At 37.7% G+C, this 288358-nt stretch overlaps 7 protein-coding genes across 28 annotated transcripts in view; 4 read left to right on the top strand and 3 right to left on the bottom strand.

Moving 5' to 3' along the window:
* fbn2a (fibrillin 2a) overlaps window positions 1-18841 on the bottom strand; it is a 168160-nt gene extending 149319 nt beyond the window's left edge. For 8 of the 9 annotated variants that reach the window (XR_012386197.1, XR_012386196.1, XR_012386195.1 and 5 more), the window contains exons 1-6: window positions 18582-18841; window positions 18255-18337; window positions 12912-13010; window positions 8093-8188; window positions 5969-6064; window positions 1978-2175 (exon numbers count right to left, since the gene is read on the bottom strand). Coding sequence is in view for 6 of the 9 variants with exons in the window: in XM_073914544.1 (XP_073770645.1) it covers window positions 1978-2175; window positions 5969-6064; window positions 8093-8188; window positions 12912-13010; window positions 18255-18337; window positions 18582-18727 (718 nt within the window). In the remaining 3 variants the exon portion in view is untranslated. The remainder of the gene's footprint in view (window positions 1-1977; window positions 2176-5968; window positions 6065-8092; window positions 8189-12911; window positions 13011-18254; window positions 18338-18581) is intronic. The other variant, XM_073914548.1, reaches the window with a different exon arrangement.
* Window positions 18842-24781: 5940 nt separating this feature from the next.
* Window positions 24782-44086, bottom strand: LOC568883 (long-chain fatty acid transport protein 6). Of its 2 annotated transcripts, none has more exons than XR_012386198.1 (10): window positions 43570-44086; window positions 40455-40661; window positions 36997-37155; window positions 36687-36811; window positions 36346-36540; window positions 36122-36202; window positions 32911-33109; window positions 30565-30662; window positions 28769-28899; window positions 24782-26953 (listed from the first exon to the last, which is right to left on the bottom strand). XR_012386198.1 is itself a non-coding variant. In XM_003199319.7 (10 exons), exons 1-10 carry the CDS (start codon window positions 44042-44044, stop codon window positions 26777-26779), a joined length of 1857 nt encoding a protein of 618 aa, XP_003199367.2. In that variant the 5' UTR covers window positions 44045-44086; the 3' UTR covers window positions 24782-26776. The 2 variants fall into 2 exon arrangements, 1 of the variants encoding a protein (XP_003199367.2); XM_003199319.7 differs by having other exon boundaries at window positions 36112-36202.
* A 6193-nt stretch (window positions 44087-50279) lies between these two features.
* Window positions 50280-89656, top strand: slc27a6 (solute carrier family 27 member 6). Of its 5 annotated transcripts, none has more exons than XR_012385961.1 (10): window positions 50280-50851; window positions 52348-52557; window positions 59489-59647; window positions 63838-63962; window positions 71196-71390; window positions 76391-76481; window positions 79202-79400; window positions 79522-79619; window positions 84414-84973; window positions 86030-86943. XR_012385961.1 is itself a non-coding variant. In NM_001077386.2 (10 exons), exons 1-10 carry the CDS (start codon window positions 50380-50382, stop codon window positions 89193-89195), a joined length of 1857 nt encoding a protein of 618 aa, NP_001070854.2. In that variant the 5' UTR covers window positions 50280-50379; the 3' UTR covers window positions 89196-89656. The 5 variants fall into 5 exon arrangements, 1 of the variants encoding a protein (NP_001070854.2); XR_012385962.1 differs by having other exon boundaries at window positions 84414-84963; NM_001077386.2 differs by lacking the exon at window positions 86030-86943 and adding an exon at window positions 89019-89656 and having other exon boundaries at window positions 84414-84544.
* A 6409-nt stretch (window positions 89657-96065) lies between these two features.
* On the top strand, window positions 96066-117689 carry isoc1 (isochorismatase domain containing 1). Of its 2 annotated transcripts, XM_073914055.1 has the most exons (6): window positions 96066-96346; window positions 98954-99073; window positions 106071-106274; window positions 108193-108309; window positions 111103-111243; window positions 116646-117689. In XM_073914055.1, the coding sequence occupies exons 1-6, from the start codon at window positions 96083-96085 to the stop codon at window positions 116865-116867; spliced, it is 1068 nt and encodes a 355-aa protein (XP_073770156.1). In that variant the 5' UTR covers window positions 96066-96082; the 3' UTR covers window positions 116868-117689.
* Window positions 117690-119035: 1346 nt separating this feature from the next.
* On the bottom strand, window positions 119036-141823 carry LOC110440067 (serine/threonine-protein kinase pim-3). 8 transcript variants are annotated; one of them, XM_073914550.1, is made up of 8 exons: window positions 141582-141823; window positions 125050-125094; window positions 124603-124809; window positions 124404-124472; window positions 124248-124320; window positions 123798-124170; window positions 123493-123672; window positions 119036-120214 (listed from the first exon to the last, which is right to left on the bottom strand). In XM_073914550.1, exons 3-8 carry the CDS (start codon window positions 124614-124616, stop codon window positions 120102-120104), a joined length of 822 nt encoding a protein of 273 aa, XP_073770651.1. In that variant the 5' UTR covers window positions 124617-124809; window positions 125050-125094; window positions 141582-141823; the 3' UTR covers window positions 119036-120101. The 8 variants fall into 8 exon arrangements, with proteins under 8 accessions (XP_073770651.1, XP_073770654.1, XP_073770652.1 ...); XM_073914553.1 differs by having other exon boundaries at window positions 124248-124324; XM_073914551.1 differs by lacking the exon at window positions 141582-141823 and adding an exon at window positions 127498-127618.
* minar2 (membrane integral NOTCH2 associated receptor 2) lies at window positions 127634-136442 on the top strand. The gene is made up of 3 exons (XM_068223932.2): window positions 127634-127848; window positions 133481-133711; window positions 135936-136442. Exons 1-3 carry the CDS (start codon window positions 127702-127704, stop codon window positions 136125-136127), a joined length of 570 nt encoding a protein of 189 aa, XP_068080033.1. The 5' UTR covers window positions 127634-127701; the 3' UTR covers window positions 136128-136442.
* chsy3 (chondroitin sulfate synthase 3) lies at window positions 141650-157081 on the top strand (the record flags this gene model as incomplete). The annotated part of the gene is given in 5 exon segments (NM_001089348.1): window positions 141650-142326; window positions 146797-147080; window positions 150584-150607; window positions 153251-153274; window positions 157057-157081. Coding segments are annotated over 2 exon segments (894 nt in total), but the record flags the coding sequence as incomplete, so codon positions are not given.
* Between the last annotated feature and the right edge of the window lie 131277 nt (window positions 157082-288358).

Raw genomic sequence — 288358 nt, forward strand, 5'->3', positions numbered from 1 at the left:
CCAGGAATGAGATTTGCACAATTTATATGCACAACGATTTGGCTTGTTTCCCTAGCTCGAAATCTTGACAGACCTCCTGAGCATAGCTAAAGTTGCTAAGACACGATTGGTGTGTAGCTGTTTTAGGGTGTGGCTCAGCGAATTGTGTGGAACCCAGAATTTTTTACAGTGAATATGGTGCTTTACTGCAAATTCTGTCAAATGCAAGATATGTTCATCAAAGCTTCAGTGTCATAAGTAACATCACTAGTATTTGAATAATTGATTGTTTGCTGCCAGCCCTAATCTCTCATTTGTGTTTATGGATTTATCCTTTTACATTACCCTGAACACTACTGTTTGCCACTGTTTGACCCTACCTGTTTGACCATTCTTTTTATAAGAAACGTTCTAAACTGCACATGAATCATCTACTGTTGATCCTATTCAAAACAGTCCACCATTCATTTAGGAGTTTAATGACTTTCTTAAATTCACAGTCCACATTAAAGAGACTCCATGCAGATGTATGGTGAAGAACACCTTGAGACCAGGAGATTTTATTTTAGATTCCTTTTGTTGCACCATTGGCTCCAGTTTAAGACACTTAAGCTTATATAAAAACTTCTTTTTCCGAATCTACATTCCAACCAAAAGTCTGCATTTAGTTAGTGAGCCATGCCATGTGGTACCAACACAAAAAGGGACAAACATTTTCCCTAAACTTGCACAGCTTTTAAATTCATTTAAATTTTCAAGAAATGCCATCAAGATCCAGAGCATTCAAGGACAGAGGGTTAATCAAGGTCAAGGCCAAAGTTCAAAACAATATTTTCTTGGTCTTTGGCTCATTTTATACATCAGCTTTCATCAATTTAGTCTTCTGGTCTGGGTCTTGACTCAGTTTAGGGGCATTCCGAGTTACATTAATCAACTGAATCCCTTCCTACAGATCCCTCAAGAAAGGATGCATGCAAAAGTCACTTTAAAGGATTAGTTACCCGAAAATAAAATTGTAATTATTATTACTGATCCACTGCTGTTCCTGGAAGATCAGGAAGTTCTTGAATAGAATCTAAAATTTCTTAATTTGTGTTCCAAAGATGAAAGAAGGTATAAGAATTTTGCAAAATAAAGGTAATTAAAGACAAAAACTTTCATTTTTGGTTGGACTAATCCCTTAAGGAAGTAATTTTATTTTTTATGATCATCTGATTCTTTTTCACTTTGAGACACTGTATGGTATCATGTTGTTATGGTATTTTCATTCATTCATTCATTTTCTTGTAGGCTTAGTCTCTTTATTAATCCGGGGTCGCCATAGCGGAATGAACCACCAACTTATCCAGCAAGTTTTTACGCAGCGGATGCCCTTCCAGCCACGACCCATCTCTGGGAAACATCCACACACACATTCACACACACACTCATACACTACGGACAATTTAGCTTACCCAATTCACCTGTACCGCATGTCTTTGGACTGTGGGGGAAACCGGAGCACCCGGAGGAAACCCACGCGAATGCAGGGAGAACATGCAAACTCCACATAGAAACGCCATCTGAGCCGAGGTTCGAACCAGCGACCCAGCGACCTTCTTGCTGTGAGGAGACAGCACTACCTACTGCGCCACTGCCTCGCCATTATGGTATTTCATAAGTGAAAATAATGAGATAAATACATTGTCTTTCACCTTTAAGTCTGTCATTCTTATATTCCTGACTTGTTAGAATCACTTTAGATTCCAAGAACAATGTATTTTCTTTAAAACAAAATCCCCAAAATTCTATTAAATTAAAGAACACATTCATAAAAAACTATTACTAAGCATTTCACATGACCTATGTTTTCAACCAAAGTTATAAATGTAACTAGGGTAACCCTATGTCCTCTTTTTCATAGACATTCCTCTGGCCAGAATTTCTAAATAAAAACATGGCTATTCATATGTTACTGTACAATAATCACTGTAACAATGTTATAAAATCAGTGCTGACCTTGGCAGGCTCCTGTGCGGGTGTTTGGGATGAACCCTCTGGTGCAGGGCGAGCTGATAGGTGGGCACTGCTCGCACGAGTGACCCCACGCTTGACCCACTGTGGCACAGCACAAGGCCTTACTGCAAACAAATTCACTGCTCTGACCTGCACACTTCCTGCTGTGCACTTGGATGAAGCATGGGCCTGTCCGGTAGTCTGCGATTTACATAAACAAGAAAAGAATGCACAATTATTATTATAAATTATATTATCAGGAAAGTAGTTTATTGTACATTATTATTGTCCAATTATTATTTGTTGCATATGCACAAATATTTTAAATTCATGACAAAAGGCAATTAGAAATAAACTGTCCTTCTAGAATTACAGAACAATACAGAATCCAGTACAGCTGATAAACAGAGAGACGCAGACAATAATGCAGTCAAACTCAATTCAGTTAGCAAAAGTGCATGTAGTATAATTTTATGATGTACTGATTATATACAGTTAGGTCCATAAATATTGGGACATCAACACAATTTTAACATTTTTGGCTCTATAAACCAACATAATAGATTTGAAATTAAATGAACAAGATGTGCTTTATCTGCAGACTGTCAGCTTTAATTTGAGGGTATTTACTTTACATCCAAATCAGGTGAACGGTGTTGAAATTAAATTTTTGCTATGGATTGGTGGAAAGGAGAGAGAGTGATAAGGCCAATTATGATATTAGGAGGCCATGAAGGACAGAGGCCAGTGGGCAAATTTGGCCAGGACGCCAGGGTTAAACCTCTACTCTACTCGAAGAACATCCTGGGATTTTAAACAAACACAGAAAGTCAGGATCTCGGTTTAACATCTCATCCAAAAGAAGCCGCTAACTGAGCGGTATAGAGTCCCCATCAACATACTGGGTCATTAGGACCCCCACAGACAGTAGGTTGATGCCCCCCGTTGCCCTCACTAACACCACTTCCGGCAGCATTCTAGCTTTTCCATGTGTTCTCCCATCCAGGTACTGACTGAGCGCAGCCCAATTTAGCTTCAGTGTGAAAGTTGCAGAGTTAGCTGCCGGTGACATGACCAGTCTAAATGACATGAGGAGATGAGAGATAAAATAAAATAACTAAAATAGTTATTTAAAGTCATGTTAGATCTGAAAACAGATAAAGATTTTGGGACGGAAAACTAAAAGAAAAGAAACAAAGTCCAGCCAGGTATTAATAAGAAGCATAACTAAGACTGTTGTTTTACAATCACAGGAAGAATTTTAATAACCCATATTGATCTTCCATCAAGCAAACAAACAAACAAACATGTGTCTTATAATGATGATTAAAAGAGTCTTAGCAAAGCTGCAGCACATGGAAGGCATCTGGAGAGCAAATAGCTCAGGTAGTCTGGACAGTCCTCTGTAGAGACATGTGTTCTGCATTACGCAACCATGAGCTTCCATTTACCATGAGCCACTAGGCTAACTCCTAAACATCCTGAAAACCCCCTGATCTATCCTCATTTTATTTTTCTCTGTTTCTTTAAAGTGAATGTTTCACAGTTTCAGTGTAATTCTACAAATGTAAATGTTTAGTATAATGATCTTACCTATATTACTAATGCTTTATAACCATTAGAACATATCCAGTATTAGAATTTATTTCAAAACCATAAAAATTCCATGAAGGCATACAATTTGAATTCAGAGTTTCTTTTAACTAAAACATTTCTTTTTTTTTCTTTTACTTAATTTTTTACAATATTTTACAACAATTTCATCAGTCAAAGTTAGATAATCCATTTACTAACATAAACAAACAATGAACAATACATTAGTTACAGAATTTTTCGTATTTTTTAAATGTTAGTTAATGACAATAAAGTAATTCAAAGTTCATATCTCATGTAACAGTACATTAACTAATGTCAACAAGCACGGCTTTGGATTTTAACACAATAGTAAATGTTAAACTATGATTAATAAATGACTAAAACATATTGTTGATTCTTAAGTCATGTTAAATACATTAACTAACATTAAATAATGAATTCTTATTGTTAGGTGTGCCCATATTACTCTGCAATGAAATAAGTTTATTATTAATGAATGATTTTTATATATAGCTTATTCTCAATTGTGTGCATTTTCTGCAGAAAACGTTGACAAATCTAACCTACCAAATGTTCTTACTGTTGTACAAGTCACTAATCATTAGTTATTAGTTAGATTTTTTCAACCCGGTCTCAGTGGAAATATGTGCCAAGGGCTTCATTTTTGAGAACCGAGAAATATGTACATTTTCTTCTAGTTTTGGTTTTCACAAATCCACTAGAGCAGTGGTTCCTAACCTTTTTTTGCCTGAGAAATCCTTTACCCCTGGAAAATATTGTAATGTCCCCCTCTACATTTAATGATATTATCGCTCATACAAGTTTGTAGTGATGATGACAAAAAAATGTTGTTTTCAAAAACAAAAAGTATGTTTATTACTATATATAAACATGTTTATGCACAAATAATAGACTAATGTAAAATATAAAAGCAAAACATCAGTAGGCCATTTATAAATGAAAAAACGTTTTCTCAGAGGATGGCAAGCTGACAAAACATTGCTGTTGCTCTGATACAAGTTTTATTTATTGGAGAAAAGTACAAAGCACTGCAGTGTGTGTTCTTTGTTTGTCTAAGAAAATTTGTCTAACCAAAATGGGAATATTCCATACAAGCTGAAGCTGAGCGGTCAATTCTTGTCACGTGACTTGACTCGCAACCCGAGGTTCGGTGCGGGCGCATCACACCGCTTGTGTGCGCAAACAGCGCACCTTCATTGGAAAAAACAAACTTGTGCAAACTCTAGAAATACGTGATATGCGAATGGCCCCTAAAAGGCCGCCATCATTTGCGATCTCCATCAGTTGATCTTCTTGCATAGACATGCTGGATTCAACTGATTTGTTGACAAATGGGTTGCGAATCCATTCCTTGGCAGTTCGTGGATCCTTCACTGAGCCTTTTCCCCTTAGCAAAGAAATAAGCTTAAGTAACCAAGATGTAAACAAGAGAATACGGTCATTTTTTTTAAATAAAAGACTTTTCAAAATAAAAGATCGTTCAATCTCAGATAATAAACAAAACGGAAATAATTGATGATTTCCCGTACCAAATGATCACGGGATCTGTGGTTGAGGACCACTGAACTAAAGGATAAAATAAAGGCAGCATGATAATTTTCCTAATTGTCCCCTGCTAAGAAATTTTTGAACTATGAACAACCTCGAGGCGAAGCAGTGGCACAGTAGGTAGTGCTGTTGCCTCACAGCAAGAAGGTCGCTGGTTCGATCCTCAGCTCAGTTGGCCATTTGTGTGGAGTTTGCATTTTCTCCCTGCGTTCGCATGGGTTTCCTCCACTGTCCAAAGACATGCGGTACAGGTGAATTGGGTAAGCTAAATTGTTCATAGTGTATGAGTGTGTGTGTGTTTGTGAGCAAGTGTTTTTGGATGTTTCCCAGAGATGGGTTGTGGCTGGAAGGGCATCTGCTGCGTAAAAACACACTGGATAAGTTGGCGGTTCATTCCGCCGTGGCGACCCCAGATAAATCAAGGGACTAAGCCGACAAGAAAATGAATGAATGATGCAACCCCCACAGAGCTCGCTGAGGGTTCCCTTCTGGGCCGGGATCCCCCCGGGATCCCCCTGAACCACTGCACTGGAGGAACCTTTTACATTTTTGACAATGTCAATTACGCTACACCCACCCCAATGTTGTGCAACTGATACTTCGTCCGTACGGAAATAAGTGGTCAGTAGTACCGCCCTGTAGCATTCATTTTACACACAAAATGCAGCCATAATGTACCCTGGTTTCTCGATTCTCAAAAAAGTAGCACTGGACACATTTCCCTAATTATTTTTTTCCACACATTACCCTAAATTAACAATTTATTAACAGATTTTCAATACTCCTGACAGTAACAGTGACACTGAAAACTTTGTGATTTGTTTTTTACCTCTCTCACACTGTGGTCCAGTGAAGCCGTATCCACACGCGCATCTGTTCGGTCCAATGCAGTGTCCACCATTCTGACAGTTTTTTTCACAGACAGCTGAAACAAAACCACCTGCATTAAAACATTACTGTATTCTTGTGTTGTATATATGTGACCCTGATCCACAAAACTGGTCTTTTGTTGCACCGGTAAAATTTTAGCCAAAAATTAATTATACAAGTAAAACATTGTGATTTGTTTAGTGAAGATTGCGTACCATTAAGGTATTTTGTAAATTTCCCACTGTAAATATTTAAATACTCTATTTTTGATTGATAATATACATGGATAATAGCTTAACGTGGATAAGAAGCCCTAATTTAAATATCTGTAAACAAGATTTACTCAGTATTTTAATATATAAAACCCCCTGATTCCAGATAATTTTGTCCTATCCTAACAAAGTATACATCAATAGAAAGTATATTTAATTGACTTTCAGAAAATGCATAGACCTCACCCCACTTATAACTAGTTTTGTGGGCTAAATCACGTTAGATCAGGGATTTAAGACATATTAGTCATATATAATAAATCATTTTAATGATAGTTTAAATTTGAATTTAATTTGAAAATGTAGGTTTATCAATTATGGCAGACTTAAAAAACAGGCAAATGTCAATACATTACGTGTTGTTGCTGTAATCTTGCATTTCAAAGCACTGGCAGAAGGCCATGGCTTTAGAACCAAAATCAAAGAAACTTTTAATACCAACTTAGTGCCAAACAGATGAGCCAAGAGCTTTGGCCTGCCTTCTATTGTCTATAAGCAAACCCTTGAACTTCTATAGAAACGACTGGTTCTCGGCATGATTTACATCTGCTGCAATCCTAAAAACCCATGAAAGCCTCCAGAGGTCTGGTATGATTACAGTTTATGAAAAACTTAAAGATCTTTCAGAATATGACTATGTTGCTTTAGTGAACAAATCAGTTTTTCACATAATTGTTTTAAAGAGGTGGTCCACTACGATATCAGATTTTCACTTTTAGGTGATATATAATGTAGCTGTGTGAACATAAACAACATCTCTGAATGTAATATTCCCAAAGTTCAATGAAAAGGGGGACATTGATTTTTACAAAGTTAGTTTTAGCAAAGCCTACGGTGAACAAAGTTTGGGGACTACAAAAAAAATACAACTAACCAACTTACTAAAGATTTCATATCACTACACATGCTTATTCCCTATATATGTGTAGAATTTTTCAAAAAGACTATGCGTAAAGTTTGACTGTGTGCTCTTCTTCTTCTTCTTCTTAGTTTTCTGGCGAACTGCATTCTTTGTACATATCGCCACCTACTGTGTTAGTTGTGCAACCAGATTCTGTTATTGCTCATCCCCAATCCCACAGACCTCAGAGTCCAGGTGCCGGTTGACGCTGTGTGTTCAGCTCCTCCCCCCTGCACACTGAACTCCTTAGTCCCTAGAATTGTACCATAGCCTAATTTTATTTACTTACATGAGTTATATTTTAGTTATATTATTGTGTGCTCTTAATTTTTCTGTCTGATTAAAAGCAGCTAATGCTGCTAGCTGCTATAACTGACAGTATTTACACAGCCCAAAAGTGTGCGCTTGTAGGAGCGTGACGTGATAATGTGGAGCCAATCCACGAATTCCAGCACTTTATGTTAGCTGACCAATCAGAGCATCTTGAGGGCGGGCCTTTAAGAGAGACTAGGAAATATGACAGTTGTTTTCATGTTAGCTAGGTAGCTGAGTTCCAAAAATACTTGGAATTGCAATCGAAAGCACAATACTCTGTAGATGCTAAGTAACAAATAAACACTAAAACAGCAGGTATCATGTGAAGAATACCAAGAGTTTAACATAATTTCACATCTAGGCCCAAAACAAGCAGCAATGGAAGCATTACAAACTTGTAGGCCATGTATCAGGAGATCTGCAGACGTTATACTGTAGGACAAATGATACTGGATGTATTTTTTTCTTTATTTCTTTATTTACTTATATTTTTTAGCATTAGTGGGCAATAAGTGACAACATGAGAGGAATAAACACAGGCAGAGGTCACCAACACAATTTACAGTAAGGATGTAAGCAGAAGCCATATACTTACGTTGTCCACAAAAGCTTCCTGTATATCCCTTTGGACACTGGCAATAGTCATCTTCACACACTCCTCCATTCATACACCTTATATTGCATTGTTTGGCTTTAGAGAGTAAAACAGAAGAAAAAAATATAATCAGTGGTTTAATGTGGTGGTTCATGTTAAAATTGGTTAGGATATTGTCCAAGACAGAGCCATTAAATCTGCAAGATGTATTCATAAGAATATCTGTAAGAAAGAAGGTCTGTAAAATATCTGCTGTGTACAATGACCTTATAAATGCTTTTAAAAGGTCTTTTATATGAATATTGTACATTTTAAACATCTTAAAAACATATAACATCTATTTAATGCTCTAATTAATATGTCTCGCAAACAGACGTCTCCAATGTATATGTGCTATCAGAGCTCAAGTGTTACCTGTGTAGAGTCAGTTATTTAAAAAAGTCATTCATTTCTAAATGCTTATTACTTATTGCATTATTAAAATTATACTTAAAATAAATTTCTAATTACATTAAAAAGTAATTAAAATTGTTGACTCAATGCTACTTTCTATTAATAAATTCAATACTACTTCTAAATTCCATCGCATAGACCAGGGATTCTTAACCGGTGGGCTGCGGCCCACTAGTCGGCCTCAGCGAACCTGTAGATAGACCGCGAGCTTAAAATTAACTTTCAATATTATACCCTAATTTTTGGATTTCATTATTAATATGCTATATTAAAATGATCAAAGAAATGCACTTTCTCCTGTTCTCTGATTGATTACTTCGGACTCGGCACAAAAACAGCCTCATCGCATCTGCAACTAGTACACATCAGTCTGTTCATTCACAAACTATGTGTTAAGTTAAAGTGAAAGTCTTTCTTTGTGTATTTTTGTATGAACTATTTAATAATGTTAGTGTTTTATAACGAAGGCATGCCAATACCGGACGATCTAGCGAGGCTCGATGGGGTTTCTGCCATAGAATGTAAAATAAACTTTAATATGAGCTTCAGACGCGCTCTGGCAGAGCTGTTCACTGTTCCTGTCAGCGATCTCCCAATAATACCCAGCTTTGAATGAGATTTAATGAGCACTTAATTTACACAAAAAATATAAATCTCAGACATGGACTTTCAAAAATTGATCAGAAAAGAAGTGGGTCCCGAAGTGAAAAGGTGGAAATCCAGGCATAGACAATAATGGTTTTGAGTCAAACAGGCAATAGTGTCTTTTTTTTTTTACATTCAAAATGCATCATTTGGTATCAAGGCACACAAAATTTGAGTAATTACACCCTATTTCATATATAGTCATTTTGAGAGGCTTAGTTAATTCATGGTTTCTTAAGCATGTGAAATTTTTGGTCAAATGTAACCTAATAATCTAATTATTTTGCATGCTGAACGCAATTACAATTACTTTATACCACATACAGTCCCTGACAAAAGTCTTGTCGCTTGTTTGCAAATTTACTTTAAGTGTCACTGAAGTATATTTCTAATCAAGATTTGTTTTTTACAAGAAATGGCTCATTTTAATCCCAACAGCTTTTGTTATAATGTTTCAGTGCAAAATGAAACTGTCAAAAAGTATTCTTATAGTTCCAGCTTTGTAAAGCCAATTGAGTCATTTTTTGCAAAGACATAAGTCAGGGGTCACCAATCTTGATCCTGGAGGGCCGGTGTCCCTGCAGGATTTAGCTCCAACTTGCCTCAACACACCTGGCTGGATGTTTTAAGTATACCTAGTAGGACCTTGATTAACTTGTTCAGGTGTGTTTGATTAGGGTTGGAGCTAAAATCTGCAGGACACCGGCCCTCCAGGAACAAGTTTGGGGACCACAGACATAAGTGTTGTCACCTTGTCATATGAGCTTCACCTGTGACTAATAATGGATCAATTGGGTCTCAGGTGTGTATAAATAGAACCCCAGTACACTAGACCTTCACATCAACTGCAACTAGACCTCTGCAAACATGCCTAAGATTCACCCTGAGACTAAAGTGTTGATTATCAAAGTGTTGAATATTGATAATCTCTGGGAGTCCTGCAAGACTGCTTTCTTTGCTATTCCTGATGACTTCATCAATAAGTTGTATGAATCCTTGCCAAACCACATGGATACAGTTCTTCAAGCTCATGGAAGTCATACAAGATATTAAATGTGGATCTCACAGCACCACTACTTAGTTTGCTGACATATTTTTGTATCTGCAGTAAATTTGTTCAATTTCCGTATAGGCGACAGAACTTTTGTCTTGGCATAATTTGACCTTCCTTTTTAGATTAAATGATAAATCTTCTTTCAGTGAAACTAATTTATTTCCGAGTATTAAACTACATTTGGGAGGATTTTAGCTTTTCATATGAGCTCTTCCTAAAACCAATTTGTTAATTAAAAGTCAGGTTAACAGCAGGTGTTTCTACAAAATAGATAAGCGACAATACTTTTGTCTGGGACTGTATATGGTCATGAACAAATTTCTCATTCTGTATATTTGTATAACAAAAAAATATAACTACTCTGCTTCTCTGAATGTATATATACAGAATGAATGTACATACAGTACATAGGCAAGTACATTTTAGGGTTTTTAAGGCCAGATTAAATGCAGTACACAGAAAGTATTCAGACCACCCTAAGTTTTTCACTCGTTATATTGCATACATTTGCTAAAATCATTTAAGTTCATTTTTCCCTTATTAATATACACACAGCACCTTATATTGACAGAAAACCCAGAATTGTTTATGTTTTTGCAGCGTTATTGAAAAAGAAAAACCGAAATATCACATGGTCCTAAGTGTTCAGACCCTTTGCTGTGACACTCGTATATTTAACTCAGGTACTGTCTAACAATGCATGTCAGAGCAAATGAGAATTATGAGGTCAAAAGAACTGCCTAAAGAGCTCAGAGACAGAACTGTGGAAAGGCACAGAAAAAAAGGTTTAATTAAAGACTAGCATAGTGTAGCGTACTTTGTGATTATGCTTAGTCTTGGTGCAATTAAAACCACCACATCAAACTTGCAGCTTTTATAAAATTATAGTGAATCGCTTTTGAACAGATAAATCACAATTTTGAACAGAATAATTACAACTAGATCGTACAGCACTATGGGTAATAACTTAACATGGGTAAGATGTCCTAATTTGGACATCTTTAAACAGGATTTTCTCAGAATTATTATTTTAACACCCTCTAATTGCAGATTTTAAAATAGCTGTAACTTATAGTTCTATCCTGACTAATTTTACATTAATAGAAAGATTTTATTCATTCATTCATTTTCTTGTCGGCTTAGTCCCTTTATTAATCCGGGGTCGCCAGAGTGGAATGAACCACCAACTTATCCAGCACATTTTTACACAGAGTACTAGCTTCCATATGCATCACAAATTATGCTGTTTAGGTTTGATCAACCTAACTTAAGAATCAATGAATTACCAGTCACACACATTCTTAAAAGTCATTTTATAGAACCTGGATTGCAAGATTTGTTTATTAATGTAAAAAAAAAAGAGAGATAATTAGATTAGGGATTTAGAACAGAAAAAAAAACAGAACTGTTGACATTTTTGCTAATTTATTAAAAAAGAAAAATTGAAACATCACATGGTCCTGAGTAATCGGACCCTTTGCTGTGACACTCATATATATCACTCAGGTACTGTCCAATTCTTCTGATCATCCTTGAAATGTTTCTACACCTTCATTTGAGTCTAGTTGTGCTTGATTATACTGATCTGGCCAAGGTTACAAAAATATTCTGCTGCATTTTAGGTTCCTAAAAGCACAGTGGCCTCCATAATCCTTATATGGAAGACATTTGAACTTCCAAAAACTGGTCATCAAGCCAAACTGAGCTATCGGGGGAGAAGAGTGAGAAAAGAACCCAAAGATGCCTGTGGCTGAGCTCCAGAGATGCAGTAGAAAGATGGGAGAAAGTTTATGGCCCAACGGAAGCCTCTTCTCAATGCAAGACACATAAAAGCCCGCATGGAGTTTGCTAAAATTATGAAACATAAGATTCTCTGGTCTGATGAGTCCAAGATATACTTTCTGACCTTAATTCTAAGCCTTATGTGTGGAGAAAACCAGTCACTTCTCACCACATGTCAAATACAGTCCCAACAGTGAAGCATGGTGGTAGCAGCATCATGCTGTGGGGGGTGTTTTTCAGCTGCAGGGACAGGAAGACTGGTTGTAATAAAGAGAAAGATTAATGTGGCCAGTACAGGGATATCAGGACCTCAGACTAGGCCAAAGATTTACCTTCCAACAATACAATGACCCTAAGCACATAGCTTAGCGAAGAGTGGCTTCACAACAACTCAGTGAATGGTCTTGAATAGCCCAACCAGAGCCCTGACATAAACCCAATTGGGTATCTCTGGAGAGACCTAAAAATGGCTGTCCACTGACGTTTACCATCCAACCTGACAGAACTGGAGAGGATCTGCAAGGAAGAATGGCATAGGATTCCCAAATCCAGGTGTGGAAAAACTTGTTCCTTTCTTTCCCAAAAAGACTCAAGGCTGTATTAAATCAAAAGGGTGCTTCTTCTAAATATTGAGCAAAGAGTCAGAGTACTTAGGAGCATGTGATAATTCCGTTTTTCTTTTTAAATAAATCTACAAAAATGATACCAACAATTATTTATTTTTCTGTCAATATGAGGTGCTCTGTGCACAATAATGAGGAAAAAATTGTTTAAATTATTATAGCAAATAGCTGCAATATAACAAAGAGTGAAACATTAAAGGGGTCTGAATACTTTCCGTGCCTAGTGTATCTGCAAAATAAACAGTATAATGTCAAAACATACATGATTTAGTAAAACAGGTTGTAGCTGTTTGTCCACCAGGACATGTGCACATGTTAGGTCTGGAGCAGAAACCATCCCCACAGTCACTCCGGCAAATAGCTGCAATAAAGAGCAAGACAAAATATTAACAGAACATGTCACTGCAGTTAACAAACATTGTAAAGTCATTTTCTTTTAAATATTTTAGCAAATGTATGAAGTCAGTTGACCTCAAGTTCACCAGGGTTATTATAGGAGTAAAGGAACATAAGTGTAGATACATCACATTAATTCAACATCTACTAAACACTACTGAACACTATAGTGATTGTCTGCATTGTTAATACTTTTCTCAAATTTTACTTTAGCTTGAGTCTGTTTATGCATCTTTCATTCAAATTGTCTAATAGGCATGGGCCGGTATAAGATTCTTATGGTATGATAACCTTGGGAAAAAAAAATCTGTTTCTTTTTTCCATTTTTAAGACAAAATATTTTATTTTTGAGAAACATTTATAACATTTTGAAGCAGTAAACATGTCAGGCTAAATAATTTCAATGAATCATTGAATTCTGCTGTTTTCATTAGTTTCCAAAAACACAGATTTCATTTCAATTTAAGACGGCATATTGGATATATTCTTTGCTGGAGATAATGCTGTTCTAAAAAACTTAAAACAAAACGTAAAAAAAATAATAACTCACGCATACCTTAAGAATGGTATAGCAGAAAAATTTGGCGATTTTAAAACCTTGACTTTTTCAAACTGCGGTATACCTTAAAAACGGTTATCTTCCCATGCCTATTGTCTAATCAGGTCAAAAACCTTATATTTTTAATTAAAATTTGATATGTTTAATTTATTTGAAGTCTGTATTCTTCCACCTTAACAAAGACAATATAAATTGACACTTTCTGAGCACACCATGTCATTAATGAACACCTGCTGAATACCAAATAGAATCTAAAGGGGAAAGAAAAACAACAAAAACAGAAAGATAGACTATCTAAACTATGAATTGCAAATAAATTAACTGTTTGTCCAGATTAAACCAAGTTATCTGCATTGTTGGTAACAAGGTAGGCATCTCAACATATGCATGTAAACAGTTTTAAATAAATGTTTTTATTATTAAGAGGAAACAAAAAATCTAAACTCTTTTTTGTAGCCTCCCAAATGCATTTTTGTGCATTTTCTGGTAGTACCTAGAATAGCAAAGTCGAGTAAAGGAGGTCGAGCCTTCTCATTTATGGCTCCTAAACTCTGGAATAGCCTTCCTGATAATGCCCGAGGCTCAGACACACCCTTGCAGTTCAACACTAGATTAAAGACCTATCTTTTTAGTAAAGAATATACTCATTGCATCACATATTAGTAAGATTCATTAATGTGCTCCATGCAGGTTTTTGCATCTCGTTTATATACACTATGAACAGCAGCTACACTAATTATTCTCTTTTATTCTCTATTTCCACCTGGGGATTCTCATTCCGAGGCCCCCAGAGATTATGCAGCACCACTGACGCGATCCAAGACCTGCAAAGAGATAATCCCAAGACTTCCATAATCCGGGACCAAGCCATATCCTGAGCAGCTGCTGTATCATGGAGGAGTAGAGAGCATGAGACACATTCCTGTGAGACTCCAGGGACAGACGAGTCTTCGCTGATGTCCAGCGCTCTCCAGCCCCCAGCGCCTAGACTGCAGCTCTGCACAAGACGTTTGGCCATAGGAGATATGGTCGTGGCCAACTGAGCCTGGTTTCTCTCAAGGTTTTTTTATCCTTCACTTTCGCCAGTTGGTGAATTTTTTAAGGTCATGCCACAGCATCTCAATAAGATTCTGACCACTCCAAAGTCTTCCTTCGGTTTTCTTTAGCCATTCACAAGTGGACTTGCTGGTGTGCTTTAAATAATTGTCCTGTTGTAGAATTAATGGTTTCCAATTATCAGAGTCTTCCAGGTCCTGAAGCAGAAAAACAGCTCCAGACCATCACACTATCACCACCACATTTTACTGCTGATATGATGTTCTTTTTCTGAAATATACATAGTGGGATGCACACCATTTAAAAAGTTAGACTTTTGACCTGTCAGTCCACAGAGTATTTTTTCAAATGTCTTGGGAATCTTTAAGATGTTTTCTCACAAAACTGAGACAAGCCTTTATGTTCTTTTCGCTCAGCAGTGGCTTTCACCTTGGAACTTCACCTTTTTTAAATGCAAACCATTTTTGCCCAGTCTCTTTCCTATAGTGGAGTCATGAGCTCATTAACTGAGGCAAAAGAGGCCTAAAGTTCTTAGAATGTTGTTGTGGGGTCTTTTGTAACCTTTTGGATGAGTTGCACTCTTGGGGTAATTTTGGTCTGACGGACACTATTTGTAGATAATAGCCCCTTTCACACAGTGATACCGGTAAATATCCGGAAAATTTCCGGAATGACTTTACCGGTAAATTCAAAAAAGAGCTGTTCACACAGGCGAGGACGTTACGGAATTTTTCCGGAAAAGAGCATTCACACATCCATCGCAAAATGTCCGTAAATTCTGACATCATTAACCAGAAATGACCTCTAAACGGCTGCGCTTGTGTTTGTAAACATTTGACAACATTACAAACTCTTTGGATGGATCCGTATTGAGTACAACTCCAATGAAAACATATAGAGGAACACTTTCGCATGTCGAGATGTTCATGATATGTGTGTGTGCTGGCGCTATGGGCGCTCACGGGCACACGCAAAGCTTGAAGGTAAACAAACAACGGATTATCATAAACATTTTATCGATAATTATTTACACAGTTAGCATTAAGAAGGAACATAGAATTGTTATCTGACTAACATCTAGCAGCTAAAGGTGTCTGGAAAAATATTCAAAGGCTTTTATTCTCATAAACCACGCACAGGTGAATGCGTCTGACTGTTCTGATTGGCTAAAGCAGGTGTCTCACGTCAGCACGTTCTAGACGTGGACGCACTCTTTCCGGCAATCTTCCTTCTGCATTCACACAGCGCAGCATTCCAGCAAATTACCGGTAATGTTACAACTTCTCTTTCCGGAAAATAGCCAGAACGAATTTACAGGTATTTTCAAAAAGAGCCTGTTAACACATACAACCTTTCCGGAAAATTGCAGGTAATTTTCCGGAAAGGTCTGTATGTGTAAAAGGGACTATAGACTCTTTAGAAAATGCTTTATAATCTTTTCCAGACTGGTAGATTATTTTCTTTCTCAATTGTTTTTAATTTTTTTGAATCTCTGAGGGGTGGCGCGGTGGCACAGTGGGTAGCGATGTCAAAGAAAGAAGGTCGCTGGTTCGAGTCTCAGCTGGATCAGTTAGCATTTCAGTGTGTGGTTTGCATGTTCTCCCCGTGTTCATGTGGGTTTCCTCCTAGGTGCCCCATTTTCCCACACAAGTCCAAAAACATCTGCTTTAGGTGAATTGGTTAAGCTAAGTATGGGTGTGAATGAGAGTGTTTCCCAGTGATGGGTTGCAGCTGGAAGGGTATCGGCTGCATTAAACAATAATGCTGGATAAGTTGACGGTTCATTCCACTGTAGCAATCCCTGATTATTAAAGAGACTAAAGCCTGGTTTATACTTCTGCCTCAAGTGATCGGTGTGACCCACGACGCATGCAATGCGCGTAGAAGTGCATTTATACTTCTGTGTGCTGTTTCTGTTGCTCTGCAATAACACATCTGAAACACTAGCTAGCAGTAGGTGTTTTTGTTCCTCTGTGTCAATTTTTTTCGCTGGTGTTTTGTTTTTTTCCGAACGCGTCCTTAATGTACAAGTGGCTCAAACTAGCTCATTTTGAGGCTGGAATTGGCAGACGTGCAACAAGTTTAATCTTAAGGTAAACAAAAGACAACAGTATCCATCCGGAGCTCCTTCACGGGACTCCACAATCACTGCAACGGGCTCGCGCGGCTCTCATCTCCGCCCACAATTGTCAGCGCTACCAAGCCGACCAATCACAGAGCTTGCGATATGCGTCGTTGCGACGTGTAGTTACATTTTTTGAGAGGTGCGCGTCAGCATCGCCAACGGCCACAGAAAAGGCTATGTGTCCACGCATATGCTGCGTCGTAGCATACACGTGCGCTTGACACAGAAGTATAAATCAGCCTTAAACCGAAAAGAAAATTAATGAATGGATCTCTGCATGATGACTAGCTTTTGAGGAACTTTTGGTCTACTTCACTTTTTAAGGTCCTATTTAAGTGATTTCTTGATTAGGAACAGGTGTGGCAGTAATCAGGCTAGGGAGAATTCAAGTGTGATACACCAGAAATAAGCTATGTTTTAACAGGAGAGCAAACTCTTTTTAACACATGGCTATGTATTTTTTATTTTGTTTTCTCTTAATAGTAAAAACCTTCATTTCAAAACTGCATTATGTGTTTACTTGTGTTTTGTGTTTGACTAATATTTAAATTAGTTTGATGATCTGAAACAATAAAGTGCAAAACAATATGCAAACAAAAAAAAGGATAAATCGAAAGGTGGCAAATACTTTTTCAAATCATTGTATACAAAGACAGTAAAAATGTCAAATTTAAATGCCATTTATGATCTGCTTTAAATCAGACTTGGAATTAGGTTCAGTATTTATTTTATTGTTGTTGTTCTGTTTTGTTTTTTGCTGTCCACACTTTAAAAGATGCATCTAGATAAAATATGGATACGTAAAAAATATAAATTTTTGCTGGCAGTCTAAACAAAAAGACAAAAACTACAACTGACTGCTGAAATTAACTGCAAGGATCTTACTTAAGAAAGAATTTACATCTAAATAAGACATCCTTCCCTCTCTTTAGGTCAGTTTATTTCTTTAATGTGTACAATTGACAATTACTTTAGTTTGAGCTCAAGTTAATATAGATTTTTTGTTAATATAGATTTTTTGTTGCTGAAAATTAGGATTGAAGTCACTTTTATTGTTATTAGTTCATGTAAACATTGAGTTGTTACTTACTGCGGATTTTGTTTTGAGGTTGCATATTTAAAAATACTATTAATTTTACATTATGTACAAGTGAACTTTAGAAAAACTGTAATATTGTTTATAGTCTGTTGTTTATTTCCAATTAATTTAATTTAATTTAAGATATTATAGTTAATAGTAGTATTTTTTAAAAGCTTTTTTTTAAATTAAATTAATATTGATTTTATTTAACTTCAACTAAACTTGTTTTATAGACTCGGAAGAAATATCCAGTATTTATTAAGACTTAATAATGGTTTAAGTTGTAGTTTCCTCTAAAAAAAAGAGTATTTTATTTTATTTAGAAAATCAAATTCAAAAGCACACCCAATGAACTGAGAGAGTGAGGCACATCTGGATGTGGACTTACGCACAACACACTGGTTGCCCCCAGGCAGAGTCTTCCAGCCTGGACAACAGAAGGACTGCAGACGAGATCCACACACATTAGGGCTTAAAAAAGAAAACTGTGATGAGCTTCGAAAGTATATTCACCTTTCAGACAAAGCAACAAAATAATTCTCCACATGCCAACAATTATAAGAGCTAGTCTAAAAGCTCAAAGGGAAACTGTTCATGTCTCTTTGACACATGCTCCTATAAAACACAGAATGTGTTTCACAGAAGCCCACATAACACAGTCTTATATCCTACTAATAATATCAGCATTAGTTTGAATGCCTGGCATAAGACTCACCCTCTCAGGGACTCTTGTTTTTGGCGTCTCTGTGATCCATCAATATGAACAGTTGCTTTTCCATGAATTCCAGAGATTTTCCCCGTTAAAATTCCCAACAGAGCAACAAATCCAAATAAACACCTGAGGTCCCCCTGAGATGACATGATATATCCTAGTGCAATTTAACCCAGTGTACCTTTACAGTCTGTTAGTCCATGAGATGAAAGGGAAATCATAACATATCCGGTTTTTGACCAGAAAAGTAAAGCTACAAGAATAAGAATTGAAGTACAGGAGGAGCGCACTTAGTGAAGAGAATGAAGGAGGATCCTAAACGTTTGACTGAACGATATAAAATCATGACGCCAGCCAGCACCAATCTATCCTAACGTTACCCACTAGCAGCTGGACGCGACAAAACTCTCTGCACTCTTGAGTGAATGGGTATTGCTATAGCAAATCGTTCTTTAATTTAACCAGATAATAATAATAATATGAATAGCGCATATTTGTTCGACTGACTGATGAAACGTAAACGCAATAAAATATTCAATTAATAAAAGGGGTTAATTATTACATTAGCTGATTGGCTACGTTGTTTTAAAGCATAACGTTACCCGAACGAGGGTTTGTTTGGTTTGTTTTGATTTGTTTTTTGAACTTGATGGTTGGCGTTGGATCCGCCTGCAGGATCCACCACTAAACTTCAACATATTGTTATTTGTTTGACTTATTTGTCAAATATTATTATATTTTTTAGACACGATGAAATGTGCGATAGGTTATTCAGTTCAAATCAATTGATCTTTGTTTCTATAGCGCTTTTGCGTAAAAGCAGCTTATAGAAGTTCTAACAATTAGCCTATATGCTAGTGTTTTTGAACTCCCGGTGAAAGTTGATTATTGTCAATTTAATAAGGTTCTTTTTACAGCATCTATGTTGTAATGTAATACAAAAAAAATCAGTTAAATAGACTTAATGAGCACCCATTTGGTTTTAAAAGTGTAAAAAGAGATGAAGATCGCTGTTTTTTAAAGTAATCAAATCTCTGCTGAAAAATCAGCCTAGGATGGTTGGCTGGGTTTAGCTGGTCGACCAGCCTGGTTTTAGAGGGGTTTTGACCACTTCCAGGCTGGTTTTCAGCCATTAACAGCCTGGTTGTAGAGAGAGACCAGCTAAAACCAGCTTGACCAGCCTATTCAGACGGGGAGCCCAGCCAAAACCAGTTATGTACAGCTTAAACCAGGATGGTCAAGCTAGACCAGCTAAGACCAGGCTGGAAATGACTTGAAACCAACCTGGAAGTGGCCAAAACCCCTCTAAAATCAGGCTGGTTTTAGCCTAGGAGCCAACCATCCTAGGCTGGTTTAAGCTGGATTTTTCAGCGCGGAATTAAACTAAGCAATTTTTTATGGGATTGCCAATCCACCGGAAGCCCTGAGGCTGGCTGCCTAAACTTAAAATGTCTGTCTGCAAATACCCTAATGAAACTGTGTCAGTCAGTTTTCAGAGTTAACGTTCAGTTTAGTTCAGGACGTTTAATTTTTACTGCTGGCAGTCCAAACACTGAAGAGCAAATCCATTCATGCTTATCTCCACAAGTCTCAAAACAAGCAGGCCAGTGGTAAGTAACAAAACTTCACCAATTGACGAAATTAAAGGGAAAAAAAACCTTGAGAGAAACCAGACCCATTTGGGCACAAACCATTTCTCCTCTGGCCAAACTTCCTGAGCAGAGCTGCAGTCTAGGAGAATGCTGGACGTCCATCGTGGAGAAACTGCATGTGTGTGCGAGTGGGTCACCGGCGGGTGAACAGGCTGGCCCTTCAGGATCCATGCGAAGACTCTTCTGACACTGGGGTTATGCCCAGTGCCCAGGTTTTGCCCACTAACAGTTTTTTATAAAAACAACTTGTTTTAGTTTTTAATTAATTGTTAATTGTTTTAGTAATAGCAGGATTTGATTCTGTTAATTATGTAATCATTATAAGAATAAAGAGCACAGATACTTAGAAAAATCTGTACATGTATGTAAATAACGTGTCAATAACCAATGATAATAATAACAATGGGCAGGTGACGCAGTGGGTAGCACAATCGCCTCACAGCAAGGTCGCTGGTTCGAACTCCGGCTGGGTCCATTCTGTGTGGAGTTTGCATGTTCTCCCTGTGTTCACGTGGGTTTCCTCCAGGTGCTCCGGTTTCCCCCAAAGGCAAAAGACATGCAGTAAAGTGTTCAAATGAGTGTGTACAGTTTAGTAAATGGTAAAGTTTGTCCTTTTTAAACTTGATTAGACATTTTCAACTGATTCTGAATTGCTGGAGAATTAACAACAATCCTGAAATAGGACACACATTTAATGTTGAATTATAATATAATATTTGATAATTTGATAAGGTTTTCCTAACTTTATAAAGTTAATGCTATTTTAAAATCATGCCTTTGAACGTTTGACTAAATTGTATAAAAATATTTATAATTCAAGTATAAAATTAACCTCCCAAATGAGGGCAAAAATCAGCTGTGGCTGGTAAAAATTCCAGCCATGTTTCACGATTATATTCATGTTTTATGATATACAGTTAAAGTTATTGTTAGCCCCCGTTTATTTTTCCCCTAATTTCTGTTTAGAAACACATTTATAAACATAATAGTTTTAATAACTAATTTCTAATAAACGATTTATTTTATCTTTGCCATTATAACAGTAAATAATATTTGACTTGATATTTTACAAGACACTTCTATACAGCTTAAAGTGACATTTAAAGGCTTAACTAGGTTAATTAGGTTAACTAGGCAGGTTAGGGTAATTAGGCAAGTTATTGTATGATGATGGTTTGTTCTGTAGACTATCGAGAAAAATTGCTTTAATGGGCTAATAATTTTAACCTTAAAATGGTGCTTAAAAATAAAAAAATGCTTTTATTCTAGCCGAAATGAAACAAATAAGAGTTTCTCCAGAAGAAAAACATACTGTGAAAATTTCCTTGCACTGTTAAACATTATTTGGGAAATATTTTAAAAAGAAAAGAAATTTCAAAAGGGGGGCTAATAATTCTGACTTCAACTGTACATGATGTTAATTCATTCATTTTCTTTTCGGCTTAGTCCCTTTATTAATCCGGGGTCGCCACAAGGGAGTGAACCACCAACATAGCACGTTTTTACGCAGAGGATGCCCTTCCAGCCGCAACCCATCTCTGGGAAGCATAATATGTTTATGTATATATAATTTTGTCTGGCATTGTTTTATTTTTTAATAATTGTTTTATTAATTTGTTTTGGTGTATCTGTTGATGCTTGTTTTAAGGTGACCTGAAGTGTCCAGAAAGGCGCCATTTCTAAATAATATGAGTTATTATTATTATAATTAAATTATAAGTCAATGACACCTTAGTGCACATTACAAGGCCACTAGTGCAGCACAGGCACATTGGAAATGCATGCATCAGCCTACATTTTTGTGAAATACCTTGCTTCAGATTTGTTTCGTTGCATGTTTCAGATGACAAATCTACTAGACAGTGTTGTTTAAAATTTAGCTAATCTAAAATATGTTAATATGGGTATGTTTTGTTACATGTTTCAGAGCCACATTATTCTTGTACATATCCACAAAGAGGTGGCACTTGTCGTACAGATCATCTATTAAACTACTTGCCCAAATACTTCACTAAACCCAACCAAAAGTGTTTTTAAACTTTTTGAATTACCTGTAGCCCCGTAGTCAAATTGATGGTGAGTAAAAATTTTAATTTAAAACCTGGTTATAATGGCTAGATATGGCTAAAATAGTGAAAATAAAAAGATCAAAAGTAAAAGGTCTGTGTGTAAGTAATGGTGATTACGGATTATATGCATTTAAAATCACTTTGGCCAACTTGAGGTTAGTGGAAACTGTGCGTTAACAAACAAAGTTCATTGTTAGATCATATTATTTAATAAAATAATGTGTAGTGATGTACATTAGTAAAGGTGACTATTTTAGTACGAGTTGCTACGTAAATTATGGATACATAATCTACATTTCAGTGTGAACCCCTAGTTTGAATATTACCATGAAGTGAATGTGTGTGTAGGCCTACTACTACATCCAACCAACCAAACAACCAACCATATGTTGTGATTATCTCATGATTTACCAGCTGTGTGGCCTCTTTTCCATTCATAAAACTTCTGCCATGGCCTTGTGAATGCCACCTGCAGAATCTAAACATATATTTGTCTGTTTTACAAATACATTCTGACTTATTAATCAGTTTACATACTGTTTTCACTTTTGTTGAACACAAACTGATTTTTGAGTTAATTGTGAAGAATTTAAGGTTTTAAACATTGACATTATTTCTAAAGGGATAGTTCACTCAATTCTATCATCAATTACTCACCCTTTACTTGTGCCAAACATTTATCTTGTTAAATAAGTTTTTTTTTTTTTTTTTAAGAAAGCTGGACACCTGTAACCGCTTACCATAGTATTTGTTTTTTCTACTATTGATGTCAATGGTTACAGGATTTCCTCTTTCTTCAAAATATCTGTATAGTGTTCAACTTTAAAAAAAAACACAAAAGGTTTGAAAGCACTTGAGGACGAGTATTTTTACATTTTTTAGTTAAAGATATAGATTGGGCGAAGCAGTGGTGCAGTAGGTAGTGCTGTCGCCTCACAGCAAGAAGGTCGCTGGTTCGAGCCTCGGCTCAGTTGGCAATTCTGTGTGGAGTTCGTATGTTCCCCCTGCGTTCGCATGGGTTTCCCCCACAATCCAAAGACATGTGGTACAGGTCAATTGGGTAGGCTAAATTGTCTAAAGATGGTTTGCAGCTGGAAGGGCATCCGCTGTGTAAAAACTTGCTGGATAAGTTGGCGGTTCATTCCACTGTGGCGACCCCGGATTAATAAAGAGACTAAGCTGACAAGAAAATAAATGAATTAATGATATATTTAAATTTTTTCCTGAGAGCATCTAATTGTATAACTAGTTTAAAACTGACGTTTTGAATTAGTTAAGCCTTAGTTACTAAACTGTCAAACTTTAAGTTGCTTTATTATACTGTCAACTTTAAAGTACAACTATTACCTGCAAAAAACTCTTTAAGGCATTGAACTGAATAAACAATATCACACAAATCCATCCTTTTAACTGTAACATTTTCAAATGTGGCTTTTCGCCTCACAGCAAGATCGCTGGTTCGAGTTCTGGCTGGGTTAGTTGGCAGTTCTGTGTGGAGTTTGCATGTTTTCCCCACGTTGGCAAGGATTTCCTTTGGGTGCTCCAGTTTCCCCCACAGTCCAAAAGACATACAGTACCAATTGGATGAACTAAATTTCCACAGTGTATGAATGTGAGAGTGTATGGGTGTTTCCCCAATACTGGGTTGTGGCTGGAAGGGCATTCGCTGCATAAAAACAAATGCCGCAATAGTTTACGGTTCATTCCGATGTGGCGACCCCTGATAAAAACTAAGCTGAAGAAAAATGAATGAATTAATGTGGAAGACAAAGATAAATGGGCAAAATATTCGTTAATCTCAAAACTCTAAACAAATTACACTTTCCATATTGCTTGCATTTTATTTTAATAACAATAATGACATTTTTTATTAAACTGGTATTAATAATGATGATGCTACAACTATTAACACTGTTAAATGTGATCAACTATCATACATAACTGTTATAACACAATACATCTTGTTAATCTAGCAGATTTTATACCTGCCTGTTGAATAATATTTCCCAATACCAGTGTATATTTTGAGTAACTTTACTCAGTAACAAACAATGCTCTATATATACCATTTATTAGGCTATATATCCCTTACTTGTTTAATCAACATATATACACGTGTACTGCCCCCTTGTGGTGTGCAACAGCCTTTGCAAGATTTTAACAAACTTAATGACATTTAAAGTGATCGTTCTCTCAAAAATGAAAACTTGAGGGAGAATAAATGAGATGATTTTCTCTATTGAACACAAAAGAAACATGTAATTATTGCCTTACAGTGTAAGAAAACAAATACTGTAGAAGTGAATGGTTATAGGTCTTCCAAATAACTTACTTCTGTGTTCAGCTGAAGAAAGAAACACAAATGTTTAGAATCCCTTGAGGATTTTTGGGTGAACTATTACTTAACATTATATGTGGAGAAAATCCAAGTTTAAGCATTGCTGCTCTTAAACCAAAACAGCCTAAATCTAAACAAGTGAACAATAATAATCAAAGGGCTTTATTACACTGTAAGCGAGATGCTAACAAAAGAATAACAGTCACACTTTTGTCATACGTTATCAAAGATACCAAAACAATCCCCTTGGATTTCCAGTGACCAGCACTGCGTACAGTCAAACAAATAGCAGACAGAATGAACAGACCCATTAATATTATAAAAATATTACAGATTTCATTGCATTACATATACAGTGCATCCGGAAAGTTTTCATAGCATCCAAAAAAAATGTTCCCACATTTTTGTTACAGCCTTATTCCATAACAGATCAAATTCATTTATTTCCTCAAAGTTCTACACACAATACTCCACAATGACAATGTGGAAATAAAGAGTTTTTAAAATTGTAACAAATTCATTAAAAAATAAAATGTGGGAAAAAAAAAGAAAAAAAAAAAAAAATCACACGTACATAAGTATTTACCGCCTTTGCAGTGAAGCCCTAAAAATATGGGGTTCAGGTACATTGTTTCCCCTGATCATTCTTCAGATGTTTTAGCAGCTTTATTGGAGTTCACCTGTGGTAATTCAGTTGATTGGACATGATTTGAAAAGGCATACACCTGTCTATATAAGGTCCCAGGGTTGACAGTGCATGTCAGAGCACAAACCAAGCATGAAGACAAAGGAATTGGCTGTAGACCTTTGAGACAGGATTGTCTCGAGGCACAAGGCTGGGAAAGATAACAAAAAAATGAGCACAGTGGCCATAAGATGGAAGATGTTTTGAATCACCAGGACTCTTCCTAGAGCTGGCCGGCCATCTAAGCTGAGTAATTGGGGGAAAGGGGTCTTAATCAGGGAGGTGATCAATAACCCGATGATGACTCTGTCTGAGCTCATGTGTTATTCTGTGGAGAGAGGAGAACCTTACAGAAGGACAACCATCTGTGCAGCAACCCACCAATCAGGCCTGTCTAGTAAAGTGGCCAGACAGAAGCCATTCCCTGCTTAGAATCTGCTAAAAAGGCACCTAAAGGACTCTCAGACCATAAGAAACAAAATTCTCTAGTCTGACGAGACTAAATTTTAACTCTTTGGAGTGAATGCCAGGCATTACGTTTGGAGAAAACCAGGCACTGCTCATCACCAGGCTAACACCATCCCTACAGTGAAGCATGGTGGTGGCAGCATCATGGTGTGGGGATGTTTTTCAGCAGCAGGAACTGGAAGACTAGTCAGGATATAGGGAAAGATGAATGCAGCAATGTACAGAGACATCCTGAATAAAAAAACCTGCTTCAGAGTGCTCTTGACCTTAGACAAGGGCGACGGTTCCATTTTAAAATAAGGCTGTAACAACAAAATCTGGAAAAATTAAAGCGCTATGAATACTTTCTGGATGCACTGTATATGCAGTTCCATATGAATGAAATGGCAAGACTAATTTAAACCTTCGCTGGAATAAAAGCATTAACATAAATATCCCATGAGAGATCTGTAGAAGTATGACTGAAATGTAAATACTCAACAATAAATCACATATATTATGCAGCAGTTAGTTTAAGGAATCATAGGTTTTAGTTTCCATTCATGAATTTACATGATCACCAAGCAGGAAACATTTGTTAGGCCGCTGTTATATTCTTATAAATAAATATAAAACTCTTTCTGTGCTTAATTACGGTTAATAATAAGACAAGTAAGAAGTTACAAATTGAGCACAGTGATCGGAACATGCTAATAGTAGTAATAATATTATAAAATATTAAATGTCTATGAAATAATATTAATGGATTATCTGTTGTGATGTCAAAGAAATGGACATTCCAGTTTGGGCTAAACATCTAATCAACACCTCCACAACTATGTAACTAAAAATCTTTAAAAAAAAAATAAAATAAAAAAAATAAAAAAAAATAAATAAATAAAAAGAAGAAGAAGAAAAAAAAAACAGCAGCTAAAATGCCACATACAGGGATAACTTCCAGTAACTGTAGGATTCTCCAGATTCTCACTGCATTGACTATAATGCACCTAAAGCCTTATCTTGCCAGATACAACGTCATCATATAGTTGGGCTGTGAGGGGGGTGTAGGTCTTCTGCGAAGTGTCAAGCAGGTAGACTGGCTTTTGGACAGTATCTGGACTGAAGCCTTGCTTTACTAGCAGTCCCTTCTGTTGCTTGAATGTATCCGTCATGTCTAAGGAAGTCTGTCGAAGACAAAAACAGGAAAAGCACATTAAAACACAAGCAACATGCAGCAGGGTGTGATTTCATCCAGGATTGGTACACTGCATATTTGTACAGACACTGCCACTATATTCTAAAACGATCCAATTACCTCATCTCTAAATCAATAATGTTTACATCAATAATGTTTATATTAAAAGAAGATTTGTGTTGTTGTCAACACAACTCCAATTTTTTGCAACATAGAAATATTTAATCCTTGTGCACTGTTCAAATTTACTACCTTTTGTGCAAAAATAGTGTTTGTTTTTGTTTACGCCATGTAGATGCATATTTAGATTTTCTCAGACGCATTTATAAGTGTGCAAAGGTCACGCTCACACTCACAGACCCACATACACGCACTTTAAGTTGCTCTTGTACTCCATATAACTTGATCCTTCCCAACAGGGAAAAACACACCAACAATCAAAAATGCAAAACCATGACACCATATAATTCAGCAATCAAAAAATGTGTTTATAAATAAACAGTAAACTAGGGGGGGAAAATGAAAATCTTATGCTGCTTAAAAAACTAACAATGCATCAAAAGCAATGCTGTTATTAATCTCTCATTCCCAAGACTGGTAAAAAAATCCAGTCCTACTACTTTATATCAAAAGTAATTTTTTGTGTTTTTTTCACCAATCAGTGACATCATTTATGAATTTGGCAATTAAAATAAAATTTTTTTTAAACATTTAGTAGTTTTGATCAGGACTAAAGTTGATTAACATATTTGTGCAAAAGAAAATTGAAAAAAGTATTTATCGGTGTATCATTGTGCCTTTGAAGAATTTCTAAGCATTTTCTCAAAATATGTGTCAAAATAAGATCACAAAGAGTCAACAAAAATCATTTGGCTAGCTGAAACACAGAAAAACGTATGGCCAAATTAAGACTCAAAATCCCCCCAGAGTGGATGAAAACATTCCCAACAGCATAAAGCAACATAAGGGTTAAAAAGTGTTGTAATATTAAGCCGATTCCATGCATGTTCAGTAAGAAAAGGTCTGAAAAGGGTTTTCTTCAATGCCAAAAATATTAGTAATTTATCAGATACAAATGATTAATTCAATGACAGAGCTCTGGGTTTGGTACCCCAATGCAATACAAGAATTACATTCAAGAAGTTCGCAACTAACTTACATTTCCTCGACTCCAGCATACATACACAACTGATATTAACTGGTGGAGATTTGGTGTAACGTCACTTATCAGTCATTTTGCAGTGTTGCCTCCAGACATACTTCCTCCTTTCTGCAACCCTTCTCTACATACCAGAACTAAACAATTAAGTGCATCTTTAATACATTTCACAACTTCTACAAGCATCATGACAGCTTGTGACATGTGTCTAGACTTCTTATTAGACAGCAGTCTGAAACAAGGGCCCCCGCACGAGATTTTATCTTATTCCGCTATTTCAGTCTTGTCAGCAGTTCCCTTTAAAAAGTATGCAACACGGTAAAAAAAGTAGTATGTCTGTTCAATATATGGTATCATACAAGAGAAAAAGATTGATTAATCCTGATTAATCCTTGATTAAATAAATTAATTTTTCTTCACAGAAGTCGAGGAATTAAATTGTGCAACTTTGAAAGAAAAAGGTTAAAAATAAAAACGACTATGTGTAAAAGGTCATAAATAACAGCTTTAAGGAATGAAAGATCTACATTTCCACAAAGCATCACAAATGACAATCAAATGCATTTTTTTAAATAAACATCTGAATATATAACCATGAAACGATGAGAAAATATAATGATCATGAAGGTGAGCATAGAGAGGTACCTGAAGTCTCAGAAACCATGGCCATGCGTATGGAGGAAGAGTGTGGAGCAGATGACTGTAGACTCTCTTTCCGTCTAATTCATGACCATCCTTCAACACAACAGCGGCCATTCCAGCTCGACCCTCATAACCTTGCAAAAACATAAGCTGTTATTCATTCAACGGTTCAGTACCTGACGTTAACACATGCCAACCCACCAAATGGAGGTAGATTTCTACTGTGGCAGGTTAGACAGCCTCTCCCACAAGCTACTTTGGCTATTTAAAAATAATTTTTAAATTGTAGTTTTCTTAAAAGCAGGATTCGACAATAAAGATGGCCCAATATGCATGCTAATGTAACAAAATTGTGGCTATAGTAAAAATGGCAAGTGTATTTAACCCTGTATTTAATAGTTATTTAACCCTTGTATGCTTATGGGGAATCTTTCATCCACCATGGGGTGATTTTGAGTCTTAATTAGGCCACATCTTTCTTTGTGTTTCAGCAAATAGAAGGATTTTTGGTGGCATATTATTTTGATGCATTTTTTAGGAAAATGTTTTCAAAAACTCTGGGCAAATTTATTTCACCTTTGCTGTGTTTGTGGCTTCCATGGGCGTTGCTAGGCCTATTTTAGGGGGGCTGTAGCCCCCCTATATTTCTGCTCAGCCCCCCCTAAAACTTTTGCAATTAGCTCATAAACTGTACACTAAATTATGGCCTCAGTCCCCTTTAAATTTGATAAGAAAACAGCGGCAGAATTCGTCTCCTCCCTGTATTTTGTTTTTCACATGATCAGCAAACCACAGCTGTGGACAGCGAGAGAACAAGGTGTGTGTTAATCGATAAATTGTTATAATATGAGCTTATTTGCAGTTCTTTGAGATAGATAACCTTGTTTCACCTGTATGACATGGAGGAGCAGTCTGGTTTTCTCGGCGTTCACCTTATCAGGACAACGCGCACGCACGCACGCACACGACTTTTTTTTTACCTTATGAGGAGCTGAGCCCCCAAAAATAAAAATTCCTAAGATCGCCTCTGGTGGCTTCCCTATTGACTTCCATTATAATGACATTTTTAAATTGCAAAGCCATGACACCATGTAATCAAGCATTTTTGATTGTTGGGGTTTTCCATGTTGGAAAGAGACACATTTTTAATTTATACTGTTGATTATTTGTTGCAATGTAAAATGTTTCTGCCTTCTATATGGTGTATTGTGTGTGTGTGTGTGTGTGTGTGTGTGTGTGTGTGTGTGTGTGTGTGTGTGTGTGTGTGTGTGTGTGTGTGAGAAAGAGAGAACCTTATGCACTTATCTTGATATATCTGAAAAAATTTAAATACACAGCTCAGCTATCAAAACATAGTAAACATAGTAAGTGTATGTATGCACACACACTATAATCTGCTGTTATACTCCATAAAACTCCCCTCATATAAAAGAAACTTTTTTTTGCACAGGCCTATATAAAAGGCTTAACACTGTCAACTGATGATCAACAGTAAAAATGACACCTTTTACCTCTTCCCAACAAGGAAAACCACAAACAATCAAGAATGCATGATTATATGCAGTCATGGTTTTGCAATCATAAATATCATAATAATGGATGTCAATGAGGCACAAACGAACATAAGAAAAGGGTAGTAAATTTGAATAGCACACAAAAGGTTAATTATAATAATTTTAAAACCATTTTAAAAACTGACAGAAAAACAGCTTATAAATATTTTAGTTTACTGGCATTTCATACAATCTTTAGTAATAGGACATAATGTGAGACTGAGATTATAATCAAAGTCATACCACCTGGCACAGTGACTCCATACACATTGACATCCAGCAGGAAGTCCAGACTGCCCAACACTTCAGAAACTTCTGTGGTAGAGACGTTTTCCCCCTTCCATCTGCAAACAAACAACAAAATTCAAAATGAATCCATGACTACCCCTTGTTGTCTTCTTGGGCCTATGGTCTCTACTCTGCAAGATCATTTGCTATAGGTTCCCAGTGTGCGCATTTACTAAAGGCGTATTATGTATTGCTATTAGAGCCTGCAGTGCAGCATGCAAGTACTGTATTGCCTGTGGTAAATGTGCAGTCTAATCTGACCTTTAAAGTGTTTTGGTACATAAAATATTTTATCAAGCTTTGATTGATTTGTTGAAACACTGAAGTCACATGGCATTTTTTTTGGCTCATTATCTGTCTATATAAGACAAAGAAGCTCTTAGATACAATCAAAAATATCTTAATTTGTGTTCTTATAATAAACAAATGTCAAATAACAGAATTTATATTTTTGGGTACACTACTTAATTTTTTTTTTCAATAAAAAGTGGTACTACAAAGGCAGGCCACATTAACCACATTAAGTTTTTGTAATCATAACTAAACTGTCAGCCAAGTTCAACCCCACTCTTTAGTTAGAGGTTCTATGAATGCAAAGTAAATTTCATATTTCTCTTGATGTCTTTTGTTAGTTTTGTTCCCATGCATGTATATATACACATGTTGGGTGACGCTGTGGCACAGTAGATAGTGCTGTCGCCTCACAGCAAAAAGGTCGCTGGTTCGAACCTCGGTTGGGTCAGTTGGCGTTTCTGTGTGGAGTTAGCATGTTCTCCTCACGTTTGTGTGGGAAAACATAAGCTGGATAAGTTGGTGGTTTATTCCGCTGTGGCGACCCCAGATTAATAAAGGAATAAAGCCAAAAAGAAATTAATGAACGAATATATACACGTTGTGATGGAAATTTTTTATATTTTGCTGATCATATATTGATGACTGAAAATTATATATTGACTAAGTTTTTGTTTGTTTTTTAGGTTTTTTTTTCTTCATCTTCTCATGTAAGTATAATATAAGTTCTTCATATAAGTTTTCCTTTACTCTAGTTAGTGTTTTAATCCTAAAAGTGCCTTTTTGGGGGAAAATAATGATTCTCAACCCATTCAGAAACACTTCCATAATTCGTTCTCCCAGTTTTTAATATTGATAAATCACTTATTAATTCATAATTATATATTGATATTATAAATTGATTAAAGTTTTGCTAAAGTAAATAGTAAGTATTAGCAGTAATAGCCCAATTATTATAATAGATTAAATCTTTACTTTAGCAAAACCTTAATTTATAATGTTAATATAGAATTATCAATCATCAATATGAAAAAAAAATCCATTACAAGGTCAATAATAGGAACCTTCATATTGGGTAGCTACAGGAACTCAATAACAGAAGGAAAGTCTGCGCAATGTGATATGATTTTCCCAAGAGTTAATCAGACCTAGGACCAGATAGGCTTCATTTACATGTCTTTAGGCCCTGAGGAAAATCATTTAATTAGTTGTTTAGTTATTGTGTTTGCCAATTGTTGAGGCAGTGTGAACATGGAAAAATACAATGGCCAACTTGTTTGTAGGCCTTTATCGGAGCAGTGTGAATTGGCCCTAATGTGTGTTTCTGATAGCATTTGTGGTCAACAAGCAGGAAATGTTTGTTCCTTCACAATGCAGCACTTGAAAAGTCGGTTTTCAAAAGCTTTCGTGTGGCGAACCACATCTGACCTACTGACCATTGGAATTTTAAAGCAGCAGCTAAAGACTTGACACACAATAATAAAGACATGTAATTTATTATATCAGTGTTATAGTTGGTACATGTTTGTCAATTGGAAAAATGCTTGCTTAAAGAACAGATGTAAATGTCTTAACTCTAAGTACACATATTTACATGAGTGTCAAAGGTTTCTTTGTGAAGGTTCAGTGAATGCAAGACCACTGGGCTCAAACAGGAAACTCCTAAAGGAAGTACTGGACAGGAAGTGCCCTGGGTTTGTAATTTTACTGCAGGAATGTTGAACTTTTAGGTAGATTCCTTAGAAGTCCCACTAAGTTAGTCTTGGCTAGACTCTCTGCCAGAGCTCAAGGGTTCAAAAACTGCATGAAAATTGAAAGCTGAAGTGGTCCACACAAAATCCTGTCAAGGGTATCATTATGACTGATGACTTTTAATAAATTAGTACTTAGTGTTTTAGTAATTTAGATAATAATTTTAACTTTTAGCTCCAAGAGGAGAAGCTGGTTGATTTAAATAAAGATTATCAATGTTACAACAAATTTTTCAAACAGAGTAAACAGTGAAATAAAAACCTGAATGTGTCTCCAATTCTGTCCTTGAAGTAGACGAAATCTCTGTGGTCCTGAAGCATCAGGTCTCCTGTGTTGAAATACACATCTCCTGTCTTAAAGACGTCCCTCAGCAGTTTTTTTTCTGACATGGCTTTATCACCCGCATAACCCAGAAAAGGGTTGGTGAAAACCACTGGAGCCACCAGTAACCCTGCTTCCCCTGAAATCACATGATGCTTGGCTGAGGATAACATGAAGCATACCCACTTAACACACTTCAGAATGTCACATTTATTTTTTGTTAATTTTTTTCTTCTTTTTATTTGAATTATTTTTTTTTAATCCAACTAGTTTGCCATCAAACATCAATTTGTTTTGTTTTACACTGTTAGTAAAAGCACACATACATTTACATCATGGTATATTTCTTTCACTTTAACTTACCATTGATCCAAAGTACATGATTTACTTTATACAGTCTAGCCCGAAATTGTTCATACTCCAGGCAAATTCTTAAATTTATTATAAAATAATTTATTAAATTAAGATTTTCTAAAATTCTTAAAGACTTAAAGTTGAGTTTAAAGGCAAGTAAAATGATATAAATTATATTTATATACCCGTGTATGTGTGTGTATTATATATATATATATATATATATATATATATATATATATATATATATATATATATATATATATATATATATATATATATATATATATGTATATATATATATATATATATATACCTGCAACACCTACTCTAAGACAAACAAATCATTCATTAGAAACTAATAATTTATAATTTGATTGATCGATTTGTCAATCGTGACCCTAGATGTCAATTTCTACAATACCTCATCCTGTTTAATATGGTTTTGTGAAAGTTCATACAGAAAGACATTTAAACCATTTCATGCAGATTATTAGTTAGAACATAATACTACATTCACCACCCATTTCATGGGCAGTAAAATTCAGTGTTGGGGGTAATGCTTTACAAGTAACACGTTACATGATTATAATCATTTTCTAAGAAACGAGAAAAGTCATGCATGAAGTTTAAAAATTCTGTTATAATATTTAGATTACTTCAATAAACATTTAATAAGCAGTTATTTTGTTGTTTGAAAATTTTGTTTTAAAAAAAAAATGCTGAAATAAAGTAGTCATATTAAATTACATGTTTAAGGGAGAATGTGCTTCTGACAGAAACAAAGATTTCTATTGAGAGAATGAGGAACAGACAGAAACGAAGATCGGAGGCCACGGCCTTATATTTCTGGGATGGAAAATTTTTATATACTTGAACACATTGAAGAAAAGGAAAAGAGGATTGTCTTAATGGACAGTGATTTAACTTTTTTTCTTACTATTTTACTGTGAAGTAGCAAACATATTGCTTTAAACTTTCATTAATTTGTATATACACAGCATGTGCAGCTCTGGGGTCCGTTCTTCTTACCTCGCTTAAATGATCTAAGATGATTTGGCAGATCCTGGATCTTTTCATCTTGATAACTGATCTCTGGCTAATTTGGTTCTTCAAAAAAGTTCGCAAATCAGATAAGAATGTCTGGATAAACTGATCTGAGATCGCTGCATGTGTTGTGAAGGACAGATCTATCGATCCTCAAAATCATGATCAGCAATGCCATGATTGGCTGACGGCACAGCAGCATAATGACATCATCTGATTAATATTCAATTATCAATGTGAGCAAAATTACATCAAATTAGCAGTAAACGGCTTGTTAAATATGACGCAATAACCTTCCACATTTGTTGTGAGCTGCAGGCTTTACATTTTCATGTGTCAAGAGTATTTATGATGTATTTCAATGCATTTAGTTCTACATTTAGAAAAGATTTTCTTTATAATAGTAGCTGTTTTTTTAATCGGTGTAAAGAATAACTGGTTGTTTACAAAAGCATTTTGATATTGGTAAAGTTGTCTGCAACTTTTGTGAAGCATCAAATCACTGGCAAATTAACTGTCAAAACATGTTTATGACTGCATAAATGTATTATTGCTTTTAAAAAAAAAAGTCACATATTGTGCATTCATATTATACACAATTTGTACTAAGCGATCTAAAAAGTTCATGTCAATAAGTTCTCTATGCACCACCAGGTGGCAGTCTTTGTACTTTCATTTCGACAGTGCAGATTGCATACGTTTTATTAATAATATATATATATATATATATATATATATATATATATATATATATATATATATATATATATATATATATAAAACTTTATTTATTTTATTAATAACTATAACTATAAATTATATATATAGTTTAAAAAATGTTTACTCTTTTCCCAAGTGTATATAATTACTACTGTAAGAAAATATCAGAATTCGGAACATACTTTCTGTATTATATTCGCTTGAACTGAGCCGATCTAATCCTGTTTATACAAATTGAACCTGCTCCCGATCAGGTTTAAGCTAGCAGAACTGTTGCTATGACAACAACTCTCGGATCAGCTTTGAAGAACGAAACGATCCTGGATCGTGTCAAATCGTCAATATCCAAATCCAGCTAACTGAGTAATCCATGTACGAAGAATGGACCCCTGGGGTCAGGATGTTCTCAGAAGATAACATTATCTTAAATTATTACTTTTATTATGCATTTTTACAGGTAAATGAAGGTGTGGGTAATACAGTGTGTTTTGGGGAAACATCAAATTCTCCATTGCTTGCAAAGCTTACACTTGAATTTCATATTAGGAATCATCAGTAAAATTAAACAACTGTCCCTTCAGTTTCATTTCCAAATGTCAAAAATCACAAAAAATCTGCAGAAACTCACATCTGTCCGAGTATTGTCGGCCTTTAGCGATTGATGATTGGCTCCTGTACTAGTATACGGGGCTTAATTCACCATATTGACCGTTACACTTATCCCCATTCAAAAAGATTCGAGTGACGCATCTTGTGTGTTCTATAGTCTTTGGCATTACTTACCATAAAAAGTAACGCAACTACTTTGTTTTTTAAGGAGTAACTCAATATGTTAATGGTAAAGTAACTTTCCTCAACACTGGTAAAATTGGCAGTATTTTTTTTAAAAGTATTTTTTGATACATCATATGAAGCTTGTTATATTTCTGTAATAAGTGTATCATGAATACTACCCATCCCTATTAACTTTTGTATTTAGAAAATAATAAACTTTAACAACCACAAATTTAATGATCTCACCTTTACTCACTTTAATGCAGTGTCCAGTGTCGGTCCTTAGGGGTTCAAACGTTTGTGGATCACATTTTAAAAATTCAAAAGGCAGATTAAGCTGAAAAACAAAAGCATGCACATTACAGATGAAAATACACTAAGACTAATTTAACTGTAATACATCTTTTGATCTCATTCATATTATGAAAAGTTGTTTAAAAAAAAATAAAAAATAAAAAACACAAATCTTATGAAACAGACCTTATTAAAATAACTGGCTCGCCCAATCGGTCCAATTTCATCTGTGTAGTTTACAAAGCCAATACTGGCTTCAGTCAACCCATAAGCTTCACGGATTTGGATTTTTCCAAATCTTCTGATAAACTCCTTCCAAACATCAGCCCTAAGTCCACTTCCTGCTGCGAGGCGAACATTATGAGCTACTTCCTCTAGAGTCTGAAGGACACCAAATACATTAGTGTGATGAGACCCATATTGCCAGCATGATGTTAATGTCTTCAACATAAAACTTACCCAATTATATCTTATGCTTGACAAAACAATGCAAACTAAAAAGTAAAATGCAGTACAAACGTCAGTACCTTGGGTTGATTGACCAAATATCGACAGAGTTCTCCAATATACTGAAACACAGTAATATCATACTTCAGACAGTCCTTCCAAAACTGACTGGCAGAGAACTTCCTCTTCAAAACGCACGTTGCCCCTAAAATTCAATGCTCAGTATTAGGATTATGCCTTAAATCCTTAGCCTTTTCCCTTAGGGATGTTCACAGGTGTTCTTAAACATCTTTATTGTAGATGTAATGTATGGCAAAACAGCAAGTGTTTAAGTTGGGCTTTTATTTTTGTCATTGTAATTGTAGAATTGTAGAGTTTTGTAGATCATACCGAGCTCAATGCAGCCACCAATGCCAAGCAGAGACGCAGACATGTGGTAGAGTGGTAACGTCAGATAGATTTTGTCATCAGCACAAGCACCACACAAACGGAGGAAGGCCATACACATCACAGCTTTGATATGACTGATTCGAGCAGCTTTAGGTAGTCCTGAGGGGGGAAAAAAGTGAGACCAAGTCTACTTGACTTTTTTTAATGTCAGTTAGTGCCTTTTTTTTTTTTTAAGTTAAACAAATGTTGGATCATTTAAAGATTCCCATGCTTCAGCAGATGCATTGCATTGCATGCTAATACTAAACCACTGTACACCTCAAATCAAAATAAAAAAACTTCTAAATGGAAATTGACTGAAGTATAGTGTTTTTGCATCGCATTGTGCAAAAGCCATAGGCCATAACTTGCTCAGGCATTTAACAAAATCTCTATTTGGGTTTTGATCTTATTAAGATGCAAAAAGGAAAATTGGAAGCATGTACATAATTTTTATTTAAATTTGTCCTCTTTTGGCCAATACTACCAATAATTACCAATTACCAACAATACTACCAAGCCTTATGGCTTTATGTCTTCACAGCAATTGAAAGTACAGTGAATGTACCATCATAATTTGAAAAGGGCTGATTAATATTAGCTTATAACAAATACTACATTTATATTACTATACACTTCACCAGATCTGTGCACCAGTCTAAAACATTTTCAATAAACTAATCATATTGTATCTGTGTTAGTTCCATAAAGTGACAGTAACATATATGATGCCATTGTCCAAGGTTAAAATGTCTCATATTTGAAAATTTATTTTTATTTTTTTATTTATTTTAAGTACTCGACTGGACAAAACACTGCTTTAGTTATTGTTAGTCAAAATTTTAATAAAAAAGTCTTACGTATTATACTTTTAATTAACATTTGCATATTTTGAAGAGAAGTTCCTGCTTCGTCCCGAGTGGTGAAGTTGCCCACTGTTCACTGATATTACAGGGCTCGACAATAAGGACTGCCGGATGGCCCAGATCCAGTGTGTGAGATGCTCAGGACAGTGGACAGGATCATAACTCATAAATGATCGGGTTTTAAATTGTTTAAGATGCAACTGTTTGTCAATTGCGTGCAAATACAGTCAAAGCGCTTTACACATCAGATTATCAGTTCATATTTCTGCCATGCCACAGAGCGCCATCTGAATGGTTTCATTTTAAATAACATGTAAATGTGCACGTGTTAGTTAGGCGTAGGTAATCTAATAACCCACAGACCTCGTGTTGGGACGGGTAAAAAAAATTGTCACTATTCAATTCTCTATAGTCAATATTAATATTTAGGAATATCCATTTTCATATTATTTTAAACTGAAACTGACTCTCTCAAAATATGCTTTTGTCTTGAGCAATGAAAACGGTTTAATATAGGCTACTCTTTGATGTTTTAATCATAATTATTGGAAACTGTGAATTTCACTTTTATTTTATCTATATTATTATTTTATTTAACAAACCAGTTTGTGTTTTCGCTGCGGAAGCAAATCAGACCTCGTCTTGACATTACTTCACCTCAAATGTTTTTCATTTTTCTAGTTTATATTTGTAGATAACTGACCAGCAAAAAAATTATTTAATATATAGTGTGCATGGTGGCTAAAAGGACTGAAGAGAACCCTTTATCTGCTCCACAGAACTTATTAATATTATAAGCACATAGACAAACTCATCAACACGGCATATCACATCATTAAGAACGAACAGCCCGTCAGTGTCAGTGTCTCTTACAGTGTCAATAAAACAGCTTCATTCATTTTTATACAATTTGTCAACTTTATCAGCTGTTTAAATGTAATAAAAGATCCTAGACCATTTACATACACTTAGACTTGCCAAAGTAGAAACAATGCAATACTAGCCGTACATAATGTGTAGTTGAAAATTTAAAAATCCATTATTTTTTTTTAGATTATTGAGAAAAAAGAGAGCCCATGGCTTTACCTAGCGTTCAACCTGTGGCAAGTTTCATTTAACACTTAATAAAATGACCAATAATTACAAATGATTAGGCAAAGTCAGCTAAGTGAAACAATGGTTAAGAAATAGCCATGAACTTTTTTTGGTTGTGCTTGTTGTTGTTGTTGTTGTTAGAGCCAGTGAAAATTTTGGCAGGGCAAGTAAATATCTAAACCACCGCCCCAATCAGGCCAGTAGAACAAATCCTTAGCGTAGAATCCTGTATTACCAACAGTGCCTATTTGTTGAGATCCAAAAGATACATTTCTACGACAAAGTTGCAATCGCTCAAATATTATTTTCAGTATTTAGCTGACAGTATATCCTACCAGGAGCCACCCCCTAATTGTCTAAGTAGAAAGAAAACCACATTTATCATTTAAAATGCATTTGGAAACAGTTGAGTTCCCCTTCCCCTTCCTCAAAGTGGTTCGGTCCACTGTGTGCTTTTTCCCTCATCTCACCTAGTCACACACACGCACACGTCAGGTGTGCGGCTGCGGCAGTGTTAAGTAGGGGGTTTTATCCACCTTAAATAAAGCGATTCTCTTCAATGTAGTTAATGCAGACTCGTTCATGAATTAGTTGCGGCAAAAATGCTGATTACAGATGTAATTGTCTAGGAGTCTGCTGTATTAGCGATTAAAATTACTTATCTAGTTAACGTTAGCTTGTTGTTAACGCTAAAGCCGTTCCCCATGCATTGTTTAATCTGTGATGACTTGGCATAATGTTAACTTAACATTAACGACCACAATTAGCATATTGTTTAGTTGTGTATTTGCTAATACTGTGCTACACTGTACACACTAACCCAACATTATCAATCACTGGCAAAGGAGAAAGAAATGATTGAGGAACAGGCAGAGCAGGGTCAGTCATATGTACAGTGTCAGGTGAGGGTGTTGAGCTTTATTGAAGGGATAATGATAATTCTTTTGGGATGAACAATTTTTTTTATGTTTTCGGAGTTGTGGCTGTTAAGCAGATGAACCTCACAGGCTCACTGATTTACAATATGATCGGTCATTTTAACAAATGTAATGTAAACAAGTTAGTTATTATGAGTATAGAAAATGTCTTTTTTTGCATTTATTCTGTTTCAGGAGTCAGTCAGTTGACTGTAAACACAACAAACAATGCAATAAATAGTTTTGAAGAAAAATTAGCTTTGTCGTTGAACCTGAGAAAAACTTTTAAAATAATCATAATGACGTAGTCTCCATGCTATAATAATAATGACAAAACCATTTTTAACTGCGAGGACATATATTATTAGTACAATTCGGCTGTATTATTTGTGTCCCCTTCAAAAAAATGCTGGAAAGAAGTTTTATATTTATTGTCCCCCGCTACTGTTTAATCAGATTTATGCCCATGTATCCTACAGAAATGTTAAGACTTCAGGAGCTAATTGTGCTCATGAAATGATAAACCTGATATGAACTGTACCTGTAGTGCCAGATGTAAAAATAAACAGGAAGTTGGACATGAGGTTTGGCTGAGGGGCATCAACCACAGGCTTCTCAGGAGAAGCAGAGTCCAGCTTGTCCAACAGAGTCTTGACATTCTGGTGTGAGGAGCTCTCCGATGCCACCCAAATTTCAATTCCACCATCTGTCAGCATCAGCAGGACCTCATCCAGAGATTTTACCAAGTCTGCAAAAACAAAAGTAGGCCTAAAATGTCATTATTACAGTCAGACAGTTGCCAGGATTCTGACCAAAACCAGGAAATCAGTCCCCATCACACCAGGTCTTTACACTGGCTGCCGGGTCATTCAGAATACATTTTAAGGAATAATTACTAATCAATAAATCACTAAATAACCTAGGACCTCAATACATTACAGATATGCTTATAGAATAAGTATCTAACAGATCCCCAGATCATTAGGATTAGTCAAAGCAGGGTGAATCCGCCTTCAGCTACTATGCCTCCCGCTGCTGGAATGATCAGCTTCCAGAAATGATCAGATGTGCTCCAACATTAGGCACATTCAAATCAAGATTTAAAACACATCTGTTCAGCTGTGCCTTTATTAAATGAGCACTGCTATGTTTGACAGATCGCACTTATGCCTTTTTTTCTCTTTTAATACTTTAAACCTGTTTTAATACATTTTAATCTGTTTAACCATTTTTGATTCTTTTCATCATATTTATTTTCTTGTTTACGTAAAGCACTTTGAATTACCATCATGTATAAAATGTGCTATATAAATAAACTTGCCTTGCCTATGTGGATGCAGGAGTTAAAAAAAAAAAAAGTCTAAAACTAGGGCTGTGTTATATTGATGAAAACAAGTTTCGTATTACTTTTATATTAACATATTTTACAGTTGCAAAAAACTAAACACTTTTAAGAAGGTAAAAAATAAAAATATATAACAGTGGAGAAACATGGTGCGGATATTAATGTAAACCTGAAAACATCAGAAACGATCAAGAAAAGAAAAAAGTAATTAATTATAAATACTACTCAACAGTAGTTTTTCTCTGGAATTGTACAATTGTGCCGGTGTACTTTTAACTTGACTAGAGTCAACTGTTTTCCTGTGTCTGTGCTTTTTTTGCTTCACTATTTTCCTTCAACCTGCAGTCATTATTTTGTTTATTTTGTCTTGTTGATGGTAATTGGGTAAGCAAAATAATCAGTCCTGTGTTTCCCATCCAATCAAGTCACAATCTTAAAAGTATTAAAAGTACTTTTAAGCAGGGTCAGGGTCACAGACAGATGTCAGCATTAAAAGTAGCCAAGAAAATGCTAAAACATTTGAAATTAATATGAAAGATACACTGATGATGAAAAAAAAGACTGAAAAAAAATTATTAAATGGCCTTAACCGCCTTAAACAAAACTTAAATGAACAACAGAATGTTACAATTCCAAATAAATTGATAATTTTCACATATTCTATTAGTGCTGCAAGGATTATGGTGCTGGACACTAGTGACATGTTAGTCCAAGTTCAAAGTAAGTAACAAGGTAAAATATTGAAAGAGCTAGATTTTTTTCACATTACTTGACTATGTATGATACTCAAAGTATGATTTGTCAGTTTCCACCACTGCTTGAAACGACTACTTTTTAGCTGCCTCACTGTTTCTTATCATGGCTTGCTTCCTTGGTTACATTTCAATATCCATACTAAAACGGTTTCAGATTTTTGCATCATGTCCACTCCGTTTGATTTCAAAAAACTGTGCTGAAAGTCTTACAAAGATACAATTGCAATATTTTGATAATTCCAATATATTGTGCAGCCCTATTTCAATGTAACAAAAAGTCTGACAAGCAATCAAAGTAAATAACAACATTTAAAGGGATGCCAAAACTAAAAAATTCAGTTATTATTTACTCCTTTTTTCACTTGTCTCAAACAAAATTAATACATGTAGTTACATTTAAATTTAGTGCTACAGTGGCGCAGTGGGTAGCTTGATCGCTGGTCGCTGGTTCAAGCCCCAGTCAGATCGGTTGGCATTTCCGTGTGGAGTTGGCATGTTCTCCCAGTGTTCGTGAGGATTTCATCTGGGTGCCTCGGAAAACATGCTCCAAAGACATGCGCTATAGATTAATTGAACAAGCTAAATTGGCTGTAGTTTATGTGAAAAAGTGTGTATGGGTGTTTCCCATTGTTGGGTTGTGGCTGGAAGGCAATCTGCCTTCCAAAACAGTTTTTGGTTCATTCTGCTGTGGCGACCCCTGATTAATAAAGGCGCCAAGCCGAAATGAAAATGAATGAAAGAATATTTAAATGTTATTATTTTACCACATTAAAGAGACATTTCACCCAAAGATGAAAACATACGATTTACTCTCCCTCATATGATTCCAAACCTTTAGGAGTCTATTTTTTATGTGAAACACCATATCTATTTTAGAAAATGTTGAAAACTTGTAACCTTTCACTTCCATAACATCTGTTCTCCTTATATGGAAGACAATGGTTGGTTACACGTTTTCAAAATAGCTTATTTGTGTTCAGAGGAACTAAACACAAGGTTTGAAATCACTTTCTGGAATAGTAAATGGTGAGGGAATTTTAATTTGAGTGATCTACACTTTTAATATAGTAAAATAATCATAACTTTTCATACTGCTGGCCTAAAAAAAGGTTTCTTGTTTGTTTTAACAAACATTTTGACCCAAAAGCCCCACTTGACAAACTTTTCTTGTGTTTAAAAGTTTTTAACAAACAGTTTTCAAAACACAATTATATACGAACTCCAAATAAACATTAAAGACTCTCTTTTAAGAGAATGTGTCGTGTGTCATGATGACATATTCACAAACCGTTTCTGTAGCAAAATTCTCTGCATTTACATCGAACACTGTTTTCACAAGACGCAACATGTTGACGTTCACTTTAGTTTCAGGGGAAGTTGGCCAGTGAAATGGGGCTGTGACGGGGAAAGAAAGTGTCCCAACCTCTCTTACGTTGTAGCAAAGAAAATAATAAACTGCGTTTCCATAAAGTAACGTAAATGTATGCTCAGAGCACCCATAAAATATGTTTCGCTGAATAAACCTGAGTGTTGCGGTGTTGTCTTGTGACGCTTACCTGAACCAATAACTAGCGTTTTAGCTCCACAGCGGTCCAAACAGTGCTGCAAAGACTGAGATTTGATGTTGAAGTTGAGAAACGCGACCTCGCAGCCCAGTTTACAGAGTCCGAGCCAAACGCAGATGAAATCCGCCTCATTATTCATTAGAAGCGCCACAATGTCACCGTGTTTCAGACCACGGTGAGATTTCAAGACGTTTGCTAATTTGTTACTCCGCACATCCACGTCTCTATACGTGAGAGTCTGGTCTTCAAAAACAATGAAAGGCTTATCCGGGATGTTTGTGGCTTGCAGCTCAAAGCACTGGAGATATGTGACAACCCCGCGCTTCATCCTCGCCATCATCCGCCACCCCACTCGCCGAACTTTAACGTAATACATTAAATCATCCCAAAAGTAAGGGTAAAACTTCATCTGGATAATCAAAAGTGTGACAATCCCGACAGCCAGAGTGCTGATGGCCCAACTCATCACGACGTGATGATGCGTAACTCTCACTGATGAGAACTGTTTGTTGTAGGAATCTTCACCCCACATTTAAATAGCCTCGCGCGCTACTGCGCATGCGCAAGGCATGGGTTTTCAACCTTTCATTATCCTAAAATACAAACAGCACGCCCAGAGAGTTCACAGAGCATTACAGATTCCGTCTCCCATCCCATCATACTGAAACAGATATAGTCATCAACAGGGAACACATCACCATTGGTCCAAACCTTAAAAAATGGGCAGTCAGCAAGTGCCCAAAAGGTCTGTCCAGGTAGGCTATAATGTGAGACTGCAACAATGAAAACATCTATTTAATTTTGATGATGCTAATTAGTTTATTTCTTTCTATGTTTTATTTTTTATATAAAAATGTATACCTGTGCTTATTAATGGGGAAAAAATATTTTAAAAGAACAACTTAATTGGAGAAATTGGTAAAAATTCAGATTTTTTATTTATTGCTTTTGACAGAAGTTTTGAACTAAAAAAATATCCCCCACAGTCCAAAGACATGCAGTATAGGTAAATGGGTAGGCTAAGTTTTCGTAGTATATGAGTGTGGATGTGTCCCAGAGATGGATTACAGCCGGAAGGGCATCCGCTGCATAAAACATGTGCTGAATAAGTTGGAGGTTTATTCCGATGTGGCGACCCCCCGGATTAATTAGGGGAGTAAGCCAAAAAGAAAATGAATGATGAATAATATTATGAATAATAATTACACAGAACACAAACATCAAGTCCCTATAAGGCATTTATGTATTTCTATAGGTAACAAATATAAATATATATATTTTAAATAAAATGTAAAGCAAAGCTGAATTTCCAAAATGTAAAGCAAAACTGAAGTCAATAATGCTTATTAATACCTCTTATTAATATTAATTAAAAATAGGCTACATCAGTTTCAAATATCCATAACTTTATATGGGCAGTGACTTTCAATGCATTATTTCTGAGTAAAAGTATTTCCTTCCATAAGGATCATGTGGCATTGAAGACTAAAATAGTGACTCCTGACAATTCAGCTTTGTTTTTCGAATCAAATAAATGCAGATGAAGAGGCTTTTTTCAAAAACATTAGAAAATATGAGAACTTTTAGTCATCGTGTATGGAACAAGGATTTTAGTGATGCTCCTGTTGAAAAAAATAGAAACACTAATTGAATTTGTAATGCTCATAATGGAAACTATAATTGTTCCTCTGGGTTACATGTCTTGTTTCATATTAAAATTATCCTAATGGAGTCACACAGCCTAGTTTTTAATGATTAAAAGTCGATTGTTTGTAATGTTTTAAAGGGAACCATTAGAAATTATGAAATGGTTCATATTGTTTTTATGAGCAGAGATGTTTTATAAAAAAAAACTACAAATGGATTCTAGTTTATCAACAACAACAGATGGAAGTTTCAGAAAAAGAGCGGAAGCAAATCATGCAAAATTATGTCGACGTCCACTTGATGGAGCTAAACCTAAAGAGAAACGTCACTGACATCCTTTTTTATCAACAGGATACATAAAACATTAATTTGTACTGATATTGTGTGACTTGAATACAAATGATAAATATTCATTGTACAGCTAGTTACACAAATGTTTCAAAGGATAAAGAAAAAACCAATACATGAAAGAAAAATAAATATTTAAAGAACATAAAATAAAATAAAAACGCTCTAAATTATTAGAGTGTTATATGGGCGTAACAAAAAGGATCTGATCATTTAAAAGTATGCTTATAATGTAAACACAATTTTTTTCTAGTAGTACAGTTATTTTGGCAGCTTCCTTATTTAACAATAAGCAGAAAGATTCATAATAGAGTTTCAAGTCAATACAAAATGTTCTAAAATTAGGCATACATTCGACAGGCGACAAAGAGTTAAAAATTAAAACACATTATTGTCCGCTTCCTTACAAAATGACTCCCAAATCAAAGACAATAGATTAATTGTCTTAAAAATCTAAACTTTTATGCTGAGAAAACAAGCCAAGATATTTCAATCCAAAAAATTTCTACAAAATTGCATTCTAAAAATAAATGTGCCATCATTTCCAGATAAGAATTACAGAATGTGCATTGGGAAAAATTGTTTATATTAAATTTAGATACATTTTAGGGATAGTCATTACGAAGGATTTTAAAATAAAGTTATTTCATCCTATTAGGTACATTACTGACCTCTTAGTAACAGATATTTTCTTATAGGATGAAATCTTATTAAAATTAAATACTTAGAAAAAAGTTTGTCAGAAGTAAGCATTGTTACCCTACTGTAGGACAACATAGTGTACATTTACTTTACAAATAATCTACTCTCTGAGTGTATCTGAAGAGCACGGTTGCAGCTCTTTCTTTTGAATGAATGGAAGAACAGGGTCGCCATTGCAACACTGTCATTTGCATGATAACAATCTGCAGTCCTTGGCTGATTGTAACACAAAACCCATTTGGATGCGAACAAAATGCCATTCATAAAGGACAAAAACAAAGGCTGTCACAAAGAAGAAACTTCGTTAGAAAACTTCCATCTGTGCTGTGTGTCCACAAAAGAACTGGTCACAAATTTAATCTGGTTGGAACTAGAAATTAATATTTTACTTAAATATTTTTACTGCTGTTAAACAGCACTACAGACATAATGAATTGCTATCTATCTGCTAAGAAAATTACTGAAATCTACATTATGTAGGCTAAAACTGTACATTTTAATGGTATTTTACAGGTAAAACATTAGTTTTTATTTAAAAAAATGTAAATAAGAGGGTCATCACCGTTTTCGACAAATATTCAATTTTAGAAATAAAAAGCTGTGTTCTCAGACATGCTTATTTTTGTTTTAGATAGCGCAAGAAGTTAAGAAATTATTTGTTTCGAGTATTTCACTTTCAGAAAAGGAATTAATCAAATTAAAGTTTAGTTCACCCCAAACATTTACTCGCTATTTGGTCACCCCAAGTGCTTGCATACCTTTATGCTTCATTCATCTGGAAGATATTTTAAAGAAGGCTGAAAACCTGTAATCATTGATTTTCATAGTAGGAAAAACAAATAAACATCAATGGTTACAGGTTTCCATAATTTTTCCAAAATATTTTATTTTGTGTTTAACAGAATTAAGAGACTATATAGTTTTTGGTTTGAAACAAGTAAAGAATGAGTAAATGATAACAGTACTTTATCAACCATCCACTAAAGCAGGGTTTTTCAAAGTCTAAGGCAGTGGGCCTCCCTTTTGACACAACTTATCCATTGGCGCCCCCCTCCTCCCAAACACGCAAGCACACACGCACACGCACGCGCACACACACACACACACATATATATATATATATATATATATATATATATATATATATATATATATATATATATATATATATATATATATATATACATACAGTATATATAAAGACACAGACAGATGTCAGACTGTTAACTCACTTTTATCATCATTTGCATGAAAGTGCAATTATTTACAGAGTAATAACAAGTATTTTATTATAACGTTTTTAAAACTAGGATGATGGTTCAATATGAATAGAACAGATCCAAGAACTGTCCATCCCAGTCAAAACAGTCAAAGTTTAGCGAGTCTCATGCTGTCATTAGCCAAAATATCTTGACAAACCACACATAAAGGTCGTGGTTCATCAGCTGGTCCTGTCCACGTAAATCCTAAACTCAAATACTGATCATCTTATCGTCGTCTTTTGGGTTTAAGCCCTGAACTTAAAGGCCTTAAATCGGGGGGTCTCAGAAACCGATCCATTGTATTAGCAGGCATATACCTGTATTGGCGGGCTTGCCAAACAGAAGCGAATTCACAGCTATGGCCTTCTGGGTAAAAAAGGTTTTCTTATTTTTGACGTATATATATATTTTTTTTGCTTTGTTTAATTAAAATGTTTAAATATAATAAAAAATACATATAATAATTAAACTTAATAATTATATTTTAATTATATAATATTTTTTCCAGCGCCTCCCCTGACATGCTCTGGCGCCCCCCAGGGGAGGCGCGCCTCACACTTTGAAAACCCCTGCACTAAAACTAAGCAGGGCTGTGCTCTTTCAGTACCTGGATGGGAGACCATAAGCTTGGTTGCTGCTGGAAGTGGTGCTAGTTAGGCCAGCATGGGGCGCTGAATCTGTAGTCTGTGTGGGTTCTAATGCCCCAGTATATTGATGGTGACTCTATACTGCTCAGTGAGTGCCGTCTTTAAGACTAGGTATGCTGATTTTCTAATCCTAGGATGTCATTCAGAAAAGAGTAGGGTGTCCTGGCTAAATTTGCTCACTGGCCTCTGTCTATGGCCTCCTAGCCATCCTGACATAATTGGCTTCACATTGGGCACATTGTCTTGTTGGGCCCCCTACCTGTCCGCACCCCTATAGTTGAATTAAAAAATAAGAATAATGTGTTATTTTTTTAATAAAATAAATCTATATTGTATTGCCCACATTTTAAAAATAAATGATATATAGTACATATATTTATAGTCTACACAGATTTATTTACTTTTAAAGCATTTAAAGCACGCTTTGATAAAAAAAAATATTATTAAAATTAGTAAAAATTAAAGACTTTTAGTATACTTGTTTAAGTTCACTGAAGCAGTAAAAATATATATTTTAAAGGGTATTTGTTGTAAATACAAACTAGCTATATTAAGATTTTGCTAACATTTAACACCAGATGGAAAATAACTGTTTAAAGAATATTTCAAAATCACTATTTAGATGCTGTTTATACACATGAAATAGGCTAAACCTTATTAAATACCCATGAGCCACTTGTGACTTTACATCACATTTCCATAAAACAAAAATATTTCCTTTCTAATAAAAATAAATGTTTTCCCAGAGATGGGTTGAGGCTGGAAGGGCATCCGCTGCGCAAAAACGTGCTGGATAAGTTGGCGGTTCATTCCACTGTGGCTACCCAAGATTAATGAAGGGACTAAGCCGACAAGAAAATGAATGAATGAATGACAATAAATGTATTTTCAATCTGATGTGTAATGGGGTAAAAAAGAAGAATGAGTTCATAAGACGCTGGATTCAAACCTTGCGCTTTACAAGCTACGTCACTCACTCTGCTGTCAATTGCGCTCTTTAGTTATGTTGTCTCTGTCAATCAAACAGTGATGGGTGGAAAATTGCTCAAATAGCTTATTCCAGTGAGGTGCGCTATTTGCACTTAGCCCTAATAGACAGTCGAAAATCTGCATTTTTTCCCCCACTCGCATGGGCCCCTGGGCCTGTGCCCATAATGCCCCTTATTTAGTCCAGCCCTGGTCTGGTACAGTATGGCTGCTGTTGCATCATCCTGGTGGATGCTGCACACTGGTGCTGGATAAGGAGATTCCACTCAATATATAAAGCGCTTTGAGTATCTAGAAAAGCGCTATATAAATGTAAGGAAATATTACTTATATTATTACTTTTTTTAACTCTCTCTTTGATAAAATTAATATTTTATTTGACATTTGAAATGAAATTAACTAGAATAAAACCAATATTACAAACATACTTTGTAAATTCAGCAAATACAGATAAATATTTAATTTTATTCCATAGTATACAGTGGGCTACATATTCATATGACACTAAACTTGAAAAAACGTGATAAGCTCTAACTCATCTGTGCTCGAAAATCTTTATTTTTCAATCCCCCAGAAGCATTTCAAAAATTTGAATACTTGCAATTATTCTTTTACCAAACCTTTTTAAAACTGTAGGCTATATTCAGCAAAAATCAACTAAATGCTAACACCTAGCTTGCAACTATGTCAAAACAATATTGCTAAATTATTTATTTTGTTAAATGATTTAGGTCTATTTTTAAACAATGGGCAAATGTGGTAAACATCCACACACTTTACATTATTTTCATGTGTTTATGAAGCGGGTGTGATACAGTTGTAGCACATGCTCTACTGTATTCCAGGATATTCTAGTCTCTGCACATTCCACAGTTACGAGCGGGTACAGTAAATAAACATCCGAGCGCGCGCTCTCTCTCTCTGATGGGCGTGGAACTACTAAACTATGCGCCACGCCCTGTTACTATAGTAACTCGTATGGTAGACAGCCTGATAAACAGGACCGAGCGCGTGGCCCAGACGACACGCCCACCAACGAGGGCGGTTGTACAACAACAGTCACGTGACACAGAGCGTTGCATAAATTAGGATGACAGTGGTCTGATGCGTTTTATAACATCCATTGAAGAACTTACCCTGAGCCACTATAACAATGTCAACGGTTTGACAGCTTTAACCAGGTCTCTGCGTGTTTATTTTTTCCAGAGATGTTGTCATGGATCGCGGCATTGCTGACAGGAATCCTCACCGCGCATCTCGCACAGCGCCTGTGTTTTCCATACTTCTGGAAAGACGCTCTTTATTTAATGAAAGTCATACGATACGGAGCGCGTCTGGAAATTTACAAAAGGACCTCACTGATCGTAACGATCGTAGACCGGTTTGTTCAACAAGCACAGCGGTTTCCTGAAAAACCGTTTGTGATTTTTGAAGGAGTGACGTACACTTATGGAGACCTCGAGGCGCGCAGCAACAGGGTCGCGCGCTTGTTTCAAGACACGGTGAAAAAAGGAGACACGGTCGCGCTCCTCATGAACAACGAGCCCGATTTCATCTCGGTCTGGTTCGGGTTCTGTAAACTGGGCTGTGCTTTGGCGTTTCTCAACACAAACATCAAATCCAGGTCGCTGCTACACTGTTTTAACTGCTGTGGGGCCAAACAACTGGTGGTCGGAGCAGGTAACTTGATTTTTGGACAGAGACAACTTCATTAAAGTATAAACAAACAAGTAACGTTATAATGTTTCAGATATTTTAGGACATTTTATGATTTGATTTTTTGTTACTACATAAACTGTATTTTCTATTACCCTACCCTACACACAACCCTACCCCTTACAGGAAACTACACTTTTATTTTCTGGGAAAAAAACAACATCACAACATTCAGTATATATAAGCCCTTTCTTATAGGCTACTCGTGTCATATCAATTTCATTATGCACATGTTTGTCCTGATATGTCACATAAACGCCTACACAAACACAAATTACCAAACAAACAAACACCTCAATAACTAATACTTAACAAACAAAGAACAGTAATAAATGCAGACTCACTAATGAATGAATGAATGAATGACTGTCACTAGCCTCAGATGACTGAAGACGTCAGCTGAGAGAAAATAAATTAAATATTTTATCTATAATATTATATATCTATATATTAGTAATGAACTTAGACCTTTTAATCTTTGACTTATGACACTGGTTATGTCTACAGGTGCTGGGCTATTTTATTAAGTAGGTCTGCAGGTCAGTGGATAAGGCTGGATAAAGGCTTTGTCTTAAGGCATGCAGGCTGAATACAGTACAATTACTGTACACAATTATTATAAACACTCTCAAACATTCAAGATATCATCAATGCTGAATGCCTTTTATATTTCCACAATTATAAGTTAGGATGCTAATTTATTAATAAAACTGTGTTATTATTAACACTGTAAAATGCAATTAGTTACTTGAGAAATTCAGTAAACCTATTGTCTTGACTTTTATAATTATGCAAATAGATTGTTTACACAATAATTACAAGCAAAAGAGTTTACTCTCTGTTTTAAGTAAAGCCAACTAAGTCTAGTGGTATACAGCACATGGAATAACAGCTGGAATTGGGTGTTAAATACATTTATTTTAAATTTTTAAAGATTTATTTTGGGCCTTTTTGCCTTTATTAAGTGGATAGGACAGTATTTCAGACAGGAAGCGAAGTGGGAGAAAGAAAGGGGGTAACGTGAAATGTCTAGGATTCAAACTCTGGACACGTGCTACTGCTACTGCACCAAATGTCAGTGCGCTAACCACTAGGCTATTGCACCGACTTAAATACATTTATTAAGGTTAGTCCTTAACTATGAATAGGTAAGTGATTATTATTTGTAATAGTTTGTGTTATATCAAAGAGAATGGAACTTACGTTGCTCTAAGACCCATATAATATTAATACAAAAAATAGAATTTTAAAAAGAATTTACAATAAATACAATTACATATATAATATAATCAAAAAATACAAATTTGTAAACAATACAATTACACTTAAGCCAAGGGGACATGGCAAGGAGTGCAAACCAGAGTTGTGCAGATGCAAAATAGTGTATAGTGCAAAAAATACTGTATGATCATACTGAATGGTAATTCCAATTATATATGACACATTTATTGTTCTTGTAGATCTTCTGGACAATTTAGAGGACATTCTTCCCAGTCTCCAGGAGGACAATATCACAGTTTGGTCTTTGGGTCATGGAAATTCTCATCCTGGGGTCCACAGCCTGCTAGATAAAATTGAGAAATCTTCACAGGAGCCAATTGCAGCTAAGCGCAGGTCCATCTCCTGTCTCAAAACCCCCACTCTCTACATCTTCACTTCAGGCACAACTGGTATGTGGAAAGCTTTATTTTTTTCTTCTGTGTGAATTCCATTGTATCAGGACATTTCTTCACAGCTCTGTTTTTAGGAGGATCCAAACATCTTGATGAGCTGGTTCAGTGCATGATTAGTGGTGGAGAATTCAGAGTCGACTGGTTATGGCCCCGAGGCCAATGCAGGGTCAATTCTCTATATTATATGGACTTTTATTTTCAAAGATGTAGTTCACACAAAATGGAAATTTGCTTTTAATTTAAGGTCATCCATTAAGATTTTTTCCTTCTTCAGTTAAATATTAAAGAGAATTTGTAAAAGCAACTATGGTCCTTGGTAATTTGTAAAATGCAAGTCAGTGGCACTTTTTGGGCCCTATTATACACCCGGCGCAATGCAGCGCAAGGGGCGACACAAATGTTATTTGCTAGTTTCAGCTCGACACAAGTGTCATTTTGACGTTTTGCAACATGCTCTTTAAATAGCAAATGCATTTGCACTCATTTGCCCCAATAGGCGTTCTGGTCTATAAAGAAGGTGTGTTGAGGCGCATTTCTGGCGTCTTGCTATTTTGAGGAACTAAAATAGACTGAGCAATAGACCAGCTGAGAGTAGGTCTAAAGTCCAGTGCAGAGCACGTCAGTTGTGCGCCTCTTTAAAAATTGCTTAAAACACGCAGGATGTACAGCAATACAGAAATATCTTTACAAATGAAAAAGTATTAAAGGATTAAAATGTTGCGAGAATTATTATTTTCTATTAATCTAAAAACCAGTTCCTCCATGCCTTCTTCACCTCAGGGGGTTTTTCAGTTTATTTACAACAACTTGCTTTTGTATAATGTTATTATTATCATTAGTATTATTTATTAAATGCATATTTATATTTGTTTTATTAAAAACAAGCTTAGATTTGTCCACTTTGACCATGTGAGGCATAGGACTGACTTTGAATATAACTCAGTTAATTGATCACACTTCGTTTTTATTGTTCATTTATTCGTTTGCTGGAAATTAGAACTGAATTTAGAAATAGTTTTGAAACAAATCTTTGCGCTTAACAAACAAAATTAATTATGTAGGCAAATGGATGTCTTTAGTGGAGAGCATACAACATTTCCTTTTTATTTTCATTTCCTTATCCACGAAAGAGGGAAAGTGAAAGTAAAGGCCAAATGGATTAGACTCATTATCCTCTTGCTGCAGATGCTGTTTAACTGTTTTCTTTAACTGTTTTGAAATGTTCAGTTTTTCCACTTACAAAGTCTAACATGTAAATAGCAAATGCGCCATGGAGTGACACAACTGACTCTTAAAGGGAATGGGAGATGAGACTCTGATTGGTTTATTCTCAAGCAGTGGCGTAGCGCAAAATGCGGAGGCCCCTCTGCAGGGATCACTGGGAGAGGAAGACTTCCTGTCTTCGCTTCCGGGTGGGGAGAGGGCACACAAATTGAGGAGCGGGGAAGGGAGGCGGGGTGGAGCGACAACGCGGATAGCCTTCACAAACTGTGGATCGATCACAAATCGAAAGCGGCGAGAGCGTCAAAGTAGCCAGAAGTCATTCATTTCAATGAGAACCGGCGGCGAGAAACAGAGCGGCGTGTCTTCTCCGGTGTGGGTGTCGAGAAGAGTTGAAATCAAATTAACTTTATTGTATGATCTATGACGCGGTTCGGCGACAAGCAATCAGAATGAAATAGTCCACCGCAGAGAACACAGACCTGTGAACTTTGGTTCCGACCACAGTTGTTCCCAAGAGTTTGATTATTGCGGTTGCTGGATTTTCAATTATTGAATATGGCGACGAAACAGGGCCCCCTAATCATGCGGGGCCCCTGCGGGCCCGTCCGCTACGTCACTGTTCTCAAGAAACACCTATAACTCATTAAGAGAGTAAGCTCAACCCTGTTAGACCATGCGCAGAGCGTGTTTTCCTGTCTTTTAAATAGCAAAAGTGAATTTGTACGTTCTTTTGCGCCCTGCACTTTGGACTTTGCGCCTACATCGTTAAAATAGAGCCCTTAGAGTCAAAAAACACATGCAAGCAAAACAAAATTAATACCTGCAGCAAGTACTGATATACTAAGAACAAAAAGTATTTGTACAATGTTAGCTTTAATCCACAGCATCTGAAAATGTTTCATAAAAATATAGAGTGCAAGATTTCTTATACATAATGACATACACGTAACAACACAGTTCTGTAAATGCTCCAGACTGCCCAGAACACACTCCAAAGCTTTTGCAGAGGTTGTTCAGTTTAATTTACAGACTGATCTTTTTACTTCAGTATTTTCAGTAACCACAGATAATCATTTTTGCCTGACTCTCAAAGTGCTAAAATGCTTTGACTTGCATTTCATGAATCATCAAAGACCTCTTTTTTTAGTTAAAACTTTCATGATCCAAAAAATAATAATTGTAAATTTACCATTTAAAGTTTCAGTTTTGGGTGAACAATAATTTGAAATATTGCTAGATCTGAAAAACCCAAAATGATTTTGTACATTCTCTCCAATCTCTGTTAGTTAATTGGTTTTAATTTATTTATATTATAATTCATTAATTTTCCTTCAGTTCAGATATTTATTTATTAGGATTTGCCACAGTGCAATGAACCACCAACTATTTCTGCATATTTTTAACATGACGGATGCCCGTCCAGCTGCAACCCAATACTGGAAAATTATATTAAAAAATGATTCTGAACAATAAATAGCTGAATGATATTTTTGATTATGATAAGATAACAAACTATATTATGTTAGCTAAATATTTTTCTCTTCAATCAGAAGCATTTTTACATAGCAAAAACCTTGAGTTGAGTTGAGTACTCAAAAATGTTGTTTCGATTAGTTTTTTGTTTTAAAATTAAAAACAAATCTAGTGTTATGTACTTAATTACACGCACATTTATAAGTTAAGTACCCCAAATAAATTAAGTATCCAAAATTGTTACTTTTTTGTTTGTTTTCAAACTTACTGTTCATGCTTGTAAGAAATACATTTAACAACAACATTTTTGTTTTTAGTTTTTTATTTGTATTAAACCACAGTTTTTTTTTATTGTTTTACAAAACAAAAATATGTACTGTCCTTTTTACAGCGTAAAAAAAATAACAAAAAACATTAGTGTGTGGACTTAAAAATACAAAACTCCATTAGTGTGAGTTATCAACCCAATTTCTTTGGGTTGCTACAAGTTAAATATTGTTTTAAAGCAACTGACAGATATATCTACCTTTAAATTAGCAGCATTTTTAAATTGATGTAATTATCAATATTTTCCTGTTTTGAAAACTTAATAAAATTATTCTGGCACCTTAAAAGTTTTAATCTAATCAGCATTTTAGAATTTTTAAGTTACAATAAAGTATTAAACTATGCAGTGGTAACAGACCTCTTGAGTTATTTTTTTAAAGTGTGCATTGAAAACAGCAAAATTAAAGTGACAAGAGCCTGGTGCAGGGGTGGGCAACCCTGTTCCTGGAGAGCCACCTTCCTGCAGATTTCAGTTGCAACCCATATCAAACACACCTGAGCCAGTTATCTAGGACCTGAACATCACGTGATAATTACAGGCAGGTGTGTTTGATATGGGTTGCAACTGAAATCTGCAGGAAGGTGGCTCTCCAGGAACAGGGTTGGCCACCCCTGGCCTAGTGAAAGACTAGTTTTTTAAATAATATTTGAGTTACAGTTCTTTTTATCAAATTATACGAATTTGATTGGGACTACCATATCTGTGCTTACATGGTCGCACTTAAAACCTGCTGATTGAACACACTTTTTGAAATATGATCAAATGTATTTGAAGATTAAATAACATTTCAGCACATTTAAGTATGTAAAACATCCTCTTATTTATTGTTTTGTAATCATTTGATTAAAAATATATAACAAAAAACTAAATGTAAACTTGTGATAATAAATATAATATTAAAATATCATATAATATAATAAACCCATTGGAAACAAATGTTTTTATGTATAAATGTAAAAGTTATATGTAGGCCCACCCGGAATCTGTGTACATAGAATTCTGGAGATTTTCCTCAGATTTTTAGCCCATCATTAATTCTGTTCATTTACTTGAGTAAATGTGTGTAAATCTATATTTATTCAGTTTTTTACTTAATATTATTGACTAATGTGAAAATGTTCATCTGATTAATGTACAATGCAGTTTGTAAAGTAATATGTTCAGTCTTTTACTAGATATATGATGACAAACTTGCTTTATTTACTGAATAAAGTGAATAATTGGATTTGCATTTTAAACATTAAAGAAAAGTTAAAAAGATAATATTTTTTATTTCATATAATAAGGTTTTAGTTATGATCCTCCCAAAATAATTCAGCAGAAATCCGCAGACTTTTACCAAAATTCTCTGCAGAAATGGCAAAAAACGTCCGCAGATTCCGTCTGGCCCTAATTATTTGCTATGTAATTGAATGCAAAAATGAACTTGCACTTACCTGACATTGCATTAGCCAGTCTTAACAGTTTAGGTGATTGGGCTCTTCTTGTCCATTTCATTTTTTATTTCTTTGCTGTGTTTTGGACGTAATTTGCTCTGTAATTTTTACAGTGGCTTTGTAAGAAAAACACAGACATGGCAGATTCAGATGAAATTAAATTCTCTACTTTTGTAGTACTTTTGTGAAACTTCTCAGGTGACTCCCTTTAAAACTAGTACTGTCCAGAAGGTCTAAAAAGTTGAAACTTGAAAGACAGAGAACAAACCATAAATAAACAGTGAAAAGCCTGGTTGCACAAGTGTGTTGATGTCTCAACTAATTCTTGCTTATGATGGTCACTTCCCAATCTTGTGTTAGGATCTCATGTGTACCTTGTTTGTATGTTTGTTTTTCTCTGGGCTCTGATTGAGCTATTTCAAAATATTTACTGCATTTTTTTTTGTTTGAAGGACCTATAAATGAAAATTACTGAGACCTTTGTTCATATTTGGAACACAAATTAAGATATTTTTATGAAATCTAAGATCTCTCTTCTGTAGTACTGTGTACATTATGAAACAGTCCCTGTGTCATCAGTGGTTTATCCATAATTTTATAAAGCTACGAGAACACTTTATTTATGGCTTTATTCAACAGCGTCATTTCACAACGTGTAAGAGAAGTATGTTTTTTTTTTCTTTCTCAAGAGAAGCTTTCATAAGCCCTTGTGCAAACACATATTTTTTATTTAGCTTCTAAAATCATTTAGTGGGCGCACGGTGACGCAGTGGGTAGCACGATCGCCTCACTGCTAGAAGGTGCTGGTTTGAGCCCCGGCTGGGTCAGTGGGCATTTGTGTGTGGAGTTTGCATGTTCTCTCCCTGTTCACGTGGGTTTCCTCCGGGTGCTCCGGTTTCCTCCACAGTCCAAAGACATGCGATATACAGTGCATCTAGAAAGTATTCATAGTGCATCACTTGTTCCAAATTTTATTCCAAAATGGATTAAATTCATTTATTTCCTCAAAATTCTACACACAATACCCTTATAATGACAAAGTGAAAAAAAATTTTTTTTTTAAATTGTTGCACATTTATTAAAAGTAAAACACTTGAAAAATCACCTTTGGCAGCAATTACAGCCTCAAGTCTTTTTGAAGATGATGCCACAAGCTTGGCACACCTGTCTTCTGGAATTTTTGCCCATTCCTCTTTGCACTACCTCTCAAACTCTATCAGGTTGGATGGGAAGCAACGGTGTACAACCATTTTCAGATCTTTCCAAAGATATTCAATAGGATTTAGGTCTGGTATTAGCCTGATATTAGACTGATGATGAGCAGTGCCTGGTTTTCTTCAAACATAACGCCCGGCATTCACTCCAAAGAGTAAAACTTTAGTCTCATTAGACCAGAGAATTTTGTTTCGTATAGTCTGAGAGTCCTTCAGGTGCCTTTTGGTAAATTCCAGGTGGGGAGTGGCTTCTGTCTGGCCACTCTACCATACAGGCCTGATTGGTGGATTGCTGCACAGATGGTTGTTCTTCTGTGAGGTTCTCCTCTCTCCACAGAAAAACGCTGGTGCTCAGACATTGTGACCATCGGGTTATTGATCACCTCCCTGACTAATGCCCTTCTTCACTGATCACTCAGCTTAGATGGCTGGCCAGCTCTAAGAAAAGTCCTGGTGGACATCTTCCACTTATAGATGATGGAGGCCACTGTGCTCATTGCAACTTTCAGAGCAGCAGAAATGTTTCTGTTATCTTTCCCAGCCTTGTGCCTCGAGACAATCCTGTCTCGGAAGTCTACAGACAGTTCCTTTGTCTTCATGCATGGTTTGTGCTTTGACATGCACTGTCAACCCTGGGACTTTATATAGACGGGTGTATTCCTTATCAAATCATGCATAGTCTACTGAATTCACTACAGGTGAACTCCAATTAAGCTGCTGAAACATCTCAATAATGATCAGGGGAGACAGAATGTACCTTTGCACAATTGAGAGCTGCACTGCAAAGGCTGTGAATACTTCTCTACATGTGAGATTTCAGGTTTTTTATTTTTAATAAATTTTAAAGAATTTAAATTTTTTTACATTGTCATTATGGGGTATTGTGTGTAGAATTTTGTGAAAATAAATTAACTAAATCCATTTTGTAATAAGGCTGTTAAATTTAAAATGTGGAAAAAGTGAAGCGCTATAAAAAACTTTCCGGATGCGCTGTAGGTAAATTGAATAAGGTAAATTGGCTGTAGTGTATGTGAGTGTGTGCAAGAGTGTGTGGGTGTTTCCCAGTGTTGGGTTGCAGCTGGAAGGGTATCCGCTGCATAAAACATGTGCTGATTAAGTTTGCAGTTTATTCCGCTGTGGCGACCCATGATTTAATAAAAGGACTAAGCTGAAAAGTGAATGAATGAATGAATGAATGAAAAATTGCATGAACTGGGTTTTTCTGTATTGTAATGGTGTGTTAACTGTTGCAGGGCTACCCAAAGCTGCAGTCATCACTCATTTGCAGTCCCTGAAGGCAGCAGGTGGATTTTGGGCATATGGCGGTACAGAAAAGGATGTAATCTATACCCCACTTCCCTTGTATCACAGTGCTGCCTCACTTGTAGGCATTGGAGGGACCATTGAATTAGGTAAGTCTCTTATTTAAACCTTTTCGAACTGCAGTTGTGACCAATATAGCAATATTGTGATAATGTAATAAATGACATTCCTTTGATGTAATCTACATTCATTCAGGGCCTACTCGCACTATACTATCCGAACCGTGCCCAGGCCCGTTTCCCGGATCGTTTGAGAAGTGTGAGTGCTCTGAATCGGGCTCAGGCCTGGTTCACTTGGCCAGCCCTGGCTCGATTAGAAGAGGTGTGCCTGAGCGCGGTTCACTTGGGCTTTGGTGCGGTACGCTTGTGTGTGAGTGCAAAACACGCCAAAGCCGAAACTGAAAGCGAGACGTGACTTTTTAGGGACGTTTCTTATGGATTATTAATCATTCTAACTGTTCAGTGAACGCAAAATGCCATAGTTTTTTAAAGTCACAAGCCCCTCACTGCATGACAGCTGCACCTTTAGCAAACCTCCTAATTCCTGCAGCACGAGGGCTTTATGATTGTTTATGAGTGTCAAAAGTGGCTGTTCGGCAAAATATCTGACTGTGTGTCACTGCATCCCAAACAATATAACTGAAGAAATCCCCACTGTGCTGAGCGAGAGCGCTTCTGACCACCTGCGCATCATCGATGACGTAAGCGTGCCCATGCCTGATTGTAATGTGATTGGGACAAGCGTGCTTTGGCCCGGTTCGAGGCAACTGTACATGGTGTGAGTACGGCCTCAAAGATTGGGCAAAAGATTGTGACTTCGAAGAGCATTCAAACATTTTAATTCTTTCACTCACTTGCTCTCATGTTGTTCCAAACAATTAAAGAAAATATAATAACCTCTTTTTTGCGATCAACTTTGTATTAGACACTGACAAATAACATGAAACAAATGTTTAAATAAGAATGTGTAATAGATATTATCGGCATCTTGACAGTCAGAAAAAAGGGGAAAAAAGGAGGGGTGGTATATACTAACAAAAACTAAGTAGCAGGATTGCAATATACTTTAATTCCTTAATATAATTGGGGAAAGTGGTAGAAAAAATTGCCAGGTGTCAATGGTTACAGGTTTGGCCTTATTAATCCAAGCTGTTGTCCTGGCACAAGTCACTATTTGAATGGAGGCTATGAATCTAGTGCGTTTCTGCGCACACACACATGTAGTATGAAAGGCGACACGGTGGTTCTGTGGTTAGCACTGTCGCCTCACAGCAAGAATGTTGCTGGTTTGAGCCCCAGCTGGGTCAGTTGGCGTTTCTGTGTGGAGTTTGCAAGTTTACGTGGGTTTCCTATGGTTTCCCCACAGTCCAAAGACATGCACTATACTGTAGGTGAATTAAATAAGCTAAATTGGCCGTAGTGTATGAGTGTAAATGCAAGAGTGCTGAGTTGCGGCTGGAAGGGGATCCGCTGTGTAAAACAAATGCTGGATAAGTTGGCGGTTTAATCTGCTGTGGCGACCCCTGATTAATAAAGGGACTAAGCTTTAAGGAAAATTATAGAATGTTATGTGAGCCAGTTCTGTTTCACTGTTTTGGATATATAATTTTTTTCTTTTTCATTTTTTAAAGTTGGATAACACGCATTTAAAATTCTATACTTCAATCATCTCTCGCATTCACAGAAATGGCCACAACACTACTATATTACCTGCTTTCACTTTCGATTCAATTTGTCCTATCATTCAACTTTAGAAGTCTTCTCCTGCAGTATAGTGAGCTTTGAAATTGTAGAGATATGCTAAAACAAACCGAGATGCACACTGATTGGGTGATAATATATTGTACTTAGTGAAGCAACGCTGCCTAAAATGTACTAAGGCTGATAAAAAATGAAATTTGGCTGTTTTCTGTGTTGATATGGCTTGGAACTATACTCTCATTCTGGCCTAATAATCAAGAAACTTTGCTGTGGTACCATGGCTGCAGTGGGAACAATATTACGCATGCCTAATTGCAAATTTTCATTTTCCATCAGTCTTAGTTGACAAAGTACAGAAGAGTCAAGCTTTAAACGGGAAAATTGTCTGAACTTTTTGGTCACTTTTGAGTGAGATGCTAATGGTCTAATCTGATTCAATGATCTATGCTAAACTAAGCAAAAAATGCTCCTGCCAGAGCCAGAGATCATCAGAATGGATTAAGTGAAGTTTAATTTATTAAACTAATTTCGAGAGGAGTACGCGCTCATGATTAACCCAGCTGGCTCATATTAGCTAATCACGATCCTATAATCAAGGATCCCGAGTTCTTATATATATCCTCCTTTTCCATTTACAACTATCTTCGTCTTAAAGAACCCCCCTCCTCCCCCTTCTTCCACCTTTATCCAAAATAGGTGGCTCGGCGGCCCAGCAACCAGCAGGAATTCCAATGGCTCCGGCTCCTTACTTGAGCTTCTTGTGTCTCTGCGTGGAGCTGGCACGTTTCCCCTGGGGTTTCAGTTCTCTCCCAAAGCCTAAATATGCTCTGCATTGTAGACCACTTAAACCCAAGTCTCTTTTACTAGTCGTCTCGCTCTTAGGAAGTTCACCTTGGCCATAGCTGCGGGGGAGTTTGAGATCGCCCTAAGCTCAATCTCCCCGCGCCCCACAAAGGGAGGGAGCCCTGCACTCGAGGATCCCTTGAGCTCAGGGCTCTCTCCCGGGACAGCATTCCAAATAAGCTTTCGTAAGTCATGAGCTAAGTGTGAACTCTTGGAAAAAATAGTCAAATGAAACCGTTTGTGGTGAAGCAGTGGTGCAGTAGGTAGTGCTGTCACCTCACAGCAAGAAGGTCGCTGGGTCGCTGGTTCGAGCCTCGGCTCAGTTGGCATTTCTGTGTGGAGTTTGCATGTTCTCCCTGCCTTTGCGTGGGTTTCCTCCGGGTGCTTGGGTTTCCCCCACAGTCCAAAGACATTTGGTACAGGTGAATTGGGTAAGCTAAATTGTCTGTAGTGTATGAGTGTGTGTGTAAATGTGTGTGTGTGTGTGGATGTTTTCCCAGAGATGGGTTGCGGCTGGAAGGGCATCCGCTGCGTAAAAACTTACTGGATAAGTTGGTGGTTCATTCTGCTGTGGCGACCCCGGATTAAAAAAGGGACTAAGCTGACAAAAAAATGAATGAATGAATGTAACCATTTGTAAAATGAGCCTATTTTCAAAAAGTGGAGTGTTCCTTTAACAATGTGTACTGGATTTAAAGAGTTTGAGTGATTGCCAAGTGTTTGCAAAACACAGACCCCTGTTCTAGATACCATTGATCGGTCTGATTCAAGTGTACATCTGTCATTGCCTAATGCAGCTGTTTGTAAAGTCAGTGCACATAGTTTGTTTACATTTGACCTTAGATGATCATGAAGATTATTTCACTTTAATGAGTTTGGATTCATTCATTTAGCATTGTAATACAGATGATACTTTAAAGAACCCCTGGGGGTTTTGGGGGTCTCCCAACAACAGGCTGATATTCATGCAAGATCGAAAAACACTCACTTTCTTTTAATATGCATTTATTTTTTACCTAATTATCCCAACAACTCTTATATGATTAGTTTTGCAATTCATTGGTTCTCAAACCCCTTCTTAGCACGATGCTAATCTGACAGAGTAAAATGCCTACCACCGCTTATCAACAATATTGAAGTAATCAGAGTGTGTAGTATATGTGTAAACATACCTGCCAACACTCCTACCCCAGCCCCCCACCCATTGGCATTTTGGGACGGTCTGTGAAACTCCTGGGTCACCAACATTGGTATAGGATCTGATCGCAGCGGTGGCTCGTTTCGTAGTAGTTACTAACACCGCAGTACACAGTATCCGGTTCTTAACGGTGTTATTCAGACATCTCACCCCCGAACACGACTGTTGCACGTGTGTAGGAACAGCTGACAGTGGCCATAACAATAACAAATTGGAACGCGAGCTCACAAATGCATTTAAATCCATAAACAAAGCGGCACGGGTTACTTTTTCAACGTTAAAATACGACAAATTAACTCATGAATGGTACAAATTCTGGACATTTGTCAGTGCAGTCTTTCGAACCACCTTGGCTACGGGCCTGCAACTGAAACATTTCATTCAACATACTTAATTTCATGTTCACCGATTCCAAAATGAATGAACATTTTAATGATCTGTAATAGCAATTGAACTTTCACATTTGTTGTATCAAACTGGATGTTTGAATTTATTTGCTTAGCAAGTTCATATCTGTCTCTATGCTTTTGCCTTTTAGGTGCCACTTGTATTCTAAAGAAGAAGTTTTCTGCCTCTCAGTTCTGGAATGACTGCAGGAAATACAACGTCACCATTTTTCAGTACATAGGAGAGCTGTGCCGATATCTGTGCAATCAGCCTATGGTACAGTACTGCTTGCTCTCTCTTCATTTAAATGGTTTCCTCATATAATTCGATGCACTTGGGTCATTCTCAGTAAACAATGGCACTTTTGTTGGATTATTTACAGATTATTTATTTATTTTTGTTTCATTTTTATTGAAATTATGTAAAATTTTAACCATTTGTAGAACATTCTGACCATTTTTGGTACTAAAGCTCTGCATTATTTCAACCTTTTCAATAAGTTCAATAATTATTGAATATTTTTTAACTATATATTTAGGAATATCAGGATTTTTTATTTATTTAACCAATTTATTTTCATTTACCAACAATACCAAGGCAAATAAATTTAATTCACCTTATTCTTAGCCGACAAGCAGGCGCAGCCCTTTTTATCTTTTTGGCTAGAGACTTCCGGTCTCATTCACTTCTAATAATTTTTAGACATTAAAAACTGCTTGTTTTGCTGTTTAATGTTGCAAACTGATATTTTCTTATTATAATATTTTACTTGGTCTGTATAGTCATGCAAACATTTGTTTGTAGAGCAAGTAGTTTGACCGTTTTCTGCTGTTTATTATTCGTAGTCATTTCTCCCATAGGCAACTGAATCGAAAACTCTAAAACAATCGTGAAAACAGGCGCTCTTCCACATTTTAGAATAAGGTCAATAGTCAAAAACTGAAATATTTAAACACAGAGCCGGAGCAAGCTGAACTGCCGCTCTAGGCAGAGGACTATCACGCCGCCCTCAACCCCAATGTGAAAACGAAAGTGACTGGTCATAAAGTGAGGTGTCGCGGTCCTCTTTTCTGCTGCCCTATGTGCGCATATAACTGAGGATGCGCAGGTGCTGAGGGAGGGAGGTGTCGTGGACACCGCGCTCTCTATTTTGCCGCCCTATGCGCAGATATAACGGAGGACGCGCGGGTGTGGCGGGCCTCTATACTGCCGCCCTATGCGCGGATATGTAAATGAAGACACGTGGGTGCTGATGGAGGTGTCGTTGACGCTTCCCTCTCTATTCTGTCGTCTATGCGCAAATATATCTGAGGACGCTGGTGGTGAGGGAGGTGTCGCGGACATAACTGAGGATGCGGGTGGTAAGGGAGGTATCGAGGACGCCGCCCTCTCTATACTGCCGCCCTAGGCGGCCGCCTAGGTCGCCTCAATGGACGCGCCGGCCCTGTTTAAACAAGATATCTGTTCTCTTTATAATAAAATAAAAGTCTTATAAAAAAATAATAAGTCTTTCAGATGGATACATCTTATTTGTATTTACAATCTCCTCTCTGCTGCTACACGGCACTTATTTTCACGTGTTGCTATTTTGACCTGAAGTAACAAGCATGAACACGTAATTGGCTTAACAGTTTACTATGGGCTTTGCGCATGCGCTCCCCTAGCGTCTCTCGTAACTTGGTGACCATCAACTATTTTCACAGAATATGATGAACGGAGAAACCATTGCTGCCGCTCCGTTGCAAGTTTATGGAGAAAAGTAAAAACTGCTGCAGTGTTTGGATGCACTGCATTTGACTGGGGTGATTAGTTTGCCGTTATTACTGAAATGTGTATATTCCATACAAAGTGTATAGCAGATTGGTTAGTTCTACTTACTTGAATCACGGTGCGCTCGGGGCATTCAGAAAAGTTGAGATGTTTTCAACTAGGTGCGGTTGGAAAATTCAACTGCGTCCATGTGCAACATGCCATTGGAAATTACAAACTTACACCCTTAGCTTTTTTGGGCCCAGCAGACAAATTTTAATTAAAACTGTAGCCTTCATACCATATCTTTTTTTTATCAATATTGATAATGGTGTTCGGTCAATAAATATATATACCGATTTTATTGCCTAGCCCTAACCTGTCCCCTTTTTCTTGACCCATATGCATGTACTTTGTGTGACGCTTTTGTTGACATCCAACTTCGAGTCCTTCAGTTTAAAGTCAGAAATGCTTGATTTTAGTTTTGTCTCATAACAATTAGACCAGTCATAGTCCTGTTAACTCCACATTATTGCCTTCATTATGCTTCATGCCTCATTACTTTAACCAACGACCCAGGACTCCATTATGCAGGAGTTCACTGCAGAGTGTGTCTTTGGTCACGCAGACAGACTCTGTAATGAAAGAATCCTCGGTGAATCTATGAAAGTGAACTTTTTGGTTTGTGTCGCGTTTTCATGGCTGACTGACAGACAACTCTTTTGTTAATGGTTCTCATTCATGGTTCATGTGCGTCAGGACATCACCGTGCCCTACAGTCTGTCAAAGATCTCTTTGTACCCGTTCTCTAACATGGCCTGGGCAGTCACACCGTATTCATCAATGTGGTCAAGACAGACACACTGCTACACGAGCTGAGCAAACACACAAACTTTTACAGTAACAAACAAATAAGCACACACATGCTGCAATAGAAGAACCCTCAAATTATTCTAAACATGATTTCTTTAAAATGCGACGTCTCGTGGAAAATCAAGAAATAATGTTTGTCAGTCCAGTGATGAGTGTTAACTGCCAGTGCACTCAAACACTAGGCTGTTGTGAACATAGAGCTGTTCTGCTGGTCTGACTGGGTTGTATTGTTCACCCACACACACTGTCTCACTTGACTTGAGACAGAGAGTGTGCTTTTTGACATGCAGTAAGAAAGCATGTAACATCCATTCAGGTTATCCTAGCATTGAATTTTTGCCTAGACAAACATCACTCACATTGCAGCACTAAATGAATAGCCTTGAATCCTGGTGATGTATTGAAAGTTCTGTTAAAGACACTGAACTTTATTTACAGTATTTAGACTATGCAATAATGTTTCTCTGTGAGTGTTGTGAACAAGCTTAGAACTTTTGCTGAATCACTGGTGTTAATTTTTGCTTTTTTTATTGTGTCAGTACTCAGTAGCCATTGACTTGCATTTTATTAATCACCAAGGTTTAATCACCATGGTTTCAGGTAAATTTTAAAGGCAGTTACAGGTGCAGTAGGTGATCTTCCTCAATGCTAACAGCTTAGCATAAATCTCTGAATCACTGTCCCTCCCCTGCCGTCTAGAGCCACGCCTCCTTAAACACGAGCACAGCAAAAGAACCCTCTCTCTTGTGTTAAAAGCGACTAGTGCTTGTCTGGGGCGTGCAAGCCAAACTGACATGCTATTTCAGATTGAATATTTGCATGGTAAACAATATAGGGAGAGACTAGGCGGAATAGCGATATTTACTTGTGTTTTGTTGTCAAACTAATTAAAATCTACATCATCGATGCTGCAAAAGGTCCCTTATGAAACTAAAATAGTCTTATCAATCTTTCAATGGAAGATATTAGTGGCTGAACAACACTTCTGTGAAGATATAACCCATTTGTAACAACAACATCCAACGTTACACTAGCTTTGCGTGGTTTTAAAACAGAACATTACCTGTCTAAGAGAAATCCGTCAGACATAGTGTCATCCTTTCTCCAGCTTGCAAAGGTAACTTCAATATTGATTCAGGTTTTTAAAAAAAGTTTTGATTCAGCAGGTTTTGACCGCGCGCGTGCTCTCTCTCGTGAACGCGCAACGGTCGGCGAAGCTGCGTACAAACGGCTGCGCAGTTGTTCAAATCTGCATTTGCTGACAGACAGATTGGGCTACTTATCGGAATTATGAGAGATGTCGACCCGACTATATTTAATTGGATGAACATTTTGTTTCATGCATTACCCAAAATATAAAAATACATATAAATACATTTAGATCATTTACTTTAATCATTACTGTGAATTACTTATGATTACATGTGAAGAGACTATCAACCAGCACAACAAAAAATACTTTTGAAGACAATCACCAACTGCACTTTTAAATTAAAGGTACCATTGAATGAAAATATTTGCAGCTGATTAAAAGGTCTACAGTATATAGAAATGACATACCGTGAGCCTCAAACACCATTTCTCATTCTCATGTAAATCCTGTGAGTGTAAAACCCACATTGAAATATGGCCAATCAGAAAAAAACACGGACTGTTGCATTGCTCATGGGATTATTAACATACATTGTATGTTGACTACACTAAAAAAGAGGGCAAACTCGTTACATGTATACTTATGTATGATTATAATGTAATGTTTAATTATGTATAATTATAAAAGATAAGTTAATGGTGCTGTATGTACGTTTTTGACGCTTCTAAATCAAAAAAATACCTTAATATGTTTGCAGATATTTAAGAAACATGCTAAGTAAACATTCTTGTTTATCTGAAAAACATTGCTAAATTGTTTATTAATTATTAATAAATGTTAATTATCAAATAATAATAATAATACGAAAGTAAATTTTAGGTGTGCAGATCACATTGTAACTCTATGTCCTAACACGGTATGTGAGGAGATACGCAGTGATAAGCAATGGGGTATATGCCGAAGCATGCTAATAGGACTTTTAATTTGCCAGTAACCTAGGTTAAGCGCTTCCGGCGAATTGAATGCCAATGCAAAATCCGGTGCGTTCAAGGTCTGTTTTCTTTAAAAATCAGCGATCTCCACTAGCTGAGTGATATCCGATTTAAAGTGGGTCTCAGATTGTACAAGAAGCACTGCATTAAATTAAATTTTCCGCCGCCATATCTTTATAATATGAGCATTTATTTTACCCCAGTATATTCAATGGAGCTTCTGCGTTAGCCTGCCGATTCTGACGGACGTGTGTGAGTAAACAGCTTTTTAATAAATGCTAAAGTTTATTTAACTGAATGTATTTTAATGACATTACAACATCGATGCTGTATAAGGAACCGTATAAAATGAGAAAAAGTTCATAATAACAGGTCACCGGAAGTGTATCTGCATGGGAGCTGCACTAGCTCGGCATATACCCTATTTGGCACTTTGTACCAGACCACACAAATTTCTGAAGCATAAAATTGTGCACTTACTGCACTCCAACAAAATGGTAAGGTTTGTAATCGAATACATATTAAACCTCTTTAACATTATTAAATGTACATGCTGAATCACTGATATGTGTTGGCTTGCACACAGTTCACAGTTCTAAAGTTCAATTTCAAACGTTTATATGAAACGTTTTTTTTTTTTTTAAGATCTGAGGTGAATTATCTGCTGCTGCTTTTAGTAGTATGCCAATAAATGTCATGTAAAATGGCATTCAAACTCACATTATTAGCATTTAACATTGAATAAAGCACACAAGGTGTACCTTGCGGTGATCACAGTTTATCCTATTGTTAAACTGCAAGAAAGTACATATTTCAGTATTGAAATATAAATTTCAGTTGTTTGTGCACAAATTCAATTCTATTGCGTGTCGTTGCTTTTATTTAGAACAGGACCTAAGGCGGGCGAAGCTGTGGCACAGTAGGTAGTGCTGTCGCCTCACAACAAGAAGGTCGCTGGTTCGAGCCTTGGCTGGGTCAGTTGGCGTTTCTGTGTGGAGTTTGCATGTTCTCCCTGCGTTCGCGTGTGTTTCCTCTGGGTGCTCCGGGTTCCCCTACATTCCAAAGACATGCGGTAGAGGTGAATTGGGTACGCTAAATTGTCCCTTGTAAATGAGTCTGTATGAATGTTTCCCAGAAATGGGTTGCAGCTGGAAGGGCGTCCGCAGCGTAAAACGTGCTGGATGAGTTTACGGTTCATTCCGCTGTGGCGACCCCAGATTAATAAAAGGGCTAAGCAGAAAAGAAAATTAATGAATGAGGACTTAAGGCTCGATAGTCAGGCTTGCTCCTCTTGGTCTTGTCAATCTGGCAACCTGCACTTGCGTGTGTTTTGAACCTACCTAGTTTAACCATTGGGTGTCAAACTAACATACTGCACCTTTAAGTCAATGGTTTTAATTACTTTTTTTAAAGTAAAGTAACTAATCACTTTTAACAGTGTGCATAAACAAGGCTGCGTATGATTGGCCACAACTGTTTAAAGTGAGATTACAACAATGATAATTGTTTTTCTCTTATAAAGTTTTTCCTAACTTCTATTAAACATGTTAAACATAGGGACACAGTTTAAACAATTATCATTTGACAAGGAACATAATAATTTTTTAAAACTATTTTTGACAAATTAAATATTATTATTTTACACAACATAGGGTCATTGGGAAAACATACCCCTGTATACAGCGCGAAGTATGTATAGCCAGAGCTACATATGGCTGCATTTCATCTTTTAAAAAAAATGTTACGGGGCGATATGTCGCCACCGATGGCTTCTGTTTCTTTTCGCGCTGCCAGTTGACTGCTTATCTTCATGTGGATGTCTTTTCTGCTGTTACCAGTTTGCCCAGTAGCTCGCCATGTACATCAGCGGACTTGAGACGCAGAGAAAAGTTGACAGAAAGCAGGTTAAACAAAAAGCAAAAATAAAAATAAACAAGCAAATAACAAAAAAAAAAAAACTGGTAAAAATCAGGCGGCTGTGAGGGCTTTTCTTTTTCTGGATTGCTTTTGAAAACGCTGTTGTTGGGTTAAGGAAAGGAGGTGATCTGCTCAATCTGTGCTTTTTAAACACTATCGGTTGGGTTTAGGAAAGGGAATGGGTGGGGGGGATTGGTCAGACTGTCGGTCAGTCAGTTGACAGTCGCCGTGGTTGGATTTAAACGAGAACAGCAGGAGCAAATGGCACTCGCGAGAGAAATGTAAGATCTGAAAAAGCGTACACAGCAGCCTCTTATGGCGGAAAACAAAACCTGTAAAAAAAAAAAAAAAAACGCAGCTCCTGGGATGTATTTCGCAATCTCCCGAAATAAAAAAGCGTAGCTCCTGAGATGTATTTTGCAATATCCAGAAATAAAAAAACGCAGCTCCTGGGATGTATTTTGCAATCTCCAGAAATGTATATAGCGAAACGTGTCAATAATGAGCCTGGGTTGATTTTACACATGTACTTCGGACTACATCGTGCTGTGTGTGCAACATTTAGGGAGAATTTTTTAACTTGGCTAATAGAAAAATGTAACATAGTGAATCAATGCACTCTATGGCACCTGTAATGTTTAATGATATGCCTCATGGCATGTAAAAATAACAAGATATAATCATTTTTAGGTAAACTTTTAATTACACACCTGACTTAAACTAATACACTACTGTTTATGAAACTGTCCTGAACTACGATATACCAATATACCAGTTTGCTGAGTCCTATTCAGGCATTTCTGACTGTCATATTCTCCAACACAAGTGTGTGTCGGATTTTAAAAAGATGAATTATAATCTTTGTTTTGTGTTTGTGTTGATTAGGGTGAAAATGAGAAGGATCACAAGGTGCACATGGGTGTTGGGAACGGACTCCGGCAGGACGTATGGAGAGAATTCCTTCAGCGTTTCGGGGAGATCCGCATGTGTGAGATATATGGCTCTACTGAGGGAAACCTGTGCTTCATGAACCATATTGGCAAAATTGGAGCGGTTGGACGTTCCAATTTCTTTTACAAGGTTAGTTTCGTAGGTTAGTAACTAAACAAAAATGCAATCAGGGTAAGGACAGGTTTAAAGAACAACAAATAGATCAGCAAGTCCTAATAAATATTTGAATGAGAGCATAGGGTTGCGTCTCTGTGTCAGATATTCAACAAACATGAGTTGCCACCAAAAAAACATGTGATTGCAGCAGAATTTTTTCCTTGCATCTCTTTGCTTTGATGTCAATAGCACAGGGTCAATGACCATCAGTACCAGAGTAGAAATATTATCCATGTTGTGTGTTTAAAGTGTTTTTGTTTAGTTTGTTTATTTGTGCTGATGTTTCATTCTGTTCCAGGTCAAAAAATTAATGTACAATTGATTGCATTTTAACTAATTTAGGCCCAAAGTATATAGTTTGTGTCCCCGTCCATGTGACCTGAATCTTATCACTAGTAGAAATCTTCTGTATACACAGCTCACATATACTCACTGGCCACTTTATTAGGTACACCTGTCCAACTGCTTGTTAACTCACATTTCTGATCAGCCAATCACATGGCAGCAACTCAGTGCATTTAGGCATGTAGACATGGTCAAGACGATCAGCTGCAGTTCAAACCGAGCATCAGAATGGGGAACAAAGGTGATTTACGGTGCTTTGAACACGGCATGGTTGTTGGTGCCAGATGGGCTTGTTTGAGTATTTTAGAAACTGCTTATCAACTGGGTTTTTTTTAGGCATAACCATCTCTAAGGTTTACACTGAATATCTAGTGAATATCTAGCAGTTCTGTGGGTGCAAATAACTTGTTGATGTTGGCCTGAGGAGAATGCCCAGACCGGTTGGAGAAAAGCAACAGTAACTTAAAGCTCGTTACAAATGAGGTATGCAAAAGAGCATCTCTGAATTCACAACACGTCAAACCTTAAGGCAGATGGGCTACAGCAGCAGAAGACCACACAGCGTGGCACTCCTGTCAGTTAAGAAGAGGAAACTGAGGCTACAATTCGCACAGACTTACCAAATTGAGCAATAGAAGATTGGAAAAATGTTGCCTGTTCTGATTAGTCTTGATTTCTGCTGTGACATTCGGATGTTAGGATCAGAATTTGGCATCAACAACATGAAAGAATGTATGCATCCTGTCTGTATTAACTGTTCAGGCTGGGGGTGGTGGTGTAATGGTGTGGGCGATATTTTCTTGGCACACTTTGGGCCTATTAGTACCGATTGAGCATTGTGTTAATGCCACAGCCTACTGTACCTGAGTATTGTTATCCCTTCATGACCACAGTGTACCCATCTTCTGATGGCTACTTCCAGCAGGATAACACACCATTTCATAAAGTGTAAATCCTCTCAGACTGGTTTCTGAACATGAGTTCACTGTACTCAAACGGCCTCCACAGTCTCCAGATCTCAGTCCAATACAGCACCTTTAGGATGCGGTGGAAATGGGAGATTTGCATCATGGATGTGCAAATGACTAATCATGCTGCAACTGTCTGATGCTATCATGTCAATATGGACTTAAATCTCTGAGGAATATTTCCAGTTCCTTGTTGAATCCCACAAAGGATTAAGCCAGTTCTTAAGACAAAAGGGGGTCCAACCCGGTACTAGTAAGGTATACCTGATAAAGTGGCAGTTAGGTGTATGCTTCTTACATTTTTGTGCCTGTTACCAAAATACTGGAGATGCAACCAGAGGAGACACATGTATGATTTCACTTGTTCAGGTCTTTAAAAGTCTTAAATTTAATTTTCAACTTCAGCAGATGACCTGAATACCAACAGTGTAATGTAGAGGGCATGAGACATTAATTTGCGATAGCTAGTTTACTAATAGACAAAAGTGTGTAGGTTCTATTCCAGTTTTTACTCCGAATAGTTTAGGGCAAAGGCTTTATGTTCAAATTGGTGATAAAGCTGTTTTCAATTTTATTAATATTGTACATTAATGTAAAGCAGTCTTAAAGTTTTAAATATAAAAATTGGTCATTCAGATTTTGACGGAGATGCACATGAAATTTAAAATATGAAAAGGTTCATTATTATATGAATACATAAAATTACAAATGATATATTAAGCATTCTAAAAAAAACTATATTGATTCTTAAAGCTCAACAAAAGCAGGGTGCCTGTGGGTTATGAAATGTCTGTAATATCGAATTTTGAAAGGTAATTTTCAAACTTTGGAAGTGAGGGAATTGAATCCATGTTTGGAAGTTTGTTCCAAAGTTTATTTGGAAGTCATAAAATATCAGGGACTTTTGATAGTTCACTCAAAAATGTAACTTTCCTGTTAATTTACTCACCCACAGGTGATATAAGATGTGTGACTTTAATCAGATCAAAATCAAATCAAATCCCTTCTATTGTCACATCATCAGCAGCATGTATGCTATGATGAGTGAAAAGCTTAGGTGCTGGCTCCAGACAGTGCAAAATACAACGACAGTGCAAAATACAGGCAGTGCAAATACAACGACAGTGCAAAATACAGACAGTACAAATACAACAACAGTGCAAAATAAAGACAGTGCAAATACAACAACAGTGCAAAATACAGACAGCGCAAAATACAGACAGTGCAAATACAACTACAGTGCAAAATACAGACAGCGCAAATACAACAACAGTGCAAAATACAGACAGCGCAAAATACAGACAGTGCAAATACAACTACAGTGCAAAATACAGACAGTGCAAATACAACTACATTGCAAAATACAGACAGCGCAAATACAACTACAGTGCAAAATACAGACAGTGCAAATACAACTACAGTGCAAAATACAGACAGTGCAAATACAACTACATTGCAAAATACAGACAGCGCAAATACAACGACAGTGCAAAATACAGACAGTGCAAATACAAGGACAGTGCAAAATACAGACAGTGCAAATACAACGACAGTGCAAAATACAGACAGTGCAAATACAAGGACAGTGCAAAATACAGACAGCGCAAATACAACTACAGTGTAAAATACAGACAGTGCAAATACAACTACAGTGCAAAATACAGACAGTGCAAATACAACTACAGTGCAAAATACAGACAGCGCAAATACAACTACAGTGCAAAATACAGACAGCGCAAATACAACTACAGTGCAAAATACAGACAGTGCAAATACAACGACAGTGCAAAATACAGACAGTCGCAAATACAACTACAGTGCAAAATACAGACAGCGCAAATACAACTACAGTGCAAAATACAGACAGCGCAAATACAACTACAGTGCAAAATACAGACAGTGCAAATACAACGACAGTGCAAAATACAGACAGCGCAAATACAACGACAGTGCAAAATACAGACAGCGCAAATACAACGACAGTGCAAAATACAGACAGCGCAAATACAACTACAGTGCAAAATACAGACAGCGCAAATACAACTACAGTGCAAAATACAGACAGCGCAAATACAACGACAGTGCAAAATACAGAAAGTGCAAATACAACTACAGTGCAAAATACAGACAGTGCAAAATACAGACAGTGCAAATACAACGACAGTGCAAAATACTACATTAGTGAGGGGTATCGAATAGACAGTAGTGAGGGGTATGGAATAGTCTGTGTGAGGTGTGCTTTAGTAGAATATTAAAGAGAATATTCAAGTTTTCCTTTATTTACAATCCCAAATGAGAAAAAGTTAGGTCAATATGAATAATGCAACAATACAGAACGATAAATGCTTTACTGTTGCAACTTTTTTTTAGATGTTTTGCAAGAACCAAAACTGGAATACTTGTTTATAAAAAAAAAAAAAAAAAAAAAGAATATATATATATATATATATATATATATATATATATATATATATATATATATATATATATATATATATATATATATATATTATTATTATTATTATTATTATTATTATTATTATTATTATTATTATTATTATTATTTTTTTTTTTTTTTTTTTTTTTTTTTTTTCAAAATGAACAAGTATTCCAGTTTTGGTTCTTGCAAAACATCTAAAATATATATAATATAAAAATATATAACATAAATATATAATATAAATAACTATAAAAATAATATATAATATATAAATAATAAACATCATGAGGAATACGATAATGTTTGTTCTATTGTCTGCAATGAAATACAAGTCAAAGAACATTTAGAAATCACCACATTCTGTTTTAATTTGTGTTCACCATATGGTCCCATCCTTAACTGATTTGGGGTTGTAATTGCAGTGAATAGTGATTGGTCATTTGGATTAAAATCAATCCAAATCAATAGCCATTGCTCCTGATAACACACTGAGGTCTTATGAAGTCAAGCAATCAATTTGTGTAAGAAATTAAACATTATTTTTAATATTATTATTATTAGCTTTAATATCATTAACATCTAACTTACTGCTTAACCTGATCTTCAGTACAAGCAAGTGCCCTCGCATTCTTGTTAAGAAAGCAACAGTACTATTTTAGAAAAAAAAAAAGGGGGGGGGGGGTTGCTTTTCCAAACAACACTAGTTATTCTAAATGGTATTAATGACCATTACAGACAGACACATCCTGTCTGTGAGCTTCTATATAAAGACACTTGCACTCTTGGCACATTGCCAACCGGTTGCTTAATCGTGTAGTCTAGAGTGCTTGCCATGAAATAAGATCAGTAGGAGCTGGCAAGTGCTATTAAAAGCATTTACCTGTAATCCTCACCATGCTTTTCTTAGACACTTCAGATTACAAAACTCACAAAATATGTCTCACAACATATGCAAAATCTGACATATTATTCTAAATAAAAAACACATTTTTATTATGCCTGAATTGTTTTGTTTTTTATGATATTATCTTAAATGTTTTTTTAAGACATTACATGATGAAGTGTGTGATTTCAAAAGTACTTAGAAATAATGTAATATGACAAGCCCGAATGTTGCAACAGTTCTAATAAACTTTTTGTGTCTGTGTCTGTATGTGTGTGTGTGTGACATGATAATGATGTGTAAATGATTGTTGATTTTTATTTGTTTGTTTTTGCAGCTGATTTTTAAGTATGACCTGGTGAAGTATGACCTGCTTAGAGATGAACCTGTGAGAGACCATAATGGATTCTGCCAACGTGTTCAAAAAGGTAAAAGCATCTGAGGTTATTGAACAACTAGTCCTTTAGTACCCAACATCATTTGATCCTACCCTACTGAGTTTGTTAAATTTTAAGACTGAACCTGGCACAACCCAAAATCTCTCTGTTACAACAAATAACCTTGTACTATATTTCAGTGTAGTGATTTGTAGTTTCCTGTTAAGATTAATTTTGCCTACAAAAATGTGCATAACATACAGCTGACGGCAGATTTATTAACCCCCCTTTCAATTTTTTTTCTTTTTTAAATATTTCACAAATGATGTTTAACAGGGCAAGGATATTTTTACAGTATGTCTGATAATGCTTTTTCTTCTAGAGAAAGTTTTTTTTGTTTTATTTTGGCTAGAATAAAAGCAGTTTAAAATTTTTTTAAAAACATTTTAAGGTCAAAATTAACCTAATTAACCTAGTTAAGCTTTTAAATGTATTGAAAAACATCTTGTAAAGTATTATTTTCTGTCATCATGGGAAAGATGAAATAAATCAGTAATTAGAAATGAGTTATTAAAACTATGTTTAGAAATGGGTTGTAAAAATCTTCTCTCCGTTAAACAGAAATTGGGGGGAAAAATAAACGGGGGCTAATAATTCAGGAGGGCTTCTGACTTCAACTGTATGTAAGTGTGATTACACCAAAATGAGGAGCCTTTAAATGAACATTCCATTTTAAAAACAAAACAAAAAAAGGCCAGAACTACCCTTATTCCGGAATAATAAACAAGGAACTCTACAACAGCCACTATGATATTACACAGCGCAAGTGGCACTCATTCCATGTGTTTGAACTTGGGGACTTTTTCAGGTGCTGCCTGAAATAATAATAATAATAATAAATAATAATAATAGTATGGCAGCAGAGTTCCTTGATTATTTCTCCAGAATAAGAATATAGTTTGTTGGCGGCAGCTTTTATTTTTGAGTCGGTCTTAGTACACGATGTAACAACAGAAAAGTCAAGCAAATTATAAAAATGTTTGGCCATTTTTAAGATAAAATGAGATTTGAGATTTTTGATGATAATGGTGTAATCGAAATCAGTGATTTAGGCTAAGACGGACCCGTAGATCAGCTGAATGGATTTAAAAGAAGTTAAACTCTTGTAGATTTTTTTAGAAAAAGGGGAGTTCCTTTAACAATTCTTCATTGAACCATACTGTAGATCCCAACATAGGCTCGTTCTGAAAACAAAGCCCTATATACGTTTCTGAAGATTGCGAATTATGTAGCCAGAGATACCTATGGCTGCAATTCGTCTTTAACATAAATGCTACGTGGCGGTATGATGCCGTTCCTTTTCTCACTTACCAAAAAAGTGGAGTTCTTTTAACAGTTTTACATTGAACCATACTGTAGATCCCAAGATAGCCTCGTTCTTAAAATGTAGCCGTATATACAGCTCTGAAGATCGCAAATTATGTAGCCAGAGCTACTTATGGCTGCATTTTCTCTTAAAAATGCTGTTGCCATTCTCACTTACCAGCTGACCGCCTACCTGTATGTGGACAGCTTTTCTGCTGTTACCAGCTTGTCCGGTAGCTCGACACGTACTTCGGCAGACTTGAGATGCAGAGCGTAGTTGACCGCAAAGAACGAGTCCGGTTCCAAAAAGCAGGCAAGACAAAAACCGAAACCAAAAAGAAAAATAAACAAGTAAATAACAGGGTGAGGGCGACGCAGTGGCGCAGTAGGTAGTGCTGTCGCCTCAGAGCAAGAAGGTCGCTGGTTCAAACCTCCGCTCGGCTCGGCTCTGTTGGCGTTTCTGTATGAGTTTGCATGTTCTCCCAGTCGCATGGGTTTCCTCCGGGTGCTTCGGTTTCCCCCACAGTCCAAAGACATGTGGTACAGGTGATTTGGGTAGGCTAAATTGTCCATAGTGTATGAGTGTGTGTATGAATGAGTGTGTGGATGTTTCCCAGAGATGGGTTGCAGCTGGAAGGGCATCCGTTGCGTAAAAATGTGCTGGATATGTTGGTGGTTCATTCTGCTGTGGCGACCCCGGATTAATAAAGGGACTAAACCGACAAGAAAATGATTGAATGAATAACAGGGTGAGAATGTGGTAAAATCTGAAAACGTGGTAAAAATCGGGGATTTTCTTTTTTTGGATTGCTTTTTAAAACACTGTGATTGGGTTTAGGGAAGTGTGTGAATCTGTGCTTTTTAAAATATTATTGCTTGGGTTTAGGGTAGGGGGAGGAAATCGTTCGGTTGGTCAGTCAGTTAGTCAACAGTGGCCTCTGGTGGATTTATGTGAGAATAGCAGGCGCAAATGGCACTCGCAAGAAAAATATGGGATCTGAAAAACTTACACAGCGGCCTCTGGATGATTCGCAAACACAAAAACTGCAAAAAAAACTTAGCTCCTGGGACATATTTTGCTCTCTCCAGAAATATATATAGGGGTACATAATCAGAATGAGCGTGGGTTGGTAGATCCTGATAAAGAACTTTTATGTTTATTGTGACTTTTTTTGCTGTAAGTCCTTACATAGACAGGTGTAAATTTCATCTGTTATCATAAGGAAATGATCAGCTTCTCCTACATCCACTCTGCTTCATATCTGTTCATTCTCTCTGGCTATTTTATTTAATTTTCTGCAATGGCTGACTCACTGTACAGTCACATGTCCTGTCAACATCACATAATCACTGAGAGCAAATGCATGTACTTTCTGCTCACGTAGCTTTTGTATATTGATGATCAGGTGAGACGGGACTGCTGTTGTCTAAAATCTGCAGCCAGAGTCCATTTTTTGGTTATGCGGGAAGCAAACAGCTGACTGAGAAGAAGATTCTGCGAGATGTGTTTGTCAAAGGAGATGCTTACTTCAACACTGGTGACCTGATGGCTGAGGATGAGAACAACTTCATCAGCTTCAAAGACAGAGTGGGGGACACTTTCAGGTAGAAATGAGCGTACACTGTATTTTAACATAATGAAATATTAATTGTCTAGTATGTATACATACGAGTAACTGCCTCATTGTGAAATTATATAACATAATCTTCATGCTGCCATTTGCAGATGGAAGGGTGAAAATGTGGCGACCACTGAGGTGACAGAGATCTTAGGACTGGTAGATTTCATTCAGGAAGCCAGTGTGTATGGAGTTCAGGTGCCAGGTACAAAGTTTAAACTTCACATGAGCAATGAAGCATTTTTAATCACATTTAAGCTGCATTTTTATTTGAGTTCCGTTACATTTTGTATGACTACAATAACCGTTTTGCTAAAATGTTGCATAGTAATCTTGGAAATATGCTGTTTCAAAGGATTAGTTCACCCAAAATAATTTTTTTTTGTTTGTTATTAAACTCTTATTTCATTCAAATCTCCTCGTCCCTTTAGACCTTCATTTATCTCCATTAGACAAGTGTAATCATATGAAGCTCCAAGAACACTTCCGTGTATCCAAAAAAAACTGTAAAAATGCCTTTGCTCGCCTATGTCCTCTCTTCAGCCACGTTAGGTCCAGTGCATGTTTACTACACAGGCAGTATGACACTTGAGTGTTGTGCTGCTGACTATAATGACAATGCATCACGTTGTTGGTAGTAAACATACAACCTGATAAGGAAGAGAAAACTTTGGCAAACAAAGATGTTACAGTTTTTAGGGCACAAAGATGTTCTTGAAGTATATATATGTATGTATGTGTGTGTGTGTGTGTGTGTATATATACACACACACACACACACACACACACACACACACACACACACACACACACACACACACACACACACACACACAAATGTATTATATTATGATTATGATATTATATAAGATATGCACATGCACTATTTTGACAATGTTCTGGGTTCCTGGCGCATGGTCTAACAGAGTTGAGCTTATTCTCTTAATGAGTTTTGAGTGTGTTATGAGTATAACGTGCATTAAACCAATCAGAGTTTGGTCTCATCTCCCATTTTCCTCTAAGAGTTTGTAGCATCGCACCATGGCGAAATTCTTATTTACATCGCGGACTTTGCAAGTAAAACAACTTAATGCTTCACTAGCAAGAAAACAGTTAAACAGACTATCTGCATGACGATAAGAAACAAGCCTTCTCCATTCGGCCTCTTTACTTAACTTTTACTCTTTACACCTTTACTTTGAGCATAAGCAAACTGTGTTGTGTGCACTCCACTGAATACATCCATTTGCCTACATAATTAATATCGTTTGTTAAGCACAAACAAACAGTGTCTGGACCATTGGGGGAGTGGGGAGGAGGGCAATTGCACCCGGGCTTGGCAACCATGCCTAGTGTGAGTACACCCTTAAAGTGTAACAAATCTGGTCTTGTGGTTCCTCCCATTCATCACCAAAGGCCTGAATATTGACTCAGGATGTCCTGGATGCCATTTCTCATAACACCTTGTCCTTATTACTGTTCCACCTGTTTCACACTACCTGGACTATTTAAAACAAACACCCACCTTACAAAGTCTTGTTTTGCCCAGGCTTCTTGTTCTCCGATTACTTTGTTAGACTTGTTCCATGACCGCCTGCCTCACGAATTGATTTTTACACTGCCTGCTGCCTGCCTGATCTCTTTTCTGTTTAATCACTCTGAGTTGTGCTTTACTGCTATCACTGTTTTCTGTTGGATGACCCTGCCTGAATGCTGCATATAGATAATCACTTTAACTCTTCATTCATAGAGATTAATAGTCACATATAATCCAGTGATTTTTTTTTTTAAATTCTATTTACTTAATTAATAATGTATATGGAAAAAAAACATATGCTTCATGTGTTAGCACACTTAAATATATGGAAACCAGATCAGTTTAAAAAATAATACATTTGCATTCATAAAATTTATAAATCCACAACTCCAAATCATAAATTAAATCCACAACTCCAATTCATAAACTCAAAACACAATTTTAAATTAAGAGTTTAGATTTTTTCTCTTGACTCTAAGAAGAATTATATCTCTAAAGCTAAATTTTCTAATTCAATAAGAATAATATATGCTGATAACAATTTAATAAGTTTTTTCAATAGCATTATTGTGCTGCATATGTGGCAAAGTGTCTGCATCTAAAATGAATTAGATATTAAATGCATTTACATAACAATTGAAGCGGCAACATTTTGTGGGATTCAATTTAAACAAAACATTCTGATAAATCCACAAAGGTGATCAACAAAATGACATTCTGAGAATGTCAGTAGGTGGCAGCAAATGATTGTATTACTAAACTAGTCATTTATTTAACTGATTTATCTGAATCAGTTTTTGTCAAAAATTTTTAAGATTTGCTATAGAATGCATTAGGTTCACTCGACTTAAAACATGCCTAGAGCCGGTGATTTAAACATTACTCTTTAGGATAATAAATCTTGTTTTAATATGCTTAAAAGGGGTTTACATTTATTTACATTTATAGATGTATAACTTCCCAATATATAATAATGTAAAACCAAAAACTTGATTAAGTCTTAAACAATGATTAAGATTATTTAAAATAATGAAAGCATTTTCAAAAAAGCACTTTAATTCAAAATAATTGAACAAAAGGGCCTTCCTAAAATACACTTATAAGCTACACTTTAAGTAGAAGTTTGCCAGAAAGAGCAGGAACTGTACATCAATGTCACTTTTAAAAGTTGTGCATAAACGGCTAGACAGGAAAAAGTATATTCATTCATTCATTTTCTTTTTGGTTTAGTCCCTTTTATTAATTCAGGGTCGCCACAGCGGAATGAACCTCCAACTTATCCAGCACGTGTTTTACGCAGCAGATGCCCTTCCAGCTGAAACCCATCTCTGGGAAACATCCATACACACTCATACACACTCATACACTCACACTCATACACTACGGATAATTTAGGCTACCCAATTCACCTGTACCACGTCTTTGGGCTGTGGGGGAAACCTGGAGGAAACCCATGCGAACATGGGGAGAACATGCAAACTCCACATAGAAACGCCAACTGACCCAGCCTAGGCTAGAACCAGCGACCTTCTTGCTGTGAGGCGACAGCACTCCCCCAAAGTCCAAAGACATGGGGTATAAGTGAATTGGTTAAGCTAAATTGTCCGTAGTGTTTGTGTGTGAATGAGTGTGTGTGGATGTTTCCCAGAGATGGGTTGCAGCTGGAAGGGCATCCGCTGCGTAAAACTAATGCTGGATAAGTTGGCGATCCATTTCCCTGGGGCGACCCCAGATTAATTAAGGGACTACGCTTGTACGTCAAATCAACCACGCCCCCCGAACTTCTGACTTGACCACTGGTTTCTGCACTATAACAAAGGCTCGCTGATGTAATTATAAGCACTTACATTTAAAAACACACAATAATATACGATTTAAAAACTGTGTGATGTAAGCCGTTTAAATAATTTTTAAAAAGCAATACATGTTGGACTGCAGAAATAAACATACTAGAAATCTTTCATACACTCTAGCCTGAGTCAGACTCAAAAAATAGACAAAAAAAAAGTTAGACAAAAATATTTCAGGGTTGTTGGTATTTATTATTTGCATAGGGGTAGAACTAACACTTGTAAAATATGAACAACAACATATAATCAACACTTACATTTTTAGAAATGTTTTTATTTTTAATTAACAATCCACACGACCCAAAATATAGCCTACCACACCATAGATAACGATTTACCATGTGGGAAAAATCGTGCGTTTAAAAGATAAACACAGCATTATTTCTAAATATCAACAGGATATTTACACATCCCATTCCTGCACTATATAAAATAATCCTTGTCAATTTGTACAACAAACTTAGCAGTATAAGTGTCCATCAGCTGCTGCAACATCGCTTGTATATTTGTCATTTTTTGCCACCGTTTTCATTTGGTTTATTAGAGTTCCTTACCAAACAAAAAGTGTTCCACTAGATCCTGTAGGTCAGAAAGTATAGTGTACTGCTGGTCAGAAATGTAACACAGAAATGTAATGATAACACTTTAATCTTCTCCCGAAGCTCCAATGGTCTGCTTTAAGAGACTGTAAATCACAACTGTCAATCACGATGACACACCCAGCATTAAATTACTGGCTAAAAACATACTTTTTACAAAAATGATGATCTGCACCTATATCAGCATGATAACCAGCGCCTTAATTGACCATCTTTCGGGACATTTTATTGCAAGTGTAATAACTTTTTTTAATTTGGACTTAAGTCTCGTTCATTAACACGGAGGAGGTGGGCTTTATGACTTATACTGCTGCCAGCCCCCAGGAACCGTCACTCAAAAGCAGGCGTGTGCAGACTTGGTCCTGCCAAGAAGGTCTCAAAAATACTGCACACTCCGTACTTGTGTGAGCATTTTCAAATGCAAATTCAGTGGTCCATAAATACATCAAACATAATTCATAAATGCGTGAGGAAAGTAATCCAAGAACTTCATATATACATAATTGTGCAAACATTTTAAATGTAAGATGCATATGTTTGAGCGTTTGGGAAATATTTTTGCTTTTGAATTGATGAATTGTGTTTTGAATTTACGATTTGAAGTTATGAATTTTGTTTTAAATTTATGTATATATAATATATTATTTCTGAGACTGATTTGGCTCCATACAAAAATGCCTATTTTATTTTAACCTACTTTTGTCCCAAACCTGTATGAGTTTCTTTCTACTGTTGAAGGTATTTTGAGGAATGTTTGTAGACAGTTATGATTAGAGATCATCATTCATAGCATATTTTTTGGAAGTCGATGTCAACTATCTGGTTACCAACATTCTTTAAAAAATCATCCTTTGTGTTCTGCAAAGCTCATACAGGCTTGGTGAGTAAATGGATCTGCATTTTTCAGTCATCTATAACCTCGTTCTGAACTTTTTGTTTGTGATCTGTTTGTTTGTGATTGGTTTATGAGAGAATACACAAAGTAAAAAATGCACTGTTGTTTTGGTGGACAGGAAATGAGGGTCGTGCTGGAATGGCTGCAGTGATTGTGAGACCTGAGTGCACATTCGATGGGAAGAAGCTCTTCGATCTTGTTGTCAGAGAATTGCCCTCATATGCTCGACCTCTTTTCATAAGGCTGCAGGTACAAAGCAAAACAAATGACATATTGTCTGTGTGTGTCTGTGTGTGTGTGTGTGTGTGTGTGTGTGTGTGTGTGTGTGTGTGTGTGTGTGTGTCTGTGTGTGTGTCTGTGTATGTCTGTGTATGTGTGTGTCTGTGTGTGTGAGGCATATGATTTTCTGTGTTAAATATGTATTTAATATCATATTATTTCTTTATACATATTAGTGGCGCAGTGGGTAGCATGATCACCTCACAGCTAGAAGGTCACTAGTTCGAGTCTTGGCTGGGTCAGTTTGTAATCTGTGTGGAGTTTGCATGTTCTGATTGTGTTCGCATGGGTTTCCTCTGCGTGCTCCGGTTTCCCCCACAGTTCCAAAGACATGAGGTACAGGTGAAATGGGTAAGCTAAATTGTATGTGTGTAAATGAGTATATATGGGTGTTTCCCAGTGATGAGTTGCAGCTGGAAGGGCTTTCGCTGAGTAAAACATATGCTGGTTAAGTTGGTGGTTCATTCGGCTGTGGCGACCCCAGATTAATAAAGGGACTAAGCCGAAAAGAAAAGCAGCAGCTGCTCAGGATACGGCCTGGTCCAGGATATGGAAACCTTGAGATCATCTCGTCGCTGGTCTAAAACGTTGATAGCACACTGGTTTAAGAGAAATGTGTTTTGTTCATTAACTTGTTTATACCAGGCCAACCAATATGTCGGGTAGATTTTTGAAACACTCTTTCTTCAGTAGAACATTAAAGAAGTTGTTTAGCTGAATCCCTGATCCTTGGTTATGCAATACAAGTCAGTAATCTGTAAATCTGTTTAACATTTTTTTTCACTATTTAACTATTATTTAAGGAGAAGTTTACATTGACGTTAACGGTTCCGGTCCCACTTTATATTAAGTGGCCTTAACTAATATGTACTTACATAGTAATTAATAGTTTGTTACAATGTACTTATTGTGTAAATAAATGTATTTACCATGTACTTATGCTTGATTAAATACATGTATGTAATTACATCTGTAATTAACTTTTGTAATTACATTTGTAAATACACTGTTGACCATCCCTTACACCTTAACCTACCCTTAAACCTACCCATGCCACCAAACCTGTCCATAACCCAACCTCTATCCCAACTCAAAAGCACCACAAGTGTTCTCAAATACATTATAAACTCAGTAAGTACATTGTATTTATTTTTTGATGTAAGTACATAGTAGTTAGGGACACTTAATATAAAGTGGGACCACGGTTCCTTATAATGTACTGTCTTTCTTGTATTTTTCTCCATTTTAAGGCAAAAAAGGTTCCTAGCTATGACGTATACTGTGAAAGCATGCTGTTTTGGGGTAGTGTTTGGTAGTGTTGTAAAAGTTTGTTAATTTTTCCAGTCATTCATTCGTTTTACTTCAGCTTAGTCCCTTTATTCATCAGGGGTCACCACAGCGGAATAAACCGCCAACTTATCCAGCTTATGTTTTACACTGTGGATACCCTTCCAGCTGCAACCCAGTACTGGGAAACATCTGTACACACTCATTCACATACACTATGGCAAATTTAGTTTATTCAATTCATTTGTACCGCATGTCTTTGGACTGTGGAGAAACCGGAGAACCCGGGGGAAACCCATGCGAACACGGGGAGAACATACAAACTCCACACAGAAATGCCAAATGACCCAGCCGGGACTCGAACTTGCAGTAAGGCAACAGTGCTAACCACTGAGCCACTTGTAAAAATTATTAATAATTATATATTTTATTTCTGCGCAAAGACAGTGGAAGAGTCCTATAATGTTTACTTGTCATTTTTTAAAAATAATTAAAAACAATCTATTAAAAATAATTACTTATAGTTGTGTCCACCTAATCACATTTTTCCTGAGGAAAGTGTATTTTTTTAGTTGATGGCACGGCATTTTTAGTACATCAACAGCATAGCTAGGCACAGAGCATTAATTTAATTTGAACCTCTGAGCGCACTTCATTTTTTGAAAATGAAGTTGAAGAAGGGCTCACGGCTGAGTTTTTGGGTAAGTGCTGCCATTTTTAGCTGTGCAATAAGATGTCGGAGTTGTTGGAGCCTATTGCTGGGTTTACAACATATAGCCAACATACGCTCATTCTGAAAACTTAGACCTATATACATTTCTGGAGATCGCCAATTATGTAGCAAGAAGTATGTATGGCAATATTTCGTCTTTAAAATGGATACTATGGAGTGCTATTTCTTTTCGCGCTTACCAGCTGAACGCTTACCTCTGTAAGGAAAACTTTACCGCTGTTACCAGTTTGTCTAGTAGCTCGGCATGTACATTGGCAGACCTGAGATGCAGGGAGGAGTTGACCACGATGACGGGTTTGAGTCTGGTAAAGAACGGTTCCATAAAACGGGTTAGACTAAAACAGAAGCCAAAAAATAAAATAAAATAAACAAGTAAATAACAGGGTGAGAATGTGGTAAAATCTGAAAACATGGTAAAAATCATGTTAAAATTTTGGTTAAAAAAAACAGTTAGGTTAGGTTAGGAAAGTGGGTGGGCAGGTCAGTTAGTGCTTTTGAAAACACTTTATGTTGGGTTTAGTGAAGTTGGAGGGTGGGTCAGCTGATCGGTCAGTCAGTCAGTCATTCAGTCGACAGCGGCCTCTGGTGGATTTATGCAGGAACAGCAGGTGCGAATGGCACTCGCCAGAAAATTTGAGATCTGATAAAGCGTACACATCAGCCTCTGGTGGATTTACGCAAGAACAGCAGGTGTGAATGGCACTCTGCAGAGGAATTTGAGAACTCAAAATACATACACGGCGACCTCTGGTGGATTCAGGAAAACAAAAACTGCAAAAACACTTACCTTTTGGGACTTATTTGGCGCTCTCCAGGAATGTAAATAGTGGTACATTTTCAGGATAACGCATCACGTCACTTTATCTGAATTTCTTACAAGAATATTTTTTTGCCTTACACAAACTTGCACAGAAGATGCAATTAAGGTGAAAAATTCATGTAGTTTATGCTGCCAGAAATTAGCCTCTGTTTGTGAATTTGCATTGACTTTGTATAAAATATGCTTGTGTGAACACTTAAATTGACATTTGGTTTGACCTTTATGTAGCCTAGTGCAGGGGTGACCAACCCTATTCCTGGAGAGCTACCTTCCTGCAGATTTTAGTTGCACCCCTATTAAACACACCTGTCTGTGATTATCAAGTGCTCTTCGGGTCCTAATTAATTGGCTCAGGCGTGTTTTGAGCCCAAAGAACATTAAAATGGTTAGCCATTGAGGTTCCACATTATCTCCAACAAGAGCCCAAACTTTCAAAACCTTTAATCAATGCAGACAGTTTAGGAGTTAAGCTACGGTCACACTGGGCTTTTTCTCCCATAGACTTCCATTCATACGCACGCGAATATGTCAGACCGGAAATGCGGGGTCATGCGTCAAGTTTCGCAAGTTGCTGTGGTGCAAAGTTCAAGCTTGGTGAAGAACGCGTGAGAACAATTTAAAACATAAGTTTAAAACATGGACCAATTGCTCGCTCTTTTTAATGTCTAATAATCTTGATTAATCCCGCCCCTTTTCGCAGAGCCGTACGACAGAATTTCGCAAACTCAAACTCTGGTGTGACCGCAGCTATATGAAGAACCTCATCACATTTTTTCATCCAAACTCTCTCCAAGCTCTTAAGCTTGTGGTTTTTTCACATGTGAAACACAAAACTGTCCAGTCTTCTTCTGTTATTTCTTGGTTTGACTCTTCCTCCCATTTTTGTTTTATGTAATTTAATAATTGAGTCTTACTGTTTTGTATGCATTCATATAATTTAGAGACCAGTTTTTTGTTAGATTCATGTATGCATCCGAAGTACTGTGATCAAATTATAATCATCTTTAAATTATTATTATTTTTTTTTTTATTAAGGTAATCTCTAACTTGCAAGTATCTGTAAAAGTCCTGCTTGTCTATGCCAACTGTATCTGATAAGGTCTGATGAAAATATCCGGTGACTGAACTGAATGATGTGATTCCTCTCCAAACCCACTGTTAAAATCTCCTGTCTAGTGTAAAAAACTGATGTCCTATAACTGATTTATTTTGTCTTTATCATGATGACAGTAAATAATATTTTACTAGATATTTTTCAAAACACTTCTATACAGCTTAGGCAGGTTAGGGTAATTAGGCAAGTTATTGTATAATGATGGTTGGTTTGTTCTGTAGACTATTGAAAAAAAAAGCTTAAAGGGGCTAATTATTTTGACTTTTTTTTATTAAAAAGTGCTTTTATTCTAGCCGAAATAAAACAAATAAGACTTTCTTCAGAAGAAAAAATATTATCAGACATACATACTGTAAAAATATCATTGCTTTGTTAAACATAATTTGGGAAATATTTAAAAAAGAAACAAAAATGTAAAGGGGGGCTAATAATTCTGATTTCCACTGTATATTTAATCATGATCAGAATGCCATGTGGTTTGTGTCTGCAGGAATCTATAGAGACGACAAGTACGTTCAAGCATCAGAAGTTTGGTTTGGTGGAGAGTGGCTTCAATCCCTCCACCATTAGCGATCCGCTCTATTTCCTGGATTACACAGAGAAGAGCTACATTCCTCTGACCAGCTCCATCTATGCTAGCATATCAAACGGTCAGAAAAAAGTCTAGCCCAAGCCTGTTTAAACCCCACGATACCTTAGAGGAACTGATTGTCACTGCACTGATACTGAGAAACACGCTGGCTCATTTGTAGCACTGTATATTTGATCAGCGTCTGCCGTGAATTATTGATCACAAATGTCTTTCAAGAGCTGCAGACCGTGTCGTTTAGTGAATATAGAATTAGTAGAAATAAAAGAGGGTAAGGATGATCTCCTCCAAGTCGAGATGAGTGAAGAGTCTTCTGTCAGTGTACAATCATGTGTGTTCTGCACAGACAGACTTGGAGAAGTGTGAAAGAAAAGTTTTTTTTTAATGAATGTTTGAGAGCTATGGAAGAAAAAGTGCAAACTGCTTAAAAGTGTACTTCCACCACATACACTACCTGACAAAAGTCTTGTCGCATATCCAAGTTTTAAGATCAACAAATAATAACTTGACTTCTAGTTGATCATTTGGTATCAGAAGTGTCTTATATGAAAGGCAAAGGCCTCTAGATTACGCTTATTTCACCAAAATAAAATAAGATCATGCCTTGTGTAGTAAAGTTCGTTGTGTGGTCAGAAGGAGGCAGAGAACCGACGCAGTTTTTAAACTATTTATTAATTACCGTGACGGCAGCTCCTCACGGAGACTGCCGTCTAAACCAAAACAAACGGAAAGCAAAAGTAAAATTTGTCCAGGCCCGGTCCTCTCTCGGCTTCCTCATCGTTCCTCCTCTTATAGTCCAGAGCTCCTTCCGTGGGATTCGAGGCCGAAGCGCACCACAGGTGCATCCCACGGCTCTTGGCCACGCCCCCTCGCCACTCCTTGATTTTGATTTTTTTTTTTATAAGGACAGTAAGGGTGCTTTCACATCTGCCTTATTTAATTCGGTTGAATCGCACTAGAGTTCGTTTTCCCTTTTGGTGCGGTTCGTTTGGGCAGGTGAGAATACAGCAATCGTACTCAGGTGCACACCAATAGCGGATCAAATAAGAGTACCGAGACCTGCTTGAAGAGGTGGAGAATATGATCCGTACTAAAACAGGTCCAACCACAAAAAGTACTGCGCCTTTTGGACTAATCCAGCTGCTGTAGGCCAATGCGCAGTGCATTATAGGATATGGAGGAAAAATATTTGTTGACAGCGCTTTACCAACAAAGAGAGAGAGGGGGGAAAACATTACCTGATGGATCGTTAGTAATATTCCCGCAAAATGACCATGTCGCAGTTTAGCTAAATTAATTCACCTCCTCCTGAAGTGACGAGCGATGCATTTAAACACTGTTTTCCAGCCGCAGCCGCACTTCATTCTCGAAATGTATAGTTTGTCTAAAGCAGGCATACAATTAGTCAGCGCAGTCGTCCCTCCAGAGTAAAAACGACATTTTGTGCCTGCCGATTTTTTTTTTTTTACTTGCGGGAGTTCATTGGCATTTTCCCGCACGTGAATTCTAACCAATCAATAAGCAGTTTAGGAAATATATTCAACAACATCTGGCCAATGAGAGATGTGGATTTTGTCAGATGACTGCATTTTATTTAGTTTCAACTGGTTCGGACCAAAGCCAGCAGTGTGGTGTGAAAACGACCCAAAGATGGCAGAAAATGCAACAATGGATCATTTATTGCCCTTGGTCTGGACCAAATGAAGCGAACTACTGATGTGAAAGCACCCTTATTTAATTTGGTTGAATCGCACTAGAGTTCGTTTTCCCTTTTGGTGCTGTTCGTTTAGGCAGGTGAGAATGCAGCAATCGTACTCAGGTCTGCACCAAAAGCTGACCAAATAAGCGTACCGAGACCTGCTTGGTCTCGATGTGCTTTCAAACCCTGGAGCGGTTCGTTTGTGGTGAGAATATGATTCGTACTAAAACAGGTCCAACCGCAAAAAGTACTGTGCCTTTTGAACTAATTCAGCTGCCATAGGCAGATGCGCTGTGCATTATGGGATATGGAGGAAAAATATTTGTTGACAGCGCTTTACCAATAGAGAGAGGGTTAAACATTACCTGATGGATCGTTGGTAATATTTCCGCAAGATGACCATGTCGCAGTTTAGCTAAATTAATTCCCGCCTCCTTCTGAAGTGACGAACGATGCATTAAAACACTGTTTTCCAGCTGCAGCCACGCTTCATTCTCGAAATGTATAGTTTGTCTAAAGCAGGCATACAATCCGTCAGCGCAGTCGTCCCTCCAGAGTAAAAACGACATTTTGTGTCTGCAGGTTTTGTTTACTTGCGGGAGTTCATTGGCATTTTCCCGCACCTGAATTCTAACCAATCAATAAGCAGTTTAGGAAATATATTCAACAACATATGACCAATGAGAGATGTGAATTTTTCAGATGACTGCATTTTGTTCGTTTCAACTAGTTCGGATCAAAGCGGTGTGGTGTGAAAATGACCCAAAGTTGGCAAAAAATGTAACAATGGATCATTTATTGCCCTTTGTCCAGACCAAATGAAGTGAACTACTGATGTGAAAGCACCCTAAGGTCTGACTTTGCTTAGACAAAAGTCTTACTTAACAGAAGGAATGTACAGTATAGAACAGGGGTGTCAAGTGCAAACTTGGTAAGGGCCGCACGGAGTGTTGTGAGTAAAGTCAGGGGCCGTACATACACATTTTATATTTATAATATTTATTGGAGAAAATAAAAGTGTATTAACTGTATAACATCTCTATAACACTTCATAAACCACATTTATCAAAATAGTAAGGTTTTACATTTAATTTGTGTCACAGCAGGTTTTATCTCTATCCCAACATGAAATAACCATTATAAGCATAAAACAGCACAGAAGGCTAGCATAGAACAGTAGTCTACTTTTAAAACAATTTCATATTCAGAAAAACTGATGATAAAACAATGTCAACAACCGATACACCACATTGTAACAAGCAACAGAGGGTTGATTATTGAACTTATTCTTTTAGCTTTAAAAAGGCACCCCAATCATGAAATGATCCATGCCAACTGTCTATGCCTTCAACTCTGAACTTGTGGATTTCAGACCTAAAATGGTGGTCTGTGAGGCGGGTTTTTTTACATTGTGCTAGTCCCAGAAATGTTTTACCTTGTTTACATTGTGTAACGTTATGCTAATTGTCACAGACCTAATGTTGAAAGTGAGCATGGGCCACTTGAACTTCATTACCAAAACTTGTTGTCGGGCCTGATTAAATGTTTTGACAGGCCGCATTTGGGCCTTGTAATTATGCTAATTCATGCTAACAACATGCTACTTCATGCTAGAATCATGCTAGTTACATGCTAATACATGCTAGAATCATGCTAACAACGTGCTAATTCATGCTTAAATCATGCTAGTAACATCCTAATTCATACTAGAATCATGCTAACAACATGGTAATTCATGCTAGAATCATGCTAGTAATATGCTAATTCATGCTAGAATCATGCTAACAACATGTTAATTCATGTTAGAATCATTCTAGTAACAAGCTAATTCATGCAAGAATCATGCTAACAACATGCTAATTCATGCTAGATTTATGCTAACAACATGCTAATTCATGTTAGAATCATTCTAGTAACATGCTAATTTATGCTAGAATCATGCTAACAACATGCCAATTCATGCTATAATCATGCTAGTGATATGCTAATTAATGCTAGAATCATGCTAGTAACATGCTCATTCCTGCTAGAATCATGCTAACAACATGCTAATTCCTGGTAGAATCATCCTAGTAACATGCTAATTTATGTTAAAATCATGCTTACAACATGCTAATTCATGCTAGAATCATGCTAGTGATATGCTAATTAATGCTAGAATCATGCTAAAACATGCTAATTCATGTTAGAATCATTGTAGTAACATGCTAATTCATGTTAGAATCATGCTAACAACATGCTAATTCATGCTAGAATCATGCTAATTCATGCTAGCAACATGCTAATTCAAGCTAGAATCATACTAGTAGCATGCTATTTACACTTTAAAACGACTTCAAACTTTCAGACTCGGCTTCTCAAGCCACCATAAAGTTTGTCTCCAAACTTTAATATCTAGTGTACATTTAGTGTAACGTTATGCTAACGTCATAATTAGTAAGTATGGTACAGCGCAACAGCACCACCTGCGTCTCAATATTGTAATTGTCACAGACCTAATATTGAAAGTAAGCATGGGCCACTTGAACTTCATTACCAAAACTTGTTGTCGGGCCTGATTAAATGTTTTGACGGGCCGCATTTAGGCCTAGTAGTTGACACATGTGGTATAGAATATAAAGTCATGGTGCAGTGGAAAAAGAATGAATATTGTGTATGACTCCCATAAGCTTGCGTGACCATCCACGCATCTCTGCAATGACTAATCTTTGGATTCATCTTCATCATGCTCAATAAAGTTTATGTCTGGTGACTGGGCTGGCCAATCCTGGAGCACCTTGACCTTCTTTGCTTTCAGGAACTTTGATGTGGAGGCTGAAGTATGAGAAGGAGTGCTATCCTGCTTGCCCTCTCTTGAGGTCTGTAATGTAATGATCAGCACAAATGTCTTGATACCTCAGGCTGTTGATGTTGCTGTCAACTCTGCAGATCTCTCGCATTCCCCCATACTGAATGTAACCATAAATCATGATTTTTCCTTCACTAAACTTGACTGATTTCTGTGAGAATCTTGGGTCCATGTGGCTTCCAATAGATCTTCTGCAGTATTTGTGATGATTGTGATGCAGTTCAACAGATACTTCACAATAAATCTAACCATCTAGCACTTTTCCAAATGATAAACTAGAAGTCAAGTTATTATTCATTGCTCTTACAAATGGGATCGACGACAAGACTTTTGTCAGGTAGTGTATTGCTTTAGTGTGCATTGATGCTTATAACATCCTACAATACAACTCAATCCATGTGAAACATAACATGTTACAGATAAATCGACAGGAAACAATGTAAAAAGGAATTCCAGTCCAATCTAAATTCTACACTCATAATCATTTAACGTCTTCCTGCAGATTTATGAAGCCAACTGTTCTGAGATCAGACTGGTGTGGTTGTATGTATTTGAACTGATTTTTTGAATACAACACAAAACCGTCCGTCTTTTGTACATGTTGACATGTAATAATTAAGTGTAAGATATATAAACATGCACTTTGACTATTTCAAATACACAGACTGAAGCATTTTGCATTTGATTGGTTATTGTTTTAATTTTAGATGCTGAAATGGGCACATGAAACAATTGAGATTCACTGTGAATTGTATTTATATCAATGTAATACCTTTACTTCAGGTACTGAAGTGAAAATATATGCAATGGTGTCCGTTCTTTTTTTTAGCCTAATTCTGTTATAATAAATGACAATTTTGTTTACGTGCATTTAAGTTTTGGTAATATATTTGCTGATGTGAAATGAAACACTTTAAGCTTTTGCTCACATAGGAGCTCCTTCAGCAGGAGGCATGTGCTACCTCTACTACAAACTTTGAGATTGGGAGCAAACTCCTTTTGTTTATCGTTATAAACATTATTTAACTGCAACGTATATAGTCATCTTTCACCATTACATCTGTGAGCTGTTGTATAATTATGTCATGATGCTGATGGTTAAAGAATGTTGAATTTGTTGTCTGAATCTGTAACATTGACTATGTTTGCTGGCACTTCACTACATAATAAAATTGTCAATTAATTATAGATTTTATCATTCATTCATTTTTTTGTCGGCTTAGTCCCTTTATTAATCTGGGGTCACCACAGCGGAATGAACCGCCAACTTATCCAGCAAGTTTTTACGCAGCGGATGCCCTTGCAATCGCAACCCATTTCAGGGAAACATCCACAAACACTCATACAATACGGACAATTTAGCCTACCCAATTCACCTGTACAGCATGTCTTTGGACTTTGGACCTACTGCGCCACTGCTTTGCCTAGTTTTTTTTTTTTTTATCATGTTGTATTCTATTCCATTCCCATTTAACCATTCATTCAGATACCATTGAGACCATTGATAATCACAAAGCGTTTCAGTCAATTTAATGGTTTCACTTCAAAAAGTTGTTAAAAAAAGTGTCCAAGCCTGACTTATGTGTAATAAAGCAGGATGCATGTTAATAAAACTGTATGACTGAAGTTTGAGTTGTAATAACTACTATCAAGATTTATTAATTTATAATGATAAATAGTTACTATAATTAACAAAAATAGTTAATAATTAAGAATAATTTATTTTTATAGTTATGTTTCTGAAAAAAAAAACAGTCACTTTATAGTTAAAACATATTTAGTTAACAAAATGAAAATACTTATTTTCTCCTCCGGACAATCTATCTTCGTCAGCTGTTCTTTGTGTACCACATGTTTTTTATTTATTTATCAATTTTTAATGTTAAGATCAAGCAGGAAGCAGATTAATGTATAAGGGTGACTTTGAAGAGATCATCTGTTTCAATCTTTCAATCCATAACCGTGGAAGTTCGAATCATTTCGGCGAATCGGTTTGTTTGAACTGTTAAATTCATTGGGCCATTAAAACGATTCAGTTGGATATAACCATCGCGTTTTATGTACGTTAAATACAGTTTATTTAAACTTCTAACATGCAGCCACATTACAGGTTTGCATTAACCTAATTTCGTGCCAACGTCATGGGTTCAGTTTACAGGAAATGCACTTATAAACGGATAAAATGCAGATGGCGTAGATATATGATGATCTGTGGATTTTTAGTTTGTATCTTTAGTATGAGTAATTTAGTGCCTTTAGCATGTTTAGCGTTATGCTAAATGAACACTTAAAAATAAACAGGTAATCAGAATAAATGTGTGAGCTCGGTTTAGTTCAGGTAGAAACATTAAAGAACCGATTCTTAAGAACGATTCACTTGTGAGTCGGACATTATTCATACGAGAGCTCGGAAGCATCATGGCGGACACACACAGCAACAATAATCATGTCCCGGTTTTGTTCTCCTTTTCTGTATTCTCTCGGGCCTCGTCTGTGCCTGTGGGCTCTGGATATGAAGTGCTTATCCAGAAGTTTCTTTCCATTTACGGATCTCAAATCGACGTTCATCGTAAACTGGTACTTCAGTATTTCTCGGAGGAATGGGGTCAGTACATTGATTTGCCGAAAGGATTCACGGTTTCAGAAAAATGTCGGCTGAGATTAGTGCCTCTGCAAATGGATGTAAGCTCATATTTCACATACTTTCGTTAATTTAGCATTCTGCTGTTTTATGACAGTCATGTAGAATGTAAAACTGTTGCGCTTATCTGCGGAAATGAGGCTCAAACTTTTGTTGAATGAGCTTGAGGTTCTATGAAGACACTGTTAAACTGCATGCTGTGTTTGTTTTGTTTATCATATTTATGCAGGGACCGCGGTCTTAGCGTACGTGTAAAATGCTACTAACGTTAACGTTAGTTGGTTATTACAATTAAAGTAACGGTCTGCATCTGTTGCTAATTAACTGAACTGTAATTTCGTTTAATTTCATATTATATTCCATTTCTCTACTGAAAAATCCAATTTAAACCAGCCTAGGATGGTTGGCTGGTTTTAGCTGGTCGACCAGCCTGGTTTTAGAGGGGTTTTGGCCACTTCCAGGTTGGTTTCCAGCTATTTCCAGGTTGGCTTTAGCTGGTCAGGCTGGGAGATGACCAGCTAAAACCAGCTTGACCAGCCTAGCCAGGCTGGGAGCCCAGCCAAAACCAGCTATGTCCAGCTTAAACCAGGATGGTCAAGCTGGTTTTAGATGGTTTTAGCTGGTCACTTTCCAGTCTGACCAGCTAAGATCAGGCTGGAAATGACTGGAAACCAGCCTGGAAGTAGCCAAAACCCCTCTAAAACCAGGCTGGTCGACCAGCTAACCATCCTAGGCTGGTTTAAGCTGGATTTTTTAGCAAGGTTGTATACATGAATGTTATCGAATTGGACTTTTCTCAGATAGACTTACATATTTTTTGTTTAAAACTGCATTCATGTATTATTATTATTTTATTTTTGTTTTTTCGTGCTTTCATATAAAGTATATAAACATGCTTTTTTATAAAGTATAATATAATAAATTACAGGGCTCATTAATAAGGACTGCCGGATGGGGCCAGCGTACAAGACGCTCGGGACAGTAGACAGGATTGTTACTGGCCCAGTCTGTGCTGCCTTGTCATAAAAGTTAAATTTGCCTGTGACTATTTGTCAATTATTGCTTTTAAATAGTCTTAGAAACAAGTAACTGTTAGTGCTTTTAAACCTTTAAATGCTACCTTCTCTGTGATGTCGTAAACACCATATTGCTTTTTGGTTCCTCTTATCTGATTTCATGTTGATAGCATGTCGTTTTTTTAACCTGGTAAAATCCAGTACAGTGAGGTGATGGGAACATCAAATTATAAGGCTAAAAGAATGTCTTAAAAGCAGACATTTACTTGGGTACAGCGCGACGATTTGCTCATTATACATTTATTAACATTTTTAAAATATTCAAATTCTTGAACACATTTCGACACACTATTTAAAACAGGGGTTCTCAACTTGTTTGGCCATGGGACCCACATTTTAACATGGTCATCAAGCCGCGACCCAAATTTTTAGGAACTATAATACAATTTTAGGAATTATAATTATTTGTATTCATTTGTTAACATACACAAGTAGTTACAGATAAATCATAAGAAAATCACAAAGACTTACAAATAAACAATAATTTGTTGCTGTCATTTAACAAAATGTATCAAATTATAGAAATATTACAAAGTAAAAATGACAAATACTGTAAACAGTCAGGGTAAGGAAAGGTTCTGTTACCATGAACTAAACTGAACTGTTAATAAAAACATGCTGTCTGGTTTTTAAATGTCGTCTTAATTTAAAAGGTTTCATACTCTCTTGTGAGAGCACCTTGCTACTTATGACACACTTAGGCTTTAAGTCTTTTTTGTCGTCAATACATGTAAATCCAAACTTTACATATTCAGGGTCGTACTTGCGCTTCGACATATTTGTTGCTATAATTAAATGAAATTTCACATGTCAAACAGTAGGGTTATCGCGCATGCATTTCAAAATAAAAGTCAAAATAAGTTAAAAATGAAACTTTTGTTGTTTTTTTGACCCCACACGCCGCGAGCCACTGAAAATGTTACCGGGTCATGACCCACCAGTTGAGAAACACTGATTTAAAACGTGTTTTCCGCAAGAAGTGATTTTATATAAACATATAAAACTTATTAAATTAAAGTCACTACTATAAAAATGAATAACTTTTATGATTACATATACAATACAATGTTCTTTCGTTAATCATTATAGGACATCAGTCTTAAAAAAATGACCTATCCTTGGTAAATACAGTAGAATAAGTGATCAAACTAAATTGTATTATATATTTTAAATTCTTGAAATAGCCTTGAAATTAATTAGCGTTTTGGTGATGCATCTTAGCATTTAAATTTTTTTTTTATTTTTTATTCAATGCCTGAAGAGATTTTTAGGTGTTTGAGCTATTGTGACACTGAATAATGTGTGTGTGTGTGTATATAGATGAAAGTAGGGTCTAGAATTGTGGTTGGATAATTCCGAATGACCTTGTGATGAACTGACCTTGATCCTGTCATCTGGAAAGATCAGAATTTAGATGTATTACTGAAAAAAATGTGATTACACTAGTGATTTTATTGCTGTTAGTGTGGCTTGTGTTTTAACCTTAAAGCATGTCAGTGCTGACAGACACCAGATTTTACTTCCGTATTTTATTTATTTGTTGTGTGAAATATGCCTGGTTCTTTACCACAGATCACGACACTGGGAAACCTCTCACCGGCCACATCGGTTTTCTTTTGCTGTGATATGCAAGAGAGATTCAGACCTGCAATCAAATACTTTGGTGACATCATCAGTGTTGGCCAGAGGCTGGTAAATTTTCTGATTCTTCAAATGAAAGCATGATTCTTTAAGTCAGGTTGGAAATTAGTCTTGGTGTGCTGAACCATAGCTTTATTTCTAGAAGACTGCAGTTCATGTAGACCAGTAGTAGAGCTGCACAATTAATCTAAAAAAGATCGCAATCTCGATTCGGCCCCCGAGACCAAGGGTTTTCAAACTGTGGGTCGCAAAGTGAACAAAGGTGGGTCGCGCAACGTCACATAGCTGCAGCTGTATTTACATTGCGGTGAATCAAAACCAGTACGATTGACGGCAATAACTCAAAAACCTCTTAACCTAAAAATATCTAAAGTGTGTTTCCTACAAAAAGACAAAGCTGGTTATGTTTCACAGCTGTCTTTTTCTTTTTCTTTTTGCTCGACATTACGAGCACAGCTCTGTTTGAGCCCTCGCAATCTGCTTTTAGCCGGTAGAGCTCACGCTGAGTGGAGCTCTCAGTAAGGGACCGTCGGAAAAGTGCTTCCTTTTTTCGTTTTATTTTTAAACACTACTAATTTTATCTTAACTGAGCACAAACAGTTACTAAAGTAGTCGAATGCTTCATTATAGATCTGTGCATTCTTACAGTAACACCTCTGTTATCAAACAAAACACAATGAGAGATTCATTTGCTGCTCTTCACTAAATAACTATAGTAACTTTAATCAGATTTCATCAATAGATTTTATAGCTTTATTTATTTTTCTGTATAGGCCATTGATTTTAATAGGCTTAACCTTTTATTTTATTGTCAATATTTTCTAATGTTTGCTATGTATTCTATCATTTGAAGCTATTTGTTGTCCCATATTTTTTACATCCCAGCATTGACAGATTGCTAATCAATAAATAGCTATAGTGCTATCTGTTAGTTTTAACGTCACTTAATGTTATGAAAGGGCATAGATGTTATGGAAAATAGTAATAGTAACGTAACTACCCCCGTCAGTCCTTCCTCAAGCAAATGTATAAATATTAGATCTATTCAGCTATACTGTTAATTGCACTGGCATATTTATCTGATGTTTTCCCAGCTTGTAGTAGTCGATCAAAAAGCTATTTAGTTTCTTATGACTTTACACTAGCAGTGGAATTTACTGCAAAGTGACGGGGCTTGATCGTAATCCAGGGGCTTGATTAAAGGTTGATCATATTCTCTTCTAAAAAAAGGAGAGTATCTTTTTCAACAAAAAAAGATCACAGTTACAGCCAGAATCCCACAAAAAGCACTTTGAGCCTCATTTTGTGCATATCAAATCGCAAAATCCAAAAAGCCACACACCATATATTTTTGACTACTTTGAATGGATACATTTTTTTTACCCATTTTTCCAAATTAAAATATCGTGGTGGGTCTTGAGATTGAATTACTTGCCTAGGTAGGTCTCGGAATAAAAAAGTTTGGGAATCTCTGCCCTAGACGATCTTAATCCAGCATTTCTACAATTCTGCCAATTATATTTTCAAGTTCAGGAGAGAAGCAAAGGCGGCTGCATGAGTCTTTTCATTGTTTCACACACGTTGCTCAGCGACATGGACACCTCCAAATGATGTTAAAAGAGTCACATACTGTATTTATAAGGTATAATTCACCCAAAAATGTCATTCTTGTCTTTATATAATGATGTATTCGCGGCCGGGAAATCACACAAGACGTGAGCTGCTGACTGTGCCGGCGCGCCTTACTTAATGATAGACTTGCACGCGTCTACTTTAGTGTACAGAACCTGCATAGGCTGTGAGTAACAGGTAATAAAGTTGTAAATAATATTCAGTTGCTGTTGATTTTACTAGTGAATAAAATTGTCTAATAATGTTCTCAATGACAGATTGCAAGCATATATCTCAAACATAATTCAACATCAGAATTATTATAAGTAGAATATAATTATGTAAAACCAGTAGACCTACACATAATATTAATATTGTTGTTTTACCATATGTTTAAGAAAAAACAATAATCTCATATTAAGCTTTATTTTACATCTACAGAATTGTGAGAGTATCATGATCTTGATTTTAAGCAAAAAAAGATTTATATTCAGTGTAATCCAAGACAAATTTAGACAAATGACATCACAGTATGTTTTGTGTGTATTTGATTAATGACGACCAGGAGTGTTGCTAGACATAAAGCTCTACTGGGGCACAGCTGCTATATATATATAAATAACAAAAATTAATCCTAAATGTAACTGAAAAACTAAGACACAACTGGAGTGATGCTAAGATAATTTAAGATATCTTTTGCATGAATATTAACGTCATTAAAATAAAATTTTATAAACAACTTTATGGAAGACAAAAAAGATGTTTTATAGAATTATGTTCGTCCTGTTGTGTGTCGTCTTGGAAATAAAGGGACTAAGCCGAAAAGAAAACAAATAAATGTTGTCGTAGACCTGGCTCATGCCTGAGAATTAGGTTTATTAAGTCTTACCTCCCTCACTCATCATCCTTCCTTTTTGCTTCATACAGGGAGCCATACTTAATCTAAATAAGATCACCATCATATTATTTAAATTTTGTTTTGTCAACTTGCAAAAGTCACTGCGTACCGACACCTCCACATACAAGACTGTTACACCAGTTTCACAATGCATAAGCGGCGCATGAGCAGCGCGGTTAGTTTTCCAGCGTGCATGTTCGCATCCAGCAATTACACCGAGAGCAGAACAGCACGTCAGTGACAAGCAGGAGTGGTGCGTGAGGCATGCGGTTATGGTGTTTTCTGTGCACATGCTCAGTTTGTTTTTTGATTAAACTGCATAGCTTTTATCAGCGTTGGTTCATTTGCACATAGAGAATAATGTCTTAATTTTGAAATTACCACTCTTAATAAATACACTTTGCATATAAAGTAAATCACATCTCAAAGCATTTACTGGGGCACTGGCGATTTTTACTGTGGCACATGCCCTAGTAAATGGGGTCTAGCGCCGCCCCTGATGACGACCCACAGAAACAGAGTGTCCGCAGGGTCTTAAAAAGTATTAGAAGTTGATAAAGCAATTATGAGAAAATGAAGGCCCTTAAAAGTTTTTAATAGGTCTTAATTGCTTACGTTTTGTTCAAGCATTGCAAGTGTTTGACTTTAAAAAAGTATAAATATATTTATTTTCCTCCTTATATTAACAACGGCATGCTCGATCCACGTAATTGGTTCGGGCCGGAGCATGTCCATCCAAGCTCCTCCGTCCGGGTGATGTCATGTAATTTGCGACAAACAAAGGAAGGTGATCTGACGCTCTCCACATATATTGAAACCATAGAGTGAAACAGACGGCAAAATGCGAAAATATACGTTTGCGTACTCCTTGTTGAAAAAAGACGAGTTTGAACAGCGGCTTAAGCCTGTCGCTGAAAACAACTGCATAATTTATTCATTCAAGCTTTGATTCCTCCGAGCTTATCTGAGTTCCGTTGCATGGTTGTGCTACATTGATTTATTTAATTAGCTTACAACTGGTGGTGGATGAGTTGATTCCCTCCTAATGTGTAAAGCGCTTTGAGTGTCTAGAAAAGCACTATATAAATGTAATGACTTACTATTATTATCATTATGATTATTATTATTATTACTAACTGTTTATAAAACAACTTTTTAGTAAGTTAAAGGTTTGATACTGGTTAGAACTTGAAGTGGCGATGAGGTGTTAAAATATTATGAGAACGTCTTTAAAAAGTCCTAAAAAGGTATTCAAATTACCTTTAGGATTCCTGCATATATCCTGAAAAAGTCTTGTATCTTTAAAAAACAAAATCTGCAAAAATAAAATAATCTGCAAAATCTCAAAAATAATTGAGTGTTGTGACATGTTTCATTCATAGGGGATGCTAGAGGGCGCCCTTATGCAAACATTCCATATCTGCATTACAAAAGTAAAAACATCAACTATCCCTGTAGCTGAAGAAAAAGAACATAGAAATTGATAAACTGAGAAAACATGAAGATTATGAACGAATGACTTTGCCAAATTATGGTTTGTGTCCTTCAAGCCGTTTTGTCTATTTTTATGACTAATAAATAATAGTGCATTCACTCCAGACAAAAGCATTAAGCACAAGGGATTTCCATTAGGCATGGGACGACAACCGTTTTCTAGGTATAGCGCAGTTTGGAAAAGTCAGGGTTTTAAGATTTTCTGCTATAGCGTTCCTAAGGTATGTGTAAGATTTTTTATTTTATGATTTTTTTCTTTGTTTTTTCTCCAGTAGAAAAGATATCTAAAGATGCCGTTTTAAAATGTAAAGAAATCTGTGTTTTCAAAACTAATGAAGACAGCAGAAGTCAATGATTTATTTCAATTATTGGTCCCACTTTATATTAAGTGTCGCTTATATCTGTGAACTTGCATGGTAATTAGATGTGTATGTAGTATGTAACTACAGTGTATGTACACACTGTTACATAGTATTTTTTGTGTAATACTGTTGTAGCTACAACACTTACACTGAATAGTATGTGTACGTTCAAATGTGTAACAGAATATTAGTAACAACACTAAGAAAAAGTATACATTCATAACATGAATTACAGAAGTGCATTGTGTAACAACAATGTGTACTTCCAGGTGTTTTCCCACTCCCACAACTGTTTGCATACCATGTACTACTGAACACAGTATTAGAATAAAAATGGCAGAACTAACGCTGCATTAGAATGTTTCACGTTGTGATACCAGTGTAATTTCAGGGTAAATTCTCAAGAACTGTCCACTCAATATAAATTGTAAAATGGTCACAAATTACTGTGTAATGTATTGACCTTATTCTCCGCAGACGAGCGGGCGCTGCCATTTGAATCTTTTTGGCACGAGACATCCGGTCTCATTCACTTCCATTAATTTTTAGACATTAAAAACTGCTCGTTTCGCTGTTTGATGTTGCAAACTGATATTTCCATGTTATATTAATCTACTTGGTCTGTATAGTCATGCAAACATTTGTTTGTAGAGCAAGTAGTTTGACCGTTTTTTGCCGTTTATTATTCCTTGTCATTTCTCCCATAGGCAACTTTAACGGAAGTTCTAAGACAATCGCGAAAACAGGCGCACTTCCGCATTTTAGAATAAGGTCAATAAAACCTAAGTCTTTGTGCAACTATTTAACAACAGCAAACTTCTGCAAAAAAAGTATAAGTGTATATAGAAATATACAAATGCCTTATGCTTATATGTTGTTTTAAGGTGAATTCTAGAATCACATCAGTAATTCACATTAAAAAGGGTAGTTTATCAAAGATTGTGTTTTTAATGTCCTGGTACACATTTGAACTTATTCAGTGTGTTGTTATTCAGTGCATTTGAACATACACATACTATTCAGTGTAAGTGTTGTAGTTAATACAGTAATACACAAGTAAATACTATGTACCAGTGTTTACATACACTGTAGTTACATACTACTTACACATCTAGTTATCATGTAAGTTCACAGGTAAAAGCGACAATATAAAGAGGGACTGAATTATTTAACCTGACATAATTACTGTTACAAATATTATAAATGTTTCCCAAATTAAAATACATTGTGTTCAAAGTGGAAAAACGTTGTTGTTTTTTTTACCCAGATATTTGAAAAGAATATATTTTAGAGCAGTTATCACAATATCGTGAAACTGATAGACATCCTGTGGCACAGTTTGTGCAAATGATGCAGCGTAAATGGTGTGATTTGAGTGAATGATATTGTGTGAGTTGAGTGTATGATGAGCATAATGTGTCATTTGAGTGAATCGCTGGAGTTCAAAAATCTGAACTTTGCCTAAAATTTGCACCACGTTAACCAATCAGGAGCTTGCTGTAGTAGTGGCCTTCATCCAGTCAGCAGTAAAATCCAAATCAGTTTGCAATGAAACTGAAGTGTATTCACATCTGTTGTGAAGTGAATTTCACGAGCAAATGAAGCAAGTAAACTGTGTCTAATTCTTTGCAAATTGCATGATTTACTCGCGCAAAGCACGTCGGTTGTAAACACCCCATAAGTTGGAATCTACACATGCAGAAATCCACACATTTTTAGCCCATCATTGAATCTATTTATTTACTCATGTAAATCTATATTTATTCAGTTTTTTAATTATTTTAGCTGATATTATTGACTAATATAAAAATGTTCATTTTAATTATTTACAATACAGTTTGTAAAGTAATGTCTTCTCTCTTTTAGGAGATGTATTATATGTATAACTTGCTTTGCTTACCAAATAAGTGGATATAACTGGTTTTGCATTGTAAACATTAAATAAAAGCTAAAAACTGATTATTTTTCATGTAATATATTTATTTTTTAGTTATGATACTGTAACGGAGGCCAGCTAGTGAGTGCTGTGCAGGTAAACCTCACTCCTCTGACCTCTATAGGTGCTCTAGCGATAGATGCTAGAGGCCATGGTCTGTAGACTCCTTGTTAGAGTAACTGACTCTCATGTGGAAGATTGCCAGTTCGATCCCAGCTCGGAGCGGGTTGGGTGGTGTAGGACCGGTGGGGTTACAATACGCCCAAAATCATTTTGCATAATTCTGCAGATTTTTTTTGCAAAAATCTCAGCAGAAGTAGCAAGAAATGTCAGCAGATCCTGTCTGGTCCTACCCATGAGGTATATTTGTAATGTAATGCAAAGTGACCTCCCCTTTATCACTGTATACCCTTTGTCACTCAAATGATGTTATGAAGTGAATTTAGAGTGAACATCAGTAAATCACTATTCGTAAATAGGCTCATACATGCAAAACTTCACATTCTTACATTTATTTATTGGAAAGATCAGTTATTGACTTCATCATTAGGAAGGGAAGTCTGATTGTTATCACGGGTAGAATTTCTTTTTCATTATTACTCCAACATATATACAAATTAAAGAAGAGTAATCTAATACAAAAGAAAACCAAATCCAAGACAGACAACAACAGCCCATTACTAGTTTCACATTTGCTGCAATAATTGGATTCATTTTAATTATCATTTTGTGTTTGTGTTGGCACAGCTTCAGGGGGCTCGTATTCTGGGTATTCCTGTGGTGGTGTCTGAGCAGTACCCTAAAGGTTTGGGCAGCACAGTGCAGGAAATGGATCTGACTGGAGCAAAATTAGTTTTCCCCAAAACAAAGTTTTCCATGGTGATACCAGAGCTGGAGGCTGCGCTGGCTGAAATTCCTGGAGTCCGCAGTGTTGTGCTCTTTGGAGTTGAGGTCAGTTCTAGAATTACAGTCAATAGTTCATTAATTGTCAACGGCTACTAAATCAGTGGTCATTTATGAATGGATGTCTTTATCAATCATTTGAGATGCATGTAGATGACTTGCAAAACATACAGATGCAAGTAAAAAAATGAAAGAAATAGTTCACCGAAAAATTCTGCCATCATTTACTCACCCTTCACCCTTGTTTCAATCCAGTTTGAGTTTTTTTTTGTTCTGTTAAACATTCATTACAAATACTATGGAAGTCAATGGTGACAGGTTTTCAACATTGTCCAAAATATCTTCTTTCTTGTTTATTAAACCAAAGAGGCTCTAACAGGTTAGGAACAAATCGAGGATGAGTAAATGATGGCAGAATGTTCATTTTTGGGTGGACTATTCCTTTAAAGGGTGCCAGCAAGAGATTAACAAAAAACTCTCCATTACTATGCTTTGAAACAGAATGAAGCATTTGTTTACTGCCTGGGTTAAATTTTTATTAATTTGAGGTAAGTAAATACAAAGATGACCAGTTTGGGCTCCCCACATTCCCACATTTCCCTTAAAATGCATCACATTGTATACAGATTTGGGGGAAAAATAGCATATTATTACATGGCTCTCTGGAATACTTGATTCTGATTGGTCAGTCGTGACGTTCCAAGGTGCAGTATGTTATTCTGAGATAACAACCACTGAATAACACTAGGGCGTCACAGTGGCGCAGTGGGTTGCACGATCTTCTCACAGCAAGAAGGTCGCTGGTTCGAGCCCCGGTTAGGTCAGTTGGCATTTCTGTGTGGAGTTTTCATGAACTCCCGGTGTTCGCTTGGGTTTGCAATGAGTGCTCCTGTTTTACCCCCAGTCCAAAGAAATGCGCTATAGGTTAATTGAATAAGCTAAAGTGGCCATAGTGTATGCATGGAATAGAGTGTGCATGGGTGTTTCCCAGTACTGGGTTGCAGCTGGGAGGACATCCACTGTGTAAAACATATGCTGGAAAAAGTTGCAGTACATTGCCCTGATTAATAAAGTGACTAAGCCTGTAAGGACTGTAAGAGTGAGCACAATCCAGTCATGTTTCTATTCCTTTCAAGCTACAAATATTTGAAATTACATATAAACTATGTAATTACATATAAGCTATGATCACAAACTGAGCACTTTTTCACTGATTGTTCACTGATTTTCACTGATGTTTTCGTCCGTCTTTTGGAGATTTAGTCATTGGTGATGACGTTATAGAAGGTTAGTGTTGTTATTATATTTGATGTCGGATTAATATTAATATAATCCCCTTTCTGGCTGTTCTTTCTATGAATTAATTATGTAGAAGCACTGTCCATGCGTGTTTCTTCGTCAGTTAGTAACACTATATTTTATTGCTTAACAATTAATCTTTTAGGCTAAGAAAAGGGAAATCCCAGTTTAAATAGTTATTCTTCGATTATTTAAAAAATTCACCTCTCATGCTGTGCATGAACTAAGCTGTTGAATAGTCAGCTTATGAGGTGGCTAGGCTAGCCTAGCTTTAATTTTGATTACATTTTTTTCTAATCGGTTGCATATTATGTTGTGAATATACCCCTGTAATGCAATTGTTTGGCTTTCTCATCTTACCTGCTCACCTAAAACGACTCATCTGTCTCATGCTCTCCACTCCTCCATAACCACCACAGCATCTGCTCAGGATCTGCTTAATCCTGGTTCAGGATCGTGGCCACCTCGGGATAAGGAAAAACAGACTAACATAAGCGTAGATGCCTTTTGATTTATAGTGTCTTTTGGGAGGTGTTCCCAGCTCTGGTTGCCCTAAAGAAATGAGAATAGTCTCATGACATTTATGAATTCCTTTCTGCTAAGAAGTGATTTGTTTATTAAACTTTGCTGAAGACAGAAGATAAAACTAACAGGAGTGTTTTTGTAGACTCACGTGTGCATTCAGCAAACAGCTCTGGATCTCATTGGAAGAGGCTTTGAAGTGCACATTGTTGCTGATGCCACATCCTCCAGAAGCATGATGGACAGAATGTTTGCTCTAGAGGTAAGACGGATGTTCACTTTTTATAAAGAAAAACTATGTTATGGAATAAATATTTGACTTAATAGAGCCTGACCAACTGCAAATACACACATGCAAAATAATCATATTTCAGTTATCAAAAAGAAATAAACGTAGGTTTTAAATACCAAAACACTCTAAACACTCACTTCCACATCAAATTATTAAAATAAATGTCAATGTACCGAATGTGTGGGTTGTATTTCTGCAAATGTATTACTGTCCTTTGACTCCAGAAAAATTGCACTGAACACACTTTTCTCTATGTTACGATCTAGGCGCAAAGTCTAAAGTACATTGGGCAAACGCATTAAGGTTGTGTCCGAATCCACTTTTGCTATTTTAAGGATGGAAAAATATGCTCTGCGCCATGGCTAACAGGGTTGTGCCTGGTCTAACAGGGTTGTGCTTGTTCTCTTAATGATTTATAGATGTGTTTTGAGCATAATGTGCATTAAACCAATCAGAGTCTCATCTCCCATTCCCTTTTAAGGGTCACGAAACACCAAAACACATTTTTTGAGCTGTTGACAGTCGTATATGTGTCCCACACTGCTAAAAACACTATTAGGACACCTATATTTCACTAAAAAGTGTAAATTGGTTGTTTTTGCGGTTTGAAACAAATTTTTTGAAGCTGCGTCACGGCCATGACATAATAGCATTGTATTCCAGCGTGCATACTGGACGTCTGTGCCAGAGTGTGTCTTATTACGTCTTATTACAGTGTGATGCATTAATGCATGAGTAAGGCTTGGTTCAAACCAATCAGCGCGCTCTATTGTGCAACTTCATTAATATTCATTAGTCACAGTGTTTAGACGACAGAGACACCACGTTGTATTGGCAAAACAAGCGTGAAGTGTTTCTTTTATTGTTTGCTGCAGTTAAGTTTCGTTTTCATTTTCTCTCTGTGAGAGCTCAGCTGGAGTCACGTGTGGATTAAGCGACGCTCGACAACAATAACTTGCGTGTTTAAGGAGGAACATTGTTTACCTGAGAGCTGTTCTCATCTGCAAACGCTGAGATCCGGATTCGCTTGTAGTCTTCTCTTAATAAAGACGCGGCTCTAGTTGCTGGTGATTGTCCTGAATCTACAGATTTGGTAAGTGACCAACCAGCACTCTTTGTTTATTCAGTTTGTTCGTATAGAACTAAGTTAACTATTGCACCGAGTGTAAACATGTTAGCACCACAACCAAACTTTAACCTCGTGTAGGGTTTTTACCGCATTTTGTGACCGGAATAACACACGCGACTTTCTGACACTACCTGCTGTGTGCATCTAAGTTTCCGGGAAATGCGGAGGGTTTTTTTCTCTCATTCGCCGTGCGGTATCAAACATTGCATGAAAAATACACGCTTAGAGCAGTTCCTCGAATCAAATATCTTGTTTGTCGCGAGGGGCATGAATGAATTCCCTGAAGGAAAGAGCCTAACTGCAGTTAAAGTCCACCATTTAATAATTTGGCAAATAATTCGACTACAGAACTTACATGTAGGTTAAACACCATCACTTTCTCCTTAGTGTGTCTGTGTATTTTGACTCTGAAACTCGCGCGTGCTCGAATAGACACTCCCACACCCTCCCACTTTAGTTCCTCCGACACTCCCCCATAAACAGAGCTGGACACGCCCACTTTTCTGACTTTTTCCAAAGTAAAGGTGTGAAAACACCCTGCTGAAACGAGGGGGTTTCATGGCCCTTTAAGAGTCAGTTGCGTCACGCCATAGTGCATTTGCTATTTACATGGCTGACTTTGAAAGTTAAAACCAAATCCTTTACTAGCGTGAAAACAGTTAAACAGACCATCTGCAACACGAGAATATAGAACGAGCCCTCTCCATTCGGCCTCTTTACTTTCTCATTACTTTTACTCTAATCTTTTACTTTCGAGGAAACAGTGTTATACGCTCTCCACTGAAGACATCCATTAGCCGACATGAATAATTTAAGTTGTTAAGCGCAAAGATTTGTTTCAAAACTATTTCTAAATTCAGTTCTAATTTCCACCAAACGAATAAATGAACAATAATAATGTAGTGTGGTTAAAAAACTGATTTCTATCCAAACACACATCCTATACCCCATATTGTCCAAAATCAGACAGATGGACAAATCAAAACTTGTTTTTATTAAAACAAATATAAAAATGCAAATAATAAATACTACTACTACTAATAATAACATTATACAAAAGCAAATTTTCATTCATAAACTGAAAAAAAGCCTCCCTAAGATGTACATCTGGTGTGTATTAAGCAATGTTGTTTACTAGCAATTATAGCACAAAATAAATTTGAATGAACATCAGAATGTTGAAAGAAGCAAAGCAGCATAACTACATTTATGAAAAAACCTCAGTAGCTGTGGAGATGAGCATTTGATGAACAGATTTATTATCGCTTTACTTAACCATTTGTCTTCATGATTTATGGTAATTTGCATTAAAGCTGTCATAAAAACAAGCTAATTTTTCATGTAAATCTAATTATTTCATTTCAAAGATGTGTATGAAAATATATGCACAATTTAAATGCATTATTCAACTAGTTGTCTATTTGAGTACTGTTTCTTATTATTAAATGGATTAATCAATTATTAATAATTTATTGTTGGTTTCAGTTTTAGCCTAAGTAGTTTAATTCCAGTTTTAGAGCATGACAAATCTACACTCATACATATGTTACTTGTATGTTGTAAACTCAAGCAGACATAACATAGTCTGACTGGGTAATGAAGTCTGCGAATGCTAACATTTCTTTCTGCTTTAGCGGCTGGCGCGCACTGGAATCATCATCACCACCAGTGAGTCTGTTCTGCTGCAGCTCGTGGCTGATAAAGAGCATCCAAAGTTTAAAGAGATCCAGAACATCATTAAAGTCAGCGCTCCAGAATCAGGCCTGCTGTCCAAGGTCTAATCACAGTCAAAACAAAAACACTTTCGAAAATGTCCCCCCACAATAAAATGATTGAAATGCTCACCAGCATGTGTTAGTATTAAAAATGATACAACGCTTCAATTACATATGCACTTATTTATGTTTGTTTTAAGTCTTAGAATCCAAAATGTATTTTTTGATGTCTATACTTACTGAGCAAATTATATGACCAAGAAGCATTTCCTTGTGTCTACATCCAAAAGTACAATCAATTCCACTAAATAATACAGCATGTTACACTCTAAATACATGCTCTGAATGTATAGATTCTAGTCAGTGCAGTGATACAGATTAGAGAATAGCTACAACCCTATCAAACACAGCTGATCCCAAATAATATTGGTGTTCAAAAGAGTCATGAACACCTTCGTTAGTTGAATCAGCTGTGTTTGATCAGGGTTGGAGCCAGAGATGGGAAGTAACGAAATACAAATACTTAGTTACTGTACTTCTGGTATCAGTACTTACAGTAACTCCACTGCTTTTTTTTTCTGACAACTTTTTACTCTCACTCTTACAGGCTCATTACTTTAGTTTTACTGTGTTTTGTGGGGCAATCTATAATATTTATTATTATTGCACAATCTGAACACCTTTTTGATTCAATCATTTTTTTTTTTTGTCATTGTGCGCCTGCGTGCTCAGCGCGTGGCTTTTTCGACCTCTCTTCAGGCGGACGGCAAGAATGGCGAACTTTGATAAGAGAGAGGAAATCTGTGATGTAAACATGACTGATTTTATGTTTATACCAGGGCCCGGTTTTTTAAAAGGTTTAATCCGGATAAAATTAATCTGGACTAGTAATTATTTTTTTATGAATCGTGATCATATAATCAAGCTTACTTTTTGAGCCAGTTTTTCAAAGCAACATTGGATTGGATTAGTCTGATCTGTTCAGGAACTTTTCAAGATCACTAAATCTGGATAACCAGATCTTATCAGGATAGGAAATCACAATGTAGAATTTAAAGAGCAACAAGTAGAATAGTCAGTGTGGGGTCAATATAACTTTATTAGCCCCCCTGAATTATTCACCCCCCTGTTTATTTTTTTTCCCCAGTGCAGATTTTTTCAACACGTTTCTAAACATAATTTTTAATAACTCATCTCTAATAACTGATTTATTTTATCTTTGCCATGATGACATTAAATAATATTTGACTAGATATTTTTTTAAGACATTCTTCTATACAGCTTAAAGTGACAATTAAAGGCTTAACTAGTTAATTAAGTTATCTAGGCAGGTTAGGGTAATAAGGCAAGTTATTGTAAAAAGATGATTTGTTCTGTAGACTATCGGGAAAAAATTGCTTGTAGGGGCTAATAATTTTGACCTTAAAATTGTTATAAATTAATTAAAGGCTGCTTTTATTCTAGCTTAAATAAAACAAATAAGACTCACCAGAAGAAAAAATATTATCAGACATACTGTGAAACTTTTCTTGCTCTGTTAAACATAATTTGGGAAATATTAAAAAAAAAAAAAAAAAAGTCAAAGGGGGGCTAATAATTCTGACTTCAACTGTATATCAATAAGTGACGGAATAAAATGTATTGTTTTTGGTCAATTTTGACAGCAGTTTGGGGGATTATTTTATTAGGTCAAACTCTTCCTACTTTGTTGTAGGCCTATACTGAAAGACTGAACACGTTAAAGCCTACCTAATTACTGTAGCCTGACGGATGAACAAATACAATTAAACCTTATGAATAAATAGGACATCTTGTAAGATACTGCATGATCCAAATATAGTATTATTTGATCATTTTTTTTAAAGTTTTCATTACATTTTAGACACACTGAATCCACCCTTCTAATGGGATCAGTTTAATCCAGTTTTTTTTATTCAAAGTGATCTAATCCTATTATGTAATCCGTTTTTTCCTTTGAAAAACACCATTTTCAAGATTTGATCCAATCCATTATCCAAAATCCTAGTGGATTACTTTTGAAAAACCGGGCCTAGGTAATAAGATGCATTTTGATCATTCGGATCACAGGTAAATGAGACGCACAAAATATTTCAATGGGATATTTGTCCAAAGCCCATTATTAACACTGAAATGATGTCTATCTTACATGTCATCTTAGCTGTCATGTTTAACACTAAATTTATAATTATTTTAATGATTTGTTTGTTCCAAATGCTGAAATTTTAAGTATAACGTTATTATTTTTTATTAGAGATTACATTAAATTAAAACCAAAATGTCCAATTGGTGGAGCCAAATCTTTATCTGTCACTAAATTGTTTTTTTCAGATTCATTTAAAATGGCTCATTTATAAATTAATAGAATATTTCTGGATAACCTCATTTATTAAGTGCTTCTTCAATGGTTATGCATTTAATCTTTGATTTTAATAGTAACAACATAAGAGATTTAAATAAAGTCTATATTGTTCTGGATACTGTACAGGGAAAGCCACTTTAGTTTTACATTAGGTTATTTTAGGCTACTGTATATGTAGTATGGCAGCTATTGTGCGTAACAGGTGTAAAGTTATGTTTTGTGTCCAGGTAATGATATAATATTGTAGATTGATGTTGGTTGACTAGTTTGCAGCTAACAATTGGCCACAAAATCTTTACCGAAAAATGAGAAATGCGCGTAATTTTGTATAGATGTATACATGATGTGCAGTGTGGTTACCACTTTAAAACTAAAACAGGTGAATACTTTATATTTAAGTACTCATTTCAGGCCGTACTTATTTACTTTTACTTTAGTACAAAAGTGTTGTCAGTACTTCAACTTTTACCAGAGTCGTTTTAAACATGAGTAGCTGTACTTCTACTTGAGTAAAGGATGTGTGTACTTTTGCCATCTCTGGTTGGAGCAAACTGTGCAGAGCTGCGGCTCTCCAGGAACTGAGTTTGAGAGCTATGGATTAGAGGCTTTCAACAATGTTTACTTTAGCTTTAATTTTAGCTGAGGCTTTTGAGCCCATAGAATAGATAATTGCTAATGTTTTTTTGTTTAATAAGCGATGGGTTTTTGTCTGACTCAGTAGCTGTATTTTTCACAAGTATGGTTGAACATCAAACTACCTCTCATCTAAATCATGCTGATTACAGGTACATCTTCGCCAGGTTACTGAAATCAATTGTTTTTTGTTTGAATGTTCATACACTCCCTGCAGACATTTAGCTAAAAGTTGCAGCTTCTTCAGTGCAAGCAGAATGTTATTTATTATTTCTACTGTCATTATTATTAAGACGTACTGTCACAGATTCATTTTAAAGAACATCAGGGGCCTGTACCATGATGGTGGCTGAACAAACTCAGGGTTAGGTTTAAAGGTGCAGTAGGTGATTGTCTTCAGAAACATTTTTTGTTGTGCTGGTTGAAAGTCTCTTCACAGTCCAATAGTAATGATTACAGTTAAATGTGTTTATATGTATTTTTATATTCTTGGTAAAGCATAAAACAAAAAAAATTTCATCCAATTAAAAATTGTCAGACCGACATCTCTCATAATTCCGATAAGCAGCTCAGACTGTCTGTCAGTGAGTGTAGATTCGTACTTCTGCACATCTGTTCACGCAGATCCGTCATTCGCGCGTGCCCGTCTGCTTAAGCAGCCGCTCGGTCATGAGACAGACCGGGAGAAATCAAATGCTGAATTAAAACTTTTAAACTCCTGAATCAATATTGGAGTTACTTAAGCACGCTGGAGGAAGAACAACACCATGGCTGGAGTATTACTGTTAGACAGGTAATGTTCTGTTTTAAAACTATTTTAGTCAGGCTAAGCTTATGTTCGATTGTGTTGTGTTATGAATGACTTATATGCACAAAAGTGTTGTTCAGCCACTGAAATCTCCCGGTGAAAGATTGATGTGATTATTTTCAGTTTCATAAGGTCCTTTTACAGCATCGATAATGTAGATTTATATTTAGTTTAACAACAAAACATCAGTAAATAGCGCTATTCCGCCTAACCTGCTTTACTGAGCTGAAGTTGCTTTTATATTCACATTGGGTCATTTTTGAACAATGACAGCCTTCCTATACTGTTTACCGCTAAAATGAATATTCGCTCTGAAATAGCATGTAAGTGGAGAGGGTGCTCGCTGCAGAGCCATTTGAGCAGAGCTGAGCTCCAGCGAGGGGGAGCATGAGCTCTCGCTCCTCCTCCTGTAAGCTGTTTTAATGCGTACACCAACCCCACCCCTAACCCTACCCCCAGTGACATCACTCGTAGAAGAAGTGCAAAAAAGGTGGAGCTCAAGCTCCCCCTCGCTGGAGCTCAGCTCGCCCAAATGGCTCTGCAGCGAGCACCACTTGTGTAAGTGTGGCTATGTAATAAATGTAATTCCTGCACGGCGCTGGCACTAAGTAATTGGCGAATGACATGAACTAGTGGGTTGTCTGTCCGCTGTTGTGACGGGGTGGGATTTCGGGGTGTGTGGCTTTGAATCACAATCCCTCCCCGCCGTCCAAAGATAATATGCTAAGCGGTTTGCATTTTGGCAGATCACCTACTGCACCTTTAAGTTAACAAAACCAAACTAGTAAGATCGGGATGTGCTGCTGATCATCAACTTTTTCAGTTAACTCAGGCTTTGATACTGAATTTATGAGCACATGCATAATCATCTACCTTAAAACATGAAGATACTCTGATTGACTTCGCACAAGAGTACTGGCACAATACACAGGCAAGGATTAAAGGGTTTAAAAATGCTATGAATTTAAGTGAAGATGTCAAGTTTGCATAGTTAATAGGGTATATGCCGAAGCATGCTAATAGGACTTTTAATTTGCCAGTAACCTGGGATAAGTGCTCCGGGCGAACTGTATGCCAATGTACAATCGGCGCATTTATGGGCTGTTTTCTTTAAAATCAGCCACTAGCTGAGTGATATCCGATATAAAGTGGGTCTCAGATTGTACAAGAAGCACTGCATTAAATTACATTTTCCCCACCATGTCTTTATATTATAAGCATTTATTTTACCCCAGTATATTCAATGGAGTTTCTGCGCTAGCCTGCAGATTCTGACAGGCGCGTGTGAGTAAGTGGCTTTTTGTCTCGCTTGAGCAACTAAATGAATGCCAAAGTTTATTTAACTGATTTTATTTGAATTACATTACAATGTCAATGCAAAAGGAACCGTATAAAATGGAAAAAAGTTCATAATAACAGGTCACCAGAAGTTTATCAGTATGGGAAAAACACTAGCTCGGCATATACCCTATAATGTGTACTATGCAGGGACTCAGATCTATGGTCATATGCCATTTTTAAAGCTTTATATACTGATAAATAAATAATCTTTTTAATTGCAGCTATATATAAAAATGTGTACATTTATCGTTTAGATCTGACGACTGTGTTTCACTAAACAGAGACTTTTCATTTGAACAGGAGGAGTGGCTTTATGGGCTATCTGCACATGGACTTTCAATTTACAGTCAGGCAGCTCGAGGGCTTCTGGTGACCTGTCTTTCCATTATAAAATTGTCATGTTTAAGATCGGATTTCTTTACATATCAGCGATCTTCACTGCCTGTTAGATATGAAATGGGTCTCAGATTAGACAGGAAGCACTGCATTAAATTCCATTCCCCCGCCATGTCTTTAAAATAGGACAGTTTATTTTACACCAGTCTTTCATCTCATTTAACACTTGAACAACTAAATTAACAACTTAAGTCTGTTTAACTGAATATATTGTAATTACATTACAACATGCTGTAAAAGCAACCTTGTGGAATTGAAAATAGTCACATTAAGCTTTCACTGGAAGTTTATCATTGGTTTAGAGCCCATTGCTTACAGTTTATTGGTTTGCGATCTTTAAAGCAGAACATAACCTGTCCCAGAGGAGGTTAACAGTGTAGCCTAAGACATCATGGCAACAAAGAACGATCAAACCAACCCTAAGCTACCTTTATGGTACCCAAAATCCAGAATGTAAACTAAAACTGAACTGGCTAGCCAGCTAATCTGGTACAGGCCCTAGGTACATCCCAAAATGGACATGTTTGTGTTGAGACTATGTGTAAGCATACGTTTTACCCCATTGTTTGAATTTATTAACTATATAACCCAATCAACCCTAGATTCTACAAACTGCACTAACCCTTTAAAGTTAGATGGGTTATTTATTTCCATACTTGCATTTTACACTTTTATTTATTGGTGTGTCTTCTGTGTCTGTGTGTGTGTGTGTGGTTTTTTTTTTTGTGTGTGTGTGTGTGTGTTGAAATCCGCATACATTTGTTGTGTCCATGAATATTGGAGGAATATGTATTTGGTGCCTCTTAATGAACTGTCGCTACCGATTGTATTTAGTGCTTATTTTTTGTTGTTGTATTGAATTAGCAAAATTATTTTGTGTACCTTTGTGTGCAGTTTTTTTTTGTATTTGCTCTATATCTGAGATGAATAAATGTTTATTTGAACAAAGCCTTGTAACATAAAAGCCTTGTGATTATAAAAGGCTATACAAACTACTGGAAAATGTTTCCAAATACGTTTTCATCTAATTATGGTATACCGTATAATTGAAGGGTGGTTCATTCCGCTGTGGCCATCCTTAATGAATAAAGGAAAATTAATGAACGTGTATTTGAACTTTCCCCTACTAAATTGAGTTATGTCGTTATTGCACCCCCTGTTGGTGGATTAACAAAACGTTTTCATTTTCATTACCTGAGGCCTTTAGAGGATGCTGGGCAGGGCCGGAGTGGGACTCCTTTTCAGCCCGGGAGTTTCAAGCATTAGACCGGCCCACCTCAGTTCACGACTGACTATATTAAAATAAGGTCATTCCCAATTCAGTTTCTAATTACACTATCACGTCTTTTTCAAGAAAACAGCTGCTTTAGAACTTCAAATGTTCAACAGCCTTACAGTTTTATATGTCTTAACAATAAAACTTAAAGAAAAAAAAAATTACTAAGGTGAGGTTTGTACACGGATCGACGACGTCATAACGCAACATGCTAACCACTGGACCACAATGGTGCTAATACACTTGAGTGGCCGGAATTATAGTTACATGATCATTACCCTGCAGGTTGCATTCTGCTCATGGGGCTGCGAGACAATATGATGAATAAAAAGAGTGAGGCTATGGACTGCTGAGAGTGCAAGCAGCTAGAAACACCGGCCCTCGCGGTCAAAAAACAGACCGGCCCACCGGGAACTCTCCCGGTCCTCCCGATTGGCCAATCCGGGCCTGATGCTGGGGGTTTAGAAAACACTTGTAGAGAGAAATTCGTTTATAGGGTATCCACTAGTCAATAATACAAACAAAAATAGATAATTTTTTTAATTTTATAATTCAACTTTTTGGCAACGCAGTTGCGCAGTAGGTAGTGCTGTCGCCTCACAGCAAGAAGGTCGCTGGTTTGATCCTCAGCTCAGTTGGCATTTCTGTGTGGAGTTTGCATGTTCTTCCTGCGTTTGCGTGGGTTTCCTCCGGGTGCTCCGGTTTCTACCACAGTCCAAAGACATGCGGTACAGGTGAATTGGGTAGGCTAAATTGTCCGTAGGGTATAAGTGTGTGTGTGAAGGTGTGTGTGGATGTATCCCAGAGATGGGTTGCGGCTGGAAGAGCATCCGCTGCGTAAAAAATGGCAGCGATGAAGAGTATATAAATATTGCATAAGCTTACCACCATATAAATATTTCACTGCTGATTCTGCAAGCTTCCTGAATTAGCAGTCAATATGATGTTGTTTTTCACTGAAAACATTCTGGAACGCATCTTAATGGAGTTTTTTTGGGGTTTTTTTTTTTTATGTTTTAAAGATGTTATGGAATAATCTTTTATTGTTTCTTAATGTGCATGATGTCATCAAAGAAAACTATGTTTATATGGCAGAACAAGTATGTGCATATTATGCAAAGTGCATTTATTAATGCAACCGAAGATCACTGTGAAAAACAACATTTACAGTTAAACAATTTAATGGAACAATGCTTAAAGTCTGCATGAACTGAGAGTTGCTTGGACTTTTATTTCAGTTTGTTTATGTACTTTCAACTGAAACAATATTGAGTCAGGGCCAGGGGTTATTTTTGCAAAATTATGTAAATTTGGATTTCAAACAGACTTTAAAGAATATTTCAGCAAATTAGGCAGGCAAGAGAGTATCTGTAGAATGCTGATGTTTAATACCATGTCACTGTTAGGCGAGAATGAAGCTTCAGACGTCACTGATCATGTGATGATGGCAAAATGAATCAAGCTCCGGATGAATCAATGCTTCACTGCGAGATGTATCGTTTTTTTTTATACATGCTTCGAAGCCTCGGCGCACAACGTCACATCACTACAACAAAGTATGATGTGATTTATTTTAAATTTTAAACCAAGTAATCAAATGTTAAGCTGAATAAAAAAAAATAAACAGCAATAATGATTTTGCAGAAATAAATGGAGCATTTCTAAATCACACAAAACTGTCAAGGATTCACACAAACAGTGCATTTGATGTTTTTTTCAGCCGGCATCTAAATTGTGTGTATAGTGGAAATGGTTTGTGTGAGTTAGTGCATGCTAACTATCTTTCTTTATAAAAGTCAGTCACAGCCTATCTGTGACAGTCACTGTTAAAGTTCAGTTGATTTTAATTTGGTTCAGTAAGTCAGAGACGACAGTGGCAAGGAACCAAAAGTCCTACAATTGATGAAAGAGGAGAACAAACCTTGGGAGAAGCCAGGTTCAACTGGGGCAACCATTTCTCCTCTGGCCAAACATCAAGGGCAGAGCTCTGGGTGTTAGAGGGCTTGCAAACGGTAAGCATCCATCGTGGAGAAGGTGTAGATCCTAGTAGGTCATCGAGTGGGTGTTCAGACTAGCCAACGGAATCAGTGCAGAGACTTGTCTGTCACTGGGGTCTTTGCAGGAATGTGCTTTGACTCATCGATGACCACAACAACCATCTGCTCTGGATATGGGCCAGATCGACAATTACGTGAACCTTGGGATAAGGAGAAACAGACCAATTAACATGAGCATAGATGCAATTCAAACTACGTTGTGTTTTGGGAAGTGTTTCCAACTTTGGTTGTCCTGATTAATGCAGCAAAGATTGAGATTTCAAGGTTACACATTTGTGTTTTATGTAAATGCTAGTGCAGGGGTCAGCAATATGGGTACTGGATGTCCAGTGTCCCCGCAGAATTTAGCTTCAACTTGTCTCAACACAAAACTATTGCAAGACTTTGGCTGGCATGTTCAGGTGTGTTTGATTAGGGTTGGAGCTATACTCTGCCAGACACCAGGGGCCTCATGTACGAAGACTTACTTTGGATTAATACTAAAACATTTAATATGGACAAAGCTGTAAATGTGCGTAGTTGGTAAAAAAAATAAAAATAAATAAATCAGATGTATGAAACACTGCGTAAGCGGAATCCCACGTATTTTCTCTTTGTACATCCGAATTAACGTGAAACTGAGTGCACGTGCACAACCTCAAAACCCCTCCCCACCTCCTCCCCCGTATGAATATGGTAATGACTCCACTAGCAAAACCAACTGAAAAAGCAATGGCAACAGCAAGCAAGAAGAGAAACTTCTCAGAATGTGAATTGGAGGTGCTCCTATCGGTGGTAGACAGGAGAGAAACAGTGCTATTTGCAAGTTTGTCCTCCGGAATTAATAAGAAAAGAAAAAAAATAGAGTGGGAGAGTTTAGCTGATGGGGTTAACGCAGTGGGGTCTGAACATCGCACTGTGTGTAAATTTTGTTTAAAAAAATTCCGACGTAAAGTTGCAGGTTAAGAGGAGAACAGTGGCACACCGTCAAAGTGTGGACTGAACAGGCGGGGGAACGGGATGCTGCACAGGGGATGTGTTGTCAAGACAACTACAGAGAACTTAAGAGCATGGTTCCTGCTACATTCATTTTTCCATGGCGGGGCGCCACACCAAAATGCATCCCTCCATGGCTACATTACAGCTTCTCATTCAAAACATTTAGTCGTTGTTGTTGTTGTTTTTGATAGCGGAATATCATTGCACCAAAACGTATTAAAAGGGAAGTGAATTATAACAGCACAAACTTTTTCTGTAACCATAGTAGTGATGTGCGCTATTTGTTAAACCCTTTGAGGTTACGTGCTGACAGACTGACTGACCGACTGACTGACTGACTGACAGGTGAGTGATGCGTGTCCGGAGAGATACGATTATATTCAGTTCTAGAAACATGATCATATTGGTTCTACTGTTAATAGGGATAGATCATAAGTATGATTTCTTTTGGGTGATTGGGGTGATTGAGGTGTTTTCGCGTTAATGTCATGTGAATCACCACAGCATGCAGGTATGGCCAGATTTAGCCCGGAGAGTGACAGCAAAAAGCAGATCATATGCGTGAGCTGACACAGACCACAAAACATATCAGACTCATTTGAATTGCACAGTAACATGCGTTTTAAAGAGCAACAGTAAGTCAGACATAGTATTACCATTATAGATTAGTCATGACTGTGGTAGTTATGAATCTGATGCACTTGAGCTTAACAGATTTAAATGCAAGATGTATCTGTTTCTATATCTTTTTTATAATTCTCTGAAACATAACTAAAATTAAATTGTAAGCACTTCTCTATGTGGAAGCCCAAATACAGAAACAGAAGACGCTCTGTGGAAATAGCTTCAGTAAGCGGGGTGTGGGGTTTATGACTTAATTAACCTGGATGTATTTTTTTTAGTCCCCAAACTTTGTTCGCTGTAGGCTTTGCTAAGCTAACGCTGTGAAAGCCAATGTCTCCCTTTGCATTGAGTGTATTACATTCAGAGATGTTGTTTATGTTTACACAGATACATTAGACACAAACTAAAGTGTAAAATATTATATTTCAGTAGGCCACCCCTTTAATTAATTGTTACCAATAACGGCTGGCCAAATACGCACACTGTCACCACAGGACTGTGTTTAAATCCCTCATAAAGGAGATTTTTGCATGATAGGTCCCCTTTAATTGTCATTTGTGCTGTGAAGTGAAACGGGGATAACATCAGTAAGAAAAATAACCACAAAGTATTGGAAATAACGTAAATAATGGAAATTTGATGTACAGTAAACAGAATTAAGCTCCTGACATGTAATGTTGCATTTAAGCCCTTACTCTGATTATTGGAAATAATCTGTTATTCGTGCACATGTTAACGTAGTCACTGACACATTTAAAATGCATCAGTAATATCAAAAATTTATTGGACGTTTTATTGAATATACTGTATTAAAAGCCATCTATACATTCTGTACAGGTCTAACCGGCTTCATGTTTCAAGTTATTTCCAATATTGGCTAATGCTTCGCTTTGCTACATTGAACATCCAGTTTACTGGACATTAAGGCCAATTCACACGGATGCTTTTGTGTGAAAACCAACAGATTAACGGCAACACACACCAACAGGGGTAACACTGAACCTACAAACTCCAACAGACTTGTTTGTTGCTGTTCATCTGTGTGGTGTGTAATGGCCTGTAAATGTGTTTTGAAATGCTACATCTATATTTAGATGAAAGCAGTAATGCCAAAGTAACTGCTGCAACTGGGCATAAAATACATTTTATTGTTCATTTTTTGAGCACAGAATTGGACAGGATGTTAATAACCTTGTTTCTTATACTATGTGTTTGTTTCCCTTTTCTTTTCTGCTGTTCTCAATTAAAACACATTATGCTAGTTTACACTAGCTCATCCTAATGTGTTATTTAGTGATGTTTGTCGCCACCTACTGGACTTATTTCATATCTAAGACTTAGACAACTTTCTTATTGTCTTGCTGACACTTTTCCTGTTGCTGTCATATTATAGATATTATAGACTAGCTAGTGTGCGTGTGTGTGTGTATTTGTGACTTCGGCTTCTCTAGCTTGATACAGAGCCTCACAGACGCAGCAGAGTAAGTTCAGGAACAGCATCTGTTCTCCTCAGTTCCTCTGCCACTCCTGCTCTCCTTCTACAAATCATTGGCAGTGTTTATCTTCACTGAACCTGACAATACAACCCAAGCCATGACTTCTGGATTCAGATAAGTGTGTCACTGGCCACCTGTTCAGTGCAACCAGGGATGGTGCTCAAGATCATCTAAACTGGGCCTATCAGCCGGCGCTGCACTGAGACACCAGCGAATCAGCTGACGGCACTCTGTTACACACAAGACCGTCTTCAGAAACACACAGCAACACACTTCTGCTCGCTCGCCATACCCTCTTTGAATGTGTCTGAATCTCTTGCCTGTTGACAAGCTCCTAGGGAAGGTCAGTCTGCTTCTGGATGTGACCCTCCGTGCGCCTCTGAAGGGGAAACAGTCACACAGGATGTTGTAGAGCGTCACTCTTACTGACAAGACTGTAGCTGGAGTGGCATTGTAGTGACGTCTGCGAAACCACTCTGGAGGAGCGAATGCAGGAGTGCCTGAGAGACACAAGAAGACCACAAACATCTGCTTAAAATGCTCCAGTACAGACAAATTCCCTTTAGTTGATCAGCAGAAGTTCACAAACATCAACTGAACGTTTCCTTCAGTAACTCAAACTCACCTGAAAAGTATTTGTAGGCCGATCTCTTCAGCACATCTCCACAGCCAAAGTCCAGCAGCTTGATGTCCTGGGACTCTGTGGAGACCAGCAGGTTCTCTGGCTTGACGTCCCGGTGCAGGACACCACGGCTCTCACAGTGTTTCAGCGCTGCGATCAGCTGCACCAGCACTTTCTTGGTCAGACGCTCGTCCAGACAGCCGTTCTCCTCACAGAAGCTCTGGAGATCTTGACAAGGAGCCGGACGCTCCAGGATCAGGACGTAGCGTCTGGGAGGGTCAAACCAGTCCAGCAGCTGCAGGACACTGGGGCAGGCAGGAGCTGAAGTGACACGGGTCATCAATGCCACCTCCAGCGGCAGCCGACCCTGACCGTCCTGCAGGACAAACCCTCCATTATATCCAGGACTGAATCAAACACAGCAAACACAACATATTTCATACTGGAACTTACAACTTTCAGTCTCTCGGGGGTCCGGTCTTTCGACACATACTTGATGGCCACCTGCAGACAGAGTAAATCACACCTGCCTGATGGTGACACATGACATTTACTGACAGCAACATTTCTAAAGCATGTCTTAATGTAGGATGGAAGAAAATCTCTTACTGGCAGTCCATTAGACCTGCGGATCCCAGCAAACACAGAGCCGAATCCACCTCGTCCCAGCAGCGGGCCCTTCAGGTACAAATCCGCAACACAGAAGAGCACAAGAAATGAAGAGAAAAGAGGAAACATGCTGCAGTGTCTTCAATGACAAATCATTTCTTAACTGAGCCATGAGATCTGCAAGATGAGCTGTGCTGACCTCTGCAAGAGCATTTGGCTGGTCTCCTGGATGAGGTGGACTGCCTTTTCCTCTTGCTGTTCCTCTGGTCTGTGGATGCAGAATCAGCCAAATGTGAAGGCAGAGGAGCCAAAAAACCAGGAAGCTCAGCGGTGCCGTCCCGTGTGTCTGTATCCAGAGCTGCTGTCTGGGTAAAAGCAGCACTCCTGGGTCTGGAGCGGCTTGATGCTAAATTATAATTCACACACAGCAAACACTTTTACTGCTCACTTTTCTCACACTTTCAATCGAGACTTGCAGTTTTTATTGAGCATCTCTGTAGTTTTCCATCTATATAATTGTTTTAAGGAATATATTGTTTAATAAATCTGTTTTGTGACATGTTAACTTCTACAATCTTTTTCATATTAGTCAAACATCGTGCAGCATCATACAATGACAAACTAATGAGCCATTAAAAACACTCACCTCATCTTTCTTCACCCATGTGGGACATGGAAAATGTCCTACAACCTGCAACCAAACAAGAAAACACATATAAAATATAAAAATAAACCAATAACAAAGTAAATAAGAAGAAAAATAATAACAAAACCAAGTGAAAATGGAAAGACTATAACAATAAATGTTATAGTTAATTTCTCTCTGTTCTTTATTTCTTGTGCTCTTCTGTGTTGCAGACTTAAACTTATAAAATTCTTAAAGACAAACACTCACACACTGCATGCTCTTCATAATGTGGTGCAAAAAATTAAGACAACAAAATAAGACAATTTCAGAAGTTACTTTATTACAGAATCTATCAACACAGAATAAAAATAAAAAGGCTGCAACTTAAAAAAAAAACTAAGACGAATACATTTAACAAAATCTCATGTTTTAAAAGATGGTGTTATTTATGCAGATCAATTTAGGGGTCATTCCTTGCTATATTGATATAGCATATTATTATGCTATAATATTATAGGTAATATTTCAGTTCAGGGGCTTTGCTAGGGTCGTAATGGATAAGGGGCTTAGCCCCAAAGAAGCCCTCCCTCCCTTCCCCCCAAACAAGAAGTTGTAATTCACCCTGCTAAAATACCCCCACTTTCAAAAGGTGATTTCTAATCTTAATAATATGATTATAAATGGTTCAATAATAAAATAAATAAAGGGTTTTTGAATTGACAGTTTTTTAACAATAAACTGTGAAGCTTTGTGACATCAAAAAGGAAAAAACATTGATAAATTAACCCACTTCTTCTTTACTAGTCTGTTATGAGCCATATCAGACCTCTTGAGCCTATCATCACCTCCTGATTTGCAGTTTCTGTGTGTTTTTTGAAAATGTAATTTTCTGCATGTCTTCAAATCTGAAAATATGATTTATTTTACGGTGTGAGTTGCTATGCAATGTGATACAAAGCTACAAACATGTTCATTTGGACCGAGTGATTAACTAAGGTGTAGTGTTGTCAAGATACTGGAATTTCTAAATTCAATACCTTGCAAAAATATTGACATTCTATAGGCTACTATTTTTAATATAATAACAATTGTATCAAAAATAGTACAAAAAATTATTAAATAAAGCTATATGCTAGAAATATGTTTGATTCAGATTTCTTTAGGGGGAGATTTTTCTTCATTTTTCCTCAAAATAGGTTGATGTGGACAGTGTAGCACTTTAAATGCATGTAATGCCTGATTCATTCACACTTGAGCAGAAATTCCAAATATGCCTCACAAAAGTAGCAGAACATTCCAGGAAATCCCTAATATGGAAAAAGGAATCCAGCTATTGCTGTAGTTGAATGAATGAAAATAAGATCTGAATAAACACAAAATGGCTTTAACTGGTCATTTACACGACTGCAACAATAAATGGTCTATATGTGTTCTTCCAGCCATCTTAGGTATTTTCATAAGAATAAAGTTGATTTATAATCCGATGCTAACTGATATAGCGTGTTACAGTAGAATATAACTTAGCTAGAAAATAATATGCTAGATTCATAAACTCACTGTGATTTAACGATTACAAAAACATATGGAACTGTACAAAAACAGAAACAGTGACTGGCTATATCATATCTAGATAAATATGTGTAGATATCTATATCATATCTAGAAAGCTAGTACAATTTTCTAACTAATTCACATGTATTTACATTGAAATGATGCACATTTTATTGATTACAGTTATTTTATTTTTACCAAAACTGCACACTTTTAATACTATGAAAACAAATATTAAGCTTCATCAGTAGTTAGAACTATTTAGTTTGGAGAAACAGTTGTATTATTACCCCATCAGCTTCAGCTCCTCAAAATAATGAATGTATGATGACAGTGCTGTGGCGGGATTTTTTAAACACCTTGTGACAACAGTGCCACTCCTACCTGCTGGAAGAAACAGGTATTGCTGAATAGTAGCTATTTTAATCCAGCCCATTACATTACAAAGCACAGGAGAGGACAATTTCTTCAACAGGATAGCGCTCCCTCTCATACTTCAGCCTCCACATCAAAGCTCCAGAAAGCATAGAAGGTAAGGTGCTGCAGGATTGGCCAGCCCAGTCACCGGACATGAACATTATTGAGCATGTCTGGGGTAAGATGAAGGAGGAGGCATTAAAGATAAATCCAAAGAATCTTGATGAACTCTGGGAGTCCCACAAAAACGCTTTCTTTGCCATTCCAGATGACTTTATTAGCAAGTTATTCGAGTCATTGCAGAGATGGAGGCAGTCGCCCAAGCTCATGAGAGCCATACACAATATTAATTCTGTATCCACTGCACCATTGACTTAAGATTCTATACTGAACATTATTTCTGTGACTTTTGCCTAAGCAAAGTCAGACCTTACTGTCCTAATTAAAAATCAAGACATGATCATATTTTATTTTGGTGAAATAAGCGTAATCCTTTACCTTTCATATAAGCCACTTCTGATACCAAATGATCAACTAGTTCCTAAAACTTGGATAGGTGACGACGTTTGTCAGGTAGGGTAGTTGTAGGTGTGACACTAGCCCTTCACTAGTAGGTATCAGGTAGAGTTACATCATGAATAATTAATCTCTCAATGAGATCAGAGTCAGTAAGGCTCATTTCAGCCTTACGCAAGTCACAAAATGGACATAGCCGTCCTGCCGAACAACAATCATCCAGAGAAATTCCTTCAGCTGGATGTGGGAATGTTGCCGGCTACACATGGAATGTTTCAGATTGGCGCTGCACTGTCTCGCCAACGGCAGTGGCACAACAGGATGTACTCCCAGGTAAAACTCTGTTAGCATACAGACTCAGGCTGCCACAGGGAAGGAGAACGTGAGAGCTGCTTTGTGGGAAAAAAAATTTCCTGGAAATGAAGCTTACGCTTATAGATTACAGCAAGCAAATTCCATCATAAGCAAACCGAATTTACAGCATAGCTATTTTTTGTAATAATAGCGTTCCTGTAAGTTTATGCTGTAAATTTAGCAAATAGCCTACTACAAAGTTTTTGAACGATATAAAGTGCTTGAATTATTCTGAATTATTGGTAATACAACTACAATAGTAGGCTAATATAAACAAATGCTAATATAAACTTTTCTACAACCACTATATAGGCTATATTGTATATTATACAACAATATACCAAAGTTTACTCTAGTAAAATCTACACTAAAGAATTTTTACAGATTATCAGTTGACCATACAGTAAATACTACATTTAGGCCTATATAGCATTCAATAACTAAGTGAGAATACTATACAGTATAATAGACTTTACTGCACTGTAAAAAGTTTTCATATTTTGTGATTCATGTTTTTATTTTTAATTTTCCCCAATTAATCATGTTTTAGAAATGGATTATGGGGCCTTGATCATTCCTCCAACAACTTTTAACCTCAAAAAGTTCAAAAAGGTGACTTTTATTAACATTGTAAATAGATTAAAGTAATATATTGTTTGGACTGGCTTTGTATATTATAGTACAAAAACCTTGTTAAAAAAAACCTCCAGTACATTTTCTTTTATTTTACAGATTCATTTCTTTATATATTGTTTATTATAATACGTTATAAAATTTCAAGCAACTAAAATGTCAATAAAAGTCACTTTGTTAAAATGTAATCTTGACTTATAGGTTAATAAAAACAAATAACCCAACACTTTAATTTTCTATAACTACCATAGGCTATAATGTATATTATACAACAATACACCAGTTTACTGCAGTAAATCTAAAGTATATTATAGAATTTATTCCAGATTATCAGTTCACCATAGATACAGTAAATACTACATTTAGGCATATATAGTATTTAATAACTAAGTGTGAGAATACTATACAATATAATACTGTAGACTTTACTGCACTGTAAAAGTTTTCGTATTTTGTGATTCATGTTTTTATTTTTTATTTTCCCCACTTAATTATGCTTTAGAAATGCATTATGGGACCTTGATCATTCTTCAAACAACTTTTAACCTTAAAAAGTAAAAAAAATAAAAATAAAATAAAAGTCTTGTATTAACATTTTTAATAGATGAAAGTAATATATTGTTAGGGTTGGTGTTGTATATTATGGTACAGAAACTGCTAGTACATTTTCTGTTATTTTAAAGATTTATTTCTTTATATATTATTTATTATAGTACATTATAACATTTCAAGCAACTAAAATAGTTTAGTGGGTTAATTCAAACAAATAACCCAATACTGTAGTTTGCTACAACTACTATTTAGGCTATAGTGTATATTGTACTACATTAAACCACAGTTTACTGCAGTGAAATCTAAAGTATCTTATAGAATATATATGTATAAAGTAAAATGTATATGTAAAAAGTTTTCATATTTTGTGATTCATGTTTTTATTATTTTTTTGTATTTGTTTCCAACTAATTATGCTTAAGAAAATGCACAATGGGACCTTGATTTTTCTTTTAACAACTTTTAATCTTAAAAAGCTTCAAAAAGAGGCTTTTATTAACATTTTAATAGTTTTAAGTGATATATTGTCTGGGTTGGTGTTGTATATTACACCACAAAAACCCTGTAATAAACTTCAGTACATTTTTTGTTATTTTACAGATTTATTTCTTTATATTTTATTTATTAAAGTACATTATAACATTTCAAACAACTGAAATATCAATAAAAGTCATTTGACTTATAGGTTAATAAAAACAAATAATCCAAGTTTTCTACAACTATTTATTACAGATTATCACTTCACCATAGATACAGTAAATGTATATATTTAGGCTAATATAGCATTCAGTAACTAAGTATGAAAATACTATAATATATACAGTATAGTAGACTTTACTACGCTGTAAAACGTTTTCATATTTTGTGATTCATGTTTCAAATTTTTATTTTCCCACAATTAACTATGCTTTAGAATTGCATTATGATCTTTTTTCCAACAACTTTTAACCTTTAAAGTTTAATAATAAATGAATTTTATTAACATTTATTAACAGTTGGTGTTGTATATTATGCTACAAAACCATGTAATAAACCTCCAGTACATTTTCTGTTATTTTACAGATTTATTTCTTTATATATGATTTATTATAGTGTATCAAAACAACTAAAATATCAATAAAAAGTCACTATATTAAATTGTAGACTTGACTCTTCAACATCAAACATTGACAAAGCAGAGATCAAGGTCCCATAATGCAATCAATAACAGTAAATAAATCAAAAAGAAATTGTTGATCATAAAATATGGAAACTGTTTACAGATATTTTTTTACAGTATATGGCTCAAAAATACTGAAGAATTTACAATAAATTACTCTACTATTTTATTCATGTGAAAGGGAACAAAAAAAAAAGTTTGGCTTAACAAGCACCATTTGATTTATTAGATTATATTTATGCTGCAATTCAGTGTTTCTCAACCACGTTCTGGACCTCCAGCTCTGCACATTTTCCATGTCTCCATAACCAGACACCTGATTCAGATCATCAGCTCATTAACAGAGACTGAAACACCTGTAATGGGTGTGACAGAAAAATGAGACATCCAAAACATATAGTGTTGGTTGTGCTCAAGGAATGTGGTTGAGAAACACTGCTAACTAACAAGAAACAAAAGGGGTAACCAGCAGCGCTTTAATTTTCACCAAATGCTTTGAATTTATTAACAATATACTATGCTGCTTACTTTATAAAAGACTATTGTACCAAGTCCAACTTCTCCACCCAACCATCGCATCAGAGCATATCTGATGTTTAATCTGCATGCTGCAATGCAGCTGAAAACAACCAGCACTTTTCAGCAATTCCTAAACAAAATATATGATAAAGCAAAGTATTTTAAACCCTACTGAATAATTGGGTTTTAGAAAAAAGTGTATATTTGACAGAAATAGTTGCCTGAGATGTGTTTCAAAGATGTTCATTGACTAAAATGACTTGCATTACCCAGTGTTGAGCAAGCTACTTGAAAAATGTAATAAGCTGATATTAGCTACTCTACTTAAAATGCAGCCTAACTACACTAAAATCTGTCTGAAAAATGTAGCAAGCTAAGCTACTTGGCCAAAGTAGCTACATCTCAGCTATTTTTGCAAGTCAATCATGTCTTAGTGATCAATAAACTGTCAATGACACATATGAGGCATTATTGTTCAGTTCAATTATTTACAAATAAAAATATATTTGCAAATAATATGCTGCACTAAACAGAAACAAATGATAGAATATGACAGCAAAAACAAAAATCCAATAAAACCAGGTGTTACACATTTAAAATACTATAGTAATTTATAGTAAAGTAAAATATTAAGAAATAAGCATTGTATTATATATACTATACATGTATACTTCTGACTTTTCATTAATGAATTACTCTACATAATGTAGTAACATTAGTAACAAACTAATAGTAATTACCATAGTATACTTTAGCTTTTACTATAGTAAACTATATATATATATATATATATATATATATATATATATATATATATATATATATATATATATATATATATATATATATATACAATAGTTCTGTCGTGCCGTGAGATATTCTGCAATAACAGCACTAGTCCAGCCTCTTAATCCTTCACCTTTTTATTACTCTGCACACATACAGCAAGCAGAAGACAGTTTGACAAATATTTCTGCAGTTGGGCAACATAATGTACTTTTTGGGCTTTTTTAGTCGGGAATGCAGTTGTTTAGATTGCAAAAACTGTTTTTGTTTTAGATTGCAGTTAAATATAGTACCTATCTTAAAATATTTATAATTTCTGAGAAGCAGTGATTCGGCGGGCCATTAGCCGCATTGAGTGGACCAAAGACGGTTGACGTTGTCCATCCACAGGAGGGCGACAGAGGCTGCATAATATATTTTTTATATAATTTTTTATATTTGCCCCTACCCCAACCTTAAAATCAACCGTCAAAGAAATGTAAAAACAGATCTGGATCTGGAGTCTTCTCTATTAGTATAATCGATTAACCCAATGCAATTTTACAGCAATTCGTAACTTTTTGATTTAGTGGCTAATTCGTATGATCTAATACGTACAATTTAGTACAATTTGCTCATTACCTAATGACGGTTAGGTTTAGGGGTGGGATTGGGTGCCACGCCTCATTTTTAAAATCGTATATTTTCATTTGACTGAACTCGTATTTCCCATTTATTGTATTTTATTAGTGTCTGCCCATACCCCAACCTTAAACCGAACCGTCATAGTAATGTAAAAACAGATCTGGATCTGGAGTCTTCTCTATTAGTATAGCTTAATAACTATGTAAACCAGTGGTTCTCAGACTTTTTTCATCAAGTACCACCTCAGAAAAAAATTGTTTCTCTAAGTACCAACAAAATGAGCATTACTGAAATACAGTAGCGTAGTAGGCCCAGTAAAGCAGCTACAACTCTGCACAGTTAAAAAAACGTGGCAGATTACCTCAGAAATATAGGCTATATGTCATATATGGCATATTATATCCATCATTTTTGGTAAATTTTGAAATGTGTGTAGCATGTACATGACATATTTCATTCCTCCGCGTACCACTAGAAGGAAGCCTGCATACCACTAGTGGTACATGTACCACAGTTTAAGGAACAACTTATGTAGATGGATGATAACAGCCCCTACTGAATCATATCTATCAACTGATAACCACTGATAACACCCATTTACTCAAGTATTTGAACAGAATTCAAATTAAATGTACAGGTCAAATAAAAATCCTTTCAAGTCCATAAATATGCCTTTGTAAGTGTCTACCGATTGTCGAATCTGGTTGGGTTGTTCAAATGATTTTCCTTTATTTTAGAGAATCATTCAGGTTTTCATTCAAATTTAAATGATAGAAATGACTCAAAATTTCCAAGTAATCACTTTGGTCGTCCCAATTGTTCACACATTATAAATGTAAAATGAAAGGCTCATATTTTGTATTTTAAATCATGTCAGGGTAGCCCAGTCCCGCTTGAGTCCTCAACTGAATCTGACCAGTATAAACACAACAGTCTGGAATTTTCTAGTAATACTAAAGACTCTCATTAAATTGTCCAGGTGTGTTTAATTAGTGTCAAAGCTACAATCTACAAAAAGTGGCCCTTCAGGGCTGTGTAGGGGGAATATTTAATTTGTTTCAAACGTGATAGAACATTAACCTTTTTGGAGGCACTGATTTAATTTTTGAACTGATGTACTTGACATGAAAATGTCACCAGAGTCTTGTGTGTGTGTGCGTGTGTAATTAGACTGCATAAATTACATGTGAGAGCTTCAGACAGGAATGAATATACTTTCAGCAATACATTTACATTTTTCTGTAATTACAGCATTCGACAGAGAGGTGTTGCACAGCATGACTGTATTGATTTTGTCCCGCTGACATTTCTCATTGTGTGTTGTGCTTTGTTGCGAAGGGCAGGGAGAGAGGAAATGAAGAAAAGGCTTCAGGAGACAGTCATATGTTTGAAGACAAAGAGCTGGAGAAACACATCACTCCTCAAACTCTGAAACCGAAGATCAAGCAGAACCCTCTCTATTCTCACATCAACATCATTCAGACTGAAGAGAACAAGAGCAAACCCTCCTGGACCATTCAGGACTATGACAGACACACTTCACATGGCCAGCTGGCAGACTATATGAAGGTATGTTATCAGTAAATAGAGACAAATAAACAATTGAATGACAAAAGAAGACATGGTGTGAAAATGATTTAAAGCATATCCCATTAGTTACCTAAAAATGTATCTGCACACTTCAATATTTTGTACAAATTTATTTGCCCTCATAAACTTTTATAAAATACCATAACCTTCCCTCTGCCTTCCCTCTGCTCACCACACACCAGCTTTTGGTAGAGTGGAGAGACAGTGATAGAGTCAATTCGGTGAAAGGGGATGATTGGAAGGCCATGATCGTCAGGGCCTACTTTGGCCAGGACACCGGGGTTACAATTCTGCTCTTTCACGATTTTTATTGACCACAGAGAGTCAGGACCTCGGTTTAACATCTCATTTGAAAGACGGTGCTCACTGACAGTGAGGTGTCCACTTCACTTTTACTGGGGCATTAGGACTCACACAGACCACAGGTTGAGCGCCCCCTGCTGGCTTCACTAACACCACTTTCAACAGCAACCTAGTGTTCTCCCATCCAGGTACTGACCAGGCTCAGCCCTGCTTAGCTTCAGTGAGTAACCGGTCTTGGGCTGCAGGGTGATATGGCCTTGTATGGCTGTATAACCATAAATTCCAGTTTCAGCAAAGTTGAGTGTCCAGACGCAATTTATTTACAGCTTAGTCATTTACAGCTTAGTCATACAGGCAATGGTCAAAGCAGGAGCAAACATGACTAAAGCCCTGCTCACACTGTGAGATTTCAGCCACGTTTTTGTCATCCGTGACAAATTTGGGAAATTCTAAAAGATTCCTGAAATCCTAGGCTAAAATGAGTGATCTTTGATTGTTGGTTTGACATGTTCACAGACAGCTGCTTAGTGCTCGTTGAGATCATATTTTCTCTTCGATGAAGTTCTTGCAGTGCTAACAGTTTTCAGACACTTCACTGCAGTGTGACAGCCGCTGAGATATGCGTCAATCTAAGAACCAATAGAAATGCAGAATCTGATGATGCAATCCATGCAACGATTCAAACGACTGAGGGGAAATGTCAAAAACAGTTTTTTCTTTCTGGTTTCATTATTGAGACATGCCGTGTGCAAAATTGCTGCTACAAATTGCACTTTTGCTTTGAGGAATCATTTCAGAACGCGGGATAGTGAAAGTGTCACAGCTGGATGACGTCAAACTCCAGGGGCATTTCCTTCGTGTTTGGCACGTCTTCATTGTAGTTCAGTTTCCATTTAAGTACAGTGAACTTATTGTCATGTTCAAGAAGCAATCTGAGATGATAACGCGCCATGCCTATGACATGGCGCGTTATCGTGCTGGAAGCAGCCATCAGAAAATGAGTGCACTGTGGTCATAAAGGGAAGGACATAGTCAGCAACAATACTCAGGTAGGCTGTGGCATTGACACGATGCTCAATTGGTACTAATAGATCCAAAGTGTGCCATGGCAAAATGGATCCATGCTTTCATGCTGTTGACACCAAATTCTGACCCTACCATCCGAATGTTGCAGTAGAAATCAAGACTCATCAGAGCAGGCAACGTTTTTCCAATCTTCTATTCTCTTGTTCCATTTAAGTGAGTTTGTGCGAATTATAGCCTCAGTTCTCTTTTTAGCCAACAGGAGTTGAATCCGGTGTGATCTTCTGCTTCTGTAGCCCATCCGCCTCAAAGTTGGACGTGTTGTGCTTTCAGAGATGCTCTTCTGCATGCTTGGTTGTAACGAGTGGTTATTTGAGTTACTGTTGCCTTTTTATCAGCTCAAACCAGTCTGGCCATTCTCCTCAGGCATCAAAAAGGCATTTGCGTCCACAGAACTGCCGCTCACTGGACATTTTCTCTTTTTCGGACCATTCTCTGTAAACCCAAGGAATGGTTGTGCGTGAAAATCCCAGTAGATAAGCAGTTTTTGAAATACTCAGACCTGCCCATCTGGCACCAACAATCATGCCACGTTCAAATTCACTTAAATCACCTTTCTTCTTCATTCTGATGCTCGGTTTGAACTGCAGCAGATCATCTTGTCCATGTCTACATGCCTAAATGCATTGAGTTGCTGCCATGTGATTGGCCGATTAGAAATTGTCGTTAATGAGCAGTTGGACAGGTGTACCTAATAAAGATATATCATTTTCACATACATTTTAAAAATAACTTCATTATTGAAAGAGTGGGTAAAATATAAAACACTGCTTTTGCTTTAAGGGTAGTCTAGTCAACTGAAATTTATGTCTTTCAGGAAGACCCAAGAGATCTGAGCTTCTGGCTGGAAGATCTTTATACCCCTGGTTACGACTCACTGCTCAAGAAGAAAGCTGCTGAAATGAAGAGGAACAAAATTTGTAAAACATTTGCATTCATCACTCTGTTCGTTTGTGCTGTCGTGATCATTATTACTGTGCCAATAGTGGTAAAACAATCAAGAGACTGATGGAGCCATGCCAACTGTGTAGTCTATAGTCTGCATCCATTCCTACATTCTTACAGTTCAGCTAAACAACAGCAAACACTTCACATCAATTATATGTATAATCATTATTTTGTCTGAAAGGCTTTTGAGCTAAATTGCATCTGTTAATTGTCTGACAGTGATAACAACCCAAATCAAACACACCTGAACCAGCTAATCAAGCTCTTATTAGATATAGAAGCTTCCTGGCAGGTGTGTTGAAGCAAGTTGGAGATAAATTCTCCAGGACATCAGCCCTCAAGTTTGAACAACCCTGCTCTACAATCTAGATGTGTACACACACACACACACACACACACACACACACACACACACACACACACACACACACACACACACACACACACACACACACACACACACACACACACACACACACACACACACACACACACACACACACACACACACACACACACACACCTGCCACTTTATTAGGTACATCTTACTACTATCAGGATGTTCCCCTTTTGCCTTTTGAACCGCCTTATTCTTTCGTCAGAAAGATGTTTATATGTGTGTGTGTATATATATATATATATATATATATATATATATATATATATATATATATATATATATATATATTCATTCATTCATTCATTCATTTTTTTGTCGGCTTAGTCCCTTTATTAATCTGGGGTCGCCACAGCGGAATGAACCGCCAACTTATCCAGCAAGTTTTTCAAAAAAATCAGTTGAAGGATGAATGGACACTACAACATACTAGAATGGGCCGGTATAAGATTCTGATAGTATGATAACCTTGGATAAAACTATCACTGTTTCACGATTTTACGGTATTGTGATTCCTGCACTAATATATGTTCTTTTTTTAATGTCTGGGTAAAAAACAACTTATTTTCCCCTTTGAACACAATCTATTTTATTTTGTGAAACAATTAAATAATTTTTTGGAGCAGTAAACATGTCAGACTCAAATCAAACGAATCATTGACTTCTGCTGTCTTCATTAGATTTAAAAACACAGATTTCTTCACAACTTAAAACATCATCCTTGGATAACTTTTCTGCTAGCTAGAAAAAATCTGTCGTTCTAAAAATCTTAAACATACCTTAGGAAAGGTATTACAGAAAATTTTACAAACAGCGGTATACCTTGAATATGGTTATCATCCCATGCCTAAAACATACATACATAATACATTTTTAATATTATTAATTAAATGATTATTAATTAGGTGCTATTTAATCTCTTAATCATAAAAATGTTAAATAAATGCCTTAAACTGATAGGAAAACAACTTAAAACATTAAAAATGTATTATGTTCAAATTGACATTGACCTACAGTATAATAGATGCTGTTTAACTAGATATCGAATCACATCTATGTGAAGTTATATCATGTTAAATAGCAAACCTGGTCAATAAATTACTACCAGCCTATTTAGATTAGTATTTTTTGACCTGTTGATGATTTGTCATCAAGTCCATATTACTTCTTTTACTTAAATGTTTAATTTAGATGGGATCGTTTTATTGAATTGTGGAGATGTTTAATGTCTGGAGATTTAAAATGCATCAAATCAACACTAGGTGGAGTCATAATACAAACAGTACAAACTACACTTTCGAAGTGATAGGCTATATCAGAACTTTGTGTGTTCTGCATTGTAAGCCAGTGCAATAAAAACAATAAATAATGCTTAGAAAATGGCTTAAAACTCTCTATGATTCCCTACTACCCCCACACAACTCTCTCTCTCTCTTTTCCCTTAAACCCAGTGACCCTTTGGCAGAATTCCTTTTAGTGTGTGTAATATATTTCTGTGTGAGATTCTGTGAATTGCTTCTTGTCAGGCGTCAAGTCTTGACTCCACCTTGTTAAGCACCAACACTGAATGGCTAAGCTGTCAGGTTAACTGTAAGTACTGTGAGTGATTATCTTGAGCAAACCACTGCTCTGCTATTTCTGAAAGCTAAAATAACTACCAGCTTGAGCTCTACTTGCTTTTGTGCATCTCATTTTATAGCTTGAAAAAGGCTCAATCGCATGTTTCACAAGAAACACATAACTTTGTATATTCCTCAGTTAGACTGTAAATATTGAAAAAAAGGAATTAGTTAGGCTGCTTTTTAAAAAGTGAGTGTCTTAAAAAATGAGCAAACCCATTGTAACTTGAAACTGTTCACTTAATTTATACAATTATGCAAATTGTTCATTTATTTAATAATTTTAAGTGGCATTCCTAAAATGATTAAATTAATTAACTTTGTGCATAATAATAATAATAATAATAATAATAATAATAATTATTATTATTATTATTATTATTATTAATTTAGGTCAGTGCAATTTCTCTATAATACATTTTAATGTTTAACATTAAAGCAATAACTTATATATATATACATATATATATATATATATATATATATATATATATATATAGATAGATAGATAGATAGATAGATAGATAGATAGATAGATAGATAGATAGATAGATAGATAGATAGATAGATAGATAGATAGATAGATAGATAGATAGATAGATAGATAGATAGATAGATAGATAGATAGATAGATAAATGTATAAATAAACTTTTAATAACTGTTTCAACAGTTTTAACAATGTAAAAAAAATATATATATAATAATGTCAAAATATGCTTCCAAGTCATCACATTTACACACATCTTTTCAGTTTTAGGTTTCTTCCCAATTTTGTGTGGTGTATTATTTAGTCGACTCTGATTTTGTGTGATTTTGTCTTTCTGGTGTTTCCTGCTGTCAATGGAGCAGTCCGGGGAAATGACAAAAAAAGCTGATCCTAATCGGCCCATTAAAAACCATTGCAGTTTGTACTGCTAATCGGTGCATTAAAAATGCTGACTCATAGAAAGAACCTTATAGGGCCAAGCTAGAGTTCGACTTTTTCTTGTTTTTTAAACAAAAAGTCTTAAAATGTAATCAACTTATATAAAAAACATCACATAATGTAAATAAGTTGTCATTTAATAAGAATATGTGAATAAATCAATTTTGACAAAAATGTCAGATAGAACCTTATAATTCTAAGGTGACGATATGGCAATAAATGGAGGTTATTTCAATATAAAGCTCGATTTGATCAAAACAGTTTCTCTAACTAACAGATCAATTACATTTCTTTGTCTCTTTAGGCCTGATTTATTTTCTCATTTGAAAATATCTTGCACATAATTTTTCATTTTAGTTTTTTAAAATGTAAAAATATTTTTACAGTAAATTGTGTGTTTTCTCATATGCACATGCTTTGTTTAATATATGCAAGCTGTAGATTATGGGTGGTACTTTAGGTAAATTGAACTGTTTGTTTGCATGCTGTTTTAGTTTGTATACTTTGTGTTGATTTATGTTTGTGCCATTATTGGAATCCTCTCAACATGACATGGATTATCTCAAGGTGAAATGCCATTCAATAAATTCAACGTAGCTTCATTAATGACTCCAAATATGTTTCCCAAAATCTATAAATATTATTGGCAGGTCCGTATCCAGGGGGGTTTGGGTGGCTCGAAAGACCCACCCCTAACTGACAAAGGTCCAGAATTGGTCCCCTATATGAGCTCTTTTATTCCATGATTATCTTTTATGCTATCATAAATTCTGAAGCTATCCGGGATGCCGGAAAAAAGTAAAATAACAGCCGTTGAATTACAGACATTTACTGTAAAAAAAAAAAAAAAAAAAAAAAAAAAAAAAAAACAGAGGTTGAATTACAGAAATTTACCAGAAATTTAAATTTAGGGAAATTTCTATAATTTATTGTCCTACTTTTTGGTAAATTTCTGTAATTTAACAGCTGTTGTTTTACTTTTTTTTTCAGGCACTCCAGCTGTGGTTCTTTGCATATAGGCTTTAGTTTTTCATTTTAAACAAGTTTTAACAGATTCCTAAAAATAATTAAATGATATATATATAATGAAATTTCATTTTAAAAACAAGAATCTTTTCATATTTCTTTCCTCTTTTTTCTGATAATCTCAACAATAACATTACTGACAGAAACTACAGGTTTTTTAGTGTGGTTTCCTTGCATATGGCTTTAGTTTTTAATTTAAAACAAGTTTTAACAAAAAGAATTTAATGATAGATAATAATGAAATTATAATTTAAAAATAAGTATCTTTTTATATTTCTTTATTCTATTTTTTATCTAAAATGCTAATCTCAACATTATTTATAAAAATGTAATATAAAACTTACTGTTTAAATGCACATTTGTAAATAAACACTTAAAAAGGTAAAATAGCATGGTTTGGCAAAATGGTTGGAAATGTTTTTTGTTCATCAAAAAGTGTTGGTTATTAAGCGAATCCAGCAAAAAAAAAATGTGCTTAAAATGTAGTATTTAAACCTCATAATTAAATAGAAAATGAGGCAAATAACTGCAAAAAGGTCTAAGGTCTTTTATGGAAAAAAACCCACCCCTTTCAATAAGCTGGCTACAGTTCATCACTTAAAAAGATAGTTTACCCAAAATGTCAAATTCTGCCATCATTTACACACCCATTTATTCCAAATCTGTTTGTGTCGCTTTATTCTGTTTAAGACAAAGGAAGATATTTTGAAGGAAGCTGAAAACATTACTTAGTGTTTGTTTTACCTAGGATGGAAGTCAGTGGTTACAGTTTACAGCTTATCTTATTATTATTTTTTTATTATTGTCTTTAACAGAATAAAGAAACATATATAGGTTTGGAACCACTTGAGGAAGAGTAAATGGTAAGTAAATTTAAATTTTTGGGTGGACTAATCCTTTAAAACGTATTAATTTGTCTTTGATTTCCTAGTACAATGGGTAATGGCATTTTAAGACATGTTGTTTAACAACATATGCATCAAAAAAACATTTAAAGTCAAAACACAACCGAGAGCACTAAATTTTGTACCTTCTTTGGATTTCCCTGCACACGTCAGTTTGGGAAGAGCAGCTGCTTTGCTCCGCCCCGCGACTAGACGAAGCAGAGCGCGTTTGTCCCGTTACATCAGTGCGCCCAGAGGCTCAAACCGGAGAAACTAGAATGCTTCAGAGACGAGAAGGAAAAGTTCCGTTTCCTCGCGTCAAACTGTGAGTAAAATGGCGAGTCTGTGGACACTGAAGCAGCAGAATGCTTATGTGAATGGAGTATATTTTTACACTGAGGTGAAGAAACTGTGTCTTCAGCGGAGAACAGCTCAACGCGAGCGTTTCTTGCATGGAAAAGGAAGCGTCAACTTTGTAAACGTTACAGTATGACGCGTGATGTGGATTATACGTGCCTCTGGCAGCGACCGAAAGAATTATAAGAAACTCTTCCGCGTCAAACAAGAGAGAACTGATCACGTTTGGATGGATTTTATCCCATAGACATTGTGATCGATACATTTGAAAGATGTTTACCTCGCGTATAACGGGACAGCACTTACCTTCAGGTCGCGCGACTTGCACGCGAACGCACTTTGCAGATATTAGATAATCACAGTCGGTCATTTCACTCCAGTATGCCCATATCAATTTGAGGAGATTGTTGTGTATGACTAATCTGCTGTATTGACTGTGCGATGGCCCTCAGGTCCAGAAGACCGCTGGTGAGCGTCATCGTGGGGGTTTTTCTGGGCTTCACAGCCGCGTCGTGGCTGGTTGTCCCCAGAGTTGTGGAGACCAGTGTGAAGAACAGAAGGTCTTCAGTTTGCACATACTACAGTAATGCCAGGGCTCAGGCTAAAGTTTCAGACACCGCCCACAGTACCTCGTCAACCAATGGCAGACGCAAGCAGCTGCAGCCGCTCTTCTCCAGTCAGGAAGGCAGTGATGAAGGTGAAGAGGAGCTGTACAGGACAGGGAACAGTAGTGATGCAGCGGGACCTATACCTCCAGCTAACAGCTTTCTGTATGTGGGGGTCATGACAGCACAAAAGTACCTGGCCTCCCGGGCCGTGGCTGCCTACAGGACGTGGACCCCCAGTATCCCCGGCCGAGTGGAGTTCTTCTCCAGTGAGGGCTCTGAGAGGGTGCCCTTGCCAATCCCAGTGCCAGTCATCTCGCTGACTGGGGTGGATGATTCCTACCCTCCTCAGAAGAAGTCTTTCATGATGCTGAAGTACATGCACGACCATTATCTGGATAAATATGAGTGGTTTATGAGGGCTGATGATGATGTCTACATCAGAGGTGAATAACTGAATAAGAATTTAAAGAGAAAGATGAAACAAGACATTGCTTTGATGAATATTTTGATGAATAGTTTGGGAAATTAAAACCAGTAACTTTAGAACTTAAAAATAAGTTAAACGGCTCCTTTTTGAGGGGAATTCTTTTTAGTATAGTTGAACTTGACTCAAATGTTTATAACCGTAATGCAACCAGACATTTTAGATTTTTTATCTAAAAAATATGATTTATATAACAAATGTATTATAATATTAAGACCAGAAAGTGCAGTGGACAAAAGGTCACAAAATTAATAATAACAGCCCTATTTCAGCCGATTCGAACGTTATCATTCGATTAATTGGGCAAATCAGTGGTTATCAACTGATAGATATGGACCAGTAGGGGCCTTCTGCACCTACTGGTAGGCTTAGAAGGCTGTTATCGTCCATCTATTCACATGGTTAATCAGCTATAGATCACATATGGCTGCAGCCAGAAGTTAATAAAAATCATTTATATTATTTAATAAATTTCCCATTAATTATATATTTTTTAACGTCTACTCCTACACTCTCAGAAAAAAATGGTACAATGTTGTACCAAAGAGTGTACAAACCCCTGTCACTGGGAAAGTACCTTTTTATAGAACTAAATTGTACCTAAAGACAAAGAAACAAATGTGTACAATTGCAGATTGTACTTTTAAGGACATGATTTGTACCATGGGAAACCAAAATGTACCTTTGGTTTTTAAAACCTGAAGATACAATATTGTACCTTCATCAAAGGTACAATTCTTATCCATGAAGGTACCACTAGAATGACAAGATAATTTGTCCATTAACAATGTCAAATGTGTTCCTTCAAGAACTATTTAAAGGCATTTTGCTATATTTAAAATGTCAATTTATTTTCAGTAAATATAAAACATCAAATAAATTTATTAAACAATGTTTCAGTTTACAAAAAAAGTTTATTTTTGTGTGAATTTACATTTTCAATTTACAATAAAGAACAAAAAAACTCTTTAACATAAATCAAAAGATGTACTGTTTCTAAACATTTCACTGCTATTTTCACAAAAATGTTCCAGAAATACATGTTCCTATGAACAATATAAAACATTTTCCTCCATAACTTTAAAGTAGAAATATAATTATGCAAAAGTAGTGTTATGAGATATGCACAATATTTGATTAGCTTTACAATACTAAAATGTCTGCACACTTTCAGAAATAAAGCTAAGTGAGCTGTCACTGGGGTGGTACCTTTTCAAAAGGTACTCGTTTGTACTTAAAGGGAACTTATTGGTACCTAAAACGTATATATTAGTACCTACAAATTTTAAGAGGAACACTTTTGTCCTTTTTAGGTACTAATATGTACCCTTGAGGTAATAATATGGACATTTTAGGTACAAATTTGTACTATTAGAAAAGGTACCAACCCAGTGACAGTTCACATACCTTTATTTTTGAGAGAGTGCATGAACACTTTGTATATGCAGGACTTTAGCCTGTCCACGTGCATAGTGGAAAGCAAATTGATAGTGGATATCGAAAATGAAAATGTATCAGAATTGGAAAATGCTTACCAAATGTTTATTAAAAATTGCTTAAATGTGTAGTTTACAATACCTTTATAGTTTTATGTTTTACCAGTTGTTTTGTATTATAGAACTTAATAATTGTTTAGGAGTTTCTATAATTGTATATGATTCTATAATTCTATAATTGTATATGAGACAAATGCTTTTGAATGATGATTCGTGTTTTAATATGGAAATTATTCATAAATCATTTTGCCTTTCCAGTTATATTTATTACCATAGATATTGTAATAAAGAAGGAGTTGTTCAACACTTATGTACTTTTTTTATGAGAACAATTGTGTACTTTTATTTCAATTGTACCATAAATGGTACAGAACAGTATCTTTAGAGGTCTTTTCTGTACTTTATAAGGTAGAAGTTTTACAAAAGGTACAAAACTGTTCCTTAAGGAACATTATTTGTACCACCATATACCTTTTTTTAAGAGTGTACCCCAACCCTAATCCCAACCGTCACAGTAATGCAAAAACAGATCTGGATGTGGAGTCTTCTCTATTAGCATAGCTGATTTATAATGTGAATGGTGATAACAGCCTTCTGAGCCTAACTTCTGGAGAGGGGTTTGGATGCAGACCTGGTGCAGTGCAATCTGGGCTGCATCCAATGCATTTTAATGGGCTCACATAACCCCACCCCTAACCCTACCCATCATAGTGACGTCACTCACTCCATTTGAGTGCATTGTGTCTGACATTGCATCGCTGAGTGATGCAATCTCAGCTTGCATCATAAAGGCTGCATCCAGATACGATTGACCTTCTGAGCCCCTTCTGGCCCATATCTATCAGCTGATAACCACTGATAACGCCAATCCAATCGAGTGATAACATTGGAAGTGAGTTTAGATTTACGTCTACTTAAAAAACAACAATATTTAGATTTTTGAGGTGAAACAAATACAGATATTCTTTTGTCACAGAAATTACTTGTATCCATTAAGCATTTTACAGTACACATTGGTGTATTAACATACAGTTGAAGTCAGAATTATTAGCCCCCTTCAATTTTTTTATTTTTAAATATTTCCCAAATGGTGTTTAACGGAGCACGGAAAATCTGATTTTTTTTTTTTTATTAAAAAAAAATAAATTTTAAGGTCAAAATTATTAGCCCCTGTAAGCTATTTTTTTCGATTGTCTACAGAACAAACCATTGTTATACAATAACTTGCCTATTTACCCTATCCTGCCTGGTTATTCTAATTAACATAGTTAAACCTTTAAATGTCACTTTAAGCTGTGTAGAAGTTTCTTGAAAATATCTAGTAAAATATTATGTGTTGTCATAATGGCGAAGATAAAAGAAATTAGTTATTAGAAATGAGTTATTAAAACTATTATGTTTAGAAATGTGTTAAAGAAATCTGCTCTCTTTTTAAGCAGAAATTGGGGAAAATAATAAATAAGGGTGCTAATATTTCAGGGGGGCTAATAATTCTGACTTCAACTGTATTTGTTGAACTGGGTTGTTTAATTCCAAATTAAAATTTGGGTTTACATATTACTGTATTATTATTTTTTAGACTGTTTTTATGCAAGATTGCTTCAAATCAGGAGTATTTTACATGAAGCTGGTCTGCCAATGGCACTTAATACCTGCTATTTGTTCTACACGTTTATAAGTACAATATTATTTAATGTTTAAGGCATAGCTTACCCTAAAGTGGAAATCCTGCCATCAATTACTCACCCTAGACATCAAAACCAGTTTGAGTTTTTATTTTGTTGTTCTTTTGAACACAAAAGAAAAGAAAATGAAACTTGTAACCATTGACTTCGACATTGATTTTTTCCTACTATGGTTACAGGTTTTCAAAATTAAATAAGAATAATTTCTTTGTGGAGTTTATTTATAAACTAATTTCGAGAGGATCACGTGCTTATGATTGCTTGTGTCGGTCCCGCATTATTCAATTTATGATTCACCAATCATACGATTCCTAAGCCACTATAAAAACCCCAAGTTCCATATAAAAGCCATCTTCGTTTTGAAGAATCCCCCTTCCACCCCTACCCCTCCTCCTTTCCTAGATGGGTGGCATAGTGGCCCAGTGGTTAGCACTGTTGCCTCACAGCAAGAACGTCACTGGTTCTAGTCCCAACCAAGCCAGCCGACGTTTCTGTTTACACGTTCTCACCGTGCTCACGTGGGTTTCCACTGGGTTTTTCGGTTTCCTCCCACCATCCAAAAACATGCAACTTAAGTTAATTGACTAATCCAAATCAGCACCATGGACATGCTCCTAGTAAGTCGTTATCTCTTAAGAGGAATCTGTTCATTAGCTACTACAGCAGGGGAGTTCTAGAGATCTACCTTAGCTCAAACTCCCCTCTTGCCTTGCAAATGGGAGGGAGCCCCAGGCTCGAGGATCTTATGAGCTTAGGGTTCTCTCCTGGGACAGCATGCCAAACAAGCTTTATAATCAATCAGAAATTAAAAAAATCAGCAATTTTGTGGACTCTTGAATGTGTTAAAAAATAAAAACCTCAAACTAATTTTGATGTCAAGGGTGAGTAAATAATGGCAGACTTTTCACTTTTGAGTAAACTATGCCTTTAACATTAAATAATGTGCTGAATGTACTTATAAACCATTGTAGAACAGACCATAGCATATATTAAGTGCCATTAACAGACCTGTTTCAAAATATCTTCTTTTGTGTTCAGTAGAGAGAGAGAAAAAAAGCTCAAACTGGTTTGAAACAAGTCAAGAGTGAAGAAATAAGGATTTTTCACTTTTGGGTGAACAACCCCTTTAATATCATGTCCAAGAATATTAGTCAGCAGTAACTGTTTATACCCAATTGATATAGCAATGTAAAACCATTGTAGTTTTTTTAATCTAACCATTTTCTCTTACAACCCTTTATCCTTCAGGTGAGAAGTTGGAGTCATTCCTTCGATCTCTTAACAGTAGTAAGCCACTGTATCTGGGTCAGACAGGTCTTGGTACCACAGAGGAGTTGGGTAAATTAGCCTTGGAGCCTGGAGAGAACTTCTGTATGGGTGGTCCAGGGATGATCTTCAGCCGGGAAGTTCTCCGCAGGATGGTGCCTCACATCGGGTCCTGTCTCAGGGAAATGTACACTACTCACGAAGATGTGGAGATAGGACGCTGCGTCAGACGTTTTGGAGGAACCCAGTGCGTCTGGTCATATGAGGTAATGCCAGTTAACATCCTCCTGTGGTATTTGAGTTGAATGGGGTAAATTGTGCTGACTTTAGTCTGCTTGCTCTTAGAGTCTCTAGTGTTTGAGTTTGTTTAACCTGTTGTTACTCTGTGTTTGCTTTTCTGTTTTAAATTAAAGGAGCGGTTTTCGTGAAATTCATTGAATTTTAGTCAATATATGTTATAGTTAGAGTGAGTGAGCCATGTTTGTCAGTTCAGACTTGTTTGTTGTCTTGCCCCTTCGTAATGTGCCAGTAGTTTTAGATGTCTCTGTGTCTGAATAGCCCAGGGGTGCTCAAACTTTTATACTTTGAGAGCCAATGGCCAAAGATAAATATACCAAACAATTTTAAATTAAAGTTACCATGGGTAATTTCTTAATTTATTTCCTAACATTTAAACATAAATATAAAAAAGCAATACTTTTAATCAAATAAACTAATGGAGTATAAATTTTTTTTGTAATTATAATTGCATTAAAAAATAAACAATCTCATTTATAACACATTGGAGTTCAGCGCTGAATACACTAGTTAAGCAGAACCTGCTTTCGCCTTGATTTGCTCACCAAAATCCTTTGTCCGTTGGGTGACAGTATGTTAATTTGAAACTAAATCTAACTAATTGACACCATTTAAACTGAAACGTTTAATTTTCAACATAGACTCATTCTGAAAACGTAGCCCTATATACGTTTCTGGAGACCGCAAATTATGTAGCTAGAGGTACATATGGCTGCATTTAATTTTTTAAACAAACACTATGGGGTGGTATGACGGCAATCCTTTGCACACTAACAGCTGACCGCTTACCTCCGTGTGGACAGCTTTACCGCTAAAGCCAGTTTGTCTGTTAGCTCGTCATGTACATCAGCCGACTTAAGACGCAGTGCGGAGTACCACAACAACAATGAAGAACAGTTCTAAAAAGTGGGTAAGACAAAAACAGAATCCCAAAAAATAAAATAAACAATCAAATAACAGGGTGAGAAAGTGGTAAAATCCGAAAATGTGGTAAAAATCAGACGAGGGCTTTTCTTTTTTTTTTTTTAGGGAAGTGGGTGGGTGGGTCAATCGATAAAATTGGTTGGGTTTAGGGAAGGAGGAGTGTGGGTCAGTCGATTGGTCGGTTAGTCAGTCAAACAGTCAGTCAACAGCGGCCTTTAGTGGGTTTATGCGAGAACAGCAGTACACAGTGGCCTCTCGTGGATTCACAAAAACAAAAACTGCAATCCAAATCTCGTGGACTCTTGAAAAAAAAACTGTCCCTCCTGGGACGTATTTTGCGGCCTCCAGAAATGTACATTGAGGTACGTTTTCATAATGAACCTGGATTGTTTTTTGTAGGGTCATCGACTATCGCTTTAAGATTTAAAGGGCTAGCATTGCTCTAAATAATCTGCCAATGGGGTAAGCAAAATAATCTTGTTTTTTGATTATTATGCTTGATTTAAGGAAAAACTCAATTCATTTTGGCATATTATTTCTTAAAACAAGACAATATGTTTTGCTTGTCTAGAAAATGCTTCTTGATTTAAGAACTTTTATATATTTGGACTAGAAACAAGACAAAAAAATCTAAGTAAGAAAAGCATTTTTGCAGTGTAAGTAATGTAAAATAAATGTCACCGCACTAAACATTTCATTATTTCATAAACAAATATATGAAATTAGTTTTGGAGCAATACAGAAAAGTGAAAGGTCAAAAGCCACACGTCTCCTGGGTATATATTTTGAATTTGATGCCAGTATCCTGCAAAATGAAATGTCTGGAATTATTTATCTGTAACAAAGTTATGTGATTTTCTCTCTCGTTTGTGGAGAAGCAGTCTGATGACTACATGTATTCTGAAAGACAACAACATACCACTTATTTTTTAACTGTAAAATAGTAGACAGAAATGTATAATATGTATGATTCATTTGAGCACATGAAGTATATTGTATGAAATAAGTCCAGTGCATATGTTTTAAATTAAATAATTTACTTGATTTATTATGTTCACTTTAAACTAAAATAAAGCTAATCAAAGCAATTGTAACAAGACAAAGTGTAATTAATCAGAAACTGTATAATTCATCTATGTGTTTATCTAAATCAATTGCTGATGCCAATGTTTTCCTGTTATTTTAATATAAACCATTTCCGAACTAATGTATGCGTGACAAGATTCCAACGACAAACAATTTGACTATCTGTGCTAAACGCGACTTAACAGAAAAAATGTAAATAACCAGAGCCATTCAGAAGCATAGAATGCACTTCCAATGTATGGTTTATAATCTAATTAATACGTTAAAAAGCCTCCTTATCATTCTTATATGTACATGCTGAGTGACTATTTGTTGGTTTGCACTTAGTTACCGTTCTTACCTTCATTTTCGAACAATATGTTCTTTTATTTTGAAGATCTGAGATAAACCTGCTTCCTCTTTTTAGCATGTCAATGAATGTCAAGTAAAATGATATTCAAAGTCACATTGGCAGCCTTTAACACTGATTAAAGCACACAATCGGCAGCTGAGGTGAGGATTGTCATAGTAGTTTGCTATTATTCAGGCGTGACGTCGCAGAAATAGAAACCGTTTCTAAAATAAAAATTTTGCACGATGATGTCAAGTATGGTTAGGACATAAAGCCCTTTTAACATGCTGTGACATGGCAATCCATGCTGTAAGCTCGAGTTTAATTTCATCATGGCTGTTTATTCATATTTATTTGTATGGCCAAGGTGTCAGAAACACAATGTTAGCATTGATTTATTCATAGTTGCTAGAAACGTTTGTGGTGGTAAATTACTGATACTGCATGCTTTTGTATGTCATTGACACAGCAAGGTTAATTGAAGTGTTTTATGCTATTAAGAAACAGAATTAGAAGCACTTTAAGGTCAATGTGGAGCCAATTATACCACATATACACCCGCACTGCTGCATTGATGGAGCAGCTCTGAGATACTGGTGGTTTGTTGTTGGACAGAGCCTTTTAATCTTTTATTCATGCTTTCATTTCAGCCACTAGTATGTAATCACATGCAACATATCTGCCCTGCTGAGCGTCTAAGACTTCATAATACAGGATTCTCCTAATAAATACAGTTATCGTATATTATCTCAACAGAAAGTGCACGATTAAAACAAGTTTGTGTATTGCAGCAACCTCTGCTAGCAATAAATTAGCAGTTCCCTTCTTTGGCAAGTGTGCACTTGTCTTTTTTTTTATTTCTGCCTGTATTGGCTGCATAGGAAGCAATGTAAAAGAGTGCATGAGGAAGGGCACCTCAGTTTAGCATGTCTGTCAACCTCCGTATTATTATTCCAACAGGCATGTGCATGCAGCAGGTGTGTTTGAGCTCTAGCCTAACACCTATTGTTTCAATGACAGTTCTGATGTATGAGGGATTTTATATTCTGCATGTTTTTGTATTAATACTAATCACTGCATACTGTATTTATTCATTTACATTAGTTAGCATCATGTAAACAAGCTAGCTCTCTGCTACTTACATGTTCAGCCTCTGAAGCTAAGCAGGGCTGTGCCCGGTCAGTACCTGAATGGGAGACCACATGAGAAAGATAGGCTGACGCCGGAAGTGATGTTAGTAAGATCAGTAGAGAGCGCTTAAACTGCGGCCATGTGTTGGTCCTAATGCTCCAGTTACTCTATACTGCCCGTTTTTCGGATGAGATGTTAAACTGAGGTCCTGACTTAAAAATTCCAGGATGTCCTTTGAAAAAGAGTACAGCAGTGCTATTCAACTAGTTTGACATGAGGTCAGTTCATGAAAAGCATTCCAAATGAGGGGCTGGAGAGATATGACTTGCAACATAAGTGATCATACAACAGCAATATAAGAGCCCAAATGTTGTATTTTTGCTCCTTAAGACACCAAGACGTTGGCTTTTTCTGCATTAAAACGTTAATATGTTGTATTTTGAAAATACATAACATCACTGCATTTTTCAATGTGTCTTTTTTAACAGATATATTCAAATGTTTTACTTCGAAGCACAAAAAAAATCAGTGTATTGCTCAAGTATGTAGGCTTCTTAATTCAAACACATTTGTATGCTATGTTTTGAACTGCATAACAATTAGGGATGCAACGATTATAGATTTTGGTTGTACAATTATAGTCTGAAGAATAATCATGGTTTCACGGTTATCGCGATTATTAAGCATTTATTAAATTCAAAACACGACTAATTTAGAAGATCACGAGAAAATTGCTTATATTTTAAAGTGTTGTTTATTTCTGCTCAGTAATCAAATACAGCACAACATATTAATAAAAAACAAACAATAGTCCACTTCTCTCTTTGGACTTGAAAATAAATAAAAATTGACAGAAAAACCACCAAACCACCAAACCACCAAAATTAATTACAGCACACTTGACCACAAAGAACCTTAAAAGTTTACTTTCAAATTTGAGTTTATAAAAAAATACAAAAAGCGCCTCTTTTTTTTAGGTGTTTGTTATAACACAGACAACATATACAGATATTTTAAACACTTTCAATAGTGTTTTATGAAAATTCAAAGGGTTTTCTATAAAAGGATACCAAATTTTTGCATTTACACCTCTGCATGTGAATTTGGGATGTTTTTAAATTTGGGTAGGCAAAATCCAGGCGGAAATCCCAAAATAGCAGAAGAGTTTAACTGGTTAAACCTAATAGAATCAGTCCAATTCTATAATTCTGTTGACCAGGAATGTTTAAAATGACATTTTGACAGCTACATTAAACTGAAGGATGTGCAAAAGGTGCAAATGCATCTTTGCTTGAGAAAACAGGAAATCAGGAAATAACCCAACAAAATGCATCAAACACATTCCCTGTGAATGGATTTAATGCCAGATAGACTAAACAGAGCAAATTAGTGCAATAATGCTGTAGGATAAAAGTGCTGATGGAAACAGAATGTTTAACTGACAACTTGCAGAAGCACAAAGCTTAAAAAAAATAAACCAGGGCAAATTAGGGTGTAATTAAGCATAGCTGATGATAGTCAGAAACATGTAATCTACTAAAAACAGAGCCTCAAAATGGGTTAAGACATCCTTTTAGGCTTAGAAGCAATAAATAATGCCACAGATACCAGTAAACTGACTACCTCCCATACATTTTGTGTCTGGATAACTCCTGTAATTGCATATGCAGGGAGGCAATCTCCAAAATAACTGTATCCCAGTGCTGATTTATACTTCAAAAGATGGTGCAAGATGTAGTAAATTTGACCCTTAATGCCTAGCTTTATAGACATGCATTCCTGCAAACTTAAAATTCCATGTTGAGGCAAACAGTATTGAGTACTGCTGAAAATGGACCTGATCCAACTGCGTCTCTCACTTCGTCCAGCAGCACTCGTCATGTGGGCTGTGAGCCTGTCGTAGACCCAGATTGCACAGGGTTTGTGCGTTGAATGCTTATAGATACAAGAGAGCTGCTTTAACCTCTATTCCATTGCACTGCTAAGAAACTAGCCAACCAGTTAGATTCTTGCTTTTGGCCACATGCCCAGAGCCGCGGCTGTCTTTTGCTGTGGGCCGGTACTGATATAAGGCTTGATGATCACAGCAGCATCAGTGCGTCAGGGGTCGCTAGATCCCAATAGGTCTCTCTGTTTATCATGCAGCTCAGGACAGGAACTGACACAGCATTATGTCATTGATTCAGTATAACGTATTCAAGCACTTTAGAGACACACATCATTACTTTATTACCTCAGTGACATGTGCTCTGTTTATAAGGTAATTCTTGGTGGTAATAGAATTTTTGTTTTGTTCATGTGATATGCTTCATAATAAAAGCAATGCTAACATTAACTAGCTGTGGATATTTGATTAATTTGGTGGTAGATTGCAAAAACAACATCAGTCATTTTATATTAATGGATGAAAAAATGACGATCCCTCTCCCTGATTGAACAGATTTCTAAAAAAGGACTATTTTTTATTGTGATTTAGCTTAATTATTGATTTCACAAGGTGGATTATGATACATAATGGACTCGTTTGTGGAGAGTGAGTTGTGTTTTTGTATCATAATGCCTCAGTGTAGATTTCCTCCCCTGAAGACTCATTCATTTTTAAAACTTAAACATGTATGGGTTGAACTATATTCTCATAATGTTTACACTGAGCAAAGCTAATGCAAGCAAATATACAGTTTAAGTCAGAATTATTAGGCCCCCTTGTAATTTTTTTCTTCTTTTTTAAATATTTCCCAAATGATGTTTAACAGAGCAAGGAAATTTTCACAAATTTTTTTTTTTTTTTCTGCTGAAAATTATTATTATTTATGAAGTTATTTTTTTTTTTGAAAACATTTTACGGACAGAATTTTTTAGCCCCTTTAAACTATTTTTTTTTTTTATAAAATAACTTTCCTAATTACTCTAACCTGCCTAGTTAGCCTAATAAACCCAGTTAGGCCTTTAAATGTCACTTTAAGCTGTATAGAAGTGTCTTGAAAAATATTTAGTAAAAGATTATTTACTATTAAATTAAAAGATCATCATAGCAAAGATAAAATAAATCAGTTATCAGAAATGAGTTATTAAAACTATTGTGTTTAGAAATGTGCTGAAAAAAAATCTTGTGCATAAAATATACAAAATGATACAAAAAGATACAAAATAGCAAAGCACATAAAAACATTAAAACAATGTAAGTAAGTAACAATATAATTTTCCTTTTTGGGTGAGCTCACCCTTGAAATAAAAGGTAAACGGCTGAGAAAGAAAATGCATGTATACCAGTATATTGGATCTTTGCACTGCATTTAATAAACCGGCAGCTGTCTGTTTCAGCTATTTTAATCAAACATCAAAATAATAAGTGATAATCATCTTCTACTTTTCATTGCACCACCTTTTGTAGCTTTAACAAGTATTATTCCTCATTTATACAGGGAAGACTATGCAGTGCTTTTTTATATTTGATTGGTCTTTTTCTGCATCATTAAACTTGGAAAACTATTTAAAGTAATACCTATTTTAAATGGCTTTATTTATTTTTTAGTTTTTTGCTGTTAGGCTAATGAAGATTTTGGTTGAGCAAGTAGGGAAAAATCCAACTTCTAGAAAATCCACAAGCATTATGTTGCCTATATAATATTTTTTTTCTGCTTCAGGCATTATTTCATTGCTCATTTTAATTATTATTTTAATTTTGTTATTATATTTTTATTACCCTATGTCTTAGTAACTTAAAATCATTCTTTAATATATGTTAACATGTAAAACATTTTTTCCAGTACTGGGTTGCAGCTGGAAGGGCATCCGTTGCGTAAAACATACTGGAACAGTTGGCAGTTCATTCCACTGTGGTGACCCCTGGTAAATAAGGGACTAAGCCAAAGGAAAAATTAATGAATGTTGAATGTTTCATTTTAAAACATATTGTTTTTTATATATATATATATATATATATATACAGTTGAAATCGGAAGTTCACATACACTCTAAAAAAAGGAACATAACCAATTTTTAAAAAGTGTTTGGTGTTAAATTATACTAAATGTTTACTATTTTAGGTCCGTTAGGATTACCTAAATCATTCACATTTGCTTAATGCCAGAATAATGAGAGAATTTTTTTTTGAGAATTTTGTATTTATTTCTAAACAGTCAAAAGTTTACATACGTTTCCTTGGTATTTTTTTAGCTTGGCTTTTAAACTGTATAACTTTGGTCAAATGTTTTAGGTATCCTTCCACAAGCCTCTCACAATAGTTCGAAGGAATTTTGGCCCATTCCTCCTGACAAAATTACTGTAACTGAGTCAGATTTGTTGGCTGTCTTGCTCGCACAAGCTTTTTCAACTCTGCCCACAAATTTTCTATAGGATTAAGACAGGGCTTTGTGATGGCCACTCCAAAACATTAACTCTGTTGTCCTTAAAGCACATTTTAACAAATTTGGCAGTATGCTTAGGGTCATGGTCTGTTTGGAAGACCCATTTGTGGCCAAGTTTTAATTTCCTGGCCGATGTCTTGAGATGTTGCTTCAGTATTTGTACATACATATTCTTTCTTCATGATGCCATCTATGCTGTGATGTGGACCAGTCCCTCCTGCAGCAAAACAGCCCCACAACATGATGCTGCCGCCCCCATACTTCACAATTGGGATGGTGTTCCTCGGCTTATAAGCTTTCCCCTTTATCCTCCAAATGGAACACTGGTCATTGTGGCCAAACAGTTCAATCTCAGGGTGCTTTCACACCTGTAAATTGATTCAGTTGTTCCGAAACAGAAATTACAATTGTAACATTGTTGTTCTTTGCTCTTGGAGCGGTTCACTTTCACAGGGCAAAGTTTTATAATCAGACCAAAGGAGCTAAAACAAGTCACGTGTGAGTAAACTCTCCTCACATTGGTCAGTGTCAGAGTTTTTGCAGAGTCCCGCTCAGCTGTCAGGAGAGGTGGTGGTTTGGTGGTGTTTGACAAGGTGCGCGCGATGTGTCTGAAGAGTGAGGAGAGATGCGGTGGGGACGGATGAGAAGGGTGCGCGACGTAAGCTATTTGAGGACCGGGAGGGAGACGCGAGATTACCGGGAGATTATCACTCGTTTGCGGGCATCCGGGAGACTCGCGAAACTTCCCGCCCTACTCATAATTCTCTTTTCATAGATCCGTATGACTAATACATATCCATAAAACAGTGTTATATTAACCGTGCTTGGATCGTTTCGCTTTCTCACTGCAATCAATCTGATCAAAGCACACATAAGCTCAGACTTCTATAATAATTAGGTATTCCAACATTATTTGTACAACACACAGCATTTAGCAGAATGCGACACTCAGGTTGGGATATGGGAAGTGTTTTTTTCATGCCCTGATGCTGCAGTGGTGGGACTTCTTAAAAAATACTCTCTGTATGTCTTTAATGTTGACGGTAAATTAAGTCATGAGCTGCTTTTACTGCATTTACCATCTTCTGTTTAAGGCATTATATAAATAAAACATGATATCACTATAGTTCATTCATTATTCAAGTCATTAAGATGATCACAGCTGTGTGTGCAAAATGCTGTGGAGGAATTAGAAATGTATTCTTTCTGGTGGTCTTGTGTAGGATCACAAGCATATTTTTTTCATTGTATATATAATTTATACCTAATTAAAGGTATAAAAGTATCTCATCCATATGCACTCATATATAAATTATTTTGAAACTATATTTTTTATTTTGAAACTATATTTAAAAGTTAATAAAAATTTAAAATTGCATTTAAAATGTATTTAGTTTTAAAATCTGGTGGTACATATAAATATTTTGTCTTTGATATACCATAAAATTGACTAAACAAGAGATCGACAAGCCACTTATTCATGCCTCTGTGCTTCCACTTATTATGCAAGGAATAATATCGTATTCACAGCTCTCTGTTTTTCGAAAAACAGCTTCAGGGTGCAATGTGAAGATGACTCTGCTGGTAAATGTATCATCCTAGAATGTTTGGCTTCCTGCCTACTGTGAAATGGCTCTGTCAAATTTAATTACTTTTTGTTTTCTCCTTCACTGTGTAACACTAAACCCAGCCTCAATCATCAGGGATACTGGATTCAGACATGCTGATTCTCTCCATCACATGTGGATTAATAATCAAAATAGTCAACATTGTGTCAATACCTCTGTCAGCACAAGAGACAGAGAAGCAGGGAAGCGTATGTGGTAGTAAATGATAGCAATGGAAATTGACTGCTACACAACATTGTCTTGGACTTTTATAATCCTGGAAATGCAAACTTTGCCTTATCTCTAACCTACTCTTACGTTGGAGACAGCTGAAATTCAGGCTGAACCTTTTTCATTCTTTATTTGATATTTTTATTTCATTTATTGTCTGTCTGTAAGTAGTGCTTTCGATTTTTCTTTTGATTCCTCTGATCGTGCTGATTGCTAATGAAATTGCTAAAATTTCATTCATTCATTCATTCATTCATTCATTCATTCATTCATTCATTCATTCATTCATTTTCATACGCTTTTCTGGGACTGGGTGGCAGGGACATTTCCACAGACACTTCCTTCATCTCCTCCAGGAGGATCATGAGGTGCTTCCAGGCCAGCTGAGAGACATAGGCCCCGTTTACACTAGTGCGTTTTAGTTTTAAAACAACGTTTTAGATAAAAAACGATGCACTTCCACACTAGCGTTTCACCTAGCATTTCTGAACATATCTCCGTCCACACTACGCTACCAAAAACGTATATCACGTGACCATTCGCGCACTCTGGGCTTGCGCGTTCTAGTATAAACAGGAAGCATGTGTCTCGCTTGGCATTTGGTTATCGTTAGTCAACAAACGCCGGTTAAACAATGAACGCGATGGCAAAGAAAGCAAGAGAGGTATTTTTGTGGACAGACGTCAAGGTCGAGTTGTTACTCAACGTAACAAATGAATAACTGCACAATGGCGCCTTAAACAGACAATAGTGCAAACAACGCTCCCATTTCTGTGTTCATGTTGTTGTTTACAGTGAAGGCTGGTCTGCTGTAGCGTTACAGCGTTGTGTTATATTCATATAAAAGGGGCTTGACGAATAAGGGAAGGATACGCAATGACACAAAAGCCCCAATCAGGTAGCGAATCTCAGCAGCCCTGCCTCTGTTTTCAGATGTCTCTGTTTTCCCCCATCCACACTCAGACAGAGCAGCAGCGTTTTAGAATGAAAATGGCCTCTCCAGCGTTTTCAAAATGCTCAATTTTCGGCGCTCAAAAACTCTGGCGTAGTGTGGACGGATGGCGTAACCGTAGCAAAACTTATGCGTTTTCAAACCAAAACGCATTAGTGTAAATGGGGCCTAAAACTGATCCTTGATTAGGTATCAGAAACCACTTAACAACAGTAAGCCAAAGCTGTACTCTTATTGGTCAATCAGTTCTCTCTGAAGTGAAGAAAGTGTCCATAGTTCTCTTCAGTGCAGATTTACAATGAATCCATTTAGTTGTCGTTAAGTGGCCCTGATGATGGGAAAATAAGGAACTTGTCAATTAGTAGATCTCAGAAGTGCCTGTGAAAGAAAAATCAAACAGCATCAATGAAACATGAGCATCTGTGAGCTGCTCATTAAGTTTTATCTTTGACTGAGCGTGTTCGCTTTGAAGCTCTGAGGAAGTGTTTCCTTCTCATATGTCACCTGTGAAGTATTCTCAGAGGATCCACTTATGAAGCTGAGAAACACAGACAGGCAGTGCTCGCTATCTTCAGTGAAATCCATGCCATCTATGTCTCGAACCCTTCCCATGAGAACTCATGCTGGAAAAACGCCCGAGCTTCTGTCACAGGAAATCTATGTCCTCCCAGAGGCGTTCTGGACCAAATGATGGGAACATCAAAGCTTTTCTTATTATATGTCTCGCTGCCCTGAGCCTAACTTTGTGATGGGAAAGCTAATGAACTTACAATTGCAGGCAAGGTCAAACAAATGGAGAAGACTGATGTAAGTGGAAGCTTTTTTTTTCTTCGGGAACTGTCAGAAGCTTTGCCAAAAACTTTGTTCATGATTTCAGCTGTGCACAGGTGTAGCTTGATATCTTAGTTTGGTGACGGGTGGCAGACCAATGAGCCACCTACTTAGTTTTTTTTTCTTTGCACATATACACATAATAAGTATTTATTCATTGCCTTCTGGGTTTTATGATATACACTTAACTGCCACTTTATTAGGTACATCTGTCCACCTGCTTGTTTATACAAGAAACACATGGCAGCAACTCAATCCATTTAGGCATGTAGACATGGTCAAGACGATTTGCTGTAGTTCAAACCGAGCATTAGAATGGGGGAGACAAATTATTTAAGTGACTTTGAACGTGGCATGGTTGTTGGAGTGTTTCAGAAGCTGCTAATTTACTGAGATTTTTACGTACAACCATCTTAGGGTTTACAGAGAATGGTCTGAAAAAGAGAAAATATCCAGTAAGCGGTCGTTCTGTGGGCGCAAATGTCTTGTTGATGCCAAAGGTTAGAGGAGAATGGCCAGACTGGTTCCAGCTGGTTCCAACACTCTGAACTTTGAGGCGGATGGGCTACAGCAGCAGAAGACCACACCAGGTGCCACTTCTGTCAGCTAAGAACAGGAAACTGAGGCTACAATTCACACAGGCTTACCAAAATTGAACAATAGAAGATTGAAAAAACGTTGCCTGGTCTGATGAGTCTCAATTTCTGCTGCGACATTCGAATGGTAGGGTCATAATTTAGTGTCAACAACAAAATCATGGACTCATTTTGCCTTGTATCAATGGTTTAGGCTGGTGGTGATGGTGTAATGGTGTGTGGATATTTTCTTGGCTCACTTTGGGCCCATTAGTACCAATTGAGCATTGTGTCAATGCCACAGCCTACCCGAGTATTGCTGCTGACCAAGTCCATCTCTTTATGACCACAGTGTGCCCACCTTCTGATGGCTGTAAACATGTTTTTATCAGCTGGCCAATTTACCATTGCAGTCAGAAAACATCTGGCTTTCCTGGAGCCAGCCCCCAAAGGCGAGTCGATAAATTGCAGTTTTAGTTACTTCCATATTGGATTCCTGAGGGAGAGCGGGAGTTTGCCACTTAATGTAAATCTGCCCATTGCCAGTTTAACTGAATATATTTTAGCACCCAGGTTGCTTTGGTACCAAACACAGCATACTTCATTTTGGTCATGAAGGCTGCCCTAGTATATGTGGGCACGCCTAAAAAAAATGTGTCCTCTGGAGGACAGTAGCAGCATCCAAAATAAGTGGATGAGTTTCTTATTTATAAAAATGCACATGAAGTGTTTTTTAATTAGCAAATAATATAAATATTACAAATGTAAACATTAGCTGAGCAGTTTATGTTGTAAGGCTCAATTGTCAGGCATACTCGCTCCTGTGAATATAGCCTGATACAAAGAATGATTTTGGTTCATACTTTCCATGACATCTGTCAGGGGTGAATTTATTTTAGAACTCATGCGTTTAGTTTATATTAAGTTATATTAAGTCTACATAATTAAGGGCATGGCCACTTGAGTGATTTGTTTTATTTAAGATAATTTTTCTTTTTCTTTAGAACTGTAATGCACTTCAGAATCTGAAAGATTGATTAGCTGTAAGCTCTAGAAAAATCATCTGAAACGTTTTCATACAGTGTTATGCCTGGATTTCATAAATAGTCTTGCATTTACTAACACAGACCATATTTTAAGTGTTTGGAAGTCATTCACACTTTCCTCCTGTAGAAAAACGCTATAAGAACAATGCAGGTAATGTAGTATTAAGAAAAGAAAAGCCAGTCTAAGCAAAATGCTAGCAAGCATCTGTAGCTCCGCACACGCTACGCTTCATTGCCCTTGTTTGATATCCCCCAGTCAGTGCAATTAAGTGGTGACGGTTGGCCACGCCTACTTGTAGCTTCATTTGGGCTCTTCAGAAACCTATGGGTGAATCACGGATACTATGTCCATATCTTTTACAGTCTATGGTCGGCACTTAAGGTTCTTTTCTTTATCCTCTCAGATTGTATAGCTTTTATTAAATAAAGGAAAATATACAAAGAAAAACAAAACACAGTCAAACTACTGCATTGGTTTCATTTATGAAGCACTTGAAAGCACTGACGAACAAATTTTCCAATGAATGCCCTAGGTTTGCTATAAAGGGCCATGAAACCCCCTGTTTTAGCCGGGTGTTTTTACACCTCTACTTTGGAAAAAGTCAGAAAAGTGGGCGTGTCCAGCTCTGTTTAGGGGGAGAGTCGGAGGAACAAAAAAGGGATAGTGTGGGAGTGTCTATTTGGGCATGTGCTGAGTTTCAGAGTCAAAACACACACACACACACGGGAGAAAGTGACTGTGTTTACATGGATATCTGTAGCCGAATTATTTGCCAAATTATTAAATGGTGGACTTTAACTGCAGTTTGGCTCTTTCATTCAGGGAATTGATTCATGCCCCTCGCGACAATTGAGATATTTGATTCGAGGAACTGCTCTAAGCGTGTATTTTTCATGCAATGTTTGATACCGCACAGCGAATGAGAGGAAAAAACCCTCAGCATTTCCCGGAAACTTAGATGCACACGGCAGGTAGTGTCAGAAAGCCGCGTGTGTTATTCCGGTCACAAAATGCGGTGAAAATCCTACACGATGTTAAAGTTTGGTTGTGGTGCTAACATGTTTACACTCAATGTAGTAGTTCGATATGAACAAACTGAATAAACAAAGAGCACTGGTTGCTCACTTACCAAATCTGTAGAGTCAGGACAATCACCAGCAACTAGAGCCGCGTCTTTATTAAGAGAAGACTACAAGCGAATCCGGATCTCAGCGTTTGCAGATGAGAACAGCTCTCAGGTAAACAATGTTCCTCCTTAGACACGTAAGTTATTGTTGTCGAGCGTCGCGTACACTGTAATCCACGCGTGACTCCAGCTGCACTCTCACAGCGAGAAAATTAAAACAAAACTTAACTGCAGCAAACTATAAAAGCAATACTTCACGCTTGTTTTGCCAACACAGCGTGGTGTCTCTGTCATCTAAACACTGTGACAGTAATGAATATTAATGAAGTTGCACAATAGAGCGCACTGATTGGTTTAAACCAAGCCTTACTCATGCATTAATGCAGCACACTCGGAGACCTAATAAGGCACTCTCAGGTAGAGACGTCCAGTCTACACGCTGGAATACACACTAAGATTTCATGGCCGTGACGCAGCTTCAAAAATTAGTTTCAAACCGGAAGTACAAATTTGCTCGAAATAACGCAAAAACAACTAATTTACACTTTTTAGTGAGATATATGTGTCCTAATAGTGTTTTTAGCAGTGTGGGACACATATACGACTGTCAACAGCTCAAAAAATGTGTTTTGGTGTTTCGTGACCCTTTAACTGTTGTTTACCACAATAATGAACAACATTTAGCTATTGACCCATAGAATGATTTTTTTCTGCTTCTTCTGTCTATCTAGTAGTATGGTCTATGAATTGCCTTAAATTGCTTGCACACTCTGTGTAAAAAGAATAACTTGTTAAGCTAACAAGCTCGTTTATTTCCATGTCCATTGATTGCGGTGCCTGAATTATATTCTTCATTGTTTCACCTGCTCAGACTGATTGATTCGTTCATGCCGCTGTGCTGTCACTGCCAGTAATGATTCTGCTCATCTAGATGAGGCCACACCAGAAGCGTGATGTATGCGGGTCACTTCCTGTTTCACGGCGGAGAACTGTCATCCATCATCCGGTGTCACTGAGTATCTCTTTTACCCTCATGTCAAACAGAGCGGGAAATTCTGCCTGTGGATGTAGGGAGAATTGATTGACTCTATTTCACATAGTGCATTTGCTAATAATATTACATCATTTGTTTTGTGGAAGTGTGGCAGCATGGTGACGAGTTTGCATTTGGATATGGAATAATTATGAGACCACTTGAAAAGTCTCTGTTTCTCTAGATTTACATTAAGCGTTTGAGGTAGAGCATACTTTTTGTTTGTTTCTTTCTTCCAAATTTAAAATAGAAATGTTGTCATTTATTTATTTATTTATTTACTTATTTATTTGTTTGTTTGTTTGTTTGTTTTTGCATAAAACAGGGGTGTCAAAGCCCTGCACAGTTTAATTCCAACCCTGCTTCAATACACTTAAAAATGCTGTATGTAAGTTTTTGACTCTTGTAAAGCATAAAAATACCATAATATGATTTGCAGATATTTAGGAAACATGCTAAGTGAATACATTCTTATCTGAAAAACAATGTCAAAGTCAGATGTTCTGCTTTGAAAATGTGACTTACCCGCCAGAACGTCTGTTTTTGTTTTGGTTATTAATTTGCCGAATGCCAGATTAGCCAATTATATTTCAGCACCCCGGGTCTCCTTGGTGTAAAACAGTGTATTTCATTCATTAAGTCAAGAAGGCTCTCAAAATGTGCGACCGAAAATGTGATCTTTGGTGGATAGTAGCAGCCTCTGATGAGACGGCGATTCAGAGTTTCACATGAGGTGGTTATTGATTAGCAAAAAATATATAAATAGTACGAACGTAAACATTAGGTGAGAAGGTTACAATGATTAGCTATTTGGCTGTTTGTACCAGATGAAACATAACAGAAATTTAAAGGGGTGGTCCACTACGATATCATATTTTAAACTTTAGTTGATGTGTAATGCAGCTGTGTGAACATAAACAGCATCTCTAAATGTAAGACGCTCAAAGTTCAATGCAAAGGGAGACCTTGATTTTTACAGAGTTAGCTTAGCAAAGCTTATTTGTTAAAATTGATCATGACGTGTACAATGTTTAGCCTTAACGGTATGTTGTAATAAAGATGTAAACAACGGGAAATGATGTTCGCCACCGCCAACGATTTAGCTACAAATCCATATTTATAAGTCAAACTGCAGTAAACACACACACACATACACATACATACACGCACAGCACATGCGTCTCTCTGTGTGCGACGGCAGTTTCTCTATTGGCAGCTTTTCCATGCATTTTACATCTCAAACAATGAAGTCGCAAAAGATATGTGAATGATTCATGTTACTTACACAGGCATACTCCGGATATGTGTGAAAGACGTCCTGTAACGTCAGCAATACAGCAATACAGGCACGTGCACACACAGGGCTCAACCTGCGCAGTGCACATACCCTTTTTAGTCTTGGATAGAAAGTGCCCCAGCGACAACACCCCCCCAACCCCGCCCACCCCACGGTCTTCAGTACTCGCGCGACATACAGGGCTGGGCGATTTTTCAGATTTTTTTCGATTAATTCGAATTTATCTTTTAGGACGATTCAATTTTGAATCAAATAGAAAAATCTCGATTTTTAAAAATATATATATTTAATACATTATAATAGCACCAATGCGCTTTGGTTCACTCTATGAAGCAGGAAGCACACCAGAAGCGCCTCTCGGTGACGCGCCGCGCAGCAACACGCAGTGCCATGGATTTTAGAATTCTAAACAGGTTTCTATACACACACTGGCGCCGCCCAGCTACGATTCAGGGGGCAGGTCATATTTCAGCCGCGCCACAGAGTGCCATCTGATTAGTTTCTTGTTAAATATCATACGAATGTGCGCGTTTGGTGTGTGATAGATTAAACTGTCATGTGCGCGCCGTGTCGCGGCGCTTCTGGTGTATGACCTGCTTGACTGCCTGTTAAAGCGTGAAGTCATGTAGAATTTTACTTGTTGCATTAGTCTGAGTCACGTCTGTGTGGATTGTCATGACATTCCCTCATCAACTCGATCTCAACATGCATGAAGGACGTAAAAGCCTGTCATGTGAAAAACCGTGCCGATCTTTTGGTTTGAACACGAGCAGAGGTGAGGGCCTGTATCAGTGAAAATGAAAGTACCCGCCCCCATGACGTCATTTAGCGGACCTGGTTGAAAATCAGACAGATCAGATCAGTGGAGCAAAGCCATCAAATTATCCGTATGTAAAAGGGGAAAAAGGAAAAATAGATTAAATATATTAATTTATGTTAGAAACACATCTGGTGCTTGTATTTGCTCCTGCTATATGTCCATAACTTCACACATTGGGTTTAATTAGGCTTTACAGTTCCCCTTCGGGGGGAACTTCAGCACTATAAGTGGATTTGATTGTAAAATCCACGCATTGGGAGGTTCGGTTCAGAAGCTACTCGTCTGAAAGAGTATTGAACGGGCCAATTAAGAATGAATTGGCAGCGCAAGCCTGCGCAGGTGAGCGGCATAAGCAATCAACTGAGTATAAAAGCTCACCTGGCGCCAGCAGACGCTATCCTTTTCGCTTCAGAGACTTTCTGATCGAGTCGATGAGGGTTCCTCCTGCTGTGACCAGCGATTCTGAGCGAACGAGAGCATTCTCCCGGTCCAGAGTGTGTACACGCAGTGGCAGACGGTCGAGCTGGGTTTCTCCCTTGCCTGGCGTTCTTTGGGTCCGGTCCTCCAGAGCGGTGCGTATAAAGTTGCAAACTTCACAGAAAGAGCAACACAGTCGTGCAGCACGTCCTTATCAGGACGGCGCTCCGACTGTGCGTTTCTGGATGCGGTGGTTTCCTGTCCTCGGATGATGGGCGCGGGCACTGCGTTGCATGTCTGGGGGTCCAGCATGTTAATGCGCTGCTCGCGGGCAGTTCATGTCGTCATTGCGATGCCATGACTGTTGCGCAAGATCGCGGTTAGTCTTTGCAAAAGGGTGAACCACCCCAGTTGTCCCCTGCTCTGCAGCGGGCACTCGGGCAGATCTGAGGGTTTCAGCGAGAGATAATCCGTCGCCCACGGGCCCGCGGACCTCCCGCTCCTCTAAGCGCTCTATCCAAGCTTCGGGCGGGGGAAGCGATCCGTCTAACAGATGGTAGCCCTTACGCCCGATGACACCGGAGACCAGATGTCCACCGCGGCATCGGAGGGTGGGCTTTCATTGTCCGATGATGATCCAGACCCGCTCGCCCCCTTCGGGCTGGTGAGCGCTGTCACTACGGATCCTGAAACGGACATGTTAGCCGTGCTTTCCCGGGCTGCTTCGGCCGTGGGTTGGAGATGGTTTATCCCCCAGCTCCGCGGCCGGACCGACTAGAGGGGCGTTCCCTTCTTCCCGGAGGTGCACAGTAGGCTCACGCGGTCTTGTAAAGCACTTTTTTTCTGCTCGTGCTGCGTGTTCCTCCACCCTAACCACTCTTGACGGTGAAACAGCCAGGGGGTATGTGGCGATTCCTCAGGTTGAGTGCGCGATGGTGGTAAATCCGCGCGGCGCCTCTTCTTGGCGGGGTCCGCCTCGTCTCCCATCCAAAGCCTGTAGGTTATCTACCTCCCTCGGAGCTAGAGCTTACATAGCTGCGGGCCAGGCTGCTTCCGCCTTGCATGCGATAGCCACCTACCAGCGCTACCAAGCGCAGGCGCTGGCCGAGCTGCACGAGGGTGGGTCCAACCCAGGCTTACGAGCTTCGCACCGCCGCCGACTTAGCTCTTATGACTATTGAGTCCGCTGCGTGTGCGTTGGGGAGGACGATGTCCACATTAGTGGTCCAGGAGCGCCACCCCTGGCTGATATGCGCAAAGTCGACAAAGTCCGCTTTCTTGACTTCCCCATATCCCCAGCCAGGTTCGGCGACACTGTCTGTGAATTCACCCAGGAATTCAAGGCGGTGAGAGAGCAGTTGGTGGGTGATGTCTTATCGGCGGTCCGTAGCCCGCTCCGCCCGCCGTGCCATTCATACCTGCTCCTCGCCGAAGGCGCCCGCCTACGAGAGCTGCTCCGCCCCCGCACACGCCTCCGGCGAAGCGAGCGCGTCGGGCACCTCGGAAGCAGGCAGCCCCCCTGCCCAGAACGCCGCTAAGTCCGGCAACGGACCGCGAAGCGCCCCTGGGACAGGCCATCTGGAGAAGAGGGAACTTGCTCTTTCCCCGCTGGAGGGCGGGGCCCCATTTCCAACGGCACTTTTTACTGCCATGAAAACATTATGAAAGGGCACTTTTCACTTCCCCAGATGTGACAGCCCGAAATCTGCCAGTCTGGGACGCTATGCTTTCTAGCTTGCAGATTCGGTGCGTTTCGCCAGTGGCTCACGAGCGCTGGGAGGACGGTCTCCTTTCTCCCACCCCTCGAGCCTCCCCTCCGGAGCTCGGGTTTGGAGAGAGAGCAAATATCTCACCTCCAGCTTTTCCGTGGGACCCGCGAGCTTCCCGGATCAGCACACCCACTCCGCGCTGCCCCACTGCTGGTACGTCAGCGATTGTAGCGATGAGTCCATTAGCGAGAGCTCTGCCTGCCTGGTTAGCGCGGGCCAGCTCTTCGCGGTGGCTCATACGCACAATCAGACTCGGCTATGCGATTCAGTTCGCGAAACGGCCCCCCAAGTCACGGGTGTGTATTCACCAGGGTCAGCCCCCTGTCCGCCCCTGTCTTGCGAGAGGAGATTGCTGTCCTCCTGGCGAAGGATGCAATCGAGCCGCTCCCTCCAGCCGAGATGGAGAGCGGGTTTTACAGCCCACGCTTCATCGTGCCCAAAAAGAGCGGTGGGTCACGGCCAATCCTAGATCTGCGCGTTTTGAACCGCTGTCTGCACAAGCTGCCGTTCAGAATGCTCACGCAGAAGCGCATCCTCCGGTGCATTCGTCCTCTGGGTTGGTCTGCAGCATTAGACCTGATGGACGCATATTTCCATGTCTCCACTCTTCCTCGCCACCGACAGTTTCTGCGGTTTGCGTTTGAAGGTCGAGCTTGGCAATACAAAGCCCTCCCCTTCGGGCTCTCTCTGTCTCCGCGGGTCCTCACCAAGCCCGCGGAGGGTGCCTCAGCGCCCCTTCGGCTCGCGGGCATCTGCATACTCAATTTCTTTATGACTGGCTGATTTTTGCCCTCTCTCGGAGCAGTTGATTATGCACAGAGACAAAGTGCTCTGGCACTTCCACCTGTGGGGGTTTCAGGTCAACCGAGAAAAGAGCAAACTCGCCCCCGTGCAGAGGATCTCTTCTCTCGGGCTGGAGCTGGACTCGGTCACCATGGCAGCGCGCCTCTCCGGAGAGCGCGCTCAGCTGATGCTGTACTGTCTGAGAGAGCTCGACAGTAAAATAGTGGTCCCACTGAAACTATTTCAGAGGCTCCTGGGGCATATGGCATCCGCAGCCGCTTCATGCCGCTCGGATTATTCTATATGAGACCACTTCAGCACTGGCTTCACGATCGAGTCCCCAGACGCGCATGGCACGCGCGCGCACACCGAGTCTCTGTTACTGCGCTGTGTCGCCGCGCCCTCAGCCCTTGGAGCGACCCCTCGTTCCTACAGGCCTGGGTGTCTCTAGAACAGGCGTCCAGTCTTGTTGTCGTTTCAGCAGACACTTCCAACACGGGCTGGGGGGCTGTGCGTTGCGGGCATGCGGCTGCGGACCTGTGGAAAGGTGCCCAGTTGCATTGGCATATCGCCTGGAGCTGTTGGCAGTGTTCCTCGCTCTCCACCGTTTTTTTTTTTTCCGGTGCTGGAGCGGCAACACATGCTGGTCAGGACGGACAGTACGGCGGCGGTGGCGTATATCAGCCGTATAGGGGGTATGCGCTCTCGCCGCATGTCTCAGCTCGCCCGCCGTCTGCTCCTCTGGAGTCATCCGCGGCTGAAATCGCTGCACGCCATTCATATTCAGGCAAGCTCAACCGTGCAGCCGATGCGCTCTCACGGCAGCCTTGCGTCCTGGAGAATGGAGACTCCACCCCGAGTCTGTTCAGCTGATATGGGCGCGATTCGGGGAAGCCCAGATCGATCTGTTGCTTCCCCCGAGATCGCTCATTGCCAGTTGTTCTTTCCCTGACCGAGTGCTCTCGGCACGGATGCACTGGTTTACAGCTGGCCTCGGGGCACGCGCAAATACGCGTTTCCCCCAGTGAGCCTGCTCGCGCAGTTACTGTGCAAGGTCAGGGAGGACGAGGAACAGGTTGCTGGTTGCGCCCCTCTGGCTCAACCGGACCTGGATGTCAGAGCTCTCCCTCGCGATAGCCCTCCCCTGGCAGTCCCTTCGAGAGAGCACCTACTCTCTCAGGGACAGGGCACCACCTGGCACCCTCGCCGATCTTTGAAGAGATTTTTAGACGCGAGGAAGACTTAGGTAACCTCCGATTGCGGTGGCTAATACCGTCACTCGGGCTAGAGCCCCCTCCCCGAGCGCGCCTATGCCCTGACGTGGAGTCTATTCACTGAATGGTGTGTCTCTCGCTGAGAAGACCCCCGTAATTTGCCAGATCAGCGTTGTGCTTTCTTTACGCCGAGAGAAGTTGGAGAGCAGGCTGTCGCCCTCCACACTCAAGGTTACGTGGCTGCCATCTCCGCTCTCATAACGCGGTGGCTGGCAGCACCGTGGGAGCGCATAACCTCATCATCCGGTTCCTCAGGGGCGTTAAGCGAATTATCCACCCCGCCCCCTCTCATGCCCTCTTAGGATCTCGCCCTCGCTACACAAGCCGCGTCAGATCCCTTCGATCCTCGACTCAGTATCTTTCTGTCCCTGAAGACAGCTCTGCTGGTCGCGTTGATATCGATTAGAGGGTCGGGGACCCGGAGGCATTTTTCGGTCAGTGACTCGTGCCTGTAATTGGGCTGGCTTCTCTTACGTCCTGAGACCCCGCCCGCAATATGTGCCCAAGGTTTCTACCACTCCGTTTTAATACGAGGTAGTGAGCCTGCAAGCGCTGCCCTCGGAGGAGGCAGACCCAGCCCTTCTTATTGTCCAGTTCGCGTTTTGCGTATTATCCTGACCGCACTCAGAGTTTAGATCATCTGAGCAGCTCTTCGTCTATTATAGCGGTCGGCAGCAGGGAAGTGCCGTACCGAAATAAGTTCCCACTAGATTGTGGATGCCTTTCTTTCACTATCAGAGCCGAGATGAGCCGCGTCCCCCGAGAGCGCGTGCGCACTCCACTCGGAGCTTCGCATCCTCTCGAGCGCGCGCACGCGGCGCCCCTCTAACAGACATCTGTAGAGCTGCGGGCTGGGTGACACCCAACACATTTGCAAGGTTTTACAATCTGCGAGTGGAGCCGGTTTCCTCAAGGGTATTAGGTAACCCTTGGTGATTGAGGAAACAATTCGGTAGGGTGTTGAAACACGCTTGCTGCGCCATTTTCCCTAACACGGAGATACGTGCGCCTTTTTATCTGTCAGTAAAGTTCCCCGTCAGGTGAGCCTTGCAGATTCCTCCGTGGCCCCCAGCACTGACTCAGCGGAGGAGTCACTTGCTGGCCCACTACGTTGTAGGTCTGCCCGCTGGTCAGCCGCGTGTTTTGGGTAAAGGTGCCTGCTATGCGTGATCCCCACTAGGCGATCCCATATGCTTATTCCGCCACGGTTAAGTCCCCCCCCTGGGCGGACCCGTGTCTTCCCTCCCCGCTAACCACTCTTTTGCTATGCGTACTCCCCCTTTTTAGGGCTAGTCCATATGTAAATTCTGCCATCTATCCCCCCTTGGGTAACGGATGGCCTCCGCAGCGTCCTCCCTATCGGGATTGCACGCTTCCCAACGTACTGTCGTATTTTCCTAGAATTATCTAGATGCTCACGACTTCCCAAAAAATATATATAAATCCGTAAAACTTCTGTTGAAGTAGGATAAATTAGGGCCAGGGACACGTTGGAGGACCGCGCCCCCCATGATGTGGGTGCGTCACGCTTGCTTGACTATCTCCTCATCGGGGGTGTTGGTAAGGTGCAGTCATTATGGCGTTTTCAATGGGCTCCCAATGCGTGGATTTTACAATCAAATCCACTTATAGTGCTGAAGTTCCCCCCGAAGGGGAACGTTCGAGGTTACTAAAGTAACCCTTCGTTCCCCGAGGAGGGGAACGGAAGCACTATACTCCGTCGCCATAATGACTGTCCCTTAGCTGTTGAAAGTCTCTTCAGCTTAAAAAGGATAGCGTCTGCTGGCGCCAGGTGAGCTTATATACATATTGCTTATGCCGCTCACCTGCGCAGGCTTGCGCTGCCAATTCATTCTTAATTGGCCCGTTCAATACTCTTTCAGACGAGTAGCTTCTGAACCGAACCTCCCAATGCGTGGATTTTACAATCAAATCCACTTATAGTGCTTCCGTTCCCCTCCTCGGGGAACGAAGGGTTACTTTAGTAACCTCGAACGTTTCCATGTTCAGTCCTTTTCTTCCACTGTATTTTTTTTTTTTAAAAAAAGGCAGTAGCATTACAACCTGTCATTTAATCAGAAGACAAAGTCAAAGCCAAGCTGAAAGCCAATCTTTCCTAGGCTCAACAAAACTTGCAAAAAATACCTCTGTATTCCTGCAACTGCAATATTTACACAAATATATACAGCAACGCTGAAGATTACATTTATTTATACCTTGACCGATTTTTGTATGACATGGCCATTAAAAATACAATGTTTCTTAAGCAGATGGTTTTTCAAGTTACTTTTAAAGAGATAGTTACTTCAGTCATGTTGTTGTACTATTTTGAGAAGACTAGTAACACAAAAAAAAAAAAAAAATCGAAATCGAAATCTTGAATCGGTCAAACTTAAAAAAAAAAAACTTGATTTCTTTTTTTTTTTTTGCCAAATCGCCCAGCCCTACTTTAAATGCAGCCATTTAGAAGCACAGATTAGTGCACTTACTGCAACTCAACAATATGGTAAGATTTATAATGTATATATTACATTATAAACCTCTTTAACATTATTAACTATACATGCTGAATCACTGATATGTGTTGCCTTGCACTGAGTCACAGTTCTAAACTTTAATTTCAACTGGTTTATTTTCAAGATCGGAAGTAATCTTCTGCTGCTTTCAGTAGTATGGCAATAAATGGCACCTGGAATGTCATTCAAACTACATCATTAGCATTTAACACTGAATAAAGCACATGAGGTGTACTTGAGGTGATCATTGTCATAGTTTTCTAATGTTCAGCTGCAAGAAATAGATGCCGTTTGCTTACATGTCAGGTGTTTGTTAGGACAAAGTTTTATTTTAACATGAAAAATATTCTTTTTATCGCATGCCATTGCTTTTATTTAGAACATGGTTTAAATCAGCCATTAGGCTCAACAGTCAGGCACACTGCTGTTAGTGTCGTCAATCTGGTAACCTGCGCTTGCGTGTGTTTTGAACCAGGTGTGCAATACCTAGTTCAACCACTGAGTGTCAAACTTATATACTGCATCTTTAAGCTGCAGTCACACTCCACTTTTCATACCATAGACTTCCATTTATATGCATGCGACAGACCACAAATGCGAGTTTGTGTAACAAGTTTTGCAGCTTGCTGCGTTGCAAAGTTCAAGCTTGGTGAATTCTATCCTGTAAAATCAAATCACATCACTGTATACAGTAAGACCAATGAAAGATCAAAACATGACCTCTCTGTACAGAAATTTTGATTTCGGACCAATTTCTTGCTTTTTTAAAATGTTTAATCATGTGATTAGATGAAATCCAACTCTTTTGGATGAAATCCCACTCTTTTCACATGCTCAAACTCTAGTGTAACCCCAGCATTACCTGAAGGTTTAAAACAAGCCTGAAGGACTCAATTAGTTTTAGTGTGTTTAAATAGGGTTAAAGCTAACTGTGCATAGCTGTAGCCCAACCAGGAACTTGACACATGTGTCATAAAATAATGAAACAACAAAAAAATTAAGATCTTTAAATACATTTTTAGGCAACGCCATACCAGTGTTGTGAAATAACGTTGTGAAATTTTCAACATGGCAAATTAAAACCAATAATATTCAGCTGCAGGCCCGCAGAACCACACATGTTTTAGGCACACACAATCTGGCACACACAATCTAGGCAAACCATATATGGTTACGACGGATGTTAATGTTATTAACGTCTTTTTGGACATCGTCATCGATATGTTTTGATATATATGGTTAATAAATATTGTACACAATAAACAATATTGTTTACTTTTATTTATTTCACAAATATTGCAACCGAGACGGGCGAATGGGGAGCGTTGTTTCCGATCGCCATTCAATACAATAGACTGACCAGTTTTCCACCAGTCATCATAGTCATAGATGATCAGTTATCTGACAATAATATAGCAGATACTCGTTTGCTGGCCATGCTGAATGATCTAAATTGGACAGGTTTAATTTATATAATGGATACATTTATAATCATAGAATTAATAGCAAGTTAATATAGATTATAATACATTTTATATGTAATAAAAATCTTTTTACATGTAATAAATGTATAACACTATATTAATATTTTACTTAAGCGATTTAATGAATGTTTTTTTGCTTAATTTTCTAATAACTTTTTAATTAATGATTTGCCACATTAAATACTGTAGTAATTTATAGTAAGAAATATATTGTTTTTAAACCAAAATTTAGAAATAGAAACAAATTAACTATTAATAAAAAAGTATATATATATATATATATATATATATATATATATATATATATATATATATATATATATATATATATATATATATAACTAACAGCTGTGACAGTTTAGTAAAAGATAGTAGTTTAAAATCAGATAATCAGTTAAGATAATCAGTTTATAACTATATATATATTGTTTAATTGATTAACTATATAGTAGGCTAATTCACTTTAAACAAAATAAAACAAAATTATTTCAACCAAGTATGATAATATTAAGATCCTGAATTAGTTTATTACACTTAATCCTACAATTAGATGGTCTATTATGTTTTCTTTGTTTATGTGAACACACAAATAAAGTCATAAGTGTCTTTAACCAGTTATTTTTATTTACATAATTTGAGTTAGGAAACTGCAGAGATGTTGATCATTACGATATAATAAAAATGACTGAAATGGGAAACCATATTTGTGAAATTCAATTGGTGGCAATAATGCTAAGGAGTTAGTTACCATATATGGTTTGCCTACATCGTGTGTGCTAGATTGTGTGTGTCTGAAACGTGTGTGGTTCTGTGGTTCTGCAGCTGGATATATCTTATTAAAACACATATTTCTGACTAGTTGTAGTTTTCTGATGAAAAAAGCTAAAAGCGGTAATAGATTTACATGAAATTTGTCATAAAAATGCATCAGGCTCTTTTATGATAAAATATGAAGGCAAAAATTGGATGAAATGCCACTTTTGGACCAAAGCAATAGATCTATTCACAGAGCTCAATTGAACAAAGCCAGGATCAGTCGCTGCACTACAAAGTGAGGGATTTTTTTTCAATCAGTTTGTTGATTTTTTTTTTTCACTCCATGGCCCAGTGATGAAATGGCCCATTCAGTTTGATTTGAGCTTGAACAGAAATCTCCCCAAAGCTGCTGCTGATGCACAGAAGATTGTTTGCAGAGATTGTTGCAGCTGTTTTGAAAAGCATTGTAAACTCAGAGGAAAAGTGTTCCAGTAGAGAATTACTCCATTATGTTTTGCACAAAACCATCAATAATCTCAAAAATTGTGAAGTGAAGCTTGATGCTACTTGTAGCACTAATGCGCCCATTACCCAGCTGGAATTTTATCTTGTATGTGGTCAAAAGAACACTCAAAGGCCACAAACGAGGTCTCATTAGAGATAGTTTAAGCTTCTTGCGAAGTACCAAGCATTATCTTAATTTAAGACGTGAATGAGAACCTATAAGATAGTGAAAATGCATTCAGGCAGTCAGCACCACTTATCCACAGGTATTACTTTTTAGTTGAAGGCAATCAGTCTAGGTGAAAGCACAGTTTGTCAGCAATTTCCTATGCTTTTGTCACACCTGGTGTGACAAGGGCTTCAAAGTCAATGAGAGTTTTAATGTTAACAGAGTGATTTCAAACTGCTTTTACTGCACCAGTAAGGAGTAAAAAGAAAAAGAAAATTTATAGGATTTTAAGGCCTCTTTACACTAATACGTTTTAGTTTTAAAACGCATAAGTTTTGCTACAGTTACACCATCCATCCACACTATGCCGGTGTTTTCGAACGCCGAAAACGGAGCGTTTTGAAAAGGCTGAAGTTTCATTTAAAAATGCTGCTGCTCTGTCTTATGCCTAGTTCAGACTGCATGATTTTAGCTCCGATTTTGACTCGCCGATAGGTTTTGAGAAATCGCCGACAAATGCCTGAAATCACAGGCAAATCTGTGCTCGTCACACAGTATGAACTATCAAAGACGCGATCTGAAAGAATCGCCGATGAGTCGCTGATGCCTTTGATATATTTGGCGTGCTGAATATCTGGAGCTGTCTGCGATTTAAATCATGCCGTGTGAAATGAGCTCTGACTAAAAATAACATCGGCAATCACCTACAGCCAATGAGAAAGCAGCATTTACTTGTGTGTGTACCCGCTGGCCAGCAGGAGGTTGAGGGAGAAGTTAAAAGTGCTCATTTTCAGTTTATTTAAACCCAAGAAATGAAGGAAAAACTAGTGGAGGTTTGACAGCATTTGTGGAGCTTGAGCACCCGTGTCTGTTTGACGTTTCATACAGAAAGCTAAAAAAGAAAATTGAGGAGAAATTGCTTATTCCCTTCAAACCCAAGTGAGCAAATATGTACATTTTCTACCTTATTAAAGGCTTCTTTCTTATTTTGTAGTTAATAACAAAAGATATACTATGTGTTTTTGGCTGTAAGACGTAGTTTGGATGAAGTTATCAGCGATTCTTCCTATTGTAAAGTCATGCAATGTGAAAGCCACTGTTGCCAATCCATCTTGCAGTGTAAACAAATCAGCGACAAAACGCTAGCCTAGATAGTCATGCAGTGTGAAAAAGTCTATGACACGACTACTTTGAAAATCATGCAGTCTGTACTCAGCATTAGTGTGGATGGGGGAAAACCCAATTCACACTGGATACGTTGTTTCAGTTTCTTATTAATAAAATGAAAACATGATATAAGTAACTGCCTATTTTCATTTTGATATTAACAACGTAACAGACACCAAAAATGTTGAGATGTCATGTAGCTACATATTTATATGAACGTCATCTTCACTGTATGCATATTTATAACAAGTCTATAACATTACTGCCTCCTTTCATTTTCATTGTAAGTACAAAACACACCCTCTCTTTTGCTGAATATCAGTTTTAATAATCAATAATGGCCATTATAAAAGTATAATGTACAAGTTTATACATTATAGAAAATAAATAGTAATAGATAATAGATTCAAAAGTTGGGGAATATGTCATTAGATATAGACAACGAGAAGAATTAAATATTATGTTTAACAAATATAGTGAGATTAGATCCAGCGGTAAATCCTTGATGCACAGTCTGTTTTCAGTGGTATAGTATGGACGAAGAGTTGTTCAGAAGCGCTAGCTGAAACGCCAGTGTGGACATAGATATTTCATTTTAAAACGCCGTTTTAAAACTAAAATGCATTAGTGTAAACGGGGCCTAAAGCTCTGTATATATACAATATAATTTTAACATGCCCCAAACAAGTGTCACAGTTCACTTACTTACACAAGCACATATCTCAGGATTTATCAAAAAAAAAAAAAAAAACATATTTGTTTACACAACAACACTTGGAGCTGGTAGTGATGTATCGCACAAAAGTCGACTCACGAAAGTCTGGATAAGAAAAAAGTGCAAGTTGACCTAGTTTATTCGTGTTCTCCTGGCTTAGTTTATTGCACGTCATCCTGAAAACGAGAATACACACACAACAGTCTACAGATCTAAAGTTTAAAAGATGCTTGCTCAGCTGTTTAACTGTCAGCTTATGATTTGAATCCAACGCGGAAGAAAGTAGTTCCTCATACAAAAAGGTTTTTGAGACTCTCCATGTTTGATTTTGTTTGTATATACACAATTATGCCGTCAAACTGTTGTATAAATGCAATATCACACTCGTAGCAGTGCCATATGGCTGTATATCGGCACTGGTGGGGGCACTAAGGCACTTGGCCTGCAGTCTCGTGCCAATGCACGCCTCCCACCAGTGCCGATATACAGCCATATCGCACTGTTGCTTGTGTGATATTGCTTATATATATATATATATATATATATATATATATATATATATATATATATATATATATATATATATATATATATATATATATATTTATATATATATATATATATATATATATATATATATATATGTATTCATACATACATACATGCATAAATGTATTCATTTATGCACCAAAAATTATTGTCTATATTCACTGAAAAATAGCCTTAAGTATTAATTTATAAAAGAGGCTGTATTCATTTATGCTGAGCACTGTATATGTATTTCTTTTCTCTAATTATTCATCTTTTTTTTAACTCTTCTATCTATAAATCCCTATATTTAAATCTGAAATGGATATGAACATGTATAAAATAATTGCTAATAAAATTGAACATACTTATTTTTAATTCTAATAGTTGCAAAATATATGTTAATAGCCAAGAGTGACTGTAAAACACATACATTTTTAGTAGCATTGAAAACAAAGCTAACATAGATCACAAGGATAATCTTAGCCTGGTTGTTAGTCTGCTCTGTAGAAGACTAGCTGCAAAGAATAAATCTCCATAGTAACTTAATTTAGCTTAATTTTGTTTGCTTTCATGTGAGTGAGTCATGGCTAAAATTAGCCAGGATAGCCTCAAAATCTCAGCTTAATCCCTTATTTTACTTTTGTGTAATAGCTAACATTTTTGGATCACCATATATAATCACCATATTTAACTTGCACAGAGTAAAACAAGTTTTTTTTTTTTGTCTACAATTAGTTATCCTATTTTCCCAAACTCTGTTTCAACATTCATTGTGTTGTGATGAAATTAATTTAAACTTGTGAGTTCTTAAAATCTGAATTTGTTCTAACCCTGGCATATTTTGAAATGATGTGCAGTTATGTGCTTTTTTAAAGGGCTAATATGTGTACAAACAGCACTGACATTATTAAATTAAAATAATTCTCTTCTGCCACAATAATGTCTTTAAATTAAGTATTGTAAATTTATATGTGTGATTAATTTGATTAATTACCACATCATTTAATTACATTGACTTTCCCCTTTAGAGAGAAACTTGTTAAGTGTTTAGTGCCCTGGTGAGACAAGATGGTGCCCTTTTGGTAATTGATGTCCTAATTGAGAGTGATGTGGTCACATATCAGTAATAACACATGCTCTGTAGTGGTTCTTTTAAATTATACTTGCTGTTTTTAAAGGATTCATCACTCAATAATAATTACAAGGGAAATATTATTGACCTTTACAGTTTCATTATACTTTTTCTCAGTTCTTTGGTTCTTAGGTGCATTTTGTGTCAATGAACTGTTAAGTAAGTATATTGGTCATTTTGTGTATATCATTTTCAATACACTCTCAGAAATAAAGGTACAGGAGCTGTCACTGGGGCAGTACCTTTTAAAAAGATACATATTTGTACCCAAAGAGTCCACGGTGGTACCTTAAAGGTGCATATTAGTGCCCAAATGTACCGAAAATGGACCTTTGAGGTACCAATATGGATCCTTCAGGTAAAAATAATAAATAAATAATAGTTTGTCTCAAGTCAAATATAGTAGTTCTGGTGTCCTACAGGGCTGTGTGAGCTCATCACTTGTATTTAGTCTATATACTAATGAGTGCTTAAGCAGGCACTCACAGAATCTTATTTTTAAATATTCAGACAATACAGTAATTTTAAGTTTGCTGAACAAACAAGATCCTGTTTCTGTCTATTTTTGATTCATTTGTTGAGTGGTGTGATGAAAACTTTTTAAAAGTAAATACAACAAAAACAAAGGAAATAATCTTCGATCCCAAGTGTGTTGTCGAGCATTTACAAGTGTTTGTACATAATCAAGAAATCACTCGGGTACAGTCATACAGGTATTTTGGAATTCACATAGAAAGGTCTCTAACATGGGACACTCATAAGTGGATCTGTGAAAAGCTTCACCAAAGACTATTTTCTACGAAGGTTATGGTTTTATGGTGTTGATAAGAAAATCATGCACTTATTTCATCAAGCTGTATTTGAAAGTGTTATCAGATATGGTCTATCTACATGCTATGGCAATCTTTCTGTAGATCTGAAATCAAATTTTTAAAATATTATTAGAACTGCTATAAAATTAATAGTATCTGAAACTTTTACTAGTATACAAACACTCTACGAGCAATGCACTCTGAATGAAGCAAAAAGAATTTTAAGTAACCCATCGCATGTAGTCTTCCCATTTTACGATCTTTTACCTTCTGGAAGAAGATACAGATAACTTTCCGCTGGAAACGGAACAGGCTTAAGAACTCTTTTATTCCAGTGTCAAACAGACTATTGAATGCTGAACGATAGTGTATGTAATTCTTTTGCATGTTGGCTTATTTTTTAAATTTTTATTGTGTCAGAACCTGCTGAAGTGCTGTGTGAGTCTACAGAAAATTTCCCCTTGAGGGACAATATATAAAGTATACAAACAAACAAACAAACAAACAAACAAACAAACAAACAAACAAACAAACAAACAAATAGGTACCTTTTGAAAAGGTACTGCCCCAGTGACAGCTCCTGTACCTTTATTTCTGAGAGTGTATGTAATAAAATTACTGCATAATAGGTGGCACGGTTAGCATTGTTGCCTTTAATTCTTTGGATGGTAACATAGCTAATCATGCACCTCATGAATACACTAAAGGGTGTCCAAACAGGTTCCTGAAGTGCCACAGTTTAGTTTTAATCCTAATTAAATACACCTGAATGAGCTGATCGAGGTCTTCTGTCCTGACTCCCTAGAATCTGTCAGCCAAGTGTGTTGGATCCTATCTCTGCAGGGTGTTGGCCCTCCTGGAGCACTGACTTAAAATGTTTCCCTAAATAAATGTGAAGGCCTACTTTTGTCCAACCAATACTTCCTGAGCTTACAACTCGATCAAATTGTATGTATATGTATATGTATATATATATAATCAGAAAATCACTTCTGCATCTTTATTTTTAAATTCCTTGAAAAAAGGGTTTCTTTTATGAAATTTTGAATGTGAAACCTGTATGTACAATGCTTTATAATGATGTTTCTAAAACATAATTAAAACAAATTTAGGCCTTAAAACAAAAGTAATTTTATTACATAAAAAAGACAAATGACATTTATAAATATTAAGTGTACTTTAGAATTGGGAATACATATTTACTATTACCAACTATTACCTTATGTCTTAATAAACTAATGTACTGCTTATTAATAGTTACTAATGTAGTTGTTGATATGGTTAATTTAAGGTGTGGTGTAGGATAAAGGCCATCTTTAGGCCAATTTTTTCAAGACCATTAGTTAATCAGTCCAAAAATGAAATAATGGCCATACACCAAATAGACGATATATAGCATGGGATAGCATAGCATAGCATAGCATAGCATAGCATAGTATAGTATAGTATAGTATAGTATAGTATAGTATAGTATAGTATAGTATAGTATATAGCGGGAATATAAGTTAAAAAGGCAGTTCGATATTTAGGTATTGTAGGTATTAGTAAATCAACCTCAGTACGGATTACAGAAAACTTTTCACAAAGGCTACAAAAGTCCAAAAATATCTTTAATTGCTGGCTTCAAAGGAATGGTCTAATGGAAACAAGCATTCCCTTCATTCTTTTTTTCCCTAAAAATCTGGTCAAATATTACAAAATACATAATTCCTATAATAAAGTAAAAGAAATAAGAAAATAAATCTTTATCCAAGAGCGGTTACTCACTGAAGCTAAGCAGTGCTGATCTGGGCCGTACCTGGATGGGAGACCACATGGAAAGCACTCTGGTTACTAAAGCAACCCTCGCAAATGCAATAAGCGGATTTAATCGACGTATGGGGATTTCGTACAGAAAGCCAATCGTCTGAAAGAGTATATAACGGGCCAATGAAATGCCAAATAAATTGGCAGCGTAAGCTTGTGCACCTGATGCTTGTTGCAATTAATTCAGCATATAAGCACAGGGAAGCAAGAAACGCTATCCTTTTAAGCTGAAGAGACTGATACTTACAGCTAAGGAACAATCATTATGGTGATGCTATGTAGCATTTCCGTTCCCATCCTCGTGGAACGAGGGTTACTTTAGTAACCAGAGCGTTCCCTTTCGGATGGGGAACTTCAATGCTATAAGTGGATTTAATCCACGAATGGGGAAATGTCTGGAAAACGCCATAATGACTGCACCATACCTTCGCCTCCGATGAGAGGATTGCCAGGCATAGTGTGAGTGCTCCTGATCATAGAGAGGCGCGGTCTTCCAACGTGATCCCTGGCCCTTACTTATTCCACTTTAAAAGAAGTTTTAGAAGAGTTTGCAAACCTAAATGTGAGCACTTGTGATAATAATATTTGGACGTGTAGGTTGAAATGAACACTCACAGCTCTGATGTGAATAGCTGAATCTCTCGATTTGCACACACAGACAATAATCCAAACACTTATGTTTTAAATTCAAAGTTGCAGATTAATAGTTGTGTTTTTTCTAAAATGTCATTCACAAATACAAAAGGACATACACACATGTGCACTACTGATTTACCTTCATACTTTTACACTAGCACTTTTGGTCCGCACCAGGGTTCATTTGATGTCAGAGTACGGTACGTTTAGCTAATGTGAACATGTCTTCTGAACTCGGGTGCGTAACCGTGAACCGTACGCGAGTCCGCCTGAAAGAGGTGATCTGGGGTACGGTTCATGAAAACTTTGGTCCAGTTCACCTCTGGTATATATGCAACCGTACGATATAACGGAAGTTAACCACCAACAGTACAACAAACTATTGTTTTCATAACGTTCATCGTGTGTGTGTGTGGCTGTGTATCACGTACTGTGACAAGCGGGACTGATTCTCATAATTGTGAAGCACTTTTGGTGTATGGTCAAACATAACAAACGCGTTATATAAATCCACATTGCTTACTTACTTACCCCCATAAGTTATTAGCCTTATTTTTTCGCCAATTTCTATTTAAATTGACAGCAATTTTTTTAAACACATTTCTAAGTATAATACTTTTAAAGGTTCAGGACATCCTGGAGAACTTTTTTTTCATATTAACAGATTTGAGTGTGTTGAGCATCAGTTAAGACAATGTTAGCACCTGTCAGCTTTAATTGTGGGGAAAACTGGATAATTTTGAGCTTTTGTCAGCTAATTTCAGCTTCCGGGTTTAAAATGATTTTTGGGGCAGGATCAAAATCGGCGACGTAGCGCAGTACTGCAACTGCAATGATGACGCGTCGGTTTCCCATTATCATTCATAGCGGAGTTTTCTTATCCTATGAGAAGAGCAGGCTGCTGAATTATTCTTTAGAGCACGTGCTTTCCGAAGGCAAGGCAGACCTGCCAGTTTCAAGCAAGCTTTGAGACACGAACCCACGACACGCAGTAGCCGTTTTCGAAGGCTCGTATGTGTTTGTTTCCATGATCCACGGGGTTTGTTGCATTTTTGTTCTATCTTGTCAGGGCCGATCATACAGCAAAGCTGTGTGTGTGCTGCAAGCATTTTTGTCGGGAGAGAAGTACGAGAATTGAATGAGAATGGCGGACGTTGACTTTTATCAGGAGTTCGTTCACATTCAGACACATCACCGTGCAGCTGTGTTTGCCTAAATCCTCTATATTACCAGCAGGGCTAATGGTTAAAATAGGCAGGTCAGGAGACCTGCTGCACTAAGTCTGCATTTAAGATCTATAATTTATATTGTATAATTTATATGTATATGAAATTACGAATAAGAAATGTAGCAGGACATTAAATTACTGTTTATTTCTTTGCATATTAACTTTGTGAACTATAAACTTATGCGTCTCCTCACGGTTTGTCTCATTTTGTGAGCTAACTGTCAACAACAGTTGGTCACTTCCCTTCTCCCCTGCTGGCCATGCCACTCCTGCCCTATGCTCGCGGAGCTCCACGCCCATTAATCATGCATCTTTTGAAAAAATTCCGAAGTAGACTTGAACTGAAAGTGGGGGGTGTCATGGCCCTTTAATATCTCATTTCTAATAACTGATTTACTTTATCTTTGCCATGATGACAGTAAATAATATTTTACTAGATATTTTTTAAGACACTTCTATACAGCTCAAAAAAGTGACATTTAAAGGCTTAACTAGGTTAATTAGGGTAACTAAGCAGGATAGGGTAATAAAGTTATTGTATAATGATGGTTTGTTCTGTAGGCTGTCGGACAAATATATACTGTAGCTTAAAGGGACTAATAATTTTGACCTTAAAATCGTTTTTAAAAAATTAAAAACTGCTTTTACTCTAGCCAAAATAAAACAAATAAGACTTTCTCCAGGACAAAAAATATTATCAGACATACTGTGAGAATTTCCTTGCTCTGTTAAACATCATATGGGCAATATTTAAAAAAGAAGAAAAAATTCAAAGGGGTGTTGATAATTCTGACTTCAACTGTACTTGTACATTAAGGTAGCGTTCAGAAAAAACAAATCACACACTGAGAAATTCAATACAGAGCTGATTCGAGTCCCAGCTGGGTCAGTTGGCATTTCTGTGTGTAGTTTGCACGTTCTCTTCGTGTTTGAGTGGGTTTTATCCAGGTCCTTCGATTTCCCCCACAGTCCAGAGACATGCGCTATAGGTGAATTGGATTAACTAAATTGGTGGAGAGTATGGGTGTTTGCCAATACTGGGTTGCGGCTGGAAAGGCATCCCCTGTGTAAAACATATGAATAATTGGTGGTTCATTCCATTATGGCAAACCTGATGTAAAAGGGACTAAGCCAAGGGAAAATACATGAATGAATGAACCGTTACAACAAGGGATAGTTCACCCATATTCTGTCATCATTTACTAAACCTTTATTTGTCCCAAATCTGTTTCTTTATTGTGTTGAAATGTTGGCTAAAGAAGATATTTTGAAGAATGTTGGAATCCATTGGCCATTCAACTTTTTTTTCCTATTATGGAAGTCGATGGATACTAGTGTCTAACATTCTTGATGAAAAAGAAACACGTAAAAGCTTGTAATATTTAGAAAAGCTGTGTGTTTGCTCATGTAAGACTCTTCATCATGCTGCCTCTTGCGCTGCTCTTGTCTGCCATCTGTCTCTTTACTTTGTCTTTCTTTTTTCCTGTAGTCTGCTCACACATGCCCTTTTGTGTTTTCAGTCATTGTGTTACGTACATTGTATAAAGTGTGCGAAATTGTAGATCTGAATGTTGCAGAGTTGTGTCATAATAACATCTGCATATATGACATTCATTTAGTCAGACTCAGGGCAGGATTTAATATTGACAGATATTTTAAGTTATATATACTCCTGTTTGTTTGTACAACATCTGATTCATGTGCTGATAGTTCAACATACTGATAATCAAGCAAGAGTAGGCTGTTCTGAATGCTTTAATCTAATGGTTCTCTGCTCCAAGTCACCATTGATTACACTCTCACAGCTGATGCTGCTCAGTGACTGATTACACATATATATATGGCTCACTTTAAGACTCTCATTGCTGAGTCTTGTTCATCTGTCAAGTTAACATTACGACGCGGTTTCCTTGCCTTGTCCTGCTGTGTTTTTGACCCTAGTCTTGTTTGTTTGTTTACGTTGCTTGCCTGTACTGACCATCTGAAAAGTTTTTAGCCGGTTCGGCGTGACGTTGATATGAAACTTCAGCCTTGTTGCGCCTGCAAACCCGACTAAATTTGAAACTGCGGCCCCGCTCACAAACACTGTAGCAGAGTTGAATAAAGTCATGAAGATGCTGTTCTCAGCTGGATATTATTGGAAGTATGATGGAAAGTTAGCGTTATTTTCTCTTCCCAAAGATGAATCTGTGAAAAGTCAGTGGTTGAGGTTTATTTTTGCAAAAATACCTCAGCATTATAGCCCAGCCTTGTGCTGTTCCCGTCATTTATCTGACGAGTGATTCAGCAATCTACATGCTTACAGCGGGGGATTTGTCGGCTGTTTGTTAAAGGAAGGCATACCTGTCAACCCTCCCGTTTTACGGGATTCTCCTGTATTTTACAGTTCTATCCCGCTATCATCCTGTAAAAGTATTTTACTGTATTTCTCCCGTATTTTCAGTCTTTTCTGAACAGCTGAGCCTCCCTATATGCAACCCATACCGCCGAACCACCAGAGGTCGCCCTTGCTCTTAAACGTTAGTCTGTTCTGTGTTTTCGCTTTGTTTAGGAATGAAAACACTTTTAAAGAAACATTAAAAATGGCACGTGCCTATACAATCCTCAAAACAGTCATATAATGGTGCACGACTGTCAGCTGACGTGCTCCATAGTGATAAAGAGATGCTGTTTCCCAAACGGATTCTGTACACGCGATTTGAAGCAGAGAGAAAATCTGGCTTTTGGGTGTGTTTTTAAACAGATATACACACATAATTAACAATAATAACATACAAAGATCTCGATTTTGGTGGGTTTTTTTTTTCAAACACAAGTAATTTAGTCCTAAATGAGCATCAATGTTAGGAAAGCAGTTGAATGCTTTCATTATAATATTAGATGTGTGCGTTTTTAAAGTGACACCTCTTATTTAATGTAATAAAAAATCTTAATAAATGAGAGATTCATTGGTTGCTTTTTAATCAGAATGTTTAAGTTATACAGTGGAGAAACGGCTAATGAGATTTGCTAGCTTGATTCTATTTCATTATAATAGCTATTCATTTTAATAAGCTGAACTGTTTGCTAATGTATTTGCTGCTAATGTATATATTATTATTATTATTGTATTTAATTATATTTTATATTTTTAATATTTATTTTTCTTTTGTTAATAATACATTTTAAAACATTACTGACCATTTAGTAATATCCCTTATTTTCACATCCCAATGTTGACAGGTATGGGAAGGATCAGAAAAGACTATAGATGTATGGGACTTTGTCAGAGCTTGACAGGAACTTTATCAGTACACAGCTCATGGATCAATTTCTTCCTCTATTTCATAAGTGTAAGTAAGTGCGAATAAAATGGTTGCCTCCTGGTTTTCTCTAGCTTGCAAATTATGTATTTAATTGTGTTTTGTTACTTGTAACCGCTTGTTGTGTGTCTAGTTAACTCTTTAAATTCTCATATCGCGTCTAATGCCACGTTGAAACGCGATGTGTGCTGCTTTGTTTACGGATTTAAATGCGTTTGTGAGCTTGCGTTCCACTGCAGTTTGTTGTTGAAATTATATTGTTGATAAGCTGTGCTGGGCATTTCACTCTGTCTTGTGCTGAACGCTGTCGACCAATCGCAACAGGCTGTCATAGGTCCAATCGGTGCAGATAAGCTTCGCAAACAAGCAAACAATTAAATCGCTGAACGATTCATATGGGAGTCGCTGGGATAATTAGGTAAAAATATATGCATACTGTAAGACAATGAAAGTGTTTTTTGACCTTGCATGCGTATCAGCCTGCTGTTGGAGACCCTTAAAACCAAAATATGATAATTTTAAATGTATAATAGGGGCTTTTTAAGTCTAATGGTTATATTAGTCACCAAGCATAGGATATCTGAAACAGTAGTAAGAAACCAAATAATCGCTGATCAGTGTCAGAATGTTTTTTACTTATTAGTTCTATTCACAATAATCTGAATTATTTAACATTACTGAATTGTTGACCCATTGTTAGTGTTTTCTGTCTGCTGTCAGCCTTCTGAAAAATCTGATCACAAATAGTATTGAGAGGAGTAACTAATTGTATGTTTGAAAATGAATAACGGATGAAAACATGTCATATTCATATTGAAAAGTAATCTAAAGGTAATAAAAAGTGATCAGTTACATTTCTTCAATGAAGTGTGTGAAATGAACATTTACGAAGGGTTACTACAGACATTAAAAAATTAACATTAAAAAGGGTGGGCAGTACGGTGGCGCAGTGGGTAGCACAATTGCCTAACAGCAAGAAGGTTGCTGTTTCGAGCCCCGGCTGGGTCAAGTCCAAAGACATATGGTATAGGTGTATTGTGTCCGTAGTGTATGTGTTTAAAATGAATGTTTATGGATGTTTCCCAGTGATGGGTTGAAGCTGGAAGGGCATCCGCTGCGTAAAAAAATATGCTGGATTTGGCGGTTTATTCCGCTGTGGCGACCCCAGATTAATAAATCGACTAAGTTAAAAAGAAAATGAAAGAATGAATTAAATAGGGTTACTTGTAATCTGTAACCTGTTAAAGTAACCTTCCCAATACTAATCACAAATAGCATGTATTCTTGGTGAACATTGGAGACTAAGCTTATAAAATGTTCTTGTTGGGAATAATTTCTGAAACTTTTATCATGATATTGACCTGCTAAAAGGTTACTTTTAGGGTATTTTTAAGATATACGCTGTTGACTGGAACTTGCTTGCCCATTGTCTTTTTTTCTGTATGCTTTAATAGCAGTTTTGTATGTTCTTCATTTTTCTATCAACTGTATAGTTCGAATGAGAATAATATTCATCTTCCTCTATTGCAAGTACATTGCTGTGGACGTTACTCAAGATGTCCCACGGCTGCAATTAGCATTCATACATTTCTGTGGGTCGCTCCTTTGAAGTCTTTCCTCATCACATAAGCAGCTAAAAATACTTGCAGCGGTAATTGTGAAGTTTCTCCCTCCATATAAAACAACAAAAGACCTTGATGAAAGTCATACATTTGCTCTATATAAATGTATAATCATATCTATAAACGCTGGGAGTTTGAATGAGCGGTAATTTGAATAAATCTCCTGGACGTCTTTAAGTCATCTACATTTTCTGTGCTTTTTGCTTCAAGGGCACTTTCAGCTACTGTCTGGATGCTCTTCACTAGACGTCTAATTGTGAAGGAGCTATCCAGTGAAAAAAATATGTGCTGCATATTTCATCAGTAAGCTCAATGTTTTGGTTTGGTGGCGTGAATAGAAAGATAAAGGGAATCCTTTAACGACAAAAAATAAGAAAGTGACTTAACTTCTTTTTTAGTCACTGGAGTATGTAACACCTTATGTTTCGACTCTGTAACACAGGAGGTTTTAAAGGGTTAGTTCACCCAAAATTAAATTCTGTTATTAATTACTCACCCACATTTCATTACTATCCCTTGAGACCTTTGTTCACTTTCAGAACAGGAATAAAATTAACACAGGATCATTGTGAAAGTGTACCCCCGTATACATTTCTGGAGAGCGCGAATTATGTAGCCAGAGCTACGTATGGCTGCATTTCGTCTTTTAAACGAATGCTACATGGTGGTATGATGCTGCCGAAGGCTTCTGTTTCTTTTCACCCTAGCAGTTGACTGGTTACCTCCTTGTGGATTGTTTTTATGCTGTTACCAGTTTTCCCAGTGGCTGGCCACGTACGTTGGCAGACTTGAGATGCAGAGAGGAGTTGACCACGATGACGTTCAAGTCTGGTAAAGAATGGTACTAGAAAGCAGGTAAAACAAAAAGCAAAAAATAAAATAAACAAGTAAATAGCACGGTGAGGATGTGGTATCATCTAAAACCGTGGTAGAAAGCAGGCAGCCGCGAGAGTTTTTCTTTTTCTGGATTGCTTTTCAAAACACTGTCAGTTAGGTTTAGTGAAGGGTGTGATTGGGTCAGTCTGTGCTTTTGATCACTATTGGTTGGGTTTAGGAAAGGGGATGAGTGGGTGAATTGGTCGGTCAGTTATTCAGTCAGTGCGTTGGTCAGTCGGTCGACATCGCCCTCTAGTGGTTTTACGCAAAAACAGCAGGCACGAATGGCAATCCGAATAATTTGAGACCTTAAAAAGCGTACATAGCGGCCTCTGGTAGATTCGTAAAAAAAAAACTGCAACAAGCGTAGCTCCTAGGATATATTTAAACTGTCCAGAAATTTATACATGGGTATGTATTAATAATGAGCCTTTGTTGAATAAAATCCTAGAGCTTTCTCATCTTTCAGAGACAGCAACATCCTGAAATGTTGAAATGCTAGAAAAGGAACCAAAAACGTTGCCAAAAGTCCATGTGACTTCAGAGGTTTGACTGTCATCATATAAAGATCCAAAAACAACATTGTATTCTCTGGGTGATCTGGATGCACAATTACTATGATCAATATGACATACTGCCATTAGAACTAACGACCAAAGTCATTTCAGTGTTCTTGGAGCGTGGTGCCATTACAACTTAACCACAGAAGCAACATTGAATGTTCTGACAATGTTTTTGGTTCACTGTTTGAACTTTAAAGCCCAATCCCAATTCTATTTTTGTACCCCCACTCCTTCCCCTTCCCCTTAAAACAGAGTGTGAAGGGGAAGGGCTTTAAAATTTACCCCTAATGGGACAGCACTACAGCACCTGCACACGTCATCATGCTTCATATGAGATTAGACGATCGTAACTGCTGTAGTTATTCCAGTTGTGTTTTTTTTTTTTTTGGTATTTATCTTTAGTATTTATCTCAGGAAAACACTGAAGGTGTATATCATATTATCATAACGATCTAATGTGGCAATAAGATTGTAATAATTATGTAAACACACCAAAAACAACATTAACATTATAGCAGACACTGTAAAAAGCTCATTCCCAGCCACTAGACTTTTCTGACAGGGTATTTGAGTGTCATAGAGTGTCAGAATGTTGTGGGACTGCTGTATAGGAGTTATGATTATGTATTATAGATAGCGAAATTTTGCAGTTTTTATTTTAGCGTTTTTCTTTTCTTTTCTTTTTTTTTTTTTAAGCGTGAGGGGTAACATTGGGATTGGGCCCAAATGTTTCTGGATTGTTGATGTCCATGAAGAATGAGAAATCTGTGATTTCATCTAAAAAATCTTCATTTGCATTTTGAGGATGAATTTATGTAGGATTGTAGGAAAGGATTGGAACGACACAAGAGTATTTAAACACAGATTTGTGTCTATTTTTGGGTGAATCAACACTTTAAATGTCCCTTGAAATGTGCATTTTTATTTGATGTTTGCCGTAATCTCAACTGAAACACGAAAATAGGGTGGGACATAGTGTAGCTCTGCCCCTTTTACAAACAACAGCCAATAGTCTTTGTTTTATCATTGCTGTGCCAGTGAAAGTGCTTGAACTCAAGTGCTTCAGATGAAAAGCAAATGAAAAGCGTCTTCAAGGGGGCGGAGCTTGTCAGAGACTAGAAAGCATTTGATTGGTTATGATTTGATGAGAAAATGTATGAGGTGACATGAATAAAATTGATCCATTTAGGCGGAAGTGACAAACTACAAGCTTTACTTGTTTATATCAGTTTTATATCTTAGCTAGCTGGGTAAGACAAGGTGGCACTTGTCGTACAGATCACATAGTAATCCACTTGCCTGCATACTTCACTAAACTTAACGAACAGTGTTTTTTTTTTAAGCAAAACAAGAGACAAGTGCACTGAGAATATGTTGTCTGTAGTTTTATCTTGATTTTGAATTGTTTTTGTCTGTTTTGTGGAACCATTCTTTATTGGACTCAATCCTGGGCACTCTGCATCACAAATACAACAGTGTTGTAAAAATTGTCTTTGGGGATAGATGAGTGACCGATGAGTTGTTTTGTTGCATTTAATTAATGTTGTACAAAGTACTGCACAAAAAATATTCTTTATTTGTCGATAATATGCAGTATCATACTGCCCCGTTGCATTTATTTACCTAAAAACTGGAGTCAAACTTATGTTTAAGTACATTTTTCACAAAAAATGTAGGCTAAAAATGCATTTCCAGTGAGCCTGTGTTGCTGTGTTGTTTGTTAGTTAAAATCGATGTTTCTCTGACTCAGACACGCATAAGTCATTAATGATGTTAATGTGGTGAGGCAACAAGGAAAGCATCACATTAGCTCATTACTGTTAAATAGGCAATATATGCAGACACGCATAGCAAAACATGTTCTTATGGCTAATTGTAGCAGCTTCAGTTTCTTTTGGTCTTTTGGTCTTTTGGTGGTAGATCTGCTTGTCTTTCTGCTGTCCTGTCTGTTTTTGTCTTGTTTTCTGCCATTCAATGATATATGCATGTTTATATTGATCAGCCCTGTCAGGAGCATTAGGAGAATTCCTGGTGGACTGATCATAAATTTGACTCTCATTGCCACGTTGACGTAAAAGCAGTTCCAAGCAGTACATTTTCAGTGAGAGGCACATAAAAAGCAGCAAATCTTAAATTGTGCTTAGACACCTAAAATCCTTGCTGCATTAGTTATGCGTGACTGAAAACGGATAACAAAACTTACCTTGAAGACCTATTTAAAGCACCATATCATGTACTCCTCTGTTATAACTAACTTGGTTCAAACGATAGATCTGCGACAGAGAAACTACATGTTTTGGGAAACACTCGTCATTACATTATTCTGTTTGGGTAACGCGCCCCTGTATGACTTATAAGCCTTTGGAAAAATAGGGACATGGGCAATACCTGTGTCATACCCATGTCATTATACAAATCTGTGTCTTGACATGTTACACACACACACACACAAAAACATTGTGTTTGTTACATTTACACACTGCTTCCAAATCTTTTATCTTTCATCCAAAAAAATCTGATTAGTTTTGATTTTTACATTTTTTGCATCCATAGCAAGCATTATGAGATATGTTTTGACTATTCACAGCTACCATAAAAGTGAAAGCCAATATCTGGAATGGCGTATGAAAAATTGATCTACGTTGTCTTGCAGCACAGGGCACTTTATGATAAATGAAAAGTGAAATAGAAAGACAGATTGTGGTGGATATTTGAGAAACTCTGTAGCCTATTGTATGCTGGTTTCAATGCCTGGCACGCAATGCACCTTTACCGTGCCGCTGCTTGATGTGTGTGTCCATACCTTTGACATACTATCATTATCTGTTCAGGATCAATTCAATTCAATCAACCCTAAGTACCCACTTCCAATTTATAAAAAAAGTCATCTAGAAAAATCTTTCACAGGCTACAGTGGTGAAATACAAAATGTCATGTAGTCGACTTTTTCTATTTGTATTGTAAATGTTTTTCATTGGTGTATTCTTGTTTGTTCATAAGTGTGATGTTTGAGCTTGGTCTTCTTGGGCATTAAAATTGTGTGCTGCAATTAGATCCCGCTCTAGCTCTGCATTTGACACATCAGCCTGCATACTAGTTAAAATGATTATAAAAAACAAACAAGTAAATAACAGGGTGAGAATGTGGTAAAATCTGAAACATGGTAAAAATCAGGCTGTCGCAGCAGCTTTTCTTTTTCTAGATTGCTTTTAATAACAATGTTGATTGGGTTTAGGGAAGTAGGTGAGCGCTGATCAATCTGTGCTTTTTAAAAAACTATCAGTTGGGTTTAGGGAAGGAGGTGGGTCAGTCAGTCAGTCTGTCGACAGCGCCCTCTGATGGATTTACGCGAGAAGAGGTGCAAATGGAGAGAAATTTGTGATCTCAAAATGCGTTCACAGCGGTGGCTTTGCGAAAACAAAAACTGCAAAAAATGTACCTCCTGGGACTTATTTGGTACTCTCCAGCAATGTACATGGGGTTACATAATTAGAATGAACCTGGGTTGATAATAATAGACCACATCAATTTTATCATAAGTTACTGGTTTCATCATTAACTATAGTTTCTTCAAAATATAAAATATGATTTATATGCTGCAAACAGTATTTTTGCTTTACAATCAATATTTTCTCGCAAGCACACGGGTTTGTTTTTCTGAATTATGGGGACATTCCATAGATTCCCATTGATTTTATACTGTACATTTTCCTTTCCCTATCCAACAAACAATGTTCTGTGTGATTTATAAAGTTTTTGAGTAATGAGGACATCATAAAAACATGTGTCCTGAAATGTCAAAGAAACACACACACAAACTAAAATCATATATTCTTAAATCATAATATTCTTAAAAATGTCAATCCAAACAGAGAACAGAAGTGATCCCTTTTCCCCCAGAGATATATAGTGTATCGTACATGCATAGTTACTTTTGAAGCACTGTCATAACGAGATATAAATTTAATAAATTGGAAATTTATCCCCCAATGTTTTTCAGTATACAAAACATGCTTATGATGCTAATAAGCCTCAATTGTTGTTCACTGCTTTGAAATCGTAACATCATATTTTAAAATTTGACTCTATGAATAAAACCTGTTTGAATACAAGCCTTTGATGCAGTAGATTTTGATCTCAATTTGATCACTTGTTAATCTGAGATATTAATAATGCATGTCATTCGGATATGAATTGCGCAGTTCTGCAATCAGTCAAGCATAATCAGATTATTTAGTAAGTGTGATATTACGCCTACAGGAGGATCAATGCTGAAAGAATCAAACTTCAAAGTAATACATTGTTTTTAATCTGATAGCATGATAGATGTATGTAGAGCACAGCACTGGTGCAACATGGACTCAGATATCCATAATATGGGAACAAAAATGTTTCATTCTTCATTTTAAACATTTGCTTTGAAATTTAATCCCCCAGACAATCAAGTGAATGTATTTGTATGAGTGGTGCATTATATTTAAGTCACTTAAAGTGACAGTCACCAAAACGCCACAATTTGGATCAAATCCTAAAATGGGTGGATGTTTTTAAATGATCTGTGGGGTATTTTGAGCTGAAACTTCTCATAAATGCTCCAGGGACATCATATACTTATATTACATCTTATAAAAAGAGACATAGCATGTCCCACTTTAAAAGTGGCAACTGAAATAATCAGTATGTTATGGCTCCAGACTGTGACGCTTTTGACTGGTTTATTTTCCAAGGCCTTTTCCTCCTTTTTAATTGAGGTCACACTGGAACCACCACAAAGTTGGCCAACTCTCTTTGATTATATGCTGCCTTCCAGTTGCATTTCTTAATCAAATCAGAACAGATTTGTCTGCTTGGGCCAGTGGATAAGCAATGCAAGAGCTCAGATAATTTGAGCTCACACTATTAGTAAACAGCATTGTCCGATCCAATGAGAAGCATTTGAATTTACTACAAAATTAATTTAATCCCCGATTGCCCAGGTCTCTCAGCGTAATACATCACTGAGGTATTAAAAACATTAAAATCATGAATAGATTTAATACAGTATGGATTATGAAAAGCACTATACAAATCAAATGTTCATTCTGCAAAACACTCATCGGGACAGCAAGCAGATGGCTGGCTGGTATAAGATACTTGTGGTAAAGTAATGCAGAGTATATTTTTGATCATTTGTTGAATTGATTTGTTGTAGAAATTCTAGTAAATTGAAACTGTGTCAGTCCAGTTTCCAGAGTTGAAGTTAATTTTAGTTCAGCTCATTGTGGTTTAATTCTCTCTGCAGAAAGTTCAAACACTAAAGAGCAAATCCAGCTCTACAAGTCCCAAACCAAGCAAGCAAACAATACTTTACCAATTAACGAAAGTGAAGGAAAAAAAACCTTAAGAGATACCAGATACATTTGGGCACAACCATTTTTCCTCTGGCTATACTTCTGCGCAGAGGTGCAGTCTAGGCAAAGGCGGGAAAACACAGGACATCCACTGTGGAGTCATGTGTTGTCTAATGTCTAAAGGCTGATTTATACTTTTGCGTCAAGCGCACGTGTATGCTACAGCGCAGCCTACGTGTTGACACTTAGCCTTACTCCGTGGCCGTCGGCGTTGCTGAAATTAATTACGTAGGCTAATGGATGTCTGCATACAACAGTGTTTCCTTATCCACGAAAGAGAGAAAGAGAAAGTGAATGTAAAGACCGATTGGAGGAGGCTCATTCTTTATCCTTGCTGCAGATGTTCTGTTTAACTGTTTTCTCACTAGTGAAGTGTTCAGTTTTTCCACTTACAAAGTCTGCCATGTAAATAGCAAATACGCCATGGCGTGATGCAACTGACTCTTAAAGGGAATGGGAGATGAGACTCTGATTGGTTTATACTCAAAACATATGCATAACTCATTAGGAGAGTAAGCACAGCTCTGTTGGACCATGCGCAAAGCATATTTTCCGGTCCTAAAAATAGCAAAAGTGAATTTGGACATGCTCTTAATGCTTAGGAGCTTAATGCTTAATGCTTAACCCTTCGCTTTAGACTTTGCGCCAAGATCATTGAAATATAGCCCTTTATCTTAATTAACCTCCTAAAGTCAAGTGCTAAAGCTTCTAAAGCTTCCCAAATCCACATGCAGAGGTATAAATGCAAAAGTTTGGGATCATTTTAAAGAAAACCCTTTGAATTATCATAAAACACTGTTGCATATGTTGAGTATGTTGTCTGTGTTATAATAAACCCCTTCAAAAAAGAGCCTTTTTTTTTTAAACCTTTTAGGTTATGTGTGGTCTAGGTTGCTGTAATTAATTTTTGGTAGTTCCTGCACATTTCAGTAATCAGAAAAACTAAGAATGTCATTATCATAATTTATGCAAAAGTTATTCTATTTCAACTGATGAGAGAACGGAACTACTTATGGGGTATAGGACCAGTTGTGACCTTTAAAATTTAAAGAATGCTGAAGTAATTGACATCAGACCTGGTACCGGATACGCAGATCTTGCATACCATATTAAAATCAACACAAAAAGAGTCAACAATTAATTAGGCAAGGCAAGGCAAGTTTATTTATATAGCACATTTCATACGCAGTGGCAATTCAAAGTGCTTTACATAAACAGGAATAAAAAAGACAAGTTAAGGAACATAAAATGCAGACAATAAAAATTATTAAAAACAGATAAAAACAAATTAAAATGAGTTAAAATAGGTTATAAAAGAATGAAAAAGAAAAAGAAAAACAAAATAGTGCGATCTGTCGGACGCAGCACAGTGCTCATTCAGTAAAGGCACAGCTATGTTGGAGCACATCTAATCATTTCTGGAAGCTGATTCCAGCAGTGAGGAGCATAGTGGCTGAAGGCAGATTCACCCTGCTTTGACTGAACTCTTGGAACTTCTAGTTTATATGATCCTAAAAATTTGAGTGATCTGTTAGGTTTGTATTCAGTGAGCATATCTGTAATGTATTGAGGTCCTTGGCCATTTAGTGATTTATAGACCAGTAATAATACTTTAAAATCTATTCTGAATGGAACTGGCAGCCAGTGTAGAGACCTGAGGACAGGTGTGATGTGCTCTGATTTCCTGCTTCTGGTCAAAATTCTGGCTGCAGCATTCTGGATGAGCTGCAAGTGTCTGACTGTCTTTTTGGGAAGGCCAGTGAGGAGTCCATTACAGTAATCCACCCTGCTTCTAATAAAAGCATGAACAAGTTTCTCTAAGTCTTCACTGGAAACAAAGCATCTGATTCTTGCAATATTTTTGAGATGATAGTATGCTGATTTACTGACTGCTTTGACATGACTGTTGAAACTCAGATCTGACTCCAGAGTCACACCAAGATTCTTGACCTTATTTTTTGTCGTTTGACCTTTAGAGCCAAGGTACGCATTCACCTTGAGAACCTCATCTCTGTTCCCAAATGCAATGACTTCAGTTTTCTCTTTGTTTAACTGAAGAAAATTTTGGCACATCCAATTTTTAATTTTATCAATGCATTGGCAGAGGGTGTCAATGGGGCTGTAGTCATTAGGCAGTAAGGCTAGGTAGATCTGAGTGTCATCAGCATAGCTGTGGTAGGAGATTTGATTCTTTCTCATTATTTGACTCAGAGGGAGCATGTAAAGGTTGAACAGGAGAGGTGCCAGAATCGAGCCTTGTGGGACTCCACATGTCATGGGTGTCCACCTCGACCTATGATCACCTAAACTGACATAGTAACCTCTCCCTTCAAGGTAAGAACTGAACCATTTGAGGACTGTCCCAGACAGCCCAACCCAGTTTTCCAGCCTATCCAGAAGTATGCTGTGATCGACAGTGTCAAATGCAGCACTGAGATCGAGCAGTACCAGCACTGTTATTTTACCTGAATCTGTGTTTAGACGTATATCATTGATTATCTTTATAAGAGCGCTCTCTGTTCTGTGATGTGCTCTGAAACCAGATTGAAAATTGTCTAAACACCCCTTGAAGTTTAAGAACTTGTTAACCTGGTTGAAAACAACTTTTTCAATGATTAGAAAAGTATTCATAGGTAGGCAAAAAACAAACAAACAAAATAAAAAACACCAGGTTTGTTTCAATCGAGAATGTGTTAACTTGTGATCTAAAGTTGTAAAGCAGACCATTTGTCAAACCAGCATGCTCTTTTTGTCTGCTGCTTGGTTGTATTGCTGTGCCCACTCAAAAAAAAACTTTAGGACCAATTTAAGAGTTTTATTAGACCTTTTGGGAGGTTAAAAACAGAAATTATGTAACAAATCCCTTAAGTTTCACACGAAAAGTATTCCATTGAATAAAAGATCACAAGGTCTGAGTTTTACAACTCTTCAGCAGCAGTGAGCCGTATTAGAGATTTTGTAGACATGTAATTCCCCTGTGGTACATTTCCCAAACAACGATATAACTTACTGCTGAGCTACCATGTTAAGTTAAAGAAACTTATATGCTAGTTGTGACTATTTCCCAAACTGTGTTGCAGATACTGTATGTTTTTGATAGAGTGAGTCATTAGAGTTTCCTACGTACCCTCTCGTCAAAGCCCTCTTTGCTGGTTTGAGTCTTATTTCATCGGCAGATCTTTAAGGGTTGCCTGGAAGGGAGAGTTATGCAAGGCCCACTAGATAGTCACAGGGGTTCCTCAAGGATCTGTTCTTGGACCCCTCCTCCTCTTCATTTACACCACTTCCCTTGTTAAATTCATTCAAAAACAGGGCTTTTCTTAATCTTGCTATTCTAATGACACGCAGTTCTATCTCTCATTCCATCCGCATTATTTAATAATAACTAGTTAGATATCAAACTGCCTGAAGCTCCATCAAGCTAAAACTGAACTTCTAGTCCTACCTGCAACTTTTACTACACATTATAACTTCACTATCAAATTGGAGTCAGCTACAATGCTCTCTTCCAATTCAGTGAGGTTTTTTTGGGGTGGCATTTGATGACCCGTTGTTCTTCGAAGATCAATTAAATTTGATTCATAGTGTTTTTACAATGTACATTTTGTCAAAGCACCATAGAAGTTCTAGTAAATTGAAACTGTTTCAGTCCAGTTTTCAGAGTGGAAGTTCAGTTTAGTTCAGTTCAGTTTGGAACTGAAGAGCAAATCCATCGATGTGCAGCTCCACAAGTCTCAAACCAAACAAGCCACTGGGAATAGTGGCAAGGAACAAAACTTCACCAATTGACAAAAGTGAGGGGAAAAAAAAAACCTTGAAAGAAACCAGACTCAGTTGAGCATGACAAATTCTACTCTGTCTAAACATCTTATGCAGAGCTGCGGTCTTGGCGCCGGAGGCTGGAGAACACTGGAAGTTCATCATGGAGAATCTGCAGGTGTGAGTAGGTCAGGCAGGGTCAATGCGGAGACTCATCTGTCACTGCGGTCTTTCAGGAGTCAGTTTCATGCTCTCCATTCTCCATGACTCCCACAGCATCTGCTCAGGATACAGCCTGGTCCAGGATTATGGAGACCTTGGGATATGGAAAAACAGACCAAGGCCCAATCCTGATTCTACCCCATAGCCCTTCCCCTGTTCTAATTCTCTTTAGCTTAAAGGCGTAGGGCTGAGGGGAAGGGGTAGATACCCCTTCGAACTGAGATTTTTCAGGAGCACACTTAAAACCAAGGGGTAAGAAAATTTCCCAGAATACACCAGCCACAACGGCAGCATAACTGCACCCAGAATTAAGGAGATCCACAAATTAGATTTTTTTTTGTCATTATTACAAATTTTTACAACAAACAAGCATATGTTTTAATACATTTATAACGGCATTCGTGTTTTACCGTTATGCTAAAAAACGCTAAAAAATGACAGATTTTGCTATCTATGATCCATAAAAATAAGTGTAATGTCTGGTAATGACCTTATTACAGTGACTGCTATAATGCTATAGTTGTTTTTGTGTGTTTACATAGATGAATATGATCATGGTGTAAATAAACAGTATAGTTACAATCTTATTGCCACATTAGATCGATATGATTACATAATATATGCCTTCAGTGGTTTCTTGAAGATAAATACCAAAAAATACCGCAACTGGAATAACTACAGCAGTCGCGATCTTCTTATCTCAAATGAAGCAAGAGATTGCGATGACATGATGACGTGTGCAGGTGCTGTAGTGCTGTCCGATTTAAATTTTGAAGCCCTTCCCCTTCACACTCTGTTTCAAGGGCCAAGGGGAAGAGGTCGAAGTAAACTCAACTTCAACTCTGAAAACTGGGCTGACAGTTTCAATTTACTATAACTTCTGTGTAAAGCTGCTTTGACACAATCTACATGATAAAAGCACTATAGAAATAGATTCATCAAATTGAATTGGTTCAAAAGATGAGGCTCAGCAGGACTAATTAGAGTTGTTTGTTTAAAAAACTAAAAATGGACTCTTTTTTTGTGCTCAGTTACAATAAATCAATAGATTTAAATAGATTTTTTCTTCTCTCTTTCTGTTTTACCCCTTAGTTACTCATAATAACATTTCTGCTTCTGTATAAATGCATTGAATGGAGTGCGGCTTTTTATTCTCATGAAAAAAGGGATCTATTCAGATCAGCCCAACGCTGAGCAGTATCAGTGTATAGCCTCATGTGGGTTAATGCGTTAATGCTGCAGGCTGTGTACCGCTCAGGTCAGTTATGCAGATGTAATATTTGATATTCCTGGAGCACTTCAGTATGAAACACCCACATAACTCTTGAAAACACGACCATTATCCACAATAGCACATATCAGACCATCAGAGCAGTAATGATGATGGTTTGCTACACATGCATTAGTTCAGTGATGTACTGATGAAGATGCACAGTATGTTCGTTCTTGCTATGACCTCTTAGAATGTAAGAATAGTGTGATAAGAATGAACCTGATTCATTCACAAAAGCTTTCACTAAACACAATCAGATGTGTGTAGAAAAGCATGATGCTTTCAGTAATGGAGATATCATTCATTCATTTTCCTTTGGCTTAGTCCCTTTATTTATCAGGGTTCACCACAGTGAAATAAACCGCCAACTAATCCAGCATATGTTTTACACAGAGGATGCCCTACTAGGGGCAAAGCAGTGGCGCAGTAGGTGGTGCTGTCGCCCCACAGCAAGAAGGTCATTGGGTCGCTAGTTCTAGCCTCGGCTCAGTTGGCGTTTCTGGGTGGAGTTTGCATGTTCTCCCTGCATTCGCTTGGGTTTTCTCCAGGTGCTCCGGTTTCCCCCACAGTCCAAAGACATACAGTACAGGTGAATTGGGTCGGCTAAATTGTCCGTAGTGTATGTATGTGTGTGTGTGTGTGTGTGTGTGTGTGTGTGTGTGTGTGTGTGTGTGTGTGTGTGTGTGTGTGTGTGTGTGGATGTTTCCCAGAGATGGGTTGTGGCTGGTAGGGCATCCGCTGCGTAAAAACTTGGTGGATAAGTTGGCGGTTCATTCCGCTGTGGTGACCCCACATTAATAAAGGGACTAAGCCGACAGGAAAATGAATGAATGAATGAACGATGCCCTTCCAGCTTCAACCCAGTACTGGGAAAAAAAACAAAAAAACATTCACACTCATTCACACACATACACTACGGCCAATTTAGTTTATTCAATTCACCTATAGCACATGTGTTTGAATAACAATTAAATAACACAGAAGAACTGGGAGAACAGTTTATAGTTCAGATTTAAACATTGATGTTTATGGTAAATATTAAATTCACAGTTTAATGGAACTTGGCACTGGTGAAAGCAATTACATTGTGTAACCAACAGGTGGCGACAAACAAGCATCAAAATTATGTCACTGAATGGGTTTTCAGAAATGATATACCTACAGTATAATGAAACATGAAGTTTTATGTGTGAATTGTGAATCATTTATTGAAAATATTTATGATATATTGTACAAGATTTTGTTAGATTTTTATATTTAGCATTATCAGCAACAGTAGCAAAGATCATATTTCGCATTAAATACTTTTTTTTCAGCTGGTTCTTTCTTGGTTTTTATTTTTATTAAAATTACAATTAAAATTTAAAAAAATTTTTAAATTAAAATTTTAAGTTCTTTTTGTTAAAACCAATAGTTTTTGCAGTAATGACAAAATAACATTTGTCTCCTCTCTTTTTTGCTGATCTGAAAAATGGTCCGATCAGTGACTCAAAAACCGTAGTGTGATCCGGACCTTGAGATTTGTGATCCGTTACACCACTATTACTTACTAACATGCTCATTCCGGATACATGTGAAAGACACTTGTCAGATTTTATTTTAGAGAGCAGGCATGTTCAGCTATGTGCTCTTCATTTTTCTGTCTGATTCAGGTAGCTAACGCTGCTAACAGCTGCTCTGACTGGACTGTTTACACATCGCAAAAGCTTGTGCTTGTAGGGGAGAGACGTGATGACGTGAAGCCAATCCGCGAACCACAGCACATTATGTTAGCTGACCAATCAGAGCCTCTTAAGGGAGGTCTTTTAGAGGAACTAGGAAATATGACAGTCATTTTAATGTTAGCTGTGTAGCTGTATATAATTAAAGTAAAATATATGTAGATATAGCACGTGAAGCATGAGCACACATTGCTGTGCATCTTATAAACAAAACCAAGCCTTAAAAACACACTGTTGACCACCCCTTTAACTCTTTCCGTGGGTTCCTGTAGTTTCCCTTTTATTTGCCTTAGAAACACACAAACAACATGGCAGCAAGTTAGAAAGAACTCAGAGAAATTGCTCTCTATCATCTGGTGCTCTATGGAATGTAAAATAACATGGCCTTATAAAAAATGGCATAATAATATATAAATAATAATAAAACATAACGTAAACAGTAAACGTAAACTCTCGGTCACACTTTCAGCTCATGTCACACCATACCTTGTCCACACGGTGAGAGAAGCAATTATTAAGACAATTAATGGAGAAAGTGCGTATTTAAAAGGAACCAATGTGTATAATGGATAAACCAATGGATATATTATGTGATTCAGCCACAAAGACGTTCAGTACAGGAAATATCAGCACTGACAAATCTTACTCAGTGCCGCAGTCTATCAGATGCAGTGGCCTGATGCAAGTAAAAGCAATAAAAGGTAACCCATTAGTAGGGCCAGACGGAATCTGCGGACGTTTTTTGCTATTTCTGCAGAGAATTTTGGTAAAAGTCTGCGGATTTCTGCTGAATTATTTTGGGAGTATCATAACTAAAACCTTAATATGTGAAATAAAAAATAATATCTTTTTAACTTTTATTTAATGTTTAAAATGCAAATCCTATTAGATTGACTTTATTTGGTAAATAAAGCAGGTTTGTCAGATAATATATCTACTAAAAGACAGAAAATATTACCGTACAAACTGCATCGTACATAAATCATATGAACATTTTCACATTAGTCAGTAATATTACTGAAATTAATAAAAACTGAATAAATATAGATTTACACACATTTACTCAAGTAAATAAACAGAATTAAGGATGGAAAAATCTGCGGAATTCTGCGCGCGCATATTCCGGGTGGGCCTACCCATTAGCCTGGAGTGGTAAATTAATATGAACTCAAATAACGTGAAATAAAAAATGAATAAACCTCTGAATGTATGCTCATTTTTAAATAAACAGTATAAAATAATAGGGAAATAAATCATTTCAAAATGTCCCCTTTTTAACAATCAGTTTAAACTTCCACTGTATATACTTCCACTGTAATTTTATAAAATGTTTCATTGATGTCATTATTATTATAAAAGTCTTGTATGGAATTGTAAATAGATCTTGTTACAGTATCTGACAAAAGTCTTGTCGACTATCCAAATTTTATTAAAAACAAATAATAACTTGACTTCAAGTTGATCATTTGGTAACAGAAGTGGCTTATAAGAAAGGCAAAGGCCTCCTTATTACACTTATTTTGCAAAAATTAAATATATTAATACCTTGATTTTTAAATTATTTAATTAGGACAGTATGGTCTGACTTTGCTTAGACAAAAGTCTTGTCACCTAACAGAAATAAAGTTTAGAATATAAAGTCAGAGTGCAGTGGAAAAAGAATGAATATTGTGTATTGTGACTCCCATGAGCTTGGAGGACTGCATCCATACATCTCTCCAATGACTCAAATAACTTCTTAATAAAGTCATCTGGAATGGCAAAGAAAGCATTCTTCATTAAAGATGAATCCAAAGAATCTTGATGAACGCTGGGAGTCAAAGATCATCAAGATTCTTTGGATTCATCTGTAATGCCTTCTCCTTCATCCTACCCCAGACATGCTCAATAATGTTCATGTCTGGTGACTGGGCTTACCAATCCTGGAGCATCTTGACCTTCTTTGCTTTCAGAAACTTTGATGGAGGCTGAAGTATGAAAAGGAGTGCTATCCTGCTGAAGAATTTGCCCTGTCCTGTGGTTTACAATGTAACGGGCAGCACAAACGTCTTGATGCCTCGTAAATCAATTTTTTTGTGAACATTTTTTTTTTTTTCACATCGCCCAACCCTATGATTAATGCTTAATTGAGCAGTACTTAATTAAATACATAATTGCTTAAGTGTTACTTAGTAATACCTAATTAAAACATTAAATGTTAAATTTGTATTACTTGGAGATGATTTTAATTAGAATTCTAACCTAAAAAGATGAAAAATTCAACTAAAAGATAAGAATTATTCAGCTTGAAATGGTTTACTGAGAAAAAAGTGCTGAAAGACTAAGATGCACGATATCAAGTGATCATCAATCACCCTTTTTGGGAAATTTTGAGATTTATTCAGTGTCATGAAATTCAAAATTATGAGTTGGCTTTCTGGATGAAGCTGTGACAGCGTGAGAGGAATGAGTTTGCATTTGAGCACTGTTCAGTTAAAGCCTGTGTGTCTGTTATTTATGGCTTTCATATCCATGCTTCATCAGTCTAGTTCATTTTAACAGACACAATAGCAGCAGGACATGAGCCATTTAAACAGTTCATTTGAGATGCTTGCCAGTATTATACCTGCCATTAGTTTGGAAAACAGCACTGTACGCTGTAGTCTTGGGTATAGCATAGTGAAAGGCCTCTTTTATTTCCTGGTAAACACTGAGAACATCCAGCACTCTTATCATTCCATCTGTATTTGACTAATTTGTTCCTCTCATGTGGATGATTTCCTAACAGCACATTATGATTCATATGGTGATTATTTCTATAGACTAGTCTAATATTGTGAGCTGTGGGAAACAGAGTAATTGATGCCGAGTTGCTGCATCTATTAGTTTTATTAATCTATAATATTAATTTTATTTTATTGCATACCCTGAATACTATACACTCTTTGCAATTCACCAATTTTTTATACAAAAGTTTTATTACCTAAAAATGGCAAAGGGTTTATTTTTTGATGTGTAATGTGTTAATAGCTTAAAGCCTCATGTTAATGGTACAGTATTTTTCATGAATTTGGATTTACCTTATGCTAAAACTAGTGCGTCAGTATGGAATAACATCAACATGCAGTTGAAGTTAAAATTGTTAACCCTCCTGTGAATTTATTTATTTTTAATATTTTCCAAATGATGATAAACAGAGCAAGAAATTTTTCACAGTATTTTCTACAATATCTTTATTTCAGCTAGAGTAAAAGCAGTTTTTAATTTTTTTACATGCATTTTAAGGTCAATAATATTAGCCTCCTTAAGCATTTTTTTCAATTGGCTTTACAACAACATATCATTTTACAAATATCTGCCTAAATACTATGGCGGCCGGGAAGTGCAAAACAACATTACAAAGTGCAAAACACTTTTACGAAACTCGAGACAAATTTACATTTTGGAAAACATTTTTACCTATCATAAGACACGGTTACATAGGAAAAACTACTTTTACCAAGCACAAAACAAATTTACATTTTAGGAAAAAAAAATTAACAAGACGCAAAACACTTTTACCAGTCCCGAAACAAATTTACAATTACAGATATTTTATGAAAAAATAAATGTATCGCACACCAGATAATGTCGTAAGTGCAGTGTTTACCAGGTGATACACCATACATACATCATAATTAATTATTTTTATAGCAACAAATAATTTTGTTAGAAAATTCTGCCTAAGGCTTTTTGAATACAATGTGACAAATGAATACATCATGGATTTGGGGATTTCCTGTCATTCATCTTCTCTTTTGATAGTGTCAAGTTAAATGGAAATGTCAGTGAAGAGCCATAAATAATGTAATATTCAGGTCTCTCCTGAGTTATTTGATTGGGTTGTATTCCAGGCAACAGTTCAAAGCCACACAGACATTTTCAGACATATAGATCTCTTTAATTTGCTCTATTCATATTCCTTTCCCTTATTTTCAAATTGCTCCTTGATTTCTGCTTGACATGAGATTTGAAATTCTTAAAATGAATTTAGATTTTCTGCCTTCTCAGTTTGTCAGATTGGAAAAACATTGCCTGGTCTCATGAGTCTCGATTTCTGCTGCGACATTTGAATGGTAAGGTCAGAATTTGGCATCAACAACATGAAAGCATAGATCCATCCTGCCTTGCATAAACAGTTCAGGCTGCTGCTGGTGGTGTAATGGTGTGGGGGATATTTTTTTGGCACACTTTGACCCCATTAGTACCAATTGAGCATTGTGTCAACGCCACAGCCTACCTGAGTACTGTTGCTGACCATGTCCATCCCTTTATGACCACAGTGTGCCCATCTTCTGATGGCTACTTCCAGTAGGATAACTTGCCATGTCATAAAGCGAGAATCATCTCAGACTGGTTTCTTAAACATGATATTAAGTTCACTGTACTTACAGTTTTTTACAATTGCTATGATACTTTTATCAATACATTTAACAAGTTTCCTAAACTCTTAACACAATTAGCACAACCTCCGTCTTCATGGGCTATACAATTAACACATTTCTTGTTGTTTTGACACAAAATGCATCCAGTTAACACAAATTTAAAATGCTTTAACTTCTTTTACACACAAGCACAACCAAGAACAAAACAATGTAATTTTACAGTCAAATTTACAAATGCTTTAACACAGTATGTCAGAACAGATAACACCATGTTCTAAACAGAAATTATATAGGATAAAGTCATAGTGAACAGCTGTTCTAATTGTGAATTGAAACACAAATTTATTCCCTGTATTTTATTCAATTCCCAATGAGAAACAGCATATTGCGGTTATATAAATAAATAAATAAATGTATATATATATATATATATATATATATATATATATATATACATATACATATATATATATATATATATATATATATATATATATATATATATATATATATATATATATATATATATTTATTTGTATAACCGCAATATGCTGTTTCTCATTGGCAACTGAAAAAAAACATATATATATATATATATATATATATATATATATATATATATATATATATATATATATATATATATATATATATATATATATAAACCGCAATATGAGTCTTTCATATATATATATATATATATATATATATATATATATATATATATATATATATATGACAGCTGATTCACATATAGAAAGCACACTCATGTCTTGTTCTGGTTTTTCCAATCACATGATCATACAGTATGTTCTAATAGAGGATTCTTGAGGTTTTTGAAAGGAACAGTGAGCGCATCAAAAAACTCTGTCACCAATACGTCTATGTAAGATTATGCAATACAGTCATTACTGTACTATACACAGTGTGTTTTGCAGTAAACTACTCTTTAAACCTGGAGTTCATTAGTACATACAGTACATATACAGTACAGGATTTGCATACACTGTGTCTAATTACTTTCAGAGAGTCATGAAGTTAGAGGCCAATCAAGTACCACATGAAATTTTCAATGTTGACAAGGCTGGGGATGTCGCCATAGGAAAAACATAATAGGCCAAAGGGCCACAGTTACCGTGCCGGGCCACAGAAGATATCAAGTATAATGTGGATGAGAACATGTGGCAAAAGACCGGGCAGTATAGAAGATTACTTTGTTATTTTATTATAATTGTGGTGCTTTTTCTGTTTGCAGTGATGTCCTTCTGCAAAAAAAGTCTGTACTGCAGAAATTCTGTGTCTGTATTTTTTTTTTTTACATAAACTGTAAATTTTATAAAGCTATTTTTTTCTTTGTTTTGTATAGAATTTTTGCCGTAAACGAAAGAAAATGCATGCATTTACTTAACCCAACGAAACAAAACTGTAACGAGACTTCAAATATAAGGGCAGAGCTGACACATAAACTAATGGAGTTTCTGTAATGTCAGCTGATGATAGTGTTTTTATTGTCAGTGTGTTCTGATTGACTGAATGTTTATGTTGGAAGAGAACATGTGTTAGTGTTTTGAACAATAATTTCATTTTGAAACATGAATGCAGTGTTTTGTTAGACATGGTGTAGTGTGTTCGTTTATTATTGTAATTTGAAAAGTAGTTTAGAGGTTTAGTTTATAATGTGTGATTTTGAGCATGAAATTAACTGTTTTGCCAATTGTGTGTTTTAGGTGTGTTGCTGCGTTAAGAGTTTAGCAAACTTGTTAAATGTATTGAAAAAACTGTCATAGCCATTGTAAAAAACTGTAAATGGCCTCCACAATCACCAGATATCAATCCAATAGAGCACCTTTGGGATGTAGTAGAATGGGAGATTTGCATCATGGATGTGCAACCAAAAATGATGCTTCATGATGCTATCATGTCAATATGGACCAAAATCTCTGAGAAATATTTCCAGTACCTTGCTGAATCTATGCCATGAAGGATTAAGGCAGTTCTGAAGGCAAAAGGGGGTCCAAACCCATACTAGTAAGGTGTACCTAATAAAGTGGCCAGTAAGTGTGTTTTATTATGTGTGTGCGTATGTAAATTTTATTTTTATAAAATATATATTGTTCTATTTTACGAAAGTAAATAATTAAATACATAATGAACTTCAAAACGGCTCCCAAAATCTGCAACACTTCCTAAATGAGTATTTTACAATAAATAGGATTTTAACACTAAAAGATTCTTGACATGAGCTTTGGAATTCTTAAAAAGAGCCTTCTTGGTTTGTCATGTCAGGTCAGGCATCTCAATTTATCTTCATTTCTATAGTGCTTTATGCAATACAGATGTCTTCTAAAATTAGCCTTGTGTGACCCAAGCCATTACCAACTCATAATTACCTTTTTTACCATTGCAGTGTGGTGCATCAATTATAGAGTGAACATCATCACCAGTTAACTCACTCGACACTGCATTGGGATGAGAAGAAACTGCAGAAACTGTACTTATTCTTGTGCATCATGAATATAGTGGATTTCAAAATGCAGAAGTAATCAACATTTAAGGAAGCTGAGCTCCTTCAACATCCCTACAGCCCACACATTGAAGACTTCTTTGTTTAATGATCCAGTGTATATCAGGAAACACTGAACCATACAAACTACATTAGGAACAACATTATGCAACTCACTTCCACTGCCCACCACACCAGCATGATAAACAGCCCACCCAGATGCAGCATGGGCCTCAGCCTTTTTGACAATATTAATGTGACCAGAGACAGCAGAGTGCAGTCTGCAGCCCTGGTGAATGTCTGTTTGTTTTATTTTGGACAGAAGGTCAGAGGTCAGTCTCAGGACTAATTCTATTAGCCTCATTAAAGCTGGTAGAAATGTCATATTTGATAATAATGAGGCTGTACAGTATATAAACAGCAGATGTCATTGCTGTAACCTTGAGATACTGGAAGAAATACTCATTTATATTCCCATCCAAATGCTGTTCCGAAAGAAGTGAGGCATGTAAAACACATCTCCACATTTGCCGTAAACATTTGCAAACCTATAGGGCGTGATTGAAATTGTTGAGCACCATGTTCTGTGTGAATAAATCTATTAAAGATTGATGTGAGTTGTAGGGAATTAGTTAATTAGTAATCAAAGCAGCTGTGATGCAGCGTGTGTAACCCCGTCGGTCCTACGCCACCCATCCCGCTCCGAGCTGGTATCGGACCGACGACCTTCCGCATGGGAGTCGTCTGCTCTAACGAGGAGACTAAAGACCAAGGCCTCTAGCATCTGTCGCTAGAGCACCTTTAGATGTCAGAGGAGTCAGGTTTTACCCGTACAGCACTTGCTAGCTGGCCTCCGTTACACTCACCCCCCAAAACCTCACTCCCATCCGGGTCACGGCACCAATGTAACCCCGTCGTAGCATTTACTAGCTGGCCTCTGTTACACGTCCTCATACATATATTTGTTTCTCCATCCGTGTGTTCAGGCTTTAGAACACATTGGGCCATAGGGTTATTATTATTGTTTTGCAAATTAGTAGAACTATCTAATTTGATTTATACACTCACCGGCCACTTTATTAGGTACTCCTGTCCAACTCCTCAATGCAAATTTCTAAGTAGCCAATCACATAGCAGCAACTCAATGCATTTAGGCATGTAGACATGGTCAATGCAGTTCAAAGTGAGCGTCAGAATGGGAAAGAAAGATGATTTAAGTGACTTTGAACATGGCATGGTTGTTGGTGTAAGATGGGCTGGTCTGAGTATTTCAGAATGTTTGAGGCTGGTGGTGTTGGTGTAATGGTGTGGGGGATATTTTCTTGGCACACTTTGGCCCAGTTAGTACCAATTGAGCAACAACCCAGCCTATCTGAGTATTGTTGCCACAGTGTAACCATTTTCTGATGGCTACTTCCAGTAGGATAACTTGCCATGTCATGAAGCACAAATCATCTCAGACTGGTTTCTTGAACATGACAATACATTTACTATACTCAAATTACTCAATTTACTAGCCTCCACATTCACCAGCTCTCAATCCAATAGAGCACCTTTGGAATGTGGTGGAACAGGAGATTTGCATCATGGATGTGCAGTTGACAAAACTGCAGCAACTGCATGATGCTATCATGTCAATATGGACCAAAATCACTGAGGATGTCACAAGGGATTAAGGCAGTTCTAAAGGCAATAGTGGGTTCAACATGGTTCCAGTAAGGTGTACCTAATAAAGTGTAAAGCATATTTTATTATGTGTATGTGTATATATATATTCTATTTTATAAAATATTCATTGTTATATTTTATGAAAGTAGGACTAGTAGCAGACAAAAATGAACATTAATCACATAATGAACTTTAAAACGTCTGCCAAACACTGCAACACTTCCTAAAGGTGTACTTGACAATAAATACTTCAAATAGGGTTTTACCATTAAGAGATTCTTTAGAATTTTATATGAGCAGAAAACCCAAGTGATATCATTAAAATCCACAGAAATTGGAAGAATAGATTGGAAATACCAAAAAAATAAAATAAAATTAGTTATGGGAATCAATTACAGCAGGCTAGAATCATGTTTTTTTTAGGAATCAGATATGTTATAAAAGAGCCAGCACCATTATTTCCTTGACCCTGACTATTATTGTCGTTTTATTAAAAATCAAAGTAAACATTCGTAAAAAGGTTTGTTTTCTAAAAGGATCTTTTAAACCGAAATCATAACTGACTGTATTTACTTGAGATTAATAACCCACGACGGACATTTTGATAACTGTTTGTGTAGGCTATTTGATTTGGTGATATATCAGATGATAGGGAAGGATTGCTTGAGCACATTGCTGAGACTATTCAGTTATGAATCCATTCAGCATGATTCCGCCTATACTCTTACTGTACTTTTTGTTCTGTGACAATTTCAGTTACTCTACATTTGATTAGACAGTTCACCCAAAAGAGCCAAACACCAGACTGTGCTGGAAAAAAGGACATCCTGTTCACCTTATTTTAGGGATTAAAACAGGGCTATTCAAAATTCTAATTGAGCTACCGTCACCCCTGCCTCAGATTAGATCTGTCACTGTTTTATACCAGCAAGCTAAAAATGGAGTACTCATTCACTCACTCTTTCCTTTGGCTTACTCGCTGATTTATCAGGGGTCGTGACTGCCACAATTACTCTGGCATATGTTTTATGCTGCAGATGCCTTTCCAGCCTCAACCCAGCACGGAGACTGCAATAACCCCAGCAGTGGTGTAAAGTAACACAATAAAAATACTTAAACTACTGTAATCGAGTAGTTTTTCTTAGGATTTGTAATTTGCTAAGTAGTTGTGGAAAATGTGTACTTTTACTTTCCCTTGAGAACATTTTAAGTCCAGTATTGGTACTTTTACTCCATTACTTTCCTTCAACCTGCAGTCACTATTTATTTTTTCTTGTCTGTGGGGATTAGGAAAATCAGTCCTGTGATTCCCGTCCAATCAAATCGCAGACATGGGCGATTTATAATTGCAGCAAACTGTTTGAAAGCATTAAAAGTGTTCAAGAAGATGTCTAAAATCCTTACACGCATTGACCCAGAGACTCATTAGATGCATGTCACTGATGAGAAAATGAGGGATGTTTACTGTATGATAACCAAAATGGTCAAAAACACACAGCAGCCACAAGACATTCACATGACATCAGATTAACCTTGTACCCCAATGTCATGTGGACGTTGCATTTTGTTTGAAAATGAAAATCAATTTGACGTCAGAACTCAATGTCAATATCCATGCAAGATGTATAACATCCAACCTAAAATCAACCAAATATCAATGTCTAATGATGTTACAGCTTGACATTGTGTGGACGTTACCACTTTGACATCTATTGGATGTTGGATTTTGGTTGCCATACCTGATGAATAAGTTAATCTTAAACTAATTTGGAGAGGAGCACGTGCTTATGATTGATCTAGCTAGCCCACATTAGCTAATCATGATCCTCCAATCAAAGGATATCACTATATATATCCTCATTTCCTTTCTACAACCATCTTCGTCTGGAAGAAACCCCCCTCCTCCCCTTCTTCCACCTTTATCCAGAATGGACGGCACGGTGGCCCAGTGACTAGCACTGTTGCCGTTACAGCAAGAATACCAATGGCATCGGGTCCTTGCTGGGCCAACGAGTATTTCTGTGCGGTGTTTGCATGTTTCCTCCCATGTTTCCATCCATTGTCCAAATATGCCCTATATTATAGATCAGGGGTGTTCAATCCTGTTCCTGGAGATCTACCTTCCTGTAGATTTTAGTTGCTACCCATTTCAAACACACCTGCCTCTAATTATCAAGTGCTGTTCAGGTCCTAATTAATTAGTTCAGGTGTGTTTGATCAGGGTGAGAGCTGTGTTTTGCAGGAAGGTAGATCTCAAGGAACAGGACTGAGCAGCCCTGTTATAGATAAAATAAACCTAAATCTTTTTTTCTAATGTCTTACTCTCAGGAAGTTCACCTTGACCTCAGCAGCGATGGAGTTTGAGATCGACCTGAGCTTGATTTCCCCACGCAAAAAAGGGGAGAGCCCTGGCCCTGAGGTTCCCTTGAGCTCAGGGCTCTCTCCCGGGACAACACGCCAAACAAGCTATGTATAAATCATGAGCTACGTGTGAATTTGATGTCAATATGACATTGGTTTAAGATGTTGATTCGCTGTTAGGTTTTGGTTACTTACTAACACAAGCTAAAATCAATAAAATGTTAAGGTCATTTGACATCATTATTGTACATAAAATAGCAGTGAATTTTGGTCACCTGACATCACAACCTAAATCTAACCTAATTTTAAAATCTTATTACATTGCCCTGCTGGGCAACAACTAAAAGCACTACAGAATGTGATGTTCCCCTTCGGGGGGAACTTCAGCACTATAAGTGGATTTGATTTGTAAAATCCACGCATTGGGAGGTTCGGTTCAGAAGCTACTCGTCTGAAAGAGTATTGAACGGGCCAATTAAGAATGAATTGGCAGCGCAAGCCTGCGCAGGTGAGCGGCATAAGCAATCAACTGAGTATATAAGCTCACCTGGCGCCAGCAGACGCTATCCTTTTCGCTTCAGAGACTTTCTGATCGAGTCGATGAGGGTTCCTCCTGCTGTGACCAGCGATTCTGAGCGAACGAGAGCATTCTCCCGGTCCAGAGTGTGTACACGCAGTGGCAGACGGTCGAGCTGGGTTTCTCCCTTGCCTGGCGTTCTTTGGGTCCGGTCCTCCAGAGCGGTGCGTATAAAGTTGCAAACTTCACAGAAAGAGCAACACAGTCGTGCAGCACGTCCTTTTCAGGACGGCGCTCCGACTGTGCGTTTCTGGATGCGGTGGTTTCCTGTCCTCGGATGATGGGCGCGGGCATTGCGTTACATGTCTGGGGGTCCAGCATGTTAATGCGCTGCTCGCGGGCAGTTCATGTCGTCATTGCGATGCCATGACTGTTGCGCAAGATCGCGGTTAGCCTTTGCAAAAGGGTGAACCACCCCAGTTGTCCCCTGCTCTGCAGCGGGCACTCGGGCAGATCTGAGGGTTTCAGCGAGAGATAATCCGTCGCCCACGGGCCCGCGGACCTCCCGCTCCTCTAAGCGCTCCATCCAAGCTTCGGGCGGGGGAAGCGATCCGTCTAACAGATGGTAGCCCTTACGCCCGATGACACCGGAGACCAGATGTCCACCGCGGCATCGGAGGGTGGGCTTTCATTGTCCGATGATGATCCAGACCCGCTCGCCCCCTTCGGGCTGGTGAGCGCTGTCACTACGGATCCTGAAACGGACATGTTAGCCGTGCTTTCCCGGGCTGCTTCGGCCGTGGGTTGGAGATGGTTTATCCCCCAGCTCCGCGGCCGGACCGACTAGAGGGGCGTTCCCTTCTTCCCGGAGGTGCACAGTAGGCTCACGCGGTCTTGTAAAGCACTTTTTTCTGCTCGTGCTGCGTGTTCCTCCACCCTAACCACTCTTGACGGTGAAACAGCCAGGGGGTATGTGGCGATTCCTCAGGTTGAGTGCGCGATGGCGGTAAATCCGCGCGGCGCCTCTTCTTGGCGGGGTCCGCCTCGTCTCCCATCCAAAGCCTGTAAGTTATCTACCTCCCTCGGAGCTAGAGCTTACATAGCTGCGGGCCAGGCTGCTTCCGCCTTGCATGCGATAGCCACCTACCAGCGCTACCAAGCGCAGGCGCTGGCCGAGCTGCACGAGGGTGGGTCCAACCCAGGCTTACGAGCTTCGCACCGCCGCCGACTTAGCTCTTCGGACTACTGAGTCCGCTGCGTGTGCGTTGGGGAGGACGATGTCCACATTAGTGGTCCAGGAGCGCCACCCCTGGCTGATATGCGCAAAGTCGACAAAGTCCGCTTTCTTGACTTCCCCATATCCCCAGCCAGGTTCGGCGACACTGTCTGTGAATTCACCCAGGAATTCAAGGCGGTGAGAGAGCAGTTGGTGGGTGATGTCTTATCGGCGGTCCGTAGCCCGCTCCGCCCGCCGTGCCATTCATACCTGCTCCTCGCCGAAGGCGCCCGCCTACGAGAGCTGCTCCGCCCCCGCACACGCCTCAGGCGAAGCGAGCGCGTCGGGCACCTCGGAAGCAGGCAGCCCCCCTGCCCAGAACGCCGCTAAGTCCGGCAACGGACCGCGAAGCGCCCCTGGGACAGGCCATCTGGAGAAGAGGGAACTTGCTCTTTCCCCGCTGGAGGGCGGGGCCCCATTTCCAACGGCACTTTTTACTGCCATGAAAACATTATGAAAGGGCACTTTTCACTTCCCCAGATGTGACAGCCCGAAATCTGCCAGTCTGGGACGCTATGCTTTCTAGCTTGCAGATTCGGTGCGTTTCGCCAGTGGCTCACGAGCGCTGGGAGGACGGTCTCCTTTCTCCCACCCCTCGAGCCTCCCCTCCGGAGCTCGGGTTTGGAGTGAGAGCAAATATCTCACCTCCAGCTTTTCCGTGGGACCCGCGAGCTTCCCGGATCAGCACACCCACTCCGCGCTGCCCCACTGCTGGTACGTCAGCGATTGTAGCGATGAGTCCATTAGCGAGAGCTCTGCCTGCCTGGTTAGCGCGGGCCAGCTCTTCGCGGTGGCTCATACGCACAATCAGACTCGGCTATGCGATTCAGTTCGCGAAACGGCCCCCCAAGTCACGGGTGTGTATTCACCAGGGTCAGCCCCCTGTCCGCCCCTGTCTTGCGAGAGGAGATTGCTGTCCTCCTGGCGAAGGATGCAATCGAGCCGCTCCCTCCAGCCGAGATGGAGGGTGGGTTTTACAGCCCACGCTTCATCGTGCCCAAAAAGAGCGGTGGGTCACGGCCAATCCTAGATCTGCGCGTTTTGAACCGCTGCCTGCACAAGCTGCCGTTCAGAATGCTTACGCAGAAGCGCATCCTCCGGTGCGTTCGTCCTCTGGGTTGGTCTGCAGCATTAGACCTGATGGACGCGTATTTCCATGTCTCCACTCTTCCTCGCCACCGACAGTTTCTGCGGTTTGCGTTTGAAGGTCGAGCTTGGCAATACAAAGCCCTCCCCTTCGGGCTCTCTCTGTCTCCGCGGGTCCTCACCAAGCCCGCGGAGGGTGCCTCAGCGCCCCTTCGGCTCGCGGGCATCTGCATACTCAATTTCTTTACGACTGGCTGATTTTTGCCCTCTCTCGGAGCAGTTGATTATGCACAGAGACAAAGTGCTCTGGCACTTCCACCTGTGGGGGTTTCAGGTCAACCGAGAAAAGAGCAAACTCGCCCCCGTGCAGAGGATCTCTTCTCTCGGGCTGGAGCTGGACTCGGTCACCATGGCAGCGCGCCTCTCCGGAGAGCGCGCTCAGCTGATGCTGTACTGTCTGAGAGAGCTCGACAGTAAAATAGTGGTCCCACTGAAACTATTTCAGAGGCTCCTGGGGCATATGGCATCCGCAGCCGCTTCATGCCGCTCGGATTATTCTATATGAGACCACTTCAGCACTGGCTTCACGATCGAGTCCCCAGACGCGCATGGCACGCGCGCGCACACCGAGTCTCTGTTACTGCGCTGTGTCGCCGCGCCCTCAGCCCTTGGAGCGACCCCTCGTTCCTACAGGCCTGGGTGTCTCTAGAACAGGCGTCCAGTCTTGTTGTCGTTTCAGCAGACACTTCCAACACGGGCTGGGGGGCTGTGCGTTGCGGGCATGCGGCTGCGGACCTGTGGAAAGGTACCCAGTTGCATTGGCATATCGCCTGGAGCTGTTGGCAGTGTTCCTCGCTCTCCACCGTTTTTTTCCGGTGCTGGAGCGGCAACACGTGCTGGTCAGGACGGACAGTACGGCGGCGGTGGCGTATATCAGCCGTATAGGGGGTATGCGCTCTCGCCGCATGTCTCAGCTCGCCCGCCGTCTGCTCCTCTGGAGTCATCCGCGGCTGAAATCGCTGCACACCATTCATATTAAGGCAAGCTCAACCGTGCAGCCGATGCGCTCTCACGGCAGCCTTGCGTCCTGGAGAATGGAGACTCCACCCCGAGTCTGTTCAGCTGATATGGGCGCGATTCGGGGAAGCCCAGATCGATCTGTTGCTTCCCCCGAGATCGCTCATTGCCAGTTGTTCTTTCCCTGACCGAGTGCTCTCGGCACGGATGCACTGGCTTACAGCTGGCCTCGGGGCACGCGCAAATACGCGTTTCCCCCAGTGAGCCTGCTCGCGCAGTTACTGTGCAAGGTCAGGAAGAGGACGAGGAACAGGTTGCTGGTTGCGCCCCTCTGGCTCAACCGGACCTGGATGTCAGAGCTCTCCCTCGCGATAGCCCTCCCCTGGCAGTCCCTTCGAGAGAGCACCTACTCTCTCAGGGACAGGGCACCACCTGGCACCCTCGCCGATCTTTGAAGAGATTTTAGACGCGAGGAAGACTTAGGTAACCTCCGTTTGCGGTGGCTAATACCGTCACTCGGGCTAGAGCCCCCTCCCCGAGCGCGCCTATGCCCTGACGTGGAGTCTATTCACTGAATGGTGTGTCTCTCGCTGAGAAGACCCCCGTAATTTGCCAGATCAGCGTTGTGCTTTCTTTACGCCGAGAGAAGCTGGAGAGCAGGCTGTCGCCCTCCACACTCAAGGTTACGTGGCTGCCATCTCCGCTCTCATAACGCGGTGGCTGGCAGCACCGTGGGAACGCATAACCTCATCATCCGGTTCCTCAGGGGCGTTAAGCGAATTAATCCATCCCGCCCCCTCTCATGCCCTCTTAGGATCTCGCCCTCGCTACACAAGCCGCGTCAGATCCCTTCGATCCTCGACTCAGTATCTTTCTGTCCCTGAAGACAGCTCTGCTGGTCGCGTTGATATCGATTAGAGGGTCGGGGACCCGGAGGCATTTTTCGGTCAGTGACTCGTGCCTGTAATTGGGCTGGCTTCTCTCACGTCCTGAGACCCCGCCCGCGATATGTGCCCAAGGTTCCTACCACTCCGTTTTAATACGAGGTAGTGAGCCTGCAAGCGCTGCCCTCGGAGGAGGCAGACCCAGCCCTTCTTTATTGTCCAGTTCGCGTTTTGCGTATTATCCGGACCGCACTCAGAGTTTAGATCATCTGAGCAGCTCTTCGTCTGTTATAACGGTCGGCAGCAGGGAAGTGCCGTACCGAAATAAGTTCCCACTAGATTGTGGATGCCTTTCTTTCACTATCAGAGCCGAGATAAGCCGCGTTCCCCGAGAGCGCGTGCGCACTCCACTCGGAGCTTCGCATCCTCTCGAGCGCGCGCACGCGGCGCCCCTCTAACAGACTTCTGTAGAGCTGCGGGCTGGGTGACACCCAACACATTTGCAAGGTTTTACAATCTGCGAGTGGAGCCGGTTTCCTCAAGGGTATTAGGTAACCCTTGGTGATTGAGGAAACAATTCGGTAGGGTGTTGAAACACGCTTGCTGCGCCATTTTCCCTAACACGGAGATACGTGCGCCTTTTTATCTGTCAGTAAAGTTCCCCGTCAGGTGAGCCCTGCAGATTCCTCCGTGGCCCCCAGCACTGACTCAGCGGAGGAGTCACTTGCTGGCCCACTACGTTGTAGGTCTGCCCGCTGGTCAGCCCGCGTTTTGGGTAAAGGTGCCTGCTATGCGTGGTCCCCACTAGGCGATCCCATATGCTTATTCAGCCACGGTTAAGTCCCCCCCCCTGGGCGGACCCGTGTCTTCCCTCCCCGCTAACCACTCTTTTGCTATGCGTACTCCCCCTTTTTAGGGCTAGTCCATATGTAAATTCTGCCATCTATCCCCCCTTGGGTAACGGATGGCCTCCGCAGCGTCCTCCCTATCGGGATTGCACGCTTCCCAACGTACTGTCGTATTTTCCTAGAATTATCTAGATGCTCACGACTTCCCAAAAAATATATCTAAATCCGTAAAACTTCTGTTGAAGTAGGATAAATTAGGGCCAGGGACACGTTGGAGGACCGCGCCCCCCATGATGTGGGTGCGTCACGCTTGCTTGACTATCTCCTCATCGGGGGTGTTGGTAAGGTGCAGTCATTATGGCGCTTTCAATGGGCTCCCAATGCGTGGATTTTACAAATCAAATCCACTTATAGTGCTGAAGTTCCCCCCGAAGGGGAACGTTCGAGGTTACTAAAGTAACCCTTCGTTCCCCGAGGAGGGGAACGGAAGCACTATACTCCGTCGCCATAATGACTGTCCCTTAGCTGTTGAAAGTCTCTTCAGCTTAAAAAGGATAGCGTCTGCTGGCGCCAGGTGAGCTTATATACTCAGTTGATTGCTTATGCCGCTCACCTGCGCAGGCTTGCGCTGCCAATTCATTCTTAATTGGCCCGTTCAATACTCTTTCAGACGAGTAGCTTCTGAACCGAACCTCCCAATGCGTGGATTTTACAAATCAAATCCACTTATAGTGCTTCCGTTCCCCTCCTCGGGGAACGAAGGGTTACTTTAGTAACCTCGAACGTTTACACACATCCACAAATTACATGTAAATGCATCAGCTTTTAACAGCGTAATACTCACTACTCGCTACTCTTGAGTGCTTTTGAAAGGTCTTTTTACTCAAACTTTGATTATCATTTACAACAGATACTTTACTTGCCCTACATTTTAGGCAAGTAATGGTACTTTTATTTGAGTATCATTTTTCAATACTCTTTCCACCACTGACCCCCAGTGCTGGGAAACACCCCTAAACTCTATCATTCACACACTATGGTCAATTTACGTTATTCAATTCAGTGCATGTCTTTGAATTGTGGTGAAAACCAGAGCACCTGGAGGACACCCAGTTGAACATGGGGAGAAGATGCAAACTCCACTGGAATACTTTGTTATAACTTGTAACTGTTAATCCAATTCGTGGTCACAGGTCTATGTTGATCTTGAAACTCTTCAGGACATGACACATCAAGCTCTGATGTATGGTCGACAGCTGGCCAGTATTGGGCTGTCATTGAAAATTTGTCAAGTCAGTTTTTGGGCTGTGCTCAATATTGTTGGCACAAATTGGACCACATTTGGTGTTTTTTTTATTTTTTAAATGAGCTTGAATCGACCTTGTGTGGTTGTTAAAACAAATCCGTCTGGTGCACTTCAGAAAAAAAACTTTTTAATTAATTACCTTGGTTTGAGCGATAGGAACAAGTCAAGATTGTTTACTGAAACTGTATATTGCACCTCTGAAGTTTAAACCACATTTGTTCAGCAATACTGTACTGGGTTTCCCTATAATGATGTAAGAGAAATGTTCTGTATATGCAAGGCTATGAACACTCATTGCAATTCCATGTGCATTTTTTGAAAAACGAGGAGAAATCATTATACATGCTTCCTAGGTTTCACTGTTCATTCTTGAAGTGCTGAAATATAACCTAATATAGAGAATTACCCAGAACTTTTAACTTAATAACCATCTCATGTGGATTAGCAATTAAGACAAGTCTATGTAAAGCTCCTACATATAGACTGAGGTACAGGTTAAATGGCTTGGGTTAATAAAAATAAAGATTAAAGAACATATGGTAATGCATGGCACAAGCAGGTGGTAGAGTAATAGCTGCTGATAATGAATCAAGATTGCAAGCCTTTTTTTTATTTTGTGAACTTTCAAAATGCTTAGTCATGTTTTCATGTTCAAAAGTCTACAGGAAAACAAAATGGCTTGACTTTTGAACTCTTTAAAGAAAGATATTGTTTAAGAAATGATGTACACAGAAATACATTCATAAAATAACAGTTCAAGAGTTCACACTTAGCTGATGATTGATTATATGGCATGCTGTGATATTGAATATTTGTGACTGTCTTATGTGACTGTCATATGTGTGTGTGTGTGTGTTTGTGTGTATATATATATATATATATATATATATATATATATATATATATATATATATATATATATATATATATATATATATATTCAACATAGTTAAGCATTTAAATGTCACTTTTGTATAGAAGTGTCTTAAAAAATATCTAGTAAAATATTGTCTACGTATTCTACGCAAGCTTTAATGACTTTCACCTTGATATTTTAGCGCGGATGTATACCTGGCCGAATTGCCAGTTCTTGTTGCAAGAACGAGTATTCGAACCTGTGTGTATTCCTACTGTAAAATTACCACATCAAGTTACGTGCTGACAGGAATGCAGTTCACTGCTTAGCTACACAATGTTAGCTACACATCTAACTATCAGGCACCTGTAGAGTTTATGAGATCCAGTAAAATATATACAAACAAAATGAACCGGGTGCTTTTTAAAATGAATGACAGTGAATGAAAGTCAAACCGGTGAGCCGTCTGACAAAAAAGTGCCCTTCTGAATCAAATCAGCAGGATGCGCTCCTGGATCTTTCACTTACTTCAATTACAGTACTGACTACGCTTACATGGACATCTGTAATCTAGTTACAGTATTAACCTTAATAAATAAATAAATAAATAAATGTATATTTATTACCAGAGTTGCTCAGTGTCTTATGATTCCCATCCTGCTCATCCAGTCATTCTCTGGTCTTGACAGATCTCTGTTGAAGAGGTTAATTTACAGTGATACTGTATATGGTTGTTATGTAAAACCACAATGTGCAGATTACATAACCTCCAGAAGACTTAATATTGTCTGAATGTGTCATCCTGGTCTTTGTTCTGCAAGTCCTCTTGCTCATATTCTAAAAGATGGCTGGTGAATGACAGCTCTGAATGTGAGGAGGATGTGAAATAACAGTTCTAGTCAGTGCATTCATGTTGACTGAAGTTAGGAAGGTTAGAAGAGAAAGAAACACGACAAAAAGGACAATAAAAGTTTGTTGTTTATTGATCAAAACATGAAAGCTGACATCTGTCATTCCAGCTTCACAAACATCACCAGACAAAACTGCGTTATGAACAGGCTTCCTGAATGCTCCCTCCATCTGCCACTGCTTTTTTTGTGTTTGTGTGTGTGTGTCATTATCATCTTGCTCTCTTTGGGCCCTATATACACTCATTGCAATGCAACACAAGTGTTTTTCACTAGTTTCAGGCTGGTGCAGGTATCATTTTCCCATCCTGTGCCAATTTTTTTGTACTGAAAAATCTTACTCAAGTAAAAGTACCATTACTTGCCTAAAATGTAGTGCAAGTAGAATAAAAGTACCTGTTGTAAATATTACTCAAAGTTTGAGTAAAAAGTAGACCTTTCAAAAGTACTCAATAGTAGTGAGTTTTATGCTGTAAAAAGCGGATGTATTTATATGGGATTTGTGTATGTGTATAAACGTAACATTCTGTCGTGCATTAAGTTATTGCACAGCAGGCAGACAACGTCATAATATGACTATATTAGGTTAGATTTAGATTGTGATGTCAGATGACCAAAATTCAATGTCTAGCCAGCATCTAAGGACAATGTTATTTTGATGTCCAATGACAACGTTAAATGACATCGATATTTGGTTGATTTTAGGCTGTGTTAGAAAGTGACCAAAATGCAATGTCAAACCAACATCTTAACCCAACATCATATTGATGCCAAATACTGACATCATCAGATATGGCAACTAAAATCCAACATGACAACATAACGATATTTGGTCTGTAACGATATTTGGTCGATTTTATGTTGGATGTTGGACATCTGACGTGTATATCAACCGCATTTTCTTCTTCAACGTCCCCACAAAAGCGGGTACAATGTTAATCAGACGTCATGTTGATGTCTTGTGCCTGTTGGGTGTTTCCAACAGTAAATATCCATCATCTTCTCATCAGTGACATGCATCTAAACAGTCTCTGGGTCAATGCTTGTAAAGATTTTGGACATCTTCTTGGACACTTTTAATGCTTTAAAACAGTTTGCTGCAATTATTAATCATCCATGTCTTGAGGTAGTTCATTATGACCGGATTTACCTTCTATGTGCGATTTGATTGGACAGGAATCACAGGACTGATTTTTCTATTCCCAATAAACAAGAAAAAATAAAGTAGTGACTGCAAGTTGAAGGAAAGTAGTGAAGAAAAGTACCAATACAGCAATAAAAATGTACTCAAGGGAAAAAGTACACATTTTGTAAACTGTAGGGATAGTTTACAGATTCACCCAAAGAATGACCAGTCTGGTAGATGAAGAAGAGCCTGAGTCAGAGATTTAAATAAATAAATCAAGTTTACTGAAGATAGTTTGCAGTTAAATCAGCAGAAGCCAGCTTCAACACTCGCAATAAGTTCCTAGGCCGCTCTGCTTACAATCACCAATCAATAACAATTATACTCTCACATAACATCATTAACTGCGTAATACTGTACATATAGGTGTTCTAACCTGATTGGTTAAAACACAGATAGACTAGGAAAATTTCCACGCGGGGTTCATGCGTACAATTCTGAACTTTATCTTAAGCATAAACATCAGAAATCCCTTAGACTGATTAGAGCTGACTCCAGACCTGTGAAACGGATCAACAATCAAATAGAACACACACACATAAAGTATAATCTGTTTCTTATCCAAGGCTGAGTGTACTCTCAGCCGTCTTTATCAAAACTGGTTAAAAACCGGTATCATCTACATTCAGGGAGTTATAATTCCTTACTACACAAAGTCTATCTTGAATAAAAAGTAGAATCACTTTAAAAGATTTAACCGTAAAAATAGCAAAATCACTTTAGACATTTTAGACAGTCTTAACTCATCAAAATAATTACTTCCAGTCAGTGGCGGTTCTAGACCAGAGTGACTGGGGGGGCCGGGCAGGGGCCACTTGTACTTTTAGGGGGCACACTTTAACATACATCAAAAACTATTTAAAGAATTATTCAGTAATTTTTTATGCATCACTCTGCAGTCTTCATAAACATTTATTCATTAATTTTCTTTTCGGCTTAGTCCCTTTATTAATCTTGGTTCACCACAGCTGAATGAACCACTAACTTATCCAGTATATGTTTTATGCAGTGGATGTCTTCTAGCTGCAACCCATCACTGGGAAACACCCATACACCCATACACTCATACACCACGAACAATTTAGCTTAACCAATTCACCTATACCACATGTTTTTGGACTGTAGGGGAAACCAGAGCACCCTGAGGAAACCCACGCCAACACGGGGAGAACATGCAAACTCCACACAGAAATGCCAACGCTTGAGGCGATTGTGCTACCCACTGTGTCACTGTGCTGCTCTGTCTTCATAAATAAGCCAATTAAATAACTTAAACTCGAAATAATCTTCCATGTTCATTTATTTGACAAGTAACTTTGAATTGTAGGATAATACATTTCTAACATTAAAGTACAGCAAGGCACATTTTTACACCTGTAAACTTTAACAGATGCAGTTGAAGTCCAGTTTTTTGCCCTCCCATTAATTTAAAATTGTGTTTCCCAGCTGATCTAAATTAAACCAAGGAGATTTTCACAGTATTTCCTATAAAACAAAAATAATTCTTCTGGAGTCATAATAAGTTTTATTTCTTATAGTTTATTTCTTGAATAAAACCAGTTTTGTTAATAAAAAAAATTAAGTCAGTGTTATTAGCTTCCTTAAGAAATATTTAGTGTATATTTTACTAATTGTCTACACAACAAACCAGTTATACAATAACTTGACTAATTATTCCAAACTTTCCTAGTTAACATAACCTAATTAATCTTTAAATTACACTTTAATCTGAATCAAAGACTGTAAAGTAATTAAATGGACGTTTTCTGAATACAACTATCTTCCTACAGTAAATAGCTAGTAAAATGTTATGCACTGTCACTATGGGAAAGATAAAAAAGTAGTTATTAGAAAATAGTTAATAAACTATTATGTTTAAAAACGTGTTGAAATCATGTTTTAATGACTCGTGCTTTATGTCACGACTGAAATCAAAAACGAATGAAGACAAAACTAAACGGTCCGTGTACGTTTTGTTCATTTGTTTTCCATTTTCAAACGGAATAAAGGAAATGGAGAAAACGGCCGTTTTTTCGTTTTTCTTTTGCTCACGAGAAAACGAAAAAACGAGATTTTGGCTGGATTTTTGTTTTTTGGTTTAGGGTAGGAAAACGGATAAACGACTTTAAAATTAATTTTACACATGTAGGCGTTGCTGAAACGCCCACTTTCCACTAATTGGTCAACCAAATCTGCGCTCGTGACGTCGTCCTCAAAATAAAAGTCTTATACGCAGGCTTTTAATTATTATTATTTAATTATATATATATAAACAAAGTTTACATATTCTATCATTTGAACCACACACAGTTAGCAGGCTTACATTCATTGCGTATGTATAAATTAAATAAACACGTAAATCAGCAGTATTCTTAGACATTTGTTATTAAAATAAGGTCATAGTTCACTGCCAAACTTCTTGGTGCTGTGCACCTGATGCAGAGCAAAGATGGCCATTTCCGAGCAGCACCTGGTTTACATGATTGTTTCAGAGCTATTGTAGGCCTAAATAATAGCCCACTCTGTATAAAATAATAATTTATTATTTTATTATTATTATTATTATTATTATTATTATTATTATTATTATTATTATTATTATTATTATTATCATTATTATTAGGCCTATTATTATTATTATTATTATTATTATTATTATTATTATTATTATTATTATTATTATTATTATTATTTACTTAGTTATTTAATGGTTGTAAGAACACATTGGACCATGTGTTCTTACATAATAAACGGTAGGCTACCATTTGTTTCTATTGGATTTTTTCCTATTTTAATTTAATATATGCCTTTAGCTTATTGTAATTATTTATTTGATAATTAATACTTTTTTATTGCAACGTCAAAGTAGGCCTGTCTTATTATTATTATTTTTTGTTATTATTTTGTTGTTGTTGTTGTTGTTGTTGTTGTTGTTGTTGTTGTTGTTGTTGTAATTATTGTAGCATCTTGCACCTGAAAATAGATGCCTTCACGCTCAAGCGCGCACAAAAAACTTATGATAAATGAACAAAAAAGTAATGATGAATGTGTTGGAGAAAAAACATTCTAATTATTTGTTAATAAAATAGTGCAGCATTATTCTCAGTCAGTGTAGGATGAAAAAATTTAGATCGCCAGCATTTCAAGGGTGGTTTTATTTTCAGTTCATTGCTGTGACGCGCTATATTTCACTAAGGCTGCATGAGACTGAAAGCACATCTTGCTTATTTTCTCTATTTTACAAAAGCATTGTTTGTTAATATATTGTTTATATATATATATATATATATATATATATATATATATATATATATATATATATATATATATATATATATATATATATAGTGTACATATATTTCCATACAGTCCAGGTTCTACCGTTCTAGAGAGTGTGGGGCATTGCTTTACAGTGGTAAAGTGGATTATTTCTTGGCAAATTCATAATGATTCACTTTGTTTAGTAATAAATTTCATAAAAAAATAAAGTTATAAAATAACTACATTTTAAGAATATGTTAACACTTTCAACAATTCAGGATTATTTATTGCATCAAAAATAATTTCAAAGTAACATTAAATGTACGTATAAACTGCTTAATTTGTGTGTGTAAACACCTAAGATGCAAAAAGCTTATTTAGACCAGAATAGGCCTACTAAATGCAACGGTCAATGTATGTAAACTTATGACTTAAAATGTCTTAAATGACTAAATTTAAGTCTTTTTAAGTTTTTAAATAATTGAAGTTTAACTTAAATGATTTAACTTGAACTTTAAACTTCAAATTAACAGAGTATGGCAAATAAAGTGTTTATTAAATGGAGTTCAGGTGTTTATCTTAATTATAATTATTAAATTATTAAATATTATGACACTATAATTCAGTGGTGTATTGGAGGGTACGCAGGCAACCTTTTAATTAATTAATTTTAAATAAGTGGTTTATCCTAAATAAAATACAATGGGATCGGTGGATGTGCAATGAATAGTTTGAAAACCCCTGGTTCAGACTAACAGACGAGCTAGTTGTCTGTGCGCTGCGCTAATAACTTGGCATTTGCTCTTTTCGGTGCTGCCAGTTGCATTTATATTGCATAAAAAAAATAAAAAAGGTAATTCGGTAAAGCGTGCAATGCGCGCAGAAATAAGCGCACTATATGCATATGCCGAATTAAGTTCTCTTTTTCTTTAATCAAGACTTTTCCATACGAGGAATTACAGTTATTAATAGCTTAGTCCTTATAAACGATCAGTTTATAAAATACACAATTTACGGATCAAGCCTAATGAAGAAGAAGAATATGCAACGCATTATGATCCTTGAATGATCAGAGCGCATTTAAAAACTGTATATTTTACATAATCCATAAATATTAAAAAACATTTATACATTTAAAGTAATGGAACATTATATGTTATAAAATCGAAACGATTATTTAGGCTACAGGCTAAATAAAGGCGCCTTTTCGGGGCTGTTCAGCGCGTGCGTCAAAGAAAAGACATGACACAATCTCAATAAAAACTTGTTGTTTATTTACAATATCTAAAGGGATATAAAACATCTAACATGCAAATCCATTCTCAACGAGTTTCTGTGTTCTGCATCCTTCACAGAGCGAGTTCTTATTCCGAGGTAATCTGTAAATATTCTCATTTTTAGAAGAGTCTGTAAAGGCTGTTCCCCTTCGGTTGGGGAACTTCAGTGCCATAGAGTGGATTGATTGAAATCCACGAAATGGGAGGATTCGGTTCAGAAGCCACTTGTCTGAAAGAGTATTGAACGGGCCAATGAATGCAATGAATTGGCAGCGTAAGCTTGCACAGGTGTACTTCATTGCCAATTATCCCAGCATATAAGCACACCTGGAGCGAGCAGACGCCATCCTTTTCGCTTCAGAGACTTTCTGATCGAGTCGATGAGGGTTCCTCCTGCTGTGACCAGCGATTCTGAGCGAACGAGAGCATTCTCCCGGTCCAGAGTGTGTACACGCAGCGGCAGACGGTCGAGCTGGGTTTCTCCCTTGCCTGGCGTTCTTTGGGTCCGGTCCTCCAGAGCGGTGCGTATAAAGTTGCAAACTTCACAGAAAGAGCAACACAGTCGTGCAGCACGTCCTTTTCAGGACTGCGCTTCGACTGTGCGTTTCTGGATGCGGTGGTTTCCTGTCCTCGGATGATGGGGACGAGCACTGCGTTGCATGTCTGGGGGGTCCAGCATGTTAATGCGCTGCTCGCGGGCAGTTCATGTCGTCATTGCGATGCCATGACTGTTGCGCAGTAAAGATCGCGGCTAGCCTTTGCAAAAGGGCGAAAGGGCTCTGCAGCGGGCACTCGGGCAGATCTGAGGGTTTCAGCGAGAGATAATCCGTCGCCCACGGGCCCGCGGACCTCCCGCTCCTCTAAGCGCTCCATCCAAGCTTCGGGCGGGGGAAGCGATCTGTCTAACAGATGGTAGCCCTTACGCCCGATGACACCGGAGACCAGACGTCCACCGCGGCATCGGAGGGTGGGCTTTCATTGTCCGATGATGATCCAGACCCGCTCGCCCCCTTCGGGCTGGTGAGCGATGTCACTACGGATCCTGAAACGGACATATTAGCCGTGCTTTCCCGGGCTGCTTCGGCCGTGGGTTGGAGATGGTTTATCCCCCAGCTCCGCGGCCGGACCGACTAGAGGGGCGTTCCCTTCTTCCCGGAGGTGCACAGTAGGCTCACGCGGTCCTGTAAAGCACTTTTTTTCTGCTCGTGCTGCGTGTCCTCCACCCTAAACACTCTTGACAGTGGAACAGCCAGGGGGTATGTGGCGATTCCTCGGGTTGAGTGCGCGATGGCGGTAAATCCGCGCGGCGCCTCTTCTTGGCGGGGTCCGCCTCGTCTCCCATCCAAAGCCTGTAAGTTATCTACCTCCCTCGGAGCTAGAGCTTACATAGCTGCGGGCCAGGCTGCTTCCGCCTTGCATGCGATAGCCACCTACCAGCGCTACCTAGCGCAGGCGCTGGCCGAGCTGCACGAGGGTGGGTCCAACCCAGGCTTACGAGCTTCGGACTACTGAGTCCGCTGCGTGTGCGTTGGGAAGGACGATGTCCACATTAGTGATCCAGGAGCGCCACCCCTGGCTGATATGCGCGAAGTCGACAAAGTCCGCTTTCTTGACTTCCCCATATCCCCAGCCATGTTCGGCGACACCGTCTGTGAATTCACCCAGGAATTCGAGGCAGTGAGAGAGCAGTTGATGGGTGATGTCTTATCGGCGGTCCGTAGCCCGCTCCGCCCGCCGTGCCATTCATACCTGCTCCTCGCCGAAGGCGCCCGCCTACGAGAGCTGCTCCGCCCCCGCACACGCCTCTGGCGAAGCGAGCGCATCGGGCACCTCGGAAGCAGGCAGCCCCCCTGCCCAGCGCTAAGTCTGGCAACAGACCGCGAAGCGTGCCTGGGACAGGCCATCTGGAGGGAACTTGCTCTTTCCCCGCTGGAGGGCGGGGCCCCATTTCACAACGGCACTTTTTACTGCCATGAAAACATTATGAAAGGGCACTTTCCACTTCCCCGGATGTGACAGCCCGAAATCTGCCAGTCTGGGACGCTATGCTTTCCAGCTTGCAGATTCGGTGCGTTTCGCCAGTGGCTCACGAGCGCTGGGAGGACGGTCTCCTTTCTCCCACCCCTCGAGCCTCCCCTCCGGAGCTCGGGTGCGGAGTGAGAGCAAATATCTCACCTCCAGCTTTTCCGTGGGACCCGCGCGCTTCCCGGATCAGCACACCCACTCCGCGCTGCCCCACTGCTGGTACGTCAGCGATTGTAGCGATGAGTCCATTAGCGGGAGCTCTGCCTGCCTGGTTAGCGTGGGCCAGCTCTTCGCGGTGGCTCATACGCACAATCAGACTCGGCTATGCGATTCAGTTCGCGAAACGGCCCCCCAAGTCGCGGGTGTGTATTCACCAGGGTCAGCCCCCTGTCCGCCCTTGTCTTGCGAGAGGAGATTGCTGTCCTCCTGGCGAAGGATGCAATCGAGCCGCTCCCTCCAGCCGAGATGGAGAGCGGGTTTTACAGCCCACACTTCATCGTGCCCAAAAAGAGCGGTGGGTCACGGCCAATCCTAGATCTGCGCGTTTTGAACCGCTGCCTGCACAAGCTGCCGTTCAGAATGCTCACGCAGAAGCGCATCCTCCGGTGCGTTCGTCCTCTGGGTTGGTCTGCAGCATTAGACCTGATGGACGCGTATTTCCATGTCTCCACTCTTCCTCGCCACCGTCAGTTTCTGCGGTTTGCGTTTGAAGGTCAAGCTTGGCAATACAAAGCCCTCCCCTTCGGGCTCTCTCTGTCTCCGCGGGTCCTCACCAAGCCTGCGGAGGGTGCCTCAGCGCCCCTTCGGCTCGCGGGCATCTGCATACTCGATTTCTTTACGACTGGCTGATTTTTGCCCTCTCTCGGAGCAATTGATTATGCACAGAGACAAAGTGCTCTGGCACTTCCACCTGTGGGGGTTTCAGGTCAACCGAGAAAAGAGCAAACTCGCCCCCGTGCAGAGGATCTCTTCTCTCGGGCTGGAGCTGGACTCGGTCACCATGGCAGCGCGCCTCTCCGGAGAGCGCGCTCAGCTGATGCTGTACTGTCTGAGAGAGCTCGACAGTAAAATAGTGGTCCCACTGAAACTATTTCAGAGGCTCCTGGGGCATATGGCATCCGCAGCCGCTTCATGCCGCTCGGATTATTCTATATGAGACCACTTCAGCACTGGCTTCACGATCGAGTCCCCAGACGCGCATGGCACGCGCGCGCACACCGAGTCTCTGTTACTGCGCTGTGTCGCCGCGCCCTCAGCCCTTGGAGCGACCCCTCGTTCCTACAGGCCTGGGTGTCTCTAGAATAGGCGTCCAGTCTTGTTGTCGTTTCAGCAGACGCTTCCAACACGGGCTGGGGGGCTGTGCGTTGCGGGCATGCGGCTGCGGACCTGTGGAAAGGTACCCAGTTGCATTGGCATATCGCCTGGAGTTGTTGGCAGTGTTCCTCGCTCTCCACCGTTTTTTTCCGGTGCTGGAGCGGCAACACGTGCTGGTCAGGACGGACAGTACGGCGGCGGTGGCGTATATCAGCTGTATGGGGGGTATGCGCTCTCGCCGCATGTCTCAGCTCGCCCGCCGTCTGCTCCTCTGGAGTCATCTGCGGCTGGAATCGCTGCACGCCATTCATATTCAGGCAAGCTCAACCGTGCAGCCGATGCACTCTCACGGCAGCCTTACGTCCTGGAGAATGGAGACTCCACCCCGAGTCTGTTCAGCTGATATGGGCACGATTCGGGGAAGCCCAGATCGATCTGTTTCTTCCCCCGAGATCGCTCATTGCCAGTTGTTCTTTCCCTGACCGAGTGCTCTCGGCACGGATGCACTGGCTTACAGCTGGCCTCGGGGCATGCGCAAATACGCGTTTCCCCCAGTGAGCCTGCTCGCGCAGTTACTGTGCAAGGTCAGGGAGGACGAGGAACAGGTTGCTGGTTGCGCCCCTCTGGCTCAACCGGACCTGGATGTCAGAGCTCTCCCTCGTGATAGCCCTCCCCTGGCAGTCCCTTCGAGAGAGCACCTACTCTCTCAGGGACAGGGCACCACCTGGCACCCTCGCCGATCTTTGGAGGTCATTAGACGCGAGGAAGACTTAGGTAACCTCCGATTGCGGTGGCTAATACCGTCACTCGGGCTAGAGCCCCCTCCCCGAGCGCGCCTATGCCCTGAAGTGGAGTCTATTCACTGAATGGTGTGTCTCTCGCTGAGAAGACCCCCGTAATTGCCAGATCAGCGTTGTGCTTTCTTTACGCCAAGAGAAGCTGGAGAGCAGGCTGTCGCCCTCCACACTCAAGGTTACGTGGCTGCCATCTCCGCTCTCATAACGCGGTGGCTGGCAGCACCGTGGGAATGCATAACCTCATCATCCGGTTCTCCAGGGGCGCTAAGCGAATTAATCCAACTCGCCCCCCTCTCATGCCCTCCTTGGATCTCGCCCTCGCTACACAAGCCACGTCAAATCCCTTCGATCCTCAACTCAGTATCTTTCTGTCCCTGAAGACAGCTCTGCTGGTTGCGTTGATATCGATTAGAGGGTCGGGGACCCGGAGGCATTTTTCGGTCAGTGACTCGTGCCTGTAATTGGGCTGGCTTTCTCTCACGTCCTGAGACCCCGCCCGCGATATGTGCCCAAGGTTCCTACCACTCCGTTTTAATACGAGGTAGTGAGCCTGCAAGCGCTGCCCTCGGAGGAGGCAGACCCAGCCCTTCTTTATTGTCCAGTTCGCGTTTTGCGTATTATCCGGACCGCACTCAGAGTTTAGATCATCTGAGCAGCTCTTCGTCTATTATAGCGGACGGCAGCAGGGAAGTGCCGTACCGAATTAAGTTCCCACTAGATTGTGGATGCCTTTCTTTCACTATCAGAGCCGAGATGAGCCGCGTCCCCCGAGAGCACGTGCGCACTCCACTCGGAGCTTCGCATCCTCTCGAGCGCGCGCACGCGGCGCCCCTCTAACAGACATCTGTAGAGCTGCGGGCTGGGTGACACCCAACACATTTGCAAGGTTTTACAATCTGCGAGTGGAGCCGGTTTCCTCAAGGGTATTAGGTAACCCTTGGTGATTGAGGAAACAATTCCGTAGGGTGTTGAAACACACTTGCTGCGCCATTCTCCCTAACACGGAGGTACGTGCGCCTTTTTATCTGTCAGTAAAGTTCCCCGTCAGGTGAGCCCTCAGATTCCTCCGTGGCCCCCAGCACTGACTCAGCGGAGGAGTCACTTGCTAGCCCACTACGTTGTAGGTCTGCCCGCTGGTCAGCCCGCGTTTTGGGTAAAGGTGCCTGCTATGCGTGATCCCCACTAGGCGATCCCATATGCTTATTCCGCCACGGTTAAGTCCCCCCCCCTGGGCGGACCCGTGTCTTCCCTCCCCGCTAACCACTCTTTTGCTATGCGTACTCCCCCTTTTTAGGGCTAGTCCATATGTAAATTCTGCCATCTATCCCCCCTTGGGTAACGGATGGCCTCCGCAGCGTCCTCCCTATCGGGATTGCACGCTTCCCAACGTACTGTCGTATTTTCCTAGAATTATCTAGATGCTCACGACTTCCCAAAAATATATCTAAATCCGTAAAACTTCTGTTGAAGTAGGATAAATTAGGGTCAGGGACACGTTGGAGGACCGAGCCTCCCATGATGTGGGTGCGTCACGCTTGCTTGACAATCCCCTTATCGGGGGCGTTGGTAAGGTGCAGTCATTATGGCGCTTTCCATACTTCTCCCATTTCGTGGATTTCAATCAATCCACTCTATAGCACTGAAGTTCCCCAACCGAAGGGGAACGTTCGAGGTTACAGAAGTAACCCTTCGTTCCCCGAGGAGGGGAACGGAAGTGCCATACTCCGTCGCCATAATGACTGTCCCTTAGCTGTTTGAAAGTCTCTTCAGCTTAAAAGGATGGCGTCTGCTCGCTCCAGGTGTGCTTATATGCTGGGATAATTGGCAATGAAGTACACCTGTGCAAGCTTACGCTGCCAATTCATTGCATTCATTGGCCCGTTCAATACTCTTTCAGACAAGTGGCTTCTGAACCGAATCCTCCCATTTCGTGGATTTCAATCAATCCACTCTATGGCACTTCCGTTCCCCTCCTCGGGGAACGAAGGGTTACTTCTGTAACCTCGAACGTTCTGCCACATTATTGATTAAAGGTGAAACTGACGGCGCAATGGATGATTTGTCATTGTCACACAACCAGCGATCGCTTCCCAGAGGATCGCTGGTTCTCACACGAACTCTCATGACTACATTTCTGCATTTCCCATTGCAATCACCAGCCGGACCTTGTTCACAGACTGATATCGCTTCATTCATAAGCCACTCTTTGACGCTTCCAGTTTGCCGAGTCTTGTTTGCATCTCTGTGACATTACAACGCGTTTCCCTGTGTTGTTTCTCCGTGTCTCGATCCTAGCCTTGTATCCTTGTTATCCTGTTTAGCCGCCTGCCTTTCGACCTTTCGCCTGTTTAACGTTTATGATTCTGGACTGCCTTAATATACCCGTTTCCACCTGATGACCACTGCTTGCCTGACATTGAATAAACCTGCATATTGGATCTTACCTCCTGTTGTCCTCTGTCACTCCCCCCACTCGGTAACAGAAGACTCAGCCAGAACATGGATCAAGCGGGTATTCAAATCATGCGCCTCCGTCAGGATGCCCGGTCAATTGAGGAGTACGTGGAGAAATTCATTGAACTGTCACATCTGACATCTATGAGTGAGTTGTGATTAATGACTTGCTGAACCACTGTACTCCTTTATGCCACTGCACAATCCCCACTGGACGCTAGCACAATTTATTGATATAGCCCTTCAGATGAGTGGATCTTCCTTCACCATAGGAGAGGTGGACGAAAGTCCAAATAATCTTTTAGGGGGGGGGGCTATAGAGAGCAAGACCCGCTGGCAACGGGGCTTTCGACCCGCTTTCCACAGCCAGCTCACAAGATGGCCGCTCCCAGTCAGCCTGCTCACAAGATGGCTTCCAGTCCCAAGTCTGTTCCTGCCCCTGAAAAGCCATCTCCAGAGCTGCCATTCCCTCCAGTGCTGCCAGATCCTCCAGAGCTGCCAGACCCTCCAGTGCTGCCAGACCCTCCAGTGCTGCCAGACCCTCCAGTGCTGCCAGATCCTCCAGTGCTGCCAGATCCTCCAGTGCTGCCAGACCCTCCAGTGCTGCCAGATCCTCCAGTGTTGCCAGATCCTCCAGAGCTGCCAGACCGTCTAGTGCTGCCAGATCCTCTAGAGCTGCCAGAGTCACTGCTACTGCCAGAGCTGCCACCGCCAGAGCTGCCACCGCCAGAGCAGCCAGCGCCTCAGCCAGAGCCGACGCCGCAGCCAGCGCCTCAGCCAGAGCCGACGCCGCAGCCAGCGCCTCAGCCAGAGCCGACGCCGCAGCCAGCGCCTCAGCCAGAGCCGACGCCAGAGCCGACGCCGCAGCCAACGCCTCAGCCAGAGCCGACGCCGCAGCTTGAGCTTCCCGAGTGGCCGCCGCCTGAGCTTCCTGAACGGCCACAGCTCCTCACCCTGCCGGCGCCATCCAGACAGCTCGCCCAGCCGGTGTTATCCAGACTCCTAGCCTTGCCGATCCCAGCCCGGCTCCTCGCCCTGCTGGCTCCCTACAAGCCTCCAACCCTGCCGGCTCCTCGCAGTACTCCAGGTCCTTCGCTGCCACACGATCCAGGACCTCAGCAGCTCCACTCTCCGGGTCTTCTGCAGCTCCAGTCTCCAGGCCCTCCGCAGCTCCACGCCCCAGGTACGCCCCAGCTGCATGGTCCTGGCCCTCCATCCCTTTCCCTGTTCCGCCTCCGCTCCGCCTCCCGCCTGAACAGTAGTGGAGTGTCTGGAATCCACTCCTAGAAGGGGGGCTATGTCACACAACCAGCGATCGCTTCCCAGAGGATCGCTGGTTCTCACACGAACTCTCATGACTACATTTCCGCATTTCCCAGGACTACATTTTCATACATGCACTGCTCCCAAACACGCACGCCTGCTCATTCATTTATTCTGATTGCAATCACCAGCTGGACCTTGTTCACAGACTGATATCACTCCATTCATAAGCCACTCTTTGACGCTTCCAGTTTGCCGAGTCTTGTTTGCATCTCTGTGACATTACAACGCGTTTCCCTGTCTTGTTTCTCCGTGTCTCAATCCTAGCCTTGTATCCTTGTTATCCTGTTTAGCCGCCTGCCTTTCGACCTTTCGCCTGTTTAACGTTTATGATTCTGGACTGCCTTAATATACCCATTTGCACCTGATGACCACTGCTTGCCTGACATTGAATAAACCTGCATATTGGATCTTACCTCTTGTTGTCCTCTGTCACTCCCCCCACTCGGTAACAGTCATTTAGAGTAAATACAGTTGTAATACAGGTTATGGCACTATGAATATTTCACTTTAATTTCATATTATTATTTTATTAAACAAACAAACCAGTTTGTGTTTTGGCGCTGCATGCAGCATATTGTGGATCTTATTTTGAAGCATTGCACTTCAAATGTTATTCTTCCTTTTTATTTTTATTGTATTTTTGATATTTTTAATTATACAAAACAAAATTATTTCTAAACGGATACATTTTCCTATAGGCTATGTTGAAGTGTATATTTTTGTTCACACAGGTCCTATACAAAACTGGGTGGATGGATGATTTGTTTCTCCGTGAAAATCACTCATTTAATAAGCAAAACAGGCCAAAATGTTGTTTAGCTTGCGTCAAACTGGATGGACAATTTACAAATATATTGAATACAAAGGCTGGTTATTTTATGCAATGAGGGACAATAGGCCTATTACAAATTAAAGAAAATTATTTGCATATTAAAACGAAAATATATAATACAACAACAGATCCTACCTCATAAGAAATGACTTTAGATAATGTAAATAAGCATCAAGTTTTTTTTGAGATTGTGTGTCTAATTCAGTAGTGTAGTGCGTTCGCGTGGGTTACCTCCGTGTGCTCCGGTTTCCCCCACAGTCCAAAGACATGCGGTACAGGTGAATTGGTTAGGCTAAATTATCCGTAGTATAAGTGTGTGTGTATGTGTGGATGTTTCCCAGAGATGGGTTGTGGCTGGAAGGGCATCCGCTGCGTAAAAACTTGCTGGATAAGCTAGCGGTTCATTCCGCTGTGGCGACCCCAGATTAATAAAGAGACTAAGCCGACTAATAATGTTGCACTATTTTATTAACAAATAATTAGAATGTTTTTTTTTCCCTTCAACACATTCATCATTACTTTTGCCTGTGCAAGTTTTTTGCGCGCGCTTGAGCGCGAAGGCATCTATTTTCAGGTGCAAGATGCCACTTTGGGTGGCACCAGCACACTCTGCCACACCTGTGGCTATGTCCCTGCTACAATAATAATAACAACAACAACGACAAAATAATAACAAAAAATAATAATAATAAGAAAGGCCTACTTTGACGTTGCAATAAAAAAGTATTAATTATCAAATAAATATTTACAACAGGCTAAAGGCATATATTAAATTAAAATAGGAGAAAATCCAATAGAAACAAATGGTACCATTTATTATAGCCCCATGCAGGGTCCAATGTGTTCTTACAACCATTGAATAACTAAGTAAATAATAATAATAACAATACAAATAATAATAGGCCTAATAATAATAATAATAATAATAATAATAATAATAAATTATTATTTTATACAGAGTAGGCTATTATTTAGGCCTACAATAGCTCTGAAACAATCATGTAAACCAGGTGCTGCTCGGAAATGGCTTTCTTTGCTCAGCATCAGGTGCACAGCAGCAAGAAGCTTCGCAGTGAACTATGACCTTATTTTAATGACAAATGTCTAAGAATACTGCTGATTTACGTTTTTATATAATTTATACATACGCAATGAATGTAAGCCTGCTAACTGTGTGTGGTTCAAATGATAGAATATGTAAACTTAGTTAATATATAATTAAATAATAATAATTAAAAGCCTGCGTGTAAGGCTTTTATTTTGAGGGTGACGTCACGAGCGCAGATTTGGTTGACCAATTAAAGGAAAGTGGGCGTTTCAGCAACGCCTACATGTGTAAAATTAATTTTAAAGTCGTTTATCCGTTTTCCTACCCTAAACCAAAAAACGAAAATCCAGCCAAAATCTCGTTTTTTCGTTTTCTCGTGAGAAAAAGAAAAACGGAAAAACGGCTGTTTTCTCCATTTCCTTTATTCCGTTTGAAAATGAAAAACAAATGAACAAAACGTACACAGACCGTACACGGACCATTTTTTGACTCATTATTTTGTTTTGGTTTTGTGTTTGTTTTAATATTTCGTTTTAAGTTAATAAGCAGAATAACAGATGAGTTTCCGTTTTTTCTGCCTACAGAATAAACAGAAAAACGAAATATTCATCGTTTTTCTGATGTTTCGTTTTCCGTAATAAAAGGAATAATCAAATGAATGGATGATACACAGACCATTTTGATTGTGTTTCACAACATGAACATGACTAAAGTTGAGTATTTTTATTACCTGTGTCAATTTGGGGGTTAACCTCTGACGAATGCGGGGAACTGAAGTGCACAGCACCGTCACACACTGAGCGAGAGAAAGCGTGCAAAAGTAGAGAGAGCGAGTGCGCGCCATACGACTGTGCGCGCCACTGAGAGCACGCGCCACCGATGGCTGATCTCGCTAACATGACTTATTAAGAGAATACAAACAACACTTTTAGTCCATGCACTGTGCGCTTCAGATCATAAAACTACAGCCCTTTGTCTTTCTACCAATTTTTTATTTATTTTTTTGTCAGCTAATACGTTATGGATGTGACATTTGCAGTAAAATCTTAAAACATGTATTCACATAGAAAGTATATGTTAACATTACATTGAAACCTCTTTTTACATTTTTCAAAACAACCACAGAGTTAGGGCATCAAAAAAATTGCAATCTGTTCATGTTTTTTTATATTTTAAATGCGTTTTGGTACCACATGTAATCAAATGTGACCAAAAAAAGTCATTGAGTTTACAGTATACAACATATTTGGTAGAAATTCTGTGAATTAAACTACACAACCCTAAAGTAACAATGCTATCTAAAGGATGAATGAATGACTGATTTAATTTTATTTTTGCATTTATGAGGAAAAAGCTTTGTTATGGATGTGAAACCCTCTCCGTTATGGATGTGACATGTGAAATTGCCATTTGTGTGACTTAAGTAAATCAAATATAATTGTTTGAAACTATTGACATTTTAAGCATCTTTACAGTACTTTAAAATACAAGCCTACACAAAAAATTAGAAAGGGTTTTGCTATTTTGGTCAAAATATCATTTTTTTTTCATGGCAAGGTTGACATTTGCTCAGAAACAAGGGTATAACTTCTGATTAATGCAAGTAAGGAGAAAGAGGCAGACTTTGTTTGGTGAAGTAAATGTGGCACCAGTCTATCTTTGACTAATTAGCTGTAAAGTTCATGCCGTGTACAGTTTAGAAGGGTAGATCCGTCTGTGCCTGGTGTTTCCGTGAAGATACAAATGAACTAACAGGATTTGTAGCTGATTCCTAAAGACATCAGCACATATTCAATCTTATGAAGAAGATTTTCTACTTATCAATATGTGAAATAGGCTGTCGAAATTTCTTGTTGCGATTAATTGCCGTAGCTTTTATTACCGTAAAGGTTATTATCACGATATTGATCTAAGCTGCAAAAAAGGTTGCTTTAGCAGGTATAATAATTTTTTTCAGGGGTTTTCACCTTTTATTAGAATATGACAGCAGAGGTTACAGACAGGAATGTATTGCGAGCAGAGAGAGGAAGGATCGACAAAACTCATCACGGCATCACCACAAGGCTACTGGCGCCAATAGGGATGGGCAGTATTTATGATACATGAATTTCTAATATGTATTTTTATTACAAAATAGTATTTTGCAATTTGTATTTGATAGGGTTGATGAAAATGGCTTAATATTTTGTATCAAAATACTTTAGTGTCTTACATTTTGTATTTTTAAAATGCTGTAAAATACTTTGATTTAAGTCTACATGATGACAACATGAAAGTGCACCCTCACATTGATTCTCAGTTATTTGGCTAGGCTTGAGATCAAAACAGAAATTTGATTAAGAAGGTAGTCGATGTTTGGTGTAGGGATGGAAATTCTGCACGTATAAAGAGTACAGTGGGTATATTTGAGTGCACAATCACTGAAAATAGTAAACTGCACAATGCTTAGACCATTAATGTGCAATGACAATATGATGTACCAACAATTCAGCATCCTTGCTTAAGAAATGAGATGGAATAAAATATCAGTCCTTAAGATGTGGAGCCTACAGCAAATAATCATTCTCAGTCTCAGTGCTGCAGGTAGAAATGCAGAGGAAGTTTAACTGGTGTTCACTAAGGGGTTAAGCTGAGACTTCCAGTTAAAGAAGCACTCAAAATAAAAAGATGTATTTAAAACAAAAATTATGTAAACAAAGAATTTAAGTAACTACTTCATCTGTCACCCTTAATATAATTTAAATTATAAGACTGATAAGAGATAAGAATACTGCTGTATTTTGTAGTTTATTTTGATACTCGTAAAATTGAGGTATTTGGTATTTTATTTTAAAATATATTTTAATGTAGTTTTGCATATCCCTGGGTGCCGACAACATAAATTAATTTGTGTATTGCTTTGTTTACAAATACATACTCAGAGTAAACGAAATTACATTGCAACAGGATTATAAAAAGGTAACACTCACATTATTAGGCCTCATGTCATTTGTGTCATTAATAAATGTATGTTGATTGAGGTTGTTGAGTAAAATCAACAGTGAGAAAACAGCAGATTTATAAGATACTATATCAATACTTTTTAAAATACAATGAAATTAAAATAAAATTGTTATCTATAAGCTGGAAGGGCATCCGCTAAGTAAAACATGTGCTGGATAAGATGGCGGTCCATTTCACTGTGGCAACCCCGGATTAATAAAAGGACTAGGCCGAAAAGAAAATGACTGAAAATTAATATCTATAATCATAATATAAATAAAATTTTAAACTCTATTTAATAAAATGATTATTAATTGTAATCAGATTATGACAACAACTTTAACACATTATTAGATACAAAAAAAAAAAAAAACTTTACCTTTTTGTAGTTTTCATCGTGAGTTTATTCACTGAGGGAGTTTACAAATTGGGGGAGAGTAAAAAGTGAGTAAATATTGATTTTGGGGTGAACTATCCCTTTAATTTTTGAACTAATAGGCTAACTAATTAAGCCTCTATGTATATTGGCCCTTTTATGAACAACCGAGCCAATACAATGTAAATATTCTTGTAAAGCACTCTAAAAGTTAAAATAATAAATTATTCCCTGTATTTTTAAGTGCACACAATATTTACAGTGTGCATGTTTATCATCTCAATATAATTATTTATTGGGTATTGATATAAATCTTAAACAGGTTAACATCTTATTATACTATTGTAAAAAGCTATTTGAAGATTGATGACATGCTGTAACAGTGTATAAAGACATTCGACAGCACACATGGCAGTGTCTCTGCATGAGATCTTTACCCAGCATTCTCAGAGGAGCGACGCCCACTCACAGATGGAGTGTCGACTACACATTGCAGACTTCTTCATCTCTGTTTGGCTCAGTCGCATAGCTGTTGCTCTCAGTGCTTTGATCTGTCGTCAAACTCACAAATGCTTCAGTATTTTAATGTAATTTATCATGAACTTGGGAGCCACGTTTGATTAATGTACGTTTAAGTAACAGTGATAAATGCACTTAATTTTACTAAGCATTGCATCAGTAATGTTTTTCACATTATAAATACCGTTTTTCACTACAAGGTACAATGTACACTAATCAATTATCTCCAAGAATGTAAATTTACCCCCCAAAAAACGAATTTTCATTGGTGGTCCCCTAGACCAGGGATTCACAAACTTTTCAGCCCACGAATCCCAAAATGACAATGACAGTGACTCGCGACCCCCAATATCTTCTGAGGTGGTTATAAATACAGAAACCTTGCATGCAATGGCACACACATATCAATAGACCCAAGTTTATTCTTCATTTAATTTTTTTTTTATGTATGTGAATGCTATAAATGGGCCAGAAAGTTTAATCTGGTGTTATAAATCAATCTGCTGTATCTGATGCTATTGCTCTGTCTTTAATATAATGGAATTACCCCAGGATTACAGGGGTCGCAATCTAATAGAACTAGTAACTATAAGCTACTATAGTAACTATATACGGTAGTACATATTAACTATAAACGACTATTTTCTTCTTTTGAGTAGGTTATGGATAAAATATGGTTATTCTTATGGTTTAATAAAAATAAATAGATTTTTGGAAATAACCAGGCGACCCACCTTCATTGTCCCGCGACCCCTCGGTGGGTCCTGACCCCCACTTTGAGAATCACTGCCCTAGCCAGATGTTAAAGGTCATAACAATAAAAATACAAATTCAAACTATAAACAATACTCAAAGAAATGACAAAAAATAATAATAAAATCATAAGAACAACAATATAAAAAATCCCAGTATTCACAAAGTTCAATATTAAGTACCCATTTTTTAAAATTATACTTAAATAATTAAAAAGATACACGTTCACTAACAGATTGTGATATCAAACTCTACTGATGAGATACTCTAAAAGAAAAACAAGCCTGACCAAAATATTGTTTCTAAGGAGAGAGCTGCACCCCTAGTTACCCTAGTTACCATTTTTTTTTTTTTTTTTTTTTGTTACAGATTTCAAGTTATTAAAGTCAGCCAGAAGGGGAGGAGCCAAACCACACATTATCTTGTAAACCCTTTTTAAACTTAATAATGTTTTCCCAACTAAGCAGGCTTTAGAATAATACAATGATGAATACTAAACTCAATCATAAACACAAATGAACCATTTAATATCACATCTGTTTGTGCTTTTAAATCTCAGTCTGCAGTGTCAGGATTCTATAACATAACCACTTGACTGATGATTGTTTGGCCATCCAAATAAATTGCAAAAGTAATCTAATTATTACCAATGATATTTAATTAATGCAACAAACATTGATAAGCACACACACACATAGGGCCCCATTCATGAAACACAAGCAGAGCATGAGCATTTGTTGGTGTAAATTGCTGTAAATATCGTAAAAGCTGTTCTGATGTACATTTTGCATGTGTTTGTATGTTTCCAAAAGTTGAAAAAAAAGTAATGTATCTTATCACCTATCATTTTGGCTGTAATTATTTTGATGCACTGTCATAGCATGTTATACTATATTCATTTAGTGTTTTTTTTTTTTTTATTGAGTTAATTTGTATTAGATTTAACTGTGTTTACCTATGTATGTATGTATGTATGTATGTATGTATGTATGTATGTATGTATATATGTATGTATATATATATATATATATATATATATATATATATATATATATATATATATATATATATATATATATATATATATATATATATATATATACACAGTTAAAGTCTTTTTTTGTATATTTAACCAAATGATGCTTAACAGAGCAAGGAAATTTTCACAGTAATTGCTATAATATTCCTTCTTCTGAAGAAAGTCTTATTTGTTTTATTTTGGCTAAAATAAAAGCAGTTTTTATTTTTTTAAAAACCATTTTAAGGCCAAAATTATTAGCCCCTTTAAGCTATATATTTTTTTGATAGTCTACAGAACAAACGATCGTTATACAATAACTTGCCTAATTACCCTAACCTGCCTTGTTAACCTAATTAACATAGTTAAGCCTTTTAATATCACTTTAGGCTGTATAGAAGTGTCTTAAAAAATCTACTTAAATAATATTTACTTTCATCATGGCAAAGATATAATAAATTAGTTATTAGACATGAGTTATTAAAATTATTAGAAAATTTCTGAATTTAGAAATCGCAGACAGAACATATATATATATATATATATATATATATATATATATATATATATATATATATATATATATATATATATATATATATATATATATATATCAACATTTCTACATTTTTTAAACAAATAATTTATGATTCTCTTGATTTTTCTATGCCACATGTACAAAAGAAATGTACTGTACCCTCACTTCCCACTATCTTACCACCTATCTTTTTGGCTGTGATTACATGCAATTTTCATGCACTGTCATAGTGTGTTTGAAACTGTTTTGATAAACAGTTATATTAATTAAAATAACAGCCTGGTCACCTAATATCCTTAGGAAAATAAAGATAATACATTTAAATGCAAATTAGGTATTTAAAAAAAAACTTCAATGTTTTGACATTTTTAACCAGTTCCCTTGAGTTTTCCTCTTAAATTGTATTTAATTTTCCCCCTAACATATTAATTAGTGTACTGAATATGTTAGTTTTGTAAGTGAATATGTGAGTGAATATGTAAGTAGTTCCAGTTTTGACTTTGGTACTGACTAATGTAATGCACATTACATTATTAAATTAAGCTTTTCATATTATTAAAAAAGGTTTGTGAGGGGTGTTCTTATTTATGCTGGGTGCTGTATACATTGGTCAATAGCAATATTTGTCAGGAAAGCAGTGACTGTGATGGTGTTCTGATTATCAGAGGAGCAGTGTGTAGAGTCACATGTGCTGATATACTGCTGAACTTCTCTGAACACTTGGTTTATCTGCAGGCGTCAATCCAAAAACCATTACACTCACAGACTGTCTGATGCCAAAATGTTAAGAACTATGGACTGATTGGCTGACGTTACACAATATCCTTCTGTCAGCCTCCACAGGCTTATATCAGTCCAGCAGAGGACAAGAGTGTGTTTACAAGTCAGAGCAAGAATCGGTCATGGAATATCAAAAAGTTGACTCACACTCACAGTGTTCCAAAAATAAAAATTAATAATTCTATTAAAAAGTTTAAGTGTTTTCGTCTACAATGGAACTACAATGGATATGTATTTACTAAATAAATGCAATATAGGCTCATTTTGAAAATGTAGCCCTTTTTTACAGTACATTTCTTGAGATTGCAAATTATGTAGCCAGAAGAACATATTGGCTGCATTTCGTCATTAAAACTAACGCTACAGGGTAGTGTGACATTATTCCTTTTTGCGCTAGCAGCTGACCGCTTACCTCAGGGTGGCTCTCACTGTTACCAGTTTGTCCAGTGGCTCGCAGCATACATCAGAGGATTTGAGATTCAGAGAGGAGTTGACCTTAATGATGGGGTTCGAGTTTGATAAAGAATGGTTTTAGTAAGCAGGTCAGATAAAAACAAAAGCCAAAAAAAAAATAAAAAAATAAATAAACAAGTAAATAACAGCATGAGAATGTGGTAAAATCAAAAAACATGATAAAAATCAGGGGCTTTTCTTTTTCTGGATTGCTTTTAAAACACTGTTGGTTGGGTTGAGGGAAGTTGGTGGGCGCTGGTCAATTGGTGCTTTTTAAAATACTATCGGTTGGGTTTAGGGAAGGGTGTGGGTGGGGGCATGAGTCAGTTGGTAAGTTGGTTAGGGTGCTTTCACACTTGGTTCAATTGCCTGGACCTAACCCAAGTTTGATTGTCCCCCCTTGCCACCCTCTCAGCTGGTTTGTGTTCACACTGTCTTTATTCCTTGTGAACCCCGGTACACTTGCGTCATCAAGCTGCTGTTTCATGTACAGCTGTTGCTAGGCGACGGCCACGCAAGCAAATCGGCAAAATGAAGGTTGTTGTACAGTTGGCGTTTCCGTTATTTGGTAGGATTGCATTCATATCAGAAGTGAACCATACCAGAGTTGAACTTGGATGCGGTTCGGGATACGTACTGAGTTCAGAAGACAGTCGACACATGAGTTAAACATACCATCCCGGGTGCGGACCAAAACTGCTAGTGTAAGAGCACCCTTAGTCAGTCAACAGCAGCCTCTGGTGGATTATGCAAGATGTCCTTGCTGCAGCCGGCAGCTTGATGACTTGGGTGATCGTCAACTACGTAGCGGACCTTGTACCGCCCACTAAGTTAATGCCCATGCTACTGTGACTGTTGGTTTTAGGGCAGTGGAGGTGTAAGCGATCGTCAACTATGTAGTGCCCACTAAGGCAGCGGCCATGCTACTGTGACAGTTGGGTTTTGGGTAGGCAATCGTCAACTACGTAGCGAATCTGGTCAACTGCGTCATCAAGCTGCAGCGATGACTGTCTCGATTTATGAGAAGAGCAGGCACGAATAGCTCTCTTGAGAGAAATTTGGGATCTCACAAAGCACACACAGCAACCTCTGGTGCATTCGTGAAAACAAAAACTGCAAAAAACATACCTCCTTCGACGTATTTGGCACTCTCCAGAAACGTATATAGGGATACGTTTTCAAAATGAGCCTGGGTTGAATAAATTCCATCAAGCGCATCAACAAAATAATGTGTTTTTTTGTTTCAAACAGATGTGATACCAAAAATGGATGCAATGAGACGGCATTAATAAACAAACAAGCAGAGAGAACACATTGCAAAATATTTGAAATGATGTTTTGGTCATTTTAAAATCCATCAGCCAAAGTCTGTCATCAAGGTAGTTCAGTATTATTACCTCCAGAACCATCTTGTGCGACTGAACTACCAAAGCATGTCTAATACCTCCAAAAACTACTATGTGTTTATTGCGTTTCATCTTCTGAGGTGAAAGTAATGTATTATTTGAAAAAAAACTCACAGTGGCCACTACCACAGCAAATTTGTTGCTACCTCTGCAAATTCCACCTTTCTTTTAGATATTTGGCACCAGTCTATCAGGAAGTGATAATTTTATACTCTTTGACTCATTGGATGGAAACAAGGCTTAATTTGCAAATGTTTTATATGCTAATTCCAGTTTTGCGCATAAATTTAATTGGCATCTTCAGATGGAAGTCGGTTAGATTATAATATACAGGATGACCAATATCAAGATGAAAGGATCTTTTTCAGAAGCAAGCTTTTAGCATTATTTTACAAACACACAAGCAGTATACAGTATATGGAGCCTCAATACATTGAATTGAACATTTCCACATAACAAAACTTCTTTAGCTTGGCCCACATGCCGCAGTGTATTACAATACATGGTTAGACCAAGTCTGGCTTCCATATGATTGCCAATTATGGACCATATCTGGGCCAAGTCTTTGCCAAGTTAAAAACCCATAACTAGATCCGAACTGGGCCAGATATGTTGGTCCATCACGACTGCAAAGAATTTGATCACACAATGATTATGATCATGCTTTTTCTTGAAGGCGGTTGGTAGAATGTTTGCTTTACTCAAAAATAGTTTAAATTAATTTAAGTTCATCTTACAAAGTAAGTCAAGATAGGCCAAATTTACATGGCCCACATAAACTTTTTTAACATCTGGGCCAAAAACTACATTTGATCTGGCCGCTTAAATATGTGCCACCTCTGCCAAACCCAGGCCATGTTTGGCCTACATGCCAGTGCCGGACAAATGCCCACTGTGCCAGCTTTATGCCAAGTCTGGGCCAGAATTCTCTGCTACCTGTGTTCCTGTATTCTAGTTGTTTATAGTTGTTTTTTCTGATGATTGTTGATATTTTTCTACACCCACTCTCATTTCTCCTGAGCTAGGAAACATCTCTTTCTCATTTTGTGCGTGGAATCAATAAACTCTATTTCTGCTTTTTTTTCTGTTCAGTGCACTTGATGATCGAGCACACCTCTGCTTCAGCTAATTATACGCTCTAAAGACACACACACACAGACACACACACACACACACACACACACACACACACACACACAGGCTGTGGCAATATTTAGCTTGATTAGCGATGTAATATAGGCTCACGGAAAACCCTCAACTCAGCTCAATTTGTGTTTTTAGTGTAACTACAACTGTCAACAAATTAAGAATGTGATTAAATGAAATGCATGATATGCTAATGTGTCAAGTGCATCATAAGTAAACATATATTGATATTAGATGAATGAAGATGGATAATTTTAAAGCACATTTCTTTCTTCAACAGAAAATGTTGTCATAATGTTCTGCCGGTTAAAACTCTGAAAGCCATTCTTAGCTCAGAACCTCCCTAAAAAAATCAGTATTTAAAATAACTAAATCATAAATATTACTTATTACACACACACACACACACACACACGTACACACACACACAAACACACACACACACACACACACACACACACACACACACACACACACACACACACACGCACACACACACACACACACACACACACACACACACACACACACACACACACACACACACACACTCATTTAAATACACTCAATTTATGTGCAAATACATTACATTATTTAGTACCAAAGAAAGGTTTGCATCTAATCTAACAACAAATAAACCGAAGATCACAGTCCAAAAATTAGTACAGCCAAATTAATAAGCTGAGGGAAAATATTAATAACAGTTTCAATTAATACATTTTAATAAAATCATCATAACCATAAAAAATTGAGTTGAAATGTTGTAATTTGTATTTGTTGTTTTAAAAAACATAGTTTAGTTTAAACGTATTATCGTTCTATGCTAAAAGTTGTTTGGTGTATATACAGTTGAAGTCAGAATTATTAGCCCCCTTCAAATTTTTTTCTTCTTTTTTTGTTTAACAGAGCAGGGAAATTTTCACAGTATGTCTGATAATATTTTTTTTCTGGAGAAAGTCTAATTTGTTTTATTTCGACTAGAATAAAAATTGTTTTTAATTTTTTAAACACAATTTTAGGGACAAAATTATTAGCCCCTTTAAGCTATATTTTTTTCTCAATAATCTACAGAACAAACCATCGTTATACAATAATTTGCCTAATTACCCTAACCTGCCTAGGTAACCTAGTTAACTTGGTTAAGCCTTTAAATGTCACTTTAAGCTGTATAGACGTGTCTTGAAAAATGTCTAGTAAAATATTATTTACTGTCATCATGGCAAAGATAAAATAAATCAGTTATTAGAGATGGGTAATTAAAACTATTATGTTTAGAAATGTGTTGTAAAAATTTGCTCTCCGTTAAACAGAAATTGGGGAAAAAATAAACAAGTGGTCTAAAAATTCAGGGGGGCTAATAATTCTGACTTCAACTGTATATTTACTACAAAAAATTAAACCAGACTGGACATTTCAGCAAGCCAATGATTCAAACAGAGCCAAGGAGACAAATGCTTTCAGAGAAAAGAAAACCAAGCTGTAGAATAGCCCAACCAATCACCTGACTTAAATCCAATAGAAAATACAAATAAAAAGATCCATGAACCACCAAGATTTTTACACTCTGTCGAAGTCTGTGAAAAATTCACATCTGAGCAACTTCATTCTTGTAATGTTTGTGGATGGACGATGATGAATACCATTATAACGGATCCAAATGCAGCATTTATTTAGCAGGATAGTCAAACAGGGAGAGATCATGGCAGGTGCAAAACAGTACAAAAATAATTGTGCAAAAATCTTAGTCAAGCCAGCAAAGGGGTCAGGTTATGTGGCTAAGAATCAATACACAGTAGAACAAAGGCGGTGAACACGAATGACTAAACAGGAAAACACTGCAATATAACAATACTCAGTCCCGAGGTGTCAGTGCGTGCAGCTTAAATAATGTGTTTAATCAGCCCTTGACAATCCTCCGGTGTTGTGTGTGCAATCAGTCAGGATCAGAAACATGTGTGTGCTCGAGTGGAGTGCATGTAGTTGTAGTCCATGATCTGTAGTCTGTTAGCAATTGTGCCTGTTTTCCAGCGATCTATGGTGTTTAGATCACTGCACTGTAAAAACGCCAACTTTCAAAAAGTCCTCTGAACAAAGATTAATAAGTTAACTGAATTTAAATATTTTCATTTGAAATGCTGACAAATAATAGTTAGTTTGTTCAACAAATATGGTGCTTCAATGTGAAAAACTTAAAATATTTCGTTGAACTAATACAAAATTCTTAGTTTTGCGTTGATGCGTGCCCTTCTTGTTGGCGCATGCGCCTTATAAGCTTCTGGCGCATGCGCAATTTACTTCCATAGCTCACTGCAGGGGGTACCTGTCACGTGCGCGCGACAAAACGAACCATCTTTCTTTCTGCGGAGCTATGTGTCAATCGTTTTCATAATCGATTGTATATAATTGTATACATGTTTTTGTGCGATGTGCTACCCATCTGACTGCCCGATCTATTTTACCAGTGTATTAATGATGTGAGAGACCGTGATAGAGCGGTTAAGAGTAGTGGTGGGCAAAGCGAGGCTTCGTGAAACACTGAAACAGTCGAAGCAAATGTGTCGAAGCTTCGAAACGTTTCGAAACCTCACTCTACAGTGACATTTAGTGGTCATTTTTTATATATATTGCACTGAAACAGCTTCAGCAAAGAACGATTGAACAACATTTAGAAGGATTTAAATCCTTCAAGTAACATAGTACAGTGGTTAAGGTGTCAGACATCCATGCAGGGGTAGTAGGTTTCGAAGCCACTCGGTAGCAGTTGTTTTAAAATGCTTTAATACCAGTTGGTAATGCTTTGCTCTTGTATCGTTTTGTTTCAACATTGGTCTGATATCCGAATAAACAATTTGTGAATAAATATGTCTTGTTTTTGTCTTAAAACATGGTTGTTGCTAGATCAAAAACGGTGGCCTGAAGTTATCAAGAATTATTTATATTATTCATTAAATTTCCCATTTATTGTATTTTATTAATGTCTACCCAAACCCTAAACCCAACCATACTGTAAAAATATTTATTATTGTTTTACAGTGTTACAAAAATGATGCTAAATTGATGGCGTAACTGTAGCTGTATCCTATTTAGGCTACACAAAACAGATACATGATTAAAATACATAAAACCATGATTTCGAAGTCGGGATTTGAACCCAAAACATCATGCTAAGCATAGAATCAATAAGCAAACCCACAGTGCTCTAAGCCATTTGAGACAGAGATAATTTGGAGACCTTGGCAGTCAAAGTAGGATTCACCAGGTCTCGAAACGTTTCTAAGCTGATCGATGCTTTGAATCGCTTTAGTCACGTGACTAGGTGTTTCGAAACACTTTAGTCACGTGACTTGGGTGCTTCGGATCATGCTTCGGTGCAGTGATTCGAAATACTTGCGCTTCGGGATCTCGACACTGTGTCAAAACATCAGTTTCACGTCAGCCATCCCTAGTTAAGAGCACGCCAACGACGTTTCTGCTAAATCATAGGTATGTATGTCTTTTTTTGTTGTCATCTAACGTTATATTATTTGATATGTTGGCTTTGATGTGCGCGTGTATCCTAATACGGAACTATTTGTTATAATTTAGCCGTGAGTTACTTGTTTCGTGCACTTGGTTTTGGCTATTTACATCAATAAAAGTTTAGAGTGAATGTATTTGAAACAAATAGCGATTTCAATCGAGTCATTTGCTTTAATAACTCACGATTAATACAATGAGTATCATATAACATACCAGATCAGGTATCCAAGTCAAATATAACATTATGTCCTGTTTATCTAGATTGCTGTCAGCATTGCGCACATCATAACCTTTTTTCCCTTCGAACCAGAGCCAGTGGAACAAACGGTGACGTGTTTAACTGTGTAATTTGTGTGAAAATCGTGTGATTTTCATGTAATTCATTGCTTGATTTGTTAGCTCGACTAAATGTCTATCATATTTAGACCAACTTGCTTTAACAGTCAGCTAGCTTTTATTTACATAAAAAATATAAAGGGCTAAATATATATTTTTCTTTCTTTTTGCTCAAAAGGACTGAAATATTGACAATGACATAATTCAATGCAAGATTTCCTTGAGGAGGTGAGACTTGTTATCATCAGTGAAATTTGACGGTCATTCACCAGCAGATGCAAGAAACCTTTTCTCTTTGCCCAAAAGAAGTTGTTGAGATTTAGCCAGGAAGAAATTAGAGAGAGATAACCTGGACTTTAAGGAAGAGGTAAGTCACTATATTGCAATTGCTTTGGTTTCATTCAAGGTAGTAATGATAATGCTAAAAATAACAAACAACATTATTATTATAGGTAATTCAAAATACATCTGTATTCAGCATTTGAGCATTTAAATATTTACATTTACATATATATATATATATATATATATATATATATATATATATATATATATATATATATATATATATATATATATATATATATATATATATTTATGTGTAAAAATTAATATGTATGTTTTTTTTGTATATTGTAGATCTGCACAGAGTTTTCTCAGATCTGTAATGTAGATCTCCTGAGACAGTTAATCGAGTGACTTGATAAATATACAGCACCTCTCCTGAAACTCTACAGAAAAGAAGGGATTCAATGGGTCCAGAGATGGATACAACTTTAAACAAGATGGATGAGCAGGTACTCATTAAGATTTTTTTTTTCTTATACACCCGTCTGATGTTTTTAACATGTGCAACATATTTTGTCCTGTCAAGAATTTCATGCTCAGGTAATACAGTCTAATAAAACGTAATTGCAACAATTTAATTGTCCAGCCCTTTTGCATTAATTTTAATTGTGTCAAGTTGTGTTTTGATTGTGAGATGGAAGTAAGATAAATAACAGATGTTTCACTTGTTTTGAGTGACCATTTCAAATGAATACATTCAAAGAGGAAAATAGAAAATAATAGCTGTAGTTTTTAACTCAAAGTAATTGTCACATGAAACTAAACATTTTTCTAAATTTGCCAACACAACCATTATCAAATTCCATTGTATGGAAACCACAAAATTCTTTTTTAAAAATAAAGCCATGTGTTTTTTCAACAGCATGAATAAAATACTATGCTCATTTAAATGTACTAAGTACATTTTTACTTACAAAACAATAAGATTGTAAAACACCCTTTGTAAATGACTTTCCTTTAGGTCACTGATATTGTCACCGATCGAGAAAGAGCAGCTCTTGAGGGATTGCCAATTTTTCTTCGTAAAAATTCTGCTTGCTTTCTCAAGATATGTCTGGTAAGTTACCCATTTTCATACCCTATTCTACATTTATTAGTCTGCTTGGTAACACTTTTAATAGCTGCATGCTATAAATAATTTATTTAGTATTAGCGAATAGTTAATTTATTTTCTGTTAAGCATAACTCTACATGAAGTGCTCAATGATTGTATTTTTTTTAACTTTAATGATTCATTTGTATTACTAATTTAAGTATTGCATTATTTACAAACCAGTTATTTAAGAATAGTTGGTGTTTTTAAGACCATTCAGAGTGCTTAAGTACACGATTAATAAACTATTCAAATTAACATTTAAATATCCTAATATTAAGGTATGTAATAATAGTTACTTTGTATGTTAGTATATGCTTTATGAGCTTAACTTCATCCAGTTGTGACCTAATCTAAAGTGAGGACTATTTATGCTTTATAAATCCCTTATGAATGACAATTAAAGGCTCAGTTATATTCTAAACAGGACAATAAACAACTTTCACAATTGAAACTGTATCAAATAAAAGTAAATCTTTGCAATTTTATGTAAAATAAAAGTTTAAAAAATTGCTAAATATTAAAAAGTTGTCAATATATTGTTCAATTATTATATATTATAGACTATTCAAAGTGTTACTGTTTGTATGTACGAAAGTATTACATGTTTTTATTTTCTTTGCATAATAGTAATAACATTAATAAGTAGTAATTAATATTACACATCAATTAATTTTCCCATTACTTAATCTCCTATAAGGACACGGACCCTGAAGACCACAGCACCAGAGATTAAAGGATTGGAATCTTCACTGTGGTGGAAGATGATAATGGCACTTCTGCATCCCTGCAATATGTGATGAACCTCGCTAAAATCTTGGAGGAGGCCATAGTACTTCAGGATATTACACATCTGCCTGCAGCCTTCGCTTACTTGTTCAGCCTCTTGTATAGACTGAATATGGAACACCCAAAAGAACTCAAATATACTTTTTAAGTGATTCAGCATGTTTTATGGAGGTTGGTGGCACATGATCTGCGAGAGTTCAGTTCATTCATTCATTCATTTTCTTTTCGGCTTAGTCCCTTTATTAATCTGGGGTCGCCACAGCGCAATGAACTTGTTTTACGCAGCGTATGCCCTTCCGGCTGCAACCCATCTCTGGAAAACATCCATACACACTCATTCACACATACACTACGGACAATTTTAGCCTACCCAATTCACCTGTGCCACACGTCTTTGGACTGTGGGGGAAACCGGAGAACCCAAAGGAAACCCACGTGAACGCAGGGAGAACATTCAAACTCCACACAGTAACGGCAACTGACCCGTGACCACTTCCTAATGTGCCACTGTTTCAATGTTTTGAGGTCTGTTTTTGGACTTTATGTACTTTGTTGACAAAAGTGCAGTACACTTTAAAGACTGTATGAATGGAGTGGCTTTTAGGGTTTACTCTGATTAGATGATTGTATATTCACCTGGTTTGAGTGTTTAGACACACTAATAGCTTGGTTTTAGTAAGGTTGCCAGTTATTTTATGTTGAGGCAGTGTACAATCTTTTCAAATCTGGAAACATTCAGTACTAGTTGTGTACAAACTAGCCCAATGCTGAACACGGCTAATGTCAAATGCTGATTTTGTATGCAAATGTTTTGGATTGTGATTTGAACACAGTTAAAAATAAAAAAAAGTGAATTGACTATTCTTGTGTATTTAATTTGAATCCTAAAAATTAATAGTAAATGCATAATGAATCAGTTTGTTTTATTTTGTTCAGTAAACTAAAAAAATCTTGTTGGGTAAACATAATCATTTTTGTTCAGTAAACAAAAGATCTTGTTGAATAAACGTGAAAATTTTTGTTCAGCAAACAAAAGATCTTGTTGAGTAAACATGATAATATTTGTTCAGCAAACAAAAATATCTTGTTGGGTGAACATGACATTTTTTGTTCAGCAAACAAAAATATCCTGTTGGTTGAACATGATATTTTTTGTTCAGCAAACAAAAATGTCTTGTTGGGTTAACATGATATTTTTTGTTCAGCAAACAAAAATGTCTTGTTGGGTTAACATGATATTTTTTGTTCAGCAAACAAAAATGTCTTGTTGAATGAACATGATATTTTTTGTTCAGCAAACAAAAATATCCTGTTGGTTGAACATGATATTTTTTGTTCAGCAAACAAAAATATCTTCTTGGGTGAACATGATACTTTTTGTTCAGAGAACTAAAGAATTCAACAAAATATTTTGAGTTCACTGGTCTTCAAACCCTGTTTGTTGAGTTAACTCAAAAAGCTATGTGTGATAGGTTGCCTAATTATTTTAAGTTTACTCAACTTTTTTTTTTTACAGTGTGGTGATCTTAGCAATTATCCATATGAGAGGTGTCTTTAAGCTGCCATCCAAAAAAACTTTTACATTAAGTTTTATATATGTTTATTAAATACATTCCATTGTTGTACACATAACTCATCAGATTTTTTTGTTTTGTTTTATTTTTATGTTTGTATTGTTTGGGTTTTTAGCAAATCTGCTTCAATTTCTTGTCAACAGCTCCTTTAAAATATTATTCCCAGGAAAAAAACATGACATGTTCAATACTTATTATCTCATTCATTCATTCAATTTCTTGTCAGCTTAGTCCCTATATTAATCTGGGGTCGCCACAGCGGAATGAACCGCCAACTTATCCAACAAGTTTTTAAGCAGCGGATGCCCTTCCAGCTGCAACCCATCTCTGCGAAACATCCACACACACACACACACACACACACACACACACACACACACACACACACACACACACACACACACACACACACACACACACACACACACACACACACACACACACACACACACACACACACACACACACATACACTACGGACAATTTAGCCTACCCAATTCATCTGTACCGCATGTCTTTGGACTGTGAGTACCAGATCATTCATGAAACTGGAGTACCCAGAGGAAACCCACACGAACGCAGGGAGAACATGCAAACTCCACGCAGAAACGCCAACTGAGCCGAGGATCGAACCAGCGACCTTCTTGCTGTGAGGCGAACGTGCTACCCACTGTGCCACTGCGTCGCCCATACTTATTATCTGTATTATGAAATATCATCAAACATTTCCAATATCATGCAGCCCTACACCAGAATAAAACCAGAAAACATCAAAGATCCAACACCGAAATGTCGAGGGAACAGATCAAATTAATTTCAATCATTTTAATTAAATAAGTTCAAATATTTTTTACTCGCGCTGCAAAAGGTAATAGCGAAGTTAAGTTGGGAAAATGTGGTAAAATATTGCCTTTTGTAAACCTGCCTACTATTACATTTTAGAGTCATATACTGTACATAAATTAACTGATAAAATAAATACAAATGTTAAAGATTAATTCATCAACAGTAGATTGTCTAAAATCTAAAGTATCATACGTCATCTGCAGGTTGAGCAATACGCTCCTTAAGAAAAGTATTTGGTTGCATGTGTTTTAATAAAATATTTTTTACTATATATGGTGCTACAACCATTTTCCAGCTTTTTTACAGTGTGTGAATGTTTGGTGATTTAGCTCATAATCACTCAGCTCTGAGCAGATGTCCATGTTCATCCATCTCTCAATTATTCTGCAGCCAAGCTTAGTCTCCCAACTGATTGTAATGTTGAAGTTCAAAGGCAAATCCCTCATGCCTGCTCTTGTCTGTGAACTGGCAAAATCTTTACAAAAACCTTGATTGATGACTGATGATTATGTAGTTGATTTTTTTTCTTTCTACTCTCCGCCATAAAAGCCTCAGAGGTGAACTTTAATATGTGCATTAAAGCATGCTTGAACATCAGTGATCTGCAGACTAAAGAAGTCCAACTTGAAACTGAAGTGTGAGATGAGTAACAATGCTGCTTTTGACTACACATCTGAAATCGCTTACTTGTGTCTCTTATGATCACTAATAATGTTTAATTTCATTGTCATGTCGATAATAAACATCATTTCCAAATGATGTTGTCACAATCACCATAATCCAGGGGTGGCGAACCCGCGGCTCGCGAGCCGCTTGCGGCTCTTTTACTGCTCTTGTGCGGCTCAACCTCTCGCGCGATTTAACATACATTAACTAATTGACTAACGCCCCATTCACACGGGGCTTCTGCGTCTCTTTCTGCTTTTGTGCGGCTCAACCTCTTGCGCGATTTAACATATAATAACCAATTGACTAATGCCCCATTCACACGGGGCTTCACGTTGCTCGCTGCAGAAGCTGGGAGTAGCTCAACTTTTCAAGCGCTTACGGACGCGTTAGCCAATCAGATCGCTGTATGCAAATACACCTGCTAGAAAGTGGCCTATTGCTGACTGAATTTTATTTTCTGACGCTTCCATTCAGACACGCCTTCAGTCAAGGGTTGACACTTGAAGCCCCGTTTGATTGGGGCGCAACACGAGTGACGTGCAGTTAGTTAATATCAATCGTCATGGCAGAGTCAGGAAAGCGTACAGCTAAGCGTAAATACAAAGATGAGGGCAGAACATTTTTATCTGAATGGGATTTTACACTGAAACTAGTGAAATCAAAGCATCGCTCTGTTCTTACTGACACACATGTGAAAGAGTTACTATGAGTAGCCACAACTGAATACGAGCCAGACCTGAAAAAGATTGTGGAAACCAAGGAATGTCAGGTGTCCCACTGAGTCAAGTAAAATGAGGTAGGCTAATTTAAATCCATGAAAACTATTGCGTTATATAATTAGGTGTATAAGTTATTGTGACAGATATACTGTTGTTTGCACATCTGTTGTGTGGCTCTTTGCAGTGATAAAGTTTTTTTTTTGGCTCATCATGCCAAACAGGTTCGCCACCCCTTATGGCATAATCCTTGTATATCGCTGACAAACACACTATATCAGGGGTGGGCAACCCTGTTCCTGGAGAGCCACCTTCCTGCAGATTTCAATTGCAACCCATATCAAACACACCTGCCTGTAATTATCACGTGGTGTTCAGGTGTGTTTGATATGGGTTGCAACTTAAATATGCAGGAAGGTGGCTCTCCAGGAACAGGGTTGCCCACCCCTGCGATATATGGACTACAGATTCAGTCATGCACATCTCACACGCAGCTGTTCCGGTATCCGTTGATTGTGCATACACAGCCAAAAGATTGTCAAGGACTAATTATGTGAACTTAAAAACAGCACACACACACGCGCATCATTGCTGAGTTTTGTTTATCTATACTGTAAACATTATGACAGTTTCCTTTGTCTAGCCGTGTTTGACTGTTTTTTTATTGTTTACAATATAAACATTTTAAGGTCAATATTACTAGCACCCTTAAGCAATATATATTTTTTAAATCTACAGAACCCTAACATGCCTAACTAACCCAGTTGAGATTTTAAAAGTCACTTTAAAGAGCCCATATTATACATGAAATAGGGTCATATCTTGGTTGTAAGGGTCTCCAACAACAGTTTAATATGCATGCAAGGTCAAAAAACACTTTCATGGTCTTATAATCTGCATTTATTTTTACCTAATTATCCCAGCGACTCCCGTATGAATCGTCCAGTGATTCATTTGTTCCTAAACCCCTCTTTAGCGTGAAGCTAATCTGCGCTGATTGGACCAATGACAGTCTGTGGCGATTGGTGGACTGCCTTCAGTCAGAGAGTGAAATGCCAAACAGCTAATCAGCAATATAAAAGTAATCACAGTTTATACACGCTCGATAGAGTAGGCGTGGATTTTAGCTGCCAGTGGGTCAATGTAAATACAGACTATGGACTTGAAAATACAGAAGACTAACTATTTTATTGAGCAAAAACTCCAAAAACAGTTGAGGAGATCTCCTAGCTTCTCACTCTGCTCTTTTCACAGACACACACACACACACATATTGCACACACACACACACACGCACACACGCACGCACACACACACACACACACACACACACACACACACACACACACACACACACACACACACACACTTAACCCTGCTCCGGACGACAACGCGCGCGCGCACACACACACACACACACACACACAAACACACACACACACAAACACACACACCTCCGGACGACAGCGCGCGCACACGCACACACAGACACACACACTACTCCTCGTCCACGGAGCTCCGTTAACAAAGCAGCACGCGTCGCGTTTTTAACGTGACTTTGCACGCGATAAGAGAATATAGCGAGTTAACCTGATACAGTACAGGCGGTTACAAGTAACAAATCACAACTAAATACATTTGCAAGCTAGAGTCAACGAGGCAACTTTAATCGCACGTACTTACACTTGAGAAATGGAGGAAGAAAAATCCATCCTGACGTCCATCAGTAAGTTACTCTTTACTGATCCTTCCTTTAACAAACGCTGATGAAGTATTCTTTGTAGCATGTAGTTTCCAGAAGTTTCCAGTAGTTTCCAACTGCTTGGCTATAATGCTGAGGTTTCATCTTTGGGTAGAGACTCAATATATCCATCTGCAGTGTGACTTCAATCGATCGGCATGTTTGTGTGTGTGTGTGTGTGTGTGTGTGTGTGTGTGTCTGGGTTTCTGCGTCAGAGGGCGGCACCTCAGGTTTCAAATCTCCCGGGTTTGCGCGTGCACGTGAATAACTTGGTTTCGTTCGTACGTCATGGCGAAACACCTAATGAATCGGTATCAAGGCGACTCGTTTGAAGCACTATGAGTCGACTCTTTTATAGATGAATCAACAGTTTTAAACACTGTACACTAACAGATTTAAGCCTTAGCTGGATACTTCACTTCACTTAGAGCTGTGTTACACACTACATGGAGGGGAATTTTCAAAAACCCATAATATGGGCTCTTTAAGCTTAATACTATAGTATCTTTAAAAATATCTAGTTAAAATTATGTTCTGTCATCATGGCAAAGATTAACGCTTTCACTGTTATCACAATTATTATGCATTCATTAATTTGAAAAAACGACTAGAAAACCACATGAAAACTCCTCATATTTAATGTGTTTTTATTGCTGATCATTTACCAATTAATACAGCACAAAATAATGATGAAAAACCAAACAATAATCCATTTCTCTTTGGACTTAAAAATAACAAAAAAAAAAGAAGTTTTTGCCATTTAAATATAAGTAATAATGTTATACTAAAAATAAATGACTAAACAATGAATAAATGAATAAATAAATATAATAGCATTTGTCTAATGTAAATCTTAGCTTCATATTAGCTAAGTATTTCCCTTTTAAAGAAAACAAATGTAGTCAAGACTGCTAGATATTATTCAGCAACCCTCTGCCCTTTGTCGTCGTAAATTAATATTTGCTGCTTCAGTCCAACATCTACATAAGCAGGATGATGAAGATGAAACCAGGGTGGTCATGTCAGCAAGTCAATGATCCAAAACACAGCCAAGGTAACTCTCAAATGATTTCAGAGAAAGAAAATCAAGCTGTAGAATGGCCCAGCCAATAACCTGACTGAAGTCCAATAGGAAATACAAAATAGATTTGATAGACGAGACCCACAGAACCATCAAGATTTTCACACTCTCTTGAAGTCTGTGAAAACCTCAAACCTAAGCAATTCATGACTTTATTCACCATATAAGAGGCGTCTTTAATCTGCTATCATTAAAAAAGCCTTTTTTATTAAGTATTAACTACATCTCAGCAGTTCAGTATTTTCTCATTGTGTTGTTTCATTGTTATTACTCATAAATAATTTCTCAGATTTGTTTTGTTTTGTTTTATTTTTATATTTTATGTGTATTGTTTGGGTTTTTACCAAAATCTGGTTCAATCCCATGTTAACAGCTCATTTAGAAATACCATTCCCAGGACAAAAAAAACATGACGTGTTCAATCCTTATTTTCCCTGCTGTATATTCACTCAGTGTGTGCATGTTGAAATATTAAATCTGGCTTTAACAATTTATTAATGTACACACTTGTTTATCCATGTACACACAGATTCATCAATCAGTATTATTTAATTTTGAAAGGGTCCATGCAAGCGTGGCTGCTGTCAAACTGAATTCAGTTGTCCTTGTGAACACCAGCGGTCAAAAGCCAATAAAAATGAATGCCTCACATTCTCATCCGATACAAACAAATAACAGCATCTTAACACAGAACACCCCGACTGTGAGTGAAATTGTAGGAGTCTTTTTATGGTGTTATTGCCTCACAGCTCATGGGAGACTCTAATGAGATTCCTCAGATTGGAGTTAATGTGGTGAAAATAAGCCTGTGCTTTGTTGCACCACCAGCTACAGTACACAGAGATGCAACAACAGACAAGCATCATATTGCATAAGACTTCCCAACCATCAATCATTTCCTATGCATCCCATTCCCGCTCTGTAGCATTTGTGGTGGGCGTGTGATTCTCAGGGTTGTTGAGATTCTCAGAGGAACAGCAATTGATCTTTATGAAAAATTTCTGGAATCTGTTATCTGTAAACCAGCCCTGTACACCAGTGCTGTATAGAGTCCTTTCAGACTTTACCTCAATTTTCAGGAGGCATGTGCCAATAATCATTAATAAAACATAGGCTCATTGTGAAAATGTAGCCCTATATACATTTCTGGAGATTGCAAATTATGTAGCCAGAAGTATGTATGGCTGCATATAATTTTTAAAAACATTTTTAAAAACTTTTGAAAACTCTATTGGGTATATGCAGAAGTATGCTAAAGGACTTTTAATTTGTCAGTAACCTGGGTTAAGCGATTCCGGAGAACTGTATGCCATCATAAAATTGGCGCGTTTAAGGTCTGTTTTCTTAAAATAAGCGACCTAAACTTGCTAAGTGATATCCGATATCAAGTGGGTCTCAGATTGTACAAGAAGCACTGCATTAAATTACATTTTTCCCCACCATGTCTTTAAAATGTGAACATTTATTTTACCCCAGTATATTCAATGGAGCTTCTGCGCTAGCCTGACGATTCTTTTTGTCTAGTTTGACGCTTGAGCCTCAAAATGAATGCCAAAGTCTATTTAACTGATTGTATTGTTATTACATTACTACATCAGTGCTGTTAAAGGAACAGTATAAAATGGAAAAAAAATAATTTCAACCATTTACCGAAAGTTTATCAGTACGGGAAGAAAAGCTAGTGGATTTACACGAAAACAGCAGGAGCGAATGACACTCGCGAGAGAATTTGAGATTTGACAGCGACCTCTGGTGGATTCACAAAAAAACAAAAACTGCAAAAAACGAAATCCTGGGACATTTTTGGCGCTCTCCAGAAATGTATATAGAGGTACCGGTACTTTGGTAACACTTTAGAATAACTATCCGTTACAACTAGTTAATAGTCAATTAATAAACTTTTAGTTAATGAGTTATAAATGACTTTTTAAATAAAAGTTAATAGTTTGTTAATCTAAGCTGTTAGTTAACAAGTTGTATATGACTTGTTAACTGCATTTTAATGATTTAAACTATACCTTATGAATTCATAATAGATCATGAACAAGCTGTTTCAAGTAAATTACTTACTAAACACTTGTTAAGTATCAGTTAATAGTTTATATATATTATTGGGATGGTATTCTAGTTGCAACTATTCTTCATTTATGAACTCTTAGTAATTGAGGAATAGCTGCAACTTTAGAATAACATCCCAATAACATACATAAGCTAATAACCAACACTTAACTAATACATTAACTCACACTTTACAGATCATTTGTTCATAGTTTGTTTATCATCTAAAAACACCAGGGAAACTTTGTAGAACAGCAAATAGATGGAAAAAGTTCAAGCTACAGAAATTTGATGTGATATTTAAAATATAAAATGTTTGTACTTTAACCTTGTTCCACTTATAGGCTTTTCTGTGTGCTGTATTTTACCAAAGAAACTCCACAGATGAAATGTTGAACATTGTGTTTAATGTATAGAAACACACATACTGAGCCATCACATGGCAGATTAGCAGTACACCACAGAATACAAACCCATGAGGTTTGGGCACTTTTTGTGCTAAACATGAAAACAAAATAAGTAATTTCTTTAATAAGAAAAGTGTTGTTGTAGTGGTGTTATTATATGGTAAAGAAACTATGAACAACTGATCTGTAAAGCGTGACTTAATATATTAGTTAAGGGTGCAGTAGGTGATCTGCCAAAATGCTAATCGGATAGCATATTAGCTTTGGACGGCAGGGAGGGACTGTGTTTCAAAGCCACGCCTCTTGAAATCACGAGCGTGCCCACCGCGACACAACAGCAGACAACCCAGTTCATTCGCCAGTTAAAAATGTATGTAGTGGTTAGCCGGGTGGCGTGCAGGAATTTCACTTATTACTAAACCACACTAACAGGCTATTTTAGACTGAATATTCAGAGTTGCGGTAAACAATATCAGGAGCGCGTCACGGGCTGTCATTGTTCAGAAATGACCCAATGTGAATATAAAAGAAACTTCAGCTCAGCAAGCAGGCTAGAATAGCATTATTTATTGGTGTTTTGTTGTTAAACTGAATATAAATCTACATCATCGATGCTGTAAAAGCTCCCTTATGAAACAAAAAATGGTCACATAGCTTCCACCGGGAGATTTCAGTGGCTGAACAACACGTCTGTACATAGAACCCATTCATAACACAATGCACTCTACATCAGCTCTGTGTGACTAATATAGTTTTAAAACAGAACATTACCTTTCTAACAGAAATAATTCAGCCATGGTGTGGTGTCGTCCTTCCTCCAGCGTGCAAAAGTAACTCCAATACTGATTCAGGAGTTTAAAAAGTTTCAATTCAACATTTGATTTTGCCGCAACTGACAGTCTCGCGTGCACGTGTCGCTCATCTAGGAATGCATGCGCAGCGGGCATGCACACACTAATGGCGGATATTCGTGACCAGAGATGCGCAAAAGCCCAAATCTGCATTTGTTGACTGACAGTTTGAGTTACGTATCGTAATTAAGAGAGATGTCTGTCCGGCTCTATTTAATTGGATGAAAATTTTTTAGTTTTATGCCTTATCCAGAATATAAAAATACATATAAATACATTTAGATCATTGACTATAATCATTACTATAGGACTTTGAAGAGACTTTCAACCAGCACAACAAAATATGTTTCTGAAGACAATCACCTACTGCACCTTTAAGTGTTAGTTATTAGCTTATGCATGTTATTTATTCTAAAGTTGCAACTATTCCTCATTTACTCAGTTAATAAATGAAGAGTAGTTGCAACTTTAGAATAAGGTCCCAATAATATAAACTACTAACTGATATATAACAAGTCTTTAGTAAGCAATTTACTAACAGCTTGTTCATGCTCTATTACTAATATATTAGGTATATTTATAAATCATTAAAATACAGTTAACAAGTCGTTTATAACTTGTTAACTAACAGCTTGTAAGTTATGCATTGACTATCTTTAAGGCACAGTTATAAATAATTAACAAACTATTAACTTTTATTTAACAAGTCATTTACAACTCATTAACCAACAGTTTATTAATGGACTATTAACTAGTTATAACAGATAGTTATTCTAAAGTGTTTGCTATTTCTTACTGCTGATGTTATTGTATGTAGGTCTTCACTGCTAGAGGGCACACATTCAAAATGAGGCGACAGCAGCTGAGCAATGAGTATTATTGTGTCCAGAAACCATCATTTTATGATAAGGAAACATCATAATTTAATAACAACACCAAGTGGGATGTATTAACACAATAATACCATAAACTCTTACCAGCTTTACATGTTTTTACCTATTTACCAATGTTCTGTTATAACAATTTTTATACCATAATAACATTAGGTTGTAGTATTAGGTTATTTTGTGAACCACAATTACCTTCATGCTGGAAGTGCTGCTTTACCTGAAATCAGACACCTGCAATTGTAGTTTAACACCATAGACAGACGCTGAGTGGCACTGCCGCTGTGTGAAATGCAATAGGATGCCATTTGTAAAGAAATGGCATGGTATAGTGTGGGAGCCTATTTAAAGCTTGTCTCAATCAGACACATTGACATACTGACATAATGACATAATGGCAATTCCACATTGGCCACATTAATCATGCGCTTGGATGGTGATTATTGTGTGTGTGTGTGTGTGTGTGTGTGTGTGTGTGTGTGTGTGTGTGTGTGTGTGTGTGTGTGTGTGTGTGTGTGCGCGCACAGACGTTGCTGGAACCATTGGGGGTAATCAATGCTTTCATTTGGTGTGAAGCAGATTTTCTTTCTAGAATCACGGATGCATTTCTGTCCCTCTTATTTATATCACAGCCAAATGTTTACTAAGTGCTTTAAAATTTAGTGCAAAAATGTACCGTGTTTTTAGCTCTGTACCATGTTTTAGCTTTTATCCCATCTGATATTAAAACATGGGAATCTCAAGCAGAAAATATGAGGAAACTGTTGAACTGTTTAAATCTGTTAACCTTTAATAATTGGCTTTCAACTCTATTGCCTTTTTTATGCAGCTGCTTTGATGCTTTATTTCGAGACTTTTGAGTAGAGCCTGAATGTGGGAATGTGAGAATGTGGAATAAAAAATGCTTTGTGGTTGAACAAAAGTAACAATCCCTTTGATTCAGAAGAATGTGATAGAGGACACAAGAGGTCATTGTAAAGGAAAGGCGAAGACAGCTCAGATAGTTTAAAGAGATATTGAAGATAAGAAATGCAAAACGAAAACTAAATATGAAAATCTAGAGTCACCAAAGAGGATGGGAAATGTTCAGAATGAGCAAAATATCAGGTAACACTTTAGAACAAGTACCAATTCTCAGTATTACCTAGTGGCTTATTACCTGCCAATTATTAAGATATTGGCTGTTTATTAACTTTAAAGTATATATTCTGCTTGTACTTATTCTACATTCCTAATCCTACCCAATACCTACAGTAAATGTAGACGCTTTACTAATTATTAATATGCAGTAAATTAAGAGTGTATTGAGGAAAAGTGATAGTTAATGGTATAATAGTGAGAATTGTAGCATAAAGTGTGACCAAATGTCCTATTTAAAATGACAGTATTAAATAAAGCATTGGGTCGTCGTGGTCCTAACTTTCGCCCACCACCCGTTCCACAATGCACCGCCTTTTATAACTCCTCCTGCAGGTGGTGGATCCTTCGGGCTGAGCTCGCCCACCACGTGCTCGTGTATGAGCCCCAACCCCAGGCCTGGTTTTAGGGTGGGGCCCCAGCTGTGCCATACAGGTGACGTCACAGTCCTCGCTGTTTTTGCACTCATAAAGGAATATCGAACTGCGCTTAGTTTGACCTGTCACCTAAGACCTTTTTGCTTTGGGAGACCCTACCAGGGGCATTAGCCCCCTAGAACATAGCTCTTAGGATCACTCAGGAACTCAAACTTCTCCACCACGATGAGGTGGCGGTTCATGGAGGAGTATAAAGCATAAAGCATCCTGGACGCCTCGAGGAAGACGCAGGACTATGTCACTCGGCTGGCCTGGGAATGCCTTGGGATCCCATTGAAGGAGCTGGAGGAAGTGTCTAGGGAAGAGGGAAGTCTTGGGATCTGCCCTGAAACTGCTGCCCCCACGACCGGCTCAGGAAAAGTGAATGAATGAATGAATGAATGAATGAACGAACGAATGAATGAATCTGTGAAGACTGTCTAAATATTTCATACAGATTTTTCTCCTTGGGTTGGAAATTGTCACAATTACCAGCTGAGTGCCCACAAGCTCTACTAGATTGTCATTTCAACCATTTAACATTGTTAAGCCTAGTTCACACTACATGACTTTAAACATCTGCTCCTTTCTGTGGCATTCATACTACATGAATTGTTTGTGTGTCTTCAAGTCGTTGTGCTGTTCACACTATGAGATGCTACATGATCTACAAGAGGGGGGTCACACACACTACATGAACCGACAACATCGATGTCAACCAACAACTCAGTCCAGCTTTGTCCTGACACACAGCCAGACAGTAGCTGATTATAGCACTGAAAGCTTTCAGTGGAGCGTTTGAAAGTGCGTCTACCAGCTGATCCATCAGCAAATTGCTTGACGTGGCTTTTTATTTGCTCTTATTTGCTCTTGTGTAAACGCAGAGTAAAGCAAAACATTTCTGTTGACCTTGCGAAGACAGTGGCTAGTCAGACCTTGATTTGCTCTCTCATTGGCTGTAGCTCTTCACAACATCTGACCCCACATGGTGTGGAGTAGGTCGACCAGTCCAGAATATTTAGCATGCTGTCTGTGAGATGCCTGCGACGCATCAGCTTTTTGATGCGTTCAGTAGTCTAAAGCAAGGTTTTTTTTCACATTCTGCACAACTAAAAGCTGATCTAAAGTCAATGACACTGCATGGTTCAGTTTGTCTCAGAGAACTTACAGCACTGCACCTTAACCAAACACATGCAAATAAAAAAATACCAGTAAAAAAAGCAGATGCCCTTCCAGCTGCAACCCAGTACTGGGAAACACCTATACACACTTAGACATGCTCATGTTTTTTCAATTCACCTATACTGCATGTCCTTGGACTGTGGGGGAAACCTGAGCACCTACAGGAAACCCACAAAAATGAACATTTCAGATGGCACCTAGAGTTTTTTTTTTTGCATCTGAACTCTTCATATATTTAATAATTTTGTAAGGTCTGCACCTAAAACCACAAATCATTTATTCTGAAATATGAGCACAGTATGAAACAAAACTCCTGTACTCATCTGAGGAAAACATAGCTCTTAGGATCACTCAGGCACTCAAACTCCACCACAATAAGGTGGTTCATGGAGGAGTATAAAGTATAAAGCATCCTGGACGCCTACCTAGGAAGGCGTTCCAGGCGTATCCCAACAGAAGGAAGCCTTAGGGAAGACCCAGGACACACTGGGGGGACTATGTCCCTTAGCTGGCCTGGGAATGCCATTGGGTTTCCCCCTGAAGAAGCTGGAGGGAAGTCTGGGGATCTCTCCTGAGACTGCAGCCCCAGCTCTGAAAAAGCGGATGAATGAATTAATGAATGAAGCATTAGTAAAATCTGAAAAGACTGACTTAATATGCTATACAGGTTTTTCTCCTTGGGTCAGAAATTGTCACAACCACCTACTGCAGTGCCTACGAGCTCCACTAGATTGTCATTTCAATCATTTCACATTGTTAAGCCTAGTTCACACTACATGACTTTAAACATCTGCACATTGCTGAGGCATTTTCTAAACAACACTCTTTTAGTCAAAAACTGTGCTCAGCTAAACAAAACGTATGGATTATCATGTGTTCACTTCAAACACCTTTTGAGAGAAGAATTAATCTCTTTTCTGTTTGTACCAAAAATTGGTTGATGTAAGAACATACGGCTGGCCAACCACTTGTTTCGTTCATACTCAATGCATGAATGCAGAATGTTTGTACAGAATGTCTGTAAACTGGTGGAAAAATATTAAATGAGAGATTTTTTGTAAAGAAATGTGTATGGCTAAATGCAAAAGTGTATTTTAGAGAGTATGCTGTATTCACTATGGATGCAATTTTGTGTTAGGGAGGTGATACAAAAAGCACAAATAAAGAAAGAGATAGCAGTAGTAATTTAATGGATTTGCAACTGAGGCAAGTTGCAAGTGAGAAGCCAACTGCAGATTACTGATGTGATAACAGGATACAAAGCACAGACCTAAAAGTGAACCCAGCAGTTTGTCTTTGTCATCTACATCAGTGGTCCCCAACCTTTTTCTAACTGCGGACCGGTCAACGCTTGACAATTTTACTGCGGACCGGGGGGTTGAAATAATAATAATAATAATAAACGTAAATCCACTGTGTACTCATATGGAACTTTATTAGCACATTGCTCCAACATTACAATGCTATTATAACATTAGGAAGTAATAACTTTATTAACACATTGCTCCAACAATATTATAACATGTTATATTATAACATAAAATATCAAATATATATTATATCAAATATATATTATATTATAACATCAAAAACTGTCCGTAACGCTAAATCAATGGGAGCCATGAGCTTGTTTCTTTGTAACGAGATAGTCCCATCTGGGGGTAATAGCAGAAGGACGATTGCCGGAAAGAGCGCGTGCACATCTAGAACGTGCTAATGTGAGATGTTTGCACTGTAAAAAATTGCTGTTAAAAAACAGTCAGATTCTACGGTAAAATAATGTTTTTTCACTAAAACAGTAATATTCTGTTAAAAACAGTGCTTTCTGGGTAACATTTTTGTTTTCGAGAAAGTAACCAACTGCAGAAAACTGTGAGCTAACAGAGTTCAGATTCGATGTTTTGAAGTCTGTGTTTGAAATCACGCTTTGTGTCCTTGTTCACTATTTCATACACTAGTTAACTAATATAGTTCACCTGACTGTTTTAATGAACACTAATGAGTGAATTCAGACACTGATGAACACCTGCTGTTAATAATTACAATTACTGAAGAAAATAAACAAGAAACACAAACAGTGACTTGAGTTACAACATTAAATAAAATCAAATAAAATAAAACAGCTTCAGTCTCAGCAGAGGATCATTAAACAACTCCACAAACAACAGCAGACACACTTATTACTGACTGATTTGACTTCCATACTATTCACATTGAGATCCAACAGAAATTAAGGTGTTTTTTGTGTCACCGTAATGGAGTAAGGGGCTGGTTTAGTTGGGCTCTTCACCCTTGAACTGATTAATTCAGACTCTCCAATCACTATAATAAAGAGTTAACAAAATGCTTGTATTATAGCAGTCAAGTTGGAAAGTCAATAAATAGAGAAATATATTTGTCTGAAATAAGTTCTGATAAATGTTTTGGTATAAATCTGGAAGAAGGGCCTCATGCAATAGATTTTATGTTTAGTTACAGGTATTAATTAAATTAATGAGAAGTGAAAACAGAAAGATACCTCCGTAATTACTTAACAGTTAAGAAATAACATACAAAAACAGTCCAGTTATGACACATACACACTCAGACCTCATGAATCTGACCTTGTATCTCAACAATGGTAACATCTCAAATGTTTCATGCTGCAATGCATGCTGGGAGTGGCATGGTACAAATATCCCAGCATGCATTGCGGTATAAAAAAAATGTTGTATAACGGTCTAAGAGTTTTCTTTACTTGTGTTTGATTCTGCTGTTGTTTATGTTTAGACTTTCAGTTGCCTGTTTGTGAGTTAAACTGTTAATTTTGTTAGTCGTCACCATTATTGAGGTTCATCCGCTGATTATTGATGTCTCTTTGAGTGCGATATACACCATAGAGCAGTGTTATTGTCCAAGATATTCTTAAAAACTTCCAGAAATCGTTGCCATATATATACATAATGTAAAACAATAGATTTAACATTGAATGGGAGCAGTAAATTTTATTATACTAAATGAGAACAGACTCTGCCATTTAATAACAACTTGAACATCACCAGATCTTACTTTTTCAGATTTAGGTTTTTGGCTGGCTTGCCACAACAAAGGAGCTTTTTAAGCAAAGTTCTTAACAATTGCAGCAGCTAAGATATATAAATGTCAGGGCTAAGAGCCCAACTAAAGCAAACTCTGTTCTCCATGATGGTGACGTAAAACTTTAACTTTTTCTCAAGAAGAACTTTAGTAGATGTTATACAAAAATACATGTATTAAGTAATAAGTGTAGCTGGTGATGATGTTTGTAGAGTTGTTTAATCATCCGCTGATCATTTAAATGATTTAATCATTTGTTGTTCTTCAGGTTATTTCATTATAAAGCTTTGACTAAAGTTTAGCATGTTCTGTTCTTGTTTTTTCCCTTCAGTATTTCTTCATTTGTTCATTGTTAATCCTCAATTATCATTTAATTAGTGAGTTAATTAATGAATTTACTTCAGCTTTGCTCCATGTTTCTTGAACACTCAGTAGTGTGGACACTTCAATTAAAACTGAAGTATATGCTCTGGGGTTTAAAGGGTTAAAGGTGTGAGAGGTAAAAACACAGTGTAAAAATGTATTTTAACAGTAATATACTGTTAATTTACACAACGGAAGTGGACTGTTAAAAAACAGTATATTGCTGGCAACCACAGCTGCCAGTAGATTACCGTTAAATCAAGGAAAAAACAGTATTTTACTGTAAAACCTGAAGCTAATTTCTTCTGTGTGTCACCGTTGTGGAGGAGAGTAGAGCCAGTGTATGAGTTAAAGATGAACAATGAACTGCTGATGTTATTCTGCATGTTTCTCTATTTAAAGACAGCGGCTGTTTAGTTGCTGATGCAGTCAGAATCTCTCTGGTGATTCCAGATTTACATGTATGTGTGCTGTTGTGAAAAATAAGACATTAGAGTTAAACCAAACTTTTTTAATTAACTAAAATAAGTTATCATTATAAGTATGCTTCTAAGCATATATAGCACATTACTTCATAAACTCATTCAGCAGTTGACCAAGTTGAGGCAGTTGCTTTCAGTGAGCAAAATGAGTTCACTTGAGTATTGTGTAAATCAATGTAGTCCATGTATTTTTACAGCAACATACTGTAAAATAACAGTACATTGCTGGCAACTGCAGCTGCCAGTATTTTCCTGTTTTTTAACGGGACAATTTTTAACAGTGTGCTTTAGCCAATCAGAACAGTCAGACGCATTCACGTCCGCGTGGTTTATGCAAATAATATTTGAATATTTTTCCAGACACATTCAGCTGCTAGAAATTAGTCAGATAACGTTTATATGTTCATCTTAATGCCAACCATGTAAATAATTAACGAGAAGATGCTTATGATAAGCCGTTGTTTGTTTACCTTCAAGCTTTGCTTGTGCCCGTGAAACAGCCAGTGAGCGCCAGCACACACACATATCATGTACATCTCGACATGCAAAAGTGTTTCTGCCATGACTTTAATCCAGAACACCGGCAGAGTTGTTGCAATCCCCAGCAGTTGGTCTTCTTCTTGCACGAACATGCTGGATTCAGCTAGTTTGTTGACAAATGGGTCACGTATCCATTCCTTGGCCGTGTGTGGGTCTTTTGAGGTTGGAAAGTAGTGCTCAATTTCCTTTAACAACGAATACTGGTGATCATGCACTAGCTTGGTGAGTGAGGGCGCAGGCTCAGTCTCACACAAAATCCCAGTTAATGTTTGAAACATGTCCAATATGCCTTTGTTCACGCACCATTCCCACAAATCCAGTTTGGCTTTAAATGCAGCTACTTTGTCTGCCATCTTAAAGATAATTAATTCTTGTGTAGCCCGGTACTGATTGATCAACCCGGGGGTTGGGGACCACTGATCTACATAATAGCAACCAAGATTTCTAAGGAATGATGTGGTGAAGTTTCTTGAACCTTTCGGCCATGTGCATTGCGTTATTAGCAAATTTGTAATTGTACTTAGTTTTATTGCAGTTATACTTCTACATAATGATGTTGTAATACAGTTTTACTTCAGTTTACTGGATTTTTTTTTTTTTTTTTTTTTTGTAAAGGTGCCTTTAGACCGCAGACATACTCATGCTTTCTGCTTCAAGCTACTTCTGTGTTCTACTTTGCCAGCATTTAACCAATATGCAACAAAAGTGATGTCATGTCGCATGCGTTGCTGTTTCTGTGTGAAGTTAAGAAAGAAGTCTAACTCTGTGCCACCGCAGAACTATACAGATTTGGTTAAAGCTTTGGACATGACTTACAGTCTTCATTATACACATTTTGTTAGTATATGTGTTTCAGCTCCAAGGCATTTATAACTTTCAGTGATTACAAACACCGTTTGGGACCATTATGATATTAATTTTACCATGTCAGTTTGAGCCTCAATCTGATAATGAAACACTGGAAAAACTACCTGTTGAACACGAACTCCCATTGCAGGCATTTCTGTTGAACTTATGAACTTATAAACACAACGGGCAGTCATATGTGTTACAATTAGTCTCTCCTGAAAGCATTGCAGTATTGTTGAGTGAATAAACACTCTATTGACTGAATTTTGAAATCTATATTCTCTCATCATAAACAGCACTGAACACACAATGTACTGTAAACAAGAGATTAATTTAGTAGCTGGAGTAATTTTGTGAAATAATATGTCACTCAGGGATAAATGTTTTGTCTCGACATTATATGAGTATCGGCATAATGTTGACAACAAAACTCAACTAAAGTGTTTGAGGGTGGGCCAAAATAAATGTTGTTTAGAGACAACCAATGAAGCCAAATTTGTTATTAATCTAGATAAACTACTTAGAGAGGTGAAACTGGATTTGCTAGTCACTTGACCACAGATGTTAACAATCGCCACAATAAAGAAAAAAATTCACTTTTAATGTCACTTTAGCATTTTCACTCACAATTGAGCTTTAATAGATGCCAAAAGACACAGGTGAATTGGTCTTTCCCACCAAGAGATGTGTATAATAGACATCTAAAATAGACTAGACATCAGATTTAGATAGACTTAACATGTAGTCATTCATTCTGTGTATTTGATTACTAGTCTGATTTTGGACTATTGTTAGATGTCTATTGGATTTAGCCTTCTTTTAACCAAGACCTCTATGTTTAGACATCTATTAAACACAAAAAACATGTTTCTGGGTTAGGAAACCATTATTTTGGCAGGCACTTTGATCTTTAAAATGTTGCAGAAAATTTACATTCACAAACAGCTACTTGAAGAGTAATAACTAAGGCACTTTAATAAGATCAAGATTTGATTGTGGCAGTATAGTGTGGATCAGAAGCCTTGTGAAACTTGATGTCACACAGGTTTACCCAGATAGCAAAGAATTCTGGCCCAGATTTGGCATAAAGCTGGCACAGCAGGCATTCATCCGGCACAGGCGGCAATGTAAACTGTAGTATTTGGCCCAGATGTTAGTAATTGGTATGTGGGCCATGTAAGTTTGGCCTGTCTTGATCCACATTTAAAATACTTTTTAATTATTTTCGAATAAAGAAAAACAATTCTACCAATCAGGTCACTTTGAGAAAAACCAAGCCCATAGTGTGCCTAAAACGCAATGCTTCATGGGTTTATCAATGTTATAGCAGTCGTGATGCACCAACATATCTGGCACAGTTAAGGCCCATTTATGGGTTATTAACTTGGCTAAGACCTGGCTCAGATATGGTCCATGTTTGGCCCTTGTCTGGAATCCAGACTCGGTCCAGACATGTACCGTAATTCACTTCGGCATGTGGGCCAAGCAAAAGCTGATTGTGTGGGCCAGAGAAATTTTCCTATGTGGGTAGGCTCTAAGAGTACACTTAAGAGCACTAAAAGCTTAACCAGAAAATGCAATACAAGTCGGATCCAACATTTAATGCCCCCCTTTATTAACATCATGCAGTTTCAGCTGTCATAAAGACACACAGCCAGTATATGAACTGGTTTTGTGATTAATGTAAGGTATTGGAACCTATAGACCATATCCTTATCATTTGCTGACAGTAATAAAGGATATCTTTGAAAGATGTGTATGAACAAGAACAGGGTGAGCAGATTTCTCATAGTGGAATACTGAACAGACATCCATCACTGACTATTAATATAGTGCATCAGTTTGGATACTGAGGGCATTTCCTATGATAAAGGAAACCCATAATGTGACACACTGTTAAAAATGTTTTATTAGCGCTGTTTTAATTCATTAAAGTTGTACAGTTTCTTTCAGCATACCTTATATTCAGTTATGTTTTATCTTGCTATAACTATAGTAAATGGCTTAGCATTCTCTGATAGTGACAACCCAGGCTAATTCTGATTATGTACCCCTGTATACATTTATGGAGAGCGCCAAACATGTCCCAGGAGCAACATTTTTTTTTTCAGTTTTTGCGATTCAGGCAGAAGCCACTTTGTACGCTTTTTCAGATCTCAAATTTGAATAAGAAATTAAATCTACCAGAGGCCTGTTGACTGGCTGACTGATTGACTGAGGCACCCTTCTCCTTCCCTAAACAAAACCAATATTGTTTTTTAAAAGCACTGATTTGCCAGTGCTGACCCACTTTCCTAAACCCAACCGACAGTGTTTTCAAAAGCAATCCAAAAAAAAGAAATGCCCTCGCCGCACCCTGATTTTTGCCACATTTTCAGATTTGATCACATTTCACCCTGTTATTTGCCTGTTTATTTTATTTTTTGGCTTTTGTTTTTGCCTTTCCTGCTTTCTGGAAGCATTCTTTGCCGGACTCAAACCCCATTGTCATGGTCAATTCCACTCTGCATCTCAAATCCTTCGACGTACACGGCAAGCCACTGGACAATGTGGTAGCATCATAAAAGCCGTCCACACGGTGGTAAGCGGAAAGCACGAAAAGGAACGACATCATACCACCTTCTAGCGTTCATTTTAAAGACATAATGCCATCATACATTCCTCTGGCTACATAATTCGTGATCACCAGAAATGTATATAAGGGTACATTTTCAGTTAAGTGAAGTTTATTCATAAACTAATTTCGAGAGGATCACGTGCTTATGATTTATCACGGCCGGTCTCGCATTTGCTAATCACTATCTTCCAATCATATGAGCCCTAAGCTACTATAAATAGCCACAGTTTTCAGTTCACTTTATCTTCGTTTGGAAGAAACCCCCCTCCTCCCTTATTCTCCTCTTTTTCCCCTTGATTGGGCTGCACGGCGGCCCAGTGGTTAGCACTGTGAGCCCCACAGCAAGAACACTGCCAGCCCTGGTTCCGCAGGACCGGTGGGTGTTTCTGTGAGGAGTTTGTATGTCCTCCCCGTGTCCGCGTGGGTTTTCCCCGTGTTCTCCGGTTTCCTCCCACCATCCAAAGACATTCAACATACATAACAATCAAGCTTTTGTTTAACCCCTTGTGTTCCCTTAGCTACCCCAGCAGGGGAGTTCTGAGATCCACTGAGCTCAGGCTCCCCTCTCGCTCTGCCAACGGGAGGAAGCCCCGGGCTCGAGGAACCCTTGAGCTCAGGGCTCTCTCCCGGGACAGCATGCCAAACAAGCTTTTATAAATCATCAGCTAAGTGTGAACTCTTGAAATAGTGATGGTGAATGGTGCAGGTTCCATGTTCTCCAACTACAACTCCATTATCAATATGTTAATTGGATTGAATGGGAATTTTGTTCTTCAAAATATAAGATGAAATGATTTTTTGCATGGCAGAAGTCTACTATTAGTGCCAAAGTCTCTTTAAAGCAGGGGTGTCCAAACTCGGTCCTGGAGGGCGGGTGTCCTGCAGATTTTAGCTTCAACTTGCTTTAACACACCTGTAAGGATGTTTCTAGAATGCCTAGTAAGAGCTTGATTATCTAACCCAGGTGTGTCTGATTGGTGTTAAAACTATACTTTGCAGAACACCCGCCCTCCAGAACCGAGTCTTTACATCCCTGCTTTAAGGCAAGTAATTTCACTCGGCCATCTTTGAAATGCCTCTCAGGCAGTATGATTGGGCATTCTGTCTGAATGAGGAAACATCAAATTCTCCAAAACTGTATGCCAAGCTTACGATAACATTACATATTCAGAATCACCAATAACATTAAACAATGACTGCCTCATAAGTTTAATTTCTAAACGTTCGAAACAAAATCAGCAGGTTGCCCAGGTTTTTCAGGTTGCCTTAATGCACATGCGCGAAAGGAACGAAATCACGACATCATGACATCAACCTCTATGGCCGTCCAACACAATATCATCCTCTGGATTAGGATATTTGCCCAAACCAAAACAAGGAAAATATAGCTGTATAGGGGCACTTTTTAATTCAACAAAACTTTTCTTTAAAAAAACATTAAATTCAAAAAAAGAAGTATTGTCATGTGTCTAAAATATGCACAGTAGTCTGTCCTGGCTAAAAGTCCCAGATCACCAGTTAACTACACATAAACGGGGAGTTAATCTCCCATCAAAGCAATGGTTTTGTAAAAAATATAATTAAACTTTATTAACAAATATAACTGTAAACAAAAGAAAGCAGGTGAAACATACCGTGTTTGATAATGAAAGGATAATCGCACACACACACGGTTAATATAGGCCTGTTAATAATCTGTTTAAAGAATAATTAAAATGAAAGCAGTGACCGCTGCTGCTTTCAAAAGAATATATGTTCTTTTTTTAATCTTGAGCTCTTAAAAGTAGTAGGACTGTGAGTGCACGATCATCGCTCTTTGTCCAGTCTATTTCAAAGGGAACCGATCGCACCAGTTGCGCTTCCTCTAGGCATGGTTGCTCGCGCAAGTAAATGGGAGTGCGCACTTTTTAACAGTCGCATGCATCACATCACCTGTGCGCACGAGTGATCATCCTCTCATTCGGTATTTACCTTCTTTTTTGCTGTTTTGTTTGCGCGAACGCAGTTATTTTTGTCAGTCATGCTGCTTTTTGATTCTAAGATCACATTTGCACGAATGGGCCATGCTTATTTTCAAATTCTGCTTTTAAAAAAAACTACAATTTAAAAATAATTTTTAAGCAGCCAAAGTGGCTAGTGGAGGTGTCTGTCTTACCCGTCAGAGCTGAAATCTACACGCATTTGTTGCGTTGGCGGGTGTAAATGTAAAGCCCATGTCTTGCGTAATCTATAGTCTTCGTTAATACTCAGCAATAAAGAATGCTTATGAAAAGTGAAATACACAACTAAACCGGATTTTTTCCACAAGCTTAAATGTAAGAAAACAAAGTCTGTTCACCCTAAACTAGAAGCAGCATGCAGGTTTTTTTTTGTTTTTTTGTTTTTTTACAAGAACTGATACATTGAGCGTATGCATTTTTGTGCTCTGCAAATAAATGTGAAGTATCTTTATCCACAGGATGACTCTAAATTGTAATAGGATAATAAGGGGATCTAAGTTGATTTAACAGTTTATTTTGCAGCAACCCCAACTGACCGTTTCTAATCAGGAAGTAGTGTGGTTTATGGTGAGGTAACTGATGCTTTAAGCAGTTTACCATGTCTGCAGTGTAATGACTTAGAAAGTCACTCAGTGGAAAAGCTTACATTTTGGGTTGTTTTCTATTTTAGCTGTTTGAACCAGAACTAATAAATTAGCTGAAATAAAATAAAACTGCCTAAAAGATATAAAGTATACTTGACGAATGCTGATTGATGTTCTAAAAATCTGAGGTTTATATGTTGAATGTTTGTAAAATCATGACAATTATTGCAGATTTGCAACCTGTTACCTGAGGCATTATTGTTTTGTGCTTTTCTGTTGCTGTTAATTTAATCTGTCGCAGTGTGTAGCACGTTCGCCTCACAGCAAGAAGGTCGCTGGTTCAAGCCTCAGCTGGGTTAGTTGGCGTTTCTGTCTGGAGTTTGTATGGGTTTCCTCCAGGTGCTCTGGTTTCCCCCACAAGTCCAAAGACAAGTGGTACAGGTGAATTGGGAGTGGGTGAATTGTCCGTAATGTATGTGTGTGATTGAGTGTGTATGGATGTTTCCCAGTGATGGGTTGCAGCTGGAAGGGCTTCTGCTGTGTTAAATATATGCTGGATAAGTTGGCGGTTCATTCCGCTGTGGCGACCCCAGACATATAAAGGGACTAAGCCGAAAAGAAAATGAATGAATGAATGAATGAATGAATGAAAGCTTATATATGGATCACAGGTGACAAAACTTTACACATACTTTTATTGTAATTTTTAGAGGTGATCTAAATATTTATGGTTGGAAACAGATGGAAAATTGGCAGGCCTGAGTTGCAGTTCTATGGATGTCTTGCCCTCCAGGTCACAGGACTTAAAACTAAGAATAGTATTATAGTGGAGCCCAAATCACACAGAGTAGTTCCAGTGGATTAGTGGAAGAGATTTGGACTGAACCATGAGTTACAGGGACTTCGCAGCTGCTCTGTTTTACTTCAGCACAGACATAACATGCTTTTTTGAAGATACAAGTTGATATTTTAGAGATTGCACTTTTTTTTAAAGAATATTGTCATTTTCTTTGGTTCTGGAACTGAAAAACTCTTTATTAATGAATTACACTACATAATGTAGTATCATTAGTATCTAACACGAACTCCTCTCCCTCAGTCATCTTTCCATCAAGGAAATTTCTTGTGTTAGCCTAATTGGTTGGCGACCACTGAAAAACTGGTGAAAGGTAGAAGAAGAAATTGTCATTCTCACCATCATATGGATTTACTTTCATCAGCTAGACACCGGCCCCACAGCTCTGTGAATGTTGTCACTTATTGATCCGTGATCGTTAAATGTAGCTTGTGTTGACGCTACTGTGCTACTTCACAAATAAAATAGCTTCGCTAATGAAAAGCTATTTGATTTCTAAAGTAGCAACGCTACCGCCACTCTACTGAGAAATGTAGTTAAGCAAGTAGTGTCTCTACTTGTACCGTCACTACTTGCAGCTCTCAGACTGATTGTAGTTGCCTAATGCTTTAGGATGATCTAAAAGCAATCAAAAGCATCAGAATAGCACCTTTATTAAATGGCCTTAGCATAAGGCATCATGCATATCAAAACAGGCAAAGCAACAGATTATTATTCAACATATCCCAGATTTTTAAATAATATTTATGAATGTAACCCCATTTGTAATCTTTAGCATTTTCATAAGTAACTGTAATTTAATTACACATTTTTTTCTTTGTAACTTTAATGAATTACTGTTACTTTTATTTTGTAAATAAATTACGTAACGCTGTTACATGTAACTAGTTACTCCCCAACACTGCTTGTTTTAAAGACAAACATTTGGCATCAAAAATCTATCCAAAACTACTATTATTTGTACAATATATTCAGAGAATAGAATCACCAAGAGGTGACACTAGTGCGATTTGGGAAACAGCCACTTGATGGTGAGGCGGACATTTTGGAATAAAAATTCCAATAGAACAACAGCATATATTCTGTAAAATAAACTATTAAAAGTGCTGATGATTGTAATTGTAAGTGTTTTATTATCATCCTTCAGGTTGTATGCCTGATTTAATGTGCTTTTAAATAAATAAATAAAAAGAAAAAGCAGCTGCTTGCCATCGAGACAGCAATAAGATCCAATGAACAGCCGACCGCTTTCAACTCCGAAATGGCGCAATGGAATGTTCTATTTAAGGTCGCCTCTTGATGATTCTAAGCTCTTTGGTATACTCTTACACTCTCCAACTATTTTATATTTTTTCAGTTATTCTTTAAATAGAACAGTTAAAAATGTTCAAGCACCAATCAGAGAGTACATCTATATGATGTCACCATGTAGACTTCTTCTAAAGTATTTTACAGTATTTTGAAAATACAAAAATACAAGACACTGAAGTATTTTGATACAAAATATTAAGCCATTTCCATTAATCATATTAAATACAAATGACAAAATACTGTTTTGTATTTAAAATACGTAATTGAAATACACGTATCATAAATACTGCCTATCCCTGGTGTAGATATTCCTGTGGTCAAATGCATTCCTTTCTAATCTAAATCTTAAACATCACGTTTTTGTTGTTGTTGTTGTTGTTGTTTGTTGTTTGTTGTTGTTGTTGTTGTTGTATTGCACTAGCCATATGGGATTTAAATCAGACAGGATTTGATCCAGTTTGGTTTGAAGGCAAAAAATATATATGTAGAAAGTGTTCAGATTGTTCTCGTGCCAGTTTTGATTCTAACACCCAGAGCAATTTGCATGGTTTTGCATAGTTTTGCATCATAGCACAAACAAAAGTTGTGGTTCTCTGAATAGCTGTCTCATTCTGCATTCATATGTGAATTAAATAAACTTATTTTTTGTCTTTTTAGGTTGAAAAAGTTTTTTAGTTCGAACACACTCATCTGTTCAATCTAATTGATCTTAACAATGTTAATTCCAGGTGTAAACAGGGTATCTACTTATATTTTCTTTTAGATTTTTATACTACTAGTTTGAGATGGAGATTTTTTAGGCAAGACAAAGGAAGGCAATTTTATTTCGGGACACAATTCAAACAGCAACTGCTTTCTGAAGCGTGGTACAAAAGCATGACATTCCTCAATTATAAGAACATAAAATATAAAAACATTTAAGAAAGTTTTTATGTTGTTATATATACAGTTGAAGTCAGAATTATTAGCCCCCCTTTGAATTTTTTTTTCTTTTTTAAATATTTCCCAAATGATGTTTAACAGAGCAATGAAATGTTCACAGTATGTCTGATAATACTTTTTCTTCTGAAGAACATTTTATTTGATTAATTTCGGTTAGAATAAAAGCAGTTTTTAATTTTTTAAAAGACATTTTACGGTCCAAGCTATTAGCCCCATTAAGCTTTTTTTTCTTAGATAGTCTACAGAACAAATAATCATTAAACAATAACTTGCCTAATTACCCTAACCTGCCTAGTTAACCTAATTAACCTAGTTAAGCCTTTAAATGTCACTTTAAGCTGTATAGAAGTAAAATATTATTTACTGTCATCATGGCAAAGATAAAATAAATCAGTTATTAGAAATGAGTTATTAAAACTGTTATGTCTAGAAATTTGTTGGAAAAAAAAATTCTCTTTGTTAAACAGAAATTGGAGGGGGGAAATAAACGGGGCTAATAATTCAGGGGGCTAATAATTTTGACTTTAACTGTACATATGAAGTATCAAAGCTAAAACAAAGCATAGAGAGCTGCTTTACAGTACTAATTAACTGCAAGTTTACGATTGACCCCTAACATTTTTTGAAATTCTACACTATTTTGCATTGTAAAGTTGTTTAGTAACTGTATTGTTTGATATTCTCTAATGAATATGTTGATCATGACCTTATATGTTCTAGTCATAGTCTTCTACATACTGAAAAAACCTATAAATTTCACCTTGTGTGAGTATGACAAGACATGAATGAACGTGTTGTGCATTTCATGCCAGGTGTAATGCAACAGACAAGGTTTACTGTGTCCTACCTGTGATCCGGGTTCACTTTTGCTTGTTTTGCTTTTGCTCGTTAAAAATACCTACCAAACACAAATTCAATCTTGTCAGAGTCAGAGTTTTGCTCTGGAGACACTGGCTGCTTTATGCTGGATGCAAAACACCCTGGACCGCGGACCACTGAAGACCGCATGACTGCAGCATTTATAAACAGACTGCTAAAACCCAGCGCCAACTTTCCATTTAGATCCTGTCAGCAGAAAAATGATCAGTACAGCTCATAGGTTATGTTGCATGCATCAGCATTTATCACATTACGAAAATGCTATTTAATGCTAGAAATGACTCACAGAAGCTTTAACTTGTGAATTTTCCACTTTCCTTCAATAACAGTATCACTTTTCTGAGATTTAGGGCACTTTTGTGTAATTCGCTCTTTATATACAGTTCTGTGCAAAAGTCTTAGGTCACCACCAGCTTTGGAAGTTTCTACTTTTGCACAAATCTATCCAACGAAAAGGTATGTAGCAAGTGCAGGGTCATAACTTTTGGTTAAAAAACCTGTACAAAAGCACGCACATTCCTCTCAACTGGGTGCTCAGCCAAAAAACGTAAAAGGTGCAAATGAAATATTCATTAAAGGCGGCAACACCAAAACTCCAAAATTACAAATTTATTACATTAAAAAAGCTGACACAAATCGTGTAACGTTTCGACGGCTCTTCATCAGGCAGTGTTTATCACAATCAGGTGCTCCTTTTTGTACACTTCCGGATTACATAAAATCCTCTCGCTTATATGTCCACATCTAAATATACACTTCTTTATACATACGTACACAATCATTCATTAATATAGCTTAGATATTTCAAGTGAAAATCCAAAAAAATAAACCATAATATTACATCACAAATTATATAAAATAAAATAAAAAATGTACCAGGATACACTAGACTATACAACAAAATATAGCCAAAAAACCTTTAAGCTAAACCCCTAATTAAACATTCCTTCATTCATCATTCATTCATTTTCTTTTCTGCTTAGTCCCTTTATTAATCTGGGGCCGACACAGCGGAATGAACCGCCAACTCATCCAGCACATTTCTACGCAGCGGATGCCCTTCCAGCCACAACCCATCTCTGGGAAACTAATTAAACATTAAAGACTTATTAAAGAATTATTAAAGAAAAGGATGAATGTCAAACTCCTCATATAAACCTTTTGGTTGAATTATACATTTAATATACAAACAGAAAATATGGGAAATATGTACACAATATTCAACACAATATTCAGAACAAAATTACGTATTACATAATTTGCAATCTCCAGAAATGTACACAGGGATGTGTTTTCAGAATAAGCCCATGTTGTAGATTTAGCATGTTCTATCTTTTTTTTCTCCAAGTGAATCTCATACTGCCTATAATATTTCCTATATATAATGTATATAATATTTAGGTCTGGACTCCAGGTGGAGGCCATTTCATTTCATCGTTTCATCAGCTGGTTTTCTTCTGAATATGATTTCATTACACACTGTAAAAAACACTTAACAAAACAAGGTACTTTAAATAAGTATATATATATATATATATATATATATATATATATATATATATATATATATATATATATATATATATATATATATTATCATGCTGAAAATACACATACAAATACAAATTAGGGTGCTTTCTAGTAAGAATTGCATTACGATTTAAAACTGTCTGTATTTTTCAGCTTTCACAATTCAGTCAATAGTATCTGGCAGAAATGCAGATAAAACCAAGACAGAAACCCACTCGTTACAACCAAGATATGTGGTAGAAAATCTCTGAATGCACAACATGTCCAATCATGGGCCACAGCAACTGAAGACAACTCTTTGTGCACTTCTGTAAGCTAAGAAACTTGCCTGGTCTGATGAATCTCGATTTCTGCTGCGACATTCGGATGGTAGGGTCAAAATTTGGTGTAAACAACATGAAACCATGGATCCATCCTGCCTTGAATCAACAGTTCAGGCTGCTGGTGGCGGTGTAATAGCCTACCTGAGTGTTGTTGCTGACCATGTCTATCCCTTTATGACCACAGTGTACCCATCTAATGATGGCTACTTCCAGCAGGATAACACACCATGTCATAAACCTGGAAGCATGAAAATGAGTTCACTGTACTCAAATGGCCTCCACAGTCACCAGAATTTCATAGAGCAACTTTGGGATGTGGTGGAATGGGAGATTTGCATCATGGATGTGCAGCCGACAAATCTGCAGCAATCGCTCGATGCTATCATGGCAATATGGACCAAAATTTCTGAGGAATATTTCCAGCACCTTGTTGATTCTATGCCATAAAGAATTAAGGCAGTTCTGAAGGCAAAAGGGGGTTTACCCGGTACTAGTAAGGTATACCTAATAAAGTGGCCGGTTAGTGTATACCCTCACTAAAACATCAAATGTAATTGAAGACATTTGCACTGTACTATACATCTTAATGGTCTTTTAAGTGTCAGTGATTATCTCAGGAAGTGATTTAGATGTTTTAGAGCAGTTGTAATGAATGCTGGGAATTTGCCTCATGTCATTGGATGAATAAAAAGGATTGTGATTGGTCACGTCTGGAGTTCTGGTGAAAACAGTGGAATTACACCACAGCCAGGAAATGTGTCCGGTGTTGCATCAGTCACAGCAACTCAACATCAACTGTGAAATGCTGGAAGAGGCTTGCAGAGCAATGAGTGTGATGAGTTCAGGACAGGTCAGATGAAAAGTGTTAATGTTTGACAACAAGTGTCAAGAAGTACATCAAAGCACAACAAACAAAGAGCACTTTTTGCAGTTTTAGTACCGGTGCCTTTCGAAACACTGCATATAATGAGGGTGACTCATTTATATGAATCAGTAATGCACGCTAGAGGGGGAAACAAAATGATAATTTCTCAGTAACTTAATAAGCACGAGATGGAAAACATCTTCAGGAGTTATGACTTCGGCTGTTTACAGCTCAACTCTTCGGTTGTGTTCAGAGGTTTGTTCACAATTGCTGGATGAGAAAAAAAGAAGACAGCTAAAAAAAGATGTTGAACAAAAATAGCTGAAAGGTTTCACGCAATATTATTCAGCTGCAGTACTGCAGAATACATCTCTCTGCAATAGGCTGTTTGATCGTACTGATCAATAATGGCATTCTGTGTTGTACATAATGACTTCATAAATAAAAAACTGTCAGTACTTTCATACACACTGCTGCTGTAATAATAATCATAATAATGTACAGTAACTGTCACAATTATCTGCTGGAGTGCACAGGAAACTCATTACAGGGCACTCCAGCCATCTCTATATGGTACTCATTATTCACCTGAACTACAGTTACCATGATGTTTTGCACCAATCAACACCTGCTATAGCTGTTAACAATCTGGACTGACACACAGCTGAACATCAATTATACTGATTATACTCACTAAGCTCCATTCTCATGCATACCCATTGCTGTTTATGTGCAATTTAAAGGGCACCTATGGTGAAAAATCGAATTTTCAAGCTGTTTGGACAGACATGTCTGTAATGTATAGACCGTCATATTGGGGTGATAAAAGCACACCCAGTTCTTTTTTTCTATCTAACAACATAAAAACGGTGAACCAACTGAATCGGTTTTGAGACCAACCGCAACTTAACATAGGAGTAGGGGCCCCCCGCCCACCAATATTGATTGACAGGTGTGCATTACCACATCTTCAGCTTGTTGCTTCACGTCCGCCATTTTCAGCGTGTGAGTCAAATCGATGTCACCAAAGGAACACTCTTGCTCTATTTTTAGATGTAAGGCTCATTGGGCTCAACACAGGAGCTTTCATTGTCTTCCTGCGAATGAGCAACAGAGATTGTACATTTAGCGGCCATTTGCGCTGAACATGCAGTGAATGCAATGTATCGAGATTCAGGCCATTAAAAAGAGCTGATCCACTGAGTCTTTCAGCCCTCTCTCTGAAAACACTCGATTGATCTCGGCTGTGGATCAACATTCACCACATGAATGCTCTCATCGCCGCCATTGTTTGTAACTTTCGGTGGATTTGCAACCTTGTGTACTTTTCATTGCGTCTTCCTCAAACTTCAGCCGTTTGCATTTCCCTTGGTCACAGAAGCTCCCTGTCATCACAACTAGGTGCGGCTGGAAAGTGTGAGCGCGTTGTCTACGCGTCCCTCCATTGGAAAATACAAACTTGCCTTAGTTATAGCCTCAGTCATAGTTAATCCAGTGTGCGTGGTTATTAGTCTCAGTATACAAGCTCAGAACCTTAAACTTGCACACAGTTGGCATAACTTTGTTTAGTTGCCAGAGTTTTGTTCCGCGTAGAAACACGGCATTGAGAAGCCTTTACGATTAATTAACTGTAACGGATTAAAGCGCGGTTAATAGTGAAACCGGTAATTGTTGCATCCCTATACGGATGACGCATGCATCATTACGTAGCGGATGAAAACTATACAAAGACACAAATGATTTTGTAACTACCACTCCGACATATTCTGGCAGATTAGGAATATTGATTCTTCAACAGTTGTTTCTGCTTGGTCTGTGTTTGAGTCTGGGTCGTACATGTACGGCTGAATGCTGGTCCTCTCACTCATGTTTGTGTCTCTCTGTCTGCCTATCTGTTGCCATACACAAAGCTGGGGAGCTCTTGGCTCCACCCCTTGTTAAGTTGGGTGGGAAGTCAAAATCAATTTTCATGTGAAGCAACACACCCTAAAACAGCGATCTGTGAACAGGCCCCCAAAATGACACTTTTAAAGACATTATAATAAAAAAATCTGAACTGTGATTTGAACTGAACCTAAACTGGCACACTCAGAACCATAAAATTAATATTCATTCTTAAAAAAAGGGGTAAACAAGGTGCCCTTTAAAGCATTTACCAATGTTTGATCGCTGGAATTCTTATTATTTTCTTATTCTGTTTTTTTTTTTTTTTAATCATTTTTACCTGTTTAGCCTTGCACGAAAACCATCCCTTTTTATAATAAAGCTGCATTTGGAACTCTACCTCCCCTGTTCATTCTCAATTCATAAGTAACTCCCTTTTTAACTTCTGGCCCACTAAACCCAGCATGTACATTTTCCACTGTTTATTAATTGGTTATTAGCAATTTATTATTTATTTTTCGTTATTTATCAAATTATGTCTAGACATTTTTACATATGTTAACAATGTTATTACTACTAAAAACAGCTGGTAGCCCCCCTTGCAATACCATCACAACTAACACGGGCTCAATGTAAAAATGTACCCCTGTATACATTTCTGGAGAGCGTGAATTATGTACCCAGAGCTATGTATGGCTGCATTTCGCCTTAAAAATGAATGCCACGGGGTGGTATGACGTCACCGACAGCTTCTGTTTCTTATTTACTTCAAAGCAGTGCGTGGGCTAGTTACTGGTTACATTTGTGACCTAGGGATTCTCACCACTCCAGCCTGCAGTCTTCTTTCGGCATCGGGATTTATCCTCTGCACGCTGTAAACTCAAGACTATGGGTGGTAGGGCTTTCTCATACAGTGCACCCAAGCTGTGGAATGCACTACCCATCAGCATTCGGAATGCCACTTATCTGGACTGTTTTAAGAAGCTTCTTAAGACTCAAATGTTTAGCATTGCTTTTAACATAGTTACATTTTTTTTTATTCTATCTTTATGTTCATGTTTTTAGAGTTTTGTTGTATCTTTTTATTTTTGTGCTGTTTCTGTTTCTGCTACTGTTATTATTTTGCCTTGTAGCTCTTTGAGTATAAGAAAAATGCATTACAAATAAATTGTATTATTATTATTATTATTAATATTATTTTGCACTACCTTCCGACAGATTTTCTCTATGTGAACAGCTTTTCCATTGTTACCAGCTTGCCCAGTAGCTTGCCGCATACGTTGGCAGTCCTGAGACACAGAGAGAAGTTGACTGTGTAGTGAGTCAACGGATCATTCCAGAACCGAACAAGCCACAGACCATGTTATCCTTAAAAGATTGGTTGGTGCCTACAGGTCTGAGCTTTGATTTCATTTTCAAAGCAATCCACAGGCACCCAGCAAAAGGCAATCCACAGGATGACTATCCAGTCAACATCACAGTTGCGTGTTAATTAACTTTACCACTTAAAACAATAAGAGGCTCTACAATCAAAAACCCACCAAACCGGTTTTTGAGAAGTACCTTTTGGTTCGCGTGTCCTTTGGCGTCTGCAAGGAAAACACATTCTCAGGCAGACACAGAAGCGATCAGAAACGCTTCCAAAGTTTAATGGACATACAGTAAAACTGTGTTTATTTGAGTAATGTATGTTTGCTTTATGTTTCTGTAGGTTTTTGTGTCTACATGTTCCATGTGTTTAACAAAACTGTTATAGATAGTTCTTGAGTAATAGCCCTCAGTGACAAATGAAATCTACAGAATGTTTATGACATACTTCATGTTTGGTATTGATTGAAAGCTAGGAAAGTTTCAAATGCATTGGTTTATATGAAGAAACCATATTATGAAAGGTGTCCATGTTATGAGACTTTATTTTAACAACTATGCTATCAAAGCAGCACCGACACAATTTGTCAACCCGGCCTTCTAGAGGGCAGAATTGGGGTGTGACTCCACCCCGCACCTTCTCTGATTGGACAAGTATTGTGTAGACCCAGCCTCTACCAAAGCCTATAAAACTTTGAACAAAGAAATTTCATCGTCGTCTTTTGCCGGTCATCTTTGCCAGTCGTCACCGCCGTCGCTGCCCGGACGTCGCTCTTCTCGTGCTGTGGCCGTTACATCGCCTCGCCGGAAGCCTCGTTACATCACGGAGCAAACCGCGACCTTCACTTGCTGCCGGCTCGACCCCCGATCTGCTTGTGCAACCGCTTCAACAACAAGCCATCGGGTCAACACATCCAAACTCTGAAACTCATCATAACTACAGGAACCCAGGAAGGACTTCAAACGCCGCCTCGTCCAACATCCGTATCCCTAGCAACCGACTAAGGAAACCCCTCTTCACCTACGAGGGAATTCCATCACGTCACTGAAGTTGCTACGCTGACCAATCAGCTTCGCCGGGATTTCCCTTTGGACCAGTCGAGGAAACCAAAAATTACATCAGAACGCAAGTAGCACAAACAAGGTTTCTACCCATTACTGAATCTGGTGTGAATTATGTTTAAGTAGTAAAGAAGAGCAAAATTCTCTGCTTTTATGGTTTCTATCAGGTTTCAATGCTAAGAACTTAGCAAAGGCTAGAAGTTAAATCCACTCAGCCAAAACTCTCCTGAAACTGCTTGTGCGTGTGTATGTATGTGCGTTTGTTTGTTTTACGTAGATTAGTACTTTGTGTTATAGAGTAGCAATAAACTTTTGTTTCGTTTTAAGATCCGTGTTGGTGTGTTGTGTGCTTTATAAGTTAATGCCTCAGCTTCAGATACTGCTACCTTGCTTAATAAATAATTAGATACTGTTTTTATATTGTTATTGTTGGCCACGTAATAATATAATACAGAATTGCTTTACACTAAACGTTCTATTTGCTGGACAAATACTTAAGTGAAGTGTAAGCTTTAAATAATTCTATGTGAATCATGTTCGAATCTTTGATTCGAATCCCCAAAGTTTAAACATGATTTAAACCGAAGAGCTGATTCTTACAACTGCAACAACAGGGTTTAAGTCCAGCTAAGAACAGTTCAGGAAAAAGCAGGTAAAACAAAATCAAAAGCCAAAAAATAAAATAAACAATAACAGGGTGAGAACAGGGTAAGATCTGAAATCAGACAGCTGCAAGGGCTTTTCTTTCTCTTAGAAAAAAGGGTGGGTGGGGGGCTTTGGTCAATCAGTCAGTCAATCATCAGCAGCCTCTGGTGGATTTACGCGAGAACAAAAACTGCAAAAAAAATTACCTCCTGGGACATATTTTGCGATCTCCAGAAATGTATACAGGGCTTGGTATCAATAAGCCTGGGTTGCTCACAACCTACAGGTTAAAAAGCACTAAAACAAAGCCAACTCAGATAAATGTTAATGTCCATTAATTTGCCCATTTTACACCACAAAAAAAGTGTTTAAAATGAATCCACATGTACATTTTTTTAACATGTATTCAATAAAACAGTTTATTAAATGTTATGAAGAAGATTAATGAGTGTACTGGAACATCATGTGACCATTAATAAATGGGTTTGTATGAGGCAGTGGTGTTAAATTCAG

This window comes from Danio rerio, chromosome 10, assembly GCF_049306965.1.
Source record: "Danio rerio strain Tuebingen ecotype United States chromosome 10, GRCz12tu, whole genome shotgun sequence".
In the NCBI taxonomy this organism is placed as follows: Eukaryota; Metazoa; Chordata; class Actinopteri; order Cypriniformes; family Danionidae; genus Danio; species Danio rerio.

Excerpts from the sequence above, each read along its gene's own strand:
- LOC568883 (XM_003199319.7), bottom strand. The coding sequence starts at position 44,044 with ATGAGTTGGGCCATCAGCACTCTGGCTGTCGGGATTGTCACACTTTTG. Across the intron at positions 40,662-43,569 it reads AACGCTAGTTATTGGTTCAG|ACTTGGTAAAATCTCTGGAT; the intron begins GTAAGCGTCACA and ends TTGTTTTTGCAG. Across the intron at positions 26,954-28,768 it reads CATGGTTTCTGAGACTTCAG|ACTTCCTTAGACATGACGGA; the intron begins GTACCTCTCTAT and ends TGTCTTCGACAG.
- slc27a6 (NM_001077386.2), top strand. The coding sequence starts at position 50,380 with ATGTTGTCATGGATCGCGGCATTGCTGACAGGAATCCTCACCGCGCAT. Across the intron at positions 79,620-84,413 it reads GTATGGAGTTCAGGTGCCAG|GAAATGAGGGTCGTGCTGGA; the intron begins GTACAAAGTTTA and ends TTTGGTGGACAG. Across the intron at positions 84,545-89,018 it reads CTCTTTTCATAAGGCTGCAG|GAATCTATAGAGACGACAAG; the intron begins GTACAAAGCAAA and ends TTGTGTCTGCAG.
- isoc1 (XM_073914055.1), top strand. The coding sequence starts at position 96,083 with ATGGCGGACACACACAGCAACAATAATCATGTCCCGGTTTTGTTCTCC. Across the intron at positions 96,347-98,953 it reads TAGTGCCTCTGCAAATGGAT|ATCACGACACTGGGAAACCT; the intron begins GTAAGCTCATAT and ends TCTTTACCACAG. Across the intron at positions 106,275-108,192 it reads TTGTGCTCTTTGGAGTTGAG|ACTCACGTGTGCATTCAGCA; the intron begins GTCAGTTCTAGA and ends GTGTTTTTGTAG.
- LOC110440067 (XM_073914549.1), bottom strand. The coding sequence starts at position 124,532 with ATGTTTCCTCTTTTCTCTTCATTTCTTGTGCTCTTCTGTGTTGCGGAT. Across the intron at positions 124,171-124,247 it reads CCCCCGAGAGACTGAAAGTT|GACGGTCAGGGTCGGCTGCC; the intron begins GTAAGTTCCAGT and ends TTTGTCCTGCAG. Across the intron at positions 120,215-123,492 it reads CCCTAGGAGCTTGTCAACAG|GTTCACGTAATTGTCGATCT; the intron begins GCAAGAGATTCA and ends CCTTATCCCAAG.
- minar2 (XM_068223932.2), top strand. The coding sequence starts at position 127,702 with ATGGACATAGCCGTCCTGCCGAACAACAATCATCCAGAGAAATTCCTT. Across the intron at positions 127,849-133,480 it reads ACAACAGGATGTACTCCCAG|GGCAGGGAGAGAGGAAATGA; the intron begins GTAAAACTCTGT and ends TTTGTTGCGAAG. Across the intron at positions 133,712-135,935 it reads AGCTGGCAGACTATATGAAG|GAAGACCCAAGAGATCTGAG; the intron begins GTATGTTATCAG and ends TATGTCTTTCAG.